The sequence below is a fragment of the Macaca mulatta genome, chromosome 1, assembly GCF_049350105.2.
Source record: "Macaca mulatta isolate MMU2019108-1 chromosome 1, T2T-MMU8v2.0, whole genome shotgun sequence".
Lineage (NCBI taxonomy): Eukaryota > Metazoa > Chordata > Mammalia > Primates > Cercopithecidae > Macaca > Macaca mulatta.
In genome coordinates this window covers 72,747,811-73,036,168 of record NC_133406.1, presented here as the reverse complement: position 1 = coordinate 73,036,168, position 288,358 = coordinate 72,747,811, and the positions used below count along the sequence as shown (strand labels likewise).

The 288,358-nt window shown below is 36.9% G+C and overlaps 1 protein-coding gene across 2 annotated transcripts; it reads right to left on the bottom strand.

Annotated features, from left to right (window-relative positions):
• Positions 1-89,984: 89,984 nt before the first annotated feature.
• Positions 89,985-235,832, bottom strand: KCNK2 (potassium two pore domain channel subfamily K member 2). Of its 2 annotated transcripts, none has more exons than XM_015116300.3 (7): positions 235,526-235,832; positions 232,081-232,391; positions 197,678-197,795; positions 155,185-155,345; positions 152,357-152,543; positions 131,723-131,862; positions 89,985-92,230 (listed from the first exon to the last, which is right to left on the bottom strand). In XM_015116300.3, coding segments are annotated over exons 1-7 (1,236 nt in total). In that variant the 5' UTR covers positions 235,527-235,832; the 3' UTR covers positions 89,985-91,912. The 2 variants fall into 2 exon arrangements, with proteins under 2 accessions (XP_014971786.1, XP_014971776.1); XM_015116290.3 differs by having other exon boundaries at positions 235,402-235,808.
• Between the last annotated feature and the right edge of the window lie 52,526 nt (positions 235,833-288,358).

The following is a 288,358-nucleotide window of genomic DNA, read 5'->3' as shown; positions in this document are numbered from 1 at the left end:
ACTGGTAGAGTGGGGTGCCACTATAAGGATTCCCGAAAATGCGGAGGCAACTTTGGAAGTGGGTAACATGCAAAAGTTGGGGTAATTTGGAGGGATCTGAAGAAGACAGGAACATGTGAGAAAGCTTGGAACTTCTAGAGACTTTTTGAATGGCTTTGACCAAAATGCTGATAGTGGTATGGACAATTAAGTCCAGGCTGAAGTGTTCTCAGTTTGGAGATGAGGAATTTGTTGGGAACTGGAGCAAAGGTCACTCTTGTTATGCTTTAGCAAAGGGACTGGTGGCATTTGGCCCCTGCCCTGGAGACCTATGGAACTTTGAACTAGAGACATGATTTTGGGTATCTGGTAGAAGAAATTTCTAAGCAGCAAAGCATTCAAGAGGAATCAGAACATAAAAGTTTGGAAAATTTGCAGGCTGATGATGCAATAGAAAATAAAAACCCATTTTCTGGGAAGAATTCAAGACTGCTGCAGAAATTTGCATAAGTAACAAGGACCCAAATGTTAATCCCCAAGACAATGGGGAAAATGTCTCCAGGACATGTCTGAGACCTTCACAGTAGCTCCTTCCATCACAGACCCAGAGGCTTAGGAGGAAAAATGGTTTCATGGGCCAGGCCCAGGGTCCCCCTGCCATGTGCAGCCTAGGAACTTGGAGTCCAGCATCCCAGCTGCTGCAAGTATGGCTAAAAGGGGCCAAGTTACAGCTTAGGTCATGGCTTCAGAGCCCCAAGCCTTGGCAGGTTCCATATGGTTTTGAGCCTGTGGGTGCACAGAAGTCAAGAACTGAGATTTGGGAACCTCTCCCTAGATTTCAGAGGATGTATGGAAAAGCCTAAATGTCCAGGCAGAAGTTTGCTGCAGGGGCAAGACACTCATGGAGAACCTCTGCTAAGGCAGTGCAGAAGGGAAATGTGGGGTTGAAGCCCTCCAGTTTGCACTGAGACACTGCCTAGTGGTGCTGTGAGAAGACAACCACTGTCCTCCAGACCTCAGAATGGTAGATCCCTCAACAGCTTGCACTGCACACTTGGAAAAGCTGCAGACACTCAATGCCAGCCCATGAAAGAAACTGGGAGGGGGGCTGTACCCTGAAAAGCCACAGGGGCAGAGCTGTCCAAGGCTGTGGGAGCCCACCTCTTGTATCAGCATGACCTGCATGTGACACATGGAGTCAAAGGAGGTCATTTTGGAACTTTAAGGTTTAATGACTACCCTATTAGATTTTGGATTTGCATGGGACCTGTGGCCCCTTTGTTTTGGCCAATTTCCATTTGGAATGGGTATATTTACCAAATGCCTGTACCCCTTTGTATTAATATCTAGGAAGTAACTGACTTGTTTTTGATTTTACAGGCTCATAGGTGAAGAGACTTGCTTTGTCTCAGATGAGACTTTGGACTGTGGACTTTTGAGTTAATGCTGAAACAAGTTAAGCTTTTGTGGGGCTTCTGGAAAGGCATAATTAGTTTTGAAATGTGAGGAGATGAGATTTGGGAGGGGCCAGGGGTGGAATGATATGGTTTAGCTCTGTCCCCACCCAAATTTCATCTTAAATTGTAGCTCCCATAATCCACCACATGTTGTGGGAGGGAGCCGGTGGGAGGTAATTGAATCATGGGAGTAGGTTTTTCCTGTGCTGTTATCATGATAATGAATACGTTTCAGGATATCTGATGGTTTTATAATGGGCAGCTCCCCTGCACAGGTTTTCTTGCCTTCTGCCATGTAAGACATGCCTTTGCTCCTCCTTCTCCTTCTACCATGATTGTGAAGCCTCCCCAGCCATGTGGAACTCTGAGTCCATTAAATCTCTTTTTCTTTATAAATTACCCAGTCTTGGATATGATCTTCATTAGCAGCATGAGAACAGACTAATAGAGTACGGTTTCCTAATTGTGAACTACTAAATTCAAGCATTATTTTCTTTTCATAAGTAAAGAAAAATTAATGAGTTTTCCTTCAACCTGGTGTTATCTGGAAATCTGTAGATTTTTAGCTGATGTTTGCCCTAATGTCATGCAGATGGAAGGTGTTAATTATTTTTCTAACACCTCTTAGTTTGTAAGGACTACTGGCTTTTATTTCTTTATTTATTTATTTTGCTGAGACTATGTTTGTCCCACTGGTGAGAGCATCATGCAGAGCCTCTGTTTCTATCACTTTACCACACAGAACTCTGATTCCATAATATAGCGGTCCTATCTCAGATTTAGCACTAAATCACTTGCTGAAAATCACTTTCAAATAATCTTTCCACATTTAAAAAACAAAAAAAACTATTCTGTAAAGAGGCTGCTCTAATTTTGTGTAATAATTTAATTTTTTTTTCAAACTGAGAAGAATGAGATAGACCATGGGCATGCACATTTTGCCTTTGTAACTTCAGCATCTTTTAGACAGAAAAGGAAGAAATTAAGAGAGCAAACAATAAAGGTGCAACAACTACTTACAGCAGTACATCTCAACCATGGATATGCCTTAGAATATCCTGAAAAGCTTAAAAAATATCCATGCCTAGTCTCCTCTCCAGAGCAATAATATCAGAATCTCTGGGAACAGGAACAAAGCTTTTGCATTTGTTGAAAGTTTCCCAAGGGATTTTAAAAGGCAGTCAGGAATGAAAACCACTAGCATAAAGCATGTATTGAAGCACAATGCCATGCCATGTGTCCTCACAAAAAAATACCTGAGAAACCTCAACACTGGAAGATCTGCCCTTGAAAACACTTGGAATATGTGGAAGAAGTGGTACCTTGAAGGAAATGGTCAGAGAAACTACAAGTTTGCAGGCAGAATGAGAAACAAAACCAGGCTCTGAGTATCTCTGCATAATATGTAGGGTCATTAGTCACTGGGTGAGAAGGAAAGATTCTTGGATTCTATTCAATAACTAACACTTATTAAGTGCCTACTTGTGCCGGGCTCTATCCTATGCTAACTAACCCTATGATTTCAGATAAGTTATTTATGATATCTAGACATTGGATTCTTCCACTAGCCCAAGACAAAGTTCTTGACTTATGCCTATTTGGCCAAGTACTTCTTCAGAAAGTCTATTTCATCTTTTTGTGATTATGTCCTTCCTACATTTGAAGGGCTTACATATAATTTTGTTCACTAAAAAGCAGTGCTATAAAGTGGTAAGTTTTATTTCTAATGCCCTTTGTCAGCAATATCAAAATCAGAAAGTTGTTTATTGGTGCTCTTAATTAAAAAAATATTTAAAATTTGTAAGTCTGGAAACCACTAATTTGAAAAATAACTAATGTCTATATTTGATAACTAGTTTGAGGAACACTAACCCAAATTACCCCAACAAAAGTGTTTGTAAAATATTATGATTTTTGAAATGTGAAATGTCAGATGTCTTTGTTTTTCTTATTATGGTTAAGTTAGGTCCATTTAGAAATTCTTTTGAATTTTTAACTATAATTTTTCTTTTACTTTATTTTTATCAAAGGTAGCACTGGAGCTGACTTGAAGAAATAATAGTGCTAGTTAAAAAGGCTAATTACAAATCTAATTTCTTTCCAAAAGATTTTTGCTTTTTAGAACTAAGCCAAATGAAAAAAAATTAAACAATTTCTTTGGAAAATGATGGTTTCCTAATCCTATTTAGTGAGCTGTTAATTTCATTTTCTGAATCATTAACAATCACTTGGAAACATTATGATAATTTTGGTAATTGGGGCAGAATACTCCAGTTATGTCAGTGGAGTTCCTGAAATGAAGGAATCATCCAAATGTTTAAAGAATAAGCCTCCACCTGGATGTGGGAGCAATTTAATCTGTTTTGGTTTCTCTTTGGGCTATAATTTTTTCTCTAAGCAGGACTATTTTAGATCCAAAGATACAGGCTCCCAAGGACCATAGAAGATAGGACATTTCCAAGAGTAATACCAAAAGTTTTTCCCCAATTCTTTTCTACTCTGTCTGCCTGTCTTTTCTACAAAAGCAAGGCAAAGAATCAAACACTGCCCAATGAATTCAATACATGTAAACAAAACTAGACAATGAGATCCCAATCTTCATGGCTTAAGCATGCAATCATCAGGTGGCAGTAATGAGACTTAAAAAACCAATTTTTCTTCATAACTAAAACGGTACATGGCTTAGAATAAGTGCTCAATCAATATGGTTGAAAAATGCATGAGTTGTGGTCAGATAATTAGACAGGTATCCAAAGCCTTTGAAATTTTTGTTGTTTCATAACAACTTTAATAACATATCTTCAGTCCAGTATTTTCTCCTACAATTCTCAAGAATTGTCCACTTCCATGCCAGATGAACCATTTAATATTTGGACCAGTCGTCAAACTTTTCTAAAGTGATTTCATATTTACTCACAGAAAAGAACTGGGAGATAAAGGTGCAGAAAGGAACCACCAATTCTTACCAAAAAATAAAAGCTTTGACTGAGCACATGCAAATGCCCAAATAGTCCAGTTTATCAAAGATCAAAGTATTTAAAAATGGTTAACATCAGGTACTCCAAAAGGAGAGAAACAGGAAGAGACGCAAGGGTAGAAAAACCACCTTATTGGGCTCAGTATTTGTGTGATGGGTCCAATAGAAGCCCAAAACTCAGAATTACACAAACAATATATCCAAGAAACAAACCTTACATGCAACTCCTGAACCTAAAAATTAAAAAAAAAAAAAAAAAAAAAAAAAAAAACAGTCAACATTATACCATAGGTCTGCTGATTTCTAATACAGATCAGGTATTTCAGTCTTAAAGCCTATCCTTCAGCTTGTAATCCCTGAATAGACCAATAGCAGGCTCTGAAATTGAGGCAATAATTAATAGCCTACCAACCAAAAAAAGTCCAGGACCAGGCAGATTCACAGCCAAATTCTACCAGAGGTACAAGGAGGAGATGGTACCATTCCTTCTGAAACTATTCCAGTCAATAGAAAAAGAGGGAATCTTCCCTAACACATTTTAAGAGGCCAACATCATCCTGATACCAAAGCCTGGCAGAGACACAACAAAACAAGAGAATTTTAGACCAATATCCCTGATGAACATCGATGCAAAAATCCTCAATAAAATACTGGAAAACTGAATCCAGCAGCACATCAAAAAGCTCATCCACCATGATCAAGTGGGCTTCATCCCTGGGACGCAAGGCTGGTTTAACATATGCAAATCAATAAACATAATCCATCATATAAACAGAACCAAAGACAAAAACTATATGATATTCTCAATAGATGCAGAAAAGGCCTTTGACAAAATTCAGCAGCCCTTCATGCTAAAAACTCTCAATAAATTCAGTATTGATGGAACGTATCTCAAAATAATAAGAGCTATTTATGACAAACCCACAGCCAATATTATACTGAATGGGCAAAAGTGGAAGCATTCCCTTTGAAAACTGGCACAAGACAGGGATGCCCTCTCTCACCACTCCTATTCAACATAGTGTTGGAAGTTCTGGCCAGGGCAATCGGGCAGCAGAAAGAAATAAAGGGTATTCAATTAGGAAAAGAGGAAGTCAAATTGTCCCTGTTTGCAGATGACATGACTGTATATTTAGAAAACCCCATCACCTCAGCCCAAAATCTCCTTAAGCTGATAAGCAACTTCAGCAAAGTCTCAGGATACAAAATCAATGTGCAAAAATCACAAGCATTCTTATACACCAGTAACAAACAAACAGAGAGCCAAATCATGAATGAACTGCCATTCACAATTTCTTCAAAGAGAATAAAATACCTAGGAATCCAACTTACAAGGGATGTAAAGGACCTTTTCAAGGAGAACTACAAACCACTGCTTAGTGAAATAAAAGAGGACACAAACAAATGGAAGAACATTCCATGCTCATGGATAGGAAGAATCAATATCCTGAAAATGGCCATACTGCCCAAGGTAATCTATAGATTCAATGCCATCCCCATTAAGCTACCAATGACTTTCTTCATAGAATCCGAAAAAAACTGCTTTAAAGTTCATATGGAACCAAAAAAGAGCCCACATTGCCAAGACAATCCTAAGTCAGAAGAACAAAGCTGGGGGCACCATGCTACCTGACTTCAAACTATACTACAAGGCTACAGTAATCAAAACAGCATGGTACTGGTACCAAAACAGAGATATAGACCAATGGAACAGAACAGAGCCCTCAGAAATAATACCACACATCTACAGCCATCTGATCTTTGACAAATCTGAGAAAAACGAGAAATGGGGAAAGGATTCCCTATTTAATAAATGGTGCTGGGAAAATTGGCTAGCCATAAGTAGAAAGCTGAAACTGGATCCTTTCCTTACTCCTTATACGAAAATTAATTCAAGATGGATTAGAGACTTAAATCTTAGACCTAAAACCATAAAAACCCTAGAAGAAAATCTAGGTAATACCATTCAGGACATAGGCATGGGCAAGGATGTAATGTCTAAAACACCAAAAGCAATGGCAACAAAAGCCACAATTGACAAATGGGATCTAATTAAACTAAAGAGCTTCTGCACAGCAAAAGAAACTACCATTAGAGTGAACAGGCAACTTACAGAATGGGAGAAAATTTTTGCAATCTACTCATCTGACAAACGGCTAATATCCAGAACCTACAAAGAACTCAATCAAATTTACAAGAAAAAAACAAACAACCCCATCAAAAAGTGGGCAAAGGATATGAATAGACATTTCTCAAAAGTAGACATGCATACAGCCAACAGGCACATGAAAAAATGCTCGTCATCACTGGCCATCAGAGAAATGCAAATCAAAACCACAATGAGATACCATCTCACACCAGTTAGAGGGCAATCATTAAAAAGTCAGGAAACAACAGGTGCTGGAGAGGATGTGGAGAAATAGGAACACTTTTACACTGTTGGTGGGATTGTAAACTGGTTCAACCATTGTGCAAAACAGTATGGTGATTCCTCAAGGATCTAGATCTAGAAATACCATATGACCCAGCCATTGCATTACTGGGTATATACCCAAAGGATTATAAATCATGCTGCTATAAAAACACATGCACACGTATGTTTATTGCGGCACTATTCACAATAGCAAAGACTTGGAATCAACCCAAATGTCCATCAGTGACAGATTGGATTAAGAAAACGTGGCACATATACACCATGGAATACTATGCAGCCATAAAAAAGGATGAGTTCGTGTCCTTTGTAGGGACATGGATGCAGCTGGAAACCATCATTCTCAGCAAACTATCACAAGTACAGAAAACCAAACACCACATGTTCTCACTCATAGGTGGGAATTCAACAATGAGATCACTTGGACTCTGGAAGGGGAACATCACACACCAGGGCCTATTATGGGGAGGGGGAAGGGGGGAGGGATGGCATTGGGAGTTATACCTGATGTAAATGACGAGTTGATGGGTGCTGACGAGTTGATGGGTGCAGCACACCAACATGGCACAAGTATGCATATGTAACAAACCTGCACGTTGTGCACATGTACCCTAGAACTTAAAGTATAATAAAAAAAAAAAATGAAGTTTTCTGTCATTTGAGTGACTAGCTAAGCAGATCAAATTATGTGTTTTGAGGGTCAACCTGTTCAGAGTTAGTGAGATTTATTGGCAAGCACATGATTTGTTTTGGGTCAGATATACTTGATTTCCAAATCAGGTTTCTAACTATTAGCTGTATGTCTTTGGTCATGTTATCCATTCTATTTGAATTACAATTTATTCATCTAGAAATAAGAATACCTGTTCAAGGCTTCTGTAAGAATCAGTTGAGTTACTGATATATAACATCTTTGGCATATAAAGGGCACTCCAACTTAGTTTGTTTACCACTCTCTCTCATCAATGATATCTTCATAATGAATATTTCCTAGTAATAATGAAATAATGATCTCGTGAATAAAAAAGAAACAATAACTATAGAGGGGGCATAAATGGAGCACTTGCTGTATTTAAAATTGTAAAATGTGATTGTCACATGGCTTTCCTCTCTGTTTCTATGTGTCTCATATAAGTTCACTCTCACTGGACTTAGGGACCATTCTAATTCAGTATGATCTCGTATTGATTCTTACCTTAATATATCTTCAAACATCCTATATCCAAGTAAGTGAGGTTCTGGGTAGATATGAGTTTGGGGGCACTATTCAATCCATTATCATCTTATAGGATGCTCTCTTTCATTATTGCATTCCAGCTTCCTTGACCTTTCAAACATATCTATCTCAATCACTTCTTCAAGGTTTTCCATTTCCCCTTTCCTGCTCCAAGAGTATGTTTCTACCTGAATTTTGCATGAAGAATTAGTTCTTCATGCTCCTTAAAATCCAGCTTAAATATCATCTCTTCAAAAAGACCATCCTTGACTTTAATTATTTAGATAACACCCACAAGCCACTAAATAACTTCTTACAAGTCACTTGCTATTTCATTACCTTGTTTTATTATCTTTGCTGTAATTATGACATTCTGAAGTTATTTTGTACGTTTTTATTAATTTGTTTTACTTGCTGTGGTGGCTAATATTGAGTGTCAACTTGATTGGATTGAAGGATGCAAAGTATTGTTTCTAAGTATGTCCTTAAGGGTGTTGCCAAAGGAGATTAACATTTGAGTCAGGGAAATGAGAGAGGCAGACACACCCTCTGTCTGAGTGGGCACCATCTAATCAACTACCAGTGTGCTAGGATAAAAGCAGGCAGAAGAACCCAGAAGGACTGGATTGGCCTGAGTCTTCCGGCCTCCATCTTTCTCTTGTACTGGATGCTTCCTGCTCTCAAACATCGAACTCCATGTTCTTCAGCTTTTGGACTCTTGGAATTACACCAGTGGTTTGCCAGGGACTCTTGAGCCTTCAGCCATGGACTGAAGGCTGCACTGTTGGCTTCCCTACTTCTGAGGTTTTGGGACTCAGAATGGCTTCCTTGCTCCTCAGCTTGCAAGCAACCTATTGTGAGGCTTCACCTTGTGATTATGTGAGTTGATACTCCTTAATAAACTCTCTTTCATAAATACATCTATCCTATCAGTCCTGTCCCTCTAGAGAACCCTGGCTAATACACTTGCTTTTTTGAAATCTTACACTATTCTATTCCAAGAGAATATAAAGTACATGAGAGCAGAAACTTGGTTATATATTTTATCATTGCATCTTCTGTGCTTATCTCAGTAATAAAAACATAGTGGCACTCAACAAATATATGTGGAAAGAATGAATGGTCAATAAAAAATAAAGAATTTGAATTAGGAAGCAACTGACCTGGACCCTAGTCCTAACTCTGCCACTATCCAGCTATGTGACCTGGAGTACTACATGCTACCTCACTGGTTATCAATTTCTCCATTTAGTAAGTCAGGAGGTTGATTGCTGAGTAACTTTGTGAATATATGATTCTGTTACTACAGATTTCAATAAGTCTTTGACTACATTTTTGTCAGAGATAAAATTTTCAAGTAAGAACAACCATTATAATTGTGAATAAAGCCTTGTACTGTGGCTCAATTCATGAATTAATTGGAGAGTTCTAAGTTTCAATACGATTAGGAAAACAATTTGTTTTCTTTATAAGTTGGTTCTTTATGAGGGAGGTAATCAGTTATATTTGCTATTTTGTCAACTGGTTCCTGGGCATATTTCAGATGGTTTTGATCCTATTAATAACCTGGGTCAGAAACTCCACTGGGCTTAAACTAGGGTGTTGATTTACCCAACCACGTTATGCTAGAGAGAAAATTTCTCATGGGAGCGATAACTAATAACACTCTGATTAATTTTAAAAAGAAGATAAAATTTGAATCATTCTTCTAACTTACATAACTTAACAGAAATTCAGGTTAAAAAATATCTTCTCTATACATACCCCTTAGACATTATTTTTTTCTTGAGAACTCTATGCAGTGAAGCCTGCCTGTGTACAGATTCTGAATACACTTTCCGGAGAATAGCAGATATTTTCTGCTCTTAGATGACCTCCTCTTGGAACAAAATATCAGTAACAATACTACTCCAAAGGCAGGGGAACGTCAGCTTTCAATGACTATTTCAGTGTCGGCCACCGTGCTCATTATCTGACTAACAAAACTAATTTTGTTGCAGCCTTTGAGAGAAGATAATGTAGGGCCCTGAACACATAATAGCTGATCCTAAATCCAAAAGTGTTTCATATCCAGAGCAGCTGCTACCCTCTTGGCGATCTCTGAGATGTATGAACTTGGAAAATCTATTTCCTTATATAACATATTGAAATTTTCATCTCTATAATAAAAATTTATACATGCCATGCTTCAGATCCCTGCTAGGAAAGCATGCAACTCTTAAAGTTATGTATAAATAATGTGAATTGCCCCAGGCCATTCACGGTTCTTCATCCAGTCCTCATTTGACCCGTGGGGGTCCGCTGGACATTAACCAACATGCAGGGGTGGTTTGTGATCAGGCAACCAAGCCTCTCTCTCTGTGAGTTGATTCAGATGTGATATTTTCAATTGTTCTCAGCAACCAAACAGCCCTATATACTCTTTTAATATAATAATTTAGTAATGAATGACAGTTGTATAGTGGTTCCAAATGTCATGCTGTATAGCAGTAACAAGGTGAGTGTTAAAGTTATTTATTCTGAAAGAAACATTTATTCTCTGTATCATTGATTTAATGATGAAAGGTATTCTTCATGAAATGAGAGTTGTGAGGGAGGAGGAATACACAATTCCACACATTGAACGAGATTGTTAAGAGAAAGCATGGTAGCTTGGAAGTGGAAGCAAAAAATTAAGGCATCTGTGTTGTAAAACTATACATCTATCTGCACCAGAACCCTTCACCTCCCTTTTCTCTTTTTCCTTCCGCCCACTTTCCTTCTTCCCCTACTCCTCCTTCTTGTTCTGTTTAGATAAATATTTTTGCCTACTCTTTACTATTACTTAGGATATATTTCTGGAAGTAAAATTACTGGGCCAAAGAGAAAATATCGACTTTTAAAATTTTCTAGTAATTGATTTTACTAGCTTGGTTGGCAACATCTGTGGCTTATCATCAATGCAACCCATACACAGGAGTCAAGAATCCTTGCGCTATGAAGTCTACATTAATCAAAAAGCAGTTACAGAGAATTGTTTCATGTCAAAAATAGTCAGGGCATTGTGGCAACATAAATAGTCCAGGAAGATTTTTGACTCCAAGTTTTCATCAAGATATAAGAATAATACATTTTTAAGAAGTGAAGGTGCAACATTGACTCTAACCTCTCAGTCTTACAACTCTGAAGATACGGGAATGCTTTGTCTGTTTGATGTAGAAAAAGTTCTGGTTTGTTTGTTTATTTATTTATTTATTTGAGACAGAGTCTCACTCTGTCACTTTGTCTGGAGTGTGGTGGTGCGATCTCCACTCACTACAACCTCTGCCTCCTGGGTTCGAGCAATTCTGTGCCTTAGCTTCCCAACTAGCTGGGACTACAGGTGTACACCACCACACCCAGCTAATTTTTGTATTTTCAGTAGAGACAAGGGTTTCATCGCTACTAAATCTGATGGCCAGGTTGGTCTCGAACTCCTGACCTGAAGTGATCCACCGACCTTGGCCTCCCAAAGTGCTAGGGTGAGCTTTTTAATTATTGTTGTTAAACTACAAAATAGAGCATAGCTCTGTGGGAAATCTCAGGTGGAATCATTAATCCTGCCTCTGTACTAGTGCAGAGCAGAGTACTCTGGTCTGGATTTATGATGAGCTCTGCCCACTTCTCCTCTGGAGTCTTTCTAATAGAAAGGAATGCAATTCCAAAATCCTCAGCTAGGATAGCTACCCTCCACTTTTTGTCCTAGTTCCAAGCCTTTACTGCAAAAACATTTAACAGTACTCTTCTGTAAATGTTGCCTCCTTTCTCTCTTCACAACCTTCATTTACCTGTTTTTAAAATTATCAATATGAAGACACGATGTAATCAGGCTCTACCACATTTAGTGAAATATCACATTTACTGTAGATATTCAGAAAATAAAAAATCAATGGAAGTTGAAATCATCTGAAAAGCCTGAATAAAAGCATCTGTCTATCTAGATTAGAGTCTGACACAAAGGTAACTCTTAAGAACAATTAACCTATTAAAAATAATACGGGTGAACCTCACTAACAGGATAATACAGGAGCTCTGCAAATTTAGTAGCTTGAACATTCTGCCTATATTTGCATGAAGAATCAGACAGTACAGTTAAATGGTTGATATTGTATATTCGTTGATAGCATGAGTTAATTAACTCAAATTCACCTGAAATCTGTGCAAAATTTGATTCGTTGAGTAATATGTATGCAAAATGTAATAAACAATTTGGTGAAAATGTTGGAAGAGAACAATTTAATGGCTACACATAATCTCAATTTTTTTAAGGTCAGAGTTCTCTCTTTTTTTTTTTTTTTTTTTTTTTGGTATGATTAGTAAGATGCCTAGCATATATTTGGGCTTATATCAGTAAAATAATATAGAAATAGTAGAGTACAGAGTGTATATAGGACTTTCAGCTGGGCCTTTGACAATTCAAATCTTCAAAATGTTTTCCATTATTTTAATGAGAAGTTTATCATCAGTTTAATAAAGATATTTGCTTTAAGAAGAATTTAAGATGGATTTTTTTATTTGATTAATTTTAAACATAATTTGTCAGTTTCAACATATTTTGTCAGTTTCTTGGGAGATTAACTTACATATAATAAAATTTACCGATTACAAGCATATAATTTCATTTTGACAAATGTATACGGTTGCATAACCACCACCACAATCATGATATAAAACACATCAATCCTGAAAAAAGTTTCTTCACTGCCCTTTCCTGCATGTCTTCTCTACACCTTCCAAACCCTGGGTAGCCACTAGTATATTTAAGTTCTGCCTTTTCTAGAATTTTACATAAATGAAATCATATGGTATGGGGTCTTTTCTGATTGGATTCTTTCGTTGAGCATCATGCATTAGATGTTCATTCATGCTGCATATATCAATAGTTTATTCCTTTTTGTTGCTAGGTAGCATACAAATATTTAAAAATAAGACTAAAATATATAAAAAACACAATGTTTTCTGATGATAGTAAGCATTTTGGAGTAACTACACCAAGGATTCTAAAAGAATTATTTATAGTCCTACTTGCAACTAAATCATCAACAGAGAGATGAGCTCATTGTTATGACAAGGAAATAACCAGAAGATTAATTGGGCCTAAACAAATTCATTTTAACTTCTATTACTCCTCCAACATAGACATGTCTGTTTTGGGCACTGAATTAATTAGAAAAAGTCTTTAGTGCTTCCAGTATGTTTATGTTATACTTCTAAAGTAAACAGCTTATAAAAATTTTTTGCCTTGAACTGAATGAAAATGCTCTTCCTGGGAATAATAACATAAACTCATTGTTTATTCTGCTGTTTGTGTTAATTAGCATAGACATCTGTGCTTCTAACTGAATTTTTCTTTATAGTATAACCTTTTTGCTGCTAATGGCTTAACCTGCAGTGAAGGTATATGCCTGGACTTCATGGGGAATGAAATTGTTAGTCAAGCAGTGCAAACATCACTAGAACAAAAATATGAAATAAAAAGTTCTTACAATGAGGAAAAAAATATAGACAAACTTCAAGTTTTTAGTTCCTTTTAGTTTCCATTCTTTGAGCTTAGAAACCAAGGCTGCTGTACCTCAAATATGTTCCATATTGTACAGCATAAGTAAGATGTAAAAATATTGTTTTGTTTCATAGGATCAAAAACTACTATGCTCATTTACTATGCTCATTACCTGGGCATCAAAATAATCTGTACAACAAACTCCCATGACATGCAATTTATTCATATAACAGAGCTGAATGTGTATTTCCTGAACCTAAAGTAAAAATTGGAAATAAAAAATAAAATCCACCTCCACTCATTTTTTTAAAGTACTACTAAAAAGTCAATGATAAATTAAGAATATAAAAATATAAATATTTAAATATTCCCCAAAAGGCAGAAAGTGCTAAACAGAGAAAGAAAAAAAAAATAAAGAGATAGGCATGAAACAAATAATAAAATTTTAGACCTAATTCCAAACATATCAATATTATATTAAATGTTAATGGATTAAACATTCAAAAGGCAGAGGTGGTCAGAAAAGTTAAAATTTAATAACTCCATTATGCTATCTACAGGAGATGCCATTTATTTATGTATTTATGTGTTTAATTTTTGTTTTGTTTTTGTTTTGTTTTTTTTTGTTTTTTTTTAATTTATTTATTATTATTATACTTTAAGTTGTAGGGTACATGTGCACAACGTGCAGGTTACATATGTATACTTGTGCCATGTTGGTGTGCTGCACCCATCAACTCATCATTTACATCAGGTATAACTCCCAATGCAATCCCTCCCCATCCCCCCTCCCCATGATAGGCCCCTGTGTGTGATGTTCCCCTTCCTGAGTCCAAGTGATCTCATTGTTCAGTTCCCACCTATGAGTGAGAACATGCGGTGTTTGGTTTTCTGTTCTTGTGATTGTTTGCTAAGAATGGTGGTTTCCAGCTGCATCCATGTCCCTACAAAGGACGCAAACTCATCGTTTTTGATGGCTGCATAGTATTCCATGGTGTATATGTGCCACGTTTTCTTAATCCAATCTGTCACTGATGGACATTTGGGTTGATTCCAAGTCTTTGCTATTGTGAATAGTGCTGCAATAAACATACGTGTGCATGTGTCTTTATAGCAGCATAATTTATAATCCTTTGGGTATATACCCAGTAATGGGATGGCTGGGTCATATGGTACATCTAGTTCTAGATCCTTGAGGAATCGCCATACTGTTTTCCATAATGGTTGAACTAGTTTACAATCCCACCAACAGTGTAAAAGTGTTCCTATTTCTCCACATCCTCTCCAGCACCTGTTGTTTCCTGACTTTTTAATGATTGCCATTCTAACTGATGTGAGATGTTTAATTTTTATTATTTGAGACAGGGTCACACTCTGTTGCTCAGGCTGGAGCGTAATGATATGATAATAGCTCACTGCAGCCTCAACCACCAGGGCTCAGCTGATTTTCCCACTTCAGCCTCCCAGTTAGCTAGGACCACAGGAACCAGCCACCATACCCAGCTAATTTTTAAACTTTTTTTTTGTAGGGACAGTATCTCCCTATGTTGCACAGACTGGTCTTGAACTCCTGGGTTCAAGTGAAGAGATGTGCTTTAAACATAAAGACACATAGAGTGAGAGTAAATGGTTAGGAAAACAATATGTCATACAAAAATTAAGCGTACGAAGGCTAAAATGGCTCTGTTAGTAGCAGAAAAAAAAGCTTAAGGCAAGGGGTATTATCAGAGATAAACAGGGACATTACATAATGATAAAGATGTCAGTTCATCAGGAAGACATAACAATTATGAACATACATGTACGAAATAAGAGTTTCAAAATACTTAAAGCAAAACTTGGTAAAACTAAATGAAGTCAACAGTTCTACAATTATAATAAGGGAATTTAATGTTATTGACCTTCAGTGGATAAAACTAGGCAAAAATTTAGTAAAGACAGATGATTTTAACAACATTTTCAACCACCTTGACCTAGTTGATATTCATAGAGCACTATACTCTGTAATTACAGACACACATTTTTTTCTAGTTCATGTGGTACATTTATTAAGATAGATCACATGCCACAATCAAAATCAAACAAGATAAATTGTCTATCTAAAGGAACAGAATTGAAGTTGAAATCTCTTTCTTTCTCTCTCTCAATATATAAAATGTATATATGTATCACTGAGTGTTTAAAAATTGAGATCATCACCCTTCTAAACAATAAATAATTTAATAAAGAAATTATAAATTAAGTGAGAAGGTATTACAAACAGAATGATACAAGTACAGTATAATAAAATTTATAGAATGAGCGAATGCAATGAATTGAGGCAATTTATGGCATTAATACTTATATTGTTTTTAAAAAGTTCTCAAATTAATGACCTAAGGTTCAACTTCAAAATGATAGAAAAAAATGTATACATAAAATGAAAAAAAAAAGAAAAAGGGCACAAATCAATGAAATATAAAACATACAAATAGACTTTAAGAAGATCAAAAAATTTTCTAAACCCCTAGAGACTAATTTTGAAAACAATGGAGAAAACAAAATCACCACAATCATAAGTGGGAGATTATTACTATGAATCCCATAAACAGTAGAAGTATAAGACAACAAAATGATAAAATTTATACCAGCAAATTAGACAACTAAGATTCAATGGTGACATTTATTTTAAAAATGCAACTTACCAAAATTGATACAAGTAGAAAAATCTGAAATTTTTAAAAATTTATTAAAGCAATTTTATCTGTTATAAAAATTTCCACAAAGAAAATTCTAGACTGATGGATTTCACTGGTAAATGCTATAAAGTATTTTTTTAGATAACAACTATATTCTCAGTTTTTCAGAAAATATAAGATGAAGGACCACTTTTGTTTGGTCATGAGACAAGCAAAACCTTCATATCCAAATCTGACAATTATATACAAACATGATTATTCATATATATGTAACATAAACATAACATTAACATCTCATTAACATCAACACACTACTGTTTTAAAATATTAACAAATAAAGTAGAACAATATTAAAACGGATAAGTCACAATAATCAAGTAGAGTTTATTCCTAAAAGACAAAGTTGGATTGACATTCAAAAATGAATTTCATTCACCATATTAACAAAATAAAGAGAACAATCGTACTATCATTTTGATAGATGTCCCCAAATTCTCCAAAACTTTGACGTAATTAAACACTTCTGAGTGATTAAAAAAACTCTCAGAAACTAATGACCAAAGCGACATTTTTGAATCTTAAAAGGACATTTTCAAAAAACCTCACATATTAATTAATAATAAAATACTGAATGCTTTTCCTCCAGGATAGGGAACAAGCAAGAATTTCCATTCTCATCAGTTCTATTGAACCCTACACTAATATCTAAGGTCTTTATAATAAGGCAAGAAAAAAATGCATTCAGATTGAAAAGGAAGAAGTACAACTGTCTCACTTAGTAGATAACATAAACATTATCGTTTACAAAATGTCTATTAAAATTTACAAAATTATTTGAAGTAATGGGCAAATTTAGGAAGGACATGAGATAAAAAGTTACAAAAATCAATTGTATTTTTTTATACTAGCAGCAAACAACTGAAATTTAAAAACAATTCTATTTGAAACAATAACAAAGCACTTTAAAAGTATTTAGAAATAAATTAACAAAAATATGCAAGACTTGTATACTGAAAACTACAGAATGTTCCTAGGATAAACTAAAGGACACCTGCAGAACTGGGGAGACATATCATATTCATGAACTTAATATGATTAAGGAGACAAATTTTCTCTAATTTATCTGCTAACTCAGGAAAATCCCAAATAAAATGCCAGATTTTTTTTTTATTTGTGAAATTGATAAGCAGTTACTAAAACTTATGTGGAAACAAAAAAAGGTCTAGATTAGACAAACCAGTTTTTTAAAAAAGAACATTTCTCAACTTCGTTGGTCATCAAAATGCAAATTAAATCAATGATGAGGTACCACTTACACATCCATTAAAATAGGTAAATTTTAAAAGACAGACTGTACCAAAGTGAGGATGTGGAGCAATTGGAACTTTCATATACCTCTGGTGAGAATGTAAAATGGTACAATCACTTCAGAAAATGTAAAATTATGAACACTTAAATTTGACATTAAGTGTACATAAGGATTAAACATACACCTACCATAAAAACCAGGCTTTCCCCTCCTAAGTATTTACTCAGGAGAAACGACGACACATTTTTACATAAACAGGATTGTTCATAGTAGCTTTATTCAGAGTAACCTCCAAATAGAAATAACTTAGATGCACCTCAAAAGCTGAATGGATAAATAAAATGTGAACACTACTCAGCAGTAAAAAGGAAAAGAAGTGAAAACAGACAGATACAAAAGAATACATAGCACATGACTTCATTTATATAACATCCTAGAAAATACAAACTAATTTATAGTAACAAAAAGCAGATTAGGGTTTGCCTGGGAATGGGATGAAACAGGAAGGAATGGTTACAAAAGTCCATGAGGAATGTAATATGTATGGTGGATGTATATCTTGATGGTGGTGGTGAATTCATGGGGGAATATATGTATCAGAATGCATCTGATTGTATGCTTTAAGCAGATGCAGTTTACCAGATGGAAATTATACCTCAATAAAGTTGAATTTAAAGTGATAAAACGGTTGGCTGAACCTATACTAAACCTCCTTCATGGTGAAAAAAAAAAAGCAAGGTTCAAAACCAGGAAAGGAGTTTCTGTGTATATTAGAAATGAAAAGGTGTCAGTTATCTGGGAACAGCCATACGCAGATGCTCATATCTGCAGCAAGATATAAGGTGCCAACCTACGACCAGCAGCAGAAGTAGCATCGCGTGTAAAACTGAACTCAGGCCTGTGCTATAGATGTAGGTGCAAGACCCAGAATTGCACCACCAGTAATGAGCTAAACCCCCAAACATAGGTGCCCAGAGCTTGTTGGGTTTGGAGCTGTGTCCTGAGCAGACTTCAAGAGCCACTCACAGGACAGCTGTCATAACTCTGGGCACACATAGATAAATGAGATTTTAAACCAATGTAAAAGCAGACAGTAAAAGATTCAACAAACTGAAGAAATATGGTCAAACAAATGAAGATTAAAAAGCTTTCGATAAAGAACTTTTTAAAAGTATTTTTAAAACATCCCAGAAAATCATGAAAGATGACTGTATATTTGGTAGCTACTTATCCTCATAGATCAGATCAAAATTACTATCCACAAATGTGGAGATTTGAAATAATATATTTTTTAAAAAACATAGAGTGAAAGTATTCAAGACTATCCCTAGAGTATGTTCAATCTGTGTGTGTGTGTGTGTGTGTGTGTGTGTGTGTGTGTGTAAGTGACAGTGATGAAGTGTATCCTTTAAAGAAGAGGAAGAAATGACTCCAAAGGTAGAAGGAGAAAAAAATAGTGTGGTTAAAAAAAAAAAGTGGTAGGAAAAAAAAGACAACATTAAGAGAGAATTTGCTAAGAAAGAAAGAAGCAGCTGGATCTTGGTGTTTTCCTAGGTTCAGAATTTAGTAATTTTCTCTCTCTAATATTCCTTTCTAAATTACATTATTTATCTATATGTTTTTATTGCCATTTACATAACGATAATTCCCCAATCATACATATATACATTTCCATGTATTTATATACATGTTTATATATAAATGTATTCCCACACTTATATCTGACTTTCCCTCTGAGCGCTAGACATTATATCTGACTGCCAACTTGAAAAGTAAATTTGGATGTCTTAGAGATGTTGCAAAGTTGACTTGTTCAAAACGGAATACTTACATTCCACCACCAATTGGCTTTCCAACCATTCTTGCCCTTCCTTATCTTAGTATAATACCACAGCTTACAATTTTTTGAGCCTCAAATGTGGACGTTCTCCATGATTCCCTTCTGTATTTCATCACCAATACATTAAGTCACTAGAAGGTTATTGGAATCTATCTGCAAAATATGTCTACCTTTTTCTACCTCCACTACTATGTCCTGGATAAAGCGACCGTTATTTCTTGCCTTGGCTCTTTACAATAGCCTCCTGTGTTCTCCTAGCTTCTATTCTTGCATTTCCTGTCATGCTCAATGTCACAGATCGAAAGATTTTTCAAAAACACTAATCAGACCTTATCTCTCTCAGGCTTACAATCCTCCAGTGTCTTACTATTTCACTTAGAATCAAATGCAAACCCTTTACCACAGCCTATGATGTTCTGCTTGATATCACCCCTCCCCAACTCTCCAAACTTGTCTCATGTTCCTCTCTCCTTCCTCAGACTGCTCAAGACACAATTGCATTTTTCCAGCTCCTTGTCCAAGAAGCTCTTTTCACTTTGCTTCCTGCCTCATTCCTCAAGCAGGAAGTCTCTTTCTCCATTCTTCATGTTGCTAGGTCTTGCCGATTCTTCCAGGTTCATTTTAATTTTTAGCCCCTAGAGAGCTCTTCTCTGACACTATTTAAGAGTACTCTCTGGTTACTCTTTATCTCAGCCACTGATGGTCTTTCTACATAGCACTTACCATAATTTTAACTATTTTTCATGTATGCACTCTGCTTTTGCTCCATCTCTCCCTGCTTGGCTGCAAGCTAGTGCATGAGGACAGGGACTCCATCCATCCTCAACCTACCATGGAGGAGACAACTAGCACATGCTGTTTAAGTAATAATTCTGGTTATTTAGGCATGCTGTAATTAAAAAAGAACTTGGAATGGCAGAATTAATAATATTTGCCTTAATTTCAACCATCTCCTGTCATCAATGACCTAAATAAGAAGCTATATTTGTTTATCCTAAATCAAAATTAGTTTAATAAACGTAGGAAAACAAGGTTTTCTCTGAAATATTTTTATGGAACAAAAGATTCTCTAATAGACAAACAATATTGAGAGGTGGAGGGGCATTCCAGGATAATTAGTGAGCATTTCCTATGAAAGAGTAATTCGTCTTTGGTGTAGGAAGGGCCTGACTAGCTCTCCGAACACACAAAATTATACAAAGTGAAGCCGTTAGGTTGAATTTGAGACATCGAAGCAATATTCTAAAATGGCCTTGTTTTGTGAATGTGAATATGAATAGCAATTTGAGGTTATGTGAGGTCACTGGTAGAATAGCTTTTTCTGCTGTCTCTTTTGGGATGTGGGATAGAATGGGGTGGTGGGGGTGGGTGTTATATTACTACCATTGAAAGCAGCTTCAAACTCTGAAACAATGCATTGAAAGGCCCATTTTTTTCTTGGCAGCTCCCAAGTTAGAGAGTGTGGGTGGCAGTTGATTTTCCATTTTCACCGTGTGCCAAATTCCCCTGGATTTGATTTGATCCAAATAGCAGGTAACTTTAGTTAAGTGATAAGAAGTTTAGTTGGGAAGAAGGGGAGAAGGAAAGGGCAGAGGTACCATCAACCTGTCATTTTGGTTTTATTTGTTGTTGTTTTTGTTTTACTGGCAAGTGTAGACATCAAGGTCTACTTATTCAACTAAATGCTTTAGTTTCGATTTTGTTAGTATTGGCAGTGGCTCTATGAGATTCAACTCAAGCATCTGAGATCTTGTGAGAAGCTATTAGCTCTGATTTACTTCTTCATGACGTAAGTTCAAGGGTGGTAGGTCAATGTATCATAAGGCAGAAGACACTATGGTCTAATCATTTAAACTTTTCATTTTGTGATATTGATAAAAGTGCCATGTAGGGGCAACCCCTTGTCCAGGAGATGCCATTATAGGAGTCAGAAGGAAAAAACTAACTGTAGTGAATTGATTGCAGTAATGACAGATTTTTTTTTACTCTTCTTAATAACCTTGCTGTCTTACAGGATCCTTCCACAGAGATTCATGTGACTTGTTTTGACCAAAGAAATGGAAACCATGACACAAAGAGAAACTGGAAAAGCACTTACTGTGGAACTTGTTCCCTTGCTGTTCTTCAATTCTGCCACTGTATGAACATACTACTAGCCTCCTAGAGATGAAGAGGTCATTTTGAGAAGATTTGAGGTGCCCTAACGAGCCCTCTAGTCTAACCAGAAGCTGACATCTGACTGAAAACACACTAGTAACCTAGACTGACAGAAGTGCAGAGCTGAGTACAGTCCAAATTTTTGATCTGCTGATCTGTACATGTTGACAAATGGATGGGCTCAGCCACTAAATTTTAAAATGAGTTGTTGTATAACAAACACCAGCTGACACATCAATGTATGGATAATAGATCCATTCTAAGAAGGGGAAACAAAATCAAGATCCACCAGATATTTGTATCTACTATTGAAAATCATTGAATTAGTAACTGTTTTGTGAGTTGGAAACCAGATTTGTCTTTAGGAACATTTCAAGTGCTCCCGTATGATTGTATACACTTCTACAGGAGAGCTCACTAAACACCTCTTTACTGACTATATCTGATGCAGAGGAGCTAGGATAGTTTTAAGGTGTTTTAATTAAAGTGGTTTTGTCCTTTTGAAGTTGAGTGGAAGGCTATTCACCAGGAGGCTCTTTCCATTGCGGTCTAATTCTTGTGTGGCCTATTTTCCATAACAGTAATGGAAAGACTCCCTAGGAGACTTTATTACAGATTACAGGGGTGGCCTGTACTGAGAAAAGAAAATATTGAATTATAACTTAAAATTTGCTGCAATATTGCCCAAGATCATCATTTTTTTTTTTTTTAATTCAAGAAGCCAGGTGTGAGTCTATGTGGATAACTGAAGGCCAAAACAAAAGCTCTGCTCTCTCTTAGAAATTGTGAATACCTGGAAGCATGCCTTCCAAGAACACAGCACAGTAAGGGCTCCTAGGAGAAGATAGCAACTGAAGGACCAGTCTGGTGTCCAATAAAAAGGAATCTTGCAAATAGTAATAATGTCTCTGAGGAACTGCCTTGGGTAAGCCACTGTAATTTGGCATGTCAGTGAAATAAAATAGAAAGCTTTAAAAGATTTTTTAAATTAAAAGAGCTTTTACATGTGTCTGAGGGCATCACACTCAAAAGGGATGTCGTGAACGTGAGATACTATGCAAAGTATGTTTATGCAATACGTAGAAGACAATGCCTAAGGGACAGGTATTCTTTACTGTCCCTGTGGGAGGGGATCAAGACAACAGAAGATACTGCAACAGCATCTGCCACGCAAAACACAGGACTGAATATATGTGGGCTCAGGAGCCTTTTCAGCCACCTCTGCAGATACTGACTAGATAAAAGTCGAATGTGTTGGGAATTTTATTAATTATTCAATCAGGCAACTGTCTGATGCTAACCAATATGATACAGCAAAATTTACAACTATCTAATACTCAGTCTTTCTACAAGATTCTTCTCATGCAAACTTTATGTTCAAAAGCTGCAGTTTCAGAGACAACAAAATGATTCAAATCATTTCTATACTTCTTGCAGAGGATAAAAATGGCTAAGATTCCTTGAGTTCATACTATTTGTGTTTGCCTAGGCACTGTACTAAGCTTCAGGTATAAAGGGAACAAAATATGTTAAAGGGTAATGTTTCCCTTGCTATTCTTTAGATGAACTTTTCCCCTTCAGTCTCCCTTACTCTTTAGGTACATTTTGTTTGCCAAGCAGGTTTTCAGATTTGTGTGTGTGTGTGGCGGTGGGCTTGGGGCGGGGGTGGGGGGGGCGGTGTTTGTTTGTCTGTTTTTGGTAATGCAGAAGAGAGAGAATGGACAGAGGAGAATAGAAACCAGCAGTGCTTATCCTGGTTTGATATCCTAGTTTGCCTGTTGAATCAGAGCTAAAGTGCTCTCTCTCTCTCTCTCTTTTCTCTCTCTCTCAGAGAATGTGGGAAATTGATGAAGCAGGGAAAATAGAACTTTAAACATTCGGAAACGTTTAGTTTTTTAAAATATGCATTGAGAGTTGGGAAGAAGGAAAAAAGATGGGAAAGTTGTTGGTAAGTCTAAGGAATTGGAGAGAATGTGGGGGAATTTTGCCATATAAAAAGGATGCACAGCAGCTGTGAGTATGAGAGACTTGCTTGGCAGGGGATTAGAAATTGAGGGGGGAGCAGAAAATATTTTGAAACATGTTGCTGTGCTTATGAATTGAATATTCTCTAATTTTCTTTGAGGGATACAAAGGCACTTGGAATTCCTTTTTATTTATGTTAGGTTGTTCTTCTTTGAAAATGACTTCATACAATGACTGAGAAATCTTATATAACCAGGGTAGTTGCTGAGAGGCGACAGATAGAAAATGGTGTTACTTCTTTTTCCAATGATTTTAACTTATTTTCTGCTGACTCTCACTTACCATACCAATGACATCTTGGACGGAGTCCATAAATTTCCTCTCACTTCCCAGTATTAAAGTCTAGGTCAGTTTTAGTCAAGTTTAACATTCAATCCTATTTCCACATTAAGAGTTCTTTCTCTCTTTCCTTTTGGTACTTCGCTCCTCAATGAAAGGAGGATTCATCAAGAGAAAAAAGGTGTATCAGTCAGATTCCATCAGGAAATATATCGTAACTTAAAATAGGATAATCAAAGGAGAGTTTATTCCTGAAAGATATTTACAAAGGTAAGTGTAGAGAAAACAAAAAGCATATGCAGTAACATAGACAGGGCTTAGTGGCAGCCAAGCTTTGACCACACCTGCAGGAAGAAGGGTCAAATGTGGTCACTGGGACTTGGAAGGAGAGTTATGTAAAGTCAGCCCCTTTAAAAGTCATGGTAACTTGTGTCAAGGGACATAGTCGGCTCATCTGGTCTTGTAGGAAAGGAGCCCTAACCTTACTCTTCTATTTCTCTCCAGTTTCTTTCCAGGGTTCCCAATTGGTGAAACCCAACTAGTTTCAGGTGTCAAAAAAATCTACTGATATAGTTCAGGCAGTTGATTTTTTGGGATCAGAATACAGGGGAAATGGGGGAAGAATGGATCTGGACAGGCAAAAGAAAGCTATATCTTTATCCCATCAAGAGCTGCCCTTCTCCTTCATCTAATTCATGTCTCCATCATAGGAAAGCAAAAGGTTCTACCAACTATCACAACAGGGAGGAGTTATTTCCACCAATTTATAATCCAAGTTGAAAGTTAAATGTTTGTTACTGCTGTTATTCTTTATATAAGGAAGCATGGAGAAAAAAAGAGTACAAAGGAAACGGTCAAGTAATAAAACAGATGCTACAGTTCTTGCCGTCCTAGCTGGTCATGAGGCCTGAGATGGTAATAATTGCTGTCGACTTCCACCACTCACTCCATGTTCCCCTTGACTTTTGCCGGCTCCTCATTTAGAGGGTGGTTCATTTATAGCTGCAGGATCTGAGTGTTTGCTTTTTTGTTTTGTTTTGTTTTGTTGTTGCTTGTTTATTTTTTGGGTTTTTTTGTTTGTTTTGCAACGGAGTGTCACTCTTGTTGCCCAGGCTGGAGTGCAATGGCGCGATGTCGGCTCACTGCAACCTCTGCCTCCCCATATTCTCTCCTGCCTCAGCCTCCTGAGTATCTGGGACTGCAGGCGACTGCCTCCACGCCCAACTAATTTTTGTATTTTTGGTAGAGATGGGATTCCACCATGTTGGTCATGCTGGTCTTGAACTCCTGATCTCAGGTGATCCACTCTCCTCGGCCTCCCAAAGTGCTGGGATTACAGATGTAAACCACTGTGCCCGGCTGTTTGCTTGTCTTTTCTTTGTTGGATTTATGAGTTTTTTTAATTTACCAGACTATGGGGCAAAGGAACAAGAAGAATAACCCAGTTAAATTATTTGGGTTCTAAACATAGCCATCCTTATCTCCATTGTGTAGCAGCGCCTTAATTTCTTCCAGCGAATGGGATCAGCACTGTAACCACTGATTCCGGCTCTCTTGGTTCACCTTTATGAGGAGCCCAAAATGGCCAGGAGGTGTGTTCAGCTTCAGTGTATCAGGAATATTATTGTTTCATGGTGGAAGTCTTTGGGGATTAGCAACTACAAATCTACTAAACCTCAGTGGCTTAAAACACTTTGGTTACAATTTTTTTCTTCTCCCCCCGCCCCCATTTCTTCCTTTTTTTAAAAAAACTTTTTTTTTTTTTTTAATTACTATACTTTAAGTTCTGGGTACATGTGCGAAGCATCCAGGTTTGTTACATAGGTATACGTGTGCCATGGTGGTTTGCTGGATCCATCAACCCGTCATCTACGTTAGATATTTCTCCTAATGCTATCTCTCCCCTAGCCCCCCACCCACCGATAGGCCCTGGTGTGTGATGTTCCCCTCCCTGGGTCCATGTGTTCTCATTGTTCAATGCCCACTTACCAGTGAGAGTATGTGGTGTTTGGTTTCTGTTCCTGTGTTAGTTTGATGAGAATGATGGTTTCCAGCTTCATCCATGTCCCTACAAAGGACATTAACTCATCCTTTTTTTTATGGCTGCATAGTATTACATGGGTAAGTGTGCCACATTTTCTTTATCCAGTCTACCATTTATGGGCATTTGGGTTAGTTCCAAGTCTTTGCTATTGTGAACAGTGCTGCAATAAACATACATGTGCATGTGTCTTTATAGTAGAATGATTTGTAGTCCTGTGAGTATACACCCAGTAATGGGATTGCTGGGTCAAATGGTATTTTTGGTTCTAGATCCTTGAGGAATCTCCACAGTCTTCCCCTAACTTACTGTAGTCATTCCACCTTAACTTTGATTGTCTGAGTGGCCTTTTCCAACCTGAGATGCCATTATTCCCACTGAGATTGGTGAACCCAAAGTGTAATAGCATATTTTTCTGCTACTTTTAGTCTTAAGGGGACAACCACCACAGAGAGCTTCAAAGTTACTGATAGCCTTTCACAAATGCATTTCTTTTCTTTTTTTTTTTTTTTTTTTTTTTTGAGACGGAGTCTCGCTCTGTCACCCAGGCTGGAGTGCTGTGGCCGGATCTCAGCTCACTGCAAGCTCCGCCTCCCGGGTTCACGCCATTCTCCTGCCTCAGCCTCTTGAGTAGCTGGGACTACAGGCGCCCGCCACCTCACCCGGCTAGTTTTTTTGTATTTTTTAGTAGAGACAGGGTTTCACCGTGTTAGCCAGGATGGTCTCTATCTCCTGACCTCGTGATCCGCCCGTCTCGGCCTCCCAAAGTGCTGGGATTACAGGCTTGAGCCACCGCGCCCGGCCCACAAATGCATTTCTTAATGCATTGTCTATTGTCTAAGTGAAGTGGCTGAGCAAGTTGCGCATAACATATACCTACTTCCTGAAATAGTTGGACTTCTTTTTTCTTTTCTGTAGTATGTATGTGAATAAATTTCTGGCAGTTTGACCTCAATAATTGTAAGCCCTGATTAAATCCATATTTTGATTATTCAGCCCAGCAAACTATTAACCCACTTTCTTGAGCTCAAGACAACAAATTAATTCTAAATCTCAGGTAGATGGGACATAGGGCAATGAATTTGGCTCCATCAAGTCTTATGTTCTGTCCCTATTGGCTTAACCCTCTTAGAATCTATTTTCATAAATCCACCTCAGTTCTTGATGGTATACATTGGTAATGCCTTGTCATTGCATTGATGTAAAGGTTTTCTCCTTGTAGAATAGCTCTTCCCTCACTCAGTCTGGGCTAAGTGTTTTATTAGGATTAGAGGCAATAAAAGCTGGCAGAGTATGTCTTGACAAAAATGGGCATCAGCTTGAGAGCCAATCGTTAAAATATTATTTTTTCCAAAGAATAATATTTGAGAGGAGATTTCTCTACTGGCAAAGGATGTTCGGAAGAATTTTGAAGTTCAAATTTCTCAGTCCTAAGTACTGGCTAAGATGGAGTAACAGGGATTGAATTTACCTTCCAACTAAAAAAACTGAACACCATGACCAATTAATGGTTGTCAAGATATTGGACATCAGAAACAACTGGGTTTGTTGCCTAGGAGATGAGAAACAAATAACATGAGTGCTATGATTGCTCATCTTACTTTCTAGAGGATGTTTCCAGGCTACAGTGTATTGAAGACCCCAGAAAGAGATTGGTGCCCTTGCAAAGATGAGAAGACTTTAAGAGGTCAGGAGGACAAGTCAGGTAGAGTACAAAAAGCAGAGTACCAGAGAGGAGAGAGCTACACAGAGAATGAATTGCAGAAATCTGCAGAGGCTCACTTAAATTGAACTAAGATCAGTTTAGTAGTGACCAATATATACAGGTAAGGAAACTACTCAGGCTAAACAAGGAACCACTCTAAAGGATTAGAGAAAACAATTCCTGGTGCTCCAGTACAGCTAAAAACAGTACCTATTCTCATCAATGGAGCAACCTCATAATTCAAAAGGCATTTTAGAGTCCTACCTCAGCAGTAGTGAGGTTACCTCTAGAACAAAGCTTTAAAACAAGAGCTGAAAGAATTGAACTAGTTTCAAATGACTTAGCCATGTTCTTTGCTCTTTATTCTTTTGTGCAAGTTTAGATTTCCATCTGATATCATTGTTCTTTTACCTAAAGGACATTCCTTTAAAATGTCTTATAGTGTAGGTACACTGGCAATAAATTCTTCCAGTTTTTGTATGTCTTAAACAGTCTTTATTTCACATGTTTTTGAAAAATATTTTACTAGGTAAGGAATTCTAGGTTGACAGTTATTTTTCCTTTCAGTACTTTAAGGATATCTTCTAGTGTGCATTGCTTCTCATCAAGGTCTGTTGTCCTCTTTATGTGTTCCTCTGTACATGATGTGTTTCTTTTCTGTCTATCTCTTGTGATTTTCTTCGTGTGTGTGTGTGTGTGTTTAGAGTTTTCTAAGCTTCTGGAACCCATAGGTTTATAGTTTGTATAAAGTGTGAAAATTTACCAGCCACTATTTCTTCAAGTAGTTTTTCTTTCCTAACTCCTCCATTGAAGACTCCCAAACCAGGTATATTTGGCTTCTTGAAGCTGTGCCACAGCTCTCTGATGCTTTGTTCATTTCTTTCAGTCTAATTTTCTGTCTAAATTTTGAACTGTTTCTATTACAATGTCTCCAACTTCATTAATCTTGTTTTTGTTGCTGTTGTTGTTGTGTTTGTTTGTTTGTTTGTTTGTTTTTGAGATGGAATTTTGCTCTCTTGTCCAGCCTGGAGTGAGGTGGTGCAATCTCAGACCACTGTAACCTCTGCCTCCTGTATTCAAGCGATTCTCCTGCCTCAGCCTCCCGAGTAGCCAGGATTACAGGCACGTGCCACCACACCCGGCTAATTTTGGAATTTTTAGTTGAGATGGGGTTTCAACTGTGATGGCCAGGACAGTCTCGGACTCTTTACCTCAGGTGCTTCACCCACCTCAGCCTCCCAAAGTGCTAGGATAACAGGCATGAGCCACCACCCCAGGCAGTTCACGAATCTTTTTTTCTGCAATATCTAACCTGCTGTTAATTCATTCAGTGTAGTTTTCAACTCAGACATCTTTGCTTTTATCTTTAGAAATTTGATTTGTTCTTTTTATATCTTTCATGATTTTGCTTATTGAATCTTTTCTATAGCTTCTTGAATGTGTGCAATACACATACAATAATTGCTTTAAAATTGTGTGATTATTATGTCATTTCTGGATAGATTTCAATAGATTTTTCTTCTCATTGAGTTTTTCATGAGTTATGACTCCACTTCTGCTAGAATAGCAAAAATTAAAAAGATTGATAATTCGAAGGTTTGATGAGGATGTGGTGCAATTGGAACTTTCAAATAATGCTGAAGGGAATGTAAAATGATATAACCACTACGGAAAATGTTCACATCTCCTATATAACACTGTTATTTTACTCTTAGGTAAAATCCAAAGGAAGTAAAAGCATATGTCCACATACTGACTTGTATATAGATGCTCATAACAGCTTTATTTTTAGTAGGCAAAAACTGGACACAACTTAAATGCCCATTAGCAAGTTATTGGAAAAACAAATTATGTTATATCTACAGAAAGGAATAATACTCAGCAATAAAAATAAATGTTACAATCAACAACATGTATAAATCTCCAATAACATGTATAAAATAATTATGTTGAGTGTAAGGAGTGACACAAATTAAAGTAACATAAACTTATATAAAATTCTGGAAAATAAAAACTAATCCATAGTAACGGGAAGTAGATCAGTGGTCTGGATGGAGATAAGAAAGGATAGGAAGTTGTAAATGACAGGGACTACAAACTTTTGCAGATGGTGGTTATGTTAATTATCTTTATTGTAGTGATGGTCTTTATGTATGTATATAGATGTGTGTGTGTGTGCACATGTGTCAAAATTGATCAAATTGTACAATTTAAATATGTGGAGTTTATTTATATAAGTTAAATCTCAATGCACATGCCTATGATGTAAAAAAAGAAAAAAAGCAACACAAAACAAGCAAAAATTTTGTCTCCCTCATTCTTACCTGCTTAAATGTCTCCCACCAATGTGTATGGTTCCCAATCTTTCCTCATAATGCTCTTTTAATGGTAAGAAAGATTTGGCAAGATTGAGCATTCAATTGTTGCAATAATGTTACACTCATTTCAATTGGACTTGACCTTGTCCCAGTCATATCTTCCCTGAGCCTGCCAGAGATTATGAACTCTTTCAAAGCCAGCACCAAGGCCTTCTGGTTCTCCTCACATGATTTTAATTGCATGTTCATGACTTTTATTTTTTTTTTTCCACCCTATACACACTCACTAGGGTAGTAAATGGAAGGTGGCTGGCTCCACAATCTGTTGCCATAGAAGGTAAATACCACAGCCATTAGCTCTTCCTCCACCTTCCCTTTGACTGCATCTCATCTCATGTCACATTAGTAATAATTTGAGTACCTGGGAAGCTCATCTGGCAGTCAGAATTTTGGGGTAAGTTATTGTAATAATGATTTGGTCCGCCTACCTTCTGAGGTATCCCCTTGATATATGGGATGTCCACACATTCAGAAGGGCTACACTACATCAATCATAATTCTATTCTTAAAGAATTTAATTAAAAACAAAAAGTGAAGAGTTGATCTAATAACAAGATCTTTTTACTTCTTTATGTTGAGTTACTTGATAGCAACAATGGGTCAAATAACTTCGACATTAATATTTATAAGCTATCTGGAAATTTTGAGGAGCTTAGACCTAAAAAAATAAGTTAAATGCTAGCACAAAAAGTGAAACAAACATTTATGTCAACAAAATCTAATTATATCTTAACAGTCATTCCCATATCACTTCCAAGGTAGAATGATTTTTGGACAATATGGATCATAAGAAGATTCAATGTCTTAGATGTTACTACTACAGACAAATCTAAGTCTCCTTTTAAGCCTTGTTACAATAAGGTCAAAAGGAGGTGAATGACAGGAGGAAGCTTATTGCCTTCCAGGGTAATAAGAACAGGAACTCAAAATTCCAGATGTTTCTGGAAAGCTAGATAATAATCACAGATTTTGTGCTTCCAAAAGTGTTGTTCAGTCTCTGGTTTTGTGCTTTGCTTGTAAAAAGGACATCCATGTGTTCAAACATACGATTTTAGCAATTGGCCCTAAATCAAAAGGAAATGTTTTTATTAGCATGTGTTTTCCTTGAGGGCAAAATTAGGCCATCTTCTTCATGCTATGGAAATTCTCAAGGTGCCCACAGTTTGACCAGAAATATAGTAGGTTTTCAATAAATAATGACAGTTGGTAATGATGGAATGCTAAGTAGAGAGACAGTTTTTGGATTTGCACCTAAAGATGTATGGACAGTCTGAGTGGTGGTGCTAAGTCCACGTGTGTCCGCTCTTATGTGCCCCTCCCTCCTGGTGCTCAGGTTGTTCTAAGGGTCATTCATATTTTAGCTGTGAAGGAACTGCAGTTACCATTAAGTAGCATCAACTTAGTTCATAATTATGTTTGTAACCCAGGGAAGGCCCATGTGTTTGTCCATGCTACTATTTTTACTGACTGTTAAAACACTTTATTCATATACCTCTACAGTTTTGATTGTCTGTTGCTTATCCTTATAGTCAAGGCTTTTCATTTTCTTATCCTACTAAGCATTTTCAGTTTGATCTTCTGTTTCTCATTACAAATCCTCTAATGCACTAGATGGGCCACAGTGGGTTAGAGAATTTATAATGATCACAGTCTTTGCCTTTATAACCTTCCAGAGCATTTACTATCTATTTGATTTGAATTTAGCAATGTGTTCATGCATTCATTGGATTCTATCCCTGGTCATTGCCTGACTTCTCTAAGATTGGACTGTGACTCCCTGTCACACTCAATCTTCTTTCTTTATCTTGTCAATCTTCTTTCTTTCTTTATCTCCCTGTCAATCTTCTTTCTTTATCTTGACACTGCTCAGACTGTCTTAGAAAAACAGCTGCAGCCTGTGATCCCAGCACTTTGGGAGGCCAAGGCCGGGCAGATCACCCTAGGTCAGGAGTTTGAGACCAGCCTGGCCAACATGGTGAAATCCTTTCTCTACAAAAATACAAAAAAATCAGCCAGGCATGGTGGTGGGTTCCTGTAATCCCAACTTCTTGGAAGGGTGAGGCAGGAGAATCACTTCGACCAGGAGGTGGAGTTTGCAGTGAGCTAAGACCATGCCATTGCACTCCACACTCCAGCCTGGGCAAAAAGAAACTCTCTCTCAAAAAAACAAAATTAAAAAAAAAAAAAAAAAAGAAAAAGAAAAGAAAAGGAAAAGAAGGAAAAGAAAAACAGCTGTAGTCTCTAAAATGAAGACAATACCATGTGACTCATATAGTTGTTCTGAGGAGTAAGTGAGTCAATATATGCAAACCGATCAGAAAATTGCTTGCTGGAAAGTGCAATATAACTATTAGCTATATACAAAAGCTATATAAAATTATAAAGTTTTATGTACATTTGTTTTATATACACATAACACATGTATGTGTATAGCTCTGTCGTATGTGTATGTATCTATTGGTATCATACCAACCTCCTCCCCTTGGCCATCTGGTTTTTAACATTCTTTTTCCTCTTCACATTTAAGTTTGGGAAGTGTTTACTGACATATCTTCAAACTCTCTGATTCCTTCCTCTGGTCGTGTTTAGTCTATTGATGAGCCCATCAAAGGCATTCTTCATTTCAGTTGCAGTGTTTTTGATTTCCATCATTTTCTTTTGATTATTTCTTAGAATTTCCATATTTGGGATGGAAACTATCTAATCATGCATGTTGTATACTTTTTCTGTTTAAGCCTGTGACATATTAATTACAGTTATCTTAAATTCCCTGTTGAATAATTCCAAAATTTGTGCCATACCCAAGTCTGGGTCTGAATGCTTCCTTTGTCCCTTCAGACTATGTTTTTTCTTGTCTTTTAATTTTTCTTGTTTTGTAATTATTTACTGAAAGTTGAACATTATTTGTTAGTTAATAGGAAATGAAGTAGTTCTTTAAAGTGAGGTTTTGTGTTAATCTGGCTAGAACTGGGCTTCTTAATTTTTGCTGTGGCTGTGGGTATATAATACTTCAAATTCTTTTAGTCTTTTGTTGGGTTTTGTTTTTTGTCTTCCTTGTTGTCTTTGGGCTTCCTTGAATACTCCTCCTTAAATTGAGGTGACATCTTGCCACTCTTTCAGCTATGATCCATTGTTTTTACTATTGATGTGGTGTAAGCCCTGGAAGAGGCAGACTTTTGTTCTATAATCTTATGATTAAACCTCAGCCTTCTAGTGGGTCTGTGTTTTCATCTGTTATTTCAAAAGCTTTTCTTAGCTCCCCTTCCACCTTAGATGGGACAGAAATTCTAGAGGAGGCTGGAGTTGGCAAATTGCTATTTTCCCAGGTGGGATAAGGCTCTGGTAAAGTCTTTCCTCCTACATAGTAGGCCTTGGTCATGGGAAATGCTCTGGGCATATCTCAAAATGGTTACCTTCCCCCTTCTTCTGCCAGAAACACAGGAATTTTCTCAGTTCTTTACCATGAGAACCTGGTGGAGTTCCTGAAGGTAAAAGCCATGAGAGTGAGGAAGTTCCCCTAAGATTGTGGCCCCCAGGAGATTCTCATTCTCACATTAACTTCTCATTCTGTCTCCAGCAATTTGGCAAGATGATCATTTAAGTTTATGGCATATTAGTTTACGGCTCCTGAAACTTCTGCTCCAGGTAACCACACCTCAGTGGTGATTCTCTGTATTCTCCTGTCTCTTCAGATTTTGGGATAGCATTTTGCTCTGAGACCTCAATTTTCCAATGTTCCAAGAAAAGGTATTGACTTTCAGTTTGTTAAACTTTTTTCTAGTTGCAAGGGCACGAGTGACAACTTCCAAGCTATTTACGAGTGAGAGATTGGTGAGAATATTAACTCAACAGAGCTTTGAAGGCTCATCCACCCTCCTTTATTTCAATTTAGTGTTTTGTTATTTTGTGATCCCTCTTTAATGGTAATATCATAATCAGTTTAACCCAGGTTTGTGTTTTTGTTTCAAATTCAGTAAACATTTACTACCCATCTACTGTATGTTAGGTGCTGTTTTAGGTTCTGGAGGCACAATGTGAATAAACAGATGAGATTATCTGTTTTTTCTTTTGGCCAAAATTCTCACATAGTCATAGTCCTACCAGCTCTTTTAGGTTAAGACCTCTCTACATTGTCACAAAATACGTCACTTGTTCATACCACCTGTCTCTGCCATGGAATTTCCTTTCCTATATTCTTCACATCTCACCCAGCCTTTGAGGCTCAATTCCCCAAGAAGACAGAACTTTTTTTATCTACAGTGACCTTTTTATCCTGTGAGTTCTTATCACTTTGTGTGTATTTATATATATGTGTTGGGGTAAGGTGAAGAGATGTTTGTTTGTGTCATAATAATATAACATCTTGAATGGGGAGGTTTTTTTTAACATCATCTATATTTCAGAACTTACAAATTTTGTAAACAATTGGGATGAAGAAACTGGTTGTCCTGTTCCTTTTTCATTTATCAGTTGAGAACTTTCATTAATATAGAAGACGCAATGAGGTAACATGGAAGAATTCAGTCGTATGCATCACTAGAACCCACAAAAAGCAAATTCTTTATCTAGTAGGTTCTCTGCTGCATACTGATGGCCATAAAAGTAATGTGGCCAATTTCTCAAGCTCATCTGATTTATCTACAAACATGAACCTCTCCTTCTTCTTTGACAGCACGCACTTTTTCTGACATCAAGATCCTTGCTTATTAGATCTTTATGTATGATGTCCAGTCTGCCATTTATGGTAAACACTTGACTGTATAGCTATTGGATGATATCTGAAAGTGTGGATTCTGTTACAATCAATCATTTTATTTGTAAGACAATTTATGCATCTGCACTGAACAACTTCAACTCTTTCTTGTTAAAAATAACTGCATGTTTTATAAGCATTTCTATAAATACATCCAGTTTTACAATGCTTCTCATATATAACCAATGTGGTTTCTGCACTATCGACCATGGAGACACATATGTGTCCTGTACTGCTGGATTTGCCAAGAAGTGTTTTTGATGAATGTGTGGAATGCCCTTTTTCCAAAGTCAAACATCTGGTTTTGGCACCAATTTTCAGGCCAGCTCTATGCTCAGCACAAAAATGGAATGTACTGGATTTGCTTGGGTAGAAGTTGCTCACGCAATCCACATTTCCAAATGCCAAGGCTTTTACAAAATTCATTTGAGTTGATTTTAGGTGTGAGGTGAAATCAAGAACAATACTGCTTCTTGCCTACTCTAGATTTTTGCTAGTTCTACCATTCCATGTTAATCATTGTGTTGCAAGTTTCTGTGTTACAAAGGAAGGCCTTATTGACCAGTGGCATCAAATAGAGACTAATCAGTAATTTCCACATCAATAATCAAGGAGGGTACCTGCAGATTTTTGAAACTGCAGTAGAAGCTGAGTTTAACAATTTTTATTATTACTAACCTATGTTCAGATGTCAAGATGGAAAAGGCAATTTTGAGATTTTTTTCTTATCTGTATCATGTACTAGTAGACTGTTCACTTAAATCTTTTGGCTTATGTTAGATGACCAGTGCTGGACTTTGAGTCCCTGGAAGTGAGCTCATGCCATATCCTAGAGCTCCTACTATATCCTTTAGTGACATCTAAAAAAAAAAAAGAAAGTAAAAAACACGTATTGAGTTCTAACTATGTGTTGGTCACTATAGTAGGTACTCAGGATATAGCCATGAACAAAACAAAGTCTCTACAAAAAATGAGCCAGGACAGGTAAAAAAATGAAAAATAAATAAATAAATAAATAAATAAATGCACAATACATAAGTAATGTAAATCAAAATAAATTAGAGTGAGAGGATAGTGACAGGTGGAATAACCTCTAAGCCCAGACCTGAATCAAGTGAGGGTGTGAATTACTCATCTGAATCTCTGAAAGGAGTGTGGTCTGCACTGAGAGAGCAAGAGTGAACAAAATACTCTAAGTCAGAAGCTAGATCAACCTGCCCTACGAGAGGCCAAAGGAGCAGTGCGGCTGCAGTAGAGTGTGCATGGGCCAAGGTAGTAGGAAGTAAGATCAGAGAAGTAGCAGTGGTGAGATTTTTGTAGATCAAAGGAAGGGCTTGAATTGTCCCCAACTGTGATGGGAAGATGTTGGGAGATGCATTCCTATGGGTGTAGCAGGCATAGCAGAGTCAGCTTCATAGAAAATACTTGTTGAATGGAAATAAAAATGATGAATACTCAACTATGCATTATATAAACTTTCACGATCAATAAGGACTTTAGAAGGACAAAGGGAATAGGATACAATATCTCGTTCTTTGCCCTATGTTTTCTGCATCTATTTTGAATATGTTTTAGATCCTTCCATATACCTAGTGACTTTTACTAAATAGTCACATTAATTCTTTCATCAGCTACAACAGTGGGATAAGATTTATCTAGATGATCCTGGATGACTTGCTATAGAAGGTCTTGGACTGTTTCCACATGTGTCTTGACACTAGTTTATTGCTTCAACCCACCATTCTGTCGTAGAACAAAACAGAAGCATCTCCGAAGTCAAAAAGGGAACAAGTTATCTGATTTTTCCTTTCCCACCCAGAGTGTATGCCTGTTTCATTCATGTAATCAACATAGTTTTTTGAGTTTTGGTTTTACTCTGGGTCTGTAAAACAGAGAAGGTTGCCAAAATGTATTTTGACATTTTTACCAGACCTAGAGAGAAAAACATAGGTTTAGAATTTAGACATAGGTTTTAATTCTGAATTATGGCTCTAAATCACAGGGAGGCAGTAAGTGTGCAGGCGCTGAAGTTATACCTTGGGGGCATGCATCTCACATTGCCATTTTCTAGTTACGTGGTGTTGGGGAATTTACTGACATTTTCCGAGCTTCAGCTTTCTAACTTATAAAACATGAAAAATAATAATAGAATTTTCTTCACAGAGTTGATGTAACAATTAATAAGTTAATTCTATGGATATAAAATGCTTAGAAACTACCTAGAATATAGATTATAATATGTACAAAATAGATATAGTTGTTATTATTGTTATACTCACTGTGTGTCCCTATACAAGTTGCTTAGTGTCTGTTGCCCATATCTGAAAACTGGGGATTATCGGTACATACTGTTCAACATTAATAAGAAAAACAAATGAGATAAGACATGTCAAACACCTAACACACTGTCTGACACAAAATCGTAATGATCATATTGAAATTGCTATTATTTGAGGTAATTTTAAGATAGTCATTTATAATTTCTGCTTTTGAATATGATTAAATACTAGATTCTACAAATCACACCTTGGTCTATTGTCCCTGTCCAATAATGTATGTTGAAATGGAAGACCCCAAAGCAGTTATCATACATTTGTTTGCAATTTAAAAATATCTGATTCAATAAATAAGAAGAAAATGCATGACCACCTAGAGGCAGCCATCCACAGGGAAGGTGAGTTTCAACATTATTGTGTTCGCTAGCTGAAGGCAATTCAGAGATGCAGCATCTTTCTATCCTTCACTTGGGTATTTGCCAGATTTATCTTCGGATAAGCTATCCTCGGGGTTGAAAGAGGCATCATTTCTGGGTCCAACAATGCCCAGAGGCAAAAACAGGAGCTGGAACATATATCTCAGAAGCTCCCAACAGCTCTCCTGTTACGTTTCATTGGCAGAACTGCATCATATGTCCTCCAATAAACTCATCACTAGTATGGAGAAAGGCCTGCCTTGACTGGTTTATACCAACCAGGATCTACCTCTGGAGTTAGGTAGGGGCGTCCTCCACTGAGTCCTATGGGGAAAGGGTGGAGCAGAACAAAACCAGGGCTCTGCCTTCAGGGGAGAAAGAATAAGATATATGGTTGACAGCAAATAGTGTCTGCTATAGATGATCAACCAAACCTTGCAAAACTACTTGTATTATCCTCTAAAATGAAATTATGTTAAGATTATTTTTACATGAGTCCAAAGCACTGACTGTTAGCTTGGAATGTAGCTGTTCTCATATTTCTCACCCCAAACTATTACATAAGAAATGCCTTCCAAGCCTTAGATATTTTCAAAGCAATCCTGTATTTTTAGATACCCAAAGACAACCAGAGGTGGCAAAGAACCTCTCATGGACATTTCAAGTGTTCTGGGTCAGGGACTTTCTTATGGCCAGTTGAGTTGGATTTTGCCCTAAAACCAAGTTTCCACCTTCCAGGATGCCAGTGGAATGTGAGACAGCAATGCAGAAGGGATAATTTGTCCTCAAGATTGCTCTTTTTGAGTTTGTAGTAATATTGTTACTGCTGTAAGAGGGAAGGAACATGCTAGCTTTGCTCTTTGTTTATTGAATTCAGCGTGCCATAAACTCGATTTTATTTTTCTCATAGCTGTATTTTATTTTCATCTGTGTTGGTGCCTCAAATAAATGTCTCGAAAGACCAGCTGGGGAGAATTGGATATCAACAGGAATCACTTTCTAAAAAGTAGTTGAATGTAAGGAGCACTGAAAAAGTTAAAAACTAAACAGTGGGGAACTTCCCTGCTGGGAGTATAAATTGTACCATCAACATCAACCATGCACTGGCTACAAGGACATAATTAAAGAGAGAGAGAAAGTGCTTCTATTTGAAATTCCATTATAGACTTTTATAAAAGGAGTTAAATAAGATGCTGAAGAAAACTCACTGTAAATAAGCACTTTCTGACATAGATTTAATTTCTGTAAATGGAGACACCTACTCTTCTTTATCTCTTAATAGTCTTTATTCTGCTCCCAACACTCTAGTGTCTCTAGATATCCATTATTCATTACCAAATCCAATGATTCTTTCTCTATTATCCTTCTCAGCCTCTCTGCAGTATTTCATTTATTCATTCCCTCGTTTAACTTTTCTTGCCCCTTGGAGCCTGGACTAAATATATCTGAATTTTAGATGTCAATTCTGCTTTCTAAATGGAGCGATGGAGCCAGTGGCCAATGAAAGTCAGTGGAGGGTCACAGATGGGGAATAGTCGCTGATTATCATATGGGTATAGGCAATGTGAGTCTATCACCAAATCCATGGTCATAAGAGTCAGACTCTCTGAGCTCGGAGAGAAAGGTAGAGAGAAAGGCAGAGATTGAAGCAGTTAGACTGAAGTCTTGTTGGATTCAATTCAGAGGGAACAACTTGATCAATGTGTAGTTAAGTCACTAGGATGAAAACACAAGAAAAATAAAGACACAAGTAAATAAACCAGAGGAACTAGTGTTAAGAAGTAAAGCATAGCCGGGCGAGGTGGCGGGCGCCTGTAGTCCCAGCTACTCGGGAGGCTGAGGCAGGAGAATGGCGTGAACCTGGGAGGCGGAGCTTGCAGTGAGCTGAGATCCGGCCACTGTACTCCAGCCTGGGCGACAGAGCGAGACTCCGTCTCAAAAAAAATAAATAAATAAAAATAAAAAAAAAATAAAAAAAAAAAGAAGTAAAGCAAAGAACTTTTGCTGTATAGCACAAATCACAGAGAGAGGTATGGAGTAGCTATATTTAGTCTGTTTCATTGTCATAGTAATTATTTTTAAGACCCAGAGCCAGTCTGATGTTTGGAAAACAAAAAGAAAAAAAAATCTATTTTATTACAATCCAAGAGTCTTCTTTTCCTTTACAACTTGTCATCTCAAGTGAGTAGAAAAATTCTGAGGAGTTCCATGCCTGCCGAATATACCTGGCGGTGGCGCACAGACACAGAAGGGTGTGTTATATGGCTCAAGTGACATTGGCCTCTTTTATTTTTCTCTTTCCATCTTTCTTGAGGATTAGTCATTTTCTATTCTGTGATTTGTTTAATCATTTCTCTCCTATGGCATAATGGTAGCTCTTCCATTCTCTTCTCTTCTTGACAATTGTATTTACTTTTCTGGTTTCAAATCTACATACCTGATCCCAACCTCACACTTAACCTCTAGTTCTGCATTTTAAAACTACTTGTGAAATATCTCCACTGAGCTGTATCTCGATGTCACCAACGTCTCAAGATGAACTCCCTTTCATCAAACCTAGACTTCTCGAATTCCTGATTTTTTTGGTTGTTGTTGGTATTGTCTTCTCAGTCACCCTGTCTTGAAACGTCACTAGCCTTGGAATACACATTCATCCTTAATCTTCATGCAAATCCTCCTGAATTCTAGACATTCTAACTCTTCCACCTCTCTCATATCCATTTACTCCTCCATTCCTGCAGTCATTGTCCTTATTTAGACCCTTACTTCTCATGTAGTCCATTATAATTTTCTTCAAACTGATATTTCATTTTCCCGTTGCTTTCCCTTTCACTCTGTCCTATACAGAGTTGCATAGTAATTTACGTAAGGTATATTTCTGATCATTCCCACTACTATGCAAAACCCTTAAATGTATCTCTATCACCACTGCCAATACTGTAGTCAAGACCATCATCAGTTTTCATCTGGATTACTGCAATAGACTTTTTATAGCCTATTTACTACTTCTAGTTACCTTGACTCCAATCAAGTTGGTAACCTGTGAATAAGTGACTGTTTCTTAAATCAAAGGTAAACACTTTAGTTCTCCATGTATAGCACTTCAATGGATCTCTAATATTCCCTCAGAAAAAAAGTATGAATTCCTTTACATAGTTCTGAAGGTCTTTCAAGATCTGGAATCTTTTTTCATCTTTGATTTTACCTTTCACTATCACTAGCCAACCCCTCCACCTCCCACAACCCTCTTAGGGTACAGAGCAAAGAGGTAACTAATAGCAGATGTTCCCTCTTATCAGACAGGCAGCTCATGTGGGTAGGCACCAGTTTACTCTTTAGCAATTGGCTTAGGGCCACTGTGTAAACAAAACCTGATGCTCCGTTTCCACGACACCAGAAACCATGTTGGTTGAAAATGAAAAATTCAGTCAATCATCTGGAGGGATCCCAAATATCCAGATGTTTGGCATCATGTTGACAAAACAGCCAGATGATTCAGAAAGAAATTTTCACTTTTTCAGTTAGAATATGTTTTGGTCTCCTGTAGTTATCAAAGGGGCCAACATGTCCAAGTGACTTTGTTGAGATAATGAGTTCCAGGTGGAATTAAAAACACCAAAAGGATAAGGAGGAATGAGAACTGTGGATATTACACTTGAAGGACTCTAAAGACAATAAAATCCTCTGTCTTGTTGTAAATTGTTGTTAATTAACAATAATCTTTGTTGTTATTTGTTTATGCTCCCAACAGGAACTGTGGCAATGGTGTCCATATCAAAAAACTTTCACAGATACACTGACATGCATTTAGGCATAAGTTAGCATAAAGTGCTCTGAAATGACTGGAGTGTCTTTTGTGTACAAATCAATTAGTTACCTGGGAGAATCAGCATTATATTAAGGATTTTAATTTTAACTGAGCTAATGTTTATGTGCCTCATAACCAAGACAAACCGAAGAGCTGAGGAAACTGATCCAATGGAAATTTTTTCCTCCAAACACAATAAAGACTTTGTGTGAGCAGTCAGTGGGAAAATTAATATTTGTTTTACATCACTTGAAGAAGAAAAATAAACAATAATTTAACTTACCTGTCAAATTAACAGTAAAATTAAAAGATACGCTTCAACTACACTGTGTGCTATAAAGTAGAGGCTTAAGAATTGTAACAGAAGGTTTATCTAGTCCAAAAAACACTGAGACATGATGTGAGCAAACCCAGGGAGAACCGATGAAGGTAGTTTGTAGAATTTGTGTCTGAATCTATTAAAACTGACATTTATTTAAAATCTAAGTTTACACAGTCTGTTACTGAAGACTCTGCATGTACTAGAGATATTCATTAGTGAGTTAAGATTATCTGGGCCAACACACACTGCTAGGTGGATCAGCCGTAACCATTTGTGGCTTGAATAATCTTTGGTTAAAAATGGTTCCTATCTTAAATGTGTTTCGAATTATGCATGTTTAAATATGGAAAAGTTCCATTGCAAAATTTGTCACAAGTTGGTTGAAATTCATGGAAAAAATATTTTCATTGAACAGAAAAGTGATGGGAAAATTTTCAAGGTAGGACATTAGCCATACACATAATGCGGGAGATTAACAAACACCAACACAGGAGCTTCTGTTAGAGTTGAGCAGCAATGATAACAACAGAAAGTTCATCTCAAAGCAGGAAATAATCTAAGCAGAAAAGTGATAATTCGCTACTCTTATTCTACTATATAAATGCTTTATTCTGTTCAATTGTGTGGAAAATCCCATTAATGCGTTGTTTGTTTGTTTTTAATTTTTGTGGGTACATAGGTGTATATGTTTATGGAGCACATGAGATGTTTTGATACAGGCATGCAATGTGAAATAAGCACATCATGGAGAATGGAGTATCCATCTCCTCAAGCATTTATCCTTTGAGTTAAATGTGTTGTTTAAGTGAATATAATTTCTATTTTCCTCAGAGAAGAATTAGTTGAATAAAAGCATCTGGTGTGCTCATTGCACCAATTACATTTGTAACTACATCAGTGATACATCTCTTGGAATTCATTTACCTGACTAGAAACATGGAGGCTAAATCAACAGTACTTCAGATATTCTTTCAGCTCTAGAGTTTTCTGATGATGCTGGAAAATTGGCAGATCTGCCTGGTCTATGTACAAGAAAGAGTGAGGCTTCATGGGAATAAACCCTTGTTTTTTAAGTCATTAAAGCTCTAGGTCTTGAAGAATTTTGTGAATTCCAAAAATAACATGTGGCCCTGCTTCTATGAGGCAGATGAGGGCATTTTATTATCTTAGAGAAAAGGCAGCAGTTGATGGCTTCCTGTGGGTATAAGTTATTCCTTGGGAATCTGGTCATGACTCAAAGGCCTATTAATTTCCATAGATACATACATCCTGTCCACTCACGCACATGCATAGGAGTAATTAAAGTTTTGAGTGGAAAACTCTTTACCACATGGGACACAAATATGAAGTTGAGACCAAGTACGTGGAATATATACTCAAACATTTGGTTATGATTAGCCCTAACTAGCATATAATAAAAATACATTCAAAGAACTAGGGTGCGTGCTGAGCTGAAGCTGATAGTTCTTTAAAGTTCTGTTCTATTATTACATTTCTTCCTCTTTCATATTAAACTTCAATTAAATAGTCTCATTGGTTCATTGGAATAGGTTTCCATTCAAAATGAACATTTGTCAACAGATACATTTATAAACAGCTGTGGTTTTCTTTGGGTATATACAGTGTCATTATCCAGACCATCTGGCCATTCTATGATGGTGTTTCTTATTTGAGCACTCTCTCTGACATAATAATTTATCATCTTCAGTATGTTTGATTTCTTCAGAGAGAACTTCTCCTGCTCTCATACCTCATGAAACAACAAAAACAACAACAAAAAGCAATAAATTATAAAGGTTACAGGAGGTGAATTGATATTCCTAAAGGTCACTGAATGGCCTGATAACTCTTCTTTTTTCCTCTTTTTATGATTAAAAGGAGCCTGATTAGAACGAAAGGTCAATGTAAAAGCAGAGCAATACAATATTAACATTTTTTAAATAAATTTTTTCCAAATATAAATATTTTCTGGGGTTTATTTGTTTGATTTATTTGTTTCTTTAATTGTAGAATCCTTGGCCAGTTCTCAAATGATTAAGAAACAACAGCTTTATTTTTCCAGGGCTATCATGCTAGCCCATGCTTCTCTTACCAGCAATTTTAGTCAGAATGATATAACCATGGAAAGAAAATGAGAGGGGAGTGATTGTGTTTGCCTTAAAAGTTCCATAAATGAGCAATATAAGAACCTGAAAGTATGTACTTTATCTATGCAGAGATAAAAAGCAAGTAAATGCTTAAAATGCAGGAAGTTACATGGAAATGGCATTTTTAATGAATATGAGCCAAATACAAGCCAAGTATATTGGCAGTCAAAGAAATATGAAAACAAAAATTTAGTCACATTCTTATCTTATTATGAGTGTATGAATTATTAAACTTTGGTTATCAAAATTATGTATAAATTTTAAATAAAATTTTATTGGGAAACAAAATATTGAATATGAAATAAGAGATTGTTATTTCCAAAGTGTGGAATGAGTTTGTCAATGACCTAGAAAACCCAGCAGGGCAGCTTGATCACTGTAGAAAACTAAAACATAAATAAGCAAATTAGAACTTTCAGCCTTCCCAATATCGGTGAACATTCACCCTCTGTAACATCAGTGGAATGAGTTTGACAAAAAATGGCAAGACTTTATTTAAAGGAATACTTGATGACATGGGAGAAACAAAGGAAACAGAACATACTTACAGGTAAATGAGCTCTGTGAAACTGCACACTTACTGTATATAATTATTCAAATAACCAAATACTGTTTTCTTTTATATTACTTAAAAAATTCTTATTCTTAAATTATTTGTTAAATGAATTATTTAGGACGCAAAAATACGTTACAAGAGATAAATAGGAGAGAGTTGAAATTATTGGTAATTCTTTCAAAGCTCCATGAAAGCAATGTAGGTGCTGAAAATTTTTAGCATTGTCTTTGTGAATAATGTGTTGTGTAAAATTTACACTTATGAAAATAATCATCAAAGGTTGCTAGCATCACAAAAAGAGGGACAACCAGACATCACGTATCTTCTAATGGAGCAAAACATCACCTAAGAAGTAATTTTGCCTGAAAGAAAATTGAACTTGACACTGATTAAACTACTCCAACTATCTAATAACTTAAATGAAATACAGAGGAAAGAGACAACGGTAGAATGACACCCATGGGGATGCAATCAGAAAAATTCAGACTGTGAAGAATTCTATAGGACAAAATACAGTCTCTTTAACCAAAGGAAAAAAGGAACAGAGATTATCAGAAGAGTATCTATAGATTTTAAAATATTTAGGAAATATCCCTATAAAATACAATGTATAAACATAATTTGGATTTAGAAGCAAAAAATATATAAAATAGAACTGTAAGATAGCTGGGTATATGATGATATTTAGGAATATTAATTTTGTTAGATGCAATGTGGATTGTGATTATATTTTCAAATGACTCTGTATCTTTTAGAGTCGCATATTGAAATACTCAGAGATAATATGTTGTGTAGAATTTTCTTTAAAATAATTTGAGATAGGGGCTAAGTAGGTAGGGAAGACATAAAACAAGATTGTCCATTAGTTGAAAATTGCTAACAGTATATACTATTTTCTTTATTTTTATACATGAAAGAAATTCTCCATATTAAATATTTTGTGAAAGAAGTGACAGGTCATGTAAGAGAAACACCATTATACCACATGCTCTTTAACATAGAGTATTATTTTTAATATACAAATTTAATATACAAAAAAACTAAACAATATTACAATGTAATTTTAAAGACCTTAAAGAAACTTACTGCCTTTGAAAACCAGTGCATGACTTGCTACAAACAACAATGAGAGAGTGACAACATCTAAAAACGTCAAAAATTGTTTTGCTGTTATTAATTTAAAATAATAAATGGAAAGTTGACAAAAGATGAAGTGATAAGAAGCTAATGGTAGTTTAATGATTGTCTCTTCAGACAACAGAAATGAAATGGAAGAAAAACTTTTCACTCACTAGGGCTATAACTCTGCACATTCCTGAATCATTCTCTTCAGGAATGCATCTCTCCCAATCTAAGAGGAAATCATCAGGAAGGAAATTACCCGGAAACTTTTCAAATGCTTTCAGGATGTTCCCATCGAGATTCCATAAAGTACCTTTCCAACTCCTCTGTTCTATCAATGGTATCACCATTCTCTTAGTCCCACAGTCTCGAAATCGTCCGATAATTTTGGATCCTTCCCCTTTTTTTCAACTGCAATTGCAATCGTGAACAAGTCCTGATGAACCTTGTTTGTCAATGGGTAATGTATTTCTCTCTTTTTCCACCTTTACTTTCTAAACTTCACATCTGGCTCCTATTTAATAACTGAATCCTCACAGTACTTAACTGACAGCACAGTCTTCCTAAAATGCTGATTTCATCGCATCATCCTATACTGAAGAAACTCCAGTAGTCCCCTATGATGTCAAGCTGTATTTCTTTGCCTGGCTGTCCACATTCTCCTAGATTTGTCCCCAAGTTATGGACAGATATTGCTTCCTTCCACCCTGAAGTTTTGCTCTGTACTCCAGTTCCTCTGTTCACCTTTCTCCACTCTTCTCTGTCACCTGGATGTCTATTTTCCATGACTTGCTTGTCCTCTACCTAATGAATTTGGGACTTCTAGGTTAAATAAACCCTAAGTCAAAGGACTTCTGGGTTAAATAAAACTCAAGGCATTTAAAAGACATTTGCCTTTAAAATAAACTGGAAGAAACCAAACCAACTAGTTTTCTCTCTGCCCTAACTAGAAACACAGTAAATTATATAGAATCTCCAAGTAAAGGGGAACATAAAAGTTATAAACTCCAACCACCTTCCAAAACTAAAGTCTTCCTTAGAGTAGTCTCTAGCTTACGTTCCCTTTTTTTCCCTCAAGAAATTCTTTCCAAGTTTTGGCAGTTTTCAGTTTTTGAAAGCTTTTTCTTATGTCAAACTTTCTATTTTCCCAGAGTTATGTCCATTGCAATCCTATGTGCTACTCAGAACCTTTATGACAGCACTTCAAATATTTCATGACAGCTATTACTTTGCCTACTCTTCTTTAGGCTGGAGATTTCCAATTTTTAAAACTGTGCCTGAAAGAACATGATTTTTCAGACCAGTAAATTTCCTGACCCACAGAACCTGTTGACCAAGCCTTCCCTATAGCACTCACGCTACCTGATGAGAGCTCCATGCTTCATGTACTGTCACAGGTGCCTGGTTCCTCTGTAATATGTAAGCTCCTTAAAATCAGTGACTGTGTCTTTTCCTGCTTGCATTCTGAGTGTTTTATCCCAGTTACTAGTGTTTTCATTTATTTTTAAAAAAGCATAAATGGAAGGATCACAGTTATTCCCCCTGTTAATGCTTTCAGTGTGTCTCTCCCCTCAGAAATGAACTGAATATTTAAAGTGAAGTCTGACCAGTATAGTGAGGATTGGAACCTTTCTTGTTCAAGATAGAGTATCACACTTCTTAGAATGCAGCTAGAGATTAAATCAGCATGTTTTCTTCCAGCTATACCCACTATTTACTCATGTCAAATGAATTTTAAGTTAAAATCCAATTCATTTTTGCATATTGTATCAAATCACATATTCCTAGCCTATATTAGTGCAGAAGCATTTTTTATCCAAGTATACAAAAATTGATGTCACTCATTGTAAATTTATTCTTACTGGATCTATCAAACCATCCTTTAGGAACATTTTGGATTCTGACACTATCATCCTTTATCTTTGTTATCTCTCCTATTCTTCTTTGCTAGTTGTGAGCTAGTCCTCATAATCCTCTTTCCGATGTGTTGATAAAAGCATATGTTTATGTATTTACTTATTCAATGACTATTTATTCTGTATCTATGACATGTGATCACTTTTCTAGGCACTGGGGAATTCCCTGGTGAGCAAGAGACATGACCTCAGGCCTCATGCCACTTATATTCTAGGCCAGTGGTTTTCTAACTTTAACATGCATCAGATCAACCTAGAAGACTTCTTAAAATACATATCACTAAAATGGCCCCACCACCAAAGTTTCTGATTTAATAGGTCTGGTTTCCGGGGGGTTAGGGGAGGTGAGATTTTATATTTCCAACAAGTTCCTAGATGCTGTTGATGTTGATAGTACAGGGACCACACTTAGAGATTCACTGTTCTAGGAGAGACATACATTTAAATGCCAAGGACTTCATTAAAAGTGGATATGAGTTCACAGGACTGAGGACAGATCCTTGCCTATAGAATACTCCAAGGTTTATTTCATTCTATATGTTCATGTCTAAAATAAAAACAATAGGTTGGCTTAATTAATTATGCTAAAAGAATAATCCAATATATTAAAGTGAGTAGAGGGCAAATTAGTAGAAAATGAAACTTGTCTTAGATGAAATAATCAATTGATTCAATTAAAATAAAATATTTAATATAATATTTGTGAGCTAGCGTGCTACTTATGCAGCTGGAGTGATTTTTTAAACTAGCAACTAATACACTAGATTGAATAATATAGTCTCAAGTATTTCGTTAAAAACTAGTAAATCTCTAATATTAATATAATCGTGAATAAAGAAATGAATGAATAAGAATCAAAAAGTTAAGTGATTTTTTGAGAAGTGATCCATAGATAAGTGGCAGAACCTGAACTTGAACTCAAATCTTCACAAGAGAACAGAGTCAATAGTACATTAAGAAAAGTAAAAACTTATTTCAAAGTCACTATCTATCTCCTACGTAAATATGAGTTACTAAAAGTTTGAGCACTTGTTTTCACAAGTGCTCTTAAGCTTAGGCACCCTGTGAGACATGAACAATGATGCAGCTGAATGTCTTGGGAAAATCCCTAATCTCAGATCATTAACTATTGCTTGGATGAAAGCCAAAGAATTGTACAACAGCTGTGATATGGCAGACAGGCTTCTAGGAAAATTCATGGGCTGACCCAGCCAGCCAGGGCCTATTTGGTCTGTGGACATGTGCTCTCTCCACACTCACTGCTGAGCTGGAAGAGGACACTGAAGAGATGGGTGGGTGGGTTTTAAATGTTCTAACTTAGGACCCTTTCTGTAGCCTGTAGGTAGGTGTTCTGCTTCCAGAGTGATAACTACACCATAGAACTACCACAACAGTTTGTTTGAACCACTCTTTGTGCTATTTTGGGGATGAGCCTAATAAATTATAAATCACACTTACTAGTGAGCTAAAACATGCCTATACAATGTCAAAACCTCTGGTGTTTATTAGCTCATCAGATGAATGTTTTAGCTTTCAAGCACTGAAATGGTTCTGGCTTCCTATATCAATGACTTTGAATTTTTGACATGGAAACTTACTTTGGTTTGTTTTAGTCTATGTCTATTGTGGGTCCACTGATAATTATTCCTCCATTATTTTATAGATATTTATTTACCTTATTCGTGTCCATGTTCCCCCAAGGATGAAGGCTATATATTTTATACTATGTAGTTTAAAGTCAAATGAAATCAATTTTAGTTGAGAGTCTTATACCATTGACTGAAAAGGCTTGAAAGACTCTGGATAGTTTATGCATTCAGAGCAAGAAGCTAGGGTTTATATAAATAGTGACAAAGCAGGCTGCTATGGACGGAATCATGCTTCCTCACATTCATATGTTGAAGCCTTAAGTTCCAATGATGTGATGAGTACTTGATTTGGAGATAGGGATTTTAGTAGATAATCAGTTTTAGATGAAGTTCTGAGGGTGGGTCCCCTATGATGGGATTAGTGCCCTTCACTAATCTAAGAAGAGGCGCCAGGCACAGCATGGTTGCTCACGTCTGTAATTCCAATATTTTGGAAGGCCAAGGTGGGAGGAACGCTTGAGGTAAGACTAGCCTGGGCAAAATAGTGAGACCATGGCTCTACAAAAATAATGAAAAAAACAAAACAAAACAAACAAAAGGTTGCCCAGACATGGTGCTTCACACCTGTAATCCTAGCACTTTGAGAGGCCAAGGTGGGTGAATCACTTGAGGCCAAAACTTGAAACCAGCCTGGCCAACATGATGAAACCCTGCCTCTACTAGAAATAAAAAAATTAGCCAGGCGTGGTGGTGCATGCCTGTAATCTCAGCTACTAGGGAGGCTGAGGCATGAGAAACACTTGAACCTGGGAGGTGGAGGTTGCAGTGAGCCAAGATCGCAACATTATACTTCAGCCTGGGCATAGAGCAAAACTCTGTCTAAAATAAAATAAAATAAAATAAAATAAAATAAAATAAAATAAAATAAAATGCAGTTGAAGACACACCAGAGAGGTTACAGTCTTGCTCTCTCTCCCACCCACCCTCACTCCCACCTCCTCAGCCCCCTACTCCCACACTCCCACCATGTGACAGAATCTATAAGCCAGGAAGAGGGCCCCCACCAAAACCCAACCATGGTGGCATCTTGATCTTGGACCTCTAACTCCAGAATGGTGAGAAAATAAATTTATGTTGTTTAAGCCACTCAGTATATGTCAGCCTGAGCTGACTAAGACACAGGCAAAGTGTTTTAAATGAAACTTTTGGATGAATCAAACTGTCTCCACTTATAGCACTCTTACAATTTTTCTGCAAATGAAATAGACTCAATTTAACTTTTTTAAGACTCATTTTACTGGATCTTTGGTCACTGAGAAGTCATGAGTTGATTATTTTATTGTGTATCATTGCAGGTACAACCTATTAAAATAACAAGGTGACTCTAAATGACTTCTGATGCAGTTGGAAACTCATCAACAGCAAGAAAATAGTGGAAAATGCATACCCCTTCTCTTTTCTTCTGCAAGAAAATCATTGACATTCAGAGCAATGCCCGGAATCATAATTAACTAAGTTGGATGTGCCATTCTTAGAGTATATAATTTGAAATGCCACACATACTCCACCAAACTACAGCTGTATCTTAATAGAACGTGATAGCAAGCTAAATTGTATATAAGATTCTGAGGGCTTAGGAGAATCTGATTGGCAGAGAACCAAACAAAGCCATCCTCTGAGTCAGTCAGATGTTCAGATTTCCAGTAAAGGTTCCACAAACAACTACCCAAATCCATTGACAGTCAACTGCCAAAACAACAGCTTCTCTTTTTTTCCAAAGCAGCACTTGTGTACAATCCATAAACAAACTGTCAAAGATGTTGTACATCTGGACGACACAGTTGCAAAGTTAATTTTGGTTGGAAGAAAACTACATCCCTGGTTTTCATTTGAGTGGAATTTTGATCAGGGAAAGAATTATATTGTGGGCATTTCTAATGTTTCTATGGACACGTGCAATAGTGCCACAAGCTGCCAAACACAGAGGATTCTGATAAATAAAATTAACCCTTTGAGTGAAGTCTAGGAAACATTGAAGGCTTTAACTCATGGATTGTTGAGCTTCATGGACCAGCAAGTACCCTGGAGCATTTGCCATCACATTATGGACTTGAAAGTTCAAGATCCATATTACAAAAATAACTTTTTATTATGTATGTATGTTTTCTAAAAATTAGATAGGTGTCTACCAAGTGGATGATGCTACCTAGTGCATGAGAAATACTGAGTAGCTTCTCTTGCCTTACAGGACTGTGGTAAGTTTTGTACTCTTAGAAGGAGTAACCACCATTATCAAAATAGTAAAAGTCCTCTAGCACCTTTGCTGATGCAGAGCACTTAGGACACTAAACCTCTCTAATATTTCTCTCATTACTGATATTATTGAGATTCATCTAAATCCAGTGTCTCTAGGAAATGACAGAGAGCCAAACATCTCTTCCCATCTGAATCCATTTCCAAAAAAATAATAACCATGTACATAATGACAGGACTCACTGAAGAGTAATTATAAGTGTGGAGAAAGAAGAAAGTGAATAACTTTCATGATATTGCACAACTGAACCCATATAAAAGTCAGATTCTTTCCACCATGTTCTTAATCTTTCCCACTTCTCCCCTGAGTAGGTTATGGTCAACTGCATAATACAGCTGCCTTCTATTCTGTTGTTGCAATGGACTCTTGATAGTTTCCATCTGTATTCTGGACCACCTCTGAAGCCTACTCAGTTCAGATTACCACCAAACAAAGAGTCTGAGGCGCCTTCAACATTCAACTATCAAGTTCACCCAAGAATATCTGTCCTTCATCACCATTCTAAAAGAGGTGGCCTTCCACTTACATACATTTGGGTAAAATATTTGTATAACCTGGGCTCAAGATACTGACGTTTAAAATATGAGTAAAACCAACAACAAAAAAATGTTTATAAATGGATGAATTGGAGAAACTATTTATTTTTACAAAAATTGAAAACTTGTCCAAAGAAGCAGCATAATTATCCTAAATAATAATGACTCCTAGTATAATTACAGTGTATAGCTTGTTTAATAAATGTTACCTGCAACTGCATAGGCAAGCAAAAATGTCACCTTTTATGTCAGTATGTCACACTTTTCAAGTTTGTTAACTCGTATTTTCTTAATAACAATTTTATAACCAATTTAGAGCAAGAATGGTGTCAATTTTATAGCTGAAGATTCTGAGAGAAATTAGAAGACTAGTCTAAGATCATATTAATTGGAAATTAAAATAAAAAATCAGGTTTTAATTTCAAGATCTGTGTGTTTTCTGCTATACAGTGTCTACTTCTGAACCTTTATACTTAATAAAAATATTTAGGGAAATTAACAAGTGACATTCATTGATATTTAAGTTTTAATGATCAGGGATCCTAAGTATTAAGGACTATGAATATTAACTCATGATCAACACTATAGTCCATCCTTGACTTTACATATTTTTCAGTGTCATCATAAATGGCTGGCTGTTGACCTCAACAGGTCTTAATTACAGCTTAAGCACAAGGACAGCCTCCATCTGTATCTAGGAAATATGAAACCCTATATATTTTCTAGTGAGCAGGGAAGCAAAATTTGCTATTAATCTCGTATTCACCTGTGACTTATTTCTAATAACTGTGCTTCTGTGTTTATCTTCTTAAAAAGCTACTCTCTTAAACCTTTGTTCTGATATCTCTTTCCTCTTGCCCCAGTTCTTATCATGTTTCAATGAACATGTTTCACTTTAGTTCCTTTAGTTTGAGGGATTTTTCTTGTCCTAATAGTCCCTATATCTTCAAACAGCACTCATCACCCTTGCACAAGCATTCTCAGCCTTGCAGGGAGATGTCCTTCATGCCAATGTTAGTCTGCCTGCTGGGCTCAGGAGGGCTGCCTGGTGAAGATACCATAGACTTGGAGTCTGATCATGATGGTTTTAGTCATTCATCCTTCACTTTCATCCACTACCTTTAGTCTCTACTACAAACCCATCAGGTAGGTATTAAATTCCTAAGTACAAATTATGAAACCAATACAAGTCTTTTGGCCTCCAGAAGTCTCAGTTTCATAATTTTTAAAATGCCACTACTATTATTACTTAACCAGGGACTCTGTAATATTGACTAGAGATTGAACTGCCTTCAATCATTGTTTTCCAGGCTTTGTGGATTCTCTATAGATCCTAGAGCATGTGCCAAGGCTCCCAGATCCCTTTCTTCCTGATCAGCTCTACTTTATGGCAATCTGGTCTTCCAAATTCCTCAAGGACAAGTATAAATTGACAAAGCAAAGTATAGCAGTTTAGATGAGCACCTTCTTTCCATGAGTTTGAAACAGCAAACACATATTATGTACTATGCAATCTAAAACAATTATTCACTTAAGTTCACTTCAAAATGTCCCTATATTGTTGTTCCCCTTTGTACTTGCAACAGTCCCATGTTCACTTTACCTTGCCTATTAGTCATTGCTCTCTGGCATTATGTTGTAGATTGATTTGCTTATTGTCAGGGCCCCTTTCATGAACAAAGGCTCCCCTTATGAAAGGAAGGTTTTCTGTTTTGTTTACCTCTTTTTCTCCATACACATAGAGGATTACGGGGCATCCATAGTTTTTCAATAATATCTGTTGAGGAAGAAGGAAGAAGGGACTGAAGGAAGAAAGGAAAGAAGGAAGTAGGGAGTGAAGGAAGAAAAAGGAAGGAAGGAAGGAAAGAAGGAAGGAAGGAAGGAAGCAGCAGAGGAAGGGAGAAGGGCATGTTTGGGGCAAGTTTGGGAAAGATAGAAGTTTTAATTTTGATAATAATGATATCTAAGACTTACTGAGTACTTATTGTATGTGCTAGTAAGAAATTGATATATACTAATTAATCTAATAGTGCAAATACATATTAAGAGATAGGTAAAGTTGGGAAACTGAAACACAAAGAGGTTCAGTTACCAGTTGATGGTCACATAGTTAATAATTAGGTGAGTTAATGTACAAACCCAGGAAATTTAACTTCATGTCTCATACCCTTAATCGCCATGACATACTGCTTCTTGCCATTAGTAAGTAACTGATCCATTGAATAAAAAATGAGACTGATCATCTATACCTATTCAACAAAGTGACCTGATGAAGCAACTCCAAGAAGGTTATTAGTAACTGTTACTAAATGCTATAAAGTCAAAAAATCCTCCTTGTTTAGGCAACTTTACTGTGAACACTTGAGATAAGAAGACTTGGAGAGCGAGAGAGAGAAAGTGAGAAGGATGAGGCTGGATCACACATTTCTTATCCAGACCCAGTATAGATTAATTAATCACAAACCATTGAATTCAGAAGACATCCTCATGCAACTCCAAGGGTATTTCAAGGAATCTTCCCATCTGGAATCTGTGCTGATTCTTTTCATATTGTATTTCCCTAAGGATGACTCACAGGAAATTGAGGTTTCAGAAATATGTTGTGTTTTTTTTTTTATGGCATTTCTCTACCTTCACTGAAAAGTTTTAAAGATAAGTGACTCTGTGGTTATGTTTTTTTCTCATTGAGTTTAAAGAAAAAAACACTTTTTCAACTTTTTTTACAGCTTCTCTAATTGTAATGATGTTTATACCTACACGATGATGATGACGGCAGTGATGACGATCCTGTTGATTGTGGTATAAATATTCCGGTAAGTGAGGGTAAAAAGAGGGTGGAAAAAACCCTCAATAAGAGATATAATTGCAGTCAAAAAACAGTTGTTGGGTTTAAGTGTTACAAATATGGAGCTATGCTACATATTGTGAGAGTATGAAAAATCTATGGCATCACCCTGTCTCACACAGCACACAGTGTTGGAGTCAAAGGTAGACCAGATCTCTCCAACATGAGATAAGCGTAGTAGGTATAAAACAGATATCAGGTACAATGACCACACATTCACTGGGAAATGATTGATTTCAACTGGAGGATCACTCGAGGTTTTGTGAAAGGGTGACATTTGAAATAGGTCTTGAGATATCGTATAGACTTTCCTTAAAAAATCATGAGGAGTAAAGAAGAAATTTGCAAAAGGTGGCAGTATTGATGGAGGGAATGGCTTCCCTCCCTCTCTTTTTTCCTTTCTTCCGTCTTTCTTTCATTCCAATGCCTTATATACTATTAAATGTTTAATGGTCCAGAAAAGAAGTTCACGAATCTCTGTTCAGTGCCTAGAGTGATGTAATGTTCAATAAATATTATCATTTTATTTTTAGTTGACAAATAATACTTTTATATATGTATTAGGTACACAGTGATGTCTTGATACATATATAGTGATAAGATTAGTATAATTAGCAAATCCATCATCTCAAATACTTATCATTTCTTTGTGTTAGGAACATTAAATATTCTCTTTCTAGCTATTTGAAACTGTTATTGTTAACTAGGGTCATCCTATGGAGGTACAGAATAACAGAAATAATCCCTCCTATACAGCTGTGATTTTTTTCTTTGAGACAGAATTTCACTCTTGTTGCCCAGGCTGGAGTGCAATAGCACGATCTTGGCTCAGCACAACCTTCGCCTCCCGGGTTCAAGTGATTCTCCTGCCTCAGCCTCCTGAGTAGCTGGGATTACAGGCATGCACCACCATGCCCGGCTAATTTTGTATTTTTAGTAGAGATGGGGTTTCTCTATGTTGGTCAGGCTGGTCTCAAACTCCCCACCTCAGATGATCCACCCACCTCGGCCTACCAAAGTGCTGGGATTACAGGTGTGAGCCGCCATGCCCAGCCATAATTTTTATCCTTTAACAAATCTTCCCATATCCCTCCTTTCTCAGCCTCTAGCATCCTCTGTTCAACTTTTTACTTCTATGATATTAGCTTTTCTTAGCTTCCACATGAGAGTGAGAACATTCAGTGTTTATCTTTCTATCCCTGGCTTATTTCACTTAACATAATGTCTTCCAATTTCATTCATGTTGCTGTCAATGACAGGATTTTACTCTTTTTTATGGCTGAATAGTATTCCACGGTATATATATGCCACATTTTCTTCATCCATTTATCTGCTGTTGGACACCTAGATTTATTCCGTATCTTGGCTATTGTAAATAATGCTGCAATAAACATAGGAGTGCAAATGTCTCTCTGATATAATTATTTTCTCTTCCCTCAATAAATATTATTGAAAAAATGGTTATCATGTGTACAAATGGGCACCTAGATAAACAATTCTAATTTGCAAATTAAGGCAAAACTTTCATCTATATCATTTAATATTTGGAAGTCAAAAAATTTATGAAGATCTATATGAGCCACCCGTTATGTAATTGCAAGAGAGAGAAAATAATGAACAAGAATTTAGACTCTGAGCTACCTGGAACAGGAACCATATCTTTACTCATTCAATAGATATTTTATTTAGTAATTACAATATGTCATCTTCGGTATTAAGTATTATGTACAAAAATGAATGATATGGTCTTTGCCAATGCTGTGCATACGTTTAATGGGAAAGAAAGATAGGTGATATAGGTGCATGATGCTAATGATTATTAGATAATGTCTACTGTATCTACTTCCAGACACTATATTAAGCACTACAAACACACTGTTTATTTGGTCTACCCACCCTCTAGGGAAGGTCTTATCTCCATTTGACACATGAGGATTTAAAGCTTAGATAAGTCACACCATTTGCCGAAGGTCACACAGATATTTTACTTTTTTTTTTTTTTTTTTTTTTTCTCCTGAGGCAGAGCCTTGCTCTGTTGCCCGGGCTGGGGTGCAGTGGTGTGATCCTGGCTCACTGCAACCTCCGCCTCCCAGGCTCAAGAAATTCTCATGCCTCAGCCTCCACAGTAGCTGGGATTACGCATGTGCACCATCATGCCTGGATAATTTTTTGTAGAGATGGGGTTTTGCCATGTTGGCCAGGCTGGTCTCAAATGCCTGACCTCAAGCAATCCACCTGCCTCAGCCTCCCAAAGTGTTGGGATTACAGGCGTGAGCCACTGCGCCCAGTCAATACAGCTATTTTAAGTGGAATTTTAATTTGGAATTAAACCTTTCAGATTCTGAAATCTATGCTCTTAGCTGTTCATTCAACACCTTTAGGCATTGGAAATAGTCGCTTCTTAGATTGTTGCCTATGTTGAATCTTAAGGAATAATTACAAACATATAAGGAAGGAAAGGAATAGAAAAGATGTTGGAGGCAAGAAAACAAGTAGCTCAGGAACACTAGGGCACAGGGTGTGTTGGAAGCAAGGTGTTGGAGATATGGTTAGAAATACAGAAATGAGATGGCTTATAAAAAGCACTAGATACTTAGGCTTAAGCAGTGGCTCACCACCCTGGGGAAACAATAGAATCAACTGGGGAATGTTTAAAAAAATGTAAGAGGCTGGGCACCTGTCCAGACCAGTTAAAATGAAGTCTCTAAGGGTAGGGTTCAGGCATATGTATTTTTTAAAGTTTTCCTGGGGTAATTCTAGCACAGTGTTGGGTAAAAAAGCACTGGGCTGAAGTGATGGGAACCATTGAGGGAGTTTAGGCCAAGAAGTATGGCAGATGGAAAGGAAAGGCCCAGAGTAGAGGCAGGGAAGTCTTTGAGAAAGAAGCGCATCAGTGATGGCGAGGGGCTAAGGAGAGTTAGGGGCAAAAGGGAAGGAATTCAAGGGGGAAATATCAGAGATAATTAGGGAGTGGAATGCACAGGTTTGGTATCCACTTGGATGGGTGGGCTGGATAAGATGAGGAAGTAATAGTGATTCTTCCATTTCCAGTTTGGGTGACTGCGTGGAAGTTAATCTCTTTTATTGAAAGGGCAGATACAGGAGGAAGGGCAGGTTTGTGGAAAAAATGATGAAGTGAAAATTCTGTGAATTAGACTAAGATAGAACACTCAGAGGAGTTGCAGAAAAGCCAGGGAAAGTGACATTCCAACAGCTAGGAGAACAGGAGTAAATTGTCAACACTGTCAAACACCTCTGGAACAAGGGACGACATGATATTATTGAACATATTTAAAACAAAATACCATGATGGTGTAGTTTTTCTTCCTTCTGTCTATCTTCTAAGAAGATTCCTGCTTGGGATGTATAAAGCAAATGGGGATAAGAGCAGAACTGGAAGAAGCCTGTGCCATTTATGAAGTCATTGTCCCCAGCTCCAAACTCACCTTCTCTGCTCTGCTTTTTGATGCTAGGCTAGAATTCTGGAAGCCACACTTCTGCTTTGTTAGGCTCTGACAGTGAGGGGCACTAGTGAGAGACTGCAAGGCTGGAGAAGGAACAAGCAAGTTTTGGCTGTATTCTTCCTGAGGGCTGTGACTACTCGCAGCACTTCAGAGTTGTTTTTATGACTCCGTAGCACACCACTTTGTTTGCTTGTTTGTTTGTTTCAATAGCAGCAGGTGAAACCAGTTCATAGTTTTTCCTGCACTTGCAGAACCAGCTCCATTATGTTCTCTGCCTGAAAACACCAGCACCAACTGTCTGGTGACCCCTTTTGCAGAGACAAAGGTCTCAAGTCTACAGGGCCTTTTCTCCAAGCTCCAATGCACCAGCACTAGCTGAACAAGCACCTTCTCCTCAAAAGGTTTAATTTCTGCAACAGAGAGCCCCTAGCTAAGTTTCTAAAGATTAATTATTGCAACCTCTCCCGTTTGTTCCCTCAGCCCTAGGGGTGGTAGCTACTTTCTGTGGTTTATATCTTTTAAAAAATGCTTTCCCTTATTTATTTAAGAACTTTGTAAATAGTTAACAGTTCTTTATATTAAATTTTCTTGGTTCAGTAGCTAGTGTTGCGTCTGTCTCCTGAATGGGCCCTTACTTACACAGTAATTGGTTCCATAATCCGAAATTTATTTTAGGAAACAAATCCTTAAAGTTATTTTGGATTAATATGGTCATGTCCTTAGATTGAACACAATATCAAGATCCTTGCCCATGGTAAATGAGGTACTAATCACTAATTGCATGTAGATACACTGCCCTTAATCACATCACCACCTGTGATTGATTGTGATGAAGTTTCTACTGAAGCAAGAACCTTGGGAACCCAAGTGACTATTTCATTTGACTCTTATGGGAGTAAGGACGCCCACACGGACTGTGGCATGGGATGGATTCTTGTAAGCATTTACTTATTCAATCCCCATGCCAACTCTAGGAGGAAGCATGATCACAGATTAAATAAGGTCATATCATGACTTGATCTTCCTATCATGATGCATCCTCATTAGCTTCTTGCTGTCAAGTGCACAAGAGTGGTTACAAGATGTAAACTATAAAGATAGGTCTTTAAACTCTCAACTCAAGTCATGGTCAGAGAACCACAAACTTTTCATGACAACCCTAAATAAGTCTCATTTTTCTGTATCCATATGACTAATATTTTAAGAAGCTATACTTAAAATACTGTGAAGTTTGCAGAATTACAATACATGTTGAATTCACAGCCTTACAAAGTCTCTCACAAGAAAGTGAAAGTATTGATTAGGAAGAAATGGGACTCAGAAATTTGAAATGGGCAAATTAATTCGTACTCAGATGAGGCTGAGAATCTTAGATTCAAGTCACTCCGAGCCCTCCTGTAAATACATGCCAATTGCCTACCTGAACAGGCTGAGAATTCCTAATCTGAACATCCAAAATCTGAAATATTCCAAAATATAAAATTTTGTGCATGCCAACATAACCTACAAGTGGAAAATTCCACACAAAAGTACTTAACACAAACTTTGTTTCATGCACGAAATTGTTTTAAAATATTATATAAAATTACCTTCAGGCTGTGTGTATAATGTTTATATAAAACATTAATTTCATGTTTAGACTTGGATTCCATCCCCAAGATATCTCATTATATATATGCAAATATTCCAAAACCCCAAATTTGAAACACTTCTGGTCCCAAGCTTTTCAGATAAGGGATACTCAGCCTGTAGCTGAAAAGACAAGCCTTCCCTTGCCTGAAAATTCTGCAACCATCTCTCTAGGAGCTGGACTGTTGCCTTGCAAGCGAATGCTCATTTTACGTAAGATTAACCTCAACCATCTCTTATTGTCACTATAACTGACTTATAACTAGGTTCAGAACTCAGCATGCTCCATGGGTCTGGTACAGAATCTGACCCAAAAGGAAATAGCTTAAACATCAAAATAATTGCAAGATTTTGTAAATTATATTGATAGAAACTAGGAGATATGTGTAGGAGATAATTCCAATGGGGAGTTAGAATAAGGATGGTGGAATGTAAAACTAGATCAGGTCTAACTTATTAAATAAGTGGAATTTTGAAATATTCCTAATATAGTGGGTTAGGCTGTAAAGCCAGAAGTGATTCTAACAGTTTCTTTGTTTTGTTGACTTAAAATTGAACTTAACAGTGTCTTAAATTGAAGGAGAAGGAGATAGCAGAGATTTCATGGTAAGAAGAAGTGGAAGGAATCCAAAGACATAAGGAGAGAAGAATGTTAGGCAAATTGTATAATATGCAAACGTGACACCTATCCTCCAACTACGTCACCCAAAACAACCCAATACCGTCTCTAAGTTATTGAGAAATACATACATGTGCAAAGCACATACATCTTTATATAGCTCTGTGATGGCTGTCTTCTCTAACCCAAGTATGAGTATGGAAAATAACATAACAGATGGAATTTCTGATTTTAATGGAAATGATAAGATCCTGGGGTAAAAGGAATGTTTGTTCTACTTTTTTGTTTACATTTGTTTTACTTTTCCTGTTGGTAGTATTCAACCACCAAAGATAAGACAGGCACTTTACCATAAAAGTTAGCCATGGTTGAGTAATATAACTTTTTTTGTTTTAATTTTTTCCCCTGCTTTATTAAAATACAATTTACAAATAAAATTGCATATATTTAAGGTGTATAACATGATGTTTTGCTACATATATATGATATATAGGAATATATATTTGATACATATACAGTGAAATGAGTACCACAATGAAGCTAATTAACATATTCATTACCTCACATAGTTAATCTTTTTGTGTACATGTGATGAGAATACTAAATCTACTTTCTTAGCAAATTTCAAGTATACAATGTTATTATTAATTATAGTAACCATGCTGTATTTTAGGTCTCCAGAACATATTCATCCTGTAACTGAAACTTTTTACCCTTTGATCAACATTTCCCCAGCCCCTGGCAACTACCTTTCTACTCTGTTTCTATGAATTAAACTTTTTTAGATTCCACATATAACTGAGATTAAGCACTATTTGAATTTCTGTGTCTGGCTTTTTTCACTCAGCATATTGTCTTTCAGGTTCATCTGTTGTGTTGCAGCTGGCAGAATTTCCTTCTTTTATAAGGCTGGATGATAATAGAATGTTTTAACTTTCAGGGATTTGGGGCAGCAGCTAATTAATCAAGCTGTTCCTAGAAATGAAATATATGGCTAGTCAAATAAAATGTTTCTTAATCTATATAATGGGAAATACTCCAGCAGTGTGGTGGCCAAAAACATGACTTGAGTTGCCACAATAGAGAGTAATGGCTTCTCACTTCACTTCCAGACCTAAGCCAATCCATAAACCCAAAGTCCTTCTATTGAAGGAGAAATTGGGTTCCCTGAGAATAGATGCTGCAGCACTGTTATACATACATCCTGTAAGTATTTCTCTAAGTTTTCCCTGAAGGAACTTACGGGCATTTACTAGAGTCAATGTGCACCAGGGAAAAGGAAACATCCAGAACTATCAAGGATGCCTACACTGGTCCTGAGGTGACACTAATTCCCATAAACTCCAAATCCTACTGTAATCTATCAATAGTGATGGATTATTGTACTCAGGAAAGAGATGGCATCTAAGCTCAAATGCAAATCACCATGAGATCTGAATGTTCACGGCCCATCCTGTGATTATTTCCCCAGTTTCTGAGTAGTATGGGAATTCATGTACTTGGACAACAGCAACATCCCACATTGGCCCTGTGACTCATAAAGTAAGGGTTAATATTGTAGTAAGGACCAAATGGAAGCCGCTAGAACTTTTTTTTCCTACCAGGACAGTAAACCAAAAACAATTGCATCCCAGGGAGAATTGCTGAGATTAATGCCATCAAAGACTTGAAAGATTCACGGATGGTCCAGGGGTGGTGGTTCATGCCTGTAATCCCAGAACTTTGGGACGCTGAGGCAGATCACCTCAGGTCAGGAGTTTGAGACCAGCCCAGCCAACATGGTGAAACCCCGTCTCTACTAATAATACAAAAATTAATTGGGCAGGGTGGTGCCTGCCTGTAATCCCAGCTACTCAGGAGGCTGAGGCAGGAGAATCGCTTGAAAACGGGAGGTGAATGTTTCAGTGAGCTGAGATCATGCCTTTGCACTCCAGACTGGGCAACAAGAGTGAAACTCCATCTCCAAAAAAAAAAAAAAAAAAAAAAGATTAATGTATGGTGATACCTATAATATTCCACTTAACTTGCTTATTTGGCCGGCACATAATGTAGATGGCTCTTGGAGAATGACTGTGATTATCATAAAGTGAATCACATGGTAACTCCAATTACAGTGGCTCTTGTATATGTCATATTTTTACCAGAGCAAATAAACACAACCCCTGGCACCTGATAGCAGCTACTGACCCGACAAATAATTTTTTCTCCATACCAACTTGCAAGGACTGCCACAGTAGTTTGCTTTGCTCCTTGGCAGGGCCAAAAATACACATTTGCTTTCTTGCCCAGAAGTATGTCAACTCTCCAGCTCTCTTCCATACAGCATTTTGTAAAGATCTTAATGGTCTTAATAATTCCACACATAACATTAGTCTATTACATTGGTAGCATTTCACTGATTAGATCTCATATGAATATTTTAGATGCTTCCACAAATGGAAACTAGAGAATGGCAGATAAACTCAGTAAAATATCTGGGATCTGCCAACTCAGGTCCAGAGATTTTGAGATATCATTTTAGTGCTCTGTGAAATGAAACTGTAAATAGACCCCAGGCTTTCTAGATGAGATGGACTCTGTACAGCTCACAGAGATGGCCAAATTAAGATACTAGGAAGCCAGTGGCATAGTGAGTGAGAGAAAGGTGGTCATTTACCCTTTGTTCTTGAAGAGAACAGCTCCAAATAAACATCCTCTTTGTGCCTCTGAGCCAAGATAGTTCCAGAGCTGAGACACCATGACTGGCTGGAAGGCTCCTTCTATCAGCCTGAAAGGGGCATGCAGAGACTTCTGGTTTGAGACTTAGAAACTACACAACCAGGACTCAGTTATTTCAACCAATCAGGATGGAACAAATTTAAATTCTTCCTTTGCATATACAGGCCTGATTGAGGGCTGTGGTAGGAATTTTTCCTATTTAAGCCAAATCCCCTCTTTGTTCTCTGCAACTGTGCTTTCATTATACATCCAAGGCTGTGTCTCCCCCAGCCTCAAATGTATATGTAAATATATATAAAATATATAAAATATATATTTTTAAATATATATTTATTTATTTAAATATAAAAATATATTTATTTTATATATAATATATAGGCATTATATGTATATTTAAAGTATATATAAATATATAAATGTATTTTAAATATATAAATATAAATATAAATATATTTGTATATATTTAAAATAAATTGCTCCCTTTTTCCTCTGGAGATCTCACAGTCTTTTGTTAATACTTCTAATGTGAAAGACAAGTTACTGCACCTTGGATCTTCTACCACAAAAAAAATGAAAAGGCATAGTGCTTGATGGTTTGTGTATTTGTTCATGTTTGAACCAACATATAACAAATTTAACTGTGCTAATTTAAACCTCCAAAGGGTTTTGAGAGGGACCTGGGAAGAGAAGGCTCTGCAATATAAAGCAGCATTTACACTTTGCTTTATGACCCAGCAAATCCAGTTGTATTAGTCTCTTCTCACACCAATAAAGACATATCTGCAACTGGATAATTTATAAAAGAAAAAGGTTTAATTGACTCACAGTTCAACATGGCTGGGGAGGCCTCACAATTATGGTGGAAGATGAAGGAAGAGCAAAGGGATGCCTTTCATGGTGGCCAGCAAAAAGAGAGCTTGTGCAGGAGCGCTCCCGTCTATAAAGCCATCAGATCTCATGAAACTTACTGACTACCACAAGAATAGCACGGAAAATACCTGACCCCATCATTTAATTACCTCCCATGACACGTGGGAATTATGGGAGCTACAATTCAAGATGAGATTTGGGTGGGGACACAACCAAACCATATCACCAACGATACTTGAAGTGCCTGAGTGAAATAGGAATGCCACATGAGCCTCTTATAAATGCCAATAGGATAATCACCGTGAGCGCCTTTAGGATTTTGGAGAAAATCTATGCCTTCTTTTACAGATAACTATTTTTCTTTTATTTTGAGAAACAGCTTCTGGGTTTTTCCTAAACGAGGATTAGAGACTAAACACCAAACCATGGGATATTGAATGGCAAAGTAACATTAGATCTCCACCATGATTTGGCACTATCTGACTCATTAAGACGTAGCTTGCACATGCACCAAAGCAATCTGTCATCAAGTGGAGATGGTATACAGTCATGCATTGCTTAATGACAAGAATAGTTTTGAGAAATGCACTGTTAGGTGTTTTTGTGATTATGTAAACATCATAGTGTGTACTTACACAAATCTGGTGTGATAGTGTAGCCTACTATACACCTAAACTATCTGGTACAGCCTATTGCTCCTAAGCTACAAACCTGTGTGGCATGTTGCTATATTTAACACTGTAGGCAACTATAGCACAATGGTAATTCTTGTGTATCTAAAACTATCTAAATGTAAAAGTACAGTATAAAAGATAAAACATGGTTCGCCTGTATAGGGCACTAATGGAGACTGCAGGACTGAAAGTTGTTCTGGGTGAGTCAGTGAGTGAGTGGTGAGTGAATGTGAAGGCCTAAGACATTACTACACACTACTGTAGACTTTATAAATACTGTCCAATTAGGCTATATAAATTTATTGACTACCACAATAAATTGAAAACATTTTTTCTTCAATGATAAGTTAATTATAGCTTCCTGGATAACCACCATTGTATATGCAACACATCATGGACTGAAACGTCATTATGAGGTGCATGACTGCTTATGATGAGATTGTGCTTGAACAAGTCCTGAAGGCACACAAGTAATCTGCATGAACAGGTGCCTACAACATCTTTGAGTAACTCCTGCTGCCTTGTTTCCTTTCTTATAGTCTCATGATTTCATGACCAGGTGACTGAGGAAAAAAAAAAAAAGAAACTCAGGCCTGAGAGGCGGAAGTTGCAGTGAGCTGAGACAGGGCCACTGCCCTCCAGTATGGGCAAAAGAGTGAGACCCTGTCTCAAAAAAAAAAAAAAAAAAATGCCTCAAGCCTAGTACGAATGGTTCTACACAATATACTAACACTACTGAAAGTGGACAGAGCAGCATTATGGCATCACTCAAGAGTGGCCCTGGAAAACTGATGAAGGCAAACCTGACAGTGTCCAGAGGTTGAGTGGTACATTTGGTTGTCTTATCTTCTCTGGGCTTAGACATACTCAGTCGGAGGGATGAGTCTACATTGATTCATAAACAGTTGCTAATGGTTGAGCTGGATGGTCAGGGCCTTGGATAACAAAAACCCCACAGAATGAGACTACAGGGAACAAAAAGGTCTGGGAAAGGGATTTGCAGATGAAACTTTTAGAATGGGAACAGAGTGTTAAAGTGTTCATTTCACACGTGAATGCTCACCGAAGGACTTCCGTGGCAAAGGTGGAAAAGATGAAAGTGGGCATCAATCAGCCTCTTGTCTCAACTACTAGAACACATGCTAAATGGATCAATGCACAAAGTGGCCATAGCGGTAAAAACAGAGGCAGTCCATGGCTTCAACAATATGTTGAGACAGCAACATGCACAGCCTCACCAAGGCTAGATGCCCAACCTACCAACAATAGAGGCCAACACTCAGTGCCGTTAAAGCATGATTCACTAAGGGCATTTTCTAGACACTTGAGGCAGGAGACTGATTACATTGGACACCTCCCCACTTGGAGGGGCTACAGATATGTCATCACTGGAATAGAGACATATTCTGGATGTGAATTTTCTTGATGCACATCATATTTTCTCCAGAACAACCATTTGTGGATTTACAGAAAGTCTTTTTCATTTATCATGTTATTCCACATGACATCTCTTCATAAAAAGAAACTCATTTGGAGAACATATGGACACAGGAAGGGGAACAACACACACTGGCTCCCGTTGGGAGTGAGCTGTGGGGAGAAAGAGGATTAGGAAAAATAGCTATGCGTACAGGTGCGGCAAACCACTATGGCACATGTCTACCTATATAACAAGCTGCACACCCTGCACATATAACCCAGAACTTAAAATAAAAAATAAAATTATTTTTTTTAAAAAAGAAACTCGTTTCACTGCAAAGAATGTAGCAACAGATTCATACCCATGGCGTTAATTGATCTTGCCATGTTCCCTCATCACTCTGAAGCATCTGGCTTAATACAAAGATAGACTGGCATATGGAGAATTCAGTAATGGCACCAGTTAGAAGACACCTTGAAAGCCATAGGGTTCTATTTCGCAGGATACAATACATGATTTGTACTATTAAGTTTGGGGGCTTCTCATTTTGGGGACAGTATAATAATGTCTTCATTTGTTAGATAGATAGTTGCATTGCCTTAGGCAGGAACAACATCTTTCGTTGTTGTTGTAGAAAAGTGTCAATACGTGTAGAAGACTTTATATGAATGCTAAGTAGTCAAAGGGAGAGGACTGGGCCAGTTTTTAAGCTACTCCCTTTTAACTTCAAATACACACTTGTATAATCTGCTTTATGACCCTGTACATGGGTCTCAGTAATTCACGTTCTGCTTTGCCACCTGGCTCTACGTTAGGCTCTGCCAGTAGGGGTTTCTAAAAGTAGATTATAAAATTGGAAGAAGTGGAGCAAGAGGCTTGTTCCTTCCTCTCTACTTTCTGTGAGCTATTTGTGTGTTTATAATGCCTGTCAAAGGCACCTCAGCAAGATTTTTTCATCCCAGAGAGAGAGAGTTCCTTTCTAGATCAGTGCCTGAACTCAGTTTACAGCATTTTAAAGATTTGCAGAACCAGCTTAATTATGCTATCCCTTAAGGACCCCAGCACCTGCTAAGCAGTACGTTGTCCTCAGAGGTAAGAGTTTCAGCCATGTGGGACCCCTCCTTTAAGTTACTAAGTTTTAATAATTCCAACACCTACCATAAGAAGGTAGGCCCTTCTTATGATGGCTTCTCTATGATATCTTGAATTTCTCTTTTTATCCTTGCATTTTCTTGGTCAATAATTTATTTATAGTTAACAAATTCTCTCTGTTCTAGCTTTGTTCCTTGACTGGACTCCTACTAATACAAAGCCTTAGAAAGTCTACACTGATGTGTATTAGAAAACAATGGGGCGGGGGGGTGGGGTGGGGCAGATTCGAGATGGCTAAATAAGAACAGCACTGGTCTGCAGCTCCCAGGAAGATCGACGCAGAAGGCTGTGATTTCTCCATTTCCACTGAGGTATCTGGTTCATCTCATTGGGACTGGTTGGACAGTGGGTGCAGCCCATGGGGGGCAAACGGAAGCAGGGTGAGGCATCTCCTCACCCAGGAAGCACAGGAGGTCAAGGAATTTTCTCCCCTACCCAAGGAAAGTCATGAGGGTCTGAGCCCAAGGATCTCCAGCACAGACACTGTGCTTGTCTCACGGTCTTCATGTCTAAAACACCAAAAGCAATGGCAACAAAAGCCAACATTGACAAATGGGATCAAATTAAACTAAAGAGCTTCTGCACAGCAAAAGAAACTATCATTAGAGTGAACAGGCAACCTACAGAATGGGAGAAAGTTTTTGCAATTTATCCATCTGATAAAGGGCTAATATCCAGAATCTCCAAAGAACTTAAACAAATTTACAAAAAAAACCACAAAACACCAAAAACATCAAAAAATGTGCAAAGGATATGAACAGACACTTCTCAAAAGAAGACATTTATGCAGCCAACAGACATATGAAAAAATGCTCATCATCACTGGCCATTAGAGAAGTGCAAATCAAAACCACAATGAGATACCATCTCACTCCAGTTAGAATGGCGATCATTAGAAAGTCAGGAAACAACAGACGCTAGAGAGGCTGTGGAAAAATAGGAATGCTTTTACACTGTTGGAGGGAGTGTAAATTAGTTCAACCATTGTGGAAGACAGTGTGGCAATTCCTCAGGGATCTAGAACCAGAAATACTATTTGACCAGCAATCCCATTACCTGGCATACACCCAAAGGATTATAAATCATTCTAAGATAAAGACACATGCACACGTATGTTTATTGCGGCACTACTCACAATAGTGAAGACTTGGAACCAACCCAAATGTCCATCAGTGATAGACTGGATTAAGAAACTGTGGCAGATAGACACCATGGAATACTATACAGCCATAAGAAAGGATGAGTTCATGCCCTTTGCAGGGACATGGATGAAGCTGGAAACCATCATTCTCAGCAAACTATCACAAGATCAGAAAACAAAACACAGCATGTTCTCACTCATAAGTGGGAGTTTAACAATGAGAACATGTGGACATGGAGGGGAACATCACACACTGGGGCCTGTCGGGAGGTAAAGGGGGAGGGGAGGGATAACATTAGGAGAAATGCCTAATGTAGGTGATGGGTTGATGTGTGCAGCAAACCACCAAGGCACGTGTATACCTATGTAACAAAACTGCATGTTCTGCACATGTAACCCAAAACCTAAGTAAAATTTTAAAAAAAAGGAAGCAGAGAGAACAATTGAAAGAAGACAGAGAGTAGATATATTAGACAAGCCGAGAAAGAAGCACATAAGGAGAAATTAGGAGAGTTTGTGGAGAGAAAAAATTGGGGGAATGGAAGGTTTAAGAAAACTGTCAGACTGTGATTCAAAAATAGATTTTTGAGGAAATAAGTGGATGTGAAGGTTTTTACTTAGTTTTGCCACACAACATGACAAAATTCCTCTCTTTGGCCTTTCACACGAGGTTGTATAAAGATTTAAATTGCTTTACAATTCACTGTGGACATGTATTGCAGGGATGTGTATTGCAGGACACCTGGCAGGGCAGCAAGTAAGTGACAACCCTTAAGGACACAGACGCCTTTGGAGACAGTAAGCTTAAACAAATTAGAGAAGAAAGAGGGGACAGTAGCTAGCTCATTTTCCAGACTCAAACCTCAGACTAAACATAGTTTGGAATAGAGAATTTGTCTGGAAATCTGGGTGTCTAAGCACATGCTAACAATAAGACTGCTGAGGTCCTCCAAAATGCAAACTGAAAATGAATGATTATTTGTGAATACATTAAATTAAAGGAAGAATGTAACACTAGTACCAGAGCATAATAGTTCATTTTGAATCGCTATGTAATGTGTAACTTGGAATGATTTTAGATTAAGTTATAATCATACATTCAAACATGTGATGTATATACAATCAATTTCCTTTCTCTTTGAAGTGATACATTAAGAGAACAGCAATGGCCAAATGTATCCAAACTGGGGTCTCCCCCACTCTATGAGGAGACCCTCTATGACAACTGTTTTCAGTTCAGAAACTACCCTTTTGTGGAGGGACTCCGGAAAAATAATTGCTATGTATTTTTAAGTTTGTTCTCCAATAAAGAGTTTACAGTACATGCTTTCTTAACTGAATGTCTTATTTGTAAAGAGTAAAAAAATATCATGAGAAAGGCAGTTCCTAACTTCTGTACATATTCCTCTACTCCGAAACATGCTACAAACTTGTTCTTCAACTTGCACTTCACTTAGGGTTGCTAAAGTTGCCACCAACAGGGGTCATTAAGTACAAACCCAGGGAGCAAAATCATGATGGCCTCCCCTTAACACTCAGAAGCTGGTATGCATCACCCCGCTTCAAGAAATTCTGTGAGGTTGCCAGTGTGGTGCATACACATAGAGATTTTGGACGTATCTGCAGTTTTGTCTCCCAAAAAACAAATAAACACATTCCAGTCTCCCCAGGCAGCCAATTCAAAAATTTGTACAATTGGTCAAAGGAATAATATTGTATGCACAAGTCTGCAACTTAGAATGCAAACTCCTTGTATGTGAAATTGAATCTTGGTAATAATGTTGTTTTCCTATTACATGTTTCTTTTATTGTGAGCTTCTTCAATATGTTTGGAATATAATTTAAATTTTGATTAAAACACTGGGAAAATGACATTTAAAATGCATTTTCTACAAAATTGTTAACCTACGTCAGTGTACTCAAGGTTGGTCTTTGCTGGAAATGCAAGACTGCAACATTCAACCACATTTTTGCGTAATAATTACCATAAGAAAAGAAAATGTCTCAGTAGAGATTAAACAACATTAGCTGAAATATGTACATTCTGGGAAAAATTATATGTTAATAATCAAGAACCAGCTAGCAATTCCATCTGTATTCACTGGATGTTAACATCTCCCATCTGTTTTGTTTTTGCCCGTATTTATTCCCTGACAGTCAGTTGATCACTTGGGTCCAATAGCGTTTTCAGTCTTTCCTGACTCTAAGCTTCTAATCTGCTTCTGAGACATTACAGTTAGAATTGCCTTGGAGACAGATAAATAGTTACTGTATGGGAAATCAGAGAAACAAATATTCCACTTGGCAGCATGCGGGCCTGCTTTCTAAAGATCTTCTATAGCAAAGTGACAATTAAGACATGTCAAACATGTTTACAGTCTCCACTGAATGAAATGCCTCTCGAAATCGAACAAATGCCATGACACCTTTTGTCTCAAATATTAATGGCCAGCATGCCCTGGACTTTCCTCTCTCAACCTTGAATGAAAGGATTCTGCTACAGCGAAATAATGTTGAAAATAAGAGTAACTGAGTTATTCTCTGGTGTCCAGAAAAACTAAGCGCTCATTCCTTCTACTGGAAATATGAGTCTGTGCTAATTTTCCTCTCTGAATGACTTAGCTGGTGTGCCTTTGGTCTTTTTCCATTTCCATTTCTACTTTTCAATATGTTAGATGAATTATTTGGCTCAGAAGATTTCAAGAGAAGGTACCTTGACCCTAAAACCATAATAAAATCAGAAATATTTATCTTAAAGATATTATTCTGTCCCAGCCCTATATTTGCAGGATGGGAAACTGTAGCTCCTGTTACTTATCATCACACAGTCAGGCAGTGACAGGATTAGGACTAGAACCAAGACTAGGGCACTTTCTATTCCAATATAAATAGTTCTCGAGTTCAACTTCATATACATTTCTCTACGCCAATATGAAATGTGCAAATTTCAGCAAAGATTATCACTAGACAAATTTTCTAGACTAAAAGAAATAGTAATTTTGCAAGGGACACTGAATTCAATTCAATTTAATGAATATTGCTTAAACATCAGTATTTCAGGCATAATATAGATATTCTCCTTCAGGAAGTGACTTCTTTGTTAAACCCTTTGACGAGGTCCACATAATAGGACACATTGTCTCTTAGCAATTGAAAGGGCTGGGAATTAGTTTATTGCATGCAGAGAGCCTGAACTTGTTCTAACTTCCATTCTGTGTCCTGAAGTTATGTTGTTGTGCCATTACATTTGAATCCTTCGAACAGTCAAAATACAATCATTCCTAGGTTTGAAGCCTCTTTCAACCCTTTAGTATATAGAAATACTCACCAGTTAAAAGATATTTACGATGTTAGCTTACTGAGCCACCAACGGTATGCCTTGTACATACGTGAAATAAAGAGTTTACATAAAAAGGCAACAAAGAAGAAACTGCTATTTGCTATCATTTAGATGTTACTCTGATGTCATTTTAATTTGAGGAAATACCTCATTTATTTTGTTATAGCAACCTGAGTATATACCTATTCTGGCCTCCAATATACTTGGAATTTTGAAATGATTCTACCTCCTCTATTCCTGCCTCCAGGGTGTTTTTGTTTTGTTTCTATGGGGAGGGGGTGGGTTAAGAGTGACAGTGTGTTTGCAGGAGGAAGAAGATGCACTCTTTACTGTTCCCCAAACATATACCTTAGAGTACCGATAGTGGCAACATAGACTTGGGGTTTTTGTTTTTTGTCTTTTTAAAGAAATAGGTGGGCACGGTGGCTTATGCCCGTAATCCCAGCACTTTGGGAGGCCAAGGCAGGTGGATCACTTCAGGTCTGGAGTTCGAGACCAGCCTGGCCAACATGGCAAAATTCCGTCTCTACTAAAAATGGAAAAATTAGCCAGGCGTGGTGGCAGACATCTGTAATCTCGGGAGTCTGAAGCAAAAGAATCACTTGAACTGGGGATCTGGAATTTGCAGTGAGCCTAGATCACACCACCACACTCCAGCAGCCTGGGCAACAATGAGACTCCGTCTCAAAAATAAATAAATTTAAAAAAAAAAACATAAAAATAAAAATAAATAAATAAATAAATAGCCTGAGAAGTTAGGCTGAGGTTGAAATTTAGGCTCCTTCTTGATGTAGGGCAGGATTAAAGAAATGGTAGTGAAGCATCTCCACCCTGTCTGTGTTGACTGGTCCTTAGGTAATCTGGAAGAGCAGGAGCTGCCCTCCCAAATCGGTCAATGATTTTCTGAAAGAGCAGGAATCTTGGCTCAGGAAGCAGCTGGTGTTTCTCATGGACAAATTCCCCGAAGCATTTTTATAAGAAAGGTATTGCTGACAACCAATGAGACGATAATCTACCATGGGAACTGTGTGAATACAGGCTGTAGGGCTTTCTGGGATGCAGCTTAGCAAAGTGGGAAAACCAGCCTCTTTATATAGTCTGACAGATCTGGTTTCGGTATGTGATTCTCTGTGTGCAGTGTTGGCATTAAATAGTTATTATTATGATGCTAGCTATTATAATGATGAGAACGTAATCCTGGGTGTGGAGAGGCAAGATTATCTGCAGATACCAGGGCATGGCTAAACTTGACTTGTAGAATCTGACACCATTGGTAAACTTTGGGAAAATACTCAACCCAGTGGGCATTTGAGGACAAGGTACTCTGGTGCAGATCCCTTCCAAAGCGTCTCAACTCTAATAAAAATTACAAATTCATGTCACAACCTTCCCTGACATATCACTAGACTAGTTTCTCCTTTCCTCCCTGACCTACCTCCCTCTCACCCTAACCCCTGCTCCACACACACAAAAATTTACACTCCATATGTAAAAAGTTTAAGCCACTGGGCATAATGGATGATGAAAGTGAAAAAAAAAAAGTGCTGTATTTGGGGAATCATAATTCAATACTCAAAGAAAATATGTTGTATAAGCCATATATAAACTCCCAGTAAAAGAAAACGTATCTTCTGTGAGTAGATTAGAAGGTATTTCCATCTCCATTCATCAAGGAACATATATTAGTAGACTAATATTGTCTATGAGCTTCTTCCCTTCCTCTCTGCAAGCCTTAAATATAAACATCTCTTTTTCCCAGTGATCCATGGAGTATAGTCAGGAAACCCAATCAATCTTGGTTTTGTTCTTTAGGTGAGGTTTGAGGGGTCATTACTAAGGTTTTTTTCTTTTGTTTTTTCTTGAGACAGAGCCCCACTCTTGTTACCCAGGCTGGAGTGCAGTGGCATGATCCCAAAGTGCTGGGATTACAGGCATCTGCCACTAAGCCCTTACGGCTCATTCCAGAGCATTCCATTAGGGATGTCTCCTTTCACTTTAAGATAGGATTATTAACCTTTAATCACTGTACTTACGTTCAACTTGCTAACATTTGATTCAACAGCCTTGGACCGACTTTAGATTAATTCTTCAGATTTCAGAAATATATAAGAATGTATTGCAACTCTGGATCTCAATAAGCAAAAATGAGTTTTTCCAGTTAATGAGAGATGTTATTAGGAATTGGCCTTTTACTCTTACCGGAACATTTATTGGAGAGTGTGACTTAAGTCAGACCTTTGTGGTTGCTCTCATGTCATTTATTAAATGTAATAACATAATTTCCATATGCTGTACAGATGTAATGAGCACACAGGTGTTTAAAAGAAGGATGAAAGCATTGAGAAACTCTGAGAGTTTAGAGTTCAGACCAAGCCCAAAATGCAATGCAATTTTAGAAGTTTGCTTTAGCTTCTGAATAAGGCCCCTTATGACACTCTAGGAAGAAAGAAATATTGTAGTTCAAGTCAACTCAAAGCAAAATGAAAATGGAACTAAGGTACCGTCAGTGCCCTCCTTCCACGAACAAATCATTTCCCTTGTGGTCAAGATTCCTGCTCCTCCAGGGCCATCGCCCATTGTGGTCTCCCATCTGGGCCACCCGTCATTCTCGGGACCTGAATTACTTTCAGTCCCTGACAGAATTTCACAGGAAAATTGCTTTCCCTTTCCCTTGGGATTTTACCTGACTTTCATTGTGCTTTTAAAGTGTCAGTGGGTTACTATACATGTTTCTCTCTGCTCCTTACTATAACTTGGGGGAATTGTCTAGTTTTAATATGTTGTTTTTTCAGATATGCTTATGACTATAATCTCTGCATACATGAGTTGTGATTGCTAAATAATGTTTTTTTTTAAATTACCATACAATGACATATACCCTATAACCCTTCCCCTTGACATATCACTCTATAATCATCAACCATATAAAAACATATATAATGCATCATATTTTTATATTTAACATGAAAGTCTATATGGTTTTATATATTTCTCATACATTTGCAATGTTTTAATATTTAACATTTTTAATATTCATATTTGATTGATTATTCTCTTATAATTTACTGATACTCAGTTTGATTTTAGTTTTGGTAATAAAAATGTAGCAGAGATTAAACTTTGAGCCTCCGCTGAAATTTAGACAGCTCTAGACACATCTTGCTAACTGCTGTTCTGTGCCTAACAGAAGCCTGTCTGGAGAGGGGGTGCTGGAAGGGAGGCACAGTGTGATGATTTTAGATGTTAGCACAGCAACAAAATTCCGGGATCAGAAACATTAACTTTCAGTTCAGCATGGTGGTTGCCATTTAAAATCTATATATACCCAGTTCAGCACATAGATTCCTTTCTTTATATGAGAGGCAAAGGGCTGCAAGTAAAAACGAATATAATTTTGTTTTTACTCAATTTCTCAGTAAAGTATTAAGGTCACAAAGCAAACTTGCTTTGGGATATTTACCATCATTTTGCAACCAACAGTGGCACGGCTTCAGCAATGAAGATTCACAGATCTGGTGTATTTCATAACAGCAGTAGCATCTAATGGGAAAAGGGAGATAGCAGTGCCTAAGGAATGCAGGAGCAACACCCACTATTTGTGGGAAAACGAGAGACACCTCTGAAGATGCCAAGAAATACCTGTGAGATGAACATTTGCTAGCGGTAAGGAAAAGACCCTAACTTCAAATTCTTACTAATCATGGTGACCCCATTAGTTCTTCTTCTCTAGTGATGATTAGAGAATCTGGTTACATATCTACACTCCTAAAACATTTTTGTATTTGAAGATTTTTTTCCATCTTAAAATTATTTCCTTGGGATGGCATCCCAGAAGTGAGATGACTTTGTAAACACTGGAGTAATATTTATGTCTCTTTAAAAAATGTGTTTTACTTCTGATGGGATTTTCAAAAGACAAGTCCTTTAGAAGACCAATGGGAAAAATACTTTGGGGCAAATGAGACATTTGAAACCACTAATATTCTAGGCTGTATCAATCTTCATATTCTGCATTCTCAGAAGGCTTGCACTAATTAACATCTCCCTTTACTAACTTTAATTGATCAAAGAAAGAAGTATGGCTTCTGAATAGATGTAATTGAATACGCTGTAATTATATCAACTTATTTGAGATGATTGCATCTAATCTAGTTTCAGAAACATTAGACATATAGATTAGTTTAAAGCATAATGGAAGATTGACTGTACCTGTGCTTTATGTTCAGCATCAGCCGTAGGCTATGCCAGAGCCTTCCTTGCCTTTTGGTCAGTCGTGATATGATTGATGTTTTTTCTTACCTAATAATCTAGTTCCTTGGGATCTGGAAGGTAAATAATTCTTTTATTGAAATTGGACAACAAAACTGAGTAAACTAGGTTTACCTGCAGAGATGATTCTTGGTAGCAGAAGCAAAACCCTGCAAAGAATCACACAGAGATATTCACTCTGATGCGCTTAAAAAAATAGTGAGTAATGAAAGGATGCACATTTTATTTCAAACTTAATATTCTTTTAAAGAGTGGGAGACATCATTTCTACTTTTACTTCTACAGTGAGGTGCAATGATAATTTCTTGCCCGTGGTATGATGATTTTTCTATTTACTGAAACCATTATTAATATTTCATGACTTTATAAATAGAATGAAAGCCAAAGGACCTCAGCCTTGGAGTGTCCACAACATAACTTCAACTTACCCTTACATTTTTATCACTCACTTTCTCCCTCAAGCCATACCAAATTACTTCCTTTGTCACAAATATCCTTTTGGTCACAGATGGTAGATATGAGTCTATGTGGGATCAGGAGTAAGGCCAGGTCAAAATAAAGGTGGGCAAGTTCTGGGTTTGTCTAAGAATGGGGATAGACGTGGCCTATTAACTACATTCAACTCAGTCAATCACTGAAAATCTGGGAAAATAAAAAAATTATAAATTCCGGGAAGTCTCTCAGGCCAGCAGAGGCTGTTGAAGTAGGCAATTTCTAGATGGGAACAGGGTGAAGAGGTTGTTAGTGCCGAGATATGGTGCTCCAAGTATTGGTGTTCACCAGCAAAACCAAGGGACAAGGAACCATCTGCCATCTTTATTTGTGCTTGTCCTCTTGTCCTCTGCCTACTACCCTACAGGCCATGTGGCATAAAGTCCTTGTGGCAGTCACAGAACTGCCTCATTCAGATCTCCCTTCAAGAAAACTTGCTAGTTGATATATAACTGTTGAACCCCTTTTAGCTTATGAACCTTTAGCTCTACTACATTGTTCACACCAGTACTTCTGTAGGACAGCCCCTAGGCAGCAGCTGAACATGGTAGGTATGTTCAGCTGGACCAGACCATTGCTGCTCAATGCAAGATTTCTACAATGACAGCTTTGGTTGAGGGCCTCACACTTTTAAAAGCCAATCTAGCTACTGCTGCTTCTGAAGTCTAAGATGCCAGCAGCAGAGACTAGCACTGAACTCCTAATATGGCACTATTCATCAAGAAGACCAACCGGCCACTGGTTACAAGTTGACTACATTGAGCCCCTTCCATGCCATCACTGAAATGCCAGCAGTTTGTCCTCATAGGTATAGATAACTACTCTGAGTATGGGTTCACCATTTCTGCTTACAAAACCTCAGCAAGCACCACTATCCAGGGACTTACAGAATGCCAGATCCATAGGCATGAGATATTACCCAATGTAACATCTGAGCAAGGAAACCACTTCCCAGTGACAAACGGATGGGAGTGGGCTCATGCCCATGACATCAACTTGTATAACATGCCAGACCATTCAGAAACAGCTGGTCTTATAAGTCCTGAAACAATGATTGAAAATACAGCTAAAGAACCAGCTTTGGGGGAAATAATTTTTGAAAATGAGGTGTTATCCTTTGGGATGCAGTACATCCATTAAGTTAAGGCCACTATATGGTGTCCCCAGTAGGAAGGATACTTGTGTCTGGGAACCAGGGGATGCGAGATGAGGTTCCACTTTCCATCATTTACAATGACTCACTGGGAAACGTTCTGCTTCCTGTATCTGAGCTCTGCAAAGTTGTATATCCTAGTCCCCATGGAAGGGGTAGGACGTATGCCCTTACAAGGAACACAAGGGTCCTGTTGGACTATAAGCTTTGGTTGGTGTCAGGGCAATTTGAACTCTGTGTCCAATGTTCAGCAGATGAGAACAAGAGACACTATTTTAGTGAGGGTTATTGACTGTAATCGCCAGAAGAACATCGTATGGCTTTTACACAGTGGAGGCAGAAAGGGATGAGTTTGGAACCCAAGTTATTCAGTTGTGGGTCTCTTGGTACTCATCCCATGTGACTGTAAATGGATATGAGCAAAACCCAGTGTGAGATGGATCTATCAAGGATTTGGTGCCTTCAGGAATAAAGGTTTGAGCCATGACATCAGGTAAGGCACAAAGATCTGCTGAGGTTGAGGAAAATTTAACATGAATAGTGGATTAAAGAGACAACAAGTACAAGTTGCAACCCCAAGCCCAACTGCAACAATGAGGGTCATAGGTCATCCTATTACCCCACTTCTTCTAAGTTGCCTCTCAGGAAAAACGACTCTTAGCTACTGAGCAAGTGTGTTTGCAAAAGCATACTGTGGTGGTCATAGATTTGCCCTGTTCTGATCTGCCTTTAATAGAAACTGCTATGAGGAGCAAGCATAACTGATTAACAGCCTCTAGCTCTCACCTTTTGGGTTTCATTCATGCCAGGCTATGCTTCTACCAGGCTGTTTCAAACCAATATCTGAACATGGGGGGTGGGGGTGCTAGAACTAGAACATTTATTCCTTTAATGGTGAACTTTGTTTGGGGATTTCTCATTGGCCTGACCACAACTTTCTCAAAGCTGTATTGTTATCTGAGTTTCTTCCTACCCAATCTGTCCTCCTTCCCTCCTTTCGTGGGGATCACACTGCACTGCAGAAAGAAGACTCCTTCAATATTTCTCTCTCTCCCCATTCACACTTCATAAGTATTATTATGGATTGAACTGTGTCCCCTCAAAGGATATTTTCAAATTCTAACCCCCGGTACCTGTGAATACGACCTTATTTGGAAGTTGGGTCTTTGCAGATATAATCAAATTAAGATGTGGTCATTAGGATGGGCCCTTCATCCAGTATGACCAAATACTGCATGTTCTCACTCATAAGTGAGAGTTGAACAATGAGAACACACGGACACAGAGAAGGGAACATCACACACCTCGGCCTGTTAGAGTGGGAAGGGAAAGGGGAGGGGGAGCATTAGGACAAATACCTAATGCATGTGGGGCTTAAAACCTGGATGATGGGTTCATAGGTGCAGCAAACCACCATGGCATATGTATACCTGTGTAACAAACCTGCACTTTCAGCACATGATCCCAGAACTTAAAGTAAAATTAAAAAAATAATAATAAATTAAAAAGAAAAGAGAAATTTGAAAAACATAGAGGGAAGAAATCCATGTGAAGACAGAGGCAGAGATTGGAGTTACAATACCACAAATCAAGGAATGAATGCCTGGGGCTACTGGAACCTGGAAAAGACAAGGAAGAATCCTCCCCTAGAGGCCCCGCAGGGAGCATGGCCCTGCTAACACCTTAATTTCAGACTTCTAGACTCCAGAAGTGTGAGAGGGTAAATGTCTGTTGTTTTAAGTCACTCAGTTTGTGATTATTTTGTTATGAGAACTTTGGAAAACTAATGTAAGTATTTCCTCAAATAAATCTCTTGCCTATCTAGCCTTGTTTTCATATCTGATTCTCAGAGAACCCCAAATTTGACATTTATCTACTAGTAGGGAGATAGACACAACCTGATATGATGATCCATGGAACTGAGAGAAGAAAAAGGTGGAAAGTAAAATACTCCACAAACATTCACTGTTTCCTTTATCTCAGAATCCCATTACCTTTGCTCACTACATCTCACATATTAGCTCCTCCATGAGAGCTTCAGGGAACCTTGAGATGAATGAACTCTTACCTCCTCCAAACCTACTGGTTTCTTCTTAACTCTGATGGCATATACCATTTATAATTTTGTATTCTATTTGCATATATCTTAAAGAAATTCCATTTAAACCTGGGTGTGTGTTATTGCAAAAATGATATTAGAGCAGATCTGATTCTTGAACACATTTGCCTTAAAGCTTAATGTGTGACATCCATCCCACAAAAACCAGTACTTTGTGTTCAAACAAATGGAAAAATCTGAGGTTCTGGGATACGTTCTGAGAGCTTGGAGCAATTTTCTGCTTACATTTTTGGTATGGTGTGGTACATCAGACACATTAAAATATGGGGTGATGAATTTATCGACTTTTTAAAGTGTAAGCAATATATAAAATCAATGTTTTTGTTTTATCTACAGTTATGACTTCTTTTGATATGTAGTTTTTATTGAGCTATCTATATTCTCTCACATCATTTCTTAATTATTCTAAGCAAATATCTGAAAAATGACTAGCCAGGAACTTTAGAGTGCGCCTATGAAACAGAAGGCAACTCTCTGGCACTGGGAGCATTTCCATTGTCATCACTACTCTGCTCTGCCCAACTGAGCAAACTCATCCAAACAAAAATTAAGTTAATCATTCTTGATCTTCTTTGTTAAGAGCCATTGTCACATATTTGTCTGAAAGATGGAAAAGAGTGACATATAATATTTGCATCTGCAACAGATTTGACAGACTTGATCCTTAAGGTGCATATCGATTTCTTCCCAGTCTCTTATGGCCATTGACACACCACTTGTTATTTACATTGGGCATATGCAGAAATGTTTTCTGAGGATAAAGTGTATATATATATATATGATATGTAATAAAGGCATACTTAAATATTCAGCAACATAGAATGCATTTCCCCTTTGAGAGCCAATATAACCTACACCTCTAATAACCAGTTTTTCTTTGCTTTTGCGAGGTTTACATTTAATTACACAGGATGGATTATGAATTATCTGAGACTAATAGTCTACCCCAAAATTATTTTATTGGCTCGTGTTATCAAGAGCTTGAACTTACATCTGAAACCACATGTAATTTTCTTGAACGTAGAATGAGGTTTAATTGTTTTAATCAAGAGTATTCATGTCTAACAGATCTGTGTATATGTGTACTTCCTACTTGCCTACTCTTCGAGTATAAACTTGACTTAGTGATTCACTTTTAAGAGTAAAAGTGGAAGTGAATATGTGTGACTTCATAAACTAGATCATAAAAAGCACTCTGGCTTCCTCCTTGCTCTCTCTTTCTCAGATCACTTACTCTGTGGGAAGCTAGCTGCCATGTTATAAGGACACTCGGGCAGTACTGTGGAGACTTGCATATGGTAAAGAACTGAGCTCTCTTGCCAACATCCATGTGAGTAAGCCATCTTTGAAGTAGATCTTTCTGTCCCCCTTCAAGCCTTCATATGATTGCAGACCTGGCCAACAGCTTGACTACAACCACATGCAAGACTCTAAGCCAGGATATCCAGCTAAGTCATTCCTAGAGTCCTGATCCTTTGAATCTTTGTGCGATAACAAATGTCTAACTTGCCAAGTTTTGGAGTAATACAGATTATTGTGCCATATTTTAGGGTAATACTGTGCCATCAGATTCCTCACTGTAGGACTTCTCAAAACCTTTAAAACCTGTTGGTGTTAGTTGTTTAGGTGTAGGGTACAGTGTATTCCAAATTTTTTGACCACAAAACATTCTTTCTTTGCCCAAAGAATCTTAAAGGATAATGTTTCCCTAAATATTTTTGGGAATGGCTGTCAAAGAGATTTTTGATAGTTCACAGTAACTTCAACAAGAGATCAGATTCACCTAATTAAGTAACAATTTCAAAGCGGTTAATTTAGAGAAATTTGGGAGAGCCCAGATGCACTTGGCTACATAGAACATAGAAGTCAAAAACATTCCCAGTCTTTGATTTTCAGTGCATTTCCTTCAATGTGCAGAGGGCATTGCTGCACCAATTGGCAGAAATACATCAGTATGTCATTAAATAGATATTTTTCGGCTAAAACCCACTGCCATAATAATTCATGAAAATGTATGTCCTTCATTGTAATGTTGATCATGTTCCATAGCTGGTTGTAAGAAATTATCATGCTGCGAATGTTAAACCTTTATAATTCAGCTTTGCCATGGGGAGAGAATTTACAAATTAATAGGAAATGTGTTTTTTCTTTCCCTTCTGAAACTTAAAGAGCCTCATTTTGCTGAAGAAAATTGCTACTTGAATTCAGATGAGATTAAGACCATTTCAGGGAGACTATGCCATTGTGGCAGGCTTCTTCAGGTAACACACGTGGAAAGTCTCAAAGAGGAATTACATGATTCTTGGGTAAAAGGGTTTTAAGAAAAGTTTATTCCTAGGCTATTTAACTCCAAAACGCAAACACAGCAGACGGAACTGCTTACTATCTGACCACTTCCTTTGGTTTCAACTGCTGCCCATGGATGAGGCAATGTGATTTTGGACCACAGTATCAGAAAAGGGTTTAATTTCATTCAATCTGATCATAATCAAGGAAACTCTCTGTTTAGCCCTTGAATTGAGTCAAGTCAAGTCAATGAAACTGCAGGCAACTTAGCTAGCTTCCTTCATTTGTCGATCTCATTATTTTGATTTGAACTAATTTTTGACCTGAACCAATTCTCTAACGGTATGTCTTAGTTCATGAGTATCTCTCAACTGCATATGTTTAATTAAATACTCACCCGTTTATATTCCTGGAGCATGTAACTTCCTCTTGGTTGACATTGCTTAACTCCTTAGACAACATATATAATAGTTTATTTCAGTGGTGCTAAACTAGGTGTGAGTCCCTCCACAGGGAACATCTGGCAATGTCTAGAGACATTTTTGGCTACCACGATTGGAGGGTACTACTAGCATCTAGTGGATAGAGGCCACTACTACTACCAAACATTCTACAGTGTACAGGATAACTCCTACAACAAATAATTATCCACTCCAAAATATCAATGAGAACTCCTACAACAAATAATTATCCACTCCAAAATATCAATAGAATAGAGATTAAGAAACTCTGATTTAGTTGTAAGCCAAGTGATATTTTTCCAAGTTGTGTTTTGCATTTAGCTATTAATCACTCTCGCCCAGTCATAGTTTATATACTATTGAACCTCACTAATTTAGCCATTTCATGATTGGCTTCCCCTACTTGTTTCACTTTGCTTCTGTTGAAGTGCATAAGCTAAGTGAAAAACTTCAAATCCCTCCAGCCTAAACCACAGCTACATAATTTTGATGCATCTGATATATCTTTGCATCTTTCTGAAACTTTTCAAGATCCTACCTGAAAAATATTCCAAATGGAATCCTTCATTGCTCTCTGTTACCTATGTGAAGCCATATGTAAAATTGTATTATTAGAATTCAGTTATGAAAAGGCTCTGTTTTCTTGAGACCTGGAAGCACTGTCTCATCATTGCTAATGAGAACCAAGTCCTGATAAATGTTTCACTTTTCACTATGGTTGCCCAGAGACTAAGAGCCACATAAATGGCTGAGTCATCACTTCTGTATTTTAAAAAAATGTTTATTTCTCCCACCCTGAACCTGACCTTCTTTTCCAATATATGACTTCTACAGTCATCTTCAACATAGAGCATGAGATAGGGGTTCAGGTGCATGTGATATCTGGGTGTGTGTACTCCGAAGAAAGAGGATGAAGGCAACAGGAGAGGATACAGGGAGGCTCTAAGCAAAGATGTGGTCTCAGCTAGAGTCTAGCCTCAGCCTGGCCTCACGGGGAGCTGTGGAGTGTAAGTCTGCTTTTTGTCATCCTTATGACAATTATTGGCTGTGGGTCACCCATGCTGGGGTGGGACTGAAGCTGGGTAACCTCCCAGTGAAGTAGCTTCAAGTCTGCAGAGCGGTGTGCTTCAGAAAATGCGACAGCTATAAACTGTTAGCATCTAACACTAAGAGCAGCTGATGATAGGGCTTCCAACTCAGTAAAGGCAACAGAGTCCACTACAGTTGTCATGCATGATTTCATTGATGGTTTTCCAGTTTCATGCATGAGTTTGTTGTGTTTCTCTCTTTCAAGAAGAGATGTCATGGGAACATATGTTAAGATTAATAAAACCAAAAGAAATAGTCTGGCAGAGATAAAACAATATACACACATATACATGCCTTGCTGATGAAAATTGTTTACCACAAAGAAAATGTACACAGTAATCACCAATGTGCCAGCCAGTAATTCTTGATTAATGTTTAGGTTGAAAATGCTCTAAGATCATCTTATATAATTCATATGAGGTTTGTTTTTCTTTTTTGTTTGCAATGAATACACCTAGCTTACATAGGTTATTCAAGGCTGGGTTAATATTTAGAAGAGAAGAGGCTTTTATTTTTAGCAGTACTAACTATAGTGACTTCAACTTCTCATTGTTAATGTGAAGTTCTTATCATATCAGCAATGCTTACGTTTGTTTCTTTACCTGGGACTCCTGACCTGAGCTCATGTGAGTATTCTGCCTATGGAGGGTTTTCACTTTGGTGACCCCACTGACACCATAACTTCAAAACATCTGTTTCACTTTCAAACTTTCTCTTCCTTTCCGGTAGCCTCATGATCCTAATCTGAGTTAAAGGCACCAATATCCACCCAGTGCCCCTCGCATGGTTCAGACTCAAATCCCGCTCAGGGACTTCTCCAAGAGTCCTCTGACATTCTGCCAGACATCACATCCCCTCAGCATTGATTTCCACACCATTTCCAAGGTGACTGTTCCACGGCACAAATCTATTCACATCACTCCCTATTTTAAAGTTTGAAGTGACTTTTCACTGCCAAATCTAAACTTCTTTGGAAAGAATCATGGTTCCTTCTGAGGAGCCTGGTTGCAGGCCAAAATCCTCTGTGTGATCTTTCAGGCCCAACCGTAGGCAATTTCAAGGATTTGCCTGGCAGGACTCCTGGGGAAGGGTGCCTCGCCATGTTAGATGTGATGCACAGTCAAAGCATTGGAACTTTCTGGAGGGAGTTGCAATCAGGAGCTCAGGAGCTTCCATTTGGAACATTCCTTATTGGGGGCATGGGTTGAGGCACTTTTCTCAACTCTGACTTAGTAATTTTCAACTCCTATCCCTTCCTTTCTTCCACTTTCCGCCCCTAGCCTCCAGAGTCTGTGAAAGGCAGGAGGCTTTGATTGGGAACTCCTCAGTGCTGAGATGAATCCCCCATCTGTGCTACGAGTTGTCTGATTCTCACCCAGTGCAGTTCCATAGGGAAATATGGAACACTGGGGAGCCTTTCTCATGTGTTCTTCCAGTGAGTGAATAAAGGCTTGATTGTTACTTTAAGTTTAATTCTTTGTCCTACTTGACCACCTCAACCTCTGGCAGCTGAACACCTTCACCACCCAGTTCCCATCAATTCTTCTAGCCTCATTTTCTCTAATGTATGTGGGATTTATCATTATTAGTTGTAGTAGTAGTATCATCATTAGCAAATATTTATTGAACCCTTAAAATGTTCCAGGAATTGCACTTCACACTTTAAATGTATTTGTTCATTTAAACGTCAGAATAATCCTAAGATTTGGAACTCATCATCATTTTACATATTAGGAAAATAAGGCATATAGATGCTGACAAACAAAAACCTTCCTTAGGGTGTGGCAGGACAGAGGAATGAACTCAGGCCAACTGGTTCCACACTTTGTGTTCTTAAGCATTTTGCAATATCATCACACACACACACCCTGCTCAGCCCACATAAAACAATCTGCTAGTGCCTAATCATGCTAAACTTTTATTTGTCCTTATATCTGAAATCCAGTGAAATTCTATAGCTCTTTTGAGATCTAACTCAGACATGAGTTGCTCAATAAAGCCTTTCTTCAACTCAAGTTGATAGTTTTTCCTTCCTCAGAGTATTGTACTATTCCTAGTGCTTCTTTGCACACCTCATTGTAATATTTATCACCTTGTATTTTGGTTATTTGTTTTCATTGTTGTCTTACCCATGGCTTGCCATTTCCTAGACAGCAAACATTGATTTGGCTTAGTATTCTAATGATTGCCACTCTAAAGAGTCTTGATAAATGTTGACTTGATAAACCATGACCAAGATATTATTTTGTTTGCATATACAATTTAATCAGTGAAGAGATTCATACATTTGGCTAATTTACTTGTCTACATATCTAGACCCTGGCAATATTAGAGAAAGTTTTTCAATGCACGTGTCAATTCTGAATTGCTCTTCCCAACTGACTGAGAATCAAAATGAGTTATTTAGATGTCTTGACAGTATCTTGGTGTTGTGTGTTCCCAATCCTGAAGTACTTGGTCAATGACAAAATTTGAATCTGGACCAGACAATGTCACTTAGTAATACTTGTTTTAAATTTTTCAGTAAAAATCCCAAAACATACAGTCTAATGTGAAAATTATTTAAAAGTCTAAAATGTTTTTTAAACAAAGTAGTTAGAATGATAAAAAAAACATCTACATACTTTTCTCTATTAATTTTATAGTGCAAAAAGAGATACCATATACAAAATCAAGAATCAACTGAATGAATTCTATGAATTAATTTTAAAATCACACCATGTAAGTGATTAATATTCTCTGGTGAATACTGTTCAAATGTGCCGAATAATGGATTGCTTCCAAGACTGTTCATAAATTTGTTTAAGCATGAAAAAGCTGGATTTTATTTGGCAAGGATGATAATTGTGCATTTAGTTTTCTACTAATAAAAGGCATCCACTTACTAGCATTAGCAAATATGTTTTGAATTTAATTTGTAAACAAATTTTCAAGATTAAGCTACAACTGAAAAGCTTTGATAGTATCTATTGTGAGTTTAAGTTTAGAAATACAAATAATAAATTTCTTGCTTATAAGTAGCAAGAGTACATAATGACTAATAAACTGCAAGTCTGTCTAGTGTGAGAATTGGCTTTAATTCATACACACACACACACACACACAGGCACACACACACCACACAATTAATAACTAGTACCAGCTTATCAGTTAATAGTAGTTAATAGGAGAAATAACTGCTGTTTTTATTTCATTTACCAGTAAGTTAGTGGAAGAAGACAGATAAATGTGAAGCTAAGAAAATTTGAGTTATTTATGCACAAGGAAACTTCAGATGTTTACAACAGCCAAATCCCTGTTATCGTTATTCATTCATTTATCTTGTATTTATCAAACACCTATTTTATGTACTCTGCTAGTATCTGGGGATAAAATAGTATGCTAAAACAAATGAATTATATTCTAGTGATGGAGACATATAATAAATAAGAATAGTCATGAATATCTAATCATAAACTGAAGGAAAGAAAAGAGGTTTTATAGAGCATATTACAAAGTTACCTGAATTCACATTAAGGAAGGCTTATCAGAGAAAGTGATAGTGTAGCTGGGTTCTGAAGGGTGAGTAGAAGTTTTTTAGGTGAAAAGGGTTAAAGAGTAAAAAGAGAGTGAGCATTCCAGGTAAAGGGACAACATCAACATAACCTTGTGACAGAAGGGAGAAATCTAGTGGAACTGGGGTTCACAGAGGTAGAGAGGGATACACGATGAGTCTGGAGAGGGTGGCATAAAGTAGAATAATTAGAAGAAGGCCTTGTAGACAATTTGTTCTTTTTAAAAAGAACTCTTTACCATCAATGATGAGAAGAGAATGATATAAAAGCAGTTGAGTGAAGGGAAAAGATGGTGTTGACTTGGATTAAGGCAATGGCCATGTACAAATTGAAAACATATTTAGGTTACAAGTCAACAGCTTGGTGATAGGTGGAGATGGAGTTGACGAAGAGAAGAAGATATCAAGGATGACTTGCCCAGCCAGAGGGATAGTTGTGCCACTTGCTGAAATAGATGACACAAGAAGGCCAGGTCTGGGGAAAGATTATGAAAGAGTCTTGGTTCTGTTGGGGTCCCTTTTAGAATTGAAGATACCCGTGTGAGTTAGCTTGATGAATTCAGAGCAAGAAATCCAAGTCTAAAGGTTCAAAATAAATAGAATAAAGGCTAGGCAGTGAGTTTTTGGTGACTAAACAAAAATACTTTGACAAGGAATCCCAGATAAAAAGAAAAAATAGTTGTGAATTGAGACAAACCTAATACAATGAAAACATTTTATAAAGCTAATACTAGGAAAACAATAAATGGTTTTATAAATATTAGAAATTGTAAAAGCAGGGTTTAGTCAACAGAATCGAGTCAAAACAAAAGACCAAGACCAAAACTCCTGGTCCTTGAAACCAATCCCTGTCTTTCAGGAAGGGGTAGTTGGGTTATGGCTGGGGAAGTATCATGTGTGAAACGAGAGGAGAAAATCTTTGAGAGGGTCATTGAAGTGGTTGGGGGAGGAAGAAAGCAAGTGGAGCTTATGAAGCTTTCTCTATATTAAGATAACTTCAATAACTACAATAGGTTTCTCACAAAAGTTTCTGTCAGAAATAACCAGGTTATCCTGTTCTATCTTGGAACTGACACATGAGCATATGCAAGGCCAGTCTCACTATGAGAGGAACTTTTATTTGATTTTATTTATTTAGGTTTTTGTTTGTTTGTTTGTTTGTTTGTTTGTTGTTTTGAGACCAAGTCTTTCTCTGCCGCGCAGGCTGGAGTGCAGTGGTGCAACCTCCGCCTCCTGGGTTCAACCAATTCTCCTGCTTCAACCTCCTGAGTAGCTGGGACTACAAGCATGTGCCACCACGCCCGGCTAATTTTTTCGTATTTTTAGTAGAAATGGAGTTTCACCATGTTGGCCAGCTACATCTCAAACTCCTGACCTCAAGTAATCCACCCGCCTGTGCCTACCAAAGTGCTGGGATTACAGGTGTGAGTCACCACACCTGGCCAGTTTCACTATGGAAGGAAATTTAATTTAATTTAATTTTAAATTTAAGTAAACTCATGCTAAAGCAAATATCACACATTAATTGTAATGGAGTTATGAACATTCAAATAAAAAACCGTTTAGTTTATATAAAAACAAAGTCATACTTACATTTTAATAAGAAATGCGAATCACAAATAAGTTATGACTTTACTAGACCAGCAAGAATTAAAAACAACAAATAAAGAAAGGCAAGTTGATCTAGACCTCTAATTCTTGGGAATAAACAGCTATTTCAAATCTTCAGAATGCCTACATTTGTTTTTTTGTTTTTTGGTATTCCACTTAAAATTTCCCTAAGTCTCTGAACTTTAAGCTTTAAGAGTCAAATAATTTTACTGATTTTTGACACAGAATTAGATGGGACTTGGTCTTTTATGTCATGTGTTCCTTAAAATTTGAGAAATAAATAGAGCCCTACACACTGTTCTTTCTTTTTTTGAAGGCCAAGATGCACATTATTCAATTCCCTCTTGGCCTCAAAAATTGTACTTTCTTCTGAATTGCAAGAGTGAAATACTGTTGAAAAACAAGGTGTGTCACATGAACTATGTAGCATAGTATATAGATCTATGTAAGAGATTGAAAGAACTCCAAAAGAACCACTTTCACATTTAGCATCCGTAAGGTTGGATAGAGAGCATATTCCAGAATCTACATCTAGGGATATAGATTAGGGAGTCCCTGATACTTTCTGGTCTAGTAGTTATTTTTCAAATATCTTCCCAGGAAAAACTACTCACTCTTATACTGGCCTAATGGAAAAATAAACTCACTAGAATATTCCACGTTTTGTCAAAATCTTTATCAAGGTTCTCCCTACAAGAAATAAACAAAATAAGCCTTAAGAAAATAAAAGCGATTTCAGTTAATATAATACACGCTTTCTTAAAATTCCCCTAATCCTAAGGATGATGTTGGGGGCTAGTTTTAGAAAACTTACTGACCATCAAATTGTTTAGGAATTGATCAATAAATTTATGTAGGATACGAACAAGGTAAGTAGTCCAAACGTTTTGTGGTATAAGGTCTAGAAGATTGGTTGGTAACTACCTTCTTTAGACTTCAATACCACCGGGATGCTTAATTGTCTTTTCCTTACAAAAAACCATTCAGGCACCTGTGTTCAGCATTCAGTCTACTTCAGTGTCAAGACAAGGTCTAACAATAATAAAATATGACATAAATATACGGTAATATAATAGAAACAACCTTGAATCTATATGCGATTTCAAATATCTTATTTCAAAACTGAATTTCACTATATTTGGTTTTCATGACTAGCCACCGAGGGAAACAGTCTGCATGTATTTAGCAAGGGTATATCAACACATCGAAAATATTTCTTAAATATTTTGAATAAAGGAATGACAAACACTCAGCATGAAAAGTAACATCCTGGAGTTCTACCTACCTAGATCATATCTAAATTCTCAGCAGCAAGCAGGAGACTCAGAAAATGCTGACTTTAATTACAAACTTTATTTGTCAATACAATTCACAGTTTATACATGGTGCATTCCACCATATAAATTTTCGGAACAGTTATTTGAGGAAATGGGTGTAGCTTTCTTTCTAAAAGAGCCTGACTTTCTACAATTTTGGTTGGAATTTCTTTTTAACTTTATAAAAGTACTTTTAACAAATTAATTGAATATTTACATTTCTAGCTTAAATTTAAATGTTGGAAAATAAGCATCTATTAGTTTGTTTGTTTTTAAAGATTCTGGGCTTTTCAGGACCCTAATCTGAATGCCACTTATTCAGATACAGCTCCCACCCCTACACACAAAAAAGTAAAAGAAATCAGTTTGCATTTATATTTAGGGAAATTATTTTCTTTCTGCATTTTAAAAATTATATATATATACAATGTACAGCAGATCTAAGTATGAAAATAAAGGAAAGGGTAGCAATTTACGGGGTGCATTTACTGAATTTTTTCTGAATCTTGGAACCATCTGAAGAATTATGGGATATAAAATTAAACTAAAAAGAATAATCAGCCTCTTTTATGTTAAAAAAAAAACACAGCAAACTCTCAAAATTTAAATTGTGCTATAACAGCTTTTTCTCTAATGTCAGAGATGAATTATGCCTGCAATCTGCATTTTTCTATGTGCAAAGTCACAGTGATCCCAACTTCAACTTCTGCCCTCACAGCCAAGTCACAACTCCAAAAGTACACCCACAGAAGGCTAGGACTGTGCCCTGCACTCACCACTGTGCCACCTCCTCTCATCTGGCAAAAGTCACCCAACGAAAAGAAAATTATATAAGCCTTTCATACATCAAAAAGCAATTAGAAGCTGGCAGTATACTGTTTATTAGCAAATACTTGTAACACATTGTTTTGCTATTTCCTTTCCATCAGAATGATAATTCACACCCACCATTTTAAATCGCCTCCAATAATATCCATTTTTAACAGTTTTCTTCTGTCAGGTCATTTATATATATATAGATAGATAGATAGATTTTCTTCTTCTGCCTTTAAAAAATGTATAGTTATTAATAAATGATAAATTCCAAATACTGCCAGGAAAAAGGGGATTGTTTGGGAGCAGCCAATTTTACCAGCCTGGTCATAATTACACTGTATATATGTACCACTGGTACCTGAGTCAAATAAATACTCAGAGGGGCCACCTCTGTACCTCATTTCTCTGCAGTGCCTTTAACACTAGGCAACGCTGAGTGTTGCTTCAATGTCCATGTAATTTGGCATCTATTTCTTCTTCGGGCATCATCACTTCAGTCATTTTACACACTGTTTCCAGCAAGGTATGGTGTTCAAAAGGGAGAACTGGGGTAATAGACTAGAGAGGTGAGCCTAGGGGTGGGGGCAGGGAAGGAGAAACCACACATTAGCTAGAGAGGTTCTGTTTCTTCATAAGATAAGGCACTGACAGAAAATTTCTTAGGTAAAAGGCTGCATAAGAATTTCTTGTCATTTACAAAAAAAAAAAAAAAAAAAGAAATTGTTGTCATCCATAAATGGTCTATATCTAGGCTCAGTTAGGTAGACCCTGAAAAGTTAAGAACTGATCCCTCAAAGCTACATTGTTACCAGAAACAATTCTAATTCATTCTGAGGCCTTATGGCACATTAGGGAAAGAGAGAGGAAAACAGTCTGGGCACAAAAAGGCATCAGACATTGCTTGTCATTCCACTCGTCAAAGAAAGTGGACCATTCAACAAGCATCATCAGAAAGAAAGTGCTGGCTCAGAATTCCAAATTCTCTTGATGATAGATGACCATGATGGATGTATCTATTTTGTTCCCCCTTTGAGCTCATGCACAATTTAAAAAATGCTACCAGCAACAGTCATAAAGAGCATAAAGAAGTCCTCACCTATGGCTATGCCTAAGGTTATTCAAAGAGAGGGCTATTTGATGTTCTCAATCACAGCAATCTCTTCGCCAGCACAGTGTGGCGTCAAACCATTCAGATAGATACTCTCAGTCTTCAGTAAGGGAGGCAAGACATCCCTCTCGCTGGTCAGATGGTTCACTGACAGGGTCCTCCTACAAGGAGTCAGCTCCTGATTGTGATTTCCAGCCAGTTCTGCCGAGAGCTTCCGCTTGATGGAGGTGGCACGCTGGAACTTGTCATAAATCTCCACACTCAGTCGCCTCCTGGTTTCTTTGAATTCGGCTGTGACGTTGGCTGTCCACTCAGCAGCGTGCGCTCTGAACTCTCCCACCTGGAACATACAAGCAGAGAAAAAATAAAGATATCGACACGCCGGGCAACATTTTCTGTGCTTTATCTTCTGTTCATTTTATTTCGGGATTTTAAAAAGAAGAGTGGAGTAATCTTTTACAGCACTGGTGGTCTGAGAATTGATGAAATTAGGTGGGGTGTACACAGCAGGATTCTATCTTATATAGATGTGGCTCTAACATTAACCTATGAACTTAAACTCTATGAATCAAACTATATTTCAGGGGCTCTAGATGTGCTTGGTTTTTACACATGAATCCTGTCATTGACATTTTTGATGCTGTAAAAAGGCAATCTCTAGCTTTTTAAAAATATTTTTAGTATTTTTTTTCATTTTTACTTAATTTCAAGAAGTACTAGAATGTACAAAGGGCAGTAAGCTATAGTAGAAGGAGCAAGGCAGAATAAAAGAGTCTGCAATATGAACCCAGGTGACCTTGTTTAGTTCTGAAAACAGCAATGCTGTTTGCTCAGATGTCAACCTAGTTTTCAGAGATCAGAAATGGTGTGTGCAAGAGTGTTGTGTCCAACCTCATATTGGTCATTTAGGAATTCTCTCTTTCCTAACTAAGCAACAAAATATTTTGTTTCCGCTTTCAGGAAATGCAAATAAATAATAACTGTTAAGTCCACCTTGAAGCCCACTTGGGAAACAGTTAAACCCAAGGCACAGTTTCTCAATAAATGTTTGTGGAATCCGTGAAGTTACTCAACCCGTGGGCTGCTACCTCCTCAGCTGTAGAATAGACATCTTCACAGTACACACCTAACAGGATGGCGGAGCTAATGAACTTTACGAACTGCAAGATTTTATGCATTTATTATTATGTAGTTCTCTTTTGAGAATTAAAGAAAAAATGTGCCATCAATCACCCTGAGTCCATCAGACATTTTCTTTGACCTCTTTCAAAACTGTGTCTGTATGTTTGTGTCCTAAAACAGAAAATATGACCAATCCTATGGGAATCTTTATAATCTCTTAACTAACCAGACTTTAATAATCTAGACTATCACTTAGAATAATCTCCTAATATGGAATAACTCCTCCATTTTCTTCTGGCACTTCTGTTTTCAGCTTGGGAAATCCACTGAACTCATTTCTTAAGTGACCCAGGCTCTCCTTTGCTTCACAAGCAAACAACTATAGCTCTGTTTAATGTATTTAATTTCTGCCCTCTTGATTTTTGTTTTAAAAAATCAACATGGGAAATATAACTGATAGTTTCTAAATGTTTGTACTTATCAGAATTATTGGCGGGGATAGATATATATGTATATTATAATATGATGTGTACATATACTTGGAAGGAAGGCTATAGATATAAATGTGTGTGTGTGTGTATGTGTGTGTGTGTACTCAAAAACAGAAATGAAACTTCAAATATCCAAGGCAGATAGGAGGATGGTACATGGCAAATCAACTCTTTTTTTAATCCACACATAATCACACATACACATACATTTGGGGATCCACTTTTTATTCTAACAGGCCTTTATTTCCTAGTTATACTGTCCTAACAAGAAATACTTGCTTGATATCTAGGTCTGGCTCTGAAAAAAAAAGCAAAGCTGGAAAAATGAGAACTCTATGGCATGTAGAATCAGCAAGATCAGGCTTTCCTTAACCACTGAGGCAACTTAGGGGAAGCTTGCTGGGAAAGAGGCGCAAAATATACAGGAATTTATCCTGCAGATACTTACTGTTCCTATAAGGGAACCTGTCCAACTATACTTAGATATACAACTGATTACTAAATATGTAATTCTGTTTTGGGGGGACTCCCAGGTTAGGAAGGCACAGGCAGTATTTATCAGTGGTAACAAACACCCAGTCATTCGGATTTGGCTCCCTACAAATCCCATACACACTTACAAATAAACCCTCCCATAGTTTATATTATTTTTCTATTTTCCACCTAAGTCATGTCTCAAGTTTTGGGGCACAGTCAGAACTGATGGACCTAAAATGAAATCTGTTCCATCAGCTTTGTTTTGGTTACCACCACCCTCTTACCTCACAGGCAATCCTTCATGAACAGAAGGGCTGTGGACTTTCACAGAACCCGCCCCCACTTTACTTTGGTAATTGTCTTCTTATCTTAAAAAATATCTTTTTAATATAAAAGTCACAGGCTTTTTGCATCAAAATTCAAATGTTCACCTATATACTTGCTGCTTTTCTGTCTTTTCTAATGAGAATGTAAGCTCTATATACATCCTCAGCACCTGGAACCTCGTATGTAGCACATTTCCAATAAGTACCTGTTAAATGAATAAATATATCACTGCAAATACACATACTTTGTAATCTCATACCATAATGATAGTAATTAGTGTAGGATTTATAGCACACATGCTATCAATTGTTTTTCTTCTATCTGTATACACTAATCTTACTTTCTGCCTCTTCCATCTCAATTATCATCAATATTTTGCAAAGAAAAGGTCTTATAGTACACACATTGTTTTGTACATAGCTTTTTTTCTCATCTAATTTTAGTCCTGTTCCCATGTTAGCACTCATTATTTCAGCTCATAGTTTATATCAGCCACCTAGTGCTCCCCAAGGAGAATGGCTACGGCATGATTTAATCATTCCCCTATTGGTGAATATTTGGATATGTTTAATTTTTTTTAGGTTTAGCTATTAAAAATAACGTTTCAGTGAATATGCTTGTACCTACACTTTTGCTAATGGTTACAAAGTATTACTGCAAGTGGAAACACTGGGTTGAAAAGCATGAGTATTGATATGGCTTGACTGTGTTCCCACCCAAATCTTATCTTGAATTGTAGCTCCTGTCATTCCCATGTGTCATGGGAGGGACCTGGTGGGAGGCAATTGAATCACCGGGGTGGGTCTTTCTCGTGTTGTTCTCATGATAGTGAATTAGTCTCACGAGATCTGATGGTTTTTTAAAGGGGAGATCCCCTGCATTCGCACTCTTGCCCACTGCCATGTAAGAAGGCCCTTTGCTCTTCCTTTCCCTTCTACCATGATTGTGAGGCCTCCCCAGCCACGTAGAACTGTGAGTTCATTAAATCTCTTTCCTTTATAAATTACCGAGTCTCAGGTATGTCTTTACCAGCAGTATGAGAACAGACTAATACAAATATTTTCTGATTTTGCAGACACTGTGAATTTTCTGTCTGATTTTACTGGAAAGGCGGAACAATGTGCTGGATCTAAACCCCTAAGTTTGAATTCTGGCTCCACCACATACTCATTGTGTGTCTTAGGGTAAGTTTTTTTAACGTCTTTAGCCTCATTTTCTCCTGTGAAGTGGGGTAAACAATAGAATCCTCCCTATAGAGTTGGTATAACAATCAAATAAGTTAATATATTTAAAAGAGCAACACCGAGCACATAGCAGGCACTAGATACACACACAAAATTTTACACAATAGCATGACATAGACCTGTATTACCAATGAGAGTCCTTTTCATTATGGGTGTTTATTGAGCAGTATTTTCAGACTCAGAACTCCTAGCAGCCTCACCATTTCTTTTCTGCACACTTAGGTATAATCTTTGCATTTTTTGTAGCAAAAAGCACCTTATCATTGGCACCAGCACAGAAAGTATTTTAAATATTTTAATCATCTCTTTATTGCAATTTGAATCTTAAGTGGTCCCGATAAGCTGGACAAAGAATGAAAACGTTTCTTAGGCTTGACTGAGTTTTCTCAAGAAGTTTCACAACGTCACCGTGATCTCACAGGTTGCACTAATGGCAAACACACAGGAATCAGGAACATGTAGAGCCGAGTGCTTCTACCAGTTAGTGATTCCTGCCAATTAGGAAAAGGCTGAATGCAAGAAAGGCTCAGATTTGTTGGAGTCCATAAATTATTAATACTTTGTTATCTTTAGCATTCAATTTCTGTCAGAGGCTAGTATTTTTGTCTAATTTTGGAAACATATTTTTTTCTCATTTCTGTAGAATTCCCAGAGGTGGAAAAGTAAACACTGCAAATCATAAGAGCTGTAGTAACAATCTGTCAGAAATGGGGAGGGAAAGGTGGGGGCATGAATGGCAGCCTCACCTTCTAGCTGTATAACCACATTCTATGTGCCCACAGCTATGCAATTTAACCTTCTTTGAGCTTAAGACTCCTTATCTATAAAACAGGGCTAATAACCTATTTCACAGGACAAGCGAACGAGATATATATACAGCCATGAGCTACATAATGATTTTTTTGGTCTGCATATACAACAGTGGTCCAAAAAAATTATAATACTATATTTTTACTGTACCTTTTCTATATTTAGGTATGTTTAGATATACAAATACTTACCATTGTGTTACAAGTGCCTGCAGCATTCAGTACAGTAACATGCTATACAGATTTGTAACCTAGGACCAATAGTCTACGGTATACAGCCTAAGTGTACAGTAGGCTATACCATGTAGGTTTGTGTAAATGTGCTCTATGATGTTGGCACAATAGTGAAATTGCTTAAAGCCACATTTTCTCGTAACATAGCCCCATCTTTAAGCGATGCACGACCATGTGTATGTGTATATATACATACATATATGTGTGTGTGTGGGCATATCTGTGTGTGTTCTCAAAATATAAGGGGTTACACAAGTATTAATTATGATGATAGGTGAAGATTATATGGTTTGCCGAGGGTGCTTTAAGTATTTATTACTTCTAAGGTCTAAACATCTTTTAGAGGAGTGCAGGGCAAATTCATGCTATACAGAAATCTACCCTATAGCGGGTTACATTAGGGTGAGGATACACTGCCTCAATTTCCTAAAGATACTGAAAACAATACAGTGACTCATAAAAGTGTGCACTTGGGCAACTCATCTAAACCACCAATAACAGTATATGTTCGTTTCTTTAAAAAAATCTTATTTTTCTTTTTTTAGTTTTTTTTTCTTTGTTTTGAGAAAGGGTCTCACTCTGTCTTCCAGTCTGGAGTACAGTGGCACGATCATGGCTCACTGCAGCCTTGACCTCCTAGGCTCAAGCAATCCTCCTGGCTTAGCCTCCCAAGTAGCTGGGACTACAGTGCACACCCCCATGCCCAGCTAATTTTTTAAATTTTTTGTACAGATAGAATCTCCTGAGGTTGCCCAGGCTGGTCTCAAGTTTGTGAGCTCAAATGATTCTCCTGCCTTAGCCTCCTAAAGTGCTGGGATTACAGGTGTGAGCCACAGTACCCAGCCTGTTCCCCCTTTGTTGTGCCCTTTCTACTATTCTTTACAATACTTTAGGAATATAACTGCCCAAACCAAAGCAAGAAAATCAGGAGGAAAAAAAGAGAAAAATAGAGTCCCTCAAAAACTAAACCAAGGCAAGAAAGAATTATTCACATTCCAAAACAAAGAAAAAAGAAAAAAAATATTGACCTTATATTATAGCAAGGGTATCTAATCCTTTGACTTCCCTGGGCCACACAGGAAAAACTAGAATTGTCTTGGGCCACACCTAAAATGTGCTAACACTAATGATAGCTGATGAGCTAAAAATAAATATATTGCAAAGTATCTCATAATGTTTTAAGTTTATGAATTTATTTTGGGCTGTTTTCAAAGCTATCCTGGGCCCCATGCAGCCCACGGACCATGGGTTGGACAAGCTTAGTTTATAGCAATGTAGTCATTTTTCACGAAATAATACATAATCCCCTAATGTACAGACTCACATCTTTTACTGGTGATAAAATTGTCTATTCAAACTCTAAAGATGCTTTTTTGTTTTCAAAGAAATTCAAAAATAAGTTCCTGAGAATATCACATTTATATAAGTAAAATTTTTTCTTAATAGAAATAATGCTTTTGGTGTTCTGGGTAATTAAAATTAATCCTTGTGCATTAAAATACTTTTGCTTCATTGGATTTTTATAAAAAAATCTTTCAGCAACTTAAATAGTATTTCATCTTCCTATAACCAAGCAATCTGCATTACTTAGTAAGCCAATCTGAGGACAAAAAGTGAGCAAAAACAGCTCCAAAAAATCACAACGAATGTTCCGACAGGTCATATTATTTACGGAAGAAAGAGGTCTTTACTGGAATTCCATATATTCTTAACTTTCACATGCTGCTCACAGCCCAGGTGATCTGATTTATAAAAGAAAAGGAAGGAAATGGAGTGCTATATATAAACAAGCACTTGTTCTCCGACTCTGCTGGAACTGTTCTCATCCACCTCGCTAAGTTCTCTGTCCTTAACTCGCCGGATCTTCACAGCTGCAAATGGCACTGCTCCGTCCCTCCCAATCAGTGTTTGCTCTTAATTTCTGAGTCAGCACACTCTCATGGCTGTTGTCTTACTGTTCGGGTCAATTTTCTCAATCAACTTTGTAGCTTCATTTTCTTTTACCCTCCTCCTTAACTACCTTTGTTCTGCAGGGTTCTATTTTCATTCTCCTTGGATAATCACATCCTTCCGATTGTTTCAATTACCATCTATTTGCTGATGACTCCCAAATCCATATTTCTAGGTCAAATCTTTACTGAATTCCGCATCTGTATAACTGACTGCTTATTAAGTCTCTTCACTTTCGATGGCTCCCAGGAATCTCAAACTTAATATGTCCCTAAGTGAAATCATTTAACTTCTTTAACTTTGTTGTTGTTGTTGTTGCTGTTTTTACATTTAATATAGCATTGTGTTACCACTAAGTTTCCTAAGTTGAACTTCAATATAATCCCTTGCTCCTCCTCTTACTGAATCTTACATCAAGTTCTTATTCAAATTTGTTCACTACAGCAACTCTTATATCCAGCTCTAATTCTTGCTTATTTGCTTCTTTTCCTCTCAATTCCTTCACTTCTTTCCATTCCTATTGTCAAAACTGTGGAAGAGTCCACCATTTTGGCTCATGTGCATTACTTCTGTGGTCTGCTAACCAGTCTTGCTGACTTAATTCCCTATCCCCTCAAATGCATTCTCCACGCAGCCGCCAAATTGCCCTGTAATGAACACAAATCAACTTAGTACTTTCCTCTGCATAAAACCAATTGATTCCCGTTTCACTCACAATAAAGTTCCAACTCTTTAAAGTGGCTCATGTAATCTAGGGCTTACCTACTGTTTCAGCCTCAGTTCTAATTACCACCTGTCTCAAACTCCACTTCAGGGGCCATCCTGAACGTTTCTTTTATTTCCTCAAAATCCTACTCTTTCTTTTGCCTTTGTTCATTCATTACCTATTTTTCTCTCTGTCCAGAATGCTGTTTCCCAGTCCCTCTCTAGCATATTTCCTACTCACGCTAAACTGGACATCCTCATGGAGCCATTTCCCGATCCTCTAGAATACATTAGAATCATCTGCTAGTTGTACCCATCCCCCTCTGTACTTCCCTAGCATTACTGCTCAACACAACTTATTACAATTACTAGTCTAATTGCTCTCCTGACTTCATGACACTAGAGAGGATAAGTCCACCATATTCTATTCAGTATTCCCAGCTCCTAGAAGAAGGTACATCGTGAGAATTCTGTCAGACTGTTGGATAAATGGGTAAGTGAATAAAGGACAACCAAATAAATCACATTTTTGATACACAATCCAGTACAAAGAATCTGCTTCCTGGTTGACTGTGTTGGGGATAATCTTGATCCTCTCAGCAGGAAGATGCAGCCAGTGAAAAGCACTGACTCATAGCCATTGCTATTCATAGTAAAGGTCCAAAATATGTTTCCTCAAACTAACTTTTTAGTCATTGCAGAGACTCCTCAGCATTCTAAGAAGCCTATGATGCTAATATCTCATTCTCAAAGTGAAGAACTTCACGCCTATTGTATATGTAGATCCTTTAAATCAGATTTTCTTTCTTTCTTTTCCTTTTTTTCCTTTCTCCTTACCAGCCCTCTAACTCTTTTCCCCTCTCTCACCACTTTTCATGACAACACCTCACCAGGCTATTCCAGAACCTGGACTTTATCATCTTTACGGAATGCAATCTGTGAAGTTAAAGAAAGGTTGGCCAGGCGCAGTGGTTCATGCCTGTAATCCCAGCACTTTGGGAGGCCGAGGTGAGTGAATCACGAGGTCAGGAGATTGAGACCATCCTAGCCAACATGGAGAAACTCCGTCTTTACCAAAAATACAAAAAATTAGCCAGGCGTGATGTCATGAGCCTATAGTTCCAGCTACCCCGGAGGCTGAGGCAAGAGAATCGCTTGAACCTGGGAGTTGGAGGTTACAGTGAGCTGAGACCACACCACTGCACTCCAGTTTGGGCAACAGAGTGAGACTCTGTCGCAAAAAAATAAATAAATAAATAAAATTAAAAAGATATGTTAACAATTTCACTTTAGAAGAATCACTAACATCTTCCTCTGCAACTATAAGTGTTAATCCTCTGATAGCTTTTCAATGGAGCAAAGTCTCATGATTCCAGAGGCCTAGAATCTGCCTCCTCAATAAAGGTTCCAAACCTTACCATCCTCAGGTTATCTAACATACCTCAAATAATATCAAGAAAGCCCTTGTCATGGTGGTAACATAATTTGAAAACAAGCACTTGCCATATTTCAACATTTTTAGAGTAATTTTCTTGAAGTACATAAGATTGATAGGGTGGCCTAAAAAGGATAAAAGTTCCCTATTCTAGAAGTTCACGATTTATGAAGTTTACAGTAAGCTCATTTGTAACCATAAGGAATAGTTAATACTCCACTGACTCCAGTCAGCTATGTGGCCAATTTTTTGAAGGTAAGGACCATTGCTCTGTTTCTTATCAAGTTCAACTTTCCTTCCTACCTTCTCCACACTGCAACATCTTGGATAGTGCTATGAGTATAGTAATTTAATAAAATAAGTTTAGTGTTTAGTCTTCCCAACTAGATGGTAAGTTAATGACAGAGGCTATGCATTCTATCAATTTCTTCTCCTCATAATAGTACCCAACATGGTAATTTGAATAGCCCAGACTCCTACACACATTCTAACTGACTGGTGAGAGAAATCTGTGACCATTGACTGACACAGCCCTCCTCCTATACAAAAACATTCTGGATATGCAAAGGTGATATTTGCATAGGTTCTCTACCAGTGTGTGTTGGTATAGCCTGAAGAGAAAGCAACTTATAAACTAATTTTAATCACACTAAAATCTTCATGTCCTTTGATAAAAGTCAATAATTTATAGAAATTAATTCTGACCACGAATTTTCAGCAAAGGAAAAGGCAAGTATGTAAGAAGATATTCTTTGAGCCATATTTTTAATAGCATAATCTTGAGGCTAATAAATGTCATATATGAAGTTAATGTTTATGAAAAGACTTTCAGCTACTGAAACCACTTTTCTTACTACTATGGTTATATTAAGTGATAAAAAAATTGCATTTTTACCAACTGATTATAGCTTTGTAAAATAATGGATGCATATAAGGATATACAAAATAATACTAAAGTTTATAGCATTATTTTAAATAATATCTTTCTTCTAAAAATGTCTAAGTATGAAATACAGTTGTTAACTGTCTTAATGATGAAGTGTGGCTGCAAAACCGAACATTCACTTGTTGCAGAGTAAACTCAACTTATTAAGTGATAAAAAATAAAATAAAATTGCATTTTTACCAACTGATTATAGCTTTGTGAAATAATGTATGCATATAAGGATATACAAAGTACATAAAAATGGAAACTATGGATTTTAGCAATTACCTGTTGAGTATCTATTATATGCCAAGTCCTGGGCTTAGTGTTAGCTTTCTTGAAGTAAAAAGTTATTTATGTAGTATTTTTATTTCCTTTTAAGTTTCCCTTTACTGGTGTTATATTATACAGTAAACAGCATATCCAGCCCTAAATAAACCTTGTGGAGGCAGAGTTCTTTATTGGGTGCTATTTATTTGCTCAACACAATCTAAGTATCAGAATTGGACTGCAATTGCCCCTGATTCAGGTATCACAGTAAAAAAATACCTGAAGAAGGTATTTAATTTTCAATGGTGTAAAGAAATTTTAAAATGATTGAGGTTATTTGAGTCTATATTTCCGAATTGTAGTTCTACACTGATGACTAAAGTGTAATTCATTATATTTTACTACACACACAGGAGTGTGATTAAGGGTAGTTACCAGTCCTGAATTTCATGTTTGCATAATGTTTTCACTTCTGTAAGTTTCCTTGGCTCTCTCTAGCTCTACTCCAGGTCATTTGAGTAGTTATTTCCTTCTCACAAAAAGTATAACATGATTTAAAGAAAATTGTCAGTCTTTTCAGTTTGAAAAAAAGATTTTTTTTACATTGCATTTTTTTAAGTGTTTGGTCTTTATCAAACTGCATTTCTAAGGAGATGATTTTCCTCCAAACAACTCTGCAAAATGCTAACTCCCTATTTTTGCAAGAAAGTAAAGCCAATTTTTGAGGAGCAGTACTTCTTGATACTTTTTCTCCCTCTGATGTTTTTGAGCCATGCATCTGTGATAGGAGGACCGGAGGATGTATCATCCTACCATGACTTTTGATAGAACAGTTTCCAGAGTCAGTTTCATGTAAAAACGTTTTCTCCACATGGCAGAAATGATTGGCTCCCCTCTAACTGGGGTTACCTAGAATTTCAGTGTTGAATAGTAGCTAATACCCAGGAGGTTCTCCAATTTTCGATAATGCTGTTGCATGAGTCCTGTTTTCCATAAAATTCAACAATCACCAAGAGATTGGACATCGTTTCATTTTCAATATGCTGCCTAACTTATCTATATAAACTTAGACAACTCCTCAAATTTAGACTAATTCTAAACAAAATTATTTACTTAGCTTAATTATCTATTTCACTTTGACCTTCAGAGCCATCCAAAGCTTTGTTCTCCTGAACAAGGCTTTAGCACTCCCATGCCTTTCCATACATTGGAAAACCTAACATTCTCTGTTCAGTTCCCGCCCCCCTCCCCCCCGCCCCCAGTATACTTTCCCCACCTACCTGTGAGCTTTGAAATCCTGCAATACTCTTTATAGAGTTTTGATTTCTGGTCATGAATAAAAGTATAAAAATCAAAATTTTCTAGTACTCTAAATAGTCCATCTCCAAAAGATGAGTATCCCAACAGCATTATTACAATTATTTGCAGTCAGCCACCTTAGAATAGAAATATATGGTATGATTTGGAAGCATGGAAACAGCAACTCTGCCAGGTGTTCTATGGTAAGAGAGCAATTCATATTTTCTTTCTCTCAAAGACCCTTCCACCATGCATTCCTTTGACTTACTGCCTTCCCTTCTCACTTTATGTACAAGGTCATTTTTCCCTCCCCTTGCAGTCCTACAATCTTGTCCTAATCAGTTCCTTCCTATGGAGCTTATCTGTATTTTCATTTGAATTGGCTATACTTTCCCTTCTTAAGTAATCTTCAACTGACTATAAATAACTGTCGTTTGTCAAAGGTAAGCCAGTCCCTGTCCCAGAATCATCACTAGATAAGGGATTTCTACCTGAAACTCCGTAAGGTTTTTCCAATTACCAACAGCCAACTCAAGTGTCGATAATACATTTTCTTCACCAGAAATCAAACTACTGAGGTCTTCTTGATCTTTGACCAGGATTTTTTTCCTGTCCCTTTTTAAGGTGGGATTTTAAGTTTAATTTGCTTTTCTCGGTGCTTGAATGCTTGTATACCTTAATGCTTTGAGGAAAACTAAAATATTAAAAGTAGTTAGCTGAGTTAAAAACATCTCTGTAGTTAAATTTGTAAAAATAATTAGAAGCCTACTTTGCATTCCAATTTCAGCAGTTGCCTAGACTAAAATTCCTAATAATTATCATTAATTCATTTTCTAAAGTATTGATGTTTCCTTGTATTGTTGAACTGTGCTGGTAAAAAGAACATTTCCAATTATTCTCTTTACCAACCAGGTTTAAAGAAAAAAAAAAGCATAAAAGGATTATTTAAGTATCGCATTATCTTGACAGAACAGTACATGATGTTTTCTCTGGTTGTCAGAAAAGTATATGTAATATTCATAAAGTCTCCTTAATCTAACCTGCTTTTTTTGGTTAGTAATTTCTCTACTTCTTTAATATTACACATATTAATGTGACTGTGTAAAGATGAATTACAAGAGTACTCAATCTTTTTAAATAAAGACAATGTCAAGAAAAATAATACTAAAATTTATAGCATTATTTTAAATAATATCTTTCTTCTAAAAATGTCTAAGTATGAAATACAGTTGTTAACTGTCTTAATGATGAGGTCTGCTGCAAAACCACTCACTTGTTGCATAGTAAATTCAACTTATTTTTTGTCATCGTATCACTGAGCACCCTAGAAATTCTCTTCACTGCCCTGCTATTGGGGTTTCTTTAACAATCCATTTTATGAAGCTCATCCAAATTACACAATATCTTATTGTATTGTAAAGATGATAATATAGTTTGGGTAGTTGTCCCCACCTAAGTCTTATGTTGAATCACAATCCCCAATACTAGAGGTGGGGACTGGTGGGAGATGTGTGGGTCATGGGGGTGGATCCCTCATGGCTTGGTGCTGTTTTCATGGTAATGGGTTCTTGCCAGATCTGGTCATTTAAAAGTGTGTGTCACTCCCACCCCACTCTCTCTTGCTCCTACTTTTGCCATATTACGTGCCTGCTCCTACTTTGCCTTCCATGAGGAATAAAAACTTCCTGAGGCCTCCCCAGAAGCAGATGCTGCCATGCCTGCTGTACAACCTGCAGAACCAGGAGCCAATTAAACTTCTTTTCTTATAAATTACCCAGTCTCAGGTATTTCTTTATAGCAATGCAAGAACAGCCTAAATACAGATGAGGATACTGAGTTTCAGAAACAATATAATTTGTGTACTTAGATAAAATTTCATATACTGTTATATGATTGAGCTATAGTAACTAGATGCAGTTGATTCTTGAACAATATGCATTTGAACTGTTTGGGTCTACTTATACGTGGATTTGGTTCTGCCTCTGCAATCACTGAGACAGCAAGACCACCCCCTCCCTTTCCCCCCAACTCCTATTAAACCTACTTAACATGAAGAAAATCAGAATGAAGTCCTTTATGATGGTTCATTTCCACTTAATAGTAAACATATTTTCTCTTTCCTATGATTTTCTAAATAATATTTTTATTTTCTCTAGCTTATTTTACTGTAAGAATACAGTACATAAGAATATACAAAATATGTGTTAATTGACTGTTATCAGTAAGGCTTCTCAATAGTAGCCTATTAGTAGTTTTTTTGTGTTTTTCATTTGTTTGTTTGTTTGTTTGTTTGTTTTGAGACAGAGTCTCACACTGTCACCCACGCTGGAATGCAGTGGTGCGATCTCGGCACACTGCAACCTCCGCTTCCCTGTTTCAAGCAACTCTCCTGCCTCAGCCTCCCGAGTAGCTGGGACTACAAGCGCCTGCCACCATACCTGGCTACTTTTTGTATTTTTAGTAGAGACAAGGTTTCACCATGTTGGCCAGACTGGTCTCGAACTCCTGATCTTGTGATCCACCCACCTTGGCCTCTCGAAGTGCTGGGATTACAGGCGTGAGCCACCACACCCAGCCACGTAGTTTTTTAAGGAGTCAAAAGTTACACAAAAATTTTTGACTGTGCAGGGAAAGGGGTCAGTGCCCCTCACTCCTGCATTGTTCAAGGGTAAACTGCTATTTGTCAGGACAATGTGGAAACTCTACAAGTACCACTGTCTGATGACTGGGGCGGTTGTAGTGATGAGGTGGTGGGGGGTAATCATCCGTCTGTTGTTCAAGTTCTTAAGGAATTAAAAAAATACCAAGTCAAAAGTAACAACTGAATAAATAAGGGGGCTGCAATCTTAAAGTCATTTGCTATAATATGCATTCATTGTGTATTTAGCAAAATCAAAACATTTAATGATGTTTCAAAACTCATTCAGGAAACCTAGATTTAATAGTATTTATTTATAACAAAAGGGCATTTTATGTTCACTGCAGCAACACAAGACCAGTCCACTAAAACATGGTTTTGCTTTCTTTTCTCTTTCTCTCCCTTTTCTAAACAATTCAGCCCCAAAGCAGTGAAATGGAGCAGAACTAGTTAGCCATCCATGCAGTTGGTTTGGGAGAGGGCCATGGTACCAGAGTGAAATGTCAGAGCCAGACCAGCATGAGAAGAATGTCTACTCAAGGGATGGCAGCAGAGTGTGGATGTCAGTCTGAGATGGGTGACGAGGTCAACCCAAAGAGGGACGCCCAGCACATAGTGTCAGAGAGCAAGCAGGGTCGAGAGGGTGTCCCTGCAGGGTTCCTGATGGTGGCAGTAGCGGCAACTCAAGATTGGCTACATACAAGGAGACTGATCAAGTAATATATTGAAAATAGCAAGAATCAGAAGCTTCACCATGGATGAGAAAGGAATTACAACTATAAAAAAGCAGAAAACCAGAAGTAACTCTATTATATCAGATCAGAACTAGAGGTACCAGTATGAGTTCATGGTTCTCAAAATATATAGACATAAAATAAACAGGTATGGAAATATCTGTATGCATGAATATAAAATATATTCCTTAGCTCTATCAACTAAGAGTGTGTGAGAGCAGTGATATCCTCATTAGCAATAAACACTCAAATATTTTTCTCTAAATATTATTGTCCTTTATCCACTATAAGAAATGATGGCACCTTGGAGAAATGGCAGATTCAGGGCTAGGGTAGAGAAACTAATTTGAGTCTGGAACATCTAATGTGCTAGAGTATAAGGAATTGTTCAAGGGATAATGGGGATATGCCAAAAAGACAGAGAAGTTTCAAGGGGCTCCCAGTGGCCAAGCCTTAGACAACTTGAAGATCAAAATAAATGATTATAACAGATTACAATCCATTGATTACAGCAGAATCCCATAAGTCTGTGTTCACATAAATAAATAAACAATAAATTGACAGTTTGATGATGAAAGAGATAACGATAAAATCTCAAAATGCCTGTCCAAAAAGTATGCATTAAATACACAGAGAAAAGAGCAGACTTCCAATGGAAAAGGCTGGCAGACAACACCTTCTGTCATCTGGTTAATATCACGAGTCATGGGACGAATCAAAATTCTGTGTCATCTGACAGATGCAATGAGAAGAGCCTTCCCTGTGCTATTTAGACTTATGTTGGGTATCAACTCACTTTGACATTTATATTTCAGTGGCGCATTTAAGGAGATACATAATAGTTATAATTAAATGTCAGGGTTTAAATTGCAGTGATAATTTTCTTTTCTAACTACTTAACCTAAAATGAAATATTTATGATTTAAACTAAAATCTTAAAATAGGCATGGACAGGATAGGATCTTCAAAATATCCTCAGAGAGGTCACATGCAACATAGGTGAAGACCAGTGCTCTGGAACGCTGCTGGGCAACCCCAGTACAAACCTCTTTTCTTTATGAATTATCCAATCTCAGGTACGTTTTAGAGCCACTCAAGAATGGACTAACACAAATGTCTAGTTGGTAAAATCAAAGATGTATTTCTTTCCTCCAGATCTATGTATCTCTGTGAGTTACCTTTTGCAGACATGACAGCCATTAAATTAATCATCAAAATAAACTGCATGATGAAGCAGAATTGGGATTTGCTACAAGTGTTAAATCCAAATTTGAAAAAATAATTAAGCATACAAATCACATTTCTCCTATTATTAACGTTTAGTGAGAGCAAAAAGGTTTGTATTATCAATAAGTATAATTAAAATATTTTAGCACTATTTCATACTCATTTAACATTTGTATTTTTGTACACATTTTAAACATGTATATTAGTACAGAAACAGTAGTACATCTTTGCAACTTATAAATATGCATACATTGCAGGCACATGCTAAACATTTTTTTACTACTAATAATTTACGAGAAAATTTTGGAGATCATAGGAGAAAAGAAAGGGTTGATGAGAAGTAAGGGGGGAAACAGGACATGTAGGAGGGATGCTACTGTGGTGGACCAGGGAGAGAAAATGGAAGTTTTAGAAATAGTGAAGCGTGCATTAAAGTGGTGGTATACAGACTGAAAATGGAGGAGAGCATTTACATGCTTTGTTCACGGAAACACTAGGACTTGTGATGCGTAAGTCATGGAGGTGAGAAAGAAGACAGCATCAGGAATGACTGAAAGGATTCTGGCATAAGCAACTGGATGAATGCTGGGTAATATTTCCTAAGACTGGGACATTAGAGTAGGACATTGTGGGGGAGCGATACTAGGATTCCATGTGGGTTATGTTAAATTTGAGGTGGTAAGTAAGTGGTTGATTTAAAAAATATTCCCCTTCCCAGCAGCTACTGCCATCCTCTTGGGGGAGTTTCCATTTCTCTGTCAGTGACTCACCTTCAGACTTTCCAGCACTTTAACCTTTGCTGTAGGTCAATATCCACTCCCAGGTTCTTAGAGTGGATCGAATCTCAACCACAACTCTAATCATTCCAGCTGCTTTACTGTATTTTCACTATTATCCTATACTGTGACTGCATTAAGTCTTGTGGACAGTTGGTTCATTAGTGCCTTAGTGAAGTGGTCCCCTTTTGACTCCTTCCTTCCCTCCTCTATTCCCCTGTGAAACATCATCTCTTCACTGTCCCAGGGTCTTAGGAATTTCTTCTTTGGACTGCTATTCTAGCACTGTATCATGTCTACTGGTTCATGTCTATCATCACATTTCCTATTAGACTCTGGTCACTGAGGGCTGAGGCTGTGTCCTATTCATCTTTCTATCTCCAGCACCAATCTCAGTGCCTGAAATATAATGGCTGCCCAACAGAACTTTAAAACCCGGAATTGTGCAGATAAAATTAACTGCTTTTTCTTTTAACTACCCTAAGTCCATCATAATAATTAAATCAGACTTATCAGTGTTCAAAAATCCAGTTCAATAAACCAAAGGTGGTTATTTTAAAATTTAAAGCCATTAAATCTAGTTTGCATTCATATTGCAAATTCTGTTCCAAGAAGTGACAGATTTCTTTTTCCTGGGAAATCAAGGGAAGAAATTATTTAGGTTTCTTGGGCTAAAGTAGTCTCTGATCAAGTTAGTTACCAGAATTAGTGTCAGTGCAAGTTATAGATGAGCAGCTGGAGAGTTTAAGAGTGTGAAAAGGAAGATGAGAAGTGAGTAATAAAGAAGGGAGAAAAGAACAAGTTTTCATTTTGTGTTTCTTTGTTGCTGTTGTTTTCAGAGGTTAATGCATGTATATCTAAATACATGCTCCATTGGTTTAATAATATCTTTATCACATTTAAACTCTGCCTAATGGAATGTGGGAGAAAATATTCAACATGGTTTAAGCAGATCCAGGAAAATGATTTTTCCAGTTTCTTTTTCAAAGGTGAAATTGCTTCCAGAAATTTGTCTTAAGAGTAAACTCTCCCATGTACAATTGCACAGGTGTGGGTGGTGGACATTTATAGCAATCCTCTGAAATAACTGACAATCCACTGATGAGCCAGTGTTCACTTTGACACTGGATAAAATGAAATACCCAGGCAGTAAAAGAAATATAAGCCCAAAGATATTTTCCAAGACTTGTTTTAGATTTGGAAAAAAATAAGTAATGTGTATTTATACATTTATTTCATCGTCCCTGCAGTTAGTCTTTTACTCCTCTTCTTTCTGTTTTCAATGATATCAATTACAGACCATAAAATTTCTAGGAGGAAAAACACAATCTCTATCATTAGCACAGAAGAAACAGCTTCAGTTTAAGACAGGTTACTGCCAGCAATTCTAATCATAGTCTATAGCTGTGCTGTTTGCTTCACAGCCACTGCCATTGTGGCTACTGGGTGCTTTAAATGTGGCCAGTCTGATTTGAGATGAGCTCTAAGTGTAAGATATACACCAATTTTGAAGATTTATTGTTAAAAAAGAACATAAAATATCTCACTCATGACTTTTATATTATTCAATATTTGCATGTCAAATTATGGTAGTTTAGATATGCTATTGGGTTAAATACAACATATTATTAAAATTAATTTCACGTGTTTATTTTTACTTTTTTAGTAAGACTATTAGAAAATTAAAAATTACATGTGTGGCTTGCATTTCTATTTGTATTGGAAATAGAAATACAACATTCTATATATTATATATAACATATATAACATACAAGTAACATACATAGTATATATAATAGCATTATGTATAAAAATACTACATATTAAATATATTATTATATTACATATACTAATCTATGATATACAAAATATATATTATATCATATAATAAACAATATTAATACATAATATAGATGCATTATAGAATATATTACATATTATCTAATATACAATATTAATATATATTCTGTATTAGTGGTTACTTTATGAAGTGCTAGTCCACAGAGTCCTTTCAACACCATGTTTAAACTGGACTACAATAAATCATGCTTTTATTCTTTTATGAATATGTGAAAAAAAGTTCAGAAATCAAGAAAATAAACCAAAATTGGAAAACAATGCAAAATCAGAAATATCCCTCATCCGATTTCAACAAGTAAAAGGAGCAAAGAGGGTCTAATAATGCAAAGTATTCATGCACATTAAGTGAATGCTCACAGCTGCCTTTCCCAAACTAAATATAGCACTGCCAAATTAGTTCTACAGAAATGCTGCTCACTGCGCAGGACATGCCCTGTCTTACAAGCATGCTGCTGTATTTTAATTAACTTGGCTAAACTGTAATGAGGATGCCTAAGAAACAGGAAGAAAAGGCAGAAAATAAAATAAAGGGCAATGGAAATATTGTAGAGGTGGCAGGAAGGCAAGGCTGGCATCTCACCCCAGAAGAGTGCAGGGGCTTACTCTGAACCTGGTGAAACAGATCAGAAGTGCCGTGGGCCTGTCTCCCCAGCTGTATCCACTGATGACTTCTGAATTTGGAATATGGGGAAGAATAATGCCTCTGAATGTAACGATAAAATATGGGACTCTTCCATTGTGAAAGGAAATCAAAGAGCTATACTTCAGTGTCCTTTTAACAAATGTTCCTAAACAGTATCCTAAGGTAGCATGATGGACACACACATGGCCACCCTTTGTCTGTGGCCATCAGAGCTGTCCAAAGCATCTACTTATATTCCATGAAAAGTCAAGGACTGTGACAAGAGAGAAAATGAAATGGAACTCCTTCACTCCCACTGCTAGTCACCTCAGGCAAACTTTCATATGTAGCACTTATGATATCACTTTATGCTTTAGAGAACACGATTTGACCTATTTTTTTTTTATCCATTTAACAGGGAGCTGTGTTATAATGGGTTTCTGTTAAACCTTGGTCTAGTTATTCTAAGAAGCCTGTATTACATCAAGTAATAAAGGGGTAAGAAATATTCAAGAAGGAGAGAAGAGGCAGAGGAGAAGCAAAGAATTCAAATGCCTCTCCTGGTGCCTTATCAGTATTACCTATTACCTTTTATTTGGTATTAACTGAAAAAAATGGCTTCTATGAAGCCATTTAACAGGGAGCTGTGTTATAATGGGTTTCTGTTAAACCTTGATCTAGTTATTCTATGAAGCCTATATTACATCAAGTAATAAAGGGGTAAGAAATATTCAAGAAGGAGAGAAGGGGCAGAGGAGAAGCAAAGACAATTCAAATGCCTCTCCTGGTGCCTTACCAGTATTACCTATTACCTTTTATTTGCTATTAACTGGAAAAAAAAAAAAAAAAAAAAAAACCTCCCAGCTTCATTAGCTTCATTATCTCAATGCTTAGTGAGAAGGAACTTTTTTGTCTTTGTCTGATTTTAACACCTTCAAGGCTCATAACAAAGCTCTCAAAGGCTTTAACTATTCCCAAGTTTCTCCCTCACTAGCCTCCTTATCATCTTTCTTTCAGATGTAAAAGTTGGGTGCTCATGCATTTCAAATAATGGAAGATAAAGACTGCCAGGAAAAGAGAAAGGAGGAGAGAATTAATCAGTTCATTTTTCTCTAGTTTTAAAATACCTTCAAACTGCCAGTTTCTCCAATAAGGGACAATCCATATAGACATGATTTTTTTTTTTTTTTTTTTTGGTTTTTGGTTTTTCAATTTTATTTATTTATTTATTTATTTTTTTGAGACAAGGTCTCACTCCCATTGCCCAGGCTGAAGTGCAGTGGCATGATCTGGGCTCCTTGCAACCTTGACCTCCCGGGCTCAAGTCATCCTCCCACCTCAGCCTACTGAGTAGTTGGGGGTACAGGCATGCCACCACACCAGGCAATTTTTTTGTACTTTTTGTAAAGACAGGATTTTGCCATGTTACCCAGGCTGGTCCTGAACTCCTACGCTCAAGGGATCCACCTGCCTTGGCCTCCCAAAGTGCTAGATTACAGGCACGGGTCACTGAGCCTGACCATGATTGCTTTGTGAGACAACATACCCAGCTATCTCAGAGCTTTAGTAAACACAAGGGTACGACGCTATTCATGGATGTTGATATGGTTTGGGTGTCTGTCCTGACCCAAATCTCATGTCAAATTGTAAATTCCAGTGTTGGTGGTGGGACCTGGTAGGAGCTGATTAGATCATGGGGACGGATTTCACTCTTACTGTTCTCGTGATAGTGAGTGAGTTACTGCAAGATCTGGTTGTTTAAAAGTGTGTAGCTCCTCCCCCACTCTCTCTTCCTCGTGCTCCAGCCATGCAAATCCTGCCTGCCTCTCCTTAGCCTTTCACCATAATTTTAAGTTTCCTGAGGCCTCCCCAGGCATGCATCTGTACAGCCTGCAGAACGGTGAACCAATTAAACTTTTCTTTATAAATGACTCAGTCTCAGGTATTTCTTTATAGCATTGCAAGAATGGACTAATACAGATGTCAAATGTGGATAAATAGAACATATTTGTAACAGTAAACCTGTTCAAAGAGGCAATGGTGTAGAAATATAAATGTAGAGTTGTTTTGGCCTCAATTAGCAGTACCATATTAGAGATGAATGCAAAGACCCACAAATGGACAATAGGATAAATTGATTAAGATAGAATATTTATTAAATATACAATTCTAGAGCTTTGACATTACCCAAGAACTTTTGAGACAACACTTTTTAGTTAGTTGCTTTTAATTTATAGAATCTACACTTTTTATCATAAATCCTTGGGTTGATTTGGCAAGGTGGGGTGATCTACAAGCAATTTCAAATTTACACGTCTAACAATTCCTCTGTGTATTTTAAGGAAATACTGTTTCATGAGATTCAGCTTTAGCTAATTACTATTCATTTAATAGTAATTAATTAGTACTTTAGTAGTAATTTTATAGTAAAATTGGGATAACTTTTTTTTTTTTTTGAGACAGAGTTTTGCTCTTGTCACCCAGGCTGGAGTGCACTTGCATGATCTTGGCTCACTGCAACCTGTGCCTCCCGAGTTCAAACGATTCTCCTGCCTCAGCCTCCCAAGTAGCTGGGATTACAGGCATGTGCCATCATGCTGGGCTAATTTTTGTATTTTTTTAGTAGACACTGGGTTTCACCATGTTGGCCAGGCTAGTCTCAAACTCCTGACCTCAGGTGATCCACCCACCTTAGCCTCCCAAAGTGCTGGGATTACAGATGTGAGCCACTGCGCCCAGCCCGGGAGAATTTTTTTATAAAGTTTAATCTGCTTATTTAAAATAAGAAGAGTGCTTTTAGTTGGCAATTTTTTCTTAGGCCTCCCTTCAAAAAACCGTTATCCTCCCGCTGGACAAAAAGAACTGCAGGAAGCGCATGAGTATTCCCACTGGTAAAATGCAGAGTAACAAAAGCATTGTCTGTCTTGGATGTAAAACTATATAAAACATTTCCATTTGGATAGTATGTAAACTGCATGATGTCTCAAAGTCAGGAATGCATTTATTCCAGTCAAGCATAAGTCCCCCTCACTTTTCCCTCTCGAACTGTGAAAAAACATACTGACTTGTTTTACATGTAGTCCTTAATGCAACACTAATATAAAATATCCACATTAGCATTCATGTGCCAAAAATAGCATCAGTACTCCAAAGATCTTTTAGTATGTAACCCTGTCAAAGGGAGAGAGAGGTAGAACTAATACTTTCCTGGAGCTGCTCATTCAGAATTCCTAAGTGGATGAAAGGGAATCTCAGACACATCATCTCTAATAAAGAACATTCCTGCTAAGTTCCACTGGAAGAAGAAAACTTGTATTATTTGGAATTAGCAATCATTGTGAAGCCAGCATTTCTGAGCAAAAGTTTTTAAGTTAAAAATAGAAGCAGTAGATTATTTAGCATTATCCATTAAAGGTAACTATATTTTCTCATCGGAGAAGTTGGAAAAACATACCAATTCCTCATTTAGAGAACCATAGTGAATTAATTTCATGTTAAGAACACACTTTCTTTAAGCACCCTTTCACTTTATCCAATACTATTACTATGCTTATTGTTCTCTAGATAAAAGTAGCCCTTCCTGCCTGCATTTTTCTTTACTCATCCATAGATTTCACCTTTCAAATCAAATACATGCCCTTCAAATCAGCAAATTTGTCATTTTACATAGTTTAGAAAATTTAAAAATATTAAAAAACCTTCTTGAAAATGCTACTAATACTTAAAATAGAATCAACTGTTAAAGGGGCTTTTCACATGTAGGAAGTAGGTACTCTTTAGCTAGAAGACCAGGGAATCCTACGGACCAATTATTTAAAAGTAAAACAACAAAAGAATTAAAAATGCAAAAAAACTTCCGGCCATAAAACCATCACATCAGGAATAAAAATGAAATATTCCTGACATTTTGCTGCAGCTATAGACTAAGTTTTGAACTAGCTTCTTGTTTCATACATCAAACTTTGTTCCACCTCTTACAGTAATTACTCAAGATTTTCTTTATTAAAACATTAATCATTTTAGCCTCTTGAAAATTTTAAGTAGCTTATTTGTCAAGCTATTTAAATATAAAATTAACCTTTCCTTGAATATTAATTGTCATTGATTTTATATCTGTAAACAATAATAGAATGAATATAAACCACCAAAATAAGTATACTTTGGTTCTACTGAAAACATTTTTAAAAATGAACAAAATTAAAATCTTATCTCTAGTTTGACAGAGATGAAAATTTAGCTGTTCAACTTTTATCAGTGAGATATAGATATACTAATATTGGAAATAAGCATGAAAAACAAAATCTCTACATTATTAAAGATTTATCCTTTTTTTTTTTTCTGAATTCTATGGCTTCTAAGTTGAATCATTTTCTCTCTACACTCATTCATCCATTCAATTCAACAAGCATTTATTGAGTGCCTATTATATGCTAAGCACCATTTCACTTGATTTTGATAAAGCGAAACAGCAACAATTCCTTGTCTTCTGAGAAATACCTTCTAGGAAGAGAGACAGCCAGTAGACAATGGCACGTGATAAGTGAGTATGTTGTATAGAATGTTAGACGTTGGTGAATATGATGAAAATGCAGAGCAGGGAAGGGAGAACCAAGGGTGCTTGGGGAAAGGGAGTGTCAATCTTAAATAGAATGGCCAAAGTGGGCCCCATTGACAAATGGTATTTGATGAAAAGACTTGACGATGTTGGGAGGTGAGCCAGGGAGGCGAGCCAGCCATACCAGGGAAAAGAGCACTGCTAACAGAGGGAACAGTCAGTGCAAAGGCAGCAGGACAAGAGTGTTTCTGGTGTGCTGGGGGAATTGCAAGGGGACTAGCGAGGCTGGAACAGAGTGAGCACCCGGAAAGAGAAGAGGAAGAGAAGAGGCTGGAGGAAAGGGGGCTGGATCATCTAAAACCTTTTATGCTGCTTTACAGACATTTGCTTTTACTCTGAGGAAAAAGGGAAGCCATCAAAAACTTCCAACCAGAGAAATAACATGATACGACTCATGTTTCAAAGGATTATTCTGAGGTCTTTGTTGAAAACAGACTTTACATAAAGCAAAGGTGAAAGCTAGGAGGTCCCTGCAATAATATAGTGTGAGCTCATGGTGGCACAGGAAAAAATGAAGAAACAAGTGACAAGTGATTGGATTCTGGATACATTTTCAGATCACTGTTGTAGGACGATTTGATAGATGAAACGCAAAACAGGAAAGAACAAGATAAGTCGGGGTAGTATCTTCTTTATGCAATTTTCCCCAGTTCACCCAGTTAAATTTAGTAATTCCCATTTTTGTGCACCATTGCATGTAAAGCATATTCTGTATATCTCTATTACAGTATCTACCCTGTACTGATTGTTAGTAGATGCTTATATACTCCCTTGTACCTATAAATTTTTCCTTGAGGGAAATGCCACTATATATAGAGTGTGTATATATATATGGTGTGTGTGTGTATATATATATATATATGGTGTGTGTATATATATATAAAGTTTTATATACATAAAACTGTATTCCCAATGCCTAGTAAAATGCCTGACATATCATGGATGATCATAACATGTCTATGAAAAAACAAGTCAATGAGTACTCATGGAATGAAATTATTAGTGCTATGTATCTCTTCATAATAGTCCTCGACTTGCAAATCAGAGACACTATTCAGCAAAATCATTATTTTTTCTGTACTCATACTATACTGACTTTTGTTGAACTTGCATAGTTTGCATACTGCACTTCATGAAGCTTCAAAATAGGAAAGCAATTCTTTTTTTTATTATTATTATACTTTAAGTTCTAGGGTACATGTGCATAACGTGCCCTGCCCTGCTTATATATGACCTTACTGCCTTGCCTGTTCATTCAGAATCATGTACTGAACATGAAACAGTAGTTATTAAACCAAAGTTATGTTTAAGTTAAATCCGTTTATCAGGTACTCAAAGTGTGGTAGAAATGATACGAATGAGAGCTAAGATGAATTTATACATGTGTGTATGTGTTACACATGCACATACATATGTACATACATGGAATATATATATAATATATACTATACATTTATAGTATATATTTATGTATAGTATATATAGTGCATAATATATAGTACATATTTGTATATAGTATATCTATAGTGTACATGTATACTGTGTGTGTATATTTTATATATATATTATATATATATAAAAAACTAGATATCATAAAAAATGCCCTCACTAAAAGAAATAGTTTCTCAAGAATAGGCAACAGGGCTGGTCACAGTGGCTCACACCTGTAGTCCTAGCACTTTGGGAGGCCAAGGCAAGTGGATCGCTTGAGGTTAGGAATTTGAGACCAGCCCAGACAACATGGTGAAACTCCATCTCTACTAAAATACAAAAATTAGCTGGGCATGGTGGCAGGTGCCTGTAATCCCAGCTACTGTGCAGGCCGAGACAGGAGAATTGCTTGAACCCAGGAGGCGGAGGTTGCAGTGAGCCATGATCGTGCCACTGCACTCCAGCCTGAGCCACAGAGCGAGACTCCATCTCAAAACGAAACAAAATAAAACAAAAGAATAGGCAAAGGGAAATTGAAGGGGCCACTGACATATTACAAACTTTGACATTTGTGAGAAATTCTTTGAAAAAAATCATCATATTTATACTCACAGTCTCCAATTCTGAAAATGGATTTCTTTATATAGTAAGATTTCCCAATAAAATTTATTTTCTACCTAGCTTTAGGGCAATATTTCATACATAGCATTTTTCTCAGAAGATACTGAAGTGCTTGCTGATGTCGGGAGCTTATGAAAATAGCAAAACTAGAGTGGTTATGAACAAACAGCTGCAAGATGTGAGAAGCATTTTTGTTGTTTTTGTTTTGTTTTTAAACTTTTATTTTAGGATGGGGGATGCATGTGAAGATTTGTTACATAAGTAAACACGTGGCATGGGGGTTTGTTGTACAGAGTATTTCATCACCAAGGTATTAAGCCCAGTACCCAATAATTATCTTTCTGTTCCTCTTCCTTCTCCCACCTTCAAGTAGGCCCCAGTGTCTGTTGTTTCCTTCTTTGTGTTAAGTTCTTATCATTTAGCTCCCACTTATAAGTGAAAACATGCAGTATTTGGATTTCTGTTCCTGTGTTAGTTTGCTAAGGATAATATCCTCCAGCTCCATCCATGTTCCCACAAAAGACATAATCTCATTTTTTTTATGACTGTGTAGTATTCTATGGTGTATATGTACCACATTTTCTTTATCCATTCTGTCATCGATGGGAGTTACATTAATTCCATGTCTTTACTATTGTGAATAGTGTTGCAATGAACATTCACATGCATGTGTTTTTATAATAGAATGATTTATATTCCTCTAGGCATATACCCCCAGTAATGGGATTGCTGGGTCAAATGGTAGTTCTGCTTTTAGCTCTTTGAGGAATTTCCACACTGCTTTCCACAATGATTAAACGAATTTACAATCCAACCAACAGTGTATAAGTGTTCCTTTTTCTCCACGACTTCACCAGCATCTGTTGTTTTTTGACTTTTCAATAATAGCCATTCTGATGGTATGAAATAGTATCTAATTGTGCTTCTGATTTGCATTTCTCTAATGATCAGTGTTATTTAACTTTTTTTTCCATATGCTTCTGTTGCTGTTTAATTAAAGGTGAAAAACCAGACATCTTAGGAATCCAAAGTAACTTGATATGCTGAATGGGAGCTAGAATTTATCAGTGTAGTAAAACCTCCTTCATTATGAAAGTGACTACTTTGCTGAGCATATTTGTTTATTTATTTGCTTGTTTACTCACAGACATGGAAATCAAGTACCTGTCCATCATTCTTGGGAACAACCTTACATGAGGAAACAATTCAAATGCATGTGCTTCAGACTAAGACAGCCAGTGTCACAGTCAATCATTTAAAACAGCAGTCCCCAATCTTTTTGGCACCGGGGGCCGGTTTCACGGAGGACAATTTTTCCACCGGCAGAGTTGGGGGAATGGCTTCAGGATGAAACACTTCCATCTCAGAACAGCAGGCATTAGATTCTCATATGGAGTGTGCAGCGTAGGTCTCTCACGTGCACAGTTCACAATAGGGTTCCCGCTCCTATGAGAATCTAATGCTGCCACTGATCTGACAGGAGGCAGAGCTCAGGCAGTAATGCTCACTCACCCACCATCCACCTCCTGCTGTGCGGCCTGGTTCCTAACAGACCGTGGACCAGTACTGGTCTTCAGCCCAGGGGTTGGGGACCCCTGATTTAAAAAGCTATCTCCATTTGGGGGTAGAGTGTATTCGCACATACATTATCATTGTGTCAACTGGTCTTCTGCTACTGTGGCCTCTGTACCGCAGGGGAGGGGATATCCAATAGAACGAATTTGCCTGGAGTGGTAAGCAGAGCCCTATAAAGATTGAGAAGTGAAATGGCCAAGAGGCGATTCTTTAAGAAGACAGCCAAGAGATTCTAGAAGCAGCCCTGTCTGATCAACAAGCACGAAGTTTTTATTTTCTGCTCTGTAATTCCCTTAAATTATCTGTAGGACTTCTATAAAGTTATAATCAGTTTCAGTCTTATATGAACTGTGTTATAGGGAATGAAGTGAGGAATCAGTATTCATTAGTACAGTGTCATGGCCCCAGAGAGAGCTTCAGCAGCAGGAGAAGCAGTTATGATGTGCCCATGTGAACAAAGAAGAGGGAAAACTGCAGTGATAGTCTTAGAGGGACACATGACAAATCTAAAAGGTAGAGATTTGTGTAACATGCAAGTGCAACACATTGGTCTGTTGAGCTGAGATGCAATAATTATTCCATAGTCTGTATGTAATCAGAATAAGATTTTGAAAAGTTTTTGTTAACTAATGAATAAAGAAAATATAGCATAGATGTGTGGCCAAATACGATTTTGCCTAATGTAAAGGTTATAATCTAGTGAATAGATTTTATAGTACTTGTAAATATGATTTTCAAATATATTTCCTTAGAATATTACATTGAATCAAGTGAGACTGTGATTTTTAAGGTCAAAAACAGCTGAATGTCAATAATTTCACACAGTTCAACTTAATAAATTTCAGAAATAATATTATATAAGAGTATTCTACTCTTCCATGTCTGAATGCTTTGATATTATGCATTGATTTTATGAAAACACATTCAGTTCAATATTTCTTCTTATGGAAATTTACATACAAAACAGATTCAGCATCACTGGACTCAATCTTGTATGTGTATACAGAATCAGAATCAGGGATAACAGGAAGGCTGAGAGCAGAAACTGCCTTTTTATAGGACCTGGTCTCTGGAATTTACAGCACATAAAGAGTTAAAAGGCAGGTTGCTCTATTTTACTTGGACTCTTACCTTGATGCTTCAGTTTTACTAAAACTACTAGTGAATCTTAAGTAAGATAATGTAGATAATACACCTAAGCCTGTCAGAGATTTGGAAGCTAATGTAAAACTTACCAAATATAAACATGGCATATAAAGTCTAAATCTCCAAAATTATTATTTTAACTTTTTCCTTAAACAATAGTATTATTAAGCCGGGCTCGGTGGCTCACACCTGTAATCCCAGCACTTTGGGAGGCCGAGGCGGGCGGATCACAAGGTCAGGAGATCGAGACCACGGTGAAACCCCGTCTCTACTAAAAATACAAAAAATGAGCCGGGCGAGGTGGCGGGCGCCTGTAGTCCCAGCTACTCGGGAGGCTGGGGCAGGAGAATGGCGTGAACCCAGGAGGCGGAGCTTGCAGTGAGCCAGGATCGCGCCACTGCACTCCAGCTTGGGCGACAGAGCAAGACTCCGTCTCAAAAAAAAAAAAAAATAGTATTATTAAAATAATAATATTATCATTGTAATTCTGTCCTTGAATTAGAGAAACAATGATTATGGTGTGTTATCAAATTAATCAGGATAGCAAAGGTTATAATATAGAACGAATAATCCCTTCATCTTAGTGGCTTAAAGCAACAAAGGTTAATTTCTTGTTCTGGTTAAATATCCACAAATCATCAAAGGGCTCTGCTCAGTGTAGTTACTCAGGGACCCAGGCTGACATGGCATCCATGATCTCCTATGGTAATTGTGCTAGAGGGCAAGAGGATCTTGAGGCACTCACAGATGCAATTAAACCTTCTTCCTGGCCAGGCGAATCCCAGCACTTCTTTGGGAGGCCGAGGCAGATGAATCAAGAGGTCAGGAGTTCGAGACCAGTCTGGCCAATATGGTGAAACCCTGTCTCTACTAAAAATACAAAAATTAGCCGGGCATGGTGGTGTGTGCCTGTAGTCCCAGCTACTCAGGAGGCTGAGGCAGAAGAATCACTTGAACCTGGGAGGTAGAGGTTGCAGTGAGCTAAGATTGCGTCACTGCACTCCAGCTCTGTCTCAAAAATAAATAAATAAATAAATAAATAAATAAATAAATAAATAAATAAAATAAAATAAAATAAATTTTCTCCCATTCACTCACATGAATTCTGCCCACAAATCCTTGGCCAGATCTGTTTATATGGCACCAAACACAAAAAGGAAGAGGAAGTAGGGCCGGGCGCAGTGGCTCATGCCTGTAATCCCAGCACTTTGGGAGGCTGAGATGGGTGGATCACGAGGTCAGGAGATCGAGACCATCCTGGCTAACATGGTAAAACCCTGTCTCTACTAAAAATTCAAAATAATTAGCCGGGAGTGGTGGTGGGCACCTGTAGTCCCAGCTACTCAGAAGGCTAAGGTAGGAGAGTGGCGTGAACCCAGGAGGCAGAGCTTGCAGTGAGCTGAGATCATGGCACTGCACTCTAAGCTGGGTGACAAGGTAAGGCTCCGTCTCAAAAAAAAAAAAAAAAAAAAAAAGGAAAGAAAAGAAGGAAAGAAAAGAAGAGGAAGTATAATCCTAATATGTATCTGGAAAGAGTCAAATGAAAGTATTTCATGATCAATACTGATGACTAGCACTTTTGCTGGAGAAAGAATAGACATTCTATCTTGTTTTGAAATAAGAGATTTTATGTGTGTGCACCTGCACACATGGGCACACATGTGCGTGTACACACATGCACGTGCATCCTTTATTAGAAGCCGTTCTTTTGGTTCAAATCAAGTTTGAGGCAGGAAGAGCTAAATTCTCTTACTACAATTAGGGTGTCATCCACTGAACGCTAAACAAATCATCATACTTTGTTGCAAAAGATGATTAAATAATCCCTGATTTGATTATTCAAAATGCCCCCCACTCTTGGTTCCAACCAATCACAAGCTAATATTCATTTAGAAAAAGCCATCTTAAAGAGGAGCTAAAACCAAGTTCATTTTGATCCATGTTTGAAACCACATTTTCTTCTGTTCTCAGCAAACATAGTTTGATTTTTTGTAAAATGTGATTTTTTTAGCTCTGAATACAGGCAAGGGGAATACTTTGGTTTGCTGAAGAAAGTCCAAAAACAATTTTGAAAGCCAAGTTCATGGTGGCCACTTTTCCTAACACAATTTCTCAAAACAGATAACAGTCTCAAAATAGTCAAAAAAGAAAAATAACATTGTATATTGATGCACTAAATCCTCATAATGTGCTCTCTAGCTAAAGAAAATGAAATTACTTATAAGGAGCTTTGAGGCAGAAACTATTAACTTATTTTCCTATTATTTACAAAGGAATCGAAAAAAATTATTCTGAACTTCCATTACCAGATGACATTCTGTGAGATACATAATCAAAGAGAAAAAAAAAGTCACCATTTGTACTGAGAATTCAACCTAAAATTAAAAAAAAAAAAAGGAAGAAAACAAAAGTAATCTTCCTGCACATTTTTATTTTTTAAGAAAACAATTGAGCTACTGCCTCTTGGTTTAATAAAAGGAAGAATCCAGACAGGTTCTACCTCAATTGAGACAGTAAGACACTAGAAAATTTGTGGGTCTAATTCAAGAAAAAAAAAAAAATGAGGATCTGGGCAGATTTTAGGAACATTTAATGTAGAAACTAGTCTTTTAAAAGTCCATAGAATATTCAACATATTTGAAATTTCTATATTCATTTTTTTACTAGGCTATTTTGGACTCTGGTTTTGTGATTAAATTCTAGCAATATAGACACCTTCAATAGTTTTTGTTTGTTTGTTTATCGTTTCTTTTGTGTTTACTTATTATTTCAACCACGTAAAATGTTTAGACCTATAAGCACTCATGATATTTTATGCTCTACATAGAACAATATATGATGATATTATATATATATAGTCTTAGAACTTTATAAAATTATTTGATTTGAGATAATTTGATATTAATTTATTCAGAAACCCATGTGGAAAGAAACAAACATTCAGTAAGCATTCAGCCACATCACATACACTCCTCACCACATCTTCACAGCAAACTCATAAAGGAGATACCATACCTTAATTTTATCAGAAAAGAAATACGGATTCAAAAGAGATTAGACATTTTGGTGATGTTTGCAGAGCTAGTAAATAGTTGAGATAGAATTAAATCTCAGTTTTGTTGGCCTCAAAACCCACTCACTTTTCAGAAATCATACAAATCACTTCTTTTCACTTGAAAGAATGTAAAAATTTTAGGTTTCAAGATTTCACTGATCTATACCATAAATAATTAGTAACCAAATTAAATACACAAAACTCTTCTCTGTAGTTACACAGTAACAGATGGGTAAGCCTTGGGCACATGTTCCTGATGAGTCAGTATTACCCACATAAGGCAAAAAGAGGAAAGAAGGAGGAGGGAAGAGACAGGAAGAGGAAAGGGAAGGAGGGAAGAGAAGAATGGGGAAGGACGGGAAGAAGTGAGATGAGAAGGCAGAGGCAGAAATAAACAATAACAACAACAGATAAGAAACATTGTGAGCAATTGGGAAGCAGCATAGCTACAACATTAAAAGGCTGGGCCATGGAGTCAAGCTATCTGAGTTCATTATTGATTCTTCCGCTTTACCAGCTGTACAACCTTTCCCAAGTCACTGTACCTCTGTGTGTTTCTGCTTCCTTATTAGCCATTATTATTTGACAGTTGTGCATTATACATGATTATCTCATTTAGTATTAAAAGGGAAATAACTTAAAATGTGTTCTAGAAGAGAAGTGTTTCCATTTCTGAACGTCCTCAAATCCTATTTCATTTTGAGTATACATTTTGACTTATTAAGGCCTCCCTGAAGTTAGAACCACAAAGGTTCATAGCATGCAACATAATACTGAGGCTATATAGAGACATAATTTGGGGTCTCGGTTCTGCAGAAATGACTGCTCATACAATTCACTTAGAAATCAGACATGTCTGGGTTTCTGGCAGTTAATGTTGCCTTCAAGCATAATTTAATTCTTGCCTTGTTTTATTCTCCTCTCCAATTGCCTATTTACTAAATAGACAATAACTTGCTGAACTCAGGCTGTGACTGGAGAGAGAAAGAACTTTCTCCTTTGCATGATTAGGCAGAGCCAACATTGACCAGCAGATGAACCTCAAAATCTGATTGCTCTCATCTTTTCCCCATCACATAGTGAAGGACACCCTTCTCCCCGTGGGAAAGAGAAGATGGGCCCTTTATGTATGCTTTAGTGTGAATAGCCCATCGTGACACTTCCTGCTTCTATTTTATATTGTTCTTATCCTTTAGCCAAAGAAGAGTTACATGTGTAAGACATAAACCTGAGAAGATTTATGGTCAATGAATACTATGCCCATAGTCCAATTTCAAATAGTCATTTATAGCTACTCGAATATCTCAGTAAGAGAGCAATAACAGTAAGAAACACTGCCAGAAAAATTGTACCAAACAGTATTGCCGCCCCCCTGCCCTACAATATCACAGAAATCAAAGCAATAATTACAAAGTCTGACATATAGTCTGAAGATCAAAGAAAAAAGGAAGGGAGTGATGGAGGGTGGGAAGAAGAAAAAGAAAAGAAAAAAGTAAAAGCAGGCTATGTTAACAAGTGTTCTCCAATAAGCTCCTTTTTCCAGCACTGGAGGAAGAAAAGTAAAAGCAAGCATTAGAAAGACCAGTAAGCAAACACACCACCTGTGCAATCCTCCCAATAAAGAGATGGACTTCAAACTACCACAGATGAAGAGTTACTCCCAGCACCCAATACAGCACTCATCACGTAGTAAGAACCTTAATAGCACTTTTTGAATGAATTAATAATTTAGGAACTCGACATTAAATAATTCTAATTCCTAACTGGTCTCCATGCCATGGCTCAATTCCCCCAGCGCACCATTCACAAGGGTTTCTGTTAGTCATGTTCCAAGGGCTCCCATTTCCATAAAAACACTGTGACTGTTGCCCTTTGAAATTGTGTTTTATGTGGCCGGAACTATCTTAAGATATAGCTACTGTGTTGCACCCATGTCAGGGAACAAGATTTACATGGTTTTCTACAAGAGTTCCCTAATGGGGAATTCTAGTTACTTTTTTCATCTGTTTTATGCTATTATGTTAGCCTTTCCTTGGATTTTCTTCACCGTTTTCTTTAGCCAATATGATCCATCACTGTAACCATCTTCCTCTCTTCAAAACCTCGATGCCTTTGCCTTTCCAACAGACTCAACCACAAATCAATTTATTTAACTATATTGTTTGCTAAACAGTCCATAGTCTCCACATCCCACACCTTAAGTGAAGGTATTACTCCACGTTCTGTTTTTAACTCCACTATTGACTTACTTTACAAATCTTCATTAGGTGAATTCGTCTATACTCACAGCTCTCAGGTAGTGATGGCCTCAAACTATCTTCCCAGCTTTAATTTCTCCTACATTCCAGGCATGCAGATGCAATTTTCTAAAATTGAACTACCTGGATGTCTGTTACGTCTGCAATCATAACATGTCCAAGATAAAACTATCTGATTGTTCCAATTTTTGCAAAATCTCTCATTTTCCAGCATTCTGTAATCCTACCCAAAGTTAGAATTATGGATGTCATTCTCCTTTTCTCTTTATTGTGCACAGTTAATGGGTCACCAAATTCTATTCCTTTTATCCCCCAAGTATTTTTGAAATCTGAACTTTCATCTCTATCCCACTGCTACCCTAGACCCTTCATTTGATAGTATCTGGATACCTGCAGTAACTCTCCCAGTTGATTTTCCTGAATCCAGCTTTGTTTGCAACTAAATCATCTTCCCCACTGTTGCCAACATCATTCATTCCACTTACTTAAAATCCTTCCATGACTCCGTAAAGTTTTCTGAATAAAGTCTAAGCTATTCAAATGGCATTTTCAAATTGAAAGCACTTCTCCCATAAGAAATAATGATAAAATGATCTACTGCAAACTCTCTGGGGCCCAGGCTGCAACTGTTTCTTAATTGCTCATCTCTGGCCAAGATAAAGAGCCTCCAAGTACCAGCTCCTTTCCTGAAAGAGTCATTGCCAACCAGAGTGAAATTTAGAGGAGACCAAATGCTGCCACCAGGTAATTAGCAAAACAAAACAAAACAAAACTATGTTCTTTCACATTCTCAGGCCCCTTCACAAAATTGGGGTGAAATAAAAATTCAGGGACAGTCTTTCAAGGCTTCTTGGCACTAGCGTTGTCCAGTCAAAGGGTGTAGTTTTCACACAATACAAGGCCAACTTACTAAAGTGAGAGCCTCTATTTGCATAAGCATCTCCAGAGACTAAGGAAATGATATTGGTAGAGAAGCATTGCCTGGCTATCAATTCACTGTGGCCAGCTGTGGTGCCACGTGGCCCGACAACACTAGCATGCTATGGTGTGGGCCACGGTGGTGTTTATCTCGTATGTGCACAGGAACACCCAAACACTGGCACATGGGCATCGATAGAAGAAGTATGTAGAAATCACAGGCCCTTTCAAGCTCAAGAAATGTGAACAGTAGGAACCTGAGGTATGCCTGTGTGTAGTAACGACGCCCTGCTCCATGCTTTCTTCCTAAGCAAGCACAGATTTTACCTTCTGAGTTTCGTGGTCACATCTTATTTCTATTATGCCTCCCTCAGGTAGCAGTATTATTGTATTATCCAGAATATCTAAATAAGCTTTATTTTATAAATGGAAACATTATTTCCTCAGAAGATAGTACATAGTTTCATGAAAAAGATAAGTTGACTTACCAATTCTTTCTGTTAAACATGTGCCTACCCTCCACTGGAGCTTAAAAAATAGACAAACGCTTTTACAGAAATGCATATGTTTCCGTGGAAAACTAGAAAATTACTGCGCTCATTATTGTTTTCCTTGATGCAGATCAACTATAATTATATGTGGCACTTTTGAATATATAGTATGTTTCAACAAATCATTTCCTCTTCAAATATTTCAGATGGATTAGCTAGACCACGTTTTATTTCAGCATGTTGATGGAAAACAAAACATAATTTCATTAAAACTATTCTTCACTGGAAACATAATTTATTTTATTTTTCATTTTATTTTTATTTTTTTGAAGATGGAGTCTTGCTCTGTCACCCAGGCTGGAGTGCAGTGGCATGATCTCGGCTCACTGGAACCTCCGCCTTCCCGGGTCCAAGTGATTCTCCTGCCTCAGCCGGAGTAGCTGGGATTACAGGCACCCACCCCCATGCCCAGCTAATTTTTGTATTTTTAGTAGAGACAGGGTTTCACCATATTGGCCAGGCTGGTCTCAAACTCCTGACCTCTGGTGATCCGCCCGCCTCAGCCTCCCAAAGTGCTGGGATTACAGGTGTTAGCCACAGCTCCTGGCTGGAAACAATATGTTTTAACATAAAAAAACAGAAATGGAATAAGGGCACATATGACTAGATCTATATTTTCATACTTAAACCAATATGGTTTAAGCAGATTTGTTTTTGAAAAAATAATATAAGACTGGGGTTATTAGCCAAAATCTTTTCATTCAGGGAAAGCATGTGTCCAAGTATTATCACTTGAAAAATTTGAAGCTATATTTAATTTTGTATTTTTTATACTTTGTACTAGTTAAATTTTTTAGTGAGGAAGATTCCCAGTTACTAAAAATGTTTAGTGTTTTTATTCATCAAAACTGAAAACTAGAAATAACCTTGTTGTTTCTTAACACTTTGGGAGTTTTTAAAACGAACGGTGCCCGGAATGACTTGGGCGTGGAAAGTAAGGAATACCTATTGAGCAGTCACCTGGCATTGGTTCATCTACACAGAGATGACAACTAGATTATATTTAGTTGGCTTTTATTGATTTATGCCTTTAGTGAGTTACTGCAAAACTAAAATTATATAATAATCATTTTCCATTGCTTTAGAAATTTTAACAGTATTCTGTTCATAAAAACTTTGGCCATGATGATATTTTGAAAATTATAAGGGGCCTTTCCCTGTCTTTCTTCATATTCTCTGTTGAATTCGTGACCCCATTTTGCAGTTCCCTAAATTACATTATAAATCAGAAAATATACATATCTACTCCAATTGAAAGCTCCATTTCAACAGGCTCCCCTGTTCAGAGCAGCTGTGTGTTTGGATGGTTCACTTAAAGCTTTGGTTGTAGCCTTGACTCAGGTGAGCTTTCGGCAGATGCAATCACCAGACAGCACATGCTACCCAGAATATTAGGTAGACGCCAAAACATGTGTGGTAAGAAAAAACAAAAAACAAAACAAAACAAAAAAGCCCTGCAATGTTTAGCATGAAAACACAGTGCTACATCTCATACTTTCAGTTGAGAGTCACGAAGATCACTCATAAGCAGGCACACAACGCTGTTTTTTGTTTGTTTGTTTGTTTGTTTGTTTGTTTGTTTGTTTGAGACGGAGTCTGGCTCTGTTACCCAGGCTGGAGTGCAGTAGCACCATCTCCGCTTACTGAAACCTTCGCCTCCCAGGTTCAAAGGATTCCCCTGCCTCACCCTTCTGAGTAGCTGGGACTACAGGCACCCACCCCCATGCCCAGCTAATTTTTGTATTTTTAATAGAGATGAAGTTTCACCATGTTGGTCAGACTGATCTTAAACTACTGGACTCAGGTGATCCGCCTGCCTCAGCCTCCCAAAGTGCTGGGATTACAAGCTTAAGCAACCACACCCAGTCTTGATTTTCATTTTGAATAAATCAGTTATGTAGAAATTTGTATTTATTTGAAAAGATGGTGTTATGGCCTGATTTGTGTCTCCCCAAAAGTCAGATGTTGAAGCCCTAAGCTCCAGTGTGACTGCATTTGAAGACAGGGTTTTAAAGAAGGTAATTAAGGTTAGATGACGTCATGAAAGTGGGGCCCTAATCCAATAGGACTGGAGTCCTTTTAAGAAGTGAAAAATATACCAGAGTGTACATGCTCACATGATCTCTCACTCTCTCTCATGCATGCACATGGAGAAAAGGCCATATGAGGACACAGTGGAAAGGCACCACCTGCAAGCCTAGGAGAGAGGCCTCACCAGAAACCAACCCTGCTAGCACCTTCTTGGACTTCTAGATTCCAGAATTGTGAGGGAAAAAAAAGTCTGTTGTTATACCACCCAGTCTGTCATATTTTGTTTTAACAGCTAGAGCAGACTCATTACTCTGGAAAAGTGTGCTAATTCTTTGACCCAGCTAGTCCTATCACAAAAAGCACTGTTTTTTAATAATACAAGTTTTAAACATTTAAGCAGATATTCTATACCAATGTCATCAATTAATAAAGATACAAAATTTCCCTCTGTACTATCTGTGCCTTAGCGGCTTTCAAACTTTTATATTGTGGACCACAAAAACATTAAGATATAAGTGTGTATGTATGTGTGTATGTATGTAATACATGGCTTATTTATAATATTTTATGTGTGTATTTGTGTATTGCAAAACAATACTTTTCCTAACTACCTGACTGTATGAAATAGGTTCTGCTCAAGTCTATTTTATTTAAGAAATACATGCTTGTGTGCATGTGTTTTCAAATCCATTTGAAAGCCAAATTATTGCTTGATGTTTGAGTAGTTTTCTTTTTAGCTATGTTATCCAAAACATTCCCTAACTACAATTTCCACTTTTTGCCTTAGCATCTCAAGATATACATGAAGTACATATGAAGAATAACCATCCATCATATTTCTCTCTCTCTCCCATCCCCTACCGCCCCCACAAACACCACACTCACACATGCGCACCACATACAATGAGCCTAAGGTTGAGGCAAATCCATTGAATAGGTCCTGTTCAAAGCAAGGCTTTTCATACAATTTAAATTATAGTGTCAAGCATATTGTCTTACTGACTTGTTTATAATAAAAATATTTCGATTGATGATGCAACTAAGATATAGACTAATGCATACTGAATAAGTAAATTCCCAGTTAGGAAATATGGTATCCTCAAAGTAAAGTATGGATAATTTACATTCTTGCTAGTTCACATAGGCACCTTGTGTATGAATAAAAAATTATATGACTTGGCCTGGCATGGTGGTTCATGCCTGCAGTCCTGGCACTTTGGGAGGCAGAGGCAGGCAGATCACTTGAAGGTCAGGAGTTCTAGACCGGCCTGGCCAACATGATGAAACCCTGTCTTTACTAAAAATACAAAAAAAAAAAAAAAATAGCTAGGCATGGTAGTGCGAGCCTGTAGTCCCAGACACTTAGGAGGCTGAGGTGGGAGAATCACTTGAACCTGGGAGGCAGAGGTTGCAGTGAGCTTAGATCATATCACTGCACTCCAGCCTGGACAACAAAGAGAGACTTCATCTCAAAAACAAAACAAAACAAAACAAAACAATTACATCATAATTTTCAAAGAAAACATTTGTAAAGGGAAGTTAATTTCATCAGTTTCTATCTTATTCTATTTCTTTTGGGTGTATGCTTAAAGAATTCACGCTTGTAGCCATCAAAGAGTCTGACACTGATATCTGTGGCCTAGGAATGGATAGTTAAAGGAAGGCAATAGGTACTATAGGGACAGGTTTTACAGATTTGTTGTTCTTTGAAACAATTAGCAAAGTTGACTAAGACTCAGAAGCAAGAAATACACATTTCATAATTAAACATTACCCCGTCACATTCAAACTAATAGTGATCCTGGATATGTAAATATGAAATCAAAATTTAATTTCCAAACAATAGAATTTCAAAATCAATATTCAAATTTCAAATTTTCCAAAATTTCATGGGTCAAAATTCTAATGTTCACTTCTATAACTATAGTTGTACAAGATAAGTAAATTGACAACTTTTAAAATTGTTAAAATCTATACACAGGGAAAACAGCCATAATTCATACAGCTTTGGAATATATATACATGTGTATGTACAAATTTATATAGACATAAGAAAAATAAAATAAGTTAAAGGTAAAAAACCTTCCACATTATTTAAAACATTCACTATTTCATGCTTCTGATTTCTTGATACAAATATTTTCTATTATTTTTTCTTTACAGAATAAAATTTATTTTGTGCCCTTGAGAACACAAGAAAGAAAACAAAAGAAAAAGAAATAACAAAGAAAATGTTTTTGGTTACATCCTTTTTCATTAGAGATTGCCCTCAGTTCTGAGACAGCAATTGGCATAGAAACATTTTCTAAGTGAATAATACAACTCATATATTTGCTCATAGTCTCATATAGCAAATTCATGCCAAACAGAAAATATTAACATTTTAAAATGTTTAAATATTTTAAATGTAAACGTAAACATAATTTAAAATAATCTTTATTGAATTAACTAAATAGAAGTGTTTTTGCACACTTCTTAATTCTCACCTCTTCTTTTGTCTTTTTAGATATCACTCGGAGCCAATCTCCAATCATGCTCAGGACAGCAGCAAAGTAAGCAAGCCCTACAAGGATCCAGAACCACACGACAGGCTTATAGAAGTCCAGATATTCAATATCGGATCCACCTGGAGACAAAACAAAGTAGAACAAAATAACTTCATATTCTTAAAAGTAAACAATCTAGGTATTGCTAAAATTACTAACTAAATTTTGGTTTGCAAAACATAGAAATCTAGTATTCTTGTCAATGGACTTATATTATTTTCTTCATTTTGAATTTCTGATTTTCATTCAAGTAATTCTTACCTATTTTTCAAGAACAAGTTAAGTTTTTCTTAATGAAACCTTTCATTGCTTCTTCAGATCATCATGATTTTTCCTTGCTTCATGTTTCATTTACATTTATATAATCCATCTCAGTCTTGTACTTAATTATTCTATGTGTACTAAGTTTCTTTTTCCACCTCTATTTTAACAAATAGAAGATAGCGATTATACTTTTGTTGGTGTGCATTTAACTTAGCATATTTACCTCATTGCCAATAAATACATGCTAGCTAATCAACTTAATGCCAAACTGAACAGCAAGTGAACAACTCTAGCGATGGTTCATATTTTAAAGTCATCAGTACAATGAATCACTAACAAATGCCAGAGACAATGACTTGATGGTTCGAATGAGAACAAATAGAAATTTGCAGGTAATACTACCATTCATCACTCTCTGAGTTTTCTGAGAAATTCCCATGACTGTCATAAAATAAAACCATAGCTCTCAAGAAAAAAAAATTGGCAAGGCTCTTTTTTTTTTTTCACTCTAATCCTTGAAGAACTTCTCCATCCACTTGGAACAATACCTATACCTATGAGAATCTGGGTTCATTTCAACACACCTTTTGTTCAGTACCCCATTAATATGGGGGCATTAAGTCCCAACAGTGGAACTGTTTTTATTTTCACAAATAAGAAATCAAATACCTCTCTTGAAAAATTCATAATTTAGATCAAGAAATCCTCATATAGATAGTTAACCTTAATGGGGTATATTGCATGATGGCAAAGAGAATACAAAAGCACTATGAGAGGACATAGAAGAAATGATTTTTACTTCTGGAAGAAGGAAAGTAAGAATGGGAAAGTGAGTCTTAAGTAATGAGGATCAAAACTTGGAATAGCACAGTGTGGAAAATATATAGTATAGTCAAATGACTTTTAGTCATGGATAAATCTCCACATGTATTTGACCAAAGAGCAGATAAGTACAAGAGAGAAATCTAGAAAAAGTAGGCTGTATCAGATTGTAAAGATTTCATCTTAACTCAATGGAGAATAAGTAAAAGTCTCTAGGGAGACAAGTCCTATATATTCATATTTGACTATCTCCACAGAAAGATCCAGTGGCAGAGAAGAACGAATTGACAGGGAAGCCCCATGAGAAGCTTTTGTTCTGAATTAGCTAAGAAATTATTGTGTCTGAGTTAGGGCAGAGATGGCAAGAAGAGTCATTTTACAGGCCAAATTATCAAGGACTGATGGCCAGTTACTTGTGATAAGTGAGAGGAAGAGCTCTCTGATGACCAAAGACCCACAGTGTGGTCTTTGGTGATATTGTAACTGAATGGGGGAAGAAAGATTGACTTTTTTTAAAAAAAGGTAATTAAAACTGAGAACTGACAGGTTTGTAGTGCTTGAGGTAATAACCAAAAAGATCCTTAAAATGCAAATCTAACACTTAATAGAACAGGGCAGAAGATAAGGATTTTAGGACCAACAGCATAGAGACTGGAGGTGCTTAAAAGAGCATGGATTTGCTCAATTCACAAAAATTCAGCCAGTAAATTGCAAGCATATCAAAGATCAAGTATAAAATACTGAATATAACATTATTGTAGAGAAATTAAATTTTGCTAATAAGTTGCAGGTATATATTAAAAATCAAGTATAAATTGCAAGTATATATTAAAATCAAGTATAAAATACTGAGTATAACATTATTGTAGAGAAATTAAATTGTAAGTTGCTCATGATGACATTTTCAAATAATAAAGGGTCAATAAAAAGACAGCATTTTTCTGTCAGGTAAATAAATTGAATAGGCATCGTTCAGCTTTCTTTTGGGACAAAAGTAATTTTACAAATACATTTTACAAAGCGAATAATATTATTTTCAAATATTATAAAAATTTTACTTTGTGCAACATTAAAAACTCATTTCTGGGAATAATTATAAATGCATCTCATGATGGTTAAGAGTTGGCCCATGGAGGATACAGCTCTAAAACTTCACAGAACTGACTTAAGAAATATGTGTGTAAACCTGTTACATGATAGGCTCACCAGTGAATTTCATTTTTTCAAATGTTTCCATTTCAATGAAACCAAAATGACATTTTTTCCCAAGTACTTTCTCTTTCAAAACCAGAAAAAATTTTCATCCAAATATTTGTGACTCATTTAACACATAAGTTCACCAAGATGTTGACTTTAGAAGAGTTAGTTCATGCTCAGATTACTTTTTATAAGTCTTCTTTCTTATAAACAGGATGTCACAGTTTGAAAAGAGTAAATTAGCTTAATCACTAAAAGGTCTATATTTGGGTAAAATGTTCAACCCACAAGTTTTAGTGGAGTCTAAGCCCAGGGGAAAAAATGTTTTTTCCTTTTTAAATTGCCACTCTCAAGATGAAATACTGGCAGTCAGATGATTTAGGAAAAACCAATACTGTATATACGAAATATTGCCAAACAACTTCCAAATCCTACTCACTTGCTGATATCTAAGATTCATGAATTAATTTTCATGTTAATCAATTCATTTCATCTAAGAATCTTATCCAAATTAACATATCTGTGATGTCAGGATAACTTGCTAAGAAAAATTGTTTTATTTTTAAATTAGGAATAAATTAGGAAATACTTTTTAAAAAACTTCTTGACTTTTACAAGCATTAATTTCAATCTAGCTATATTCAGGAAACCTACTCATTTGTCTCTGGCATACTAAGAAAACCTCGGGTAATTTCTGTTATTGACTTATTATTGACAGGGCTCCTGCCCCTGTCTCCCACGCTGTTTTTGCTCTTTCCACAGACTTCTGAGATGCCGCCTACAAGATGCTACAGCCTACTCTCCCTTCCTAGGTCCCCCACTGACCTGGCAGAAATATTCACTCCACTGCTTTTCTTTTTTTCTTTATTGTCACTAAAAACATGCACATAAATCCTTTCCATTTTAAGAACTTTCTGGCTAACCATAATAGGACAGTATACAGTTGGTAATAAAAATAACAAAGAGGTGTGGAGGTATAAAGGTTTTGGGAATCTTATAAACTTTTCCAAGTAGTTAAAATAAGTCTACTCATCCTGACATTCTTATATGATATATGACAGCTTCTTTTAGATGGTGCGATCTCTCTCTAGATCTCTTGTCCTTAATGCTTGTGTGAGGAACTCAGTCAGAGCCTAATCCAATCTAGTAGATTAAACTACAAAAAATATAGCTCAGGAAAGTTCAGGCTGGTATTATTGCTAGGGAACCATTGTCTCCACAAAGCAGGTTTCCTAAACATTTGCTGGAAACAGTCCCTCTACTCAGCACTAAGAAAGCCCTAGATGGCTCCAAAGAATCATTGATTAGGCGACAGAACAACCCATGAGGCCATGGCAGGCATCTCGTGGAAGGCCTTTTTTTTTTTTTTTTTTTTTTGAGATGCAGTCTCAGTCTGTCACCCAGACAAGAGTGCAGTGGTGCATTTCGGTTCACTGCAACTTCCACCCCCTGGATTCAAGCAATTCTCCTGCTTCAGCTTCCCGAGGAGCTGGGAATACAGGCACTTGCCACCACGCCTGGCTGATTTTTTGTATTTTTAGTAGAGACAGGGTTTCACCATGTTGGCAAGGCTGGTCTCAAACTCCTAACCTCAAGTGATTTGCCTGCCTTGACCTCCCAAAGTACTGGGATTATAGGCATGAGCTGCCACAAAGGCCCCTAGAAGACTTAAAAAAAAAAAAATTGGCCCTGTAAACCCTGCCTAACCTAGTTAATATGCTCATTTCCACTGATTTACAGAATATTCAAAATCAGATTTGAAGAGTGGGATGAAAAGGAAGACTTACTGATTACCTCCATAAATGAAATCATTTCATCCTAACGCCCTGTGGGTAGGTGTTGAGGGGAGTTGCATTCTCATGCTTCACACTTCCATTGACTTAGGGCAGGGCTATTAGTAAGACCATGTGGCCACAGAATTAAGTCACATTGCCAGCTTCCTTTTGCAGCAATAAAGCTGATGATCCAATTGCCATCACTCTCATGGTCTGTTTGGAACTCAGGAATGCAAGACCAGTTTGTACCAGCTCCTTGAAATCCCAACAGTAAGTATCCCACCTTAAAATAGAGATGTCATAATATCAGCAGAGAAAATAACATATGGCAGGTCACTCAAGAAAGGGGTAGCAGAGCTAGAGTTCAACACAGGTGTCTGAATAGCTCCGAAACACAGGCTCCTTCATTGAACCCAATGGTCCATGTCATCTATGATGTCAGCTACTGTCCTTCTTATCATTTATCCACCAACCTGTTTTACTCATACTGCCTGGGAAGTACTTAGCTAAGGCAGGAAACACTAAATTGGACAAGGCATGCCTCTTCTCAAGGTTCTCACCTAGAAACCATGTGGGTCTGAAGACAAGCACCATTCCACCAAGGGCCTCCTTACCTTGCTCTGTCCTCTCTCCAGCAGCTCCCAGCCATCGGCCCTTTTTCGTGCTAAAGAACTTGGGCATACAACATCCCTATCTCTTAAATATAATTTTTTTTCTCTGTGATTTTCTTTCTGAATCACAAAGTATTTGTAAAGAAAAAAAAGATATATCCTGGTTTTAAAGAATAACCAAGCCACTCCAGACTAAGGTTATCAGTTCCATACACCTCTTCTGATTTTCTAAAATGGCATATCTGTTATAGAATATAAACATAGATAAATAACTCCATTATAAAGAAAATGGGGGTCATTCCTTTAAACCGGCCTATAATTATTTTAGCTTAAATATCAAACATGGATTTTAATTTTGTGGGGTTTGTTTGACTTTACTTTTATTAATTAAAGCTATCCCGTCTTAATATGAAGGAGGGAAAATCTTAATTTCTGTTTTAGTATATCTTATTTTGTTGTTAAGTAATTTAACTAAATAAGGTGTTTCTCACTGCTTTAAGGACTCAGAACCCCTTTTAATAATGTTATAAATCCTATTTTCTTTTTAACAAATGGAAATATGACTTCAGTATTAAACAATAGCTTACCTACTAAACCAAACTTTTCATATGCCATTAAGTCAGAAAACCAGAATGCCAACAAAGGTGATATTTGAACTTGTTTTTGGGGATTTGAAATTTCAACATTCGAGAAGTTGTCCATGTCCCTCTAGGTACTTGTTCTTAAACTGGGAAGACTGCCATGAAATGAACAGCAGTCTGATGATCATAAAGAAAGAAAAACCAACACATGACATCACTCACTCATCGTTTACAAAGATGGAACAGTATATACATATACCGAATTGTTATTCTTAGAAATTGTCTTTAAATCTCAATCTAGAACAATTTGAAATATTTTTCACGGAATGTAGTACAATTTACTTCCTGCCCCACGAAGCTGTAATTATCCAGTACTGAATACTTTTCTCCTCGATATTTTCTCCACATGTTTTTACAATACTTCTATATATCCATTCTGAACCCTAAAAGTTAAGGAACTTTTTGGTTTGTTCACAGTCCCTAAGACTTCTGAACCATTTGGGTCAAATTCCACTTATTTAATCATGCAGATGGCCATTATTTCTGTTGTGAGTTCTCTGAGAGTCACGAGTTAAACCAGGGAGTGACTAAACCCTTTACAGAATTTTCCTGTGTAATAAAACAGAGCAAATACCAGGAAGAGAAAAAGATTCCCTATGTAATTGTTGCTCCTGGATTTCACACATTCCATCTCACAGGAACAGGAACTAGAACAATTATTGCCACTAAGTGCTAAACACTGTATCTGATATACAATATGTGTCCATTAAACACCTAAACAAACAAATGATCAATGAATATAAAACATCTCCCTAGCAGTCACACAAACCCGCCTTTTCCAAACAAAGCAAATTTTCGGAGCCATTGTGATGGTGGTAATGACTGCTCTTCAACAGATCTCACTCTTTCTCAGGTACTTTCCTTGTTACCTGTTAAATTCCTGGCAAATTTCTACTCAGTTATCAGCTCAACAATAGCAGTTTTAACACCTGGCCTTTGACATGGTTGCAAAACTCTCAGTCAACACAAGGTGCAGTTTTCTAGAGGGTCTCTATTTGAACTAACTGCTTGAGGGTTGCAAGGAGAAACATGCCATGGTTTTAAAAGATATTTATGTTTTCATGATAAAATTCTCTTAAATTGAGCAAGCTCTGAGCACTCCACTGAATGAGTTATAATTTCAGTTATACAGGAAAGCAAACAGTTTGGTTACTAAATATTACATTTCCAATAATGACTTTGAAAATGTAATTCCAAGAAAACTGAGTCCTTAATATGAGACATACAAATATGTGCTTCCTGAGTAAAGAATATGATGGCAAATGATTATAACACTGTGAAAAACTATAAAAATGTAGTAAAGGTAAATACGCCAGAAGAGGAAAAATTTTACCTGGGAAAGTCCCAAATTTTATTATACCTCTATATGAGGGAGCACCAGGTACTAAGCATGAAGCCTGGCTGACCTAGTAAGCATTCAAAACTACATGTGTGATGAAGAAAATTTCATTATTTAACCAAATATACTAAATTTCACTGATCAGAATTCCATGATGATGTATTTGGATGGTTAAATAAATTCATGCTCAGATGGAATATGTGTTTTCATAATATTAACCATGAGGATTTCTTAGAACATCTGGATTTTTGCCTAGAACTTTTGGATTTTATTAGAAAACTAGGTAATGTGAGGACACTGCTTTGTGAAACTATAAATTCTTCTCTGGCTTTTTCACTCTTTCACATTACCCTTACAAAATATTACCTCAGGTTTATGGAAAGGAGTATTTTTTTTCTTTGTTTCCTATTTAAAAAGAAAAAAAATAATTCAGACAGGGTCTTGCTCTGTCACCCAGGCTAGACAGCAGTAGCACAATAATAGTTCACTGCAACCTCGAATTCCTGGGCTTAACTAATTCTGAAAAGGAGTGTTTTTTAAGGACTTCACTGGGCAGCTCCTAAACAAGCTATGGAAATGAATTCACTGGCTTGTATGACCCCTTTAAGGTATAGACCCTAAGGGTTTATATTAAAGGAGCTACCAGCCTTGAAAAGGAATTTTTAATTGTGTTAGGTTGGGTAATTATTTCACTTTTATCTAATTTTGAAGAATCACCACTTTATGGTTTTTGTTTTTTGGTTTTTTTGTTTGTTTTTTTAAGTCTTGGGCCTTTGTAAAAGAAGACAAGTTGTAAAAAAGCAAGCGTTCATACATTACCATATAATTAATAAGACTTCTTAGATTTTAATGAACAAAGAGAAAGGCTTATTTAGCTAGCAAGCATGACTTAACAACTTATCACCCCAGACTTCCAGTCAAATGAAAAATCAAATGACAAAAATTAGGAAACAGAACATAGGAAATCAACACTAATTCTCACATACAATTTTGCCATTAACTTTAACTTATCTCTACAAATTTGATTATACATCATTACTGATGATTTTAAAATCCCAGCAATTTGGGGGGCCAAGGCAGAAAGTTCGCTTGAGCCCAGGAGTTCAAGACCAGCATGGGCAACAAGGAGAGACCCCATCTCTACAAAAAATACACAAAATTAGCTTGGTATGGTGGCATGTGCTTGTGGTCCCAGCAACTTGGGAGGCTGAGGCAAGAGAATTTCTTGAGCCCAGAATGTCGAGGCTGCAGTGAGGCACAATCACGCCACTGTACTCCAGCCTGGGCTACAGAGTGAGACTCTGTCTCAGCAAATAAAAATAAAAAGGCAAAATAAAATTAAGTAAATAACACTTTGCAAAATAATTTCCTTTCTCTCTTCTCAACTTTTAGGAAAAATGACTCTGCACTTGCTACTCTTAGCAACAGGGATCTGCTTACTCATATGACAAATAAAAGTGTCTACAGATTCTGTGACCTCCCAAGTCCTTTTTAGCCCCAGAACCCTGAGCACTGAGAGAGAACAGAAAGCGCCATCAGGAAGGAGCAGACAGATACCAATCACTAAGGCAACCAGTCACTAAAACACGTTCTCTACATAAATAAATATGAAGTTAAAATTTTCTGGGAGATCTCTTCCTGTAGAGAAAGTACTAAACACTGAATTCCTACATTCAGCCACATACACAGAGACACCTGAGCACTGCCTGTTTATCTGCACCAGTGGTCTCTAAATGCCTTTGATTCATCACCCACAGTGATAAACGGCAAAGTATTGCACATTATTTGTGAATTAGAAATGTATTATGCTCTACTATATTATATCATAAATATTATGATATTTAATAAGTAAAGAAGTAGTGAGATTTAGAAATACATAGAAATAGGAGTTTTCATATTTTCTTTTTTTTTCAAGATGGGGTCTTGCCCTGTTGCCCAGGATGGAGTGCAGTAGCATGTTCATAGCTCACTGCAGCCTCCTGAGATAACACAAGTGATCCTCCCACCTCAGCCTCCCAAATAGCTAGGATTACAGGTGCATGCCACTATGTGCACCAAATTTTAAAAAGTTTTTGTAGAGACAGGAGTCTCACTATGTTGCCCAGGTTGGTCTTGAACTTCTGGCCTGGTGATCTTCCTGCCTCGGCCTCTCAAGTGCTGCCATTTTGCCACCATACCCAGCCTAATCGTCATGTTCTCTTATTGCAGAAAATCTACTTTTCTTGCTCATTCCTTGGGGGCAAGCACTATTTCAGAGTTCTGGTCTAAACCACCCCATCATCACTTGTTCTTAAGATGCTTCTAATAATTATACTAATGTTAAGAAATACAGATCTATTACAATTTGTATCCTAAACACTTATAAATCACTTTCCAAAATATACTTCTTTTCCTTTAATAACACCACAGTTTGAAGAATACATTCTCTAAGTTGCCTTCAGAAAAGTTCAATATAACAATGTAACCTAACCCTGATCCTCCTCAGAGCAAATTTTGCAGGTTTTGCAGACTGACATCAAATATTAAGTGTGCATTATGGAAGGGACATTTTTGTTTCCTTATGAGATTTATAGCCCAATAGAAAGATGAAGAGGTTCAAGCTAGAGCAATTCCTCTTGCTTTTCCCTGGCAAAATAGCAAAATTAAGTGAGAACACTGTCTTTAGTACATCTAATAGCAAGAGGGAAAGTTCTAAACAGTAAATAATTGATATTTCCCAGATGGGGAACTCAATAGCTAATTTTATAGTCATAAGGTACCCAGAAGCAAAGTCCAATTTTGTGTACTCTATTGGACTATATGTGGCAATTCTTTTCCAAGATCCTTTAAAAGAAATTCACAATTTCTGTTTTTTCCAAAGACTCTTGCAAAGGGCACACATCTGCTACCCAGCCGTTGCCACATCTGCCCCCCAATCCACATTCTCATTCCAAAAACACTCCCTGGACACAAGGACCTGGAGTGTAAAGATGACAGTACTAGCAACAGGGTATCATAGCTTCACAAAGACCAACACAGCCACAAAAATATTTAAGTTAAGGAGAGAGTGATGAATCAGCAAAACTAGTGTCAATTTATCTTACTCAGCATCTGTCATATTAATCACATCAAATTCTTATGCTAATTATAAACAACGTATATTTCTACAAGTTTGTATTATTTCCTCTGTCAAATAAAAATAAAAGTTACAGATTTGAAGATGGGTAACAATATAATAAAAGCTAATACAAATAAAGTTGTTTATTTGATTATTCTTACTGGCACACAGCTATCACTCTCCTATTCTATGATACTATGCCATGACTCTCTGAATTTTTCATCTTCTACAAAACCATAAAGAAAAATATTTTTTTTCCTAAACTGGTTTATACAATGGTCACAAATATAATATTGTTTAGGACTCTACCCACATTCATTTTTATTTATATTTTTTGTATTTTTTTGGTCTTAGATCTTTTGGGCTACATACTGAATTGACACTGTTAGTTGTTTAAAATAACATTGATACGGTTTGGGCTGTGTTTCCATCCAAATCTTATCTTGAAATATAGTTCCCATAATCCCTATGTGTCATGAGAGGGACCCTGTGGGAGGTAATTGAATCATAGGAGTAGTTTCCCCCATGCAATTCTCATGATAGTGAGTAAGTTCTCATGAAATCTAGTGGTTTTATAAGGGGTTTCCCCCTTCACCTGGTTCTCATTCTTCTTCTCCCTGTTACTATGTGAAGAAGGGCATGTTTGCTTCCCCTTCTGCTATGATTGTAAGTTTCCTGAGGCCTCCCCAATCATACTGAACTATGAGTCTATTAAACCTCCTTCCTTTATAAATTACCCAGTCTCGGCTATGTCTTTATTAACAGCGTGAGAATGGATTAATAATACAAACACATACAATATGATGTGAGCCCTGAAAATATAAAACCTGTCACATAATACCTATATATTCCACTGTTGCTATAAGGCCTTGTTAGTTACATTTAAAAAGTGATAAGACAGCCTAAGATTAATGCATCACAAGCATACGTTTTGTTATCATCACTATGTCTTACTTTCTCCGGTATTAACAAACTTTCCATTTCTACTTAAGCCAATTATACATCTTGAATAAGAGGTAGAAAAATGAATATTTCAGGACACAAGCTTATCTCATACGGAGTTAGAAATGTCTGAAATTCTCCTTTCCACATTCTGCTAATTATAAAACGAAAAGATCTTCAGCAGAGTGATGCACCCCCCTTTCCCAGCGTCCCCATCCAGAGAGGATGTACACTGGTACACTACGTTGTAGATGTCCTTGGTACATCTACAGTGTACAGAGAGGTGTACACTGTATTTTTGACCAAAAGCAAAGCTTTGTTCATGAAAGTGTCCCCATCTTCATCGATATTAGGGGATTTGCCTAGTTGAACCTTAATTAACAAATCAACAGAAACAGATAAATATTAGCCCTCTCTGAGATCTTACAGAACTTCAGAAAGCATTTTCTGTTCTAAAAATATTTAAGTAAGAAATTTGGGTCAAGGAAGAACAGTAAACAGCCAAAAAGTATAAAACTCTGTTAAAACTAAATTAGGCTAATGAGGTTATTCTGAGAATTTTAATAACACATTCCTACTCTAATTTTTACCATGTTTTTTAATACTTCAAACTGAATTGTTTAAGAGAATGGTTTCGATTTATGGTAGCTGGTAAAAATGATCCATAATAGATTAGTATATTTACTTTTGCCACCATTATTGTATTTTATTTAAAATTGGAGTTAGAACAGTAATAATAGTGAGAAATATAGTTGGGAAAGAGAGAACTGAATTAATAGGCACATAGGACCTTACAGATACAGCAATAAAGCAAATGGCAGTTGAAATAACATATATATTATAGAAGAGGAAAAGTTTTCTAAATGTGAGTACAAAAAGGTAGACACTTTAGGTCTACATGACCTACTTTAAGTTACAAAATGCTGTCCTAAGATTGAAAATTAAGTGGGTAAATATCTTGGAGAAAAAAATGTTTTAAGTAGCCAAGAACTTCTTCTGAAGTTTGCAGCTGTTTTTAAAACGAAGGCAGAAAAGAGCCTAAGTAGAAAGGGCAAAGATAAGTTAAATCTGAATTCTTGTGCCACTAAAAATAATAATAAATTCATTTTTTCCCCAAGACAGAAAAAAATGATTAATGGCTTTTAGTGTGATTCAGCAACTTGAAAATAGCAAGATAGTGCATAAAGATCAACTCTGTAAGCTTTAATTCAAGAAGGAAAATGATAATTCACTGGAATCATGAAGGAAACCCAGAACCTGGGGAGGAGAACATGGGCAAACAGCCCCCATGACAGCATCTGGCTGATTAACATGAGTGACAGAGGCAGATTGCCTTCCTCTGTGACTCCCCTTTCCACTGGGATCCAACCAACTCAGGCCAAGGGAGAGAGGTTATTTCTCCCAAGCCCTGGAACTAACTTGGGGAGATCTTGGAAATGCAGTGAGGGAAAGACACTGGGAAAAGCTGCAACCATTTTCCCAGACCTGGAACAGACAGCAGGAGGCCATTTTTAATCTGGACAAATACAAAGTCAGCAATTCTGTGGTGACCTAGTAGCATGTCCACACAGGATTTTAGTCTTGGGCCAGAAACTGGAGTGCTTGCTCTGGAGTAGGGCAGGAGCTTCCACAGCCAAAACTGTGGAAAGTGCCTCAGCAGTAGGTGCTGGAATTGTGCTCTCCTCCAGCACAGGCCTGGGTAGGGTGGGGTGGGGAGAGCTGCTGCTGCTGCAGTTTCTCTTGGGCAAGGACACTTGTATGCAGGGGCAGATTGGTGACATGGAACCAGTCTGTATGTGTCATTACTGAGTGCCCAGCATGCTCCCCTGAGACTTGGTGCAGTGGGCCCTTTCCACTGAAACCCCAGGAAGAACTCCATGCATTCAGAACACCCACTTGTCTGGCTCAGCAACCTAAGCTGCCTAACCCTTCCTGGACATAGATTGTTGTGCAGTAAACCCCTCTCTGTTCCAACTCTAGGCAGAGCTCCAGGCATTTGGAATACCTCCTCACCTGGATCAGCAGCCTGAATAACTCTGCCCTTCCTGTGCATAGATCATGGTGAAGTGGGGCCCTCTCTGCTCCACATCCAGGCAGATCTCCAGGCATTCAGAGCATCTGTTTGCCTGGTTCAGCAGCCTGAGTCATCCCATCGCTCCTTTGCAGAGATCTTGGTGCAGGGGGGCACTCTCTGCTGCATGCTCAAATCTCCAGGCATCTGGAGCAACTACTCTCTTGGATTAGGAGTTTAGATCTCCCCCATCCCTGGGTAGAGAACATGGGGTCAAGGAGTTCCCCAGCTCCAAGCTTAGGCACACTTCTGGACACTCAGTGGCCATGCACTGGATTCTCCCTCAGTGCTGTGCTTGTACCTGCCATCAAGGGACCTGTAAGCAAACCTGCCAAGCCCAGCCCTGTGTATCTTGGCCTTCCCTGGCCTGAGCAGAGAGCTCAAAACACTGAGCAATCCAAAAATCAGCCCATTGCCTTATGCAACAGAAAGATATTCTCATTAAACAAGGATTAAGTACATACCCAGCCTCACTGGCCACAGCTGGCTCTTACCCATAAGTGCCATCTACTGGCTTGTATGTTGAGAGCATAGCTCAAGATAAAACCTGCTGACAGAAGTACATAGGGCTATAGAAGCAAAGTCAAAATACCCTGCCCAGCATTCTCTACAGTCACACCCTATATAAGAAGCAGGGGAGAGGAGGAAAGAAAAGAAGAACATAGTAATATTATAGGGGAAGAAAGAAAAATAAAAATATGCTATTCATATAAAACTGATTACAATCATTAGAACTGGCAGTGTCTCCAGATGAGAAAGAACCAGGGCAAGACTTCTGGCACCATGAAAAAAGTCTGAATATAGTGACACCATCAAAGGATCACAATAGCTAGCTAGTAATGACCCCTAACCAAAATGGAAACTCAGAAATGACAGATAAAGAATTCAAAGCATGGATTGCAAGGAAGCTTAACAAAAGCCAGTACGCAGTTGAAAATCAACACAAAGAAACTTCTAAAGAAATCCAGGAAGTGTAAGAGATAAACATTTTAAAATAAGTCAATCAGAGCTTCTGAAATTGAAAAACTCACTTAAGGAATTTCAAAATAAAATTGAAAGCTCTATCAACAGACTGGACCAATGAGAAGAAAGAATTTCAGAGCTTGAACTCTAATCTTTTGAACTAACGCAGTCAGACAAAAATAAAGAAAAAAAATTTTAAGAAGTAAAGAAAGTCCTTCAGAAATACAATATTATGTAAAGTGGCAAAATCTACAAATTATTGGCATTCCCAAGAGTGACAGAGATAAGGAAAACAACCTGGAAAACATATTTGAAGGAACAATTCAATAATATTTCCCTAATCTTTCTAGAGAGGTAGATACTCAGATATAAGAAATCCAGAGAACACCTGTGAGATACTATACAAAACAAACATCATCACCAGGGCATATAGTCACCAGACTGCCTGAGGTCAATGCTAAAGAAAAGATCTTAAAGGCAGCTACAAACAAAAGTCAAATCATATATAAAGAGAACACCATCAGACTAATAGTGGATTTCTCAGCACAAACCTGATAAGCCAGGAGATATTGGGGGCTTATTTTCAGTATTTTTAAAGAAATGAAATTTCAATCAATAATTTTATGTTCCACCAACCTACTCTTCAGAAGCAAAGAAGAAATAAAATATTTTTCCAGCTAAGCAAGCATTAAGGGAATTTGTTACCACTACATTAACCTTACAGGAGATACTTAAGGGAGTTCTAAACATGGAAAAAATAAATGATACCTGCTAACACAAAAACACACTTAAGTATATAGCACACAGAGCCTATAAAGCAACCACAAAGTAGAAACTACATAGCAACCAACTAACAACTTCACAATTGGATCAAAACCTAACATATCAATATTAACCTTGAATGTATATGGTCTAAATGCCCTCACTTAAAAGGCACAGACAAGTTGGAAACATAAATCAAGACCTATCCATCTACTGACTTCAAGAGACCCATCTCACAAATAAAGACATCCTTAGGTTCAAAGAAAGGGTTGAAGAAAGATCTATCACACAAACAGAACATGAAAAAGAGTAGAGGTCACTATTTTATATCAGATAAAACAGACTTTAAGCCAACAACAGTAAAACAATAAAAAAGGACATATTACATATGTCCACAAAAGTATTACATAATGATAAGTGGTTCGATTCAACAAGAAGACTTAACTATCCTAAATATTTATGCACCCAACATTAAACCACCCAGATTCATAAAACAGGTACTTCCAGACCTATGAAAAGACTCAGCTAGCCATATAAGAAGAGTAAGGGACCTTAACACTGCACTGACAGCATTATCATCAAGGCAGAAAACTAAGAAATTCTGGACTTAAATTCAACACTTGACCAAGTGGACCTAACGAACATCTACAGAATACTCCATCCATCAACCACAGAATATACATTTTTCTCATCTGCACACGCAACATATTTCAAGATCAACCATATGCTTAGCTATAAAGAAAATCTCAATAAATTTAAAAAAATTAAAAGCATACCAACCACACTCTCAGACTACAGTGGAATAACAGTCAATACCAAGAAACTTTCTCAAAACCACACAATTATACAGAAATTAAACAACTTGCTCCTGAATGAATGTTGAGTAAACAAGAAAATTAAACTAGAAATTTAAAAAATTCTTTGAGATAAATGAAAACAGAAACACCAATATAACAAAATCTCTGTGATACAGCAAAAGCAGTGTTAAGAGGCAAGTTTATATTGCCTAATGCCTACCTCAAAAAGTTAGAAAGATCTCAAATTAAAGATCTAACATCACACCTAAAGAAACTAGACAAACAAGAAGAAGCTAACTCCAAAGCTAGCAGAAGTGACTAAAATTAGAACAGAAAAAAAATAAAATAATAAAATCGAGCAAAACTGAAAGAAATTGAGACTCAAAAATCCATGCAAATAATAAACAAAATCAAAAGTTGGTTATTTGAAAGGATAAGCAAGATCAATAGACAGCTAGCTAGATTAACAAAGTAAAAAAAGAGAGAAGATCCAAATAAGCACAATCAGAAATGGCAAAGGTGACATTACAACTGGTCCCACAGAAGTACAAAAGATTCTCAGAGACTATCAGGAACATTTCTATGCAAGCAAATTAAAAAATATAGAGGAAATAAATAAATTCCTCTAAACACACAATCTCCCAAGATTGAATCAGGAAGAAATTAAAACCCTGAACAGACCAATATTGACTTCCAAAATGGAATCGGTAATAAAAAAAATCTACCAACCAAAGGAATCCCTGGACTAGGTTAATTCACATTCAGATTCTACCAGATGTACAAAGAAGGGCTGGTACAAATCCTACTAAAACTATTTCCAAAAAATTGAAGAGGAGGGACTCCTCCCTAACTCATTCTATGAAGTGAGCATCGCTTTGATAACAAAATATGGCAAAAGACACAATAACAAGAAAAACCATAGACCATTATCCTTGATGAATGTAGATGCAAAAATCTTCAACAAACGGAGTCCAACAGCACATCAAATAGTTCACCATGATCAGGTAGACTTCATTTTAGAATGCAAGGTTGGCTCACCATACACAAATCAATAAATGTGATTCACCATATAAAAAGAATTAAAAGCAAGAACCATATGATCATCTCAATAGATGTGGAAAAAGCTTTTAATAAAATATAACATCCCTTCCTGATAAAAATCCCCAAGAAATTAGGCATTGAAGAAACATATGTCAAAATAATAAGAGCCATCTATGGAAAACCCACAGTCAACAGCATACTGAATGGACAAAAGCTGGAAGCATTCCCCTTGAAAAGAGAAAGAAGGTAAGGATGCCCACTCTCACCACTCCTATTCAACATACACTGGGAGTCCATGCCAGAGCAATCAGGCAAACAAACAAACAAACAAACAAACAAAAACCAAAAAAACCTCCCAAATAGGAAAAGGAGAAGTCAAACTATCTTTCTTCACTAACAATATGACTCGATACTTAGAAAACCTTAAAAATTTTGCCTAAAGGTTCCTGTAATAAACGAATTCAGTAACATCTGAGGATACAAAATCAATGTACAAAAATCAGTAGCATTTTTATACACCAGTAACATTCAATATCAGAGTCAAATTAAGGACACAATTACATTTATAATAGCCACACACACACACACACAACAAAAAACAGGAATACATCTAACCAAGGATGTGAAAGATCTCTACAAGAACCACATAACACTGCTTAAAGAAATCATAGGTAACACAAAAAATAGAGAAATATTCCATGTTCATGGATTGAAAGAATCAATATTCTTAAAAGGACATACTGTCCAAAGCAATCTATAGACTCAATGCTATTTCTATTAAGCTACCAATATCGTTTTTCACAGAGCTATAAAAAGCCCTTCTAAAATTCATATAGAACCAAAAAGGAGCCTGAACGGTCAAAGTAATCCTAAGCAAAAAAAAAAAAAAAAAAAAAAGCTGGAGGCATCACATTACTCAACTTCAAACAATACTACAAGGGTACAGTAACCAAAACAGCATGGAACTGCTACAAAAACAAATATATAGGCCAGTGGAGCAGAATAGAGAACCTAGAAATAAAACTGCACACCTACAGTCATGTAATGTTTGACAAAGTCAATAAAAATTAGCAGTGAAGAAAGGATTCCCTATTCAATAAATGGTGCTGGGATAGCAGGCTAGCATATAAAGAAGGATGAAACTGGACCCCTAACTTTCACCATATAAAAAATTAACTCAAGATGGATTAAATATTTAAATGTAAGACCTCAAACTATGAGAATCTTAGAATAAAATCTAGGAAACACTACTCTGGACATCAGCCTTAGGAAAGAATTTGTGACTATGTCCTCAAAAGCAATTTCAACTAAAACAAAAATTGACAAATAGGACCTAATTAAACTAAAGTGTTTCTGCACAGCAAGAGAAACTATCAACAGAGTAAACAGACAACCTATAGAATTGGAGAAAATAATTATAACCTATGCATCTGATAAAGGTCTAACATCCAGAATCTTAAAGGAATTTAAACAAATAAACAAGCAAAAAACAATACGATTAAAAAGTGGGCAAAGCACTAAAAAGTGGGCAAAGGACATGAACAGACACTTCTCAAAAGAAGACATTCATGTGGCCAAGAAACATATGAAAAAAAACTCAATGTCAATGATCATTAGAGAAATGCAAATCAAAACCAGAATGAGATACCATCTCACACCAATCAGAATGGCTATTATTAAAATTATAAGAAACAACAGATGCTGGTGAGGCTGTGGAGAAATAAAAAGGCTTTTACACTGTTGGTGGAAATGTAAGTTAGTTCAACCATTGTAGAATACAGTGTGATGATTCTTCAAAGACCTAGAACCAGAAATACCACTGGACCCAGCAATCCCGTTACTGGGTATATACACAAAGGAATACAAATCATTCTATTATAAAGATACATGCACACGTACATTCATTGCAGCACTATTCACAATAGCAAAGACATGAAATCAACCCAAATGCCCACTGATGATAGACTAGATAAAGAAAACCTGGTACATATGTACCATGGAATACTATGAAGCCATAAAAATGGGATGATGTCTTTTACAGGGACATGGATGGAACTGGAAGCCATTATCCTCAGCAAACTAACACAAGAACAGAAAACCAAACACCACATACTCTCACTTATAAGTAGGAGCTGATCGATGAGAACGCATGGGCACATTGGGAGAACAACACACACTGGGGTCTGTCAGGGGAGCAGGGGTAGGAAAGCAACAGGAAGAAGAGCTAATAGATGCTGGGCTTAAGAATAGCTAATAGATTCTGAGCAGCAAATCACCATGGCACACATTTACCTACATAACAAACCTTCACATCCTGCACATATACCCTTGAACTTAAAATAAAAGTTTAAAAAAAAAAAAAGTGGGCAAAGGACATGAACAGACACTTCCCAAAAGAAGACATACAAGTTGCTAACAAACATACAAAAAAAAAAAATGCCCCACATCACTAATAATCAGAGAATTGAAAATCAAAACCACAATAAGATCTCATCACATACCAGTCAGAATAACTATTATTAAAAAGTAAAAAAATAATAATGCTGGTAAGGTTGTGGAGAAAAGGAAATGCTTACACACTGACAGTGGGAATGAAAATAGTTCAGCCTCTGTGGAAATCAGTTTGGAGACTTCTCAAAGAATTTAAAACAGTACCACCATTCAGCACAGCAATCCCATTACTGGCTATATATGCAAAGGAAAAGAAATCTTTCTAACAAAAAGTCACATACACACATATGTTTATCACAGCACTATTCACGACAGTCAGGCATGGAATCAATCCAAGTGTCCATCAATGGTGGATTAGGTAAAGAAAATGTGGTATATACACACCATGGAATACTTCACAGTCATAAAGGAGAATAAAACCATGTCCTTTGCAGTGACATGGATGCAGCTGGAGACCATTATCCTAAGTGAATTAATGCAAGAACAGAAAACCAAATACCCTATGTTCTCACTTATAAGTGGGAGCTAAACAATGGCATGGACATAAAGATGGCAATAACAGACACTGGGGACCACTAAAGTGGGAAGGGAGGGAAGGGGGCAAGGGCTGAAAAACTAACTATTGGGTACTAAGCTCAGTACCTGGGTGATGGGATCAATCTTACCCCAAACCTCAACATCACACAATATACCCAGGTAACAAGCATGCACATGTACCACTATATCTAAAATAAAAGTTGAAATTATTTGAGAAAAAAGTCAAAATATGTGCTAAACAAAACAAAAAAGAAATCGGAGGCAGATATTTGGTATCAAAAATTAGAGTGGAAATATAAAATTCTGAACAACCAGTGATTATATTCCCTTCATTAAATAAAAAATAAATACTTAACTCCACCTTTCTGTATACCCCCAGTGTCAAAGAGTCACTATTTGTCTTTGCCACTGAACTCCAAGATATGTTGAAGTCCTAAGCCCCAGTACCTCAGAATGTAATCTTATTTGAAAATAAGATTCTTAGGCCGGGCGTAGTGGCTTGTGCCTGTAATCCCAGCACTTTCAGAGGCCAAGGTACCTAAGGTCAGGAGTTCAAGATCAGCCTGATCAACATGGTGAAACCCTGTCTCTCCTAAAAATACATAAATTAGCTGGGCCTGGTGGCACATGCCTGTAATCCCAGCTACTCAGGAGGCTGAGACAGGAGAATCACTCGAACCCACGAGACAGAGGTTGCAGTGAGCCAAGATCACGCCAGTGCACTCCAGCCTGGGTAACAGAGCAAGACTCTGTCTCAAAAATAAATAAATAAATAAATAAATAAATAAATAAATAAATAATAGAAGGCTCTTGTAAATGTAATTAGGTAAGATGTGGTTATGTTATACTTGGGTAGGGTGGGCCTATAATATAATTTGACTGGTATGTTTATAAGCAGAAGGGAATTTGGCTGCAGAGACAGAGAGACACAAGAAGAAAAACATGTGTCGAAGGAGGTAGAGATGGGAGTGATACAGCTGCAAGCCAAGAATGGTCAAGGACTGATGGCCTCTACCAGAAATCAGGAAGAGGCTAAGAAAAATTCTACTGAGTCTCAGAGGGATCATGGCCCTGCTGGCACCTTGATTTTCAACTTTTGTGAGACAAGGAATTTGCTTTGTTTAAAGCCACCCACTTCATGGTACTTGGGTATGGCAGCCCTAGAAAACTCTTCCAGCCCTTGTGTTTTGTTACAAACCTAAGTGAAAAATCTATCTAATAAACCCCTGTTAGAAGATTAACATGGGTGCCAGGAAAAGCTTACCTGCAACGTAGTCACCAAATCCAATAGTTGTTAGAGTGATAACCACAAAATAAATGGCGTCCAGGGCACTCCAGCCTTCTATGTGTTTGAATATGATCGCAGGCAGAGCCACAAAGAGTACACAGCCAAACAGTATAAATATGATTGTTGAGATGATGCGAATCTTGGTCTGACTAACATTCCACTTCTAGGGATGAGACAGAAAGGGGTATGTGTGTGTGTGCGTATATATATATATATACACACACATATGTGTATGGGGAGAGAGAGAGAGAAACAAAGAGAGACAGAGAGAAATTATTTGCATACCCGCAAAGTTAACCTATACACTATTATGAGCAAATTAGCAAGTAAGCATGTTATTTTATTTTCTTTTATACTTCTTTACATATGAAAATTAGGAATCATCAATAAATCAATCAATGCTAATAATGATGCTACTTTATCCTCACATAGCTTTACAACAGGTAAAATTCTTTTGAAAAGGCAAATTACATTTGCCCTGAGAATGCAATTTTAGATTTCCATCATTATTTGTTTACCTAAAATACTTTAGAAATATTTCTATTCTTAGTCATACATAAAACTGATTGCACGCCAAATACAATCCAGAACCATATAAAAATGGAGACACTGAAACAAGAATTAAGTATTTATAATTGTTCATTGATAAACATTAATTTCATAAAGTTTTTTTTTTCTGTCACTTCCATCACTTTTTCCTATCATTAATTTAATTGATTATAGCATAATACTAACAGCTTAACCTCCACAGTTAGATTCCAACATGAACCAGGTGAATTGTTTCTCTGTTCTATGGTACTAAATTGTATAACTAACAAAGCTATATGATCAGCAAGTAAGGATAAGTCTTCAATATCCCTAGGCCATAGCTGTCATCAGAATACCCATTTTTTAAATCTCCTTCTCAAAAAAAAAAAAAAAAAAAAAAAACTCAATAGTGTAATGTATTAAATGAGGTTGGTATATATAACAATTTATGTCCAGCTTTCTATTTGAGGTTAGTTACCATACATTTTAAGTCTGACTGAATCAGTCCTATTAACTGTAAAAAATATAGGTCACAAACTACACCATATGAAAATCACAGAATGTTAGAGCTTGAGAATTTTTAAAGACCTATGAAATCACAGAATGGAAAGGGTACATAGACATTCCTCTAGTCAACCATCCTCATCTTACATGTGAGAGTTAAATGAGTTCATGTTTATAAAGATTATAGAATAATGCTTGGTACCAAACACTGAACTATGATCACTGGAATGTCATCATCATAAGGGCATGGAATTTGTTTGTTTATGCACTGGTGTATATGCAACATAAAAAAATATTACCCAGCATCTATGAGGGACTCAACAATTTGTTGAATGAATGAATGAAGAATTCAACATTACCATGTTTATGTCGCCAATCTGCCCTCTTGATTAATATAAACAGAGAATTATTTTAAATAAAAGTATAATACAAAAAAGAATAAAACTCCAATTTTGGAATAACTATGTGTTATTCTACTTCAACACAATGTTGAACAAAATGTTTGAGATCTAACTTTGATCTTAAATCTGAAACATGACTAGTGCTAAAACTGGAGCTGTAATCCAAATTGAGAAAACAATACTCCATATTTTATTTCATCAGTAGAGTTAAATATAAATATTTTGTTGAACTTTGTGTGAAAGTATAAACATTACTAAACAATGAACAAAATTTATTTGCAATAGTGGTGCTAGAAGTACCAAATCCTTTATAATCCCACCCTCTAACAGGAACAGTTACTTTTTCCATAATTTTCTTCCAAGAACTCAAGCTTATAATCCTAAGAGTAGTAGTATTTTTCACTTAAAATTCTAACAAAAGCATTTTCATTTTTTTGTTGACTATAATACAACTTGAAGATCTCCATGTATACTACACCTTTGGTTCTACCAAATTACATTGTGTAGATACATTTCTATCAATGGCATTACTGAATTAAGTTATATGATCACCTTTATTATGTTTACTATTTAGACTACATCTTTCCCAAAGGGGCTTTATAAGGGTATCAAAACAAATTTTAAAATAATAAAGTACTGTCAGTCTTTTACTACTTATGTTAAAGTTAAATTTATATTGCCACCAACCCTCAGAATGATGCCTCCATATACCATTATTCAAGTTATACAGATAAGAAAATGTAGATTTGATGGGATAATAACTAGTTTAAGAGAATACAGCTAGGAGACACTACATATGAAATTTAAATCTGGCTGGACACGGTGGCTCAAGCCTGTAATCCCAGCACTTTGGGAGACCAAGACGGGCAGATCATTTGAGGTCAGGAGTTCAAGACCAGCCTGGCAAACATAGTGAAACCCCACCTCTACCAAAAAACACAAAATTAGCCAGGCATCGTGACGGGTGCCTATAATTCCAGCTACTCAGGAGAATTGTTGAACCTGGGAGGTGGGGGCTGCAGTGAGCCAAGATTGCACCATTGCACCATTGAACTGCAGCCTGGGTGACAGAGCAAGACTCTGTCTCAAAAAAAAAAAAAAAAAGTAAAAGAAATTTGAATCTAAGACTTTTGAATTTCTACTTTTTTCTGTTTATACCTTTGAGTTTTTCTCATGCATTACTTTATTCATTCAGATTAAGTATAAACATAATTAAAATACAGTGAGTTACATGCCAATAGAGATACATATAAATTGTTATGGAAACCCTAATAATTGAATCACTAATTGTATCTGAGGTGACAGAAAAGATGTATTTTTTAAAAAAAATCAAACAATAAATATATGTAGTTAAATATCTATCATACTCACAATAAACGTATCTTCCACTTTGGCAATTCCTTTTCCAAATATGGTGCCTAGTTGATCTCCAACTCCAGCCAAGAGAAAACCAAAGAGGGGAATTCCCAGTAAGGCATAGATGATACAGAATATTTTGCCGCCTTCTGTACGTGGTGAGATGTTTCCAAATCCTTTAAAAAAATTACATTGTTTATAAATGAATATAGTTGTTTAAAACATATGAACTCAAGATTGATTCAGAAACTCCCAAATATTGCATGATACCAATAATTGATTTTGACTAGTTAAGAATCCGTTTGTATTACATACTATTTTAATATGTTCTAATATAAGATATTCCAAGCAAATATTTCAAAAATATACAAAGTATAGTTAATATTCCAACTAAACTTTGAGATGATGAAAACTGAGGTGATAACACATGCAATAATGTTTTCATTATTATTCACTATTTTTTCAAAATAATATTTTCATTAAACTTATTTCTTTTTTCTTTCTTTTTTTACTTTAAGTTCTGGGATACAATTGCAGAATGTGTAGGTTTGTTACCTAGGTATACGTGTGTGCCATGATGGTTTGCTGCACCTCTCAACCCATCATCTAGGTTTTAAGCCCTGCATACTCTTCCTCCCCTTCCCACCACCCCTGACTCATCCCAGTGTGTGTTGTTCCCCTCCCTGTGTCCATGTGTTCTCACTGTTCAATTCCCACTTATGAGCGAGAACATGTGGTGTTTGGTTTTCTGTTCCTGTGTTAGTTTGCTGAGGAAGATGGCTTCCAGCTTCATCAATGTCCCTGCGAAGGACATGATCTCATTCCTTTTTATGGCTGCATAGTATTCCATGGTGTATATGTACCACATTTTCTTTATCCAGTCTATCATTGATGGGGATTTGGGTTGGTTCCATGACTTTGATATTGTAAATAGTGCTGCAATAAACATATTTGTGCAAGTGTCTTTATAGTAGAATGATTTATAATCCTTTGGCTATATACCCAGTAATGGGACTGCTGGGTCAAATGGTATTTCTAGTTCTACATCCTTGAGGAATCACCACACTGTCTTCCACAATGGTTGAACTAATTTACATTTCCACCAGCAGTATAAAAATGTTCCTATTTCTCCACAACCTGTATTATTACTTTACTTTTTAATAATCGTCATTCTGACTAGCATGAGTTGGTATCTCATTGTGCTTCTGATTTGCATTTCTCTAACGATCAGTGATGTTGAGCTTTTTTCATATGTTTGTTGGCTGCATAAATGTCTTCTTTTGAGGAGTGTCTGTTCACATATTTTGCCCAGTTTTTTATGTTTTTTTTTTCTTGTAAATGTGTTTAAGTTCCTTGTAGATTCTGGATATCAGACTTTTGTCAGATGGGTAGATTGCAAAAATTTTCTTCCATTCTGTAGGTTGCCTGTTCACTCTGCTGATAGTTTCTTTTCCTGTGAAGAAGCTCTTTGGCTTGATTAGACCCCATTTGTCGGTGTTGGCTTTGGTTGCAACTGCTTTTGGCACATTAAACTTACTTCTATCTCTTTATTGCTGATAATCCTGTTGACTGTAAAGCTTTTGTTATCATTCAGAACACACTGAGAAGACTATATTGCCTCAATTCAAGAGTCTTCAGATATGCTTAAGTTATTTAAAGATGAAAGTTTAGTAGCAACTTTAAAATATTTTAAAGTATTTACCAAAAAGTAATATCCAAAAATGTAAAATTATTAAACTTCTTTAAAGTTTTAAAGATCGTGAAGCCTTTCCAGTTTTGTGCAAGGATATCTACTTGTTACTATTCAAGTAGCTCAACTTCATTCACTTTTAAGAGCAGAAGAACCATTTACACATATATGCTTGGGTTAAAGAATGTACTTCTAGAAGTACATAGAGTACCTCTTTTCATCAGCAAACCTCTTACTGTCCTTCATATTAAATTAATTTGGAACTTTGATTTTAGTTATCTCTTACTCAAAAACGTGAGCAGATATTTTGGGATTTTTGTTGTTGTTACTTTCCAGTTTAATGACTATTGTAGTCAAAGATTATGGGCTATGTGATTTTTACTTGTTGGAATCCATTGAGATTTTCCTTGTGGCTTTATTATGGTCAATTTTTGTATTTATTTAATTGTTATTTGAAAAGAATATGAATGTTGTATTTGTTTGATACAGAAAGAACATGGAGTGAGGGTGAGCTAATGTTTAGTCATTTTAACCCATATATTTTTCCCTATGATATTTCCATCTTTCTCTTCCTCCTACTCAGTCAATTCTGTGTTAGTTGCTAGTCAACTCATCTACTGAGGGATTTGTTTTTGATGTATCTAATGTTCAAGAACTTTGACTTTTTTTTCCATTAGCCTTTTCTTATGCCATGAAAATAATAATTATATTAATTTCTTTTTCAGTGTTGAACCATGTAGTAACTCAATTATTTGAGGGAAATCCTACACTTTCTTTACTTAGGACAATTTCTGTGAGTAGTTAATTCCTGGTCATATCCTCATACTTGTAAACACAATACAATACTAGATTGGTTAGTATTTGTAGTCGAAATTTATTTTCTAGCCTCAGTGAGATTCATGATTGTTCTGGTGGTATATGGAAGATTCTGGTTCAAGGAGCCCTGGCTGAAGTAGTGCTGGTGAAGGAGGGGAGACAGGAGTCTGGACTTTCATGTAGGAGTGCATTGTACAGGATTTCTGGGGACAGGTTCTCTTAATTCTCTTTTTTTTTTTTTTTTTTTTTTTTTTTTTTTTTTTTTTTTTGAGAGGGAGTCTGTCTCTGTCGCCCAGGCTGGAGTGCAGTGGCCGGATCTCAGCTCACTGCAAGCTCCGCCTCCCGGGTTCAGGCCATTCTCCTGCCTCAGCCTCCCGAGTAGCTGGGACTACAGGCGCCCGCCACCTCGCCCGGCTAGTTTTTTTTTGTATTTTTTAGTAGAGATGGGGTTTCACCGTGTTAGCCAGGATGGTCTTGATCTCCTGACCTCGTGATCCGCCCGTCTCGGCCTCCCAAAGTGCTGGGATTACAGGCTTGAGCCACCGCGCCCGGCCAAGGTTCTCCTAATTCTCAAAGCAGCCACCAGTGTACAGCCATCTTACTGTTTCTCAGGCCTGCTGCCTGCTCTGGGAATATCTGTAACACAGCTCTGTTTGGAAAATACAGCTTGATTCTGGAGGCAAAGACTGGAGGCAGCTACCAAAAAGTTAGGATTAGTAGTTCCACAGAACTTGAAGTAATTTATAGGCTGACTGCCCTTGGACCCATTTCTGCTTTTAATTTTGGTGACTTTATGAAGTTCTCTTGGAAATTTTCATTTTTTGAATCCTCTGTTTTGCTTCTATGGGAGATGTGGGCTCCTCAACTCAAGAAGAGTTCATGGTCCCTCCTCATCTATACGATTCATAACATGCCCAAAACCACTCCTGTTGTGTCAGTCACAATATTTTTCCTGCTCTTGAGCACACTATGGAAATTTAAAAAAAATTTTTTTCTACGCCTCTGTCATCTCAACTTTTTAGTGATGTGAGGTAAATGCATGTTTACATAAACAAGGAATTCAATCTCTGAATTTACCAGTCTTTTAAGAAGTTAGATATTGATTATCTAACAAAAATTCCACAGGTTTACAATAAGGTAATCACACATCATGTTAAAACCATTTTACATCAGAGCCTAAAATTAACTGATTGAAAGATATCAGTCAAGACAAAACCTAGCAAGAGTTTAGCAGTATGTGATAGACATTCCTGGAACCATCATTCCTTAGTTATGTGACCTTGAGAAAATTATTTCCTCATCTGTTAACAGGACATATTGTTATTACATACTTCATTGAGTTTTAGTGCTAAAATTAACTGATTGAAGGATATCAGTCAAGACAAAACCTAGTAACAGTTTAGCAGTATATTATAGCCATTCCTGGAACCATTATTTCTTAGTTATGTGACCTTGGGCAAATTATTTCCTCATCTGTTAAAAGGGCATATTGTTACTACACATTTCATTGAGTTTTAAGTACCAAATAAAGTACTATGTGAAAAGTGCTTACTCTATTATACTATATGTGCTCAATATATGTTAGGTATGATAATAATTCTTATAATCACTATCAATAATAATATTTGTAGAAGCAAAGGTTAGAGGATCAATGTATTTAGCCTCGTCAGTATGCAAACTATTTAATAGCCAGGTTAATGCAGTCATGACTATACATTGTTCTTCCACTATGTTGTGAATGTTTTGTCAAATTATGGATGCCATTCTTCATAAGGGACATTGGCAAAATAGCATGCTCTATATTAAGCAACTTTTCACATATGAAAGTTGAAGGAATTGGAGGTGTTTGTGCTGAAGAAAAGAAGGCTGAGAGTAGAAAGACACAGGCTAGCTGATTTCAACTATGTGAATGATTAAAACATGGACAAGGAAACAGACCTATTCTGATGCTTCAAGGCAAAGAACAAAAAGCAATTGGTGCAAGCTATGGAAAGCGAACTCATGCTAAAGTAACTGCAGCCAAAACAGAGTAAATGACTATAAGAGTCAGACAGAAGCAAGATAATCACTTGCAGTGTTTAATACTTTGGACTAATGGTTTTCTGGGATTCCTTATAATACAAAGTTGTTATGAATCAGTGGGCAAATGTACATGTATAATAAGAGTAAGGTTCTCTAATATCTGCTTTTGCCATGGATTGCAATTACTCATTCATACATTCAAAATTTTTTATTAAGCATCTACTATTTGCCAGGCACTTTGCTAAGCACTAGGGGTGCAGCTGTGAAGTAGACAGACCTGATCTCTCAAGTTGACAATCCAGTGAGGACACCTGCAAGAGACTGATACAAAAGTGTGATAAGTGTGTGCCACAGAAAGTGCGGAATGTTCCTGATGCACAGGATGTAAGAGAATGAGACATGCTGCACACACTAAGTGACCCTGAAGCTGTGATCTGAATCTGAGTAGAAGTTACTCAGGTAGCGTAAATAATGAAATTAAGGCAGAAATAAATAAGTTCTTTGAAACCAATGAGAACAAAGACACAATATACCAGAATCTCTGGGACACAGCTAAAGCAGTGTATAGAGGGAAGTTTATAGCACTAAATGCCCACAGGAGAAAGTGGGAAAGATCTAAAATTGACACCCTAACATCATAATTAAGAGAACCAGAGAAGCAAACGCACACAAATTCAAAAGCAAGCAGAAGACGAGAAAAAAACTAAGATCAGAGCAGAACTGAGGGAGATAGAGACAAGACAAACTCTTCAAAAAAATCAATGAATCCAGGAGGTGGTTGTTTGAAAAGATTAACAAAATAGATAGACCGCTAGCTAGACTAATAAAAAAGAAAAGAGAGAAGAATCAAATAGACACAAGAAGAAATGATAAAGAGGATACCATCACTGATCCCACAGAAATACAAACTACCATCAGAGAATACTATAAACACTTCTACACAAATACACTAGAAGATCTAGAATAAACGGATAAATACCTGGACACATACAACCTCCCAAGACTAAACCAGGAAAAAATCGAATCCCTGAATAGACGAATAAGAAGTTCTGAAATTGAGGCAGTAATTAGTAGCCTACCAACCAAAAAAGCCCAGGACCAGACAGATTCATAGTTCAATTCTACCAGAGGTACAAACAGGAGCTGGTATCTTTCCCTCTGAAACTATTCTGAACAATAGAAAAACAGAGACTCTTCCCTAACTCATTTTATGAGGTCAGCATTATCCTCATACCAAAACCTGGCAGAGACACAACAACGACACAAAAAAAAATTCAGGCCAATATCTCCGATGAACATCGATGCAAAAATTCTCAGTAAAATACTGACAAACTGAATCCAGCAGCACATTAAAAAGCTTATCCACCATGATCAAGTCGGCTTCATCCCTGGGATGCAAGGCTGGTTCAACATATACAAATCAATAAAAGTAATGCATCACATAAACAGAAACAATGACAAAAACCACATGATTATTTCAATAGATGCAGAAAAGTCCTTCAATAAAATTCAACTCCCCTTCATGTTAAAAACTCTCACTAAGCTGGGTGCTGATATAACATATCTCAAAATAATAAGAACTATTTATGACAAACCCACAGCCAACATCATACTGAATGGGCAAAAGCTGGAATCACTCCCTTTGAAAACCAGCACAAGACAAGGATGCCCTCTCTCACCATTCCTATTCAACATAGTATTGGAAGTTCTGGCCAGGGCAATCAGGCAAGAGAAAGAAATAAAAGGTATTCAAATAGGAAGAGAGGAAGTCAAATTATCTCTGTTTGCAGCTCACGTGATTGTATATCTAGAAAACCCCATCGTCTCAGCCCCAAATCTCCTTAAGTTGATAAGTAACTTCAGCAAAGTCTCAGGATATAAAATCAATGTGCAAAAATCACAAGCATTCCTATACACCAATAATAGACAAACAGAGAGCCAAGTCGTGAGTGAACTCCCATTCACAATTGCTACAAAGAGACTAAAATATCTAGAAATACAACTTACAATGGGTGTGAAAGACCTCTTCAGGGAGAACTACAAACCACTGCTCAAGGAAATAAAAGAGGACACAAACAAATGGAAAAACATTCCATGCTCATGGATAGCAAGAATCAATATTGTGAAAATGGCCATACTGCCCAAAGTAATTTATAGATTCAATGCTATCCTCATCAAGCTACCAATGACTTTCTTCACTTCACATAATTAGAAAAAAAAGACTTTAAATTTCATATGAAACCAAAAAAGAGCCCGTATAGCCAAGACAATCCTAATCAAAAAGAACAAAGCTGGAGGTGTCACGCTACCTGACTTCAAATTATACTACAAGTGTATAGTAACCAAAAGAGCATGGTACTGGTATCAAAACAGAAATATATATATATATATATACACACACACACACACACACACACACACACAAACAGATATATATATATATCTGTTTATATATATATATATATATATATATATATATATATATATACACACACACACACACACACACACACCAATGGAACAGAACAGAGGCCTCAGAAATAATGCCACACATCTACACCCATCTGATCTTTGACAAACCTGACAAAAACGAGAAATGGGGAAAGGATTCCCTATTTAATAAATGGTGTTGGGAAAACCGGCTAGCCATATGTAGAAAGCTGAAACTGGACCCCTTCTTTACACCTGATATAAAAATTAACTCAAGATGGATTAAAGACTTAAACATAAGACCAAAAATCATAAAAACCCTAGAAGAAAACCTAGGCAATACCATTCAGGACATAGGCATGGGCAAAGATTTCATGACTAAAACACCAAAAGCAATGGCAACAAAAGCCAGAATTGACAAGTGGGATTTAATTAAACTAACATGCTTCTGCACAGCAAAAGAAACCATCATCAGAGTGACAGGCAGCATACAGAATGGGAGAAAATTTTTGCAATCAATCAATCTGACAAAGGGCTAATACCCAGAATCTACAAGGAACTTAAACAAAGTTACAAGAAAAAAAAACAACCCCATCAAAAAGTGGACAAAGGATATGAACAGACACTTCTCAAAAGAAGACATTTATGCAGCCAACAAACATGAAAGAAGCTCATCATCACTGTTCATTAGAGAAATGCAAATTAAAACATGGCATGAGATACCATGTCATGCCAGTTAGAATGGTGATCATTAAAAAGTCAGGAAACAACAGGTGCTGGAGAGGCTGTGGAGAAATAGGAATGCTGTTACACTGTTGTTGGGACTGTAAATTAGTTCAACCATCATGGAAGACAATGTGGTGATTCCTTAAGGATCTAGAACCAGAAATACCATTTGACCCAGCAATCCCATTAGTGGGTATACACCCAAAGGATTATAAATCATTCTACGATAAAGACACATGCACATGTATGTTTACTGCAGCACCATTCACAATAGCAAAGATTTGGAACCAATCCAAATGCCCATCAATGATAAACTGGATTAAGAAAATGTGGCACATATACACCATGGAATACTATGCAGCCATAAAAAAGGATGAGTTCATGTCCTTTGCAGGGATATGGATGAAACTAGAAACCATCATTCTCAGCAAACTAACACAGGAACAGAAAAACAAATACCATGTGTTCTCACTCATAAGTGGGAGTTGAACAGTGAGAACACATGGACACAGGGAGGGGAACATCACACACCAGGTCCTGTCAGGGGCTAGGGGGCTAAGAGGCTAGGGGCGGGATAGCATTAGGAGAAACACCTAATATGGATAACTGGTTGATGGGTGCAGCAAAACACCATGGCACGTGTATACCTATGTAACAAACCTGCATGTTCTGTACATGTGTCCCAGAACTTAAAGTATAATTAAAAAAAAAAAAGAGAGAGAGAGAGGGTGAAAGAGCAAGTCCCACAAAAAAGTTTCCCAGGTAGCAGAAATAAGTAGGGTTCACGATAAGGCTAATCAACAATACATGTAAGGTCTTCGAGGAAAAATCTAAAGGTAATCCAGCATCTCTGAGAAACTGAAAAAAATTCAGATGGTTAGAAAAGAGAGAGTGTGAGAGTGGCAGCAGATAAAGGAAGAAAAGAAAACTGAAGCTACATAATGAAGAATCATATCCATGCTCAACAGTTTGGGCGCTATCATGTAGGCTGAATGACTAATGCAAGACTTTTAGATGGATCCTGTTACATGTGTATTCTGGCTGTAAAGAGGAAGATATTTATAGAGGCAAGAATAAAGAAGTGTCAAGTCCAGGTCTCGGTATGAGTAATGGATGATCTTGGCAACATTTCTCTGAGACAGACACAATGAAAAATGACCAGGTCTGGGGGAAACCAGGGTAGGATCAAGGAAGGTAAGAAAGATAACAAATTTGGAATAGGTTGATTTTGATATGCCCAGAGGAATAACCAAAGGAGAGAGCCACAGAATATGGCATGTATAAGTCTGAAACCCAAGAGCAACCTGAACAGATCTGCAAATTATGGGGTAAACACTCAGGAAGAATGTATAGACTCAGAAGAAAAGACAGCCTAGGACAGAATTCCAAAAAACACCACTTAAAGTGTAGAGATGGCAAAGAGGGGCCTCAAAGAGACTGGTTATAAAAGAATAAAGGGAAGTGAGTTGTTAGAAAAGTCACAGGAAGAGCAAGTTAAAAAAGAAGTGAATGATGAACATCACCAGCTATTTTTGAAAGGTCGAATAAGATCATCACTGAAGAATGTCTAATGATTTAGCAACAAATTGGGCATCAATGATGTCAGAAGTGGTCATTTCCGTGGAGCAGTGGAAGGGGAAGCCATACAATAAACCAGTGCTCCTGGAGCCTGTTTTCTTTCTTTTCTGTTTTACCTTTTATTTTCAAAATACCTTTGACTCACAGAAAATTTATAATTGTTCACAGAACTCCTGTATACGCTTCCTGTATGTGTTAATATTTTCCCACTTTGCTTTCTCACTCTCTCCACATCCAGACATTTCTTTTTTCTGAACCATTTTATAGTAAGCTGTAGACATCATGCCATTTTATCCCTTAGTTCTCTGCTGTGTTATTTCTTAAGAAAAACAGGGCTTTCTCTTAAGTAACCAAAGTACAATAATCAAATTTGGGAAATTTAACACTAATACAGTATTATCATCTAATCTACAGTCTATATTCAAATTCTTCCAACTGTCTTATTAATTCAAGATTATACCTTGTATTTAATTGGCATGTCTGTTTAGTCTCCTTTAATCTCCCAGAGTAGTTCATAAACCTTCTTTTATCTTTTTTGATTTTTATGTTTTTGAAGAATGGAGGGTAGTTATTTTGTAAAATATTCCTCGATTTAAATCTGTCTGATACTTTCTCACAAATGGGTTTAAGTTACACATTTGGGGCTGAAATACCACAACCTTCTCAGTGCATCACATCAGGGCATATGATATTAGCTTGTCCTATTAATGATGATACTGACTTTGAGAACTTGGCTAAGGTAGGTCCATAAGGTTTCACTACTGAAAAGTTACTATTCTCTTCCTTTGCAATTAATAAGTTATTTGTAGGGAAACACTTTAAGAGTACAAGTATGTAAGTATTATGTTCCTCAAACTTTTATGCACTAGTTACAGTATCAGGAAAAAACAAAAATGCAAATAGTGCTAGAAAAGAAGACATGAAGGGAAATAAAACCATAGGATAGTAAATAAGATAATAATCCTTTAAAACACTCCCCAACTGTATTACATATATAGCAAGGATATTCTTCTTTAAAAATGTACTTTTCTATTTTAGGTAGTAGAAAAAACCCTATTACCATCCCCCTTCTGTCCGCAGTAGATCCTGCTAGGGGAAAGAAGGAATTAGAGAAGATGCAAGTAAAGTTCTTGTCCACCCAGTGTCTCCTGAATGGAACACAGCTTCAGAAACCTCCACAAGTTGCAAACAATCCAGAAGTTCCTATATGCTCTGCGCAGAGGACAAGGAGAGGTTGAGAGCCCTGGAGTACAGGAGGACACCTAGAGTCAAGATGAAGTATCTGCCATGACCGGCATCCCAACACCTAGGAAAGTCTGGCAGGAACATGGGCTCTGATGTAAGGAATCTACACACTTAGCTCATTTGTCTCTTATCTGCTCTTATCTCCTAATGCCTTGTAATGTTCTATAGCAGAGCAACATGCACAAATAATTCATCAGGGCAAGCATGATAAAGGCCCAGAAAGCTTGCATCAAGGTAATTTAAAGAAGAAAAAGACCATCCCAAAGTTTAAGAAGTCAGAAAATGTTCAACTGACCTACTTGGGAGGGTGAACCATTTCTGTACACAATCCAAGAATAGAACTCTAGAATTCAACAACTTCAAACCCATCCCCTATTCTAACATCAATAAACTGAGTACCAAGAACCTGAGGGACTTGCCAAGTCAGCAGGGTGCACTATCTTGATGTGGGTTCGCTGATTATCTCAGAGTCCTGCTAAGATCCAACACTGTCCTTTATTGCCTTCTCCAGGTCAATAACTATGTGGCCTGGGGTAGGGCAGGCATCTGAGTTATCCTATTTTATCCAATTATTTTTTGTTTGTTTTTTGCATAAGATGACAAATGTCTGTAGAGTCATATTCATAAGAAGTAACCTATCTCCAGGAAGGATCAGGGAAAAAATAAATAAAAGATACAACTTTTGGTTTTATTTTTATTCTCACTGTGGCATTGCTAGAAATAGGCTTTACTGTTTTAATAATAAAGCCTAGCTGTCAAGAGGACTTACTTTATCTACCCCACGTTAGTTAAAAGAGCATAAGAAATGAGAACTCCAAGTTTACATCAATCGGTGACTCAGATTTAGCCTGGAGGCCACTATGGAACATCTTCAGGAAATCTGTCAAAGAATATCCTCAGGAAGCCTATTTACATCACCTATAACATGGCCCAAAATCCAAACAGAATTCTAGATTTTAGGATAGCCAATCTACCTTTCACTGACCACAAAATGGAGACAAGTCCCTTGTGGTATATCTGTACTTCATTTTATTATCTTATGACAGACAACAGGAGACCTAAGAGAGGAAGAATGAGGGATCCTAATAGAATACTTCTCTGAATATTCTCTGCTTCACTTTTCAAATATTTCTTTAGCCGCCATTATACTGAACTCTAAGGCTGAATCTGTGTCTCGGAGGAGGCATCCCTCACAGAGTGATTACTCCCCATGGCACCAAAAAGGTGATCTAGCAGTTTTTCAACACAAAGGGCTTAATTAGAACTCCCCCAAACATTCTCCTGGTGACCCAATCAGGTGGTTCTTTAGAGAAGGCTTCCTGATGCTTTCTTCCCTCTCTTCCCTGTGTACAATAAAAGTAGACTTCCCTCCACAGATGTACCACAAGTTCAAACCAATGAATACAGACACTAGTTAAATGACGTGATATTGTTAATGGATTTATGGGAATCAGATGAAAAATGTCCATTGACTATAAGCAGTAGAGTAGACAGAGCTTTCTAAAATATTAATATTTGTAATTGTCTGGACTCCTGATCCTTTCTCTGGTCAATCAGCAGCATCTTCATTGCCTTAAGTAAAACAGTACTATTACAGCAAGAAGAAAAATGGGCAAATAAAGTATTAAATTTTGTTTTAACTCTTAAAATAAGGTATTCATGCTCAAAATGTTTCCCTTGAGGAAAGTAAAGCTTTCAGTTTATGGCATAATATATGCATGACAAGAGAGTGGAAGGAATGGCAGTCATTCTGGCTTCCAAAGAGCTTGAGGACTAGAAAAGATTGCGGATTAATGAGGCATAATCTTCATGGAGGTGGGGAGGGGCAGCAGTCAGAGGACTGAACCTTGGATCAGGCAGGGAGAAGGGGTTTGATACTACAGCTGACTTAGCAGCTGTTTGGGGAGCTCTAATCATGCCCTTTGTGTCAGAAAACTGCTAGGTCACTTCTTTCTGTGCCTTGGGGAGTGGTGGCCCAGTGAGGGATGCCTCCTCTGAGACAGATTCAGCCTTAAAGCCCAGTACAATGGTGGCTAGAGAAATCTTTGAAGGAATTCTGCATGATGGCTTGAAATTATATTTAATAGATGGTATGGTTTTGCTCTGCGTCCACACCCAAATCTCACCTCCAATTATATTCCCCAAGTGTCAGAGGACGGGCCTTGGGGGAGGTGACTGAACAATGGGGGTGGACTTTCCCCTTGCTGTTCTTGTGATAGTAAGTTCTCATGAGATCTGATGGTTTAAAAGTGTGTTGCACTTGCCCCTTTCTCTCTTGCTCTCTCCTGTTGCACCACAGTAAGACGTGCTTGTGTCCCCTTCACCTTCTGCCATGACTGTAAGTATCCTGAGACCTCCCAGTCATGCTTCCTGTTAAGCCTCCATAACTGTGAGTCAATTAAACCTCTTTTCTTCATAAATTACCCAGTCTCGGATAGTTCATTATAGCCATGTGAGAATGAACTAATACAGTAAAAATATTTGTACCACAGAAATTGGCAAGCTCTGTAATTTAGATCTTTTTCCCCATCAACCAGCTAACATTTACCAACACATTACAGAGTCAAATGTAGGGGACTGCAGACAGTCTGTGCCAAAGAGCTGGATGGATGCCAAGCTAAGGCCTCTGGAATTTAGATGAGTATATCACACAAAAAGTTTGTATTTCTTTTTCACATCACTTGCCAGGAAAGGCCTTCCATGGACGGCTATTGTTAAGTTCACTGAAAGTGGTAAGGGTATCACCTAACAGGAGGCCTGCATATGCTGCTCCTGGTTGAACAGTCTCAAGTGAACAGGCATTTTTCTGATCAGAACTTAATAGCACCATAAATAAATAAAATTCCCATCAATACTGTGCACTTCGTAATTATATACTTATTTGCAACAGTTCATTTTAATGTCTATCTTCCCCACTCAAATTTGAGCTCCATGAATGTAGAGACTGATTGATTACATTTGAGATATATATATGATATATATACACACACAGACTACCTATATCTACAAATATTTACACACACATATAGTTTTTTATAATTATAACTCCAGAACTTTGCATGAGTACTTCCTTATTAACTAATGCATAATTGACAATCAATAAATATTCTTGACCAACTGACACGCAAATACAAACACCTCAATATACTTTAGAGAGTCTGTATAATACAAGAAAAACTTAGTGAAGTACAATGTTTCTTTGTGGGAACTCACTAAAAAATTAAATGTCTTGGCCTGGCATGGTGGTTCATGCCTGTAATCCCAGCATTTTGGGAGGCCGAGGCAGGTGGATCACGAGGTCAAGAGACGGAGACCATCCTGGCCAACATGGTGAAACCTCATCTTTACTAAAAATACAAAAATTAGCTGGGTGTGGTGGTGCATGCCTATAGTCCCAGCTACCTGAGAGGCTAAGGCAGGAAAATCGCTTGAATCCAGGAGGCAGAGGTTGCAGTGAGCTGAGATCACGTCACTGCACTCCAGCCTGGTGAGAGAGCAAGGCTCAGTCTCAAAATAAATATCTTCCTGAATAAGTAACAAATTTACTATCTTTGCAACCAAAATTCAGAGTTTTAAAAAATTATATGATTTAATGAAATTATTCTAAAATCCATCTGGAATAAAATGAATAATAATAGTCAATAAATATTTAAGAGGAACACTAATAGGAGATAAAGGTTGCTTCCAAATTATAAAGATATTATCTACAGTTTTAAAAATTAAGATTATGTGGCAAGTTAATGAATGAAAACAATATAAAGCATAACAAGGACTCCTGTATGTAAATGAATTTAATATTTGATAAATATGATATTCTAAGTCATTTAAAAAGAGTTGATTATTCACTAAATAGTGACGGGGTAAGTAGTAGGCTATTTCAAAATAAACTATGTCTTTATCTCACATTATACACTAAATATTATCAGAAGGATTAAATCATCAAATATTTAAAAACATGACTGTAAAATATTATGAAAAAAGGGCAAGAGAATAATTCTTTAAATATAACGACTAGGTAAGATCCATAAAGAAAGCAAAGGATAAATATGACTACATAAAAATACAACAATGCTGATACCAAAACAGACATATAGGCCAATGGAACAGAATAGAGACCACAGAAATAACACCACACATCTACAACCATCTGATCTTCGACAAACCTGACAAAAACAAGCAATGGGGAAAGGATCGCCTATTCAATAGATAGTGCTGGGAAAATTGGCTAGCCATATGCAGAAAACTGAAACTGGACCCCTTCTTCACACCTTATACAAAAATTAACTCAAGATGGATTAAAGAATTAGATGTAAAACCCAAAACCATAAAAATCCTAGGCAATACCATTCAGGACATAGGCATGGGCAAAGATTTCGAGACAAAAAAGCCAAAATTGACAAATGAGATATAATTAAACTGAAGAGCTTCTACACAACAAAAGACGCGATCAGAACAGGAAATCTACAGAATGGGAGGAAATTTTTGCAATCTACCCATTTGACAAAGGTCTAATATCCAGAATCTAAAATGAACTTAAATAAATTTACAAGGAAAAAAAACCCCATCAAAAAGTGGGCACAGACACTTCTCAGAAGAAGATATTTATACGATTAACAAACATATGAAAAAAAGCTCAACATCACTGACCATTAGAGAAATGCAAATCGAAAGCACAACGAGATACCACTCATGCCAGTCAGAATGGCGATTATTAAAAAGTCAATAAACAATAGATTCTCGCAAGTCTATGGAGAAATAGGGACACTTATACATGCTGGTGAGAGGGTAAATTAGTTCAGCCATTGTGGAAGACAGTCTGGAGATTCCTCAAGGATGTAGAATCATAAATACCATTTAACCCAGCAATTCCATTACTGGGTATATATCCAAAGGAATATAAATCATTCTACTATAAAGACACTTGCACACATATGTTTATTGTAGCACTATTTACAATAGCAAAGTCATGGAACCAACCCAAATGCCCATCAATGATAGACTGGAAAAGAAAACGTGGTACATACACACTGTAGAAACTATGCAGCCATTAAAAAGGAATGAGATCACGTCCTTTGCACAACATGGATGAAGCCGGAAGCCATCATTCTCAGCAAACTAACACGGGAACAAAAAACCAAACACCACATGTTCTCATTCATAAATGGGAGTTGAACAGTGAGAACACATGGACACGGGGAGGGGAACAGCACACATCAGGGCCTATCGGAGGGTGGGGGGTGAGGGGAGGAAATTTTAGACAACAGGTCAATAGATGCAGCAAACCACCATGGCACACATATACCTATGTAACGAACCTGCACATTCTGCACACGTATCCCAGAACTTAAAGTAAAATTTAAAAAAACAAAATTAATTTTTTAAAAAACATGTCAGAGAAAAAAATATATATATAAAGCAATGCTGTATATTGAAAGAAGAACGTAAACAGCATGCTAATGATTTTGCCAAAAGGCAGTAAAGAAAGACCCAATTACAGACATCTCTGTAATTGGTCCTACCAGGACTCTTTTTGATCAAAAAGCTAAGCTTTCATTTCATTTTCAGGACTGAAGATGGCCCAGATCCATCATGTTTGCACTTGTGATTTGAAATATTTTCCTAATTTAGTCTTCTGCCGCAGTTATTTAAACCTTGGATCATGACTGAAGAATATACCCCATTACTGAGAAATTTCAGATATCCATAATGATAAATTGACAAACTCCACATATGTTTTTGTTTATGTTTACTTGGGATATGTAATGAAAGCCTATCAAACAGCTGACTTTTACAAACAAGTTCACCTCCATTGAAAGATGTCAGACTAAACTTCTAATAAGCAACACTTTTGGATAATAGCAGCCTTTCTACCCTCTGTGTGAGATTTACTGAAATTAAGTCACAGAGTTAAACTGTTTAGACTTGTTGGGTGCAGTTTATATACTCTGGATTGAAGAGTTCTATTTGACTAATAGGCAGTTCCTGAAAATCTTGAATCTCTTAGCCAGCTTCAAATGTGGAGGCAGTAGTTTATTGTTACATTTATTGATAATAGTAACAATAAAAGCAACAATAAATTAAAATTGCATTGGTATAGACCCTTCTAGAATTAAACACATTTTAAAAAACGTATAAGTAATTCTGACTAAAAATGTGGGAGGTAGAACTCTATTACACCAATCTCATGGAAAGAAATTTTAGATAAGAAAAAAAAGTGCATACTATCATGGTACCATATCTCTGTATCATAAAGTACTATGCTACACATAAAAACAAATCAAATAACACTACAGCAATCAATGTGATTTCTGTTCAATTAAAAAATTTTCATTGAATACAACTTGCCAATCACCATGCTAAATACTGAGGAAACTCAGATGAAGAAAATGTTGATACGAAACTTTCAAAATTAACAGTAAAATCAGCTAAATACGCCACCCACTGGCTTTTCCTTATACCATTAATGAAGGCACACAAATAGACAAAGATTTTCTACACTGAAAACCGGGGAAGACAGCATGCATATGAGAAACATTCTCATTAAAACACTGTACTTAAATAGCTGGGACAGTATAACTTTGGGCTCCTGATGACTGTGATCTCTGAAACTCAAGAGCAAGCCAACTGGGAAGTGGAGAGGAAACAGTTTTTCCATTTTTCTACTATCAGTTGTGGTGAATTTTCTGGTAGTGCCATATGTCTCATTTTCTCTACCCCAATCATCATTTATCCCTAAGTTAGGTCTACTCAAATGTTCTATCTACTCAGAGGCCACACGGCTCTCAATATGCAGCATTTAGGCACTGACAGTAGAATAAATTCAAGACAAGCCTTGAAATAACTCCATACTGGGACAAAAAATGTTAATGTGTTATATCAGGGAATTCCGCAAGGACCTAAGCATAAATGAGGAGTGAGGAGTTAAAGGAGTGTGAACAAAAGAGTGGAACAAAAGCCATCCTACTCAACATAAGCCTCTAAACAAAAAGTCCGTGAATAAATCAAATGCTTAGAAAGGTAAATACACTCAACACTTAGAATAATTACTGTAAATGAAAATAATTCCATGGGGTGGTGTGAAGTAATGGACAAGAGTTAAAAAGATGTAGATGTTCAATAAGTAAGGTAAGCATGGTTAGGCTAAAATTCCTGGGCTCTTATTCCCCACACTACAACATTCCTACACTCCCAGAAATAACCGTCACAAATATAATACAAAACAAACAAAAAAACCTCAACAGCAACAAAGATTTATAAGAATAAATGTAATATGAAAGTACTATATGGATAAAATTACAAACAAAAGTTACAAAATAAATGACATAAAAGAAGACCTGGAAGAATGAAGAGGTATCAATTTTTATCAAATTTATGCATAAATATAATGCACATTACAATAAATATTTTGGAACTGTTTTCAGTGGGACTTCATGAACTTACATAAAAATCATCTAAAAATGTTTAAAAAATGGACAAAAAATAATGAAGTGAAAAGATTTGCCCTACATGGTATCAAGATCCACATTAGCAATTAAAAAGTTATATGATTAAGATAATGTGGTATTGGACAGGGTACTGAACAGAGAGAGGCAGACCAATCCAAAAGAATAAAGAGCTCAGAAACAGAACTAAACATATTTGCAGGCATGAGATGCTACCAAAATTAGGAGGATTAACTAACCAATGAATAAGGGAGGCCTATTCAATGAGATTGGAAGGACCTTCAACTATCTATATTGTGTTTTATCCAACAATAACAACAAAACAGCATGAAGCAATGTTAACATCTGATAAAGGTAGATGTGCAATATTTTATTCTCTAAACACTTCTACACATTTGAAATATTAACCAATAGCAAAAAAAAGAGAGAAAAGAATACCTATAAAAAATATTACACTTACAGATCAAGAAGACATTGGACAATAGTCTGTACTAATTCTTTTATTTCTTTAAAAATTAGAAATATAAAATTATTTTATCATGAAAAAGAATATCTATCTCAAAGTATTTAATATCATATTTAATATTAAAGCACAGCTGGATGAATTATCTTAAAATCAGGAAAATGATATCCACTTTACAACTATTTTTATTATTACTCTGAAAGTTCTAACAGGTATAATGAAAGTAAAGAAATAAGAATATAATTATTTTAAAGAAGGAGACAAATATATTAGTTGTGGGTGGAATTAAATACCTAGTAAATAAAGGAGAATATTGAAAATTGAATAAAGAAAACTGGAAGATGAATAAACGATTAGTAAAATAGCTGAATGCATGATTAAAATACGGAAAACAACATCATTATAATATTTTAGCATTATCTCAAATGTACCAAGTGAAATGGAAAACTATTTATTCACGATATTAAGGGAAATATAAAAATTACCTAAAAGTAATCGTTGTAAGTTATATGCGAGAACTTTAGAGAACAGCTTGAGCTAGTGTAGAATGGGATGAAATGAAGCAGAAGAGAACAGAATAAGGTCAGGAATACTGCATACTAATTTTTAAATGTATCATTACATTTAAAAACACCACAAACATGTTGGAAATTAAGCAATTATTCAATTAATAGTGATGGAGAAATTGATTACTCTTTCGGAGAGAAAAAATTCACCCTATGTGAAAATAAGCAACAGGCAAAATACACATAAGATAACAAATAGGATACAAATAAGTTAACCAAACCAAAATACTTCCCTATTGGTCCCCTCTGATTATGTTACTTTCCTTGCTTTAAATGTACATTCTCCCAACCCCGTACCCGGCTCATGCCTAAGAACTATTTTTTGGTTACTTCGGCTAGATATCAATTCTCCAAGAAGCCATCTTTAAGCCCTCAATACATAGCCCCAAGACTAGATCTGAACCCCTCCTGCATACAGGATTCCCTTTACTAAGACTAATCTTACTAGATCATAATAATTAGTTCTATAATTAGAAGTTCTGTAAGGTCAGGGGCCACGTTTTAGTCATCATGATAGCCCTGGTATCCCCACTGGATATCTAAACAAAACCTAAATGCTTCCTGAAGCTATCTTCCTACAGTTTATGCTTCGTGGTAGCCCTCTCTTCATTCTACTCAGGCAGTCTCTCATCTTAAATGTTGAGGTTTTCAAGGGTGCCTGATAAAGTTTCAGAGTGTGGACCTAATTCTCAAACAGCTTTTCAGTGTGGCCTCACTGAAATGGTGGGGTTAAGAAAAATACTACATGAAGATATCCCACTAGTGACTCCTGATTATCTTTCAAAATCTCTTCTGCACATGAGTTTTATCCACAGTTCGTATTTACTGAGTTAACTTCTGATTAGCACGTTTCCTTTAAAAAAATCATACTAGCTTATTTCATGTTCCTCCCTTCAGTAATTCAGAGTTTTGACCTTAGTGAAAGGCTAGCAGATAACTACGGTCATAACTCACTTTGTCTTGCCATTCTTTGTTAGTGACCTTTTTCTTTAACACTTCATGGGTTGCATTACAACACTTTCTTCATAAAGTATCTTTTCATAGAAGATTGTCTCTTCTCCAGCACCCCCATACCCATTGACAGATGTGCCGAGGAAGTCTCCTAACTCTGTGTGTTCTGGGGAATACCTTAAGCTTTCCCTTCTCCCGAACACTCGTGGCATCTACCACCACCATCTTATCATGTTTAAATAACATAAATTGCCACCACAGGGCCAGAGCTCCCGAATCTCACTCATCCTCAGACCACATAAGGCTTTGTAGGCAATGAGGCAGACCTCCTTACCACCACAACCCTTCCATTCTCCTTCCCTGCTTCCTAGCAGTTCCACCGCCACTACCTCAAAGCATTAAAACAGCCTGTCTGTGTTTTTTCTCACACAAATCCATCTCCTAATAACTAACTCTTTCTAAAGCACAGCTTCAGTTTTTATATTCTGTAGTTTCAAAACCCTTAACTGTTCCAAAATCTCTCAGCACAAATCATCACTCCCTATGTGCCAGGACTCCCTGGTGTGCAATTTCTCTCTACCTTTTAGAAACTTCAGTCATTATTACTCGCTGAAAAAAATAAGCTGAACTTTTCTGATTCCTTCATTTTTATGTTGTTTTCTCCTTGTAGCTGACACAAGGGTGGACCTTCAATTATCGTGTTGAAATCCTGTCTGTCCTTTCCTCCCACCTCACACCACTTTCACACACAGTCATTCCTTACCCTTTCAACCAGCTGTGATCTTGCCTTCTTTCAACATACATAGTACTTTTCTGCCATTAGAGGAACTATGTATTACTCTAACATGAACTCTCATCATTTGGTTACAGGCTTTGTCTCTTCTTAATCATAAACTTGTTGGGAGCAGAGAATCTCTGGGAATTATTTTTCTTTCCTTTATATATCTTGTATAGGGATTTGCTCAGAGCAGATATTCAAGAAAATATGCTGAATTGAAAAGAGCGATCTATAGGTTTTTATTAATACAGCATATTTTAATTGAATAGACGTGTTCAGATCTAGAGAGTTCTACTGTTCTAATTTCTTGTGCTGATTTTTATTTTATTCTGGACAGGCAAGAAAAAGCAAAATTATTGATACATGCATATTGTAAAAAAAAAAAAAAACCCTTAAAAATAATTAATGTACAGGCATGGTGGGTTGTGCTTATAATCTCAACACTTTGGGAGGTCGAGGCAGGTGGATCACTTGAGCCCAGGAGTTCAAGACAGTCTGGGCAACATGGAGAAACCCCATCTTTGAAAAAAAATTAGCCAGGTGTGGTAGTATGCACCTGCAGTCCCAGCAGCTCAAGAGGCTGAGGTGGGAGGATTGCTTGAGCCCATGAAGTTGAAGCTGCAGTGAGCCATGATCACACCACTGCACCTCCAGACTGGGCAACAGAGCAAGACTCTGCCAAAAAAAAAAGAAAGAAAAAGAAAATTAAAAAATAATAATAATTAAAATATCATCTGAATACAGAACCATTTAAATTACTTTAGAGGCAGAAAAACAACATTAATAACATAGGGCAAAAGAGTTGAAAGTAGGATGAGAAAAAAGAGCAACATACATTTAGGAGATGCCCTCAATAAGCAACCTAAGAAGAGCAAGCCTTTCAGAAATCAAAGTGAGATGACAATCACATATCGTGTTTTGGTTTGTTTGTTTTTTGTTTTTTGAGACAGAGTCTCACTCTGTTGCCCAGGCTGGAGTGCAATGGTGCAATCTCGGCTCACTGCAACTTCCATTTTGTGGGTTCAAGCGATTCTCCTACCTCAGCCTCCCAAGTAGCTGGGATTATAGGCACCTGCCACCACACCCAGCTAATATTTGTGTTTTTGTTAGTAGAGACAGGGTTTCACCATGTTGGCCAGGCTGGTCCCGAATTCCTGACCTCAGGTGATCCACCCACCTCAGCTTTCCAAAGTGCTGGGATTACAGGCATGAGCCACTGTGCCAGGCCACATCTCGTGTTTTTAGAAAAGTGAGTCAAAGCTACTGTTAAGCTGAGGAAAGAGCCTAATCAAACACTGAAGAAGAAATATGGTTCCAGAAAAATATGATTCTAATTATGAAACAATATCTTTGTGAAAAGATCTGTTCATTTTAGAATTTTCACACATCGTACACTGTTCCTCTATAACACTAGTTTTAAACCAAGGATCCATGGCAAACTCATGTATGGAACTTTAAAAACCCACCTCAGAACAACTAAATTACTGTCTTCTACTGGGAAGGGAGGATGGTACGTGTGCATTTTAAAATATCTACAGAGGTGATTCTGATTCACGCCCCTGTCATAGATGCAGGGTTTATGGGTCTCAAGCTATATGAGGCTCTGTAGGAAAAAAAAGAATAAAAATTAAAAAGAAGGCCCATACAAATGAGGAGTCTTAAACTTAACCTTCAGCCTCGAGTTAAATATGCCTCTGTCTCTTTGTACACAGAACAATATTGATCAGATTTATCTCTTCTAGACTGCTATGACATCACTCTATTACTATATTTTCATTATCAAGAATAAAATAATTTTCATTACCAATAAAAAGGGTAATTGCGAATATTTCTTGAATGCTCACAATCTCACTGCATATCAGATACCATGCTAATCCCTTCATGTGTACAGTTATTTTAACTTGCTCAACAATCCTATGAGGTTTAAATACAACTAGTTATCTCCACTCTCTGAATGTGGAAAGTGAGATTTACTGAAGTGAAGTAATGTATACAAAGTCAAACAATTGTTAAGTGTTAAAGCTGAGATTTAAATTATTAATTCGCTTGCTTGGAGCAAGTGTTTGAGATCAAGGCTAGAGATATGGGTCCCCAAACTTAGCGTTTTTCTCAGTTGCATAACTACAACATATAAATCTGATTTGGGACATGTCATTCTACAAATATGCACTGTTTTACATTGTCGGACTGGGGAAGTATGTATATATAGGTGCATCAAAACAAATGCATTGATTAAAGTAAGTAAATCAAAGGGATGTTTTGACATTTTGTGTCAACTTTAAATGATCAAACTTCCTCTTGGCCCAGAAACAACTGCTCCTGCAGTTCAAACAGTATTTCACAAGATGGCTCCCTTGCTATTTTTAGTTGCAACTTACATAATAAAATCCTGCATGACAGTTGTAAATTTCAAAATCTGTAGGAAGTCACAGGTTTCTTATGTTACTTTTTGAATGAGTTTCTACCAAACATTTTTTGGCAACAAGATGCATTCATATAACCTAGAACTGCAGCTAAACGTTGAGGGGCTATTCCTTTGCAAAGAAATTTTGCCAATGAACAATAATTATCTACCTGCAGATTGTTTCCAAACTTCCCTAGCTGTTTCCTGAATACACTGGAAATGCATGCTGATCTCATAGTCCTTCTCAGTCTCCGCAAGTGTCTCACAATGAGAATATTTAACTATTCCGGATTTCATTTCGAGTGTTTAAAGATATGCATTTTTTAAGTAAAAGTAAAACATGAGCACTAAATGTTGGCCAACTATTTTATCTGAAGCTCAAGCCAATCAAGAGAGAACTGTTCAAGGCATAATAAAATTATATTTCTGTCAATTGCTGTAAATTCATGTGTTATTTAAATACTGATGTTCTGATTTTTCCTCTTATTCCGAGAGGAAAAGAAAAATAATTCTGCAGCATTAAGGAAAATTTTCTTAGCACAAATTTGGAGTAACTTAAGTTTTCCTATTTATTGAAAGAGATCATAAATCAGGAATCTGAACTTCTATCACAAAGCACTCTCTGGAAATCACACTTTAAAGAGTATTGTTAAAAGATTTTTCCAAGATAATTTGATGTTGTATTCCCGACCAGACTTGGCATCAAATAATAAACCATAAAATCAATAAACAAAACTACTATAGCAGTAAACTGATAGAACTATATAATTCCTCTGTCATCAAATTGTCCTAAAGTAATACATTAGACATAACGTATATATTTTTTCATTTTAGAAAGTTTGCTCTTGGTGGACATAAGTAATCAAAAGTGCCAAGAATCCATGTTGTCTTTGATTCACAATAATTTTTCTCAACTGCAAACAGACTTATTCAAATTTATTTTCAAGTGTAACGAAGATAACGTAGCATAGCAGCTAAGACTTCAGGCTCTAGAGCCCACGTGTCTTCATTTGAATCCTAGCTCTGCTACTCTGTCACTCAGAAAGTTACTACACTTCTATGTGCCTCAGCTTCCCCATGTATAAAACAGTAATAGGAATACATAATACAACAAACATAAAGAACTTAGCATGAAGCATGCCACATAGTAAGCAGTCCATGAGTATCAGCCAGCTAAAGTCACTTTCATGGCCACCAAGCATAGCTCAGGTACTACCACTGAAGTACAGAATAAGTGTCTGATGTCAATAAAAAAATAATGGTGGCAATGATGATGATGCTAATGATGATGGCACTTTCTCTCCTAAAACATATTTCAAGTAAGGAGGGGTTGAGTCAAAATTCTCTTTTCACACTCTTCACTTTGCAGAATACGCAACCATAAAAACAGCTATTTGATATCCCGCCATATAATCTGTGAAATGAAGTGCTCTAAATTACTATTCACCTTTCATTCTCCTAGCCGAGCAGACATTAGTAGCCACCAGAATATTTAATCCTTCATTAGTAAGTGGTATAATAATTTTGTGACAGCAAATCCTGTTATTTTGAAGGCGTTAACTTTGACATCCCTCATAGAATTGCTCCACAGCATCTTGTTTAAGATGGCCTATTACTTTTTATATTCACAATATAAACCACCATGAACTGAGGTGGGAAAAGCCTCTGAGTTTTTTAAGCAAAATCATTAAATGTAAACATAGACACAGCCAATAGAATTCTAACCCCATCACTACACAAAGTGGAAAACTGAGGCCAAAAACATTGAAATATTGGTGGCAATAAGGCAGAATAGATTGAAGAGATAAAACTCAAACTTTTCAAGTACTGACTGTCTATATTGAATATAATTTTACTTGAAATGAGGGTGTAAGGAACTAGCCGTGCCTTCCTTGACTATTACCTTGTGGTAGCAATTAAAAGCTCATCAACTACTGCCTGTCTCAGACAAGAGAGAGAAAGCAAGCGACAGCCAACCCACCTGAAAGATGTGTAACTATACAGGTCCTGAATTTGAGTGTTGACAGCTGAAGTTGGGTCATTTAGATGAAAGGCTACATCACTAAATCCATTAAGGGGCATCAATTAAACTCAATTTAATGCAATATCCATTATCATTTTTAAAATTCATCTCTAGTATGGGATTCGGCTCCCATGTACACTTTTATTTTGAAAAATACCTTCAAAATAATTTATTTCTGGATCTTAGTTTTCAAAAGGTACACATTAGAAAAAAGGGTATATGTTTACATTTAAAAAAACTATACCCTCAGCATCAAAAGAGTAATGCCATTTAGCCTAAATAACATACAAGGTTTTCTCACACATGGTAAAGGCAGATATACTTTACTTAATTCAATATTTACAAGTAAACAAAGTGTTGGGAGACACATCAGAGATATAGTCCAGTGGTTTTCATACTGATTTCTTGCAAATTACTTGTAGACAGTAATTTTCCAAAGGTGACAATTTTTACTAGTAGAAAGTATTTTCCAAAGGCAACAATGGCATAACCTTTCCCTTAGAAAGGCAGAGTCTTAGAATGAAGTCCCTAAACCATTAGGAGGAAAGGTGAACATACATTATCAGTTCACTCAAAATTTATGGTACAACATAGATACCCTACATTGTTCAAAATACAATTCAATGCAGGTCTGGATCCCCTGGCCACTAGAGGCAGAGGTCAGAGTTACAAAGTTACAAGTGCCAACACTGCAAGCTAGGCTCTGTAGGCTTAAAACACCACAACGGCATGTACTTGCTGCATGATTAGGCACATTATTTAATATCTCAATGCTTCAGTGTACTTATCCAAAAATGTGAATAATGGAAACAACCACCTCATAGGGTTGTTATAAGAATGAAATTTTGTAGTATATGTAAAGCACTTAAAACCTGGCACATACCACATGCTAAATACTGTTACACAAGAGACCATACAAAAGGCAAGCTTTCAATCTAATGCCATACTTTTTCTGACCTAAGACATTTTAAAATCCACTGATACCAAGGGTCACAATGTTAAGGGCAAATCAAAAATGGCCCAGCCAGTGTACAAAGGCAGATCTGTGTGACCTCAAAGTCCTGCCCTCCTACAGAAAAAGGCAGCCTTCCCTTGGATACAAAACACTTCCACTTCTGCCTCACCACAGATACACTTACACAGACACACACACTCATAGCACATGCACAAATAGATCTATTTATCTGTTTTATGCATGTTAGAAATTCAATTTTTAAAAAAAGGATCCTAGAGCCTGGGAGGCAGAGAAGAAATATGAAAGCCACTGTTCCACATCACACTTCATCCTCACACGTTAGTTCCTTACACACTTTCTAATTTGATCTTGAAGTGAAGTACAAACACAAAAAAGATAATTATGAGAAGGCCCCCCACTTGCTCCAAATGTGGACTCTTAGTGTATTTTTCCCCTTTCTGTAATCTCTTCACAGCTACGATGACTACCTCAGATTACATCCTTTATCCTAAATTTAGTCTATTAGAAAAGCAAATGCTGGAACCCAGGATTTTAGCAAGAAATCAACAAGACAACTTTCAAAGACAACTAAGAAAAGTAGCTAGAAAAAAAATATTTCTTCATTTCCATAACAATTCAGAGCCTACAGAGAGAGAATATGGAAAATTTTATACTCAGCAGAAGAAAGTAGACTGAAATGCACTCATTGGCAACCAATTATAACTATGCTATTCCACTACTGAGCCTGCTCACATTGAATTGAGTAGAAAGAACATTTGAGGCTCCAACTTCACCGTCTGTCCACAAATTAGAAACACAACTCCAAAGTAAAAACAAGCAATGTAAAAACACAGAAAAGAAAGATCACCTTTTAGACTCCATTAAAATTGTTCCTCTCATTCCCAGTCTATTTTGCTGTTCAATTTTTCCCCAAAGCTATATAATTAACACATAACATGCTATATTACTTACTTTACTATTAAGTTTCTCACTAAATTATTGTCTATTTTAATATAATACTTCTCGATTATGTACTCCAACCATGTAGAAGTTGTTCAATGAAAACTCTGTAAATATTTTGTGAGGAAATGAAAGAATGATTCAAAAGAGCGTGTCTCCAAAAATAGTACACTGCAGGACCAAGAATATGTTTGGAAATCACATCAGGAGATAATAAAACACCATATCCATAAACTGGGAGCCTAAAGCCAACAAAAAATAAATTCGCTGTGATTTAAAGACAAAATTAGGAAAAGAGATGGGTAAAAAAATAGATGATTGAAAGAAAACTGAATATGCAATTGCAAAATCTGTATTCAATGTAATTAAGGAGCAGAAGAGAAACAGTACAAACTCAAGTCAGTGATGCGCCTCACAGAATATAAAAGATTTCCCAGAATTACACGAAAAAAAAGTAATGGAAGAAAGAATTTTAAAAGACAAATGAAATATAGAGAGAACGGAGGATACGAAAGCAATATAAAATTTTCCAGCTTCTTTAAAGATGGAAACGCAGAACCATCAGCATAGAAGAGCTGAAACTATAATATAATAGAAAACTTTCTCTAAAAACAATGAATTAAGTGCGATAAGTACAAAATTTTTTAAAAATCTCTTAAAAAATGAAAACAGGAGTTAGCTGGAAAATAGATTACTAATAAAAGAAGAAAATCAGGTTAAGTCAAACTTCTCCCTGCAGATGCCAGAAGACAGTACAGAATAATTAATAGAGTTGTGATAGGAAAAGTTGTGATCCCAGAATTTTATACCCAGCCAAATTAGCTTTCGTGTGTGAAAGCAAGAGAAAGCCATCTGCAAGTATGAAATATTTATTGCACCTGTATACCTTCATTTAAGAAAAGTATCTGAGGGCTATATATGCTAATCGTGAGATAAACCTTCAGAATAACAAGATGCAGTAATGTACTGCATAATATTTGGTCACCAATAGGCCACATACACAACAGCAGTCTCAAAAGATTATAGCAGAGCTGAAAAATTCCTATCATCTAGTGACATCACAGAACAACATATTACCCACATGTTTCTGGTGATACTGACATAGAAAATCTATTGCACTTCTCATTGTATAGAAGTACAGCATGTACAGTTATGTACAGTACATATAACTTGATGATAGAAAATATTACTATGGTACTGGCTTATGTATTTACTATATTATACTTTTTATTATTATTTTAGATTGTACATCTTCTACTTGTAAGAAAAAAGTTAACCATAAAAGGTATTTCAGGAGAAGCTACTGTTATCGTAGGAGATGACAGCTCCATGCATGTTATCAATAAAGACCTTCCAGTGGGAAAAAATATGGACGTGGAACACAGTGATATTGATGATCCTAACCCTGTGTAGGCCTAGGCTAGTGGGTGTGTTTGTGTCTTGGTTTTTAACAAAAATATTGAAAAAGTTTTAAAAAATTAATAGAAAAAAGCTTATAGAATAAGATTGAAAAGAAAATATTTTTGTACAGCCGTAAAATGTATTTTAAGCTAAGTATTATTACAAAAGAATTAAAAAGCTCAAAAACACTAAAAAGTTTATAAAGTAAAACTGTTACAGAAAGCTAAAGTTAATTTGTTATTGAAGAGAGAAAAATATTTTTCATAAATTTAGTGTAGCCTAAGTGAAGTGTTTTTAAAGTCTACAGTATTGTGTACCAATGTCCTCAGCCTTTACAATCACTCACCACTCACTCACTAAAAAATCTTTTATATCATTTATTTTGTGCATCTTTTCTATGTTTAGGTATGTTTAGATACACAAATACTTACCATTATCTAACACTTGCCTACAGTACTGAGTACAGTGACATGTTGTACAGGTCTGTAGCCTCGGAGCAATAGGCTATAGCAGATAGCCTAGGTGTGTAGTAGGTTACACCATCTAGGTTTGTGTGAGTTCACTCCATGATGTTTGCACAAGTTGCTGAATGACACATTTTTCAGAAAATGTCACTGTCGATAAGTGACACATGACTGTATTTATATGGCACATCACACTGTTTTTCTCACAGTTTAAGTGACATATATTGGATCTCACATTGAATGGTACAAAAATTTAGATGACTGGATCACCTTGCCTAAAGAATGAGTCAACAAAATTTTTTCTTCCCCCTTAGGAAAGTAAAGACAGACAGTGTAACTAGTAGCCACTGTAAATGACAAGTAATGGCTTTCTGTATCAGTAAAGCTCTAATTATAATACCTGAGTCACTGTTTATTTTTATGTTTTCATTCTGAAGCCTAATAAGTCAATCAAAGACAGATACTTATGCCAGCAAGCTCAACTTTATAACATCCATAAAGACCAATGATATTGGCATGTTAAATATCTCTAAAAATCAGTGATTATGGTATAATATCAACTAAGTCAACTATACATAGGAAAATCACTGTAAAAGAAACATGGTCCTATCTAATCACTTCCCTTTTTATACATTTCTGTATTATTCTATTTTTATGTTAATCATATATTACCATATATGAGAAATGACAAATATATATACTTTGATGACAAGTCACCTCATATTTTTAAAAATCGAGGAAAAAAGCATTAAAAACTGGTACTGGATTAGCTCATACATATATACGTCATATCATACATATACTACTTTTTTTAACCTCCACTTCCTGGGTTCAAGCAATTCTCCTGCCTCGGCCTCCCAAATAGCTGGGATTGCAGGCATGCACCACCACATCCGGCTAATCTTGTATTTTTAGTAGAGATGGGGTTGCACCATGTTGGTTAGGCTGGTCTCAAACTCCTGATCTCAGGTGATCTGCCCACCTTGGCCTCCCAAAGTGTTGGGATTACAGGTGTGAGCCACCACACCCAGTCATGTATACATTTTTTTAAAAAAATACCCGTTGCAAACAAAAAATGGTCATCAACATGGGATTAATGAAATTATGACCTACGCCTAAAAAGAAAACTATGTAGCTGCTAAAACAATAAAGCAAATCTTCAACAAATGATTTTTTTTAATTTCATGACCTCTTCTTATGTGGAGGTACAAAGGTATAGTGAACTTCACTTGTACAATAAAGGAATGTATTTATATTAATTATAGACATACACACTTTCACATATACATATCCATATATAAATGATTCCTAGAATGGTAAGAATGGTAATTGTGTTTGACTCTGTAGGGGATGAAACACTGAAGGATCAGCTGCAGGAGGAAGGCTTACCTATCACTCTATATTCTTTACACTGCTTGCTTGTTTCTTATTGCTTAATGATTTATAGACACTCCTAATCAAGTTTTAATAAAAGCATACAGTATTTTACTTTAAGTGAGCAGGCTATTAATTCCTCACTATTTGTATGACCAAAGTTGCCATGTGAAAGAATATGATTTTCTTTCTGCATTGACATAAGCAAAGCACCTATCTTAAATCGCCTTGATTTATATACACTTCCTAGAGTTTGCATGAATTTTAAAAGATAACTAGCACTGCACAACTTTAGACTTTCAGCAAATATTTATAAAAGTCAACCAGGAAATACTGTAGAAAGACAAAGAGTGTATGAGATGTGATTTGCAATCAGGTATATGCTATTATTTTTCTATCATTATCCACATCAAGAGTGGCTTTATCGTAACAACCTCCTTTCTATTATCATAAACTCACAATTTTCTTTTTTGAGACAGGGTCTCCCTCTGTTGCCCAGGTTGGAGTGCAGTGGCATGATTATGACTCACTGTAGCCACCATGCTTGGCTAATTATTTTTTCTTTTGTAGAGACAAGGGTCTTGTCATGTTGCCCAGGCTGGTCTCAAACTCCTGAACTCAGCAATTCTTGGCCTCCCAAAGTGATAGGATTACAAGAGTGAGCCGCTGCACCTGGGCTATAAACCCACAATTTCTATCCCCTGATTTTTTCCTCTAAAAATATAGTGACCCCTTTTTCTGACACTTAGATTTCATTTTCTTGAAATTATTGCCCCAAAGTCTGAATTTTTTAAACCAGAATGTCATGGCTTGGGATTGGTAGCACTCTAGTTTTCTTGAATGTAACATTTTGTATCATATTTACAGAAAACAATTCAGAATCTGCAGGAGGCGAGGAGTACTGAAAATATATGACACTATAACATCACGCAGAGCTAAGCAGTAGAATGAGATTTTCTTATTTTTAGAAATATATTTCCCTGTGGTTTCCTTCTGAGCACTACATACTCAGTTTTTGAAGCAGTTATTTTGTCTGCTAGCACCTACATTGGAACATGTTGCTATGTTCTAATACAGTATTTTCTCTTAATTTTTGAAGTAGCACAAAATTGAACTTTTTATCAATCTGTAAATTAAAACAAATTATACAAGCCAATGGTTCTAAACCCTTTTGTGGCTTATGGACCCCTTTGAGAATCTGCTGTGTGCTGTGGACCCTCTCTTCAGAACATGATTACAGACTCTTAAAGCTTATCCAGCTGTCTTCCAATGGTTCATAAAAATTGAGTCGCAAACTTTATTTCAATCTTTGACGAACAATAGGGAAAAACAGACAAATACAGCAGCTTCTTTAAAATTAAGCAATTTTATTTGCATAGTAATTAGGTTATTTACCACTGTTAAATAGATTATCCTTTGAGTTTTCACAAAGCCCTGTGAGATAGCAAATGCAATTATTATCATTCATCTATTAGAAAGTCATTGAGACTATTCACCTGAAGGAAGCAAATAACTCAGAAAAGTTCAATGACCTGGTCAAAATAAATTAATTAAACTAAATTAATTAAATTAAATTAAAAATAACTGGTTGGTCATTTCATTAAATCAAAATAAAAATTAACTAGGTGGAGAAATAGTCAAGTATAACACAGCCCTGTGGGAATGACTGGTTTGGGATTGAATTTTGTACATTCAAGCTATACTAAACAATTTTAAAAATTTTTTTATGTTATAAAAATTAGGGGTATGAATTAAAGCTATAAGAAACAATCAATTTTATGTTTTAAATATTAGTGGCAGAAATAAATATGTAAAAAATAATATCGGCTTACATTAATAATAAAATAGTAAAAATTAGTCAATAATAAAGTTAGCTTACCCTAAAAATTAGTACAGAGTCATTCAATATACAAACTATTTTCACATATGCAACCTCATTTAGTCTTCACAACTCTTGAGAAATACCAGCCCCAGTTGACAAATGAGAAAATCAAGGATAATAGAACTGTGATTTGCCCAGAAAGACAACCCTAGCTAGTGACAAAGACAAAACCCTGAACCTAAGTTTTCTAAAGTGAGATCTGATGCTCCTTGTACTATATCACTCCTTTAAAAAAATGCAGAATTATTTTCCTTCTAAGCAGCATAAGCAAAACTAGTCTGTATCAATATGTACAGCACATGATTTTAGTTGTAGCATAATGCTAACTAGGAGGTCATGTCTGCAGTCTTTTTTCCATCAAGTTAAAACACAGCTTCATAAAGTTGTCTACAGGTACCACTGAAATTATATATTAAAGCATGTATACTTTAAACAGAGGCTATATAGGCCGAATATGACTTATTTCGTATTCCTCAAGATAGTATAATTTATAATAAGAAGTGTATATATATATATGTAGGTCTTCATGCCAAGTTCCTGGCACACAGCCCCCTAAAACCCTTGTAATTTCCAGAGCAAAAGGGTTACTAGGAGGATCTTTCATCCTAATAATTGGTCTTTGATCTTGGTTCTTGACACAGAGCTCCTAATCCCTTAGAATTTCCTGGGTGATAGGAGCATCTTTTGCTCTAATGAGGTGACTCTTACTGGGTTCCTGGATAGCTTCAGGATGGGGGCTGGTCACCAGAAAAAAAACAAACCATGACTACAAGTTTGGAACTTTCAGCCCCATCTCAATTCTCCAGAAAGGTGAGAGGAACTGGAGATTGATAATCAACCACACCTAGATGATGAAGCTTTCATAAAGATCTCTGAACTATGGGGTTTGGAGAGCTTTGGGGTTGCAGAACACATGGATGCATCCCAGAGAGGTTGTGGAATCTCCTCACCCCTTCCTACATCCCTTTCCCTATGTATATCTTTCATCTGTATCCCTTGTGATATTCTCTGTAATAAGCTGGTAAACGTCAGTAAACTGTTTCCCTGAGTTCTGTGAGCTGCTCCAGATGAAACCCAGGGAGGCTCAAACTAGTGATCGGCATGTGGAGTGGGGACAGTCTTGTGGGACTGAGCCCTTCACCTGTGGGATCTGATGCTAATTCCAGGTTGATAGCGTCAGAATTGAATTGAAGTAGAGGAAACCCAGCTGGTATCCAGTGGAGAATTGCAGAAAAATCCCATACATCTGGTGTCAGAAAAGTCCTGTGTCAAGTGGTAAGAACATAGTAGGAGAAAATTGTTTTTTTTTTTTCTTTTACACCCCTACTTCCCTTTTTTCTTCTCTAGCTGCTTGGCTTTGGCAATTTCACTCTTTGTTAGCATCTTCAATAAGGGATGTTTACGCCTAGAGGGGAGAGGTAGGACACATCAACCAAACTTGGCTGCTTGTTTGCTGTTTTTGCTTTAAAATTAAAGTTGGAAGGGGAATAAATTTAAGATTAGCAATTAATGTGCATTTTTGGATAACCTGTGGCTTTCAGTAGTTCGTATCATCACTATTCATCCCAATGCTCTGTTAGAACCAAGAGTTGGCTGTATGGAATTCTTTTCCATTTGGAATGAGTCACATCAGCATTGTACTTTAGGTGCACACAAACCACAATAGTTAAACATGAACTTCATTTGGCACAGGTACTTTTTTGTAAACATCATGCCATATGCACCCTACCACATAAATAACAGTGCCAATTTTCCAAGACTAAGTAAGATTGCACAAGTCTAAAAAAAAAATAAAATAAAAAAAATAAAAAGAATTAGGAAGAAAAGCATGCAGCTTAATTACCGGCTGAAAGTAGACAGGACTGAACAAACGTTGTCACATGCCTTTCTTATCAAATGAAACACCCAACACACATACAAAAAAAATTTCTGATAATCATCACACCTAGTTTTAATCACATTCAGAGCAATACTTGGATATCTGGTGGTCAGTCAGATGCTCTGCAAAATCTATAATCTAGAATGAACAGGTCTGCATTTCAGAAGTTAGGATGGAGGAATGACAAGAAAAAATAGGTTCTGTATTTATTCAGGGCATGAACTTCATGACTATTCCTTGCTTCCAATTTTTGGATAATTTCAAGACCACAACATTTAACAGTGATTGCTTCTCAGAAAATTAAAATATGCTATTGAAAACTTTTCAAAATTATTCAAGAATAGGTGAAAGTGTGTTTTGTTTCAGAATACAAGCAATTCCTGACTTGAACTACACTAGAGATATGGGCAACTATGATGCTGGTACCCAATGCCCAACCCTTCTCTTGCTGGAGCTTCTGTTAGATCTATAATATATTGTTATGTTTTTCTCCTGTTACTAAAAACAAACAAAAAACCCAAAACAAAACAAATTATGCCTAACGTCTGAGAAGATTATATCCCTAATGTTCCCAAATCCCTTTTCAGCTAGCATAGGATTCTGAGTACTAGGTGCTTTTCTTGCCTGATGTAGCATACATATGCAATGAGAAGAGGTGACTAATCTATTTCATTATTGCTTTGGAGTCTACAGTAGTATTTATGTAATAATTCAGCTTTATTCCCTATCAAATATACTTTTGCACTCTGCCAACTTAGCTATCATTCATAAGAAATTTTCTCTGAGAAACACATTTTAACTTAGAAAATAAATAAGACTACATGAAGATTTTTGAGTGGCAGGAGCAAATGTTATTAATAATATCCTAATATGTGTTTTATTTTCCTTAATTTAAGTAGATGGGATGAATAACACAGAATAAAATACCCAAATTTAATTTCAATTTTTGTATTTCAACTACACAATACCGGAAGTACATATTTTGGAAAAATAATCGTCTACTTTCACAAGCTTGCATAAAGAAAAATGCAATGAGATTGTAGAGCAGGAACTGGAAGTCACCTTGCAAAATTCATTGTCTTTTAAGCTGCCTGAGAGAACCTTAACTTTTCTATAAAAATGGACTCCCAAAATCCAATACACAATTCTCTGAGAACATGCAAGGGACTAGTGAAATGCCACAGAGTTATGAGTGTACTAAATTAATAAGTTAGCACCCAACATGCAGAGCTACAATGACATCATCCTTTGGGAAAAGGTTTACTGACAAATTCCACACCACTGCTTCAAGTCCATTCATTTCCAAGTTCAGGCAGTGGCTTCTGTGGTCATCAAGTTGAACAGAAAACACAATTTTTCCTCATCCTTTCAAGTTGTAGTTTTGTCCCACATCCAACAGAAAGAAAGGTATTAGACTCTGCTGAAAACACGCATAGGCTTTGCAGTTTTCAGTATACTTTCTGTATTTCCAAAAGTGACTCCTTTTTATCTGGAATTTCTTGTTAAAATTACTGCAAACTTTTAATTTTCTTCCTGGTGTTTGTTTTGTTTTGTTTTCATAATTACTTAAGCATTATACCAAACTGGAGAAATACAAGTTTGCAGTAAATCTGTGATTGTTATCATAATAGCTTTAGCAATTTAATCTAGGTAACAGCCAACTGGAAGCCCCAGTGGCAGGTTCAAAATATAGAAACAAAAATACAAACAAAAAATCATAGAAACTATTTAGCCAAATTCAATCTCTATGCTCAAGTGATAGAAAATAAGAGTCATTTGAAAATATGCGAAATATTGCTCTAAGGAAAAATTAAGTTTCCCATTAAGACTTAAGAGAAATGCTTTGGAATCTTAAAGTCACTGTAGACCATAGTGGCCTTCTTGTTATTTGCATTCTGACACTCAGACATAATAATTGAGTGATAAATGTAGGCAACTCCTGACATTGCAGTTCACTTTCCACTGGAGAATATTTTATTATTTTAAATATAATTATATTAAATTGTATTAACATATAACTCGATTAATATATAAGTGTAATTAATATAACTTTATATATTGATAAATTGTATACATTAATATCAATATATAATTTATATAAAATAATACATTAATATAATATATAATATAACTATATAAAATATAAATATACTAATCATATATTACATATCAATGTAATTGATATGTAATATATAATAAATTGATATAGTTACATAATTATAAAAATTATAATTTTAATGCTTTCAAGTAAAAAAATCTTCTTATAGTTTATTCGAATCCTTAAATTGGTCTTGAAATAGAATACAGTTGTCCATACATCATTTTTGCCAACTGCCTTTCCTGTAGTTTAACTGAAAAGCTTTAAAAACTCGTAAAAATTTAAAAACTTAAAAATTAAAAGCTAAGCCCTCTAAAGCATTATTCTGAGAGGACTATATCTCCATCTGTAAACTTTTTTAAGACCACATATCTGTTCACCTTTCACCCTCCTCACTGCCACCTAGTTCAATCAACATCTTTTCCCATATGGATTAATATATTAACATGTTTGTGAGGTGTTTCCTCCACCCAGTTCTCTGATTCTGTAACAACAACAATTCAATTCAATTCTACAGGAGTCCAGACCTACAGATTCAGTCCACAGGACAGCTTCCAGGTCAGACACCAGTAGCAAATGGCATGCTGTGCTGCCCACGTTTCTGCCTGGCCAACTGCAAATTCAGGGATTCCCAGGACCTCTCCTCAGATTGGTTAACTCCCTAGAAGGATTCACAGAACTCTGGAATGCATTCTCCTTACTAATGCTGGTCTATTATAAAGGATATAATTTAGGAACAGCCAAATGGAAGAGATGCATTCCGGTATGCATAGAAGTAGGGGGTACGGAGCTTCTATGTTCCACAGCTTCCCCCAGCATACTACCCTCCTACCACCAGTATTCCCCAACCCAGAAGCTCTCTGAAGTCCATTGTTTAGGGGATTTTATGGAGTTTTCATTAAGTAGGCCTGACTGATTAAATAATTGGCCATTGGTGATTAAACTCAACCTCTGGCCATTCTTCCCTCCCCAGAGTCCTGGGAGTGAGGCTGAAGGTTCCAATCTGCTAATCACATGGTTGGTTTCTCTGGCTATTAGCCCCCATCTTGAAGTTATCTAGCAGCCCACCAGTAGTCACCTCATTAGCATAAACTCAGGCATGGTTGAAAGGGGCTTGTTATGAATAACAGAAGACATTCCCATCACTCAGAAAAGCCCAAGGATTCTAGGAGCTCTGGGCCAAGAACCGGGGTCAAAGACCAAATATATTTTTGTATTATGCCACATTTTTCACCGGTCTTCTACTTCAGCTTCTACCTTCTGAATGGCAGCCAGCATCACATCATGCTTGTTTGTCTTTGGCTTAAATCTTTCAGTGGCTGCCTACCGAATTTAGAATGTTACCATGACCTATAGAGTCCTACATGATCTTGCTGCCTCTTATCTCGCTAACCTCACTTCTTTCCCCTTCTCTCCTTCCTGCAGTCCCCCAGGCACTGCCTCAACTGTATTCCTTGAACATGCCAAAATCTGTTCCACCCAAATCTTTGCCACTGTTGTGCCCTTTGCCTTCATTAATCTTTCCACTTTTCTTTACATAGCTGATTTATTTTCATCATTCAGGGTTCAGCTTAAATGTCACCTCCTCAGAGAGTTCTTGAATCAGCCTCTTTAGAACACCTCCCACTCCCTGCTCTGGCTCCATCATCTATTCTCTATCATGAGTTTCTTTTGCTACATTGATTGCAATCATTCATGGTCTTGTTTTTAATGTACTGATTGGTCATTGGTCTCTTCAATCCCAATTTTTCTAGTCTTGCTGAATTCAAGAAGAAACAAACAAACAAAAAATGGGGGCGAGGTGGAGAAAGGAACGACTAAAATGAAGCTTCCTAAAATAATACAACATATAAAATCTTGGCCACATTTTTACTCCTTTCTCACAAAAACAAAAAAATATCAACTAGCACTGTCTATGAGTTACAAGCCTGATGCCTAAATATTCATTTCACTTTCAATATTTTGACTCCTGTCTCTTCATTCTATTAGTCACCAAGGCCTGTTGATTCTTGTATCCAATTATTCCAACATTTTATGCTTACTCCTGTCCTTCCACACCAACTCCAATCATCCCAGTCAATACATCCCTCCTTCCCTGGATCACTGCAATGCCTCCTAACTGCTCTCTCAGAAAAACTGTCAGTATTCGCTAATCCTCTTCCTGACAAATGCTTCTTGTCACTTCTAAACTTTGACTTCACTTTTATTAAAAATCCAGGTTCTATCTTATTGCAGTAGATCCTCAAACATGGGATTATTTTCAATGCATTTTTTCCATCTAAAGCAGTCAATATTATTTCTCACTACTTCTTTAAACAAGTCTTCTTTAAACAATTTCTTTAAACAAGTCTACTCCAACACTTACCTTTCTATCCCCAAAATAAATCCAGCTCATTCCCCTTCTTGGATTTTTGCTTAGTCATGCCACAGACTGGGAGGCTTTTTCCCCTTCCTCAGTCTAAATCAAAACATCTTCGGCCAGGCGCCGTGGCTCACGCCTGTAATCCCAGCACTTTGGGAGACCAAGGCGGGTGGATCACGAGATCAGGAGATCGAGACCATCCTGGCTAACATGGTGAAACCCTGTCTCTACTAAAAACACAAAAAACTAGCCAGGCGAGGTGGCGGGCGCCTGTAGTCCCAGTTACTCAGGAGGCTGAGGCAGGAGAATGGAGAGTGAACTGGGGAGGCGGAGCTTGCAGTGAGCCCAGATCGCGCCACTGCACTCCAGTCTGGGAGACACAGCAAGACTCAAAAAAAAAAAGAAACATTTTCTTCAAGGCACAGTTCAAATCCAACTTCTCCACTTAAGACTCTCAGTTCCAGCCCATGTGTTCTTCGCTTTTTCTCAATTCTTATAGCACTGAAACTCCTGTTCTATGTTACATTTCATTATCCAAGACTTATTTTTGTTATTCTTCAGTCATTTCATATGTGTAAATGTTGTCTCCCAAATGAGACTGCAAGGAGGGACTATGTCCTTACTTCCTTTGTAATCCTGGCAGCAGGAGAAGTAGCACAGATCAGCAGGAGCTTCTTACCTTGACTTACAGATTAAAATGATTCTGACGATGACTCCCGTCAACTCCAAGCAGCCATTCTAGATAACTGGCACTAGCCAAACAGAGCACACTGTCTCTTACCCCTGGTCTTTTCCACATGAGCTCCCTATGCCTGCAAGGCTCCCTTTCCAACTTTCTTCACCTGGCAAATTCCTAATTCTATCCAGTCAACTGGGACAATGCCTACTAAGGAAAAGGAACCATCCCTCGCCTCTTTCTCACTCACCTACCCACCCAATATCTGTGTAAAGTGTTGCATCAATACATTCCCATTAAATGCTCTTAACTCACAACTCCTGGCACACTGTATTGTAAATGTGTATTTATCCACATTTCTCCCTGACTGATCTATGTACAACTTAAAACCGCGGGAATTTATTTTTTATCTTTATAGCAATAGAGCGATAGTGTTTTATTATTTGTTGAATTAACATATAGACAAACAGACTGGCAACGAAATATGTTGAAAGGGCTAATAACTTAGCCTCACAGGTATCAATATGGTGTTATGTAATTTCCAATAAGTCATAGTTCAGACCATATAGAATGCCTATTTGTTTTTAGTTTCAAAAATAATTATTATGCACCCAATATGTATCAGGCATTTGGAGATGCAGGCAAGACCCAAATGATTAAAAATCCCTAACTTCATAGAGCTTGCATTTTACTAGGAAAAATCAGCAAGGGACTATGGCTTTTGCTCTGACTGAGTTGGAAACCACAGAAGATTTCTGAGCAGAAGGTTGCTGCAACGCTGCTGGCATGCGATGATGCTACTTTGGACAAAAATGGTGGCAACTTGAATGCTGAGCAGTGGTTAAAGCATGAATCTAATATAAAGGCAAAGCCAACAGGACTGGTATATGGAATGGAAGTGGCATATGAGAGAAAAGGAATGGTCAAGAATGGATTTCAGTCTGTGCAACTATGGAAGAGGATTTGTGAAGAATTTGGAAGGGTATAACTTTGGAAAGGGTGTTTAGATATATGAACAGATATTCTAAAATTTGGTCTTAAATTTTAATATTTTATTTTGTATTACACCCCTTGGGCATATTTCCAAGGAATAGTGAGGATTATGTTTGCTTCTTAGAAAAATTGATGAAATTGAACAGAAAATCCTTGGACAACTGTGGCCAACTCAGCTCCGTGAAACACTGCCTGTACCAGGAACCCTCTAAAAGCCACTGCAATTTATTTTTCAAAACTCTCCCAACTTCTAATGTCATTTTAAAATGTCTTATGTAATGCAGCTATTACTAAAAGTCATAATTTCCATGATTGCTAAAAATCACTTCAAAGCTCACACAATTATTATCATTAGCAATTTTATTAATTATACTTTGAATTTTATGGAATAATGACTTTGATGTCAAGTGCACACTTAGAAAAGAGGACAAATTTTTTCTCTTGCCCTAGACCACCATAACCTAGTCCAAGATTAGAGGACATGGTGTTGACCACAAGAGTAAAAGACCATGCAGTAAAAAGTCCTCATATGGGTTACCCGGAATGATTTAATCCACTGAAGACTAAAGCCTGAGATAGAAGAGTAGAATATCTGGGCTGTCAGGCAGCTACCTAAAGAGCCTAAATGATCAGCTACTGTGCTTAATGGCTATAATTTGCAGTAAGGCTGGTAATAATGGTTTATATTTTTTCATGTGTTGAAGTGTATGTCTGCAAAACTTACTGTATTTGGGGATTCAAAAAATGAGACTGTTTATAAACATACAGGGCAACAGTAAGTCTGTATAATGACTGAGTCTCCTGCAAAATAATTTAGTGGTGGTCATGATGAGTTATAACTTAGACTTTTGAATTTTCATTGGCAGAAACAAACCATTCTCACTCAGTCTGTGAGCTTTTTTTCTTCTAGACTCTAAGTAGTTTACACAATAAATAGTTATTTCCATAGTAGAAATGGCCAAGATGTCTAAGCCCCAAACTTAACCTGTTATTATGGTTAGAAATCAAGGTTGCCATTCTTCCAGATTTTCACAGCCACACAACTTTTGACCTAGCTGATGGAAATGTAAGAGTAAACATAGTTTCTTGACCTCTCAAAAAAGGCAAAAAATCAGCATGCTAAAGTATGTATTTTGCTGGCATGCGATCCAGTGCAAAGAGGCACTACAGTGGATTCATATAACGATAGAACAGTACAAATACCTGTAGAAAAACTTTTAAGTGAGAGTTCATCCATAAATTTTCCGTGTTCTCCTATTTAGTACTTTGATATAATCTGCTGACATGAAAACGTTATACATGTCATAATTTATGAATGATATCACAAAAATAAGATTGAAACTTTCAGGATTTCAATTTATTCCAAAGGTATGTGGAAAGAAAGAACTCCTTTTTTAAAACATATTTTCTCACACCTGAAATTCCTTCATAACTATGATGAGTCCATTTCCTTCTCTTTCTTAAAAAATACACTTTAAACGCATCTCTTTCCATTAGCAAGCAGCTTTTCTCATTCTCACAGAATGACAAACATGGCTTTCACTATGAGATCTGTGTTTAGGTTTCCTGAATAGCTTTTGGGCACTGAATGACAAACTAGCAGAGAGGACATCTACATGTACCCATTCTGCTGCTTTAGAAGATACCAAGCATACGTGTGGGTAAGTTGAAAAAAGAGACCACGTTCATTATGCAACCCTTTCAACATTATAACAAACAACGCGATTTTAAAAAATCATCAGGGGCCTAAATTTTCATACTTTCATAATCCTCACATTTCAGTGTTAAATTTTTATGTATTTATGCTACTAGCAAAATATAATGTATAAAAAACAAGTCCTGAAGTAATCATCACAAATGACCATATTAACAGGCACAATCTGTTAAAATGTAGAGTTAAAATTTACAAATTCGAAAAGATTATATCATGTAAGAACTTCCATGAAAAGAATGTTAAAATTGTATTCAAATCATTTTCTGCTACACAAAAAGTATCAAAAATTCAGGAAAATTAAAAACTAATTGTCTAAAGAAATAATCATTTTAAGCTGTTTCTTGACATTACTACCATTAGTCAAATGACTGAACTGCACTGCTCCTGTTTCACATGTATTTTAAAGTCAACTCAGTATTCTAAAATAACAATGAATTCATTTCCATTATTCCTTTGTTTAAACCTTTAAACCCCCTTTGCACAATCAATTTACTATAATCTAGTTTTTCTATCTTAAGTAAAATGATTTTTGACCAACTCTGCAAAAAATTCAAACAAATGGATTTTATCTCACAAACTGTACCAAAACAAAAAACAAAAATAAGTTGTCTCCTACCTATGGTTGTAATAACAGTGCCAGCAAAGAAGAAGGAACTTCCCAAATCCCAGTGACTGATTTGATTGGAGGTGTTTCCTAAAGGTATAATCCCTGCATTTATTGCTGCCACTATTTGCTGCAAGTTTAAAAAGAAATTTATCAGTACACATGAATCACACAGAGGCATCAAACAGCATATTTTCCACCCCAGAAATGACTTATTTGACAAAGAAAATCAACTCTAAGATTTTGTTTTTCCATTTAAAATGTATACTATAGCTTAAAACTTTATACTGAAGAATTTAATACCACTTAAGTTATAAGAAACTGATATGTGATATCAAGTGAATTGATTGGCATGAAGGTTATAATATTGTACCAACATGCATTCATATTGTCATCCATTAACATATTTAATTACTTATCTGAATTAACAACTAAATATAACAATGTTCTCTAGTAAGCACCACAGCGTAAAAATAGCAGGTTGTAAACTATAGTTACAATAATACATAATAGCTTCATCAGAAAGAAAGTATTTCCCAAGTGCTGCTCATTTCAAATGTTAAATATATGATCCAAGTCTGGGTTGGCTATAACTGTACCAAGCCTATATCAAAAAGAGCTAAGGATGAAAAGGAAAGGCAACAGGACTTCACTTTCAGGCTTGAGGCAGTCCATGTAGATCTAGACTCAGAATTTCTACAGAGTTTAGTAAATTCTATGACAATGAGAATCACCAAAGCTCTGTAGATGACAATCTGTCAGTAATATTACATAAAGACCACTAAGATCTGTTGCTGAGAATGTTGAGTAGTACTAAAAGAAAGACAGAAAGATGACATTATAATCCCTTCTTCAATCATCACATGTTGGGAGGTGGGGGTTGGAGGAGGAGAAGCACAAAAGGTAAGACAATATGTTAGGTGAAAATGTATAGTAGAAGACAGACAGATTACAGGGGATGATGTTTCGGTTGGAAATATAGTTTTGGAGATCTTTACTACTTAATTTTCAAATTATAGAATTGGAAGAAACAACATTTGATAAGGAAATTAAAGGCCAAGAGAAGAAAAGTGGTTGGTTTAAGGTTACATAGTTTACTGGCAAATGGATAACAAGTACACTCTGAAAATGGGGTACGACTCAAGGAAGTCACTGGCGTATGGAAAAAAACAGGTAACCCACAGCTGAAATGTAATATAAAATCTCATTTCAGAACTGTTATGAAACATGTCTGTTGTCTTAATCTATGAATTAAAAAGTCAATAGGGGGAGGGGGGAGGGGGGAGGGATTGCATTGGGAGTTATACCTGATGTAAATGACGAGTTGATGGGTGCAGCACACCAACATGGCACAAGTATACATATGTAACAAACCTGCACGTTATGCACATGTACCCTACAACTTAAAGTATAATAATAATAAATAAATTTAAAAAAAAGTCAATAGTTCTGTGTAAAATTAATTAAATTGCATTGCTTTTATTTACTTTAGCAGTGATATATGATCTTTGTAAAAAAAAATAAGAAAATACAAAAAGGCATAAAGAGGATAATAAAAACTATCCATAATTGCAGAATCCAGAGATAACCACTTTTAATGTATTACATTATCTACCCCTGGTAGTTTTATATCCTCTTTTACATAGTTGTATTTTCTACTCTTAGTTAATACTATTCCACATGCAGGTTTTTTTGTCATTTCCATATTTATTTAATCATTGCTCAAGATATAGATACATATGTTGTCCTAAAATTTGAATTAATATAAAATTTGCTGTTGTGAACATATTTATGTATAAATGTTTTCCTATTTCTGAACATTTCCCTAGGAGAGATTGCTAGGAATAAATTGGCCACGTTAAAGATTATGAATGTTTTCGGTGGGGCACGGTGGCTCACGCCTGTAATCCCAGCACTTTGGGAGGCCAAGGCGGGTGGATCACGAGGTCAAGAGATCGAGACCATCCAGGCTAACACGGTGAAACCCCATCTCTACTAAAAATACAAAACAAATTAGCCGGGCTTGGTGGCGGGCACCTGTACTCCCAGCTACTCGGGAGGCTGAGGCAGGAGAATGGCGTGAACCCGGGAGGTGGAGCTTGCAGTGAGCCGAGTTCTCGGCGCTGCACTCCAGCCTAGGCGACAGAGCAAGACTCCGTCGTCAAAAAAAACAAAAACAAAAACAAAAACAAAACAAAAAAAAGATTGTGAATGTTTTAAAGCATTTGATGTATAGTAGCAAATAGCTATCTTAGAAGGTTGTTTCAATTTACAACTGCCCCCCCCAACAATTTACAAATGCTTAGCAATATTTTTAATATTAATGACATTTATCTTTAATGAAATGATAAAATATATTTCCACTTATATAACCCTTATCATGAATAATACTGAACATGAATTACTCCTTTATCTAATATTAAATGCACACAAATATATACCTATACACACATATGCACAACACACAGTGAAGTTTGAGCTAGTTAATTCTATTCATCTGACTCTGTGTTGTAACTATAATATCAGATAAGGTAGGTCTCCCTTCATTATCTTTCTTTTAAACGTTTTTGTAGTTATTGCTCTGTTATTCCTATATAAACTTTAGAATTTAAATCTTATAAAAATTTTTATTTTCATAGATTTGACATATTTCCACTGAAATTTGTTATTTAACATATTTCCACTGAAATTTTAATGGAAATATGCTAAATACTTCACATACATTAAATGTTTGAAAATAGATGAAATCTATAAATTAAAAAGTAAACACTATTATAATACTCAAACTTCATGCCAAGGAAGATGGTATGAATCCCTATTTATTGAGTCCCCTATACTATACTGATTATATATTCCACATAGATCCATAAGGTTATTCCCAAATATTTCACTTTTTCAACTTTGAATTATAATTGGTTATTGCTGTTGTATATATACATACATATTACCAATCCTCTGCACCAGCAATTCTCAAAGTTTTTATCTTAAAATAGTTTACAGTCTCAAAAATTAATGAAGATGTCAAAGATCTTCTGTTTGTGTCAGTTATAACTATTCATATTTCCTGTATTGGTTTGAATTTCTGGTTTTTAAAATGTTCATGTAAAAATATCAAGAAAGTCAACCTAAGTGATCTATTTCTACAATAAATAATTATGTCTTCTAAAACAAAATACATAGTGAGAAGAGATGCAGTTTTACAATTTTATAAATCTCTTTTAATATCTGGCTTAATAGAAAACAGATGTATTTTAATATGTTTCTGCTTTCAATCTGTTGGAATAGCACATCACATAGTCGCTGGCAGACTTCATTGTAAACTCAGAAAGTGAGACACATTATGATGTATTTTTTATATTGAAAAGACAAAAACATATTAGTACTATAGAGAAAATATCTTTGGCCAAGTGTGGTGGTTCCTGCCTTTAATCCCAGCACTTTGGGAGAATGAGGCAGGTGAATTACTTGAGCTCAGGAGTTGGAGACTAGCCTGGGCAATACAGTGAAATCCCATCTCTACAAGAAATACAAAAATTAGCTGGGCCTGGTGGCATAATCCCAGGTACTAGGGAGGCTGAGGTGAGAGATTAGTTTGAGCTTGGGAGGTCAAGGGGACAGTGAGTTGTGATCATGCCACGGCTCTCTAGCCTGGGTGACAGAGCAAAACCCTGTCTCAAAAAATAAATAAATAAAATAACTCAGATCTTAACAAACCTCTGAGGGGGCCTTGAGGACCACATTTTGAAAACAACTGTTCTATACTGAACTTGTTATTTTTATTTGTTTGTTTGATTTCGGTTTTCACCTGGAAAACCAAAGTAAGCAAACTTATCACTTAGAAATAATGGTATTTTGTCTCCACATCTTTCAATAGCTATGTATTATTGATTTTCATCTCTTATTGGACTGAACAGTCTTTCCAGATCTAAGTTAAATAAGAATAATGACAACAGATTCTTTATTTTTGTCACATAAAATCATCAACGGTTTAAGCGTTTAATCATTAAATATATTGGCCATTGGCAAGAAAATGGCATTTAATTAAATAAAATATGACAACAAGCAAATAAAAAAGACATAAAACTTTTAAAAACTAAAAAAGAATTTGGAAAATATTTTAAGATAGCAATAAACATATAGGAGATGGAACAGAGGTAATAAGTGAAGAAATATAAAATGGTTCAATTTTAGCATAAATCAAATAAAGTTATTGGTTCATATACTCTAATCTAGTGAATTCATAGGCTATGTAGCTTAAAAATATGTATCAAGGCTTCACAAATCTGAAAGAGTTGCTTGTGATAATCATGCTATTATCTAGTTACTCTGGAGGAAATGGCTTCACAGTTAATATACATGGAAATGCCACAGATTCACGTGCACAAAAACAATTAGGCACAGGAACAAGGGCATCTAGGCTTGTAACTCTCAGGAAGAACTAAACATTTCCAGTAAAAATCAGGGAAGGGGAATTTGGACAGATTATAATTGAATCAAAAGTATATTTTTAGATTTTACGTACATTTCTTCAACACATTCATTTATTCAAAAATATTCAGCAGTTGTAAATGGTACTAAGTGATGGGGAAGCAACAGAAAAGAAACATACATGGTGTTGTAGATGAGAAAAGATAAGGTAAGCCTTCAGACTCCGCCCCCATTAATTAAAATTATTTTATTGATATAGCAATTGATTTAATATAGTCTTCATAACCAGCACTATGATTTTAGCTTATTCTTTTTCTCATCAATAATGAATTACAACATCACCCAGACACTTGGATAAAGTCCACAAATTATTAAAATTCAAAAGAAGCAAATGCAGACCTATAATCAGAAACAGTAGTGTCTGGCAACATGTGGGTTGTAAATAATTATCACAAGAGCTGTAATTATTGAAACAGAGGTTTGAGATAGAGCTAAGGGTATGTCAAATCACTATGAGAATGAGTCTACCATGAGGTCTTTCTCTAGAATATTCTTGTAAGTCTATTTTGTATTTTTGTGTGCGGTGTCTTGGTCAACATCCACAGGAAATTGGATGTCCTTTCCCACTCACTGACGTAGAGCTAAGAATCTCTGAAATTTCAACATCAGTTCAGGTCATCAGAGTACTTTTCCAATGCCTTCATGAAAACTGTTTCTGGGTGTGCCACATTATGTGGCTAAAGTAACATAACCACTGAATAGATAATAAAATTTCACTTTTTCATTAAAAGCAACTTTTCTGTACAATCAAGTCATGTTGACAACTTATGAATAAATTGAATGGTTTAGGTTAAGATAAGCGAAGATGGAATCCTACGTATTTCATCCTAATATATGATTACCTGAAGTGCTGATTAATAAGAAAGGGCTTCCAAACTTAAAACCTGCCATAGAAACAGTAAAAGATAATCTTGATTGGATTCACATTTAATTTTGCTCCTCAGTTTATAGACAAGCATAGGATGTACACTAAGGAAAATTAGTTGAATACATGCTTCCACTTAAGAGTGTAGCATTAAACTTAAGAAATAGAGCTCTAGGAGGTTTATACTCATACACATGATAAAGATAATTAGGGAAAATCTTGGTTTCCATGACAATGGTGGCTTTAGAATCAAAGTTCACAGAGTTCTACTGTGAATTTGTGGATTCTTGAATTGTAAATGCTGATGTCTCAATGCCATCTGGCATTTTGGATCTTTATTCAGCTTTAACACCAAACAATGATAAGACACACTTATTTGTAAGTATATGGGACTAGTACAGACTTGGCATTCAAGGAAGTGACTGACAATCATGAAAATGTTTCTGTCAGTCCAATTCCAAGGAACAGCTTTTCGTGTGCTATAAAGTACTAGAATGGCCATGTTTTCATTAAAGAAAAAGATATAGGGAATTTAGCAATTTTGGAAAAGCCTGAAGAATGTATTGCTTTCAGAGTAGGCTATATTGTGGATCTTAAAATACAAATAGCACCAGAAGTTCTGATTCTACTTATTTTTCCTACACAGAGATGTTTATGTTCATCAAAACAACACAGAATGTTTTGAACAAATTCCTCCTCTGTTACACCATAATCAGGATTCCATTAAAATATGCTGTCACACCTATCATCCTGAAAGTAGAATCACAGTAATAATTTGAACACTTTTAAGTGATAAAAAAATTCTGAACTGCAGGTACAAGAGATTAACACCTAATTAGTTTATACCAATGATGTATGTATAACTGGTTCGATGCCAACTTATTTCAATTGGATATTTAAGATTGTTTCCACTTTTTCTCCTTTTTAAAAAAAACATAGTTTCCAATAAATTGTACAATGACAAAATCGGCTTATAATTATATGGACATATATACAGTTACACAGCTCCTCAAACAGTAACAAGTATTGTCTTGCCAAATTTCTAGTAGTTGCAATTATAGATCTTTATTTGTGACCCTTTCCTTGGGTGCTAAACCAGTTTCCACCCTGAGAAGAAACTAGTCTTTAGGGAAGGAATCCAATCACACATCCACAACACTGCATCTGACCATTTCAACCCATGTAAGCAAGATTATTTTTGAAAACTTGAAGAATGTGGGATGAGGAAAGTAAAATAATAAATGATGCTCTCATTGCCAAAAGACATTGTGGGAAGATAATGGTAGGTATCATTACAACTTACAGTTGCACCACAAAAATAATCATCACCCATCAATAATACACAGTCATGTGTGAGTATTGTTGCCAAAGTCTACAGGATCCTCATGCATCTCATTCTTAACCTCTGACTATGTGTCAACATTATGATTACCTTATTCCAGATGATGTGAACTGTTTTGAATGGTCCTGCTATTAAAACTAGAGAGTATCTCAACATGGCCCTTACTCTCACAGGCTCAGAATTTCACAGATAGCACTGGTGGAGCCTAGGCAACCTTGACTGGCATGTCTGAAACAATGAGGAACCACACTGGATTATCCATTTTCTAAGTAAGTTTAAAATATACTGGACATATATGTCTGGAATGTTATGTTATTTATGGACATGATTTATACAAGACACTCTTCCTCTAACATCAGTAACATGTCTTAATGATTGGGCTGCTTCTTGGGCCATTTCACATATCAAATTAGGTTCCACTAAGGGGCAGCAGGATACCAGACCCATCTTCTTTACCTCTTTGTCCTTTCATGATATTCTGGAAACTAAAGTATGTCACTGGATTCCTTGCGTGAAATAATATTCCTGTCAAGTGCCACTAGGACCCTTAATAATCACACAAGAGAGCAAACAACTTCTTGAAAACCGCACTACACTAGCATATTGCTCTTCAAGAATATTCCATGAGCAGTTCTCAGTTAATGCTAACACTAGGCTGAAGCATATAAAATTGCCAATATCTGAGCATTTGGTGCATGCAAAATGGCAATTAAATATGAGCATGCAAAAGAATAGTACTTGTGTTTTGATCAAAAGTGTGTAATAACTTACTAAATTTCACTGCAGTGTGATATTTATTAGTGCAGAATTAACGCTAATTTCCATGAACAGGAAGGACATTGTTACTAGCAAATTAATCGATTAGGCTCTCTTTACAGTTCTACAGCGAAGGATACATATTTATTAAAGGAAAACCCTTTATTACTTAGAATGTTATTCTGAGAAAACATAGACTGATTGTTGAATCCTTATTGGAAATTCAAGTTGTATTCCATTTTTGCACACATCTGAGAAATCCAGAGATACTATTTAGCATTTAAGATAATTAAAATTTATAGAAGTTAATTCATACATCCACGATTTGATATCAAATTTTGTGACTCACTACATGAAACTAGTTTTTCCGAAATTCTGTAGTAATATGGACATGGTACTTGTTTTATTTTTTTCTAGGAAAAATACAGGTATCTGCCTAAATATAAAATGCAGAAATCACAGAGTTATATTCCACAATTAAATGAAATGTTATAGAGTATTGACATATATTAGATTTTCAAAACCTAGCATCAATAATCTTTTTTCTTTTATAAAAATACATTTCTGATTTCATCTGGAGAAAAAAGATGGAGTAGTACTTTGCATATTTTATACAAAACATAGGGGTTAAATCATACTATATTTAGCGACTGATAAGCATACTTTCAAGGTTCCCCCCCAGTATATTTTGTAAGGAAGATTTTGTAAGAAACAATATGCCATAATGATTTTAATCCATTGTTTTTGTTGGAAAAATTATGAGTCAAAATATATTTATTTCACGAAGATTTTTTTTAAATAAAATTTAATTCTTATTACTGAAAAGGGATATTTTCCACAGAAAGCAGTTTTTGCACACCAGACTTTAAGGAAGCACATCTAAAAGTGAATGTCTTGCTTACCTTCTCATCTATTTCCTTCTATTTGGGGATTATGCAACTGAGTGTCAAAGCTATTTTTAAACAGACTAATGAAGTGTACAGCTTTTTTCTTGCTCTTTTGAAAGTGTAAATTTACTTTCTATTAGTAGAAACAAAAACTTAAAATTCAAAGCAGGGAACAACAGATTTGAGAGCGGATATCACTGAAGGGCCAGAAACCATGAAGCATACTGCTGGGTATTTGGGTTGTCTTTCCTGATCATATCCATTTAGGGAGATTTTTTTAATCATAAAAGTAATATACATATTATTGGACATTTGGAAAAATAATACTAAAGTAAAAAATCAGTCACCATTCCTAAAACAGTATTTTGCAACATGCATATATTCATGTTTTAATAGTTATAACAATAAATCTGCTGAAAACTCTTTTCATATAACATAAGCATATTCCAAGGCATTTTGTAGTCTTCAGAGCCATCATTTTTAAGGACTGCAATATCTCACCGAGTAGCTACATTTAACATAGTTTACATAACTATTCCTCTATTATTGAGTAAACCTGTCTAATGTCTAAGGGCAAGTAACCATTAGCTGACTTGTTACAGAGAAGATTTATGTATCAGGCAAGGGCTGAACTGGAAACACTGAAATTCTTTCTTCTTTGAGTCTCAATGAAATGAGCACAGTGCTGTATAGGGAAAAAAAATCATGATGAAGACCCTATGCAACTCTAAAGGAGCCAGACTACATATGTGAAGCAAGCACACCAAAGCGGCATTTCCCTGGCGTGCATTTTTCCATGAGTCTTCCTAGATTCCATATTATTGTATGGAATAATATTTTATGGGACTATTAATCTTTGTCTATCTTTCCGGCCACCTTATACCCCATCTCAGCATGAGTGGAAGAAAAAGATTAATAATAATAATAATAAAGGAAAGCATGAAAAGAAAAGGAGGTAGAAGAAGTCAGAAAGAAACCAAAAGGCAAGGAGAGAGGAAAAAGATCAAGGTTGTTTAGTTTAGTAAGGAAGACACAGTTCTAGGAGAGTAAGATATTTATTGAGGCAGTTCCTTTAAAAGAGGCGGTCTTTAAAATAGGATTTGAGTAGGCAGGAGACTGAGATCAGGGAGACAGTACCTGAGACAATATTTTTGTACCATGTTGCCCAAGGCATGCTACACTAACCCACATTTATTTACACACTATTTTCCTAAGGCCTGAATTTCTAAACTGATGAGAAGAAAAAGGCTAAAATGTGAAAAAGGATGTTTTTCTCTGTCAATTACACACATCCATAGGGTTCCTAAATTTGGAAAATCTGTTGTTTTTTTCCAATAGAATGTCACTAATCTCTGTTCATTTGATTTCCCAGGGCACTTAAGCCTATAGTTCCATAATGGATACAAGTTGAAACAAAAAGAAAGTGTTTTATACCTATATAAAGGTAATCACAGGGAAAATAGTTATGAAAATTATTCAAGTTTCCACAGAAAGGCAATATTTTTATGTAAGTTTTAAAAACAAAAGGATTTTTTCCTGTTCTTCCAGAATCATGGTGAGAATTGAAACTAGAAAATCATGGTAACTAAAATATCATAGTGAGGATTGAAAATCTCAAGCTTTGTACACACTACACACACACACACACACACACACACACCCCTGACAAAGTAACCAGTTAACACAATTTGTATTTGAATAAATCAAACTTCCTACAACCCAAATTAGTCATGAGTAAAGGCACTATACTAAGACATTCCAATAATATCCTGATAGACAGATCCTGTTTCAGGCCCCATAAAATGTGTATTTCTCACTTTGAGTGAGTTGACTCATTGCCATTAATAAGCCTACAAGAAATTTCTGTGCTTTTAGGCTCCAGGTAAAACTTCTTAATATACTGCAGAGGAAGTTTATTAATGACTTGCTAACATTATGCAGAGAAAAGGAAGTCTTGCAAAATTGTTTAATATGTTTGTATTTCTTGGCTCAATGTCACAAAATCAAGACAGCAAAAATAATATATAACTTCCCAAAACATAGTGATTCATACTCATTCTGTCTTAGCTTCTTAGCTTTTTCCAAGGTTCCCCCGCCTTTCTCAATTACACACCCATACACTCACCAGTTATGGCAAACACTGAATTGGTTGAAATCCATTTTGAGAAACAAGAACCTGATAGAATTTCTTGCCCTTTTTGAGCCAACTGGAATAATGGAGCTACCCTTTGACATCTGTCCAGTAGTTATTACACAAAAATGCAATTAAACCCTTCCCTTAGGCACTTCTTTGGCTGGCATGAGTGTGTCACACGACAACCATCAGCGCTGAAAACGAACTTGGCACCTTTCCTCGTGTTTTCTACATTAGTCACACACGTATGCTGTATTGTTCATCTTCGTTCACACTAGGATACTAATCTCAACAATGCTTCAGAGCACAGCACCCTATGAAAGGGAAGATGCTTCAAAATCCTCATAAGCATGAGGCTGGTAAGTCTTCTCTCCACTTCATCTGTCTCCTAACTCCCACAGTCCAAGATATGTTTATGTTGGTGAAACACACAGAAAACTTTTAAACCAAGCAGGGAAAGAGAAGAGTAAAAAGTCACAAAAAAGCGACATGCAGTCTCTCGAGGATTCAGAAGAGGCATGGAGGGGAAAGGTTATGGGCATTAGGAGATGACTAAATACACTTGAACCTCACTCACACTTTCATTTTTAATCACTTGCTGTATATCTGTTGGGGCTGTACATCTGTTGGAATTACATGCCTGTAGTCCCAGCATTTTGGGAGGCCAAATTGGGCAGATCACTTGAGGTCAGGAGTTCAAGACCAGCCTGGTCAACATGGGAAAACCCCATCTTTACTAAAAATACAAAAATCATCTGGGCGTGGTGGTGCACACCTGTAATTCCAGCTAATAAGAAGGCTGAGGCATAAGAATCGCTTGAACCTGGGAGGAGGAGGTTGCAGTGAGCTGAGATCGTGCCATTGCACTCCGGCCTGGCAACAGAACAAAACTTTATCTCAAAAAATAAAAATAAATAATATCTGTTGGGTGTCTTCTAGACAGCTACTTCTCTTTAAGTTAACTAGTTGAAACAGCAGTGCAAGAGCTGAGGGGCTTCACCAGAACCTTGTGAGCATTATGCATATAGTGTTACTTAAGAGGGATCAGATACATACTTATCTTTCATAAAAGCTGAGGCAGAAAGAGGCTAAGTGGGTCACTTGGTCAAAATAAGTAAAATATGCCAAAAGAATAATAAAATTACTTGGCAAGCCAGGTTCAGGTCTTGGGGTTGTATTAATAGTTCAGCTGTATTACAGCTTTGGTTGCCTAGCCTTAGCTATCATTCACAATATTATTTCTGTGTGGAAACACTGAAAGCTCTAAGCAAAAACAAAAATAAATAAATTTATAAATAAATTTTTTAAAGAACGAACTCATAAATGTGAATGTTGGTGAACACTTTATTTTATCCACATGGGTATGATGCATTCTAAATAGTCATCAGGCCTTGCCTTATATGTTTATGTCGCATACGGCCTATGTGTCCAGTATAATGCTAACTACTCAAGAATCATTTGTAGTATATTCTCTGCTTACTGATTTTTTAGTAGACATGAAATCACTATCATGACCTGACAGAATATAGTCAGCTATTAAGTGACACGTGACTATATGTATTCTATAAGTTTGTGATAGTGAGAAATGTGATAATGAGAAAGGTGTTATTAGGCAATTTCATCATTTTGTGAACACCATAGAGAGTACTTCCACTAACCTAGATGCGATAGCCTACTGCACACCTAGGCTATATGGTGTAGCCTGTTGTTCCTAAGCTATAAACCTGTACAGCATGTTTCTGTACTGAATACTTCAGGCAACTGTAAGACAATGGTAAGTGTTTGTGTATCTAAGCGTATGGAAACATATGATAGATACAGTAAAAATAGGGTATAAAAGTAAAAAACGGTACACTTATATGACTGGAGTTTGCGGGACGGAAAGTTGTTCTGGGTGAGCCAGTAAGTGAGTGGTGAGTGAATGTGAAGGCCTAGGACATCATTGTACATTTAGGGTACACTGAATTTATTTTAAAAATAAAACTAACTTTCTTCAGTAATAAATTGGCCTTAGCTGATTGTAAATTTTTCACTTTATAAACTTTCTAATTTTTTGACTCTTGTACTAGCACTTAGCTTAAAACAAAAACACATTGTACAGCTGTATAAAAATATTTTTTCTTTATATCTTTATTCCATAATCTTTTTTTAACTATTTAATTTTTTAAAAATTTTAAGCACTTTTAAACAAAACTAAGACACAAACAAATTAGCCTAGGCCTGCACAAGGTCAGGATTGTCAATACTACCGTCTTCCACCTCTACATCATGTCTCACTGGGTTTATCCCGGGGAACGGAAAGAGAAGACTGAAACATATGTCCAACAAGCAGACTTTCCAAAAGGCTTCTTGAGGGACTGGTGCCTGTCTTGTCCAACTAACAGCATTAACAGGACCTAATATGCTCTAGAAGTCTGGGAGCCACTGAGAACAAAGACGAGCTGAGCAGCATGTGGTAGCTCCAGAGAGAGCAAGAGATTACAAGCCCCTGAAAAAGAAAAGAGTAAATCCCTGTACGTGGTAACTTACATGCACAAGTCCAGAGAATGCACAACTACAAAAAAGATTTGAGGCCCACAGAATCTCTAGGCAGGCTGATTAGGGCTGATTGGTGATTAGGTATTTCCCCACAAGAATCCAGTCCTAAGAGATTTACAGTGGTGACTCTTTATTTCACATGCATAGGTCCCATCACAAAAGTTACAAGGCACATAAAGAAACAGGGAAACATGGCCCAATTAAAGAACAAACTAAATCTCCACATACTGATCCTTAAGTAACAGAGGCATATGAATTATTTCATAAAGATTCAAAGTAACCATCATAAAGATGTTCAACAAGCTCAGAAAAATAACGTATGAACAAAATAAGAATGTCAACAAGAGACACAAAATATAGACAAGAACCCAACAGAAATTTTGGAGCTGAAGAATACAGTAATTTAGTGGGAAAATTTACTAGAGTGGTTCAACAACCAACTTGATCAAGCACAAGAAAAAAAAGAAACAGTGAACTTCAACAAACATCATTTGATAGTATCCAGTTAAAAGAGCAAAAGGAAAAAATAATTTAAAAGAGTAAAGAAAGCCTAGTGACAGAGGATACACCATCAAATGAATGAATATATGCAAAAAATAATAGTCACATATAACAGCCCAAAGTTAACATTATACTCAATGGTGAAAAACTGAAGCTTTTCCTTTAAGATCAGGAACAAGACAAGGAAGCCCACTCTCACCATTCATATTCAAATAGTACTGGAAATCCTAGGTAGAGCAACTTGGCAAGAAAAAGAAATAAAACACATCCAAATCAGAAAAGAAGACACGAAATTACCTCTGCTCTCAGATTACATGAAAAGACATGCAGAAAATGTAAGTGCATATTACTAAGTGAAGGAAGCCAATCTTACCAAGCTACATGCTATATAATTCCAACTGTGTGACATTCTGAAAAAGCAAAATTATGGGGACAGGAACAAGACTGTGGTTGTCAGGATTTAAGGGGTAACGCAGAGCACAGAGTATTTTTAAGGCGGTGAAACTACTCTTTAGGCTATTGTAATAATGGATGCATGACATTCTATGTTTGTCCAAACCCATAGACTCTACAACACCAAGACTGAGCCTTAACGTAAGCAATTAGGTGATAATGATGACAATGATGTGATAGTGATGTGTCAATGTAAGTTCATGAATTGTAACAATTGTGTAACTCTGATGAAGGATGTTGATAATGGAGAAAGCCATGCATGTGTGGGGGCAGGGAGTATATGGGAAATCACTGCACTTTCTGTTCAATTTTGCCATGAACCTAAAAGTGCTCTAAAAAATAGTATATTAAATTTTAAAAAAAAGTTTGGGATTAGAAAATGTTAAAAAATCTAAAAACAAAAATAAATATTAAACCATATGACACTGTCATAAAGACAGGCATATGGACCAATGGAACAGAATCAAGAATCCAGAAATAAACCTGTGCATATATATAATCAAATGATCTTCAGCAAGGGTGTCAAGATTACATAATGAGGAAAGGGCAGTCTTTTCAATAAATAGTTTTGAGAAAATTGGATATACACATCAAAAAGAGGGAAATTGGACCCTTAACTTACACAATACACAAAAATCAACTCAAGATGGGTTAAAGACTTAAACATAAGCTCTAAAACTATAAAACTACTAGAAGAAAACATAGTGAAAGCTCTTCAAGACATTGTTCTAGGCAGAGACCTTATGGCTAAGACCTCAAAAGCACAGGCAACAAAAACAAAAATAGACAAATGGGACTATGTTAAACAAAAAAGCTTCTGCACAGCAAAAGAAATCATCAACAAAATGAAGAAGCAACCTGTTGAATGAAAGAAAACATTTACAAACTATTCATCCAACAAGGGACTCATATCCAGAAGGTGCAAGAAACTCAACCCGACAAACACTAAATAATCTCATTATAAAATAGGCAAAAGACCTAAATAGACATTTCTCAAACGAAGACATACAAATGGCCAACAAGTATACAAAAAAATGCTCAACATCACTACTCATCAGAGAAATGAAAATTAAAACCACAATGAGATATCATCTTACAGAGTTAGAATGGCTATTATTAAGAAGATTAAAAAATAATAGATGTTGGCAAGAATATAGCAAAAAGGGAACTCCTATACACTGCTAGTGGAAATGTAACTCAGTACAGCCACTGTAGAAAGCAGGATAGAGATTCTCAAAAAGCTAAATAGAACTACCATACAATCCAGTCCAGTACTGGGTATTTACTCAAAAGAAAAGAAGTCAATAGATCAAAGGGACATATTGTACTGTACTCCCATGTATATTGCAGCACAATTTTAAATAGCAAAAATATGGAATCAACCTAAGTACCCAACAATAGATGAATGAATAAAGAAGAGGTGTGACACACACACACAGACACACACACACACACACGGATACTATTCAACCATGAAAAAGAATTAAATCATGTCATTTGTAGCAACATGGATAGAACTGGAGATTATTACATTCATTAAAATAAACCAGGTACAGAAATACAAATCTCACATGCTCTCACTCTTACATGAGAGCTAAAAAAAGTCAATCCCATGGAGGTAGAGAGTGGAAAGAAAAACACTAGAGACTAGGAAGGGTGTGCAGGTGGGAGAGGGTTGGGAACTACTACAGCAGGGAAAAAGGAAGGGAGGAGAACAAGGGATAAAAAACTATTTGGTACTATGCTCAGTATCTGGGAGATGGGATCAGTAACACCCCAAGCCACAGCATCACACAATATACCCTTGTAACAAATCTGTACATGTACTCCCTGAATCTAAAATAGAAATTGAAATAAATAAATAAATAATAATTAAAAATAAAAGAATTGAAAACTGGACCTTCAAGAAACATGTGCATTTCCATGTTTATTGCAGCATTATTTACACTAGCCAAGAGATGGAAATGTCCATCGATGGATGAATGAAGAAAGAAAATGGGGTATAGACATACAATGGAATATGATCCATCCCTAAATAGGAAGGAAACCCTGTTATATGCTACAACATGGATGAAGCTTGATAATACTATGCTAAGTAAACCAGTCACATAAGGACAAATACTGTATATTTCCACTTATATGAGGTATCTCTAAAATGGCCAAACTCATAGAAGCAGAAAACATAGTGCTGGTTGTTAGCGGGTGGAGGAAGGGGAAAAAGGGAGACTTGCTGTTCAGTAGGTATAGGGTTTCAGTCATGCAAGAGGAAAAGTTCTACAGAGATCTGCTGTGCAGATAGTCAACGATACTGACGTGCACACAGTCAATGATACTGTATTATACATTTGTAAATTTCTTAACTGGGTAGAGCTCTTGTTATATGTTTTTTCCCACAACTAAAAAAGTATTAAGTGCCTGATATAAGAGAATAGTTTAAAAAGATGGTACATCCATAAAAAGGCATACTACAAAGCCTCTAAAAAGGGTTCTACAAATCTATATTTAGAGATATGGATAGATGTTCATGATATATTACAAAATGAGATAATCAGGTTATGAAAGAATATGTATAATAAAACACAATTTGTCTAGAAAAAAAAAACCCCATAGACCCTTACAATGCTAGGCACTTTTAGGAACTCAATAAATATTTGTTTATGTCAGAAAATTTTCATTTGTTTATCATACAAAATAATTTTTAAAATTCCAAGTTGTCTCATTTCTCTTTACTAACATGTTTTGTATTTATGATCCATTAATTTGTGAAGTCCTTTCCAAAAATCCATTTATAACCTCACTTGGGCATTTTGGTGATGAGATACTTCATAAAGACACCACCTGCTTTTATTTTACCCAAGATTCAGGAGGATTTTTCCCTAGTCCTAAAATTCTGAGACGTTTCACTAATCATTCAGCAATGCACAGGAGGCAGCAAGCAGGCACTAGCAAGAGAACAGATGATCAATGCAAAACAGTGAGTCACACCTGCAGGGAGTTTGGGGCAAACTGCTGCTCTGTAGGGCAAAGAAGAAGATATATGGATTACCGACTCAAAGAAATGAAAAGTGCTAGAATACCTAGCTCTGATCCTAGAATAATGATGGTATTTATAAGAGAAAGAAAAAGTAAAAAGGGAACATTAGGAGGAGGAGAGTTTGAAAAACCAGAAGTCATGGATCCAGTGTTTGTTCTATTGCTAACTAGTAGTATGCTCTTAGGAAAATGACCAAATTGTTTATTTTCTTAGCTCTAAAATGACAGAGTTTGAATAGGCAATATCTGTGGTAGATCCCAAGTTCCAAATTCCAAGAGTTTATGCCTTTGTTACATGCAATTAATTCAAAATATATTTTGATACAATTTTGCTGATTCTTTCTTATAATTGCTTGTCTTTCAGATGTAGTCGCCATTTATGCTGGTTCTTTGCATTTCCTTTTAGACTCAAAAACACTCATCCCAGTTTGGCCTATATATAAGATTAGCTTATTTTTTTCCTCTGCTTCAATAGAAAGGAATCTCAGTATGTTCCTATTAAGAAGGCTTATCTGAAGCAATTTAATCCTGCATCAGGGAAAACGATAGGGAATAAAACAGACACACAGACACACAAGCTGTCTATGGATCAGGAAATAATATGATTGTGAGGTTTTGAATAATGGAGAATAAAGCAGGAGTTATTGTCCTGTCAAAAAATACTTATTTGCATAATAGCACAGTACAGCTGTCCAAGAAAAATGTGCCTCAGGAATGATATCATTATTATAAAATAACATCATTTACCATTTTAATTAAGCCAAATTATTTAAAATTACCCTCATGAAATAGATTTTTAGGCCTGCTTAAATCAAGAGCCAAATGTCATTGTCTGATAAAACATCTCCCAGAAATTAAAACTGACGTGAAGCTTTGGAACTCGTTCACCAGAGAGAAAATAGGAAGCCTATATTTATTAAGAATAAAATAATTACACAGTCATTTCTGGTAGGATGTAAGCTGTAACATGCCCAGTACTATCAATCTTGTGGAAGATTTTTAATAAAAAATAAATTTCAGAGGTGAACTAGACATCTTTTATCTCAAAACAGATGTTCGAATTTGTTGTGAGAAAACAGAAATAAAGAGCTCTGCCACACAGAGCCCATGCATAAGAATCAGCTAGTATCATCTATGCTCATAAAAATTTATTTTGTTCTTGAGGAATCTCAGACACATTAAATTCAATACCTAGTACCTTCAGAATCCTTAACCAGCCATCTCCTTTCTCCCTATATCGTCCCAGAAGTACACACATTACCTGTCTCATCACCCTAAGCACCTCTTTCTGAAAAGTTCTCTTCTCTCCTACTATCCCAAACTCTGTGTGTTCCCTCTTGGTCCTCATTCTTGAAAATTCTTCATCAAACCAACTTTCATAAACATTTCTCCAATTAATCTTTCTAAATGTATTTGATCTAATCCCTCTAACAGGCCACTGCACGACTGTCACATGTTTCTTACATGGGAATATGTTCTGAAAAATGCATCCTTAAGCAATTTCATCCTCGTGTGACCTTCATAGAGTGTACTTCCACAAACCTAGATGGCACAGCCTACTACACACCCAGGCTATATGGTAGAGCCTTCTGCTCCTAGGCTACAAAACTGTACAGCATGTTACTGTACTGAATACTGTAGGCAATTGTAACACATGGTAAGTACTGGTGTGTCTAAACATAGAAAAGATTTTTTTAAAAATAGTGCACCTGCTATACAGCATCTACCATGAATGGAGTTTGCAGGACTGGAAGTTGTTCTGGGAGAATAAGTGAGTGAGGGTGAGTGAATGTGAAGGCCTAGGACATTACTATACACTACTGTAGACTTCATAAACACTATACACCTAGGCTACTAAATCCATTAAAAATACTTTTCTTTCTTCAATAAGAAACTAACTTTAGCTTATTGTAACCTTTTTATTTTTCAAGCTTCTAAATTTTTTTAACATTTTGACTCTTTTGTAATAACACTTAGGTTAAAACAAACACATTGTAGAGCCATACAAAAATATTTTCTTTCCTTATATCCTTATTCTATCAGTTTTTTTATTCCTATTTTTTACTTTTTAAATCAAATAGTTTTAATGAAAACCAAGACACAAACACGCATATTAGCCTAGGCCTACACAGGGTTAGGATCATCCATATCACTGTCTTCCACCTCCCCATCTTGTCCCACTGGAAGTTTTTCAGGAATAATAGCATGCATGATGCTGTCATCTCCTATGATAACAGCCTTCTTCTGTAGTACCTCCTGAAAGATCTGTCTGAGACACTTCTACAGTTAACTTTTTTATATATTAATATAAGGGATCACAATTACCCTCATTTAATCATTACATATTATATACAGGCATCAAAATATCACATGTACACCCAAAATATGCACAACTATTACATATCAATTTAAAAACTCAAAAAATATTTAAAAAAATAAATAAAATAAAATAATGGAAGCAGTATAGTATAGTGAATACATAAACCAGTAACATAGTTGTTTATTGTCATTATCTAACATTAGGTAGTACATAATTGTATGTGCAATACTTTAATATGACTAGCAGTACAGTTTGTTTACACCAGCATCACCACAAACACTTGAGTAATGCATTGAGGTATGACATTTTGATGGCTACGTTGTAGGCAATAGGAACTCTTAGCTCCATTATAATCGTATTGGACCACCATCATGCATGCAGTCCATCATTGACCAAGAAGTCATAATGTGGCATGAGACTGTATTTGCCTAGCACAATGATGATGCAATTATCTATTTATTTTGAAATTTTCTATTTGTTCACTTCCCATTGCACCTAAAGCCCAGACCTCTTGTCCTACCACGTCTACCTCCCTCGCTTCATCCCCTACAGCTGTCCTGATCCACCAGTGATGGCCCGATCACATCAGACCTTTTATGGGTCTTAGAACACATTAAGTGTGTTCTAGCCTTTGCATGTGCTGCCTTTTCCTTGAACACTTCCCACCTACCCCCAAAAACCTTTATTTGACTGACTTTCCTTTATCCAAACCTTGGCTAAATGTCACGTCCTCAGAGAAAACTTTTCTCATCAGGGCCCATCTAAAGAAACCCACCTCCCATCTCTATCTCATTAGGCATTGTTTAGTCTTCAGAAGATTAGCACCTTCTGAAATTGTCTTGTTCAAGTAGGTATTTGTTATTTAGTCACCTCTCACTAGCATAGCAGCTCCCTGAGAACAAAACTCTCAGTTTAGTTAAATGTTGATTATATCCCATGCATAGAACGATGCCTTTCAAAAAACAGAAACATAAAATGGATAAATGAACGAACATGAATTTTAACTATTTCTTGCTTTATATGTGTAGATGATCACACCAACTATCTTAACTCAGGCCTCTATAACAGCTAATATGCTATCCGAGTAAAATAGATAAATGTAAAAATGTTTCTAAGTAGGAATTCAGAAAGAGAATTCAAAATAATCAGTATGTGTCCAAGTGTCCAAACAAATTCAGATTCACAAATCTATACCGCAAATCAATTATCCTTTTCTTTTATATGAATCATAAATTATTTTGCCCAATAATTACAGGTAACTTTGTCTTACAAAATTTTACTTAGTAACAACTGGGAATAATTGTCTCCCATGTTTTTGTTACGCATTTGATAGTTTGTTGATGGTTTGCGACAAATGAAAAACAGCAGAAGCCTGCCTCACTTTCTGAGAAGCAGGATTAAATTGGGTGTTCTGAGAAACCATTTCCTAGTACAATAGGAAACATCAGAACTGCAACCAGCAATGTTTAAATTTCTTTATGGACTGTGATGCCATTAACATTGCAAATTGTTTTTAACTAAAAGAGGCAGAGTCACCAAATTAAGCTTTAAAGTAAAGGTTAACAAGACCTCCATCATATTCACTGGCTTCAATGCTTAAGAAATACCTAGGTCACAGGCATCAGAGATCCTACTGTATAAAAAAAAATGGTGCCCACTAAACATAATTTGTAAGCCTCTCTATGGCTATTTTTAGGAAAATAAGACGTTCCATTTAGATCCAATGCAAAAAAAAATATGTGAACTCTAAATTCATCTAATAACTATGCTTCTCCTTTCTCACCTATTTTGGCCTGCCCTGCTTGGAAATCTGTTTAGGCATCCTGACCACTCCGTTACCCTGTTGGGAACACACACGACACCACAGACCCATGGTGTAGTGACTCCTGGGTTAACAGGACAAAACCTTACTAAGGAATCCCCTCCACATCTAGAAGATAAATAAGGTACCTCTGCCCTCTAGGTTAACCCCAGAATGTCTACATGGACACAAACCTGTGCCTCTTTATTCACAAATTTCAGAATCTGCTTTCCTAGTACTATTCATAGCACACTGGTGCAGAAACCACACGATGTTCAAAGAAAAAGAAGTTAATTTTATTGGATCTGTCACTGAAATCAAATGTTTTCAAATCACCCTTTATTGCATATAAATAATAGTGGCAGGAAAGGAGAATGTTTTATTGTCCCAATGGGAACATGTCCTGTTTTAGCAATTATGAGTTCTTGATGAATTCCCTTCTTCCTCTAAGGAAGTGTTAGCGAAATAATAAGAACAGATGCATAACTGTAGAAGAGGAACTTTACAATAGCCAATATGTTGAGACCTTAAAATGGAAAATTTAAGAATTAAGGCCGGGTGCGGTGGCTCAAGCCTGTAATCCCAGCACTTTGGGAGGCCGAGACGGGCGGATCACGAGGTTAGGAGATCCAGACCTTCCTGGCTAACACGGTGAAACCCCATCTCTACTAAAAAATATAAAAAAACTAGCCGGGCGAGGTGGCGGGCGCCTGTAGTCCCAGCTACTCGGGAGGCTGAGGCAGGAGAATGGCGTAAACCCGGGAGGCGGAGCTTGCAGTGAGCTGAGATCCGGCCACTGCACTCCAGCCTGGGCGACAGAGCCAGACTCTGTCTCAAAAAAAAAAAAAAAGGTTTAAAGACTTTTTTCCTTAAAATGTGCTTCACCTTAATCTGTGTGGTCATGTGATGGGGTCTACTGAGCTCCCCCTCCCTTTCCTCTGTCCTGACATGTACTGCTTTTAAATAAATATTTACTTATTTCCCTAAGCTTTCCTTCACTGCCACATCACCAAAGAACATATTACACATTATACTTCTACAAGCTCCTGGTAAATTTCATTCCTCAGGTACTTCTAAAAAGAATACAAACTTTTTAACTTAGCAGTCCACAAATATCAGCACTTTCACTCAACATTACTGTAGACTGAGGATACACTAACTAGAACTCTCTTACGTATGTATAACAATAAATCCAAAAGAATCCTAAGTTTTCTTATATAAACTCCATTGAATACTATGCAGCCATAAAAAAAGAATGAGATCATGTTCTTTTTAGGGACATGGATAAAGCTAAAGGCCATTATTCTTAGCAAACTAATGCAGGAACAGAAAACGAAATAACGTGTTCTCACTTATAAGTGGGAGCTAAATGATTAGAACACATGGTCATATGGAGAGGAATAACACACACTAGGGCCTATCAGAGAATGGAAGATAGGCTGAGGGATAGAATTAGGAAAATAACAGGTACTAGGCTTAATACCTGAGCGATAAACTAATCTGTACAACAAACATCCATGACACAAGTTCACCTATGTAACAGACCTGCACATGTACCCCTGAGCTTAAAATAAAAGTTAAATAAATATATGCATACATATATTTTATCCATGAAAGAAAAACAGAAACCCCAGTTTTCTGAGAAACACTTAAAGAAAACAGAGTGAAATCACATATAGAATAATATCTCTGGACACACATGCTCTCCTAAGTCATCACAGAGAAAAAAAAAACAGCTATGTGCAGAGAAACCACCTCTACAAATCAAATAGCGACTATAAGGTAACAAATTAGGACAGAGAGAAAAATCAATTCACAAAATGTAAGTTGTCATGAAAAGAAGATAATCTACAAAGACTAAAAAATAATTGATTCCTCGTACAAATAAGTATGTTTGGCCAGAGATCTAAAAGAAAGAATTTTAACAGTTAAAAAATGTAGATAAAATAAATATATATTTGAAGACATAAGTGTAATGCTAGATATCTGTTCTGTGATGTTTTAATATAAAATTGAAAAGGGAAATATCAAAGAAATATCAACATAATCTTTAACAACGAGAAATATATTCAATGTTCAATTAAATTTTTAAAATCTCACAAGCCAGGGGAAAGAGACACATAAATGAGAGATGAAGCTCATCCTTGTCACGTGAAAACTAATGGATTTGGGGGAAAATAAGCAGTCTGCCCTTTTCAAATAGTGGTTCCAGTGACTAGAAGAAGGCTCAAGAGTCACCATGACTCTTTGCCTAAGGACATCATTAAACAATGCCAATACCACTAGAGAGATAACAGAATTTTTTTAAAAAAGAGAGAGAAAGAAAACAAAAAGCCACCCATGGTAAATTATGATTCTCCACTTCTGGAATACTGCCCACAGTTCTAATTGACACTTATCAAAGTCTTAACTAAGCAGAATGTATGTCTGCAAAGGACAACTCAAAGAGGCAAGGGACACTATAACTGCCAAGGAACAGATTAAAAAACAAAACTACTGGGAAGAAAAAGACCCAAGATACACATGATCATAGATTATAAAAACAAAGAGTTGAATGATAATTAATTCTAGATGTGATCGTATCATCCCATTCTCTCACTGGTAAGAATATTACCTAACCTATGTGGATATTTAATAAATGATAAAATAGGCATGAAGGAGACCATTGACCATGCCTATGAGTTCAGAGCAGACTCCAGTTGAATGGCTGAAAGGAGCCACCTTTCATTTCCCAGAAGTCTCTTTTGCAATGTCACAGGTTCTATTCCTCTCTATTTTACTTATTAAAAGATTGAGCCATTTGGACCAAAGGACCACAAGGAAATATAAACTTGTGTTGTTCATCTTCAAATTCCAAACTTCACTTTAAAAGAATCACACCGTCACTTTCACAATCCTAACTAAGTATCATAAAGGAATTGACACCTTCTAGAAAGTAATCATTAAACTTCATCTGCTACTAACCATTAGAGAAAATTGTCAAAATTAAAGCAACTGCATGACACCATAAGGAATGAACTCAGAAAGGTAGCAGAGGGCAAGAAAATTGTGTAATTTCAAATGATGCCCAAAAAAACATTTTTCTTAATTAACATTCACCCCAAAAGGAAGCCATAGCCAATAACAGAAGAGCCATTTAATTTTTTTTTTAAAGGGAAAAAGGAAGGTAAGGATGGGGGAGGGAAGAGAAAGAGAGGGGAAGAGAAGGTAGCAGAATGGAAGGGGGCAGGAAGAGGAAGGAAGAAAGAAGCGCACGTCTGTAAGTCCTAACCTGAGAGCAAAACCATGGCTGTCAATTTAAGAACTTTTACTTCTATACTACCAGATGTGTCTAGAATCTTCTTACATGCCTGTCCAAAGCATTATTTTTACCATAATCATACTTTTAGTCCAGACATTAATATGTCATTGGTTAAATTTTACCATGATCCACCGGCTAAGAGAACTATTGTTGGTACCTGCAGGTATAGATTTTTACAAATGCATTTTAGGTAAAAACTTCCTCCTTTTCGGTTGATCCATTAATTATTTTGCTTGCTGTTCATGTGGAAGCAGGACTGAAAGGCAGATCCCACTCACATGCTGGCCTTTCTATCACTAAAGATCCAGGTTCCACCCTCAAAAGAACACAAAGCAAAGCACTATTGTTGAAGAAATTTTAAAAATTAGAAGGGTTGAGAGAAGAAAACAGCATGTCCTAGGACAACTCTGACAGGCTCCACTTAATGCAGTTTTGAACACTGTGAAATCAGAGGTATCTCAAAAACATCATAAATCTGAGAGGGAAGCTTTCTACTAGAAGGAACTCAATATTGTGGTTTAGCTCCATGTTCCATGTCTTTAAAAATGTGTTGTATCAGTTTGTCTGTGTTGCCTATCAAAACATGTGAATTCAAAACGGCCCATGTCATGAAGATTCTTAGAGCTACTTTTACCACAGACAGTCACTGTGTGAGGTTCCCTATGACCCACCCTACCCTTCCCCACCATCACGAGGGGACTCATGAGTCAGAACCCCACTGTATGAAGTCCTCTGTGTCAAAGCCCTTGAAGACTATAGTTTTAAACAAGACTTAGAAAATTCTCTGATGTCTATGAAGAGAAATCATGAATGTTTGAGGTTATGAATACCCCAGTCACCCAGAGTTAATCATTGCGCACTGTATGCTTGGATCAAAATATCACATGTACACCATAAATATGTAACACTATTGTGTATTCATAAAAATTTTAAAATAAATATTTTTAGTAAGAAAAAAAATGTTACTAAATCATCCCCTAACAGTGGTGATTGAAAAATGGAGGCAGCAAAATGGCATGCATACATGATCCCATATGTGTAAAATCTTGTGTGGAAAGATGTGCATGTGTGTAGGTTCACACACACCCGCCTCGGTATATCCATATATGCTTATAGGTCTAACGAGAGGTTTGCTTTCTTCTTTCTACCTTCCTATATTACTTGAATTTTGTGCAACAAAAAACTATTACTACTTTGTGAATGCTAGCAAGCAAGAAAAGATAAAAGTCCTATAATCCCGCAGGTAGCGCATTAATTTAGTGTGTCTTTGCAACTATTTCCCCTTGCCTTCCCTCTTGCCTTCCCTGATTTACCTCACCTAGTCATGCCCCAGCATGAGGCATGCCCAGTCACACAGATTTTAGCAAAATATTTTATTTGCCCTTTTGTGTCCTTATAATTGTGCTCAGTTTACCATGAGTAAATGTTCTGCCTTCGCATCTACAGACCTGCTGTGTCTTCAGCTGCTCATCTTTCGTAGTACAGCACAGAGCACAAAGACGCCTTAAGCAGTGTTTACTGGGTTTACAATCCAGCAGCAGTTTAAAATTAAGGAAGCATGTCCTTGATGCACAGATCATAAATCTGATTTGGTTTGTAGGGTTGGGTAAAACAGGAGCCTGGGGTGAAAAAAACACCACCCAATAGCATCACTTCTAAAGAGACCATTTGGTACTGTGGAAAGAAGCGTCAGCGCCACCTGAAGAGAAGCTCTGCAATTCTAACGTTTCCTGTGCCACTTTCAGCATCTCAAGCTGAAACAGGCAGAGTGGTCTTTGGTTAAAGAGTATGTGCCTCAATTTACTCATCTGTAAAACGGTGCTCATGAAGAAAAACCTGTTTCCTAACAAAGCAAGACAGAAGATTTATCAAAGTACCTCTAGGATGCAGACTTGAACTAAATATTTATTGGGTATCTAATATGGCTAGACATGTGTTGTACACATTCCTGTATAACTGTGTAACAGGAAAGCACTGGAGATGGAGTTATCAAGAAGAATCTGGTTAAGGTGCCATTTGTTTCTTTTTGAACTGCAAGGCACTTAATCTGTCTGTCCCTCGGTTTCTCCATTTTACAAATATGAATTACTACATATGTGCCTAAGGGATGTGAGAATTAAGTAATATAATTTACTTTAAAGTGTAAAATGATATATAAATATATGATAAAAATACACAAACATGGAATATACAACTCTCAGAATTTTAGAGCTATTACTATAATTAATATTGACAGAACTACACTGGTCCAACCTCACTCTAATACTGGCTATTTGACTGAGCTCTACATTTAAGTCTTGTTTTCAGCTTAGACTAAATAAATTTTTTGCCAAAAAATATTTTGAAATATATGAAAATTTACATGCAGAATAATTTCCCTCCTTCTCAAATAACCATCCCATCTATCAAATAATATTCTAGTCATTATTTTGAAATAATATTCCTTTTCAATCACATCAGTTTGAGTGATATTTTATTGATATATACCACTCATATGGCATTTTTCTCATTTTGTATCCAATATTAACTTGTTAATCTTCATATGTTCTTCAAAGATAAAATTTTCTGACAGACTACTTTCAAGTTTTATAATAAAAACCTAATTATTAATAAATAGATCACGAAAATGTCTCAATTGCTACTCGATGTAGTTATACAAGAAAAAGCATTTTGCAAGCCAGCATGAACATATGGGCAGAGAGTGAAAGCAAGAATGATTTATTCCTCTAAGAAAGTAGCACGTGGGGGAGTCCTACGAAAATTGGAAATTGACACGGTTTTCTTTAAGACTTCTATATCCCATTTGGTAGCCCAGTTCCCTCTTGGAACTCTCACCTTTGGAGCACTGACATTTAAGTAGCATCTAGTTAATCTGGTAAAATAATTCAAGCTACTAGGTTAATGTACATCCAAGAAGGTTACGCATGGCACTGCTTTAAAGTGCTTTTTTCCAGAGATTAACCCAAAGGACATAAAGTATTTATGGGATGTTTAGACATTTTGCAGGCTATTTTTATGTTCCTAAAATCTATAATTAAGTACAAAAAGTTTTATGAGAAGAGTAAAACCACTGGTAAGAAAAGAAAGCCTTTTTAGATGCTTTCTGGACAGCATGTTATCTGTCCATAAATAAAAAACAATTATACTCTAAGACTGAGGTCAAATATCTAATATACCTGAGTGCTTACACAAATCAGAATGACAGGCACCAAATCATTGTATTAGGTTGGTACAAAAGTAATTGCAGTTTTTGCCATTGAAAGTAATGACAAAAACCACATTTGCACCAACCATATATATATACACACACACACGTATGTGGATATTTATATATATGTATACACAAGAATATATTTATATATATGTGTGTGTATATATATATAAAATAATGTTTCTTTTAAGTGGCCCTTAAAGGAAAATAATAAAATAAAATCTTTGTAGGTCTAGGGGCATAGAGTGATACAGTTTCCTAAAATGAGAGAAATATCCTTGAAATCTTTTGGATTCTAGTCCTTACAGATTGCTACATGTTGAAGTGCTCCTGGAATCACATTAGAATCTCTGTTCATTTCAACCTACACTCATTCCCCAGATGTTTTTATCCAGTGTCTTGATTTTAAATAGCTTCTATATAATGATGACTTCCAAATGTGTATCTTCAGCCTGGCCCCTCCCCCAAACTCCAAACTCATATTTGCAGCTTCCTACTCAACGTCTCCACTTGGATGTCCTAATAATCAACTCAAATTTCACATGGCTGTGCTGACCTGAAATCAGTCTGAGCTGTTTTGCCTAAATACAGCACCGTCCCTTGGTAAAGGCATGAGACACGATAACCGAGAGTATCACTTTATAGCCATGGTCTGAGGAGATTCAGGGAAGTTGGCACCAGCTTGTCAGCATTGCTTATTAGTAACAGTGCAATGCATGATTTGCACCTGGTCTTGGTGAGACTCCGGGGAACTATGTCGCTGGGGCTGGTTACATGGGAAACATAGCCCTGTATGACCAGCAAGATATAAGAAGCCCTGGCTGACACCTCTTTTTAGGCTATTTGGTTCCAAAATGTTCCATGCACACATCAGTGGTTCTTGATTCAAGAGAGGAGTGTCCTGGTATGGCCTTGCAGAGGAAGTATCGCTGGAGCTGGCACTGGCCTCTGCAGACCCCTTGCTGTCATGCAGCCTTTGCCTCTGATGCATGGCTTTACTTGGGTACTGTTGCTATATATCTATCATTTTCCTGCAAATAACCTGTGGATCTGTAAGCCCTGCTATGTGGCATCCCATAAATTTTCCTCAATAACTAAAACATGTCTAACTGACACAATTAGTGCAATGTCCAAAGCTAAGCTCCTGACATTATGCCCAAAACCAGCTCTTTTTCACTCTTCCCCATCTCAGGAAAGTGGGAGCCCCATTCTGTTCATTCCCTGAGACAAAAACCTTGGGGTTGTCCTTGATTCCTCTCCCTTGCACTGCACCTCTGGTCAATCAGCAAACCCCACTGGCTTTCCTTCCAAAATATATCCAGAATCTGATCACATCTCACAACCCCTTAGTTCAAGCCTCCCTCATTTCTTACCAGGATTATTACAACAGCTTCCTGCCCGCCTCCCCTGTTGCTACCCACAGTCTTGTGTAGTCTATTCTCAACATCACAGCCAGGGAAATTCTGTTGAAATGTAAGCCGAGCTGGATATTTATCTGCACCAAAAAGCCAAACTCCTTATGATGATGACTTCCAGGGCCCTACATGACCTCGCCCCCATTACCCGCCTGACACCACCTTCTACCTCTCCATCCCAGCATCCTTGCAGTTATTCTACATGCCAGAAACTCTCTCCTCGGTGAGAACCTCTGTATGTGATGAGTATTCTGCCTAAGTGTTATTCCCCAGACAGCTACTTGGCTATTTCCCTCACTCTTCACTTAAAAGTCACCTTATTAGTGAAGCCTCCCTAGTGACCATATCTGGAATTAATCACCAACACCATCCAACACTTTCTAGCCCTCTCCACTGCTTTATTTTTTCTCCTGAAACTTACTTTATCAAACATATTACCTTCCCCAGCAAATGTAAACTCACTGATGGTACAAATTTTCATCTGATTTTATTCTCCACTGTCTTTCAGCACTTAGGACAATGTACACAGTAGGCATTCAACAAATGTTTTTGAATGAATGAACGATTATAGAATTAATATAAAACAATGTTTTGTTTGGTTTTTGAAGGCCACTATCACTGGTATTCTAGAGAAGGCATGTTTATTTATCCTGTAGCTCCAAGTATCCTCTGCTACACAGCCAAGTGCCCACAAAACTGACACCAGGTGGAGGAGTAGACCTAGGATAAAGCCCACCTCCCTGGTATGGAACAATGCTCCGCGGTCTACTTTGTTAAACCTGCTCATGCCCCTGCCCCTCACACCCAGATATTCAGTTACTGGAGCATACCATACCCATTCTGCTTAGAATGTCCACTAGTCCCCTCGTCTTCCCCTAGAGCACTCTGAAGCACCTTAAAATCAAGTTTCCTTTCACATCTTTTGTACCTTCCTCTCACTAAACGCTTAATTTCTTCCTCAGGGTCCCAATATTTAGGGATTCCAGCTCCAGTCTGTAAGTATTTCTATGGTAATGCTATTGTGCCTATGTTGATAGCTATCTCCTTTGATTGACATGTAGAAAGGAGAGCTTGAGAGAAGCCATATTTTTTTTCCATCATCTTAAATGGCTCAACACCCACCATTGAGGTAAACACATTGGAGGTCCTCAATAAATGCCACTGGATGAACCAAAATGAGATGCCTAGTGTAAAGAGAAGATAATCCCTTCAGCAGGAAGACTTTGAAGATCTAGACCTGAGGCCACCAGATGACCTTGTCCAAACATGTGAGTTTCTTCACTCCAAAACAGACAATATCTTCCCAACCTAGCTCAAGAAGGAGTGGGGTTCAAGTTAGAAAACAAAAAGGTCAAGTGTCCTATAAGATATTTATATTGTCAACATATAGATCATAGATTTCACTCTATTTTTTAACCCTATAATTTATTCAGCTCACATGGAAATAAATGAAGACCAGATATGTCTAATGTGACCATCCTCTACTGCTTTGCCACATTTAAATGGGAAAATACTGATATAATCCTGTCATCCAGAAAGAATTTTAAGATTCCAGTTTATATACTTTTCAATTTGGAAAGAAAGATATGCTATATGTACAGAGAACTATAATATCCATTATACCTTAACATATGGAATAACAGGAAACTTTACATCAAATGTTTACTAAATTATTTTTAAAAGCAGTCAATACCAGAACTAAGTGCTAGATTTTATCCAAAGATTTGAATGACAGTTCTTCCACCACGCACTCTTGGAAACTGAAGTGCCCCTTGCTTCAGTGTCCCTATAAGGTAAAAGCAGATAATAAGGCACCTACCACTTAGGATTGTTTAAGAGAGTTATATGAGATAATATAGGTAAACAGTTAGAATAATGCCTTGCACAAAGTAAGTGCTAATTAAATTTTGGCTATTGTTAATGGTATCCATGGCTCTTAAAATTTAAACAGGTGGGGCGCAGTGGCTCACGTCTGTAATCTCAGCACTTTGGGAGGCTGAGGCAGGTAGATCACCTGAGGTCGGGAGTTCGAGACCAGCCTGACCAACACAGAGAAACCCCATCTCTACTAAAAATATGAAATTAGCTGGGCGTGGTGGCACATGCCTGCAATCCCAGCTACTTGGGAGGCTGAGGTAGGAGAATCACTTGAACCCACGAGGCAGAGGTTGCAGTGAGCTGAGATCACGCCATTGCACTCCAGCAACAAGAGGGAAACATTGTCTCAGAAAGAAAAAAGAAAGAAACTTAAACAATTTGCCATATATGTTTCTGTACTGACATCACATAAGTTTAAATGTAATGGGAGTTGAAAATCATATGCTCAAAACACGTCAGGCTGGCAAAGGTATCTGTTTTGATATCTTTGCCCCTCCCCAACCTTGTCTTGAAAGTCCAGTGCCAAAAACAACACTTAGTACATACACACATGTTTCTACAACAAAAGCAGTTGATCTCATCTGCCTTAATGCTCCATTACCTATATCTTCCCTCACCTCCCCAACCTCACCCTGAGACACAACTACAGCATGAAATCAAGTTGCTATAGTCCAACCAGAGGAGTAATTAATAACCTAGTGCCTGAGACCAGACTAGACTAACTGCACCTGATATTGGCCCACTGTCAGAACACTCACTTCCTCCTCTGTCTTCACTCTCCATAATATGTAGCAGAATTTCTTCAACAACACTAGAACTGAAATGCTAACTACTCCAACTGTTTCTGCCCTCAGCACTGAAAGTAGATGAGCTCCAAAAGAGCAAAGACTCCTAGGAAAAATGCCTGACCAAAAGATTCTGAAGACCTGAACTCTAATCCGAATGATGCGGTCTAATCCTTAATGTTGGGGTATTGCTGCCCAATAGACACACTCATGAGGTTTTAAGCGATGATTAAATGGGAAAATAAATGTGAAAAAAAAGATTGGAAAATTTATAAGAATCATATGAAGGAAGTATAATTCTAATATATGATTACTGGCTTATTTAATTTCCTCCCTGTTTACACACTAATCTTGATCCTTGAAGCCATGGCATTGTAAAGATTTCTTTTATCAAAATAAATTATGTTGAAAAAGAAAAAATGATTATTAAAACCAATGGGTTATAAAGGTGAACAGTATAAGAGTAAATAATAGGTAATTTCTGCGTTGAAAAATATTGAATCAGCATAAAAAAGATTTTTACAAAGCAAAAATAATCAGCAGAGAAAATTAATAAAGTTAAAATGGATTGCCCATGCAGAGCATAGAGAAAAATCTTAGGTCATATTTTGATTTCTGCTTGTTTCCATTTCAAAGACGATGTAGCAAAAAGTGGTCAGTATTCACCACCAGATTGCTCCTACCTGCCATGACCTTCAAGTTATCTTTAGAATTCTTAATAAATCTGGGTAATACTGGATAGTGAGACCATTTTCAAATTCACACAAAATTTCTTCCAGTGTTGTCCTGAAACGCTGGTCATGTCTTTTTTTTTTTCCCCCGTCCTGTCCAATCAGCAAATCATTCCAGGTGATAAGAATGCAACTACATGAATCAGAGGCTACAATCCAATGAAGGGACAAGAGAGGAAAACAATAACCACAGAAAACAAATCTAACACTTTCTGAGCACCAAAACACTTTACATGGATTATCTCTTTACCTCCCAACAACCCTACTTGATAGATACTCTTTCCTCATTCCAGATAGATCATTTAAGGATTAAAGAGGAAAACTACTTGTTTAAGATGACACTTCCAATAAAACACTCAACTGCAGTTCAACACACATCCTGTCTGCTCCCAAAGTTGAAGCTTTTACTACTGCACCATGCTGCCTCCACCAAGATATCCAAGAGCTCTTCTTCAGAAACCAAGGGAAGTGAGGATTCTTCAAAGATTTTTAGTACCTCATAAGACTATGTGGCCCAACGAGAGAATGAAGTGAAAGTGACCTTACATGGGACCAGGGAAGGGGGCAGTTGGGACAATAATGTTAGCTGGTACTTTCACTGTCAATACTGAAAAGGTCACCATCATCTAAAAATCCTAGAGAATTCAGTATATAAGTGAACAGCATTTTCAAAACTTAAATCAAATTTTCAGATGCAGAAATTTCTGAATGTGGTAGAAACTAAATAGGTGCTAGAGAACACTAGTTTTGATATCTTTCAATAAAATTTGAATAAGAACATGTATGCATATGCTGTAAATTGAGAGGACTATGAAGGACAGAGATAGCATCTTGAGATCCAAGGCAAGAGGAAATGAGAGAAAGGGTCCTCAAACAAAAAGCAGGATTAAAGTCAACAATAATTTCTCCCCTCAATCCACTATTCCAACTCATTCAAACAATGTAAAACCAAATATGAAACAAGAAACAACATGCTCAGATGATGTCTCACAGATAATTTGCATTCCAATTTGAATTAAATCAGGTAAGAAAAGTAGGCTCTATAGGAAAACAAATGTGTATACAATTAAAACATTTTTAACAACCAGTCAAGTCACTCCTTGTGAGAAAATTCTAAAGCTTTCTTCTTGACTAAGATCCTGATTTGATCAATGAATTGTTTTATGCAAAAGAAATCTACAAAAAACAAAATACTGTCATCTCTAAAGAGCCTAACTGAAACTTATTGGGATTAATTTTTAAAACAAAATGTTTTTCTGTAAGGATATCGTTCGCTATTATAGGGTAAATTAGAACTAAATTAGTTTTATTCAAAAACTCTTTTTCTGTGTAGTAGTAAATTTATCTTAGCTGGGAGTTAGAGAAGTAATAATCACTTATCTGCAGATACTTTAAAAAGGTAGTTGTCAAAGTTACACCTTGGCTAAAGAGGTAAGCTACAACTTGTTGACCTGAGGGGTACTCATCTCAAGAGGGTCACATCATGAATTCATCTTTTCTATCTTATGATGGCCACTGCCAAGATTAAAGCACATTTCTGTATATTTTGTTTCCCTCTCCTTTGCCACAGCAGTGTTTCTCAGTTGACAAAGATCATCCTAACCATGAGGACCTTCGGCATGGTAACCCCAACCCTATGGGTGTCCACTGGTACTTCTAAGACAGGGGAAAGGGAAAGAAAGCGGAAAGACAACAGGAAAGAAATACAGAAGAACAGAAGCAGAAGAGGATGTGAAGGAACACTGGGAGAGAGAACTAAAAGAGGAAGAGAAGAAAAGATGAGACAGAAGTGAGAGTATAGGCAGAAGAAGTGGAAATGAGACAAAGAAACTGGGGGAAAGAGCTATATGTTAAGGCAAACGAGGTGGGATAGGGCTCCCACCAGCACACCCGTAATACACTGGGCTACAAGTTGTCTCCTATCACTTTCTTTCCCATTTGGGGGAACGGAGTAACAACTCCTCCCATGCCATTACCTGAATGAGTTCGTCCAGCTCTGTCGAATTGACACAGGAATGTTGGGATATGAATGTTTGCTTCTGGATCACAATGGTGGTCCTCTGTGAAATCTCATGAGGCTGCTCCAATGCTTTGAACACGGTGGCTCCGATGATCAGGTAGAGGACAACCACCAGGAATATCGTGGAGACTGTCTTCCATTTCATAACATTAATGGTCGTGTCACTCTCCACCCGGGAAGCAAGCACTGTGGGTTTCGTGGAAAACGAGAGCCTCGGTTTGGAGTTCTGAGCGGCAGATTTAGGATCCAGCAAGTCAGGTGCCGCCACTGACAACAACAGAGAATGAGGGTTAGGTTGGAGGAGATGAGAAGGGAATTGGTCGGGCTTCTTCTTTAAGGGGTCAGAGAAGGTTGACTGAATTCCGCTGGCTCTCCTGGTGGAAGCTCTGGAACCCAAACCAGGAGTGCTGTCACTAGATCTCAGGACCACATATATTGGTTCAAGGAAAAGGGGCTGGATCTGTGCTCTCTGCTGCTACTAGAGTTTCAAATAAAAGGGAAAAAACTGGAGTCGAACCAAGAAACTTCAAAAAAAGAAAAGAATGCCTCAGGGCTTCTTAATAAATTTCTAAATTTACATCTGTCCACTGTGCCAGTCCACAAAGAGATACTGAACTCCTAAAAGTTGATGGAATATTCAGGAAGACGGCTCACGGTTATTCCCGTTCTCAAGAAATTTATCCAGTATCTATAACTAGATATTGGAATATTCAGGAAGATGGCTCACGGTTATTCTCGTTCTCAAGAAATTTATACCACAAGCAAGCAATATAAAGAACATTCTCTATTTAATTTATTACAATAAATGAATTGCATTATAAGAGAATTTGTGATCCAAACATTGTTGCTCAAAATAAATCATTCATCATTTTCTGGTAAAACATGGTGGTAAATAAACCACTCGATGGTCAAATCTTGTCTTTTTGCCCATCCTCCAAAGTGGGCTCGTGATGAAACATTCTCTGTATTTTGTTTTTCAATCTCTGACCTGTTTTACAAATAAAAGTTACTGCTAATCATTGTGTCAATCCTAGACACAACCAAGAGAAGACAAGTACCTTCCTTTTCAAATGTGAACAGTATCAAGGAAAAAAAAAAAAAAAAAACCGTGGCTCACAGCTTAGACTCTCTACATGCTCTGTTCAAAGCTAATTGCTCCATTAGAGTGGATTTATATGGTTCTCTTACAAATTGCCATATACTCTGAGGTGACTATAAATCTATTTATTATTTATCACAGATGTTCAAAAATATCATTAATGGATTTCTTTTTCAAAAATATAAGAGATACTAGACTTCTACTTGCTAAGAGGAAAATAAACCACCTACTACAGGACATTTTACTGAAAGACAACATTCAACTAAAAAGGGTTAATAGAATGGCCGAAAAATAAGACTTCTAAAAACCATCAACTCAAACAGAATAATCAACTTAAAGTCCATAATTGTTACAGATTTCAGTTAACTTGCTATCATGTATATAATAAAAATTATAAAATGATAATCTTATCTAAAACACACTTTCAGGTAAGTATATAAGAAATCTCCATGGAATTGCACTCAAATACCCTACAGCCACCTGAAATTACTTCAGTATGAGAAACTAATAAAAAATGCCAATTTTCACATGGCTGCCTACCCTGCCCTCTTACCTAACACTGTGAGTTAAATGTAGGCTACCATAGTTTTAATTTATAAAATACATCTCTAATTGCCCATCAAAAAGAAGCTTTGCAAACAAAGCTATTTAAAACACTAGACCTAAGTAGTGTTGTAAAATGATGGCAGAAGGCAGGATCCTCAATCAGCAAAGCTCTGAATGGATCTGATTTGGAAGAAATGAAATTAGAGCTGTGATGAGGTTTCTGTACCCATGGCTCCAAGTGGAGACTCCATGTACATACAGTTTATTACAGCAATTTCCTAAGGTTCAACCTACTACACAGAAGAATGCACATGTTTCTCTCCTGATACATTCACCTGTTCCAAATAAAGCCACAGCTAGTAGACACCTTTAAAATATTTATAAAGACACCTTCACTCAAAATTAGCACTGGACATGTGTTAAATACTATAATTTTAAAAAACCTGTTAAAATAGAAGTGCTGATAATAGCTAAAATCACTACAATCTGCAGACTCCCCACAACCTCCTAGCTGCTTAGTGAGTCTGAGTGAAAAACAAAAGTCGTAATTTAAAATTTAGCCATCTTTGGAATAAAAACAACAAAAAATTACATAGAAGTTCCACAGTATCACTCTAAATGAAGCTTTCCAAGCCTCTCCTCCTCAGATCTCTGTGCTCTCCTATTTGTGATTTTTCACATCAGTGGTTTCCACTCTGCAGAACCAGAAAGCACTAAGACTGTTTACCTTGATGTCACCAAATCCCAATCTGAAATTCCTTTAAGACATTGCCACATTGCCATTATATGCTTTTGGGAGAAAGCGGCAGGTATTTTTAAAATATTATGTGTGTGTGTGTGTGTGTGTGTGTGTGTGTGTGTGTGTGTGTGTGTGTCTGTGCATTAACCTAATACATTTCCAGAAGGAGTTTAATTCTTTTAAGCTGTTGCCTTATTTTTTAATTAGCAGAAATATATGTAATGTACATTTGGCAGACGGAATGGACAAAAACTGATGAAATACCGAAATAATATTTAAAAAAATAAAAGCAGACTTTTCTCTTTAATACAGGGAACCTCTCGGTTTCCACCTCCACGCCATTTGATGTATGATCAGGGAGAGAAGCTGCCCCTTCCACACACACTCAACACCGTCACTACCCACTCCCCTCCCCCAGCTCATCACAGTCTTCTGTTAATCCCGGTGTTCTGTTCTCACCCAGATATGTCTTCGCTCCAGCTGTGACTGACCACTGAATAGCAGGGGAAACAAGCTTTTTTCAGCACCACTGCCTGTCCCACCAGGCAATGGGCAACAAGTGTGACCAGGGTCACCATGAGTCCTGCCTGTCGGCTACTCCCAAGGGCTGACCCTCCTTCTCCATGGGAAACTCCCCCAAGGTGTTCCAAACCCATACCTCAGGCAGATGCAAAAACCCCGGGCACCGGCGGGAGAGGGGGGAGAAGCGGCGAGGAGAGGATCTGGCAAGGGTTTGCCTCCAAATCCAGATTATGACCCAACACTTTGGACACGAAGCGAAGATGGGAAACGGCCGCTTGCTGAGAGGGGGCATTTGCAGTCCTCCCAGAACAGGCTGGGGCAGGAGAGCTTGCGGCCAGAAGGGTGGGGGTACCGGAGGGGGGGGGTCTCACCTCCTGCTCTATAGCCGGGTCTCTCCCGCGAGGCGCTGGGAAGCATGAGGCATGCAGCATTCAAAATGTTTTTTGAAAAAGACGGACTTGAAGCTTTTTTTTACAAACACGCCATTGTACTCACTTCTTATTCAGAGACGGGCTGCGCGCTCCGAGCTGCACGGACAGGCATTTTCCCCGGCTTTGTTTTACAAGGTGGGGAGAGCGGGGCTGGACGCGGGAGGGGGCGGGGGGGGGAGCGTGAGAAGAAACGAAATCGCGGGAAGGAGGGGACACCGGCGGGCTGGGCAGAGGGCGAGGCGGAGGCCAAGTTGGGCTTGGGCGCCGCCGCCCCCGCGCGCGCCTGCTGCCGGGCCCGGGTCACCCGGAGACCGCGGGCGACCCGGGTCCCGCGCCTCCCCGCCGCCGCCGCCGCCGCCGCCACGCGCTCAGCCCGGGGCTCTTCGCTGGCCCGGCCCCGGCACGGCGCGGCGCGGGGGCGGTGGGTGCAGCCCGAGCTGCCGTGCGCCCCGGCGTCTTTGTGCGCGAGCCTTGCTCAACCCCTCTTCGCATGTCTTTGTGTGTCTCCCCCGGCAATGCCCTCCGTGCCCCGCGGGGGGTGTGTGGCACGGTCCGGGCGCCCGCAGCTCTGCAGCCCTCCGCAGCTCTGCAGCCCTCCGCTGTTCTCCCTTCCCGGCTAGCTCCTGTCGCCCCTCGCCGACTCGTTTCCCTCCTTTAGGAACTCCCTCCTCTTCGCCTCCTCCCCCTCCTGTCTCACCGCCAGGGCTTGCTTCCCCGCACCTCCTCCTAGCCCTACCCTTGCCTGCGTCGCCCCTGCAAGATGCTCCCTTCTAAAGACCCCCTATTCCCTCCTCCTAGGGGCACAACCCCTTGGCTCACCTGCTGCCTCTTCCCCTCTCAGCCCCTTCCACTAACCCCCGTCCCCACCCCCCAAAAAATCCTCACTCTCGCTATCTGGCATCCACATCACACTGCGCTTCATCCTATCTCCTTCCCGGCCAGCGTTCGGGGTGTGGGACCGAGTGTGGGTCCAAGCTCTGGGACGCAAGTCCTTGAACCCTTGCATTTGGGGGTCCTCCTCGCCCTCGTGGCCCCCCAGACTTGTACAGGGAAGTGTCCCCATTGGCGCCTTGAGATCCCTGGAGTAGGGGAGGTAATGAAGACCCTGGCTTCTTCCACCTTGGGGAAGGGTTAAGGAGTCACCAGGTCGCCCCACTTCACCTCCGGCGGTGCTGGACTTAAGCAGGGCGCTATAATCAGCAGAACGCCCCGGACCGAAAAAGATGGGGAACGCACCTGGAGCCAGGGCGAAGACACCTCGAGATGCAAAGGGAATGGAAGAAAACCCGGTTAGGTTCTCTCAGAGCAAGACCCCTTTGCTGGAGACATAGGTTTCTAAGCGTGGCGGGTGGGAGCTGCAAGGTGGGAGAACTCCGACCCCAGCCTGAACTCAGCGCTACCAGACCTCTTCCCCATCAAGATCCCTATTTGGCAGGTACCAGACCCCGCCCAAACTCCAAGACCCCGGCGCAGGGACAGCCAAACTCTAGGCGACAGGGGGACGGAACGGAACCCGCCAAGGAGGGGAAGAAAGCCAGGAGATCAGACGTTGCCGTCGTCGTAATAGGCGAATTCTCTCACAACACACGTGATGTAGCGGAACTTCGATCCGTTTCTAAACTCTCTTCCTTCCCACTTTCTCAGCGGGAATCCCCTGATGACCTCCACCCTCCCACCGCAACTGCTGTTTGCGAGAGTTTTTCTTCCATGACTGCTGCTCGGCCAGATTGGAGTATTTTCCCAGTTACAAGAACTTCTTAGTGAAAAATACAGACGTAATTGTAGGAAACAAAAACAAACAAACAAAAAAAAAAGCTTTTGCAAAACTGTTACCGTCAATGATAAAAATGCAATTTTCTCTAGATTCCAGAATACATTCAGCACCTCTTTCCCCATTAAAAAAAAAAAAAAAAATCTTCCTAATATCCTTCCTGTTGGAATTCAAACACATTTTTCTCAACTTACGTGCTCAAAAGTAATACAATCAGATGTCCTTTTTAAAATGTGCATCTGATCCTCTCACAATCTTTACAAAGTCTCTAGGTCACCTATAATGTGCTTCCTGATCTGGCTACTCTTTATCACTCTAAGTCTTCCTGGGAAGTCACCTTGCCTGAGTGCACACCCCCACACACACCAACTTTACATGACTAAGGTACCTTATCAGTAAGGTTCTCTAGAGAAATGGAACATGTGCACACACATACACACACACACACACACACCTTTATGTGTACGTGTGGGGGGTAACAGATTTATTTTAAGGACTTGGCTCAGGATGATGGGGGCTGGCAAGTCCCTCTGAAATCTACAGGGCAGTCTGGCAGGCTGGAAACTCAAGCAAGAGTCGATGCTTCAGTCTTAAGGCAGAATTTCTTCTTTTCCAGGAAATCTCATTTTTGGCTCACAATTGCTTGTGATATAGGCCCACCAATATTACCTAGAGCAATCCCATTTTGAAATTTGACTGTAGATGCTGAACACATTTACGAAACACCTTCACAGCAACACTTAGATTCTAGATTCGTGTTTGATTAAATAACTGAACACTGTAGCCTAGTCAAGTTGATATTGACATAAAACGAACCATCGCAGGTGTTATCCTCCAAATTTCCATGCTGTCCAGAAATTTTCCTGCAATCATGGCCAGTCAGGTGTTTTACTATTTGCTTCCCAGGTCAACTTGTCTTTCATCTATCTTTATACTTGTCACATTATGTTTTGCTTATTTAAACTAGATTGTATGCTCAGTGAGGGCATAAACCATATCTCTGTTCACCATAATATCTGCAGTAACTAGCATCTGCTGCTAAATACCTGTTTGATAAACACCTGAGTGAAATCGTTATTCCTAAGAAATAGCTGACATTTTCTTATATTTACCCAGTCTCCCTCCAGGTATTTGGAACCAGGGTATATCCTACATACATGAGAAATGAGATGAATTCACTATCTTCTGAATCATTTTTTACCCTGTCCCATAGGTTCTTTGTTCTCCAGATGAAATTTCCTCAAATGTTTTTTGAATATTCTTTTCACTTTTCCCATTTTGTTCTGCAACTTGATGATTCTTTTTTATTCCCCCCTCTGAGTTTTCTGCAAATTTAACCACATCTTGCCCAGCACCGGTTCTGTCAAACTGGCTAATGCTTACTAGACTGGGAGATTAATAGTTTAAATATACCTGTTTACTAGATTAAATATGTTTTGATATATGCTTGCATAGTGCTTCTGTTTTTCCAGACTCATGGGACTTAGGTCTTATCATGAATCCCAAATGCTGGATTGCCATCTTCTCCGCTTTTTGCTATCAGTTCATACATAGCAGTTTTCCTCCACATTCCCCTTTGTATTATTTTCATATTAGGCCCCACATTCATATAGGGTGCTTGGGGGTTGGGGGAGAAGTGATGTACATTACAGAGATGTTAAGATAAAAGGATAAAATTTCAGACTGTAACATTAGCAGGAATCATCCTAACAAGTCAAAGGCTCAGCCTCACAAATAATTTGAAATAATCAAGAAACCACCCAGTCCTCCCATTCCCCTTCTTTAAACACATCTGCCCACGTTAAAATCCCTCTTGTTCCAAATGTAGACTTACTCATGCTGTTTGAAGTAAGAGGGGAAAAAATGTAGTAGACTAGTTTGTATGTCATTGCAACTGGAGGAACAAGGAAATAGGATGGTTTATCCTGTTTAGCTTTATTCCTGCATTACTCAGTGATATGGTTTGGATTTCTGTCCCTGCCCAAATCTCAAGTCAAATTGTAATCCTCAGTGTTGGAGGATTGCCCTTGTGGGAGGTGATGGGGATCAGGGGTGCAGACGTTCCCCTTGCTGTTCTGATACTGAGTTCTCCTGAGATCTGGTTGTTTAAAAATGTGTAAGCACTTTTCATATCTGCATTAACTGGCATCTGGTACTAAATATGTGTTTGATAAACATCTGAGTGAAATCATTCCCTCACTGTCTTCTTCCTGCTCCAGTCATATAAGATGTGCCTGGTTCCCCTTCACCTCCTGCCATGATTGTAAGTTTCCTGAGGTCTTTCCAACCATGCTGCCTGTACAGCCTAAAAAACTGTGAATCACTTCAACCTCTTTTCTTTGTAAATTACCCAGTCTCAGCTAGTCCTTTATAACAATGCAAGAACGGACTAATTCACTCAATATATATAAACCTCATCAAAATATAATAAAAAGAAAAGATGGAATATATTTCTTTCATGCTGCAGGACTACTCAACACCTCTTTAAATTAATGAATAAGAAACCTGAAAAATAAATAATTAAAAAATTTAGCTCTCCAAAATTCCATATTGCCCTTATTCTGGTGCTTTCAGATCTATTGTTCTGCTCCAACTAGCAGCATGAAATCTACAGGACTTCTCTTTTATGTTTATTTTGATTTTTGACCTTGGCCTATTCAAAATGTCATAGTGAAAATTAAAATTAAAAAATGAGCGTGTCACTGCCTTTTCTTGTAATTCCAACCGTATGTGGGATTTTGGAGTCAAAGAGACGTCTGTGGGTATTCTGCCTCTACCATATCTGAGCCATGTGAATTTGAAGAAGTCACTTTTGCTTTCTGAACATCAGTTTTCTCATCTATAAAATGGAGATAATACACAGAACTCACAAGAGATTGTTGTAAGAATCAAAGTGAGACAGCATTTATGTGTACAGTATGTCCATTCCTGATATGGTTTGACTCTGTGTCCCCACCCAAATCTCACCTTGAATGGTAATCCTCATAATCCTCACATGTCAAGGGTGGGAACAGGTGGAGGTAAATGAATCATGGGGGCAGTTTCCCCATGCTGTTCCCATGGGAGTCAGTTAGTTTCACAAGATCTGATGGTTTCATAAGTACCTGGCATTTCCCCTACTGGCACTCATTCTCTCTGCTGCTGCCCGGGAAGAGGTGCTTTCTGTCATGACAGTGAGTTTCCTAAGGCCTCCCCAGCCATGCAGAACTATGAATTAATTAAACCTCTTTTTAATATAAATTACCCAATCTCAGATATTTATTCATAGCATTGGGAGAACAGCCCAAAACAGTTCTCAAAAGAGTTTTATTATCTCCTGCATTTGATCTAACCTTGTGAACCAGGGGAGCTCCTGACCAAGCAAGACCACCAATGAATTCCAACTCTATAATACAATCTTGTCCAATCCACAGCCTGAGAGCTGCATGTGACCCAGGATGGCTTTGAATATGGCCCAACACAAATTCATAAACTTTCTTAAAACATTATGAGGTTTTTTAAATGATTTTTTTAGCTCATCAGCTAACATTAGTGTTAGTGTATTTTACGTGGGCCCAAAACAATTCTTCTTCTTCCAATGTGGTCCAAGGAAGACAAAAATTTGGACATCCTTGCAATGAATCTTGCTATTTATTTAATCTTCTGAGTAACACAACTGCACAGGTATGAGAAGATGAAAAATAAATCACATTAATCAGATATTTACTGAGTGCTTAAAATTCTGATAAGCCATAAGAAGAAGGCACAAGGTAACATAAGAGTATTTACTTCTAGAGGGTCAGGGAAGGTGGGTCTAAAGAAGTAATATAAAAATTAGGTTCTGAAGATGAGATGAGCAAGGGTGGAAAGGGAGAAGTGTATTGGAAGGAAAGGTCTTCCCCAACAGAGAGAAGAGCTTGTAAGAAGACTGCAGTTGGAAGAAGCTGGGAGAATTTGAAAAGTTTAGAGTGTGAGGCTTGGTGGGGGACAGTAATCAAGCTGAAGAGGCAGATAGAAATCAGGTTAGGTGGCATCTGGGTTTTAATTAATGAAACGTGGATGAATTTTCACCCCAGAAGAAATCTCATCAAATGCATTTTTTAAAAAATCCCTCTGGTTGCTATGTGCAGAACAGGTATAAGGTGAACAAAGAATGTAAGCATGTAGACAAGTGAATCTGGACATTATTGCTTTAGCCCAGGTGAGGGCTTCATAGTGACATTATTAGGAGTGGAAGATTGAAGAGGTGCTAGTAGATCAACAGGACTCTGCATCCCATTGGATGTGGGGAGTGGGTGGTGACAGAGAGGGTGGGCATATTCCTAGAAGTTCCAGTTGACTGAAAACTCAGGGAGAGACAACAGTTTAGGCAGTACTTCAATGAAAGGTCTGTCTGATGTCATTCCCAAGACACTTACCAACCCTTCTCGTAGCTGTTGTGTTTTATATGAGACTCATCCCTGATTGTGAATGAAGTGTGTGTCTTGGGCCTCAACCAATACAGTCAGAATTTCTCAGCTTCTCAACTGGTTCAGGCATGGGCCTGTGACACACACAGAAAAGCAACTTTCGCTCTGTACCACTGACCTTGAGCCTGAAAGCCTTGGAGCCTACTATGCTAAGAGGAGAGAAGCTACCTGAGAGTGAAGCAATACAGAGCAAACAGAACCAGGATGACCAAGTCCAGGTGACATTTGATCAATCCTTCATGTCAAACCACACCTTAAGCCACATACATATTCTTTTGGTGTAAGCCAGTTCGTGCTGAGATTTCTGACACTTGATATCCAGAGCCTTAATTGAAACCGTGCAATACAAGAAATAGGAGAAAATGACAAATAACTCAGCTCTGAGGAGGGTCCCTACGTTGACCCCCCCATGATTCCTGCCTCATAGTATTCAGACCCTTGTGTTTCCCCCCTCCCATCGAGTGTGGGCTGGATTTACTGACTCCCTTCTGATAAAAAGAATATGGCACAAGTGATGGAATATCCCTTTCAGTATTAGGTTACAAAAAGTCTGGGGTTTCTCTTTTGTGCCCTCTCGAGCTCTCTCTTCGTTCTCTTTCTCTGGTAGAAGCCAGTTTCACCATCATAAATTAACCCTCTAGAGAGGTTCATGTGAGTAAGCCTACAGGTGGATTTCCTGATGTCTTCCAACAGTCATGTAAGTGAGCTTGAAAGCAGATCCTTCTCCAGTCAAGTCTAGAGAGGATGATAACCTCAGGCAACACCTTAATTTCAGCAATTATATTACAACTAATATAACCTCTAACAGTCAAATTCCAAGTCAGACTATAAAGTTTCAGACCTGATACACAAATTATTTTAAGAAGATAATTTTTCAAAGGCCAAAATTTATTCACTTTGAAGAATTCATATTCCTAAAATTAGAACGTGTTAATGAGAAGGGAGTTGGACATCACTGGAAGAATGGAAAAGGGAGCAAAGAGGTAAATGTTAGCAATGTCCATACAAGCATTGTCTACAGTTATATGTCTCAAACTTGAATATGCATCAGAATTACCTCAAGGGATCGTTAGAGCACAGATTATGGGCCCACCCCCACAGTACCTGATGCATCATGTCAAGGGTGGGCCTTGAATAACAAGTTCCCCAGTTATTCTGCTGATGCTGCTAGGGCAGGGACCACACTTTGAGAACCACTGGATGAGAGGCAGGATTCTAATTCATTCTGCCCTGATAGCTCAGTGGTGAGAAACTGGCAGTTGTGAGAAACTGGGCAGTGGTGAGAACCTGGGCTACATGGCAACTCAGGTCCTCTACCAACACGACTGGCTAGAAATTTGTGGCAGACACTAGCACATAGCAGTATCCACTTTCAAGCTTAAACATGTGAAGTTCAAAAGTTCTTTTTATTTGCAACAGTACTACAAATTTTTTGCCATTTATGCCAATAAATATATTTATTCATTCAGTAAACCAGTACTTATCAAGTACCTACTATGCAGCAGAAAGGAATTTTCCAGTATTTGGGGACATAGTGGTCAAAAAGATGCAACAAATCCTTGTCATCATGGAGTAAACATACTAAGGAAAGAATGACACTAGTGAAACTGTGTCCATATCTATTCAGTAAAACACCATTGAGTTCCTGAGTGGGTTTCAAATTAAAGTGCCTCACCCTGAAAATTGTTTTAAATGTTACTTTACCATAAAACTTTGCAAGATTCATTAAAATTTGCTGGTTCATTTTATAAAAATAAAAATTCCTAACATATATGACATTCAACAATATCTTTTTAACAGCTTTGTATATTTGCTTACATTAAAACAAACATATACACCCAAATATATGAAAAAAGGTAAAGTTTTGAAAATTCATGCAGGTCAAAACACCCATGTTTTGCATATAAAGATTAGTACTTTAATCAGTGTACATACAGCATATGTTAATTATTTAAAATAAGCTAACATTAATATTTAACTTTGACCAACAGGGAATAAGATATTGAATAGGGCATTGTAAAATAAAAATAAATCTTTATTTAAAGATACTCTGTTATAACAGAATAAATTCAGAAAACATTAGAATTTACTCCGTTTTCAGGAGGAAATTCTGCTGTGGGATTTCTTTTTCCCTTTCAAAACTGAGTGACATAATAAAGTATCACTAGGAAATGAAAGCAGCATATCACATTTAGACTTCAACATTTCCTACCTCTGGCATCACAGGTAAATCCTCCACTGACAATCCTCCACCAACGAATTTGTCAGATAATTTTTTAAGTGTGCCAATACTAGGCAAAGCAATTATATCAAAAGTGATGCTTTTTAAAAGAATCAGCCATAAATCCAGAATGAACCACAGCATTCTCAGTTTTCTTGATGGCTTTAATTATCTAATGAATTCCTAGCACATCCAGTACTTTGTTTAAAACTTATATTTGTTGTGAACATTTGCCAGTCCAGCATTTTGCCTTCACCTGAGATCACAAATTCTGTTAGCACTGAATTTGGCTTTATGAAGAGCAAATCAATACAATTTCCCTTCTAAAATGAATTCACAAGACATAAATGGAATAAAAAAGAAAATAGAATATGTATTTGGAATCTCCTAAAGACATTTTTTAATGCGTTCATTAACCAAAGATGTTGACTTCACCCTATATATAGAATCTAATTTTCCCTTTTACCTTTTTGCATCATGATTAAATGAGCCATATGAGGCTTGCTCAAGGCCACTTGTTAAGTTTATGGAAGGATTGAGACTAAAAATCCATGCATCACCCTGGGGCATATTTGTTCTAGAAGAAAACCCTTAAACATAGAAGAAAGTGTCCTTTGCAGAATTTCAAAATCTGTTAAGACAGTTGTGTGATCTCCTCAAATTATACAAAGAGATCAAGGTAGGACTGCCACCACGACCACCTCAGTCACTTCTCCTCAGGCCTCTACTCCATCGATGCCAGTCCATTTTCCACACTCAGTCATGTGGAACTTTTACAAACAAAATCTGGCTTGAAGTGTTGAAGTTCTCATTAAAATCCCGCACTAGGCCGGGCGCGGTGGCTCAAGCCTGTAATCCCAGCACTTTGGGAGGCCGAGGCGGGTGGATCACGAGGTCAGGAGATCGAGACTATCCTGGCTAACATGGTGAAACCCCGTCTCTACTAAAAATACAAAAAACTAGCCGGGCGTGGTGGCGGGCGCCTGTAGTCTCAGCTACTTGGGAGGCTGAGGCGGGAGAATGGCGTGAACCCGGGAGGCGGAGCTTGCAGTGAGCTGAGATCGCACCACTGCACTCCAGCCTGGGCGACAGAGCGAGACTCCGTCTCAAAAAAAAAAAAAAAAAAAAAAAAATCCCGCTCTAGCTTCCCATTGCCTTCAGGATAAGGACTACATCAATAAGGGCATCCCAGGCCATAAACATCCCTGTCCTGTCAATAATAATAACAAAAACAGGAATCATAATATTAAGTAACATCTATCAAGGGCTTACCATGTCCAGCCATTTCACTCAGTATCTCATCTAATCCTAATAAGACCCATGTGAGGTAAACACTGTTGTTATCCTCAGAGAAGTTAAGTAACTTCCCCAAAATAGCACAGCAAGTAAGTCAATACATCCTGCTATGTAGGGTCCACCCCTACAGGCTCCAAGATTTTCTCCTTGGGGTTTAGTCACTGGCTGGATTCCAATTTCTTGAATATACCTTACTCTTCCTTCTTTCCTTAGAGCCTCCCCACAAACAAGTCCTTCCAGCCTAGACTCTACCTGTCTCCCTGATTACCAGAAAAATAAGTTCTATTTATCCATCAGACCTCAGTAAAAACACATCTTCCTCAGAAAAGCTCCCCTGACCTCCAAACAAGATCAACCAACGCATCCCAACATGTACTCTCACAGCACTTTGCACCCTCCATTTATTACCCCTTTGCAAGAATTATTAGTGCTTGTTCCAACTGTTATTTAGTAACTTCCTGTGTTTCCTAGGGCTGCTCTAACAAAGTGCCAAAAACTCATGTAGCTAAAGTAATAGAAACATATGGTCTGAGGGGTAGAAGTCAGAAATTCAGGTGTCTGCAAACCCTTGCTCTCTGTGGCAGCTCTAAGGAAGAATACTTCCTTGCTTCTTTGGGGTTTTGGGGCTTACCAGAAATCATTGGTATTCCTTGGCTTGTAGACACAGCACTCCAGTCCCATGGCCACCCTCTCTCTGTGTATCTTCACATCATTTTCCCTTTGTGTGCATCTGTCTCTGTGTCCGAATTTCCCCCTTTTTAAAGGACACCAGTCATATTGGATTAAGGTCTATTCTAATGACTTCATTTTAATTTCATTACCTCTGTAAAGACCTTATTTCATAATAAGGTCACGTTCTACTAGGACTTCAGCATATCTTTTCTATTTATTGTGGTGGGGGGACGAAACTAAGCCCATAACATTGCCTATAAGACCAAAACAAATTCCAAGAGATGGGGACCTTGTCGTCTTGTTCCTCAGCACAATATTTTACACATAGTATGCATAAAAATCATTATTTATTAAATGAATGCAAGACCATCTTTAGGAGGTATATCGTAAGGATGCTGGAGTTAAGCAGAATTCAGAATCTCTGAATTTCCAACACCTACAGCACCAGACAGGTAATATGCCCACATGAAGTGGGCCCAGAGAACTGGAGAAAATATTCTCATCAGCTTTAGTTGATTCCTGCTGTGACAGAACATAAATCCAGTGTGTTAGACCTTCCAACTTTTAAGAGAAGCCTGACATCCACATTGTTTTTAGAAGAAATTTTCCAATTTTTAAGAGAGGCAACTAATTCAATTTTTAAAATAAACATTGTTTAAGGCAAATAAAATGTGTCTGCAGGCTAAACATGGTCTTAAGTTCTCCTGGTTGCAGCTTCTGCACAAGCTCTCTTGCCTGACACCATGTAAGAGGTAAATTTGCTCCTCATTCACCTTCAGCCCTTCAGCCATGATTGTGAGGCCTCCCCAGCCATGTGGAACTGTAAGTCAATTAAACCTCTTTCCTATATAAATTACCCATTCTCGAGTATGTCTTTATTAGCAGCATGAGAACAGACTAATACAGGTAACATCAGATATCCTATGAGATCAAACCGACAATAAAATGCAATGGTTCTATTTACTCATATAGTGTAAGTGTTAAAATATCTCACTTAAATTGCAGTCATGCAGGGCCAGCACTAAGGAGATACTTTCCTCTGGAGTAAAATGTAAATGGTGTCAAAAAACACAGTAATCAAGATAAATAACATTTTAATGCAATATTTTAAAAATCAACATTAATACAAAAAATTCATGATGACCCAAAGATTACAATTCTAGACAAAGGCAGGATCTAACCTTGTACTTGCACAAGTTGGCCTCTCTCGCCTTACCCTAATCCTTTCCTGCTTGCCTGTTTCACTGACATTTACCCTCCCTGCTGGATCACTGTTTCCGGGACCTATCTTCTATGGCATTGATTCCCGCTTCCTGGAGCTCCAGTTACTGCAGTACATTACAGAAGAAGCAACTCCTCATCCACCCAAAATTTTATGCTCAAACATGCATTGCACTGAAATTTTGATGATGCGATTTATGCCTTCTGCAGATTCTTCTGTTCATCTCCTTTCTCTGAAAGAATAAATCATTTATTTTCCTACAAGGTGGTACCACTCACTTCTGACAGAATTGCTATAATTATAGCTTTCTCCTAGGCTTCTGCTTATTACCTGCTGACTTCTGCAACACTACTAGATGCTTCAGATGGGGATGTGTTTCTAGTCCTGCAACAGCCTGCTACTGGAGCATAACAGATGCAGCCTAGTTACCATGGAATGCTCTTATATTGATTCAGGTCTCAGTTCGGAAATCACATCTGAAGTGTTTTAAGGCTTGATATTATAGAAAGCACTTCTGACCTTTCCTAAGCCATCACTCAAAATATAGACACTCTCATCTATCATCCCTGATAACCCCTTGATGTGATAATGTGCATGATTAGGTAATAACTGAGGACAAAATGTTGGTTCAGGGTTGTCATAAGCTTCTCTCAGACCTTCAGAATCACAAAACATGTCAAAATCACATGAGAACTAACATAGCCAATTATGCAAATATATTTATGGAGTGTCAAAACACCCATTGGGAGAACAATTGGAACCAGCATGGAAACTCCGCTAGTTCAGAATTCTGATAACTATAATTTAAATAAAAACGAGATATGGTGAGGAAAATTAAGCTTGGCCCCAGGTTCCTGTGTAATCTGTTTCTTCATACATTAGAAAATAAATAAATTAGAAAAATTTAATTAGATTAATAATTGATTTCATTAATTTAATTTGCTTAGGACAATTGCCTGATCATATATTCTGTGTATATTCCTCTGTGAATCTTTCCCTCTTCTTTACCTCTGATGAATTTGATCGTAATTGCATGTGTCTTGATGTATGCTCATAGCATCTTTCATGCCTTGTGTCTTTTTGTCTATATGTCTGGCTTCCTCTACTAAACTGAAAGCTGATAGAGCAGCTGAAGGAATGCATCTGACATGGTTTGTCTGTGTCTCTACCCAAATCTCACCTTGAATTGTAGCTCCCATAATTCCCATGTGTCATGGGAGGGACCCAGTGGGAGATAATTGAATCATAGGGTCAGATCTTTCCAGTGCTGTTCTCGTGATAGTGAAAACGTTTCACAAAACCTGATGGTAAAGGGGAGCTCTCCTGCACAAGCTCTCTTGCCTGTCACCATGTAAGACGTGACTTTGCTCCTCATTCACCTTCAGCCATGATTGTGAGGCCTCCCCAGCCATGTGGAAGTGTAAGTCAATTAAACCTCTTTCCTTTCTTTTTTTTTTTTTTTTTTTTTTTGAGACGGAGTCTCTCTGTCGCCCACGCTGGGGTACAGTGGTGCGATCTCTGCTCACTACAAGCTCCGCCTCTCGGGTTCGCGCCATTCTCCTGCCTCACCCTCCCGTGTAGCTGGGACTACAGGCGTCTGCCACCACGCCCAGCTAATTTCTTTTTGTATGTTTTTTTTAACAGAGACGGGGTTTCACCGTGTTAGCCAGGATGGCTACGATCTCCTGACCTCGTGATCTGCCTACCTCGGCCTCCCAAAGTGCTGGGATTACAAGAGTGAGCCACTGAGCCTGGCCTAACTCTTTCCTACATAAATTACCCAGCCTCGAGCATGTCTTTATTAGCAGCATGAGAACAGACTAATACAGCATCTCATCTGAATTCTTCTTTGATTTCTTAGTGCATATGATGAGTATTCAAATATTTTTTGAATGGGTGTAAGTAACCACCATTACTCCAATACACACAAAATCATCAGTTCTTACGAACTCCAAGAAGGATTTCATCATAACCATTGACTTTTATCATCAAAAAGCACTTTAATTCACACCAAGGGACTTTGGGTACGTTGAAAATCATTGTGTTCCTTCTATGACCTTCATTATCCCAAGTAATTCTATTACGACATAGATTCACATGAATATCAGCATTGTTTACAGATAAAGACTGTGAACTACCTAGATTTGATTCGGGCCCAGCCAATTGTTAGTTGTGCCTTGGTTTCCTCAGCTGCAAAATAGGGTTGAAAATTATATAAACCCCAACTTGTTAATGAGACCCAAAAGAGTTAATATTTGAAAATATGTTTAGAATAGTACCCAAATATATTCAGAACTCAATAAACATTAGTCACTATTAATACTAGTATTACCACTGACAACACTGAACCACGGAAGGAGGGAAGGAAGATGGGTCTGGGAAGAGAACACATAAAGGAGGAGGCCAATTATCCTCTGGGGCTTGGCTCAGAAAACACTGGAAGCTGGCTTTTAGGAATCAAATGAGCAATTGCAATTCAGGAAGAAATCAGGTAATTCAGGTTGCGAAAGAGGGAGTCAAATTCCAGGCCCTCTGTTCCAGAAAGGAGAGGACCCTGCAACTAAGACAGCTCCTTCCTAGGGCAGGGAGCTTTTGCTAGACAATTCGATGTGGGAGTAGTCCTTACCAGGATGCAGCCAACAAAGGGCAGATAGGTGAGAGCCAGTTCAGTTAGAAAGAGAGACATAGGGGTGTTCACAAGGCTACACTGGGTGTCTACACATCTATCCTCACTGTTAAAGATGTGAGGATGCCACCTTCTTTACCATGGACATACTCAGATTTCCCTGAGTACATTTGCACTGCTGCTATCTGAAACTGTCCATTAAATTGTGTTGACTTTATTTTCCATCTCCTTAGAAACCATGATTGCTTTAAATGCTTTGGGTTTGCTTGATTTTTGTTTCCTTTCATTGTTATCAATGTTGTTTTCTGGACACTGATAAAACTTTTCCACAAACAGGATTTCGGTTAAAGTAAAACTTTTGTAACCCCAATTAGTCAGTTGCTAAGGGGCTCAAAGTGTGAAAAAAAACATATAAACACAATAAGGGCCCCAGGAAGGGATTTTTCTATTAAGCCAACAGGTATAATATGTATATACTACTAGGACTCATATGTTATACCTGTCTCTTCTTTACAGATTTACCAGGCATGTCCCTTATCCCTATCACCCCAGTATCACATTATGCTCATCTTAATTAAGACTGAGATGTCAAATGTTTACTGTTCCATTTTGAACAATTGCCAGTGAAAATCTATAAGCCACCAACTGCAGCTATTAATAGAATAAATTATATTTTTGTTTGTTTATTTTTGTATCTACCCCAACAATGGAATGCTAAGTTTTTTTATTTTTGTTTGTTGAGTGAAAAACAAAAACAAAACAAAAAAACTTGTTTAGTGTTTAGCGTTTCCCACTGAGACCCAGTAGTGCATTGTTCAGATTCCAGAATGCCTTGCCAACCTTCTTGATAATCAACTATAGTGTTTCTTTCGCCTGAAGTGATGGATGTTCCCTGTACCATTTTCATATGTGGCATTATATTCTTCATATATTGTACCTGTGTATTTCTGGCAATGTGGATCTTAACTCCACATGCCTTATCTGGTGACAGTGGCCCCAAAAATTAAGTTTGGGGTTGAGTACCCCTTTACTATGTTCTCATAACACATACTAGGAATTACATAAGAATTGAACTATTATTATCATTTATATAGTACTACGCCAAACGCTCCAGAGAGTGGGTGATTAATATATGAAAAACAGATAGCCCTCACTGAAAAGTTGGATATCTAGCTGGGAAGATACATTTCCAAGAAATTAAAAAAAAAAAAAAAAAGGAAAAGAAACATAAAGACAACAGACTTGGAAGAGACCATACAGAAACATATGCTAAGTTACATAACATTTCTTGAAATAAATTACATGGGAGCATTTCCTAGTTGTATTTTGAGGATCTCTCATTAACAATATTTTGTTTGCAATTAGTTTGAAATATTAAATATGAAAGTAATTTTTTTTTTTTTTGAGATGGAGTCTCACTCTGTCACCGAGGCTGGAGTACAGTGGCACTGTGTCGGCTCACTGCAACCTCCATTTCCTGGGTTCAAGCAATTCTCCTGCCTCAGCCTCCCAAGTAGCTGGGATTACAGGCACCCACCACCACACCCGGCTAGTTTTTACATTTTTTTTTAGTAGAGACAGGGTTTCATCATGTTGGCCAGGCTGGTCTTGAACTCCTGACCTCAGGTGATCCACCCGCCTTGGCCTCCCAAGAAAGTAAATTTTTAAAAATTTGACAGATGTGATTATGTTTTTGCCATGACTCTGACCTAGATTTCCTTAAAGTTTTCTAGGAAAGGGTCATTATAAAGTCAATCATTTTATTTAAAAGCCATTACATATAACACGATTGTGATCATCACGTTTTGTTGGGAGTATTTGCTATATCCCTCTCCCCTCTTGACAATGAGGTCCTTCAGGTAGAGTCCCCATAACCCTAATATTTGTGTTCTCAATGTCTAATGCATGGTAGATTCTCAAACTATTTCAGCAGCCTCACAGACTTTTTAAAAAAATTATATATATCATGTAATTTTTAAAATTGATAAATAATAATTGTACCTGCTTAATGGGATACATGTGATATTTTGATACATGAATTATGTAAATGTCTAATTAGTAAATATTTCAAAGTACAAAAAAAGAACTGAAAATAGTATCAACCTGGATGTTAAAAGTACTAACAGTTGGCAGATTTGCTTTAGATAGATTTCCTCCTTTTTTGAGGAAAAACAGTTACAGCCATAGTCCCAGTTCAGCCCAGCCCACCCCGTTTATTTTTTATTTCCCCCTCTCCACAAAATAAACCACTCTCCTGGAATTGGTTTTATTCTTTCTTGTGGGAATAAATGTATTTTTCTGATGTATGTATGCGACCTTAAAAATATAAAGTGTTTTAAAATTTACAAAAATTACATCATATGAATTCTTTTCAACTTTCTTTTTTTCATTGAAAATGTATGTTGTCAAGATTGACTCATGTTGAGGCACACAGAGCTTTTTCTGAATGATACATTTTCCCTAATCAAATTTAGAGTAAAAATCTTTATCCTTCAAAATCTACTACTTGGCCTGAAGTTATAAAAAATAAAAGAAGATTCCAAGGCAAAGAAAAAGGGGCAAAGAGTCTTTTTCACACATTTTCACACTTTCAGACTACCTTGGTCAGCCCTCTCTACTGACTACTGCATGGAAGCAAAAAATCCTGAGTTTAGAGCCAGGAATCAGAAATGACAGGCAGGCTTGAACCACCTGGCAGGCTGGCCCAAAGAGCTACACCAAAAACAGCCCCACAGTCACCAGATTCACACTCACTTTTGAGCACTGGCAAGGAAAAGAGGTGGATTCTCTTTCTTTGATTTTTTTTTAACAGTCTAATTTATGTCTTTATTAAATAGTATTTCTCAGTATCCATACTGATTTTGGCTACATTCAGTAGCCAAAATAAACAGGAATACAGGAGTAAATTTGGTAGCCTTTTAAATACTTGTATCATGTTTTTATCAATTATTTTTGCACTTATTCTTTTATTCAAACAGACAATTATTGAACATCAGTTATATATTTTTTCAATTACACTTTAAGTTCTGGGGTACATGTGCAGAATGTGCAGTTTTGTTACATAGGTATACAGGTGGCATGGTGGTGTGCTGCACCCATCAACCCATCACCTGCATTAGGTATTTCTCCTAATGCTGTCCCTCCCCTAGACCCCACCTCCCGACAGGCCCTGGTGTGTGATGTTCCCCTCCCTGCATCCATGTGTTCTTATTGTTCAACTCCCACTTACGAGTGAGGACATACAGTGTTTGGTTTTCTGTTCTTGTGATAGTTTGCTGAGAATAATGGCTTCCAGCTTCATCAAATTTTTAGAGACAGAGTCTTACCATGTTGTCCAGGCTGGACTCAAGCTTCTGGCTCAAGAAATCCTCCCAGTTTAGCTTCCTGAGAAGGTGGGACTAAAGACCCATGTCATTACCTCTGGCTTTCTTTGCAATTTTAGAAGAGAGATCCTTGCTTTCTTTTGTCCCACTTTTCTTTCAAAAACATATATCTTATCAATAGCCAGACCAAGTCAAAGCATGGGTTACTGATGCAAGGTGTCCAAATTTTGCCATCTAATAAAGATATATAACATTTGTAAAAACAAAGTAGTGACTTAGAGAGACTTGGTAGGTAATCACATTAACAAGTTCCTAAAATCTTTTGCCTTCACAAAGTTCCTTTTACCATGTGGCTCCTGGGCGCCTAATTCTCATTTAACGTGAAACTGAGACATTAAGAAGTCATAATTTACCTCTAGTCAGTAACCAGATAATCACTGCTAAGGAAAGAACTTTGGTTTTGAGGTCCTAAATGATCCAATAAATATATTTCATATCTTAATTCATGAATTTGATGCTTAACTTCACTTCCTCCTTTTCTTTATTTTTCTGAATATTTGGGTAAGGCTAACGACCAAGTCTAAGTCATTTGGGGAAATTTAAAGAGCATATAAGTTTCTCCACAACTTCTGGTTCACAAGTAGACATATTTAAAGATACCCATGTACAAAATCAAACTTTGGAAACAGATAAAACAGATGACAGGCACTGATTTTGGAAGATTTATCTCAGGGCTTCTACAACTTAGGAGTGCCCCTAAAAATCTTGTTCCATTTTCAAAGTTCTGTTTACAAGACATTTTTAAAATATTTTCTGAGAGTATTTAGATAGATATGTGAGAGTAAGAAAACAAAGCCTTGATTATATACCATCTAATTTTCCAACTTAGAACTACTTTAAATAAACACTATATTGAAATACCTAAGATGTTTAAATCCTGTATTGCTTTCCAAGATTCCCCAAATCAAATGACAAATGAATCTGTTTGACAAAACACAGTTAATGTCTAAACACTTTAATACAATACTGTGACATCCCACAAACATAAGAAATAAAGAGGGCATATAGGAGCAAGAAATTGGGAGGAAGAGAAAGAACCTTTTCTGTTTGGAATGGCAAAGGAATGTAATAATATAATATAATGACAAGATACGGACTTCAGACTGGACATTTCAATATAAAACAACTGTGCTGTCAATGAAGCTTGGCCTTGATGTTTAAGAAAAACAGAGTGGCCCCTATTTCTCAGCTCTCTGAAAACCATACTCTTAGATGGTATCAACCTCTTCTTCCCTGACCCAGGTGCCAGCTATGCGTATAGCAAGCCATGGTTTTCTGTGTTACCTGCATTTCTTTATGGATCAGCTCTATGTCTGAGTAGTGAGCTCCCTGGAAAATACTGAGGAAGTCCAGGCCTGTTGGAATCACCCCAAGAAGCAAATGGTGCCTTTTATGGAATCCAGGCAGTGGATACTGCAGCCTCATCATCAAGGTGATGCAGTCAAACATCCTGTCTAGGACTTGGGCAGTTTCTAAATTTTCTGAATTACATGAAATTCAATTGTATTTATTTTTATTTTTTTGGTTGGATTCATATTACACACACACACACACACACACACACACACACATATCCCTGAGGCATTATAGCACAAAATATTGTTGAAAATGCAAAACTGACACATTTTGTCTCAGTTATCAAGATATTTTAGATGTTACAGGAAAAAGCGGTACTTTAGTGTAAATGTTTCACATGGAATCTCCTTTCTGTAATTTTCTTTGCACCACCACAAGTGAATCAACATAGCTTCTTTCTATTACAATCAAAAAATGCTAAAAACCTGGTAGCTAACAGTGATTTATTTTTCCTCAGTCTTGTCACACACACATTCCCCTCATACACACATCACAGTACTTTTCCTACGTTTGAACTCTGCTCAAGCGATTTCATCCATAAAATCTTTCCAGACATGCTCTGTATGCCTCTTGCCCCTCTGGTGACACTTTATCTATGACCTTTACAAATCTAACCAGCTGTTAATTTTGGTTTCCCTTTGAAAATATTGTGAAGGGAGCTCTGTTTCTTTGCTTTCTTTTTCCATTTGCATTTGCCACCCTATCCCTCCGGTTCTAATGCGTGCCAGGACCCTCAGTGTGACACTCTTTTAAGGAAAAGAAGGCTAATGTACCATGTATTCTACCTCTCCTCTATTCTCATCCCAATCACAAGTGACCTGCTCTGCATGCCATTCTTTCAGAGGAGTCTGAGCAAGAGAGGACTAGCTAACATGGTATGTTAATTTATGATCATTGCTTCTTTCAGACGCTATAGGTGCATTTCAAGGAGGTCTTCCTTAGAGAATGTAATGGTATTATTATTGCTAGCACAGTTCCTCCCTGAACAAGCAGGAGAAAGTAGCTTTCAGGTACTCATGATATGTTGAGTAGAAAATCCAAAAGGCAAGAATTTATGGAGATGTGGATGGGGACAGGTGAGTAAAATGGACCTATTACCTCATCCTGTTCACCTGGGTGACTGCAGTAGTCTCCACGTTGGTGCCCCTGCCACCACCGTATCTGTTTCTAATCTTTTCTCCTTGCTGTGGTCAGACTACAGCTCTGACAATAGTACAATCCAGCTGAAAATCTGCTAGTGGCTTCTCACGACCTTAGGGATAAAATTCAAGCTACTGGCAAGAAATAGGAGGTTCTTCAATCGCACGTTTCTCCAGCTTTGTATTCCACCTTGCTGCTGCAGTACCCTAGTTCCCAGCTTTATTATTGTTTATTGCTTACTGTTCCCACAAACAGACCACTCTCTCGTTCTTCATTCTCTCACTCCTTGATCCAAATCCGTCAGGCTAACTTGCACTCAACCTTCAAAATTCCTTCCAAGATTGATCATTGCTTTCCCTGTTTTTTCTTCACTCACAGGAACCTTTCTGGAATCCTTCTTCTAGACCCAAGTTTATCCTTTTTATTCTTATCCCACTATATTGTATGTAGTCATGGTTTTCTGGTGTGTTCATTCTCCTATAAAATCAGGGTCTCTATCTTTTCCTTCTTGTATTTCAAAATTTCTGACCGGCAGCCAACAGCTAGTTGAGTTAGTGTTGTAATACATGTTTAAAGAGTGAATAAATGAGTTTGGAATCAGCAAAAATTAAAAATACCAAAGAAATTTAAAAGCAGGCCTTTAATTTAAACAAATCTTCTGTGGTCTTATTTGCACAGTTCTGTAGCCAACTCTCTCTCAATAGTGATGAAATTAACTTTAGCCCATCCCACATCTAATTATCGTGAATAAAACTCTAAGCCTAAAACAAGAACTCTACGCCTGAAATGATTCAGATACTATCTAAATCACTTCAGGCGTAGAGTTCTTGTTTCTATGTTCATCTCACCTTCCCCTTAGAGGTTGCCCTGTTTTGAAGCCTGATACCATATTCATTTTCCCAGGGTGTTCCACCTGTGTGTAAATATCTGATGTTGTAGACTAGCTAAAGTACTAGCCATAGGATTAAACAAGTTTCGCTCATGAGCTGAGCACATGCCTTCTTCATATCTGAAATGGTTTAAACTGATCCAAAGTGGTACATTAAAAAAAAAAGTTCAAACCAGTACTGACTGCCTTTGTTTGCTGCCCAGCATTCATCTCCTCTCTTCAAATAAAAGCCCAGACTCTTATCTTGTCTTTGGTTTTCAGTATAATGTTTTTTATTCCCAGAGAGCAATTTTTGGCCTTTTGAACAGGCTTAGACAATTAACTCTGTCAGAGACCTGTCTGGTATTTAATGAAAGCTGTGTGTTGGTTAGAGCAGAAAGGGAGAGTGTTACCATTATAATCATAATATTGTGTTGAAGATTGTTAGCATTTATTATTATATTGTAAATTACTTCAAAGTGTTGTATAATTTATTAATAATTTTTAGAATTTACAGTCTGTGTTTAATTAATCAATCTATAATTCCAAGATGATTTCCTTTTAAAAATAAAATAAATGAAATCCACTAATTATTCCTTCTTTATTCCTCCTACCCCTAGACAATTTCCTACATAATTTGCTCTAAGAAGCATCCTGAGCCATGGCATCTCAGTCTTACCCTTTATTATTAAAACTAGCAACAAGGACGATCATCTTTTATTCTGAATTGTTTTTTAAAAAATTTACTTCCCTTTTAAATCTGTCGAATTATCCAAACTACAAAATTAACTCTAAAATATTTTTATATGAAGGCCCCAAGAGTTGCTGCTAGTGAATTAACTTTTAATCCGTAAGACTATTTGCATATTTGACAGACTATCAGAAGTTTCTTTTTTAAGTTTTATAAATGATTTTTGAATCACAAAAATCCCATGCCAATAAAGCAATTAAAATACTTGTTCTTTGCTTGGAGATTTTTTTCTTTTAACTTTTAAACCTAGAAACATGTGATAGTCTTATTTCTGAACCCCTTCCTCCCAAAAAAACCAAAGTTCCTTTAAGAGGAACATTGAAACTCAATTTGAAAAAGAAATAAACCATATAAATACTGGGAAACTCACACTTCTAACTAATTTCAAAATTTAAAGAATGACAAACTTGATTTTTTTTTTACATGAAAGCTGAAAGCAAATGCTTCAAAACATTTTGAGAATTAAACGTAGGCCATATTGTTTGATGTTGATACTTGGTGGTAACGGCAAATCCATTAATACTGAACTTTCATTCTCGTATAAGCTAGTTAACATGTTACCATTTCCTGACTGATTAGATAAAATTGCAAAGTTTTATGTATACACAGAAGTATTTCTAATAGGAAAAATGGTGTAGTAAGTTTATGTTTATCATTAGAGCAATGGTCAAAAAATCGTAATATCTATACGTTGTTGTATATTATATACACATTAAATACTTTTGAAGGTATATATTTCTATTAATATACAGTTGTGTGATCCAAGTTTTCCTAACATTCATGTCTTCTGTAATCAGAAAACTTAATTAGAAATTTTAAAAATATATAATCTTCTAGTTGTACAATCATAATATTTAGCTTAAATAGTTCATTGTGTTCCCAAATTTATTCTTTCATATTTTTATAGTGATGTACCTAAGAAACCAGATTCTGTGCTAATATTACTAGTCTCATATTTTATAGAGAAGGTAATTTATATTCAATGAACACCCAAATCATCAGAACAAAAGTGAGTTTCAGGTGAACACTGTGAACTAGATGATACAAAAGTAACTCACACTGCTCTCGGGCATGTAGATAAATATAGATTCATAATTTTTTTCTACAGCTCCTCTGATCTTCCTCAAAGCCCTCACCTCCTACATGGCATGAACATTTCTTAAAAGGAAGCTGTATCCAATTAAGTTTAAAAGTATATTTTTGAGCCAATAATGTATACCCCGCATCTACATGTTACTCAGTCCTTTGGGAGTATTTGCACTGGCATTCAGACTCTTTTCTTCTTTTGATCCTTTCAAAGACAGTGTCTAGGCTATAAGAAAATGTTTACCTCATCTCTTGGTAGTAGGAGGATAGAAACAATTGGTCACACCACGCCTTCGTTGTGCATTAGCTGATGCCTCTGAAGTATCAGCTTGGTCTTTCCTGTAGCCTGCTGCTAGCATCTCCCCTTGACTCCTCTGGCCAATACATCTAGACTCATTTTTCTCTGATTAGTTGTGGATGAGGTCCTGCCTGCTCATTTAGCCTCCTCTCAGCGCTTTCTGGCTGGCACTGCAGACTGAATCTCTGCCAAGTCTACAGGTCCAGGGCAGGCCTGTTGGCTCTCACCTCAGTACCTGGGTCACAGGGAAAGTGAAGGGAGCAAATATCACAAATAAGAGGAGAGAGTACCTCTACTTTCTACCGAAACCTGGACACTCCATGTCCCTGGCCCTGCTGACTTGCCATCAACTGCATCAGAAGCCCCACACCCATCTGTCTACATTGCCTCAGCACCTCCCTGCTGGAGGGTCTCCTGGCTAAAAGGGAACAGAAGCCAGAGAACCTCAGCCATGGGTGTTCCCCAGGCTTGTGTAACACACACATCTGAAGTCCTGGGGTTCAGACCAGAGGAGAGAAGAGGATGCATTTCTGGGTTCTGACCTTCTACCTCCCAGTTCTTCTTTTCTATCTTTCTCCCCTTGTCTAGGCCCAGATAACACAGCCTTTTCTTTTTTTTTTTTTTGTTGTTGTTGTTGTTGTTGTTGTTGTTGTTGTTGTTGTTGAGGCAGAGTCTCGCTTTGTCGCCCAGACTGGAGTGCAGTGGCTGGATCTCAGCTCACTGCAAGCTCCGCCTCCCGGGTTCACGCCATTCTCCTGCCTCAGCCTCCCGAGTAGCTGGGACTACAGGCGTCCGCCACCTCGCCCGGCTAGTTTTTGTATTTTTTAGTAGAGACGGGGTTTCACCGTGGTAGCCAGGATGGTCTCTATCTCCTGACCTTGTGATCCGCCCGTCTCGGCCTCCCAAAGTGCTGGGATTACAGGCTTGAGCCACCGCGCCCGGCCAACACAGCCTTTTCTTTTACTTCCTCTTCTTGTTGCCCATAAATAAAATTTTGTGATCTAGTTGGGCCATGCCTTTTGAACCATGAAATGGGAACTATAGAATTTTAGAAAATCCTTTCTCTTTCAACAGTCTCCAAACATTTCTAATCCCAATTACACCCCAAGGCAGATGGATACCTTGAGCTGACTTGGGAAAACTGTGTGTACATTGAAAATAGAAAATATCTTGTTAATATTTTTCTCTATATAGTATATCATGTTATTTTTATGACTATTGACTTAGCAAATTTTACTTATTACTAATTTACCAAATTAAGGGAGCACTCGGAAGGCTTTCAGACTTATTGGCTTAAATATAGTGTTGATTACCTGTAAATTTCAAATACTGGCAAGGATTCTGTGTTCAGAAGTTAAATCATTAATTCAGTGGCATTCACTAAAGTAATAATTAGGTTCAGATTATATGCTGGACACATCTCTTGGCACTGGGGAAAGATTCTGTGAACTAGATGGGCAAGGCCTCTGCTCTCCTGGAGCTAAATTCTAGGGACAGGGAGAAATACATACACACACACACACACACACACACACACACACACACACATATGTACATACACACAACAGAAAAACAAGTGAGAAGAGCTCATGTAAAGAAACAAAATAGTGGAGTGTGACTCAAAAGATTGAGTGACTTTCACATGGAGTGGTAATCTAAAGCCCCTCAGAGAGTGACTTCTAAGATAAAATCAGGATGACAAGAAGGAGTCTGGCTATGAAGATAAGAAAGAAAAGAAACAGGCATTCAAAAGGCCCTAAAGGGGAAAAGAACAACACTTGGCAAGTTCAAGAACCATAGAGAAAAACATCTTCACTGTGGCTCCAGGGTAGATTGAAAGGAGAAAAGTGGAATGAAATTGGAAAGGTCAGGGGGCGATTATGTAGGGCTTTATAAACAAGGAGAAAGGGTTCTGATTTTAAACATAGTACAAAGGGAAGTCATTGCAAAGGTTTAATTGGAAGTAGGGGGTGACTTTATCTTTGAAGAAAGATTGAAGGAGCCAAAAATGGAAACAAAGGTCGTTATAGAAATCCTTGTGGTAGTGAGATAGTAGTAGAAACAGAAAGCAGATGCATTTAGCACAGCTCGAATACTATTGGTGCAGCTCAAAAATTACAGACTTGTATCTTATGGTGTCTATGATATCATTTATTTAAGGTGAAAACCCATTTTGATTAACTGAGAAAACACAGCTTTAAAATCCTCAATACACTCAAAGCACAACAGTCAGGGATTGCACTTTGTTTTTTTGAGATGGAGTCTTGCTCTGTCGCCCAGGCTGGAGTGCAGGGGTACGGTCTTGGCTCACTGCAACCTCCACCTCCCAGGCTCCAGAGGTTCTCCTGCCTCAGTCTCCCAAGTAACTGGGATTTGGAAGTAAAAATAACAGGATTTAGAATTTATTGATGGGTGAGGGAAAGAGGAATCAGGAATGATTTATTTTCTTTTGGAATTATCTGAAAAGATGTATAGAGGAGGAAAAGCATGTATCCATCTCCAATCTGCGTAACTAACGGCCCTGGATTCCGTCGTCAATTAACTCTCAGCTCCTGCTGCTAAAAGACACAAGTGCAAGATGTAATCCTGTATCTCCTAAAAGGAAAAGAGGAAGGGGGAAAAGGTCGCAAACATGAGGAGTGAGGACCTCTGCCAACCAGTCAATAGGTGAATCGCAAGTATTTATCTAGTGAAGGCACATGGCCATGAGAAGGATAAAGAGATGGCACCCTTTGAAGAGAGCTTGAGGCAAAGCTTCAGTTAGGTCCACCAGCATTCAAAAATAAATTTCTCATGTTCTCCTTTTCCAGTTTAATTCTTCATAGTCTACTTTCCCACTCCCTACTCCTGGGGCTGCTTCTCCATCTCTTTATTGTTCTCACTTTTGCCCTTCATCATCCTCATCATCATATTGTCAGCATCCCCTTCACCATCACCCTCACTGCCACTATTTTTCACTGAGCACTAAACTGTACACATTTATTGTCTGAATTATTTCTTGCAACTTCCTTGTAAGGAAGATATGATTAACCCCCTTGATAGGTACCTTTGGGCTTGGTGAGATGAAGCAGCTTGCCCAAAGTTGCCAGGCCAGGGAGCAGAGCCAAAATGTGCAAACAGGTCTGTCTGACTCTGAAGCCAGTGTTCTCATCCTGTCCTCCACTGCTGTACAGCACCCTTCTCCTTCCTGCACTGCCCTTTCTCTCCCTGACACAGCCCCCCAACTTTCTTCTCTTACCTTTGTTTCTCCCATCTTGCCATTGTTAATATGGAATTTTCTATTATAAACAGAAAATAGAAGCTATAGACTATTCGAGCAGAAAGAACTTCAGTGGCGGAGTCAACATAAAAGCAGATCACTGTAGCTTCCACTTCACAAAATCACCGTTCCTAATGTACAGAGACAGATTGAGGCAGAAACCATATATTTCACTGTCACCCATGTGGGTCCTGCCTCAGCTGTCACACTGAAAGCCATGCTGCTTGCAGAGAGTCTACTCCTCCTGCCCTGACCTCCAGTTCAGTTCCTCTGCATTTATGGGACATTTGTCACATGCTCCACCAGACTTATAAGCACAAGATCATTTTGCATCTTTTTAAAAAAATGATTATCCTACAACTCTTTTATGCTTAAATATACATATCTCAACTTCACTCCCCCCCAAAAAAAAAACAAAAACAAATTTGTACCTCTGGTTTGCTATTGTCCTAAGCGTGGGCTTAATCCAACTTTTGGTTAATAGGGAACACAATGAACACAGCTAGGAAATGGCTAGGGGCAGGTTTAGGAAAGGAGTAACAGTGTATACATTTAAAGAAGAATGAAAGGGAAATTAATAAACTTACACAAACTCACTCTTAGCTAGAGAGATGTTAAGTCATTCACATGAAGTTCTTAAATAAACATTTTAGATAAATACTCATACTATTCCTATTCTACCTATAAAGCAGTTCAGTTTCTGGGATAGTAAACGGGGTTTGAATGTGGTTCTGTGGTCTCCGCAGCCTGACTGAACTTTTTACCTCGTGTACATCCTGCCTTGAAAATAGAGTGGATGACTGAATGTGATGGCTCATGCCTGTAATCCCAACACTTCAGGAGGCTGAGGCAGGAGGATCATTTGAACCCAGGAGTGTAAGACCAGTCTGGGCAACATAAGGAGACCCCATCACTACCAAAAAAAAAAAAAAAGAGTGGATATTATCCTTTACAAATGTTTTACACATTAAAACATTTAGATGACTATGGCATTATTGTATTAACTCATTTCTCTTCTTTTTTTTTTTTTAGACAGACTCTCGCTCTGTTCCCTGGAGTGTAGTGGTACAATCTTGGCTCCCTGAAACCTCCGCCTCCCAGTTCATATATACAACAAACTACTCTAGATAACCTTATGCCTCTAGTTTTCTTTTATTTTTAGTGTCTTTATAAGTCACTCCTTCAGGTAATATGAATTTCTTTTTTTTTCTTTTTTTCTTTTTTTTTTTTTTTTGAGACGGAGTTTCACTCTTGTTGCCCAGGCTGTAGTGCAATGGTGCGATCTCGGCTCCACCGTAACCTCCGTCTCCTGGGTTCGAGCAATTCTCCTGCCTCAGCCTCCTGAATAGCTGGGATTACAAGCATGTGCCACCACGCCGGGCTAATTTTGTATTTTTAGTAGAAACGGGGTTTCTCCATCTTGGTCAGGCTGGTCTCGAATTCCTGACCTCAGGTGATCTGCCCACCTCGACCTCCCAAAGTGCTGGGATTACAGGTGTGAGCCACCGCTCCCGGATGACATATTTTTAAAAATGAAACACAGATGAATTTATCTTTGAGGTGGCCTTAGGCTCTAAATGTGTACTTTAGAATTTGCAGCCCACGAGCCATTGTACATAACAGATAAATCTCCAGGAGTTTTCCGTGCCACAAGGGAGGAATCCATCAAGGACGATGCCATGTATGATCACTGAATTTAAATTTCCACGTTCATTGGTTGTAGCCATTTCTCAAGTACATCAAAAGGTCAATGGCAGGTGCCAAGCATTCCTCTGCTAGACCTAACAAACATTCCTACCAGATACAGAAATCCAACCAGGACGCAAAAGGTTTGAACTGCAATGAATGGAGGGTGGGAAGAAAGCATGGAAAGAAGAAAGAGTAGGAAACTTTCTGTCTCTATTCAAGCGGAAAAAAGTGAGACCTTAAAGAGTATAGGAAGCCGTAAAGGGCATCCTGGGGCCTGTTTTACTTCCTCATAATAAAATGAAAGCTTTTCAACCAGTAACCAAAAAAGCAGGTTCCTTTCCTCTGTTACCTACATGAGCTCCTGAGAATGTACCTGAAGCTACAGAAGCAGTTCTGTGGGGATGCCGTATTGCATCTTGTTTAAAACGAGTGAGCAGTGCAACATTCCTTTGTGAGTTCTTTTTCATAGCTTACTTTGTATTCATGAAGAACTGACATGTGGCATAGCCTCTGTGAAATGGGGACACATTCTGAGCATGTAGTGAGAATTTCTAATTGCAAACAGTGATTGGGACATAAAAGACATTTGTGTAAAGGTGTCATAAACAGACTCAAAGAGTGATAAATCTTAAGTCTTTCTTTGCTGTGTACCCAGGTATACTGGTAGTATATTTTAAGAGACAAAGCACCATAGATACTTTTAAAATAACACAAACTAGTTATTTAAAAGGTCAAAACTTTCAGAATTTCCATGTATTTTAGATTTAATAATAAGTTATGATATTCATATAATGTGCTTAAATAAGCAATTCATCTGATCCAATTACCACAGAATTTTAATTCTATGTTCATTATTCAAATTAGTGATTTAACACTTGAATTGTGTGCTCAACGTTCAAATTAGTGATTTAATGATATGGTTTCATGAACATTCATAGTATTTGGTAAAGACAAGTAGAAACAATCCTTGTGGGAAGAATACATTAGAAAAAATGAAAAACAATTTAAAGTACACATGCACTGAGAAGAGTCTTTTTGAACAAGCCTTCATTGGCTTGTGTAGAAAAATGCTAAATATTTCCCCCTTATAACTCAAAACCTGTCTCCATTCAGGTCATATTTTCATTGTCTCCACAGATTTATATGGTTTGCATTATCACTTATTATTTATAGAAAAACACACCAGCTACCTTGACACAGAACTTGCAAACTTTTCCCTCTGCACAGTAACTCATGGTTGGTGCTTTCCTGTCCCCAGCAAAGCTGGGTAGAACAGTAGTGGGTGTGCAGTGCAGCCTACAGGAGAATCAAAAATCTCAAACATGCATTTGATATATGTGTGAAGAAGCTAAGTTCCCTGTACACTGAACAGAATATAGCACCTTTTATACTCATGTGATGAATTATGTGTTCCTGGTGCAGGGATGGTCCTGAAAACAAAGGAGCCTTTGAAAAACTCTCAACAGTTTTCCAAATTGGCCTGGGGGTTTCTGCAGTCAGAGCTAATGTTTAAAAGGAGCTGGTGTAAGTAACTCTTTCAGACTTGGTGGAGAAAGACTCAAAACTCCCTTTAACAGTCTTCTAACTACCAAATTCCTCTCCACCAAAGAACATGACATTGACAACTCTGCATTAAGGGAAATCTCGGCAATCATAGGTTTCTTTAATCATGAATTAATACCTACAGAAATAGCACAGCTCGAGTAATATAGCTGCGGCTCAAAAATTACAGACTTGTGTCTTATGGTGTCTATGCTATCATTTATTTAAGGTGAAAACCCATTTTGATTAACTGAGAAAACACAGCTTTAAAATCCTCAATACACTCAAAGCACAACAGTCAGGAATTGTAGTTTGTTTTTTTGAGATGGAGCCTTGCTCTGTCGCCCAGGCTGGAGTGCGGGGGTATGGTCTTAGCTCACTGCAAACTCTACCTCCCCGGCTCCAGAGGTTCTCCTGCCTCAGCCTCTCAAGTAGCTGGGATTACAGGCATGTGTCAACATGCTCAGCTAATTTTTGTATTTTTAGTAGAGACAGGGTTTTGCCATGTTGGCCAGGCTGGTCTCGAACTCCTGGCCTTAAGTGATCCGCCTGCCTCAGCCAGGGATTGTACTGCGTTCAAAAATATCTATCTAATGCTTTTGCTCTACCTTTGTAAGCTAGAAACACAATGCAAAAGAGAGGAAGCATTCATTTATTTTTCAATTTTTCATTTTCTAGAATTTCCTGGTTGCAGTTGTGATTTGAGTTCAAGCATAGAAATATCACTTTTCCAGAGGAATTCTCTCTTCAAAAAAACTTTCAATATCTTGTACATTTAACATCTTCCACAATCTGTTTTAATTTGCCTTGTCCACTTTATCTCTTATCACCCACTTGTCTTTTCATTTGTTCATTTACTGCTTAGTCAACAAAGTTCCCAATGGCTAAACCCAGGTTCACCAGGCTCACACTAGGGCTTCAAACATTTGTCAGCTGACTAATTCATTTCTGCTATCTCTCTGCCCACCACCCAGAATACCTAGGGAAGATGTATCAGTCACTGTCACTCTTATCCCAGGAGAATTTCCAGGAGACGTGTAGCATTCTCTTCTGAAAGTTTGGTTTTCATGTCTTTCCATGGATTTGTTCATCTTGCCTGCATTTTACAGATGGAAGCCACAATCTTCTCGTTAAATGGCTGAACTAACCTGCATGTTCTGCACGTGGATCCTGGAACTTAAAATTTAATTTAATTTAATTTAAAAAAAGAAAAGAAAAGAAAAGAAACCAAAAAAACCTGCAGGTGAGAACATGAGAAGTTTGCATCCTCTGACTTTGGAGAAAATGAGTAACTTATTGCTCATCTCCTGCATCCAACCATCCAACTTTGACATAACTACTGTTTACAGAACAGAAAAAAGAGGAATCTGGTACTCTGGCAAAAACTCAAGAGAAATATCCACAATTATGCTCATCTATCATATGCTATTTAATTCTACCCAATAGTCATGATGCAAAACTGTTCCTCCTCCATTCTTCCTCATCACAAAAATAAATGACTAATAAATACTATTCTCTCATTGCTGATGTCCCAAACCTAGGAATCTACAATCCTTTCCCACGACTTCTAATCCAAGGTTTCTCAACCTTGGCACTCTTGACATTTTAGGGGGCTAGTAATTCCTGTTGTAGGGGGCTATCCTGTTCACTTTAGGATATTTAGCAACATCTCTGGCCTCTGTATGCTAGTAGCACCTCCACAGTTATCACCAAAAAATGTCAGCATACATTTTTCAAATATCCACTGGGGTTGAAAATCACCCCCTGTTGAGAACCACTGAATCTAATAACAAGTCCTGAAAGCTGAAATTCCAAAGTTTATCCTGAATCTGAATGTCTCCCACAGAATCCATCATGTGAACTAGATCTAAGCCCCAGCTTCTCTCACTTGGACACCACAGTCATTTTCCATCACATCCTGTCAGTCCATCCTCTGCTCTGTAGGCAGTGTGATATTTTTAAAACTGCAATCAAGTTATGTCCTTTCTCTTCTTAAAAACTTCCAATGGTTTCTTGCTACATTGGAAAGTGCTCACTCTATCACCACCTAGAACCAACCTCCTGCCATCCATGATCCTCTAGTTTCACTGGTTTCACCCCGTGTTAATTTTTGGTGTGATTACATTCATCATCTCTATTTGAAATTATGTTACTTGTTCATTTTTCACCTGTCTCACCTGCTGTGCTGTAAGCTCCATGACAGGAAATATCATATCCATATTATTTACTGCAATATTACCCATGGGCTAGGGCAGTCACCTGGCACATAGTAGGTACTTAATGAGTATTTGCTGGATGAATAAATTATTAAATGTTAGAAATAATAATAAATGTTATCTGTTTGCAGGAGAGCATATTGTTTACTTAAAATAATATCTTGTTTTTATATTACCAAATCTATTCAAAATAATCCAAAGTTTTCTTATCTCACCTCGAATTAAAGCATAAGCTGTTTCAATCACCTGCAAGACCCGCCCTGAGCTGGACAACTACTACCATCCTGACATGGTTTTCTAACCCTCCCATGCCACACACTTCACTCTAGCCATATGCAGATCTTCTTTTGTTCCTAAACATGCTACATTCCCATTTCAGAACCTTGCATCTGCTGCTTCCCAAGCCTGAATGTTGTGCCCCAGATATCCTAGAATTCATTCTTTCATGTCCTCCGGGTTTCTGGTCAAGCATCTTCTTGTCATAAGGACTGTCATCAATTACTTTATAGACAGTAATAAGAAAGAAAAAGCAACTCCTGGCTACTGTCAGCTTGGAGCTGCCCTGGCTCTAGTGGCTAGGTATGGCATTCCCCTTTTGAATATAAACAATTTTATACAACAACAACATTTGACAAATTTTCTCTGTAATATGATAGATCAAGACAAAAACAAGACAGCTCTGTAATTGTGTCTGAGCAAAGAAAAATGAATGAAACACTCAAATATTTTCCTTGTTCCTGCTAATATGAGTGACTGCTTTATCTTTATCAATTTTAGCTTCAGTACACTTTGTTCCTTCCATCTTCCACATAAAATTATTAATATTAAGGTCCATGCATGGTGGTGCACATCTGTAATCCCAGCTACTCAGGAGGCTGAAGCAGGAGGATTGCTTGAATCTAGGAGTTCGAGGTGGCAGTATAAAATGATTGCGCTTGTGAATGGCCACTGTCCTCTAGCATGGGCAACAACAAGACCCTGTCTTTACAAAATAAAAATAAATAAGTTTTAAAAAGATAATTAAGGCAACCATAGAATTGCTTTGACTCTCTGACAGTACTCAATCAAGAGCAAAACCACACTTCCTTGAAACATACCCCAAATTCACCTCATACAAACTCAAATCCAATAATAAGCCCCTGTTAACAACCTATTACTGTGACATCCCACAGTTCCCCATAGTGTAATGATGAAAGGACCTAATAAACTCAACTTTGTTCAAATACAAGTTTGTTTACAGTGGAGTTGTTTGGAGGACATTGGCGATAGCAACCCCCAACTCCAATGAGCACTTAACATGGCCTTAAGTAAGATGATCATATATCTCAGTTTTCTGGGGAGAGTCCAAGATTACACCTCTTGATTATGTATGTCATTTGGTTACTGACAGCTCTCATCCTCAAAAATGTCCCAGTTTGAAAGATAAATTGGCCATACCTTTAATCTGCACTATTTTTTTCAGTGGCATCAATCACCATCTGGTACATCAAACATTTTTTATTTGTTCTATCTCTTTTTTTCACTCTCTGTATCCTCCCTTTCCTCCTATTCCTCTACTAAAATATGAATGCACGAAGTACAGCAACTTTATCTATTTCTTTTTATTGTACTGTTCCCATCACCTATAATACTTCTTGGAACAGAGAAGTCTCCCAGCAAATGTCTGTTGAATGACTCAACTAATGAATAGTTACAACATAACACTACAAGAGATCTTCGAGTTCGGAAAACATTTTGAAAAATCATTCAAACCCCCAAATCAGTCATTTTTCTATATACTAACATGTAGAAACTGACATTAAAATACAGTACCATTTATGATTGCTCCAAATAAAGTGAGTTACTTAGATATACCCTTAACAAAATATGTATAGAATCTGTATGCTGAAAATTACAGTGTTAATTAAAAAAATCAAAGGAGACAAAAAATAGAATATCATGGGTTAAAAGACTCAACATAACAAAAAATCTCAATTCTCCCCATGTTGATCTATAGGTTTAATACAACTCCTATCAAAATCTCAGCAAGGCTTTTTATAGACATAGACAAGCTTATTATAAAATTTAGGGGGGAAGGCATAGCTCTAGAATAACTGAAACAATCTTGACAAATAAGAATAAAGTGGTAGGAATCACTCTACCTGATATGAAGACCTATTGTAAAGCTATAGTAATTAAAGTAATGTGATATTGATGGAAGGATAAACACACAGATTCTGAGAACATAATAGAGAACCCACAAATAAATCCACACAAATAGCCCCAACTAATTTTTTACAAAGATGTAAAAGTAACTTCACGGAAAGAGGAAAGACTTTCACCAAATGGTAGGGAAGCAAGTGGACTTTCATTGGCTAAAAAAATAAACAAATAAATAACCTAAATCTAAATCTCATATTTTATTCAAAAATTCACTCAAAATGAAATATGTGCCTCACTGTAAAATGTATAGGTGTAAAACTTTTAGAGAAAAATAAGAGAAAGGGTCTAAGACCTAGAGCTATGAAAAGGGTTCTTTGACTTGACACAAAAAGCACAATCCATAAAAGAAAATAATTAATAAATTGGACCCCATCAAAATTATCAACTTTTGTTCAGTGAAAGATCCTGTTAAGAGAATAAAAAGACAAGTTACAGACTGGGAGGAAATATTTGTAAACCAAATATCTGACAGTGGACTAGTATCTATAATATATAAAGATCTTTCAAAACAATGTAAACAAAATCTAGTTAGAAAATGAGCAAAAGACAGGAAAAACACATTTCACTGAAGTGGATGTAAGATGGTAAGTAAGCACATGAAAATATGTTTAACTTCATTCAGCCATTAGGATAATGCAAATTAAAGCACAATACAATATCTGATAGCTATCACTATATATCTATCAGATAGGCTAAAATAAAATTTAGTGACAATACCAAATGCTGACAAAAATGTGAAAAAACTGGATCACTCATATAATGCTGATGGGAATGTAAAATATTATACCTACTATGGAAAATAATCTGACAGTTTCTTACAAAAACATGATCCTAAGACCCAGCAATTGTGTTCTTCTACATCAAGGAAATGAAAACTTACGTGCCCACAAAAACCTACAAACAATGTCCATTGTGGATTTATTTGTAATAACCAAATACAGGAAGTGCCCCAGATGCTCTTGATGGATGAGTGGTTAAACAGTTTGGTACATCGTGTCATGGGATACCACTCTGCGATTAAAACAAAATATAAGCTATTGATACATGCAAATTCAGATGCATGTCCAGGCTGGGATGAAATCTTCTAGGCTGACGCAGCCCGAGCACGCAACAGAGCTTTATGAATTAGTAGGGCTGGATTTTAATCCTGACTGTCCTCTTGGTTGAGCACTCAATGGTAAGACATACTCCTAGCAAAAAAGGGCATACAATTTACTCTGGATATTATTTGTGTAAAACACTTGTGGCCCATTTGACTTGAATAAAATTTAAGTCAAAATTCATATAAGCCTTTTTAAAAACAGAAATGTGAGAGAGGTTTTGTTTTATTTGTTGTTGTTTTATGTGTTTGTTTGTTGCTAAAGTATGATTCTCAGCAACACGTAAAATCAGCTGATGTTAGACATATATTCAGAAAACCACAAAGGCTCTGAAAATTTCGCATGAAATTTTCCCTTTAATCACTAAGCATTTATTTTTTAATCTCACACCACTGGAGTTCTCATGAAAGCTTTTAGTCTGAATGCTACTCACACCTTGCTTAGAGAGAAAACAAAAAATAATTTTCACAATATTTCTTCTTCAATTCTATGGTTAAGTGCTGAACTGATGACCTAGAGTCAATACCAAATTCATAATTGATAAAAGAAAAAAATACAACTTTTTTTTTTTGTAATTAGTAGTGATGTATCTGTTGATGAGGGATTGTACGCAGCTATGTGTTCATTCAAGTATGGGAAAAATAAAGACTGTTTTCTTAAGCCAAGGGAGCCACTATTAAAACCCAGGAATATCTTTGAAGGCCTGTCCAAGTTATTTAAAGTCAATAAACTTAATTGGAAATAATATTATCAGAATGTTCATTGACATTACTCCATAAATTCTGAGTTTCTGATCAATATTGTTGGTAAAATTCCATGAAGAAAACAATATTGTGAGGGAATTCTCTGCATTTTCATCCACACACACTGACTTCCAAACTCTGCACAGTGTGTGAAACACCAGCTTATTTGCCTCCCTTGATACAGATCTAACCACTATTCACAGAGTTCTATTTATAGACATAGAATATATCTGTATCGAAATATTTCATTCCTGCCGGGCGCGGTGGCTCACGCCTGTAATCCCAGCACTTTGGAAGGCCGAGGCGGGCGGATCACAAGGTCAGGAGATCGAGACCACGGTGAAACCCCGTCTCTACTAAAAAAATACAAAAATTAGCCGGGCGTGATGGCGGGCGCCTGTAGTCCCAGCTACTGAGGAGGCTGAGGCAGGAGAATGGCGTGAACCCGGGAGGCGGAGCTTGCAGTGAGCCGAGATCGCGCCACTGCACTCCAGCCTGGGCGACAGAGCGAGACTCCGTCTCAATTTAAAAAAAAAAAAAAAAAAAGGAATATTTCATTCCATGTAAAAATTGTTAAGGGAAAATATGATTGATTAGATCTGCAAGATAAGAACTGAGTTGTATGCATTATTAAAACAAGAGGAAAAGTTCAATCACCTAACGTAAAAAGTAATTTTCAGAAGCTTGGCAAATTTTCTAGGATATTTTAAGTTTTAATGTACTAATAGAGGGAGCAAACATCAATATCATTGTTTACATTGCTTAAAAGGATTGATGTATATTCTGAAGTTATGATAAAGATTAAGATTAAAGACTTAACAATCAAAGAAATCTAGGTTCAAGTTTAGATTCTGTTATTTGCTTGATGTGTGACCTTGGGCAAGTTACTTAATGTCTGGAAACTTCAGTTACTAAACCTTACTATGCCTCAACTCTAAAATGAAGATAATGTTAACTCTTTATTCAGTTGTTTTGAGAATTAAATTAGAAAATTCAAAGATGTTAAAGTTCTGTATCTTTTAAAACTAATGCAAAATGCTTAGCACAATGGCCACATGGCAAGTATTTAATTAAGACATTATTTTTATTAGTATTGTCCAAAACTCACTATTATCATGAAAATTTATGCTAATGTAGCTGTCCATCTTCTGTGTTAAATCTTTTCAAGGAGAACATTATATCATATTTAATTTTCTGTAAGTTAAAATCAGGCAATAGTTTCCCATTATGATGCTGAAATTTCCAATTTTGAATTTAAAATGGAGCCACATTCTTAATGATTTTCAATCTTTTCCAGACTCTAAGAAGTTATGAAATTAACTTTGACTTGATCATCTTAGATAATTTCTAGAACATCACTATAGAGATATTTTTAACCCCTGAAACATGGGATATATAAAGTCACTATTTCATTTTCAGAAATATTAGTTTCTCTTTTTACAACAAGCTTAACACTGAAAGTGATCCATAATCTGCTCAAACTTCAATACTTCCTTGGATCAAAAGCTTGTGACAAGCAAGCAAATCCAAAGCTCAAACTCATATCCCACGGTAAAGTCAAGAAGTATATCTTTTGATGTAATTTTTTTACCATTACCTTGGTCTTTAAGTCATGTTATTTCTGTTTTTCTAAATTTTACATAAGAGGAAGACATATTTTATTTACACAAAGTAATACAGATTTTAAAAGCTGAGAAAACTTATCTGAACCTATGAATATGGTGATAATCCACAAAAACCTGTATCTGTTTATTCTAACAATATCCTTCTCCTAACTATGCTATATGTAGTTTTTGGCCTGTGAGCTTTCAAAGCTGAAAGCACAGGCAACACAATGAGTATTTTATATCAGAAAATGAAGTCTCCCCAAGTTCTATATGCTTAAATACTAAGAACAAACTTGACATTAGTCAAATATAGTCCCCAACCATATTCACAACACCTGGAAAATATTAAACTGATAAAGCATTGAAAACCAAAATACATATATATTTGTGTATGTGTATATATTCTTTAAGGACTTTTCCCAGATACATACCTTTTTATGTCAATGCCATCTCTATTAAATGTAGAGCTGCTGTATTTCTCAAATCATATTTTCCAAATCAAAACCATTTGGTAACAGATATTTCTATTCACTCTGGAGGACAATTCCATTAGGCCTATTTTCCTGGCAATGACCTAGAATTTACAAGTCTGAATACAACTTAAGATCTAAATATTTGTAAATCACTCCCGTATTGTGAACAATTCTTGTTATACCAGATTTTTCCATGATTACATGAACCATTAATATGTGTATTTCAACCAAGAGAAAGCTGTAGAATTCTATGTGTTACATTCTGGAGGTATTTTTACAATATAACGTGTGTCTGTGTTTTGCTAGTTATGAATTCTTCAACAGAGTAATTACTGCAAATTGACTGTACTGATATTAGCATCAAGGGACACATTCATAAAACACACGTCAGCACTTTTACAGAAGTCACACATTTGTTAGCACAGCAAATCCAAGGACAGCAGAATGGAAAATTTATTTATAGGTGAGAGCCCAGGAAAACCTATTGTGAACACATAAAGCATCTTGAATAACTATTAAGGGGCATTATTTTATTTAAAAAAAATTATTCAAGACCATATTTTACACAAATTAAAGAGGGCTTTTAGAAAAATTCAAGGACAAGCTTTTCATATGCTATCAAAGCAAACAAGGGTTATGTGGATATTTTGAGTCATTTCATATGCATTTAGGAATAACCCAAGATATGCGTAATCCTTAAAAATCATTATCTCAAATATTATTCACAAGGTCATCTTTTGATGAACAGCAACAAGCAGGATTACAGTTCTCTTTGAATTTTAGTTTGCAAAGGAAAATTGTCACATTCAGAAATGAAATTAGATTCCTCCAGCAGCTCATACAGGGACATAATTAGTAGTACAAAGACCGAGACAAATTACACCCCAATGGCAGTATTGGGTTTCATATTGGACTACCAAGGGTTATATTATTGATGAGAATAGTTGCTGCCTCACAATTTGGGTAATCCCAAAGTTGCCTTTAACTCTGTTCATCTTTTAAGAAATTCTTGCCAACTCATCATCAACACACATATGCTGCACACACACACACAAATTTATCCCTAAGTACCTAGTTATAGAAAACCACCACAGCCCATCAAGATCCCTAATTATGGTCCAACTTTTATATGTTCCTATCAAATGGTATCAATTTGTAGTTCCATTTTTTCAGAATTTCACTTTTTACTGCATGGTATTATAACCGTGATAATTGGTTAATCTATTAATTAAATCAATTAATGGGTTACTTTGCCAAGCAACCACAACTTCTAATATGTACCCTAGTAGGAAATATCTACCTTTAATATAGGTATTATTGTTACTATTCCCATTTGATATGAGAAAACTGAAAGACTCAGAGAACTAACATGCAAATCCAGGTGCTGATTCAAAAATCCCATGTACTTTCATCAATTACATCATTCTTCCCAAAGGGAGTATTGAGACATTACTAGGTGTTTTGTTCAGCTAAACCAGGGAAATTCTGGGCTAAATAAAGATTAACAGATTTCTTCACCACTGGAATTCCTAGATCTGATGTGTTGTACAAAGTAAGAAGGGTATAATATTTATAATACTTCCGAAAACTGTTAACATGTGGTTGCCCTTTCTCTCCCTGCTCAGACTATCACGTAGGACTAGTATTTTCCTAAACATACTTTGGAAAAAAAACACATTAAAGTTTATGGTTTTTTCCCATATTCATTAATTTATTTTATTTAAAGGACCTGTACATTTTTGTAACCCTGTGTCCTTCAACTCAGCAAAATTTCTCTATTTTCTTGCAATATTCTTTTTTTTGAGACTCCATCTCACTCTGTCACCCGGGCTGGAGTGCAGTGGCGCGATCTCGGCTCACTGCAAGCTCCGCCTCCCAGATTCATGCCATTCTCCATTTGTTATCTTTGTTTGATCCTCTTATTTTCTATATCTTTTGGAGATTCTTATTATATATCTATCTTTTCTCTCATCTTTTTTATTGTGTTAATATTTTTGGCATCATCTACAGATTTCTTGCATTTGTCATTAATGTTGCTAAGTCAATTTGAGGGAAGAATCTAACTTTTTGCTTACTACCTCAAGATTTCTTTAAATTTCTTATTGTGGTAAAATATATATAACAAATAACATTTTAGCATTTCATCCAATTATAAGTGTACAGTATATGGCATTAAATACATTCAGATGGTTGTGCAAGCATCTACCATCATACATCTACAGAATTTTTTCATCTTCTTCAACTGAAACTCTGTACCTGTTGACCACTAACTCTGTTCCTCCTTCTCCCAAACCCATGGCAACCACCATTCTACTTTCTGTCTCTATGATTTTGACTACTCAAGGTATCTCATATAAGTGCAGTTGTATTTGTCCTTTGGTGAATGACTTGTTTCACTTAGCATAATGTTCTTATGATTCATCAATGTCATAGTATGTGTCAGAATTTCCTTCCTTTTGAAGGCTGAATAATATTCCATTGTATGCATATACCACATTTTGTTTATCACCCATCTGCTGATGGACATTTCGGTTGGTTTCACCTTTTGGCTATTGTGAATAATGCTGTTATGAACATGGTGTACAAATATCTGTTTGAGTCCCTGCTTTCAAACCTTTTGGCTGTATACCTAGAAATGAAATTGCTGGATCAATGGCAATCCTATGTTTAATTTTTTGAGGAACTACCATACTGTTTTTCACAGCAGCTATATTTTACAGTTTCACTAGCAATGCACAAGCATTCCAGCTTCTCCACATCTTCTCAAACACTTCTTATTTTTTGCTTTTTTTCCCTCTAATAACTATCCAAGAAGTCACTTGCATTGTAAGAGGTGATTTGAATATTGAGTGCTAGACCTGTGAGGGCACATACTGGTTTATCACACACTCATGGGCACCTGGAGAGTAGGGAATACATAGTAGTTGCATAGCAATAAACATAGTAAATTTTTGTTATACAGTATCATAAGAGATAACATTAAATTCAATAAGAGAGCCTAGAATGAAAGGATACACTGGCATTTTGTCTTGTGGGTAAGTAGGAGCCATTGTGAATTTGGAAAAAGTTAATTAGGCTAAAACACAGGTATTTGCAGAAATTTTTCTGGAAGTAAGCCCACTTAGGAAATGGCAAGATAAGTCATGATTTTATGAGAGAATAAAGTAGGTACATCAACCCAAGAGGGTTTGTAAAATGAGAGGCAGGATGTGATAAAAGAGGGAGAAGTAAAAGGTGACGCTAAGTTTAGTGTCTTGGATAAGCATCAAGCAATAGTGCCAGTGACTGAATTTTTAAAACGTGATTCTAAAAACAGAGTGTTTGTTCTTTCTACTCTTCTACTCTTATTCTTAGACAAATTAATTCAGTGCTTCCTTTGTCTACTCATTTTACTTCTGCTGATGCCCTTTCTCAATGTTTTATTTGGACCAGAATATGTTCTTTGTTTCCACAAATCATCAGGCCATTTTGACTTTATCACTGACCCATCCTATGACACTCTACTTCCTCCATGAACCTTACCAAGTTTCTTTTCCTACCCCTTGTTTTCTTAACCAGGGTCTCCAATGGCAACACCTTGTTTAGGCAACCCACAACTACAAAATGCAACTGAATGATTTATTCAGTACTTGTGCCCTTGATCTTATGTCCTATCTACGTCTTTCTGCATTTGCTTAGCATACATCTTATAGCATCTGATAGGGCTTGGCTGTGTCCCCACCCAAATCTCACCTTGAATTGTAGCTCCCTTGATTCCCACGAGTTATGGGAGGGAACCAGTGGGAGGTCACTGAATCATGCGGGCAGGTTTTTCCTGTGTTATTTTTGTGATAGTTAATAAGTATCATGAGATCTGATAGTTTTATAAGGGAGAGTTCCCCTGCAAATGCTCTCTTGGCTGCCACCATGTAAGACGTGACTTTGCTCCTCCTTCACCTTTTGCCATGATTGTGAGGCCTTCCTGGCCATTTGGAACTGTGTGTGTCCATTAAACCTCTTTTTCTTTATAAATTACCCAGTCTCAGGTATTTCTTCATAGCAGTATTAAAATGGACTAATACAGTATCCAACCTGATGGTCTATGACAAAATTATGTGTAACAGGTTGTGCCCTTTCCTTAAGTTACACATCTGAAAATATAGCTTGTAATCTCATTGGCTCACCTGAAAATCATCAATGGTAGAAATGATGTCTTAATTTTGTGCATAATTCAGGCACATATAAATGAAATAATTCAACACATATTTTAAGGACAAATATCTGAGTTTAAAATTCAACATTTTCAGCAAGCTAATATCAAGATCTGAGTACATATGATTTTCTTGAGTGTCACATTAAGGTAGAGATATATGAATCCCAGAAAGTTTCCCAACCTCATTTTAAGAAAAAGTTAAGTTGTCCTTTCCTATCACTGTGGATCAGAATTGCTCACAAGAAACAAAACTTACCAACACTTGATTTTTACCTCATTTTATACCTCTGAGCTCCTCTCACCAGCTAACTATGGGTTAGCACATACTATGTACCAGGCACTCTGTTATGAACTTTATGTGTACTATTATATTTAATTTTTACTGCAACTTCTGGAAGCGGCTTCTATTATCCTCAGTTTATAGACAGGAAAACTGAGGCTTAGTGAAGAAAATTTACTTACTCTAAATAAATTGCTAAGAAGTGGCAGAGCTGCTTACTTAATCTCAAAAAAAAAAAAAAGAAAAGGAAAAAGGAAATGAGGCATAGTCTTCTAAGAAAGAGTTTGGTTTCTGACACATTGAGTGCTGATGCTGGACATCTAATGGTTTTCCTTATTTTAGCCAGAAATAAGATGGTAGATGAAGAGGAGAAGAGTGAAACATAAGAATGCAAAAGTTTAAAAGGCAGTGAAGCCTTGGGTCTGAAGTCCCATGCTGTGGCCTGAAGTTCCCATTCAGACCTTCTTTGCTTGGCTAGCTCAAGCTAGGGAGCGACTAAAGAGTACTCCACACAGAGCATGGTTCCTTCACATTTGCCAGACACAGAAGTTGCCCAATCAGCGGTTTCCTGTCAAATGTTGGATTTGAGTCTCAAACAGCCTTCAGAATTTGACATGTCTGTTGCATAATGCTTTCGGGCATTGAAAGCTGATAGCTGGCTGAGTCTCAGATACAGATGTGAGAACTGGTTTGCTCAAGACCTCATAGCTAGCAAGTGGCCACACTGTATCTAAACTCACAAAGCACTTCCTACTCTATCATGCCGGTTCACAGAGGTAGTCTTCATTTCTAATGATAGCCACTTACCTGCTTCATAAGCAGTTACTTCCATTAACTGGAAGTAACTCTGTTTCTATTAAGCCCCAGGATCCCCATTAGTCACGCAGTTACATAAATTGAGGCTCTGAAGGAATAATTATCTTTCCTAATATCACACGGTTACTTAGAAGCTAAGCCACATCTGGTGTAATCCTAATGAATAATGTCTTTAAAGTCCAACTGGCCTAGGCTCAGATTCCATCTTGCCATTGAACTAGGAGTGTGACCTTGGGCAAGTTATGTAACCTCTCTAATCATCTGTTTTGTCATCTGTAAAGTGGAAACAATAGTATTATTTGTCTTATGGACATATTTTAAGAATTAATGGTAAGAGCAGATGTTACATAACACTGTGCTTTACAACAAGCTTCTAAGGTTGATAGAAAATTATGTTCTTATTAGATAAGGGTACAAAGCAGAGATAACTCATCTAACATCCCATAATGCTAAGTGGGGAGTTCACATCCAACCCAGACTACCTGGCTCAAAAGCCTGTGACCATGGTCTCACTGTAATATAATGTAAAGTACTTAGCACAGGAACTGAAATACATTAAAACCTCAATCCAGAGCTCCTTCTCTTATACCATGCTTATCCCTCCCCACTTGTAAAAATGTCCAAAGAATGGCATTCCATAATATTCTGCAAAGTGGCACTTCCAGATTGCTCAGTCTCCAGTTAATTGTAATTCACTGTAGAAATTCCACTCTCCTGGAAGGCAATAAACAATGATAGAAAAAGCCTTCATTCATCCCTCCTCTGTCCCAAGCACCTAGATTTTAGGATGTTCAGGGAAGATGAGTTCTCCAGGATGTAAATAAAAATTTATTAGAAAGCAAATTGTATGCGATGGCAAAGATCCATATCCACAGTCTAAATTGAGAAAAGTACTTGTAGAAAAACAATTTAAAGAGAAAAAATGTTTAAATAGTGCATTTAAAAAATTGTGTTTGGTTCTGAGGATAATGTTAATGGTATTCTGAAGTTATAAAGTGTTATCTTCCCTGCCTCCTCTCTAAGTTTTGTGATTACCCTTATATTTCAATTGAGTTCCTCTATCAAATTACAAAATAGCTTACCTTCAAGTTACTTGTCTTCAATATCCAATACTATGTTATTTGGCAATGATTCTTCTCTAGTTTGGAATATAATGGAAACATAACTGTAGATAGGGTTTAGTGCAAAACTAGAAAAAAGATTCTCCCAAGTGGAGGTGCTGAGGAAATTATTATATAACTCAGTGACTTCTGTGATAAGTGGCTGATCGAGCTACCCTTCATCTTTCAAGATTAATTTTGTTTTTCAAGATTAGCTTGTTAAAAGAGGAATATATTCAAGTTGGAGTAATTTTTTTTAAGTCAATGTAATTGATAAAGACCAATCAGGTCACCAAATGGCACTCTCTTGTTAGCTTTAGTATATGGCTTTAGTATACAGGCAAGACTTACAAAATGATTCCAAATTTCATTTTGCATTCTTATAGATAGTCTTAAAACAAAGTGAATAATTACTATCTAATTCATATCTTCTTTTCCTTCAGGCACAAATAGTAGGCAACTTTTCATTTCTCCGACATTGTCAGTCCAACCTAAATTCTACCCGAACTGAAATCTTCATTCTTTTCTTTTTGATAGCATAATTGCTTCCATGGCAACACCAAATGTGAGTATTCTCTGCTGCAGGTAAAAATGATCATAACGTATTGATAAACCACCTTAAGATTCAATTTTTATGTAAATGACCTTATAATAGAAGACAGAGAGAGGAGAAATAGAAGCAAATAAAGTGGCATCCAAAAAGCAGAAGTGCTGGGAATAAAATGTTTTTCAGTGGTTTCAGTGATGTTTAAAGAAGGATCAAACTGAGAGAAAATTTCAGATAATCATACACATTTACCATTAATGAAGAACATTTATTTAAAATATACCAAAAAGGCCGGGCGCGGTGGCTCACACCTGTAATCCCAGCACTTTGGGAGGCCGAGACGGGCGGACCACGAGGTCAGGAGATGGAGACCATCCTGGCTAACCTGGTGAAACCCCATCTCTACTAAAAATACAAAAAACTAGCTGGGCGTGGTGGTGGGCACCTGTGGTCCCAGCTACTTGGGAGGCTGAGGCAGGAGAATGGCGTGAACCCAGGAGGCGGAGCTTGCAGTGAGCTGAGATCCGGCCACTGCACTCCAGCCTGGGCGACAGAGCAAGACTCCGTCTCAAAAAAAAAAAAAAAAAAAAAAAAAATATATATATATATATATATGCATATATATATATATGCATATATATATATACCAAAGAACAAAGGAAAAGGATTCCCTGTTCTAGAAGTACAATCTATTGGTTCTGTTTTTACGACCCTTTGCAAATTCATTAGGGACAAAGTTAGATATATAGATTAAAAACAAGGAGTGATTCCAGAGCTTGACTTCAATGCTGGAAATGTTGGGTGAATCTTTAGACAGAACTTTCTAGACAGTGTTCACAAATTTAAATTTAAAGAATAAAGTTTGAGCCCAGAAAATCGAAGGGGCTATTCCCTGAACATACTATCTCCATTCACTCTCAACTCTTATCAAAATTCTCTATCTCCTGAAAACCCAGCAGCTGCTGCAAACAGCAGGTAAGACATTCGTAGATGATATAAACAAAAGAGTTGTGAACTTCCTTCCTGTGGGACCTGACTAAAGCTCAGAGGACAATACTGATGAGCCCTAAGGCAAGGAACTGAAGGAGGACTATTATAGTGGAGGCTTACTTGCTGAGATTCTGAAAGCCCTGGAGGGGATTGGTGGGTCTACAATGTTCCTAATGAGATTCAGGGTCTCTAATCTCTAAAGAGTTGAAGATAAAAATAAAGATGAAGAGGTAGACTGAATTTTCTGCTCCTGCCTTCAGATTGGGAGAACATAAGGAGACTGAAGAGCTAGAAGCTTCTTCCTTGTATCTTGGAAGAAGACTGACAACCTGCATCACTGAACACACCAGCTGCCTTCTACCACCTAAGGTATATCTCAAGAAAAATAGAAAATATAAATAACCATAATTATGAATAAACGAGATTATTATAGATTCTACAAGTCTTAAAAAGATAATAAGGGCATATTTTAAAAAGCAATGCCAATCAATTTGATAGAACTGGCAAATTCTCTCAATAACACAAATTATTAAGACTTATAGGAAAAAACTAGATAATCTTAATATTAATTACTATCTTAATATTCATTATTAATTGTTAAATAATTAAATTCACAATTTAAAACCTCCCACAAGGAAAAGTCTAAGCTCAGGTAACTTCACTGGTGAATTCTGTCAAACAATTAGTAAGAAATAATACAACTCTTTCAGAAAATAGTGGAGAAGGGAATTTTAACATATTCTATGAGGTCAAGATAACCCTTATCAAAATCTTGCAATGACGTTATAAAAAAGAAGACGTGAAATCAATATCCCTAATAAACTTAGACCTATAAATCCTTAACAAAATATTAATAACTCAAACCCAGAAATATATAATAAAGTCAATCCATCACAACCAATCAGAGTTTATTTCAGGAGCATAAGATTGGCTTAATATCTGAAAATCTATCAGTATAACTCACCTCATTGAAATAATAAAGGATAAAATAAAATTATATGATCATTGGAATAGATATAGAAAAATCTTTTCACCAATCATTCATAATTACAAAGAAAAAGCTCTCAGCAATTTTCTGAACCAGATAAGTAATTGACTATGAAAAGGAAACAAACAAGAAACACCAAAACCTTATGGCTCATAGCACACTTAATGATGAAATATTGAATAATAAGTGCTTTGCCCTTCTAAGATCAGGAGCAAGATGAGGATATTCATTCTTACCACTTCAATATTGGACTGGGATTTTAGCAAGTGCAATAAGGCAAGAAAAGGAATAAAAGGCATTAAGAACTAAAAGGAAGAAGTAAAATAAATCTACAGATGGCATCATTTAGTACATTCTAAGACATCTACAAAGCAAATATTAGAACAAATAAGTGAATATATCAAGGTTGCAGGATACAAGCTCAAAACATAAAATCAGTGTACTTTCTATATACTAGTACAAACAATTGGAAAATCAAATTAACTAAACAATACCATACACAAAAACATCAAAATATATAAAATACCAAGGGAAAATCTAATGAAATGTTTGTAAAATCTGTACATGGAATACTAAAAAACATTGTTGATAGGCATTAAAGATTTAAGTAAATGAAGAGTTATAACATATTCAAAGATTAGACGATTCAATTCTGTTGACATAAATAATCTCCCTAAATTGATCTACAGATTTAACACATGTCAATTCAAAATCTAAACAGGCATACTGAAGAAATTGACAAGCTGATTCTAAAATATATTTTAAAATCCAAAATATATAGAATAGCTATAACAAGTTTTAAAAAAGAACAAAGTTGGAGAATTTAAAACTAATGTTAAAACTTTTTATGAAGTGAATGTTAAGATGGTGCCATGCTGATGTAAAGATAGAAAAAATAGATCAATGGAACAGAATAGAAAGTTCAAATATAGAATTACACATAGATAGATGACTGGTTTCACCAAAGGCATCAAAGAATTTCAATGAAGGAAGGGAATGTCTTTTCACCAAATAGTGCTGGAACAACTGGATATCCATATAGAAAAGAAATGAATCATGACATTTATCTCACCATACACACACACACAAAAATCAGTTTGAGGGGTATTACAGACCTAAAAGTAAAAGCTAAAATTATAAATTTTCTTGGAAAAACAAAAAAAACACACATGAGAGTGTCTTCATAAACTTGAAGTAGGCAAAGATTTTTTACACAGTAAACGGAGAGCACTAACCATAAAAAAATTATAAATTGAAATTCATGAAAATTAAAACCTTCTGCAAATCAAAAGACATTGGTGAGAAAATGAATAGACAAACAGCAGACTAGTAAAATGTGTTTACTATGCATATATCTGACAAAGGACAAATACCCAGAATATATTTAAAAAAAAAAAACTCCTGAAAACCAATCAAAATCTGCAATACCAAATGCTGATGAAGATGCAGAGCAATAGAAACTCTCACTCACTGCTGTTGGAAATGTGAAATGCACAGCTGGGTTCAAAAGTAACTTAATATTTTCTTATAAATTTAAACCTATATTTACCATGGAAACAAGCAATCTCATTTCTATTTTCGCAAGTGAACTGAAAACTTATGTTCATACAAAAACGTGCCCACCAATGTTTATGGCAGCTTCATTCAAATATCAAAAAACTGGAAACAACCAAGATTTCATTCAACAGGTGAATGTATAAACAAACTATGGTATAGCTATACAATGGGTTACTACTCAGGTGATTTGTGCAACAACGCGGATGAACCTTAAGTATATTTTGCCAGGGAAAAGAAGGCAGACCAAAAGAATACATATGTAAGATTCAATCATATGACATTATGAAAAGGGCAAAACTATAGGAAAGGAGAACAGATCAGTAGTTTCCGGGAATTGGGAGATGAAAAAGAAGACAACGAAGGAGCTACATACAGGAGTTTGTAGAGTGATTGAACTATTCTGTATGGCACAGAGGTGGTAGATTCATAACTCTATGCACTTGTCAAATTCCCATTGAACTGTACAGTACCAAAAGTAAACTCTGCAAACTTATAAAAATTAACCAGGATGTCAGGGGTTGACAGGATAGCATGTGGACTGTAACAAACAAGTCTTACAAATGTTTGAATTATATCACTGAAAGGTAAAAAAGTTTTTGACTTAACTTTGGGAAACTGATTTTACTGGATACTATAAGTACAAAGACAAAATTCTGTGCATACAAACACTAACTCGAGTTGGTAAATTTGTTTCTCACAGGGGTAGGAGTTAGCAAATTTGAAATTATTTGTATACTAGAATTGAACAAATAAGTAAATAAACTGTAGATAATGGAAGCCAGGATTTTCACTGTAAGAGAAAAAATGTTATAAATAAGCAATAGGTGAGGGCAATTAGAATCCGTGACACTGGATTGGGATAATCAATACAAACATGAATGCATACATATTTTAAAATATTACAGATAAGGAGATACAAAAAAGTAGATATTTGTATGTAAATGGGTTAGTAAACATTCATACATTCCCTTGTTCTGTCCAAAGATAAAGAAATATTAATGTAAAGATAAAAAATAGATCAATGAAACAGAATAGAGAGTTCAAATACAAACTTACATAGACAGATGACTGGTTTCAACAAAGACATCAAAGAATTTCAGTTGAGGAAGGAAATGTCTTTTCAACAAATGGTGCTGGAACAACTAGACATTAGAATGACTTGAACTACAGAGACTGACAGCACAAAATATTGGCATGCATGTGAAGCAACCAGAACTTTCAAGCCCTCTGGTGTTACTGTAAAATGATAAAAACACCTTCAAAAAAACAAACAGTTATTTATAAAGTTAAATATATGCTTACATTAGGATTCAACAACTCCATTCTTCATATTGAATTATGAGAAATCAATAAATAAGGCCACAAAAAACTTGTACAAAACAGTAACTGCATTCACACTAGAAAAAAAAATGGAAACAACATAAATGTCCATCAATGGGGGAGAGTATAAACAAATTTTGGTATATAGATACAATAGAATACCACTCATCAATGAAAAGTATTGAATTACTGAGCGATTTTAAAACATGAACTTCCAGTTTCTATTCTTGGCACATATGAAACTTGGAAGTCACTACTCCATTCTAACCAGTAAAAAGCTGAACAAACTAAAAATATCAACAACTCTTTTTAGATCCATCAAAGAATTGAGATCATGGAACAAACCAATTCCCCCTAAATTGGAGAGAACAACAGGAGAATACAAAGAAAGGCAACTCACTGGATCAGAAACCACCAAGGAAACCATGTAGGGAAACCTGAAATGTAATTGATGAATTCCTGAAGACATAGTGTAGCCAAGCCCAAGAGATACAACTTGCAAAGGGACCCAGTTACTGGAGGTCCCCACAGTTTTGTGAAGGTAGTCACAACAGTGAATACTCTTGTGAGTATCCGGGGCTCACAACAGTGAATACTGGGAGAAATTCCCTCATGCTTCAGACAGGGAAAAGGTAAATAGGGAATCATATTGAAATATATCAGAGCATTCTATTCTTACTAGGGAAGATCTGCCTTCAGGAGAAATTATTTAACCAGAGCCTACCTGCTGGGGTTTTATCAGAGTCAAACTCATCTGGGATGGGAAATATTCAACTCCAGTCCCCTCTATCCTTCCACATGGAAGAAGAGGAGTAAGCAACTCCAGACCTCTAGACATCCTGTCCCACCTAATGGGGTGGGTAGTTACTGAGGTCCTGAGAAGGAGGTGTGAAGTTCACGGTCACAGTTGGAAGCACAGGCTCTCACTAAAAGACTGAAATGGAATCATGGCAATGTAAAATACTTCTCCTCCACTCATACCTTACCACCACATTACTAAAAGCCTATTTACAACAGCTATTTGTACCCAGTACATTATGTCTGGCTTTCAAGAAAAAAATCACATACAAAAAGGCCAAAAAAAAAAAATTAAAAAATAAACACAGTTAAAAGAGACAGAGTAAGCATCAGAATCAAACTCAAGTATTGCAGGGATGCTGAAATGATCAAATTGGGAATTTGAACAACTATGACTAATATGCTGAGGACTCTAATTGACGAAGTAGACACCATGTAAGAACAGAGGCAATGTAAGCAGAGAGATGAAAATTTTTAGAAAGAACCACAAAAAAAAGAAAGAAAGAAAAGAAAAGAAACTGCTAGAGATCAAAACCACTGTGACAGAAGTGAAGAATGCCTTTGACTGGATTATTAATAGACTGGACATGTCTGAGGAAGGAATTTCTGAGCTTGAGAGTATGTTAATAAAAACCTAGAAAACCAAAAAGTTAAGATAAAAAAAAAAGTCTTAAAAGCAGAACAGAAAATTCAAGAATTGTGGGATGACTGCAAAAAGTGTAACCTACATATAATGGGAATACTGGAAGAATAAAGAAAGAAAGAAAATGGAGACATATATGAAACAATAATGACAGAGGATTTCTTCAAACTAATGGAATCGCAGAGAACACCATTCAAGATAAATGTCAAAAAAACCTAGACCTAGGCATATTATTTTCAAACTACAAAAAAATTAAGGTAAAGAAAAAATTCTTAGAGCGGATAGAGGGAGAAAGAACACCTTACCTACAGAGGAACAAAAATAATAATTACATCCAACTTCTCGAAAACCGTGCAAACAAGAAGAAAGTGGAGTGAAATATTTAAAATACTGAGAGAAAAAAACCCCACCAACCTCAATTTCATGCCCTGGGAAATTATTCTTCAAAGGTAAAAGAGAAATATTTTTCTGACAAACAAAAATTGAAGAAATCTGTTGTTAGTTGGCCTCCCTTGCAAGTGTTAAAAGAAGTTTCATAGAGAGAAGAAAAACGATATGGATCAGAAACTAGAATCTACTTACAGAAAGGCAGAGTTTAAGTGAAAGAATAAGTGAAGGTAAAATTATTTTTAAATTTTTTACTGTTTTTTGTTTTTGTTTTGAGACAGGATCTCACTCTGTCACCCAGGCTGGAGTACAGTGGCTTGATCACAGCTCACTGCAGCCTTGAACTACTGAGCCCAACTGATTCTCCACCTCTGCCTTCCTAGTAGCTGGGACCACAGACATGTGCCACCATACCCACCTAATTTTTAAACATTTTTTGTAGACACAAGGTCTCCCTATGCTGCCCAGGCTGGTTTCAAATTCCTGGGCTCAAGTGATCCTCCTGCCTCTGCCTCCCAATGTGCTAGGATTATAGGCATGAACCACTGTACCTGTCCAAAAAAAAAAAAAAATCCTTAATTGATCTAACAGATAAGAGTTTGTTCCAAATAATAATAGCATCAATATACTGTACTTGATTGTGTATGCTTACGTGCAATTGAAATGATTGACAGTAATGATACAAAAACAGGAGGGAAAATTTAGAATTATGTTTTATTATTATAAGGTACTGGCACTACCAGTGAAGTAGTATAATGTTATTTGAAAGTTGACTTGGATTAACTGTAAACATATATTGGAAACTCTAGGACAAGCATTTTGAAAAGTACAATAAAAATGTAATAAGAAATGTAATAAAAGAATCCAAAAGAATTAACAAAGTAATTCCTGGAACTACTGAACAATCATAGCAAGGTTGCAGAATATAAGTTAATACACAAAAATCAATTGGCGTCCTATATACCAGTAATGAACAAGTGGAATTTGAAATTAAAAACACAATGCAGGTTGAATATCCTTTATTTTAAATCCTTGGACTGAAATATTTAGGATTTCATATTGTTTCAGATTTTGTAGAATTTGCATTATGCCAACTCAGCACCCTAATCCAAAATTAAGAAGCAAGCATCTTGGTGCTCAAAACGTTTTGGATTTTAGAACATTTTGGATTTCAGCTTTTCAGATTACGGTTACTCAACCTGTACTATTTGTATTAGCACCACAAAATATTTAGGTATAAGCCTAAAACACAGTATGAGATATCTAGGAAATATCTAGATATCTAGATATCTAGGCAAAACTTGTGAAAG

What these genes read in the sequence shown, in the direction of transcription:
- KCNK2 (XM_015116290.3), bottom strand. Translation starts at nt 235,447, where the DNA reads ATGCTTCCCAGCGCCTCGCGGGAGAGACCCGGCTATAGAGCAGGAG. An exon ending in AGCTGGACGAACTCATTCAG is followed by an intron (nt 197,796 to 232,080) that starts GTAATGGCATGG and finishes TTAAACTTGCAG; the next exon opens with CAAATAGTGGCAGCAATAAA. An exon ending in CACTGTTATTACAACCATAG is followed by an intron (nt 155,346 to 197,677) that starts GTAGGAGACAAC and finishes ATTTTTTTAAAG; the next exon opens with GATTTGGAAACATCTCACCA.